The sequence below is a fragment of the Cydia amplana genome, chromosome 21 (assembly GCF_948474715.1).
Source record: "Cydia amplana chromosome 21, ilCydAmpl1.1, whole genome shotgun sequence".
In the NCBI taxonomy this organism is placed as follows: Eukaryota; Metazoa; Arthropoda; class Insecta; order Lepidoptera; family Tortricidae; genus Cydia; species Cydia amplana.
Window position 1 is genome coordinate 12598368 of NC_086089.1, and position 288358 is coordinate 12886725.

General features: G+C 41.1%; 10 protein-coding genes and 2 long non-coding RNA genes across 14 annotated transcripts in view; 7 read left to right on the forward strand and 5 right to left on the reverse strand.

The window, feature by feature from the left end:
• The first annotated feature begins 5034 nt into the window (after positions 1 to 5034).
• On the forward strand, positions 5035 to 6987 carry LOC134657960 (uncharacterized). Its single transcript, XM_063513565.1, has 3 exons — positions 5035 to 5126; positions 5342 to 5439; positions 6732 to 6987. Exons 1-3 carry the CDS (start codon positions 5109 to 5111, stop codon positions 6985 to 6987), a joined length of 372 nt encoding a protein of 123 aa, XP_063369635.1. The 5' UTR covers positions 5035 to 5108.
• Positions 6988 to 9208: 2221 nt separating this feature from the next.
• On the forward strand, positions 9209 to 20510 carry LOC134657978 (uncharacterized). The gene is made up of 3 exons (XR_010097657.1): positions 9209 to 9223; positions 19647 to 19818; positions 20462 to 20510. It is a non-coding gene; the product is annotated as an uncharacterized LOC134657978 (long non-coding RNA).
• Positions 20511 to 21413: 903 nt separating this feature from the next.
• On the reverse strand, positions 21414 to 37622 carry LOC134657950 (uncharacterized). Its single transcript, XM_063513551.1, has 2 exons — positions 37472 to 37622; positions 21414 to 22830 (listed from the first exon to the last, which is right to left on the reverse strand). The coding sequence occupies exons 1-2, from the start codon at positions 37493 to 37495 to the stop codon at positions 21544 to 21546; spliced, it is 1311 nt and encodes a 436-aa protein (XP_063369621.1). The 5' UTR covers positions 37496 to 37622; the 3' UTR covers positions 21414 to 21543.
• LOC134657984 (uncharacterized) lies at positions 35473 to 123481 on the forward strand. 3 transcript variants are annotated; one of them, XR_010097665.1, is made up of 2 exons: positions 35473 to 35672; positions 123190 to 123481. It is a non-coding gene; the product is annotated as an uncharacterized LOC134657984 (long non-coding RNA). The 3 variants fall into 3 exon arrangements; XR_010097664.1 differs by lacking the exon at positions 35473 to 35672 and adding an exon at positions 61316 to 61506; XR_010097663.1 differs by lacking the exon at positions 35473 to 35672 and adding an exon at positions 83040 to 83325.
• On the reverse strand, positions 46945 to 48416 carry LOC134658107 (uncharacterized). The gene has a single exon (XM_063513713.1). The coding sequence runs from the start codon at positions 48131 to 48133 to the stop codon at positions 47198 to 47200; it is 936 nt and encodes a 311-aa protein (XP_063369783.1). The 5' UTR covers positions 48134 to 48416; the 3' UTR covers positions 46945 to 47197.
• A 33265-nt stretch (positions 123482 to 156746) lies between the features above and the next one.
• LOC134657907 (ATP-dependent RNA helicase DDX24) lies at positions 156747 to 185566 on the reverse strand. The gene is made up of 14 exons (XM_063513485.1): positions 185351 to 185566; positions 184765 to 185140; positions 183775 to 184341; positions 183047 to 183199; positions 181892 to 182045; positions 181357 to 181534; positions 179296 to 179425; positions 178159 to 178291; positions 177607 to 177696; positions 176739 to 176850; positions 170872 to 170989; positions 168923 to 169100; positions 157370 to 157535; positions 156747 to 156856 (listed from the first exon to the last, which is right to left on the reverse strand). The coding sequence occupies exons 1-14, from the start codon at positions 185495 to 185497 to the stop codon at positions 156755 to 156757; spliced, it is 2604 nt and encodes an 867-aa protein (XP_063369555.1). The 5' UTR covers positions 185498 to 185566; the 3' UTR covers positions 156747 to 156754.
• Positions 185567 to 185823: 257 nt separating this feature from the next.
• On the forward strand, positions 185824 to 187924 carry LOC134658085 (histone-arginine methyltransferase CARMER). The gene has a single exon (XM_063513688.1). The coding sequence runs from the start codon at positions 186024 to 186026 to the stop codon at positions 187605 to 187607; it is 1584 nt and encodes a 527-aa protein (XP_063369758.1). The 5' UTR covers positions 185824 to 186023; the 3' UTR covers positions 187608 to 187924.
• A 9236-nt stretch (positions 187925 to 197160) lies between these two features.
• LOC134658247 (trafficking protein particle complex subunit 12) lies at positions 197161 to 214170 on the reverse strand. The gene is made up of 11 exons (XM_063513859.1): positions 213943 to 214170; positions 213598 to 213848; positions 212998 to 213078; positions 212611 to 212691; positions 210704 to 210887; positions 210052 to 210215; positions 209396 to 209539; positions 208481 to 208627; positions 207185 to 207351; positions 198716 to 198839; positions 197161 to 197409 (listed from the first exon to the last, which is right to left on the reverse strand). The coding sequence occupies exons 1-11, from the start codon at positions 214070 to 214072 to the stop codon at positions 197161 to 197163; spliced, it is 1722 nt and encodes a 573-aa protein (XP_063369929.1). The 5' UTR covers positions 214073 to 214170.
• Positions 214171 to 214432: 262 nt separating this feature from the next.
• Positions 214433 to 243514, forward strand: LOC134657964 (vacuolar protein sorting-associated protein 35). Its single transcript, XM_063513569.1, has 18 exons — positions 214433 to 214614; positions 214695 to 214775; positions 215151 to 215271; positions 215889 to 216082; positions 217798 to 217926; positions 218145 to 218230; positions 218520 to 218712; positions 226955 to 227083; positions 228927 to 229028; positions 230541 to 230689; positions 231320 to 231539; positions 231748 to 231854; positions 233615 to 233783; positions 238702 to 238799; positions 239514 to 239692; positions 241307 to 241440; positions 241916 to 242089; positions 243363 to 243514. Exons 1-18 carry the CDS (start codon positions 214573 to 214575, stop codon positions 243507 to 243509), a joined length of 2454 nt encoding a protein of 817 aa, XP_063369639.1. The 5' UTR covers positions 214433 to 214572; the 3' UTR covers positions 243510 to 243514.
• A 3864-nt stretch (positions 243515 to 247378) lies between these two features.
• On the forward strand, positions 247379 to 267517 carry LOC134658248 (myrosinase 1-like). The gene is made up of 12 exons (XM_063513860.1): positions 247379 to 247401; positions 249862 to 250034; positions 252003 to 252150; positions 253733 to 253899; positions 255756 to 255913; positions 258385 to 258484; positions 258916 to 259004; positions 260408 to 260555; positions 262488 to 262651; positions 264110 to 264259; positions 266504 to 266592; positions 267385 to 267517. The coding sequence occupies exons 1-12, from the start codon at positions 247379 to 247381 to the stop codon at positions 267515 to 267517; spliced, it is 1542 nt and encodes a 513-aa protein (XP_063369930.1).
• A 704-nt stretch (positions 267518 to 268221) lies between these two features.
• LOC134657974 (protein LTV1 homolog) lies at positions 268222 to 286328 on the reverse strand. Its single transcript, XM_063513579.1, has 12 exons — positions 286222 to 286328; positions 285981 to 286139; positions 285394 to 285513; positions 284928 to 285081; positions 284307 to 284429; positions 283882 to 283994; positions 278469 to 278483; positions 277429 to 277560; positions 271136 to 271293; positions 270123 to 270270; positions 269307 to 269491; positions 268222 to 268431 (listed from the first exon to the last, which is right to left on the reverse strand). The coding sequence occupies exons 1-12, from the start codon at positions 286222 to 286224 to the stop codon at positions 268254 to 268256; spliced, it is 1488 nt and encodes a 495-aa protein (XP_063369649.1). The 5' UTR covers positions 286225 to 286328; the 3' UTR covers positions 268222 to 268253.
• A 265-nt stretch (positions 286329 to 286593) lies between these two features.
• The window catches only part of LOC134658082 (isoleucine--tRNA ligase, mitochondrial), a 19002-nt gene continuing 17237 nt past the window's right edge, over positions 286594 to 288358 (forward strand). The window contains exons 1-3 of the mRNA XM_063513685.1: positions 286594 to 286844; positions 286990 to 287112; positions 287681 to 287973. Of these exons, the coding sequence (XP_063369755.1) occupies positions 286650 to 286844; positions 286990 to 287112; positions 287681 to 287973 (611 nt within the window). The 5' untranslated portion in view covers positions 286594 to 286649. The remainder of the gene's footprint in view (positions 286845 to 286989; positions 287113 to 287680; positions 287974 to 288358) is intronic.

Here is a 288358-nt window from a genome sequence, read left to right on the forward strand (position 1 = left end):
TAGGCATTGGAGGAATTCTGTTGCAGCGTCCACAAGGGAGTGGGGATTCTTTTCATCCGGTGGCTTATTATAGTCGCCAAACAACGCCGGAGGAAAAGAATTTCCACTCCTACGAGCTTGAAACATTGGCTGTAGTGTGTTCTCTTAAGAAATTTAGGGTATTTCTTCTTGGGAAGACATTTAAAATTGTGTCCGATTGTAGCGCGTTGCGTTCAACCTTCGAGAAGCGTGACCTCATACCCAGAATCGCGAGGGGGTGGCTAACTCTTCAAGAGTTTGATTGCAGTGTAGAGTATAGAGCAGGCACCAAAATGGGTCATGTGGACGCGCTTTCGCGAAACCCGATCGCCGACGTAAGTGTTCAGAATCATGATCAACTCCCCTCGGTAATGACTATAAACAATGATGATTGGCTGTTAACACTGCAATTGGGAGATTCAGAGTTGTGCCGTATCAGGGATATTGTTAGCAGCGATCTTGAACCTAAGGGTCTCGAATATATCAAGGACAACTATATTATTAAAGATAACAAGTTGTTCAGAAAGGTAGGTGCTGATCGGGACAACTTGAGATGGGTGGTTCCAAAGGGTGCGAGGTGGCAACTATGCAAGTTAAACCACGATGACATCGGGCATGTAGGTTACGAGAAGACACTTGAGCGCATAAAACGAAACTATTGGTTCGCGAAGATGTCGCGCTTCGTAAAAAAATACGTAGCAGCGTGCATAGAGTGTGCGTATTCTAAAAAGACTTCAAATTCGCGCGAAGGGTTACTGCGTCCAATAGAGAAGATTGCGACTCCGTTCCACACGTTGCATATTGACCACCTCGGACCCTTTGTTAAGTCAAAGAGAGGATACACCCATATCCTAAATGTCGTTGACTCTTTCACCAAATTTATCTTTATCAAGCCGGTGAGGAACACTAACACTCAGAATGTTATAAGAGTGTTGCAAGATATTTTTGATACCTTCAGAGCCCCTGATAGGCTTATCAGTGATCGAGGGTCTTGTTTTACCTCTAACACATTTAAGAAATTCTGCCTAGATCGTGGGATTAAGCACATATTAAATGCTGTTGCAAGCCCCAGATCCAATGGCCAAATAGAGCGGTATAACAGGACTGTCCTCGATTCACTGACCGCACTGAACCTCAGGGATAATGAAAAGGACTGGGATAATAAACTTGGTAGCATTCAATGGGGCTTAAACAACACCGTGCAAAAGACTATAGGCAAGGCTCCAGCAGAGGTTATGTTTGGGACAGGAATGAACAGTGAGGTTAACCCTATTTTAAATGAGATAACTGATATAACACGAGATGTAACTGATTTGTCTGAAGTTCGCGATCAAGTTAAAACTCGAATTGATGAAGCCCAGAAATACCAAAAACAATATCACGATCAGGGCAAACGACCTGCACGTACATATAAAAACGGGGATTTAATCAAAATAACCAAAGTAGCTTTTCAGAATGACGGTAAGAGCAAAAAGCTCTTGCCTTCATATGAAGGTCCATTCAGGGTTGTGAAAGTCCTCGGCAACGATCGGTATAAAGTAGCCCCAATAGCAGGATTCGAAGGTATGAAAAAGAAGAAAAGAACGACCGTTGCCGCCGACCGTATGCAACCCTGGATCCACGTTGCATCGCTTGAATTAGACAATGACGATGATAACGATCACGCGGTTACCATGGATGATACAAGCGATGATGAGGATGATGGTATCACTAAATAATATTTAAAACATAAAATTAAAATATTTTTATTTCCTTTAATGTATGCAAATACAATTTTATCGGTATGTATGATATGACTTGATTACTGTTTAAAAACGTATTAATATACGATTTATACTTGTAATTATGAATTCCAATGTTTGGTTATAATGTTGAAGTACCTATATAAAATTAGATTAAATAGTTATAGGGTACATTATTATGTAACCTTGATTTTGTGCATATATTAGATTGCGCGTATAATTTGTATAATCAAAATATCAAATTGACGTAATTCATTTTGCAACGTGTATCATGAAATTAATCGAATTGCGAATATAATTTAGGTTATATGATGTATGAGCAATATACTAATGAATACAAATCATAAAACTTCTAGGTATAAGTTGATGTTAACTACAGATGTTATGGATATAGTTTTGATTGCCAAAACAAGCCGAGTGTAAGGTTCCACATGGTACGTGCGTGAGGACACGCACGTCGTCAGGATGGTCGAGTGTAAGGTTTTTAAAAATTATAATAATTATTTTCGATATTTATCACCTCATTTTGGAATAATAAATGCAACATTACGTAAAATGAGAAATTAAAGAGTAAGTGTATCGACCATTCTGACAGCTATGCGGGGTTCTCAAGGAAAAGGCTCAGGTTTCTGTCCGCCATGCGGCGGCCATTCTGGTTCTAGCGGTTGAGTCGTACGGACGTGCGCGATTAATAAGTTTAGTAGGCCGAGTGGCCATTTTGGATTTATGTTTTACGTTTTATTAGTTTAAGTTGGGTGTGAGCCCTTATTATATAAGTTTGATCGGGTGCGAGCCCATATAAGTTTTGATTACGGGTGTGAGCCCATATAAGTTTTGATTACGGGTGTGAGCCCACGATAAGTTTGGTTGGAGTTTTATAAGATTGGATGCTGCTGACTACGAAGTGTACATACAAATAAACATTATACAATTATCAATGTGTGCTTCATTTATCTAGTGTATTACAGAACGTATGTACCTACCGCCAGTTTTTGGGATTAGTTGCCAAGCGGAACCCAGGGGGCCCAGCCAAGATGACAATCGTTTATCGACAAATGCCAAACGAATAGAAAAAATGTACAATGGGACAACGCTAACGCTTAGGAAGACCTTATCTACAGTGTTGCTAAGAGTGTTGTATTGCACCCCATACTAGCGTCTTTTGAGCGTCGGCGTCTAATCAGCGCTATGGAAAATGACGTTGCTGCGCATTGCGCCAACGTTGCGTCGAGCAGCGGCCATATAGCTCGGTAGATTCTAGTGTGGGGTGGGGTGGCCCTAACTGTCATGACAGTGGCACTTTTTACGTGTCCTTGGTTCTCATCATATCAACCGTTGGTTGTTATGTCATAAAACATAATAGAAACAGATGTTGCATTCTTATGATATATTATGTAGGAACTGTATGTACTTGCACTTACACAACCGCGTGTTGCACAGGGGTCGCTTTCTTTGTTACATAAATTCGTACGTGTTTTTATTCTCCAGTACCTAAAGAAGCCTAACCGCGAAAACTTAACGCATCCTCGTCAGAACCATAATACTTAGTATGGCGGGACGCACATTGCGGAAGTGTATCACGCATTTTAATGTATTTTGGTATTAATATAGGAGGGAACATCAACTGCGGGTGGCTATTCGTTTGTTTTCTATTATACATATAGTATTTTTTTTACAGAAATAATAAGTATGTATTAGACAGTCTCTGTCAAGTTATGTTTACAATATTATATACAGCTAGGTAGGTATACAATTTAATGGCGCCGTCTGTTATATATAGGTTCATACTTAACAAAAAAAAGTGATATGGACGTCAGGATTAAAGTTTTTAGAATTATAATAAAATGTTTCGGCCACTCAATGTTTCGGCTTATAAGAAGTTCTATGAAATCTTGTTTTATATACTTAATACATATTGAATTCTCGTAAAAGCGAGCTGTCTGCTGGAAATAAAATTGGATACCGTTTTATTATGTAGGTATAGGCATGCGTCCGGCTTTCCCAAAGCCCAGTATTTAGTGCATCGCTTTCATCCAATAGCCTAGTGCGTTTTAGAGTCCATCAACTATCAATAGCCCTTACACCCTGGCCAGGCCGGTACCCTGCCCGCTATTGTCCCGTAAACGGGAGAGACAAACTCGTCGTTATTACTACGGTATAAACTGAGGTTCGACGTGTTACCTCCCTGTCACACTTACGTACGAATTTACAAGTACGACAGAGAGGCAACACGTCGAACGTGGTTCGCGGTAGACGCTCTGATCTATTCTCGGCTTTCCAGAATGATTGACACGTCTATTTTAAGGCAATACTGGTGACATTTCCACAAATACCGATACCGGGTATTACAACGACTGGTATTTTGGGCAGGCATGTCTCACTCCGCGATTTCGTCGCTTTGCTACAGGTAGCTAAAAGTACATCCGTTCGGCCCCAATTTTGGGGAAAGCCATAAGCCGAGCGTGGCGCTGTCGCCACCTAGCGGCCATATCTGTGCTGATCGTAACAGACGCGTTTTGTTAGAGAGTGAGTCTTTTGTACTTAGTACTATTATTTATTCTGTGTTTTGGATGCCAATAAGTGGGTTTTATAACTTATTTATAGGTATTTATATAATTGTTTAATAGGGGGCTAACGCAATATTTTAGCTTTTATATTCAATTTTTACACGTTAATCAAGGGCAAGGCAAGTGCCATGAAAATATTCACACGGAAACTAGACTGTATTGTATTTGCAAGGGCAGACTCTAACGAAAACCTCAAAAATGAAAAAAGTTGTCTGGATAGAAAAAAAATCACGAAAAATGTCTTATAATGATTTATTTTCAGTATATAGTATATCGCTGCCGTACCGTATACCATAACAGTAGGCATAGTTATAGTATGAAATAATATACCTTTACCTAGCCGAGCCTAGCCTAGGGTCCTGATGAGAAAAAGTTTAACAAGAATAGGTACCTATATTTTCAGAGTAATTAATTGAGATAAAAGGTGCGCAATAGCCATTTCTTCTGTCCCTTGTTTCGCGCGGCGTGTCATATTTTTGTCTGTTTTCCTGATTTTACGCTCATCTTATAGGTACAGAAATTTACCAATTGATAAAGAATTCAGATATGTTCTCAATTATTAATTAGCGCGTTGAGATAAGATTGAAAGGGGTTTTCATGAGGGGTCAGTTGAAAAGATAAAAAGTCGCCTACTTACGCCAAGCGTGATCATGGCTTGCTATAAAGTTGAACTGCCCTGACTATTATTGTAAATACGATTCGCCTATAAAAGCCTTTTATAGTTTAATGTTACCTCAGTATCAAGGTACCCAACGTACATTTGACTTCAAAAAATTACAATATGAGCTGTAAATTCTTGGTAACTTACCTACCTAATTATTTAATTACTGAGTGAATTAAATATAATTTATTCGAAATCGACAATAATAAATATTAACAAAAGGGTCCAATAACTAAGTTTTAAAGCTTATCATTAACTACTTTTCTAATCTAGTAAACACTTTTGGATTTAGAGACCTATTCGTTCTACGTACTTATGTAGGTAGGTACTAACTTAGTTTATTACCTTTCCAGATAGTTCTCAGTGTGCTACTTATAATATTTAACAGCCAAGTGAGATCAGAAACTGAAGCGAAGACAGAAGAGAAATCAGTTGCTGGAAACCCAGTCATGTAAGTGTTTTTAGGGTTCCGTAGCCAAATGGCAAAAAACGGAACCCTTATAGATTCGTCATGTCTGTCTGTCCGTCTGTCTGTCCGTCTGTCTGTCCGTCCGTATGTCACAGCCACTTTTCTTCGAAACTATAAGAACTATACTGTTGAAACTTGGTAAGTAGATGTATTCTGTGAACCGCATTAAGATTTTCACACAAAAATAGAAAAAAAACAATAAATTTTTGGGGTTCCCCATACTTCGAACTGAAACTCAAAATTTTTTTTTTCATCAAACCCATACGTGTGGGGTATCTATGGATAGGTCTTCAAAAATGATATTGAGGTTTCTAATATCATTTTTTTCTAAACTGAATAGTTTGCGCGAGAGACACTTCCAAAGTGGTAAAATGTGTGTCCCCCCCCCCCTGTAACTTCTAAAATAAGAGAATGATAAAACTAAAAAAAATATATGATGTACATTACCATGTAAACTTCCACCGAAAATTGGTTTGAACGAGATCTAGTAAGTAGTTTTTTTTTATACGTCATAAATCGCCTAAATACGGAACCCTTCATGGGCGAGTCCGACTCGCACTTGGCCGCTTTTTTTAATTCGCACATTCGTAAGTCGCTAATTTGGAAAACGTCGGAGCGGCGACATTGCTATGGCCAGTAACGCCGGCGTTTGGATTTTACTTCTGTGAGGTTCTTTGGTGGTGGCGATCCACTTGGTCGTGGGTCGAAAAGAATTTCTACCCAAACTAACGTCTAATTTCGAACAAATACCTACAATTTTCACAGTTCTATAAAATAAATGAAATTAATTATTTTACCAGAGATATTATTGCGCTCTACTTACATATTCTTATGTACTGAAAGCATTGAAAGCAAGGAGGTAGAAAAATGTTATTAGGTAATTATTATAATTGCTGTTGTTGACAGTGCATTATTACATATCACGTCTTTTTCTTATTTTCGGTAACCAGTAATTTTAAGTGTTTCTATCAGATTACGTATATTCCGATCTTTTTACCACGATGTGTTCGCAGGCATCCTCAATAAAATTTGTTCACTGATTTACCTCGCCGGGTATTGTTTATTCTTAGATACCTATGGGTGGCTACTAAAGGATGACTCACGTTAGACCGGGCCGACCGGGCCGTGTCCGGGCCGGAGCTTCCGGCGCTTACTTTTCTATGACAGCTGACAGGTGATCACGTGATGCTTTCCGTAGAAAACGAAGCGCCGGAAGCTCCGGCCCGGACACGGCCCGGTCTAACGTGTCATCCTTAATGGTTGTTTGTTTGCAGAGATCGTTCCTCGGTACACCACCACCCCCACCACGACCCGACGTTCCACGGCTTCTGGAAGAAGAAGTTCGTGTGGCGGTCGCGATGGGTGAAAACTTGGCAAGAGAAGAAAGTCTACGTCGCTGTGTGGAAGCGGATGTGGGGGCCCGTGGAGGTCAAGGAATGGGTGCCAGTGCCGAAGCCTCCCCCGGGGTGGATCAAGCACGACGTCAGCTCCTACGCCGTCAAAACTCAGCCCCATGTTACCAATAAATAGATAACGTCACTGATAGTCCGCTTATAAAAAGGTTTCTGAGAAAAACACATTTAACTGATTTGCAAGACCGATGTGATCCCATAAGTGTACCGCGAACAAAGTTTGTGCGGTAGGTAAAAAATCGTTTGTGCTACACGTGACGTAGTAATATAAGTACCCCGTGCTTTTTGAGTCTCCTGCTACGCTTAAGATTCTAAACTTCAGCAACTTGCTCGGCCCATTATGGGGCGACATTTGTCAATAATGAGGAGTTGAAATTATTTCAATTACTTACTTACACTGCAAAAAGAGCTTCAGAGAGTCAATCAGCAATCGTAAAAATGACTTTAAATATATTTAATCGTAGTGTATTTATACTATGTTTACTCTTAAGAGTAGGTACCAACGTTTGTAAAGGATGTAGCTATAGTAACTTATTTTTATTTGTAAGAGCTTGTTTGTTGTTTACTGCAAAGCGAAAATTGCAAATTATCATTAATTAGCGAATGCTTTGTCACATTAAAAGTGTTTGTTTAGACTAATGTGGGTATTCAATTATAGGTAATTAGGTAGGTGCTAAAGTCAATAAATATTTCTTTTTCATGAATCGACCGTTTTTCATTTTTCTGACTAAGTATGGTAAGTAATACATTCATACACCAAATTTATACTTTTTAGGGTTCCGTAGCCAAATGGCAAAAAACGGAACCCTTATAGATTCGTCATGTCTGTCTGTCTGTCCGTCTGTCTGTCCGTCTGTCTGTCCGTCCGTATGTCACAGCCACTTTTCTCCGAAACTATAAGAACTATACTGTTGAAACTTGGTAAGTAGATGTATTCTGTGAACCGCATTAAGATTTTCACACAAAAATAGAAAAAAAACAATAAATTTTTGGGGTTCCCCATACTTCGAACTGAAACTCAAAATTTTTTTTTTCATCAAACCCATACGTGTGGGGTATCTATGGATAGGTCTTCAAAAATGATATTGAGGTTTCTAATATCATTTTTAGGGTTCCGTAGCCAAATGGCAAAAAACGGAACCCTTATAGATTCGTCATGTCTGTCTGTCCGTCTGTCTGTCCGTCTGTCTGTCCGTCCGTATGTCACAGCCACTTTTCTCCGAAACTATAAGAACTATACTGTTGAAACTTGGTAAGTAGATGTATTCTGTGAACCGCATTAAGATTTTCACACAAAAATAGAAAAAAAACAATTAATTTTTGGGGTTCCCCATACTTCGAACTGAAACTCAAAATTTTTTTTTTCATCAAACCCATACGTGTGGGGTATCTATGGATAGGTCTTCAAAAATGATATTGAGGTTCCTAATATCATTTTTTTCTAAACTGAATAGTTTGCGCGAGAGACACTTCCAAAGTGGTAAAATGTGTGTGTCCCCCCCCCCTAACTTCTAAAATAAGAGAATGATAAAACTAAAAAAAATATATGATGTACATTACCATGTAAACTTCCACCGAAAATTGGTTTGAACGAGATCTAGCAAGTAGTTTTTTTTTAATACGTCATAAATCGCCTAAATACGGAACCCTTCATGGGCGAGTCCGACTCGCACTTGGCCGCTTTTTTTTCTAAACTGAATAGTTTGCGCGAGAGACACTTCCAAAGTGGTAAAATGTGTGTCCCCCCCCCTGTAACTTCTAAAATAAGAGAATGATAAAACTAAAAAAAATATATGATGTACATTACCATGTAAACTTCCACCGAAAATTGGTTTGAACGAGATCTAGCAAGTAGTTTTTTTTTAATACGTCATAAATCGCCTAAATACGGAACCCTTCATGGGCGAGTCCGACTCGCACTTGGCCGCTTTTTATGATTTCTAGAATATGAACATTATAAAAAGTATAAAAATTATGCAATGCTTGTAAGCAAAGATCCGCCTGCTACAGATTTTTCGAAATTGCCGTGTTGATGCAGGCTCTAACTTACATTAGACAGCTAGAATCTAACAGATGTATGCACCTAGGTACGAAAGTCGAATTTGCAACTAAGTAGTACAGCGGAGATAGCAAATGTTAATTGTTTAATCTGCATTCTTGCAAATTTATGACCGCGTCAAGACTCCAGGGAGTGCTAAAAATAGGTCCATACGTGTATGTACTGAGTCTAAGTGGTCAGTATGTATTATAATAGATAAGGTGTCATGAAAATAACCCCCTAGATAAGGGTATAAAAGGTGGCCCCGCACCGTCTCGATCTAATTGTAGACCGCTGCGCAGCGGTTTAGGTTGTGGTGTGTGTTAATTCAATTTATTATGACGTTGTTATAATCAATATTTATGATTTATTACAAAATGCCGACACATATCTCGGATTTCATTTCGGAATATTTTAAATTTTGAATCCTATATTCGATCAGTGCTAAACAAGTGCCTACAAAATTTTACGCGATACCTAACAGTAACACGGTGAGACAAAATATTTATATATACCTACCCAGATTCATGGCCTGTAGTTAAGTATATAACTAAATTTATCTACTTTTTAAATCGTTAGGCCAATAGTTAGGCAAACAGAAGTGATTTTTTACTTTACTCGTAAAGTACCATTAAAATTTTGCTGGTTACCAACCAACTAAGGTACCTAAAATGTCATTCAATAGAACTTGCAAACTATGTAAACAAAAGTTACTAGTAAATTGACATTCAGTGTCAATTTTAGTATGGCGGTTCGTTTACATAGTTAGCAAGTTCTATTGAATGACACTTTAAACGTCCAAGTGCTCGACATGCGCCGCTGTCACATCTACGGTGATAATGATAACTTAAATTCATAGATGACATGTGGAGTAGATGGTAGACTCGGACGTCTACTTTCATTCCAGAAATCCAGACACTTAATTATTTAGGGACAAACTGAGCCCACGCAACGCAATGCAATTATAAAATCTGGACCCTGAAATTTGTATGTTTAGATACATACTTACCTACTTGTCATGCGTTGCGTTTGGCTGCGTTTGCAAACAAATTTCAGGGTCCAGATTTAATAATGCATTTCATACGTTGCGTTGCGTGGGCTCAGTTTGTCTCTACCTTTTGATACATACTTACACCAAACACCGTAGCGTAGGCATCCCTCTAGGTAGTCTAGGTACATCCATGCTTTGTAGTGAACGTCTTTAAGTTAATTGGTTTACGTAACTTGGCTGCATGTAAACAAAAGGAGTACTTAGGTGTCTAACCAACTGAAACCTAAGTTTCTAAGTCGTTGTGTGGCCACGTTGCGCGCACGCAATAGGATCAAGTTTGCGGTCATCGGTGTATGGAGAGTCAACTACTAGGCACCAGCACAAAGGAAAAACTCCGAATGGTTGGATTAGGAATGTTTATTCAAACCACTTGATTACATTTACGTGTTATTTACTCTAGACGCTTAAACTCCACATTAATTTACTTTGCAACATTTAAATTAACTTTGCTATTAACTTAGCTAACTAGCCAGGCTAGGTAACCTAGGTCACCCTCAGCCGAGTACGTTAGTTCACCTAATCAGCGAGTTATTTTCACGATTGCTCCAGTCCGAATGGCAGAGTTTGATCTGCTCCCTGCCAAGAACCGTTGCCAATATGGCGGGAAAATCGAGCCTCGTGATTGGTGGACGACATCGCGTGATATCGATGACGTCAACCAATCGTTGAACGACTTTATTCGCCCGCCAAGACCGCAACCAATCACGTTAAAGCAATGTTGCCAGAAATAAACTAAAAATGTTACAAGTTTAAACCATAGATAATGCATTAAATATGATTATTAAAAATAAATCATTGGCAAAATTGATAAATATTAACGTTAAAAATAACGAAACCTAACAATCGGCTGTCCTGACATCGTGTGCGTCCCCGCACACGACACCAGGCCCCAATTTCACCACGCCGACATTTGTCAGTGACATATGTCGGGTGACAATTGTCAAGTGACAGGTGACAAGTGACAACTTCGTAAACTGTTTTTGTATAGAAGTGCTTATAAACATGACAGGCATTTAGTTACAATTGTCCAATTGACAATGATTTGGTGAAACAAGAGTAGTTTTTATAAGTCGACATATTTGTCAATTTGTCGGTAATTCTTGACATGAGATCGGAGCTGTGTCAGGCTTGGGTGACAATTGTAGTGTTTTCGTTGTTAGCAAACCCCGTTATCATCGTTGCAGTTCATTGAAAATAAACGTTCGCAAAACTGTGTACCCTAAATTCGCCTTTAGGGTACAAATAAAAATCGCTTTAAATCGCTTTTAAATTCTTCTTAACTAGCATTAAATCATAATTCCATTATAAATTGTAATTGTTGCCTATGAAGGCGTTTAGTAATTCAACATTTAGGATTTGGAATAAGTCTCAGTATAGTTTTCATAATAAAAAAATATATATAATGCGAAGTTGGGGACCGGTAGCGAAATTAGGTATGTTTAGATAGGTATTGTAAGTTAAATTTCCGACATGATTGTAAAATTGTTATGGAATAAACTATCTTACCTTATCTTATCTTATTGTTTTTTTAATAATTTACTTGGGCGAAGTTGGGCACTAACAGTAAAGTTAGGGTTTTGGTTAGTTAGAAAATGAATCTCCGCGAAAGCAATAGAGGTGATATTCTTATACAAGGGAATATATAAAGTACGAATAGATTCCTACTTTGACGTCACTGACTTTGCATTTGCAGAAAAAAATACTTAAAACGAACAAAAAAATAATGCTTTGACGCCTTGTCAACAAATAATGTAGGTATTGTAATTGTAATTGTAATTAGTCTTTATTATTGAAGCTGGTACATAACATATATTAATTTGATTTATCAACTTTAGCTTCAACTCGTCCTTTGACGTAGGCCTCCTCCATAGCTTTCCATTTGTTTCTTTCTTTTGCTGTTTGCATCCATTTACCTCCTATTCTTGTTAAATCATTCGACCATCTAAACTTTTGTGGGCCACTCTTTCTTTTATTATATCAAGGGCACCACTCTACAAGGTCTCTTGTCCACTTATCCAAGGTTTCTCTCATCATATAATGTAGGTATACGCTGCATTAAATGGGGTCGGGACACAGATGGGATCTCAATCAATATCATGTTAGTGATGACAACACGGCACATCGAAAGCAATTAACGATCTCTTGTGAAGAATTGACAAATATGTCGACTAGTAAACATTACCCTTGTTTCACAAAATAATTGTCATTAAATTTAAGATGGACAATTGTACTAAACTACCTGTCATGTTTATATGAAGTTCTATACAAAACAATTTACGAAATTGTCATCTGTCACCTGTCACTTGACAATTGTCACTCGACATATGTCACTGACAAATGTCGGCGTGGTGAAACAAAGGTCTGTCATTTTTTTGACAATTGTCGTACCTGTCAGCTTGGTGAAATAGGGGCCAGGTGGTAACCTAGGTAACCTAACAATCGGCTGACTTGACAATTTAAATCAAACTTACTAACAAACTAGTCTTAACTATGCTAAACATTTTAATTATTAATTTATAACTTTTACATTACAATGCAAATGCAGACATTGTGCTCTCTCAAATATTTAACATACAATAGGTAAAATAAAAATAGTTATTTTATTAGTTAAATATTGAAAGTAGTCAAGTAAAACTAATCAACCCAAAGTAAAATTAATCATAAACTGCAAAATTACGAAGCTATCATGTACCAAAATAGACAAATATAATTTCATAAACTCAAAACAAATGTAAGGACTATAAGCTACATACATAATCCAAATAATAAGTGTGAGTAGATTAAAATAACAAATTCTATGAACAATCGATTGAATATCGAATCTAGTGAACCCAAACGATCGATTAATTGGGCCATAAAACATTAAAATGAAGTCACAACCGATCGATTATGTTGTGACATACATTATTTATAACGAACGAGTATTCTGAACGATCGATTAATCAGAATACCTATATCCCCTGAACGATCGATTAATCAGGGTTCCCTAACCTCCTGAACGATCGATTCTTTCAGGATGCCTATCGACGCCCGTCCGAGCCGATCGATTAATGCTCTTGATGGCAGTCGAAGGACTTTCTTTGATACTTATTGCACCAAGCCGCGAACCGATCGATTCTCGCGTACTTGATCTGTAACAACAAAAACATTCTCTAGCAAATCAATCAGGATAAAATATCCTAACAAATATGATATCCATATCCATGTTCTAACTCGAATCGTTTCCATCATCACTCTCAAGATTTTCATTAGATTCTTTTTCATCAACTTCTAGAGCGGTCACGTGTATCCACGGCTTCATGCGGTCAGCAGCTACGGTCGTTGACCGCCTATTTTCTGTATCGACTAATCCAGGTATTGGGGCTACAACATAGCGGTCATTGCCTAAGACCTTGCTCACGCGGTATGGCCCTATAAAATAAGGCATCAATTTCTTACTCTGTCCGTTATTATTAAAACAAGTTTTTGTTATTTTAACGAGATCTCCCTCTTTATATATACGAGAAGGTTTCCTCCCTAAATCATACCTTTCTTTTTGTCTAGCCTGCTCCTGATCTATCCTAGCCTTAACACTATCACGTATTTCACACAAATCATCATTTTTACGGCTATCGACGACGACGTCATTGAGCATCGGGTTAATTTCGCTATTCATACGAGTTCCGAACATTACTTCCGACGGCGTCCTACCTATAGTTTTCTGAATGGTATTATTCAGTCCCCATTGAATGCGTCCCAAATGCGTATCCCAACTTTTCTCGCCATGCTTAACGCTTAGTGCCTTGAGAGAGTCTAAGACTGTGCGGTTATACCGCTCGACCTGGCCATTCGACCTGGGACTAGCGACCGCATTTAAAACATGTTTAATTCCTTTATCTAAACAAAACCGTTTGAATGTGTGCGAGGTAAAGCAACTACCTCTGTCACTAACGAGCCGGTCAGGGTTTCTAAATATGCTAAAAATGTCTTCTAGAACCCTGATCACATTTTGAGCATTTGTATTCCTGACAGGTCTGAGAAAACAGAACTTGGTAAAGCCGTCAACAACCACCAACAAATGAGTAAAACCCCTTAACGACTTTACAAAGGGTCCAAGGTGGTCCACATGAAGGGTGTGAAAAGGGATCTCTACCTTAGCAATAGGGTGCAGTAACCCTTCGCGAGCACTTGAATTGTTTTTTGCATACGCACATTCAATACACGCGCTCACGTATTTCTTGACGAACCTGGACATTTTGGGGAACCAATAGTTACTTCTAATTCGTTCCAAGGTCTTCTCAATCCCAAAATGTCCAATGTCGTCGTGATTAAGTTTACACACCTGCCACCTTGCGCCCTTTGGTACCGCCCACCTGATCTTGTCCTTATCCCCATCCAAATAGCGAAACAAGCGATTATCCTTAAGGACGAAATTCTGTTTTATATATTCTAATCCCTTTTCGTCTAGATCACTCTTCAGAACGTCAACTATTCTGCAAAGCTCAGAATCGCCTAACTGCAGCGTGTGAAGCCAATCTTCGCTACGAATACCCATTACCACCGGAAACTGATCCTCGAGACATTCTGACGGCTCAACCGGATTTCGAGATAATGCGTCAACGTGACTCATTTTTACTCCAGCCCTATACTCGACGGTACAATCAAATTCCTGAAGGGTTAGCCACCAGCGTGCTATCCTTGGTATCAAATCACGCTTCGAAAATGTGGAGCGCAAGGCACTGCAGTCGGTTATAATTTTAAATTCCTTCCCAAGAAGATAGACTCTAAACTTACGAAGGGAAAACACTACCGCTAGTGTTTCCAACTCGTAAGAGTGGAAGTTTTTCTCCTCGGGGAAGGTTTGCCGACTGTAAAATGCCACTGGGTGAAAGTTCTCGTTACCTTGCGTTCGTTGCAGGAGGATACCACCGACCCCTAACCTACTGGCATCTGTGTGCAGCTCCAATTCAGCAGAAGGATCGTAAATAGCAAGAACCGGCCTATTAACCAGGATCGACTTTAAGCTCTCAAATGCTCGTTCCTGATCGTCACTCCACTGCCAGACTACATCTTTTTTCAAAAGCTTGCTAAGAGGGGACGAAATTTGAGCAAAGTTCTCTATAAATTTGCGAAAATAGCTGGCTAGGCCTAGGAATTGTCTCACATTATGAACATTCTGGGGACGAGGGAAATTGACTACGCTCAAAATCTTCTTCTCGCCGGGCCGGATGCCACTAGCGCTAATCTCGTAGCCTAGATAATCAACCTTTTCACACAAGAACTCACATTTCGACAGATTCAATGTGAGATTCGCCTTTTCAAACATTTGCAGAACCTCTTCAAGGCGTTCTAGACACTGAGCAAAGTCCTTTCCGAAAATGAGTACATCATCAATGTACGCGGTCGCCTTACTAAATCGCGCCGGACCAAGTATCGTGTTTATCATTCGTTGAAAAACTGCCGGTGCATTCGCTAGGCCGAACGGCATACGATTGAATTCGTATTGGCCGTCCGGCGTAACGAATGACGTCAGATGTTTGCTCTGCTCAGAGATTGGCACCTGGTAATAGCCAGACGCGAGATCAAGTATTATGAAACAAGATTGACCAGCGAGACGCGCTATTTCATCCTCAATAATGGGCATTGGGTACCGCTCTTTAATGGTAACTGAATTAAGCATACGGTAGTCAACGCACAACCTTGAGGAACCATCTTTTTTACGCACAAGTAGAATAGGACTCGCGTAATCTGAAGTCGATTCTTGAATCACACCGGCGTCTAACATATCTCCAACCATCGACCGCACTTTCTCCCTTTCGTGGTGTGACAACCTGTATGGACGATAAACGACTGGACGCTGACTATTAAGCTCTATATTCATTTCAGTGACGCCTGTACATCCTAGGTCTCTCAAGGAAGAAGCAAAACAATGCTGATATTTCTCCAACAGCTCCATTAGGCTCCGCCTTACATCCGCTGGTACACCTCTCCCTACGTTCACCTGACTTTTATCTAGCACCTGCCGAATACGAGTCTCACCCCGCGGAACATCCACTACCCGATTGACAACGTTGACAATTTCTGCACGACAGAAGATAAGCTTAGCCGGAATGCGACAAGATTCTGAACATGGCACAACTAGCACATTAATATGTCCATTTACCGCTCGATGAAGCCCGCCGCTAATGAAAAACTGCTCGTTCGGCTTTCCTGCTACACAATTTTTGAAAAGAACCTCACCGTTGAACGCCGGCTTCGCTTGCACCTTGACAGAAGCAGCTCCATAAATTTCAACTGTCCTAGCTGGGTGAAACATCATTAAGGCTTCGCTATTATCAACAAGCTCTGAAGTAGGCAGCTCCTTCCCTACATCAAGGAATTGCAATTTATTACTACTCTTATATACCATTACATGCGCCTGTTCTGTGAACGACTGTCCCACAAGAACAGGGACCTCCAGCCAATGATCACTCACAACCTTAAAAGGTACCTTAGCTTCTACCCCATCGACGTTCATATCGAGACTCAGGTTTCCTAGCGATTGGACTAGACCATTACCAAATCCTTTCAGGATCTGAGGGATATTATCATGTGACAGACCTAACCCACTAGCAGTAGTTTCCCTTATGAGCGTAGCGTCGCTTCCGAAATCTATGAACGCCCTCAGCTCAGCACTATCGACCTTAATGTCTTTATAATATTTAGAGCCTGGAGATTCCACCATGTCTATACTATCCTTAATTCGCATAGTTTTCTGCACTGCGCCACTAGTTTTTGTTAGCACTTTGTCATCTGACTTAGAGAAACATTTATCCACGGTATGGCCAATTTTATTACACCGCGTACATTTAAGCAACGGTTTAGGGCAGTGCAAAAAACTATGGCCCCTTTCCTTGCAGTTGTAACAACCTGTACCGTTGGTCGATCTATTGCCAGATTTAGGATTCGCTGTGTTTTGAACGACTGACGTATCGAAATTCCTATTCCTAACATTCGATCGATCCGATTGGTTGGGTTGATTATAATCCCTATTACTGATCAAATACTGTAAGAGCTGGTCGGGATGGGTACAACGTAGTGCCAATGCCCCGGACTTAAGTGTCTTATCTGTAATACCATGTATTATGCACTCTGCTGCGCGGGCGCCTACTATCTCGCATCGATTCACTAGACTCAACTTCTCATAATAGTACACCTCTATGGACTCATTGTACCTACTCTTCCTCCTAATCATATCCTCCAAGGTCTGGCCATAGTTCTGTTCACATGGGAAAGCACTCAACAACTTATCTTGCCACTCTGCCCATGTAAACAAAATACTATTCAGGCTTTCATACCATGTTTTGGCCAAACCTTGAAGTTTCTGCATGGCAAAATGCGTAGTTGTTCTTTCATCCCACCCGTACACCGAGGCGCACTCGTTCACCTTTTTCAACCATACATCCATCCTCTGATTTTTTGATGAAGGATCAAAATTTGGCAATATATTTTTATGATCAATTTTCTGTAATGGTTGGGGTGCGCCTTGGTTCACGGGCAACGATGCTAGACCATCTCGCAGGTTTTTAAATATATCAAGTAAATCATTCTTTGAAAAGGAAGGGCTACGTGACCTGTTAATCCGTTCTTCGGTGTCAGGCTGTCGTGATCCGCGCTCGGCTCGACGCTCCTCATCCTGGTCCCTTGCTGACACGGGGATGCTTCGATGCCGGCTGGCCGCTTGAGGTGAGCTGGCACGCCGGGATGATTCACGTAGGTCTTCTGCAGCACGTACGCGGTTGCGTTCACGCCGTAATTCGTCCTCCAGCATCCGTAGTCGCTCGCGTCCCAGATCAACGTCCCGATCCGGCCGTTGGCGACTGTTGCTTCGGCTTCGCAGGCGACTACGGCTCCGGCTCGCGTTCGAGTGTGCGCATCTTCTTCTCGGGGTCACGAGCCTTCGTCGGTCTGGCGGCTCTGACATAGTCTGAAATCTCACGTCAGAGGATTTGAGAATCTTATAGATATCAGGTTAATAAGGGCTAAGCAAACTAGTAAGTTTAAGATAAAAGGTCTTATAAGAAAACGGATGATCAAAGCAATAACGGTTTATATAAATAAATCACAACACGACTTACTTGAAATATCGTTACGTTACACAAGTTCTTTGCTTCAACAATGCTATTAAATAAAGAAAGGCGTTAACGTTCAAGGTAGTTCACTGGATTTTAATTTAATCTGTTCCATTGTTGTCCGGGACTCGAACCCGATTAATATAAAACTTAACTACAGTAAGTTGAGCCATATAAATAAGGTATAGTAGCAATAGGGTTAATTTCTATCAATGAAATAAGTAATCGAACGAAAATACTACCCACTTTCTACTCGTATAATTATATGAACACTAAATAGCATTTAACAAAGAAATCGTTTGTTGAATTTAAACTGTTAACGTTATATTATAGTAATAACGACGGTTGAGATTTTAAAACAACATCACTAGGCAATAGGAACTAAAACTTTAACGTTAACCTTAAAATAAATAACGAACACTTAAATCACTTCGCACAAAAATAGCTTACTATTGGGGCGTGTACTTACGTTTTTAACTGTTCTTGTCACTTCTGAAATATGGAGAGTCAACTACTAGGCACCAGCACAAAGGAAAAACTCCGAATGGTTGGATTAGGAATGTTTATTCAAACCACTTGATTACATTTACGTGTTATTTACTCTAGACGCTTAAACTCCACATTAATTTACTTTGCAACATTTAAATTAACTTTGCTATTAACTTAGCTAACTAGCCAGGCTAGGTAACCTAGGTCACCCTCAGCCGAGTACGTTAGTTCACCTAATCAGCGAGTTATTTTCACGATTGCTCCAGTCCGAATGGCAGAGTTTGATCTGCTCCCTGCCAAGAACCGTTGCCAATATGGCGGGAAAATCGAGCCTCGTGATTGGTGGACGACATCGCGTGATATCGATGACGTCAACCAATCGTTGAACGACTTTATTCGCCCGCCAAGACCGCAACCAATCACGTTAAAGCAATGTTGCCAGAAATAAACTAAAAATGTTACAAGTTTAAACCATAGATAATGCATTAAATATGATTATTAAAAATAAATCATTGGCAAAATTGATAAATATTAACGTTAAAAATAACGAAACCTAACAGGTGAAACATACACTCGGCTGCAAAATTTAATACTTATTAGAAAATTTGCCACCGGCAATATTTTACAGTTCTTTAATAGAAAATAACCAAAATACTACATATATAGGTAGGTACACTGATTGTCGGGGACCACTGTACGAGTAGGTACCTACTGTATGTGTAGGTATACTAGAATAATGACTACCGTCAGTTAGGTACTTCATACTTCATAGGGTACTTCAAAATCTGACTAAGTGTTATTACTAGAGATGCCACGAAAATTCGGCAACTATTCGGTATTCGGCCACTTTAATCGGCTCCTATTAACTTCATTTGTTCAAAATGTATTCAACAGTGTAATATGAACCGGTGTCCTCGACCACGAAACGCACGCTGAGCGTGTACCTACTCTCCACGATGACGCCGACTGCCATACATTGGTTAAATTTTAACCATTAAAACAAATGTATGGCGGTCAGCGTCAGCACAGGGCGTGCCCGCCGAACCGTGGCCCCAGGATGAGTACAATCTGCGAGGGTTAATATTGAAACTTTGCTGTACTGTTTCCAGATGTGGGTAGTTGTGTTACTGCTGCTGGGGGCGGCTGCCTCGCAGGCTTCTGCGGAGCAGACCGTCCTTTGCGGCAGAGAGCTGGCAAAGGCACATTCAATGTACTGCTACGGCATAGACCCCTTCCCTGCCGAAGCAGACGAGCCCAGCTTTTCATCGCTACCGATAGGAGGTATGACAATTTGGGTACTGAATCTAAAGATGCGTTCAGATCTAAATATGCCGTAGATTTGCACCCTCTGTTCTATGCGAGCCTTGTACGAGTTTCGCCATCTAAAGCAACAGTGTATTTCGCACTCGAGGTGCATTTGCTAGATCTGGAATTCTGGACACACCTGTGAACGTACGTGCCGGGGTACAACAATATGACCAAAATATGTAGCAATGGACGCAGGTAACTTTTTAAGGAAATCTCCACAGAAAGTGACCACTTTATATGGAGATTTCCTTTTCTCGTTGCTCGTACCGTTACCGTACAAATTATTCAGTGTCACAACTATTTCGGAATTCATTCTGAGTTTTAAGTTCGTAGTCAGTATTTAATGTAAGTTAAGGTACCTGCTGGGTTCTTCTATCATGAAACTAATTAATTACTTACCTATCTAATTAATTTTACTTACTTACTTTAAAGTTTGAGCTGGCTTTCCTTTAGAATATTTACTACTTTAAATTACCATCCGATTGACCATGATGGTAGGATCTAACCTAGTCGTCTGCAAGTCTTTCAGAATAAGTTCCCTAAATTGACCTGCCACAACAAAGTTTTATTTCCACATTTTGCACTGTACATTTATTTGACACAACTATATTTGCAGATTCAAAGTTTTTGCCAAAGATACCAGAGCGCTTCTTGTTTCGGGCGCGGCGAGCGCAGCTTGCGTCGTCGAACCTCGTCGAGGCGTGCTGCCTGAAGCCTTGCCACGTCAACGAACTGCTCAACCATTGCTGAACTTTGCTAACACCTCCTTTTTATACTTTATAGAAATGTCATTGGATTTTAAGTCATTAAATTTAAATTATTAGTCTGCTTGTTGTTCTATTTTTTTATCAAATTCTATACGAAATTATTTTTGATTAGGCTATTGGTTAGCTTAACAAACAGTGTCAAACAGTATAAAGCAGTAATTAACTTAAGGTTATATTAATATAAAAAATATTAATATTAATTAGTACCTATAGCAGTAATTAACTTAATATTAATTACTGCTTTACGACTTCCTAATAATTAAATATTTAATTTTGTACGAATTTTGAAAAATAAGTAGGTAGTCGGTACCTACATTAAGGTATAAATATGCACGAAAGACTTTCAAACAGAAACAATTGTTGTAAATCATTGGTTTCGCTATATTTATAACAAATTAATTACTTATTAAATAAAACTTAACAGTACGAAACAACAAAACACATGCATCAGTGGGCAGGTAAGCCTATCTAGCCCCAGTCGTGAACTAGAAAAGCTTAATTACAATTACAGCACCTATGCGCACTACTCAAACTTATTTGTATGGTAACTTACGAGTATTACTTACAATGACTGTTTAATGACGAGTTAAAGCTTGCCTCAGCCGACCAACATCTTACATAGAGTCAGGAGTCCTGTAAAATACGAACAATCGCATCGCACCACATTTTCGCTTTGCACTTATATGTTAATATCGGAAGATGTATATTATAACAGAGTCAATAAATCAAAATAATTTACCTATAAGTGCAGTGCGGTGCGATTCCCTGTTACTCTGGAGAAGTCTCGCCCCAATATTCAACACAGTCTTGAGTAAGAAAACAAGACACGCCTCCCTGATCACAAGAAGACTGTTTACACGACATTCAGACTCTCACGCTTCTGTCCTATATGTACAACAATGAACAATCTCAATGGGTTCTTAATGTTAGGCTATTTGGGAAACTGCCACGTGGACTGTTGCGGCGGTTTGGGCGCGGGCTGCTGGGGCGCTGGCTGCACGGCCACCGACTTCTGACTGGCGGCGGTGTTGTTGTCGCTCCTGTCCCACCCGTGGGACTCGTGGTGGTGCTCGTGATGGTCCGGAGACGGGAACCACTCGGATATCCACACTGGCCTCCAGATCTTCTTCACTCCCGGAACCCATATTTGCTTCCAGTCCGGAATCCAGATCTGTTTCCAAGCTTCCTTCCATTCCAATTTCTTGTCAGGCACCCATATGAGTTTCTTCGATGGCTTCCATATCTGTTGCCAGGCTTCTTTCCAAACTAATTTCTTGTCATCGATCCAGATTTGTTTCTTTTCTGTCTTCCAGATTTGCTTCCACTCGTCTTTCCATACCAATTTCTTGTCCGGTATCCAGATCTGCTTCTTACCCGGCTTCCAGTACTTCTTCCATACTGGCTTCCAAACGAGTTTCTTTTTCCACAAATCATGCGATGTGTATTCCCATCCATCGTGATCCTTGCCTAGGTATTTCTCCCCGGGAACACCAACTTTTACCCATTCCGGTACCCAAATCTTTTTCCATGCGGGTATTTGTATTTCCTTCCACCCTGGCACGACTATGTCTTTATACACAGGAACGGTAATTTTTTTCCAATCCGGTACTTTCACTTCCTTCCATGCGGGCACCTTTATGGGCTTCCACTCAGGTTTGTAGATTTTTTTCCAGTCCGGTACTTTGATTTCCTTCCATACCGGAATTTTGGTCGGTACCCAAATGGGTTTCCAAATCTTTTTCCATGAAGGTTTCCATATTTGTTTCTTTGCCGGTTTCCATATTTTCTTCCATCCTGGCTTCCAGATTAATTTCTTTTTCCAATATCCTGGATCGTGATGGTCATGATGGTCGTGATGTTCTTCGTGGTGTTCTTCAACGTGATGCTCTTCGTGGTGGTCATGGATGTCGTGAATGTCGTGGTGCTCGTGGTTATCGTGGTGGTCGTGGTGATCGTGGTGGTCGTGGTGGTCGTGGTGATCGTGGTAATCGTGGTGATCGTGGTGATCGTGCTCGATCACATCGTGGCCTAGATCCCCGTGCTCCTGGAAAGGATTCACTAGGTCGCTAGGAGGCGCAGGATAGTCGTACCCGATGCGTTTCTGTGCTGCCTGTGCATTTTGATTTTGCGGCTCCAACTGCTGCTGTGCTTGTTGATTTTGTTGTATTAACGCCTTTCCCGTTACTAGAGCGACTTGCAGAATTACCGCTAAGGTAATCTGAAACAAATTACAGTCACATTATAGATATGTTTATTTATTAATAATTAAGGCACAAAAAAACCTATTCAACATTATTTCGCAAAGCAATGATAGAGTTTTATAATGTCGCGTAGCCTTTAACTCAAGAACGTAAACAAAAGTTTAATGAACATCACTTCTTGTCCTTTTTATGCTGACCACTATTATAAAAGATATAAATGTGATGGATGCACTTTAATCGCTTTCATACACATACGAGTAAGTATTTCTAAAAGTGATGGCCACGATGTCCATGACAAAAGCGTAACCATCTTCGGCCAACTGCTCCAAACTTAATCGTCGATAGAGCTAATACATAATTTAATGAAAGAAATTGCTCTCAGAGTTGTTCAATTCAAACCACTTGGTAACAACAAATAGCTCATAAATTTTCATTTGTACGAGTACCTACGTACGTACAATAATACACAGTTTACATTTTTAACCGCCTTCAAAAAAAAAAGGAGGTTCTCAGTTTGACCCGTATGTATGTATGTATGTATGTATGTATGTATGTATGTATGTATGTATGTATGTATGTATGTATGTATATTTGTTCGCGATTATCTCGCGTTTGGCTGAACCGATTTTGATGCGGTTTTCAGAAAAGTGTTTGTTACATTCTGGAGAAGGTTTTAGTATACATAGATCTGAGCTGATGCTGAACCCTGGCTGTACCTAGTGGAACTCAGGTTTGGTGCAACATAGACCCACGCTGTTTTGGTCATCCGACACGCCTTGATGAGCAATTGGGAGAGCAGTACCCAAGATAGAGCTGATGCTGAACCCTGGAAGTACCTAGTGGAACTCAGGTTTGGTGCAACATAGGCCCACGCTGTTTTGGTCATCCGACGCGTCTTGATGAGCACTTGGAAGAGCAGTACCCAAGATAGAGCTGATGCTGAACCCTGGATGTACCTAGTGGAACTCAGGTTTGGTGCAACATAGGCCCACGCTGTTTTGGTCATCCGACGCGTCTTGATGAGCACTTGGAAGAGCAGTACCCAAAATAGAGCTGATGCTGAACCCTGGCTGTACCTAGTGGAACTCAGGTTTGGTGCAATATAGGCCCACGCTGTTTTGGTCATCCGACACGCCTTGATGAGCACTTGGGAGAGCAGTACCCAAGATAGAGCTGATGCTGAACCCTGGATGTACCTAGTGGAACTCAGGCTTGGTGCAACATAGGCCCACGCTGTTTTGGTCATCTGTCACATCTTGATGAGCACTTGGGAGAGTAGTACCCAAGATGGAGCTGATGCTGAACTCTGGATGTATCTAGTGGAACTCAGGATGTACCTAGTGGAACTCAGGTTTAGTGCAACATAGGTCCACGCTGTTTTGGTCATCCGACGCGTCTTGATGAGCACTTGGGAGAGCAGTACCCAAGATAGAGCTGATGCTAAACCCTGGATGTACCTAGTGGAACTCAGGTTTGGTGCAACATAGGCCCACGCTGTTTTGGTCATCCGACGCGTCTTGATAAGCACTTGGAAGAGCAGTACCCAAGATAGAGCTGATGCTGAACCCTGGCTGTACCTATTGGAACTCAGGTTTGGTGCAATATAGGCCCACGCTGTTTTGGTCATCCGACACGCCTTGATGAGCACTTGGGAGAGCAGTACCCAAGATAGAGCTGATGCTGAACCCTGGATGTACCTAGTGGAACTCAGGTTTGGTGCAACATAGGCCCAAGCTATTTTGGTCATCTGTCACATCTTGATGAGCACTTAGGAGAGCAGTACCCACGATATAGCTGATGCTGAAACCTGGCTATACCTAGTGGAACTCAGGTTTGGTGCAACATAGGCCCACGCTATTTTGGTCATCCGTCACATCTTGATGAGCACTTGGGAGAGCAGTACCCTAGATAGAACTGATGATGAACCCTGGCTGTACCTAGTGGAACTCAGATTTGGTGCAACATAGGCACACTTTGTTTTGGTTAGCCGACTTATCGTCATGTGCCTATGTTGCAGACTTCCACTAGGTGGGTCGATCAACTATTTTCTAACCGCCTTTAAAAAAAGGAAGTTCTCCGTTTGACCCGTATGTTTGTATGTATGTTTCTTCGTGATTATCTCGTGTTTGACTGAACCGATTTTGATGCCATTTTCGGAAAAGTGTTTGTTACATTCTGGAGAAAGTTTTAGTGTACAGTACATGGATGCTTAGAAAAACCAATTGGATCCGGTAGGTGGCGATGCTATCGGTATACCTACCATCAAATTTAAGTTGCTGAATCCGATTTAGATAAAATAGTGGCAGTGAGAGTCGGAGTTGGACTCGGACTGGGAATGGGAGTGGGACTGGGACTGGGACTGGAAGTGGGAGTGGCAGTGGGAGTGGGAGCAATATTAATACAAATCGTTTAGCACCGAAACGTCATCTATGTTTTGTCGAGATTATCATCGAGTTAGGCCATCAGTTCAGCAACATTAGTAGGTAGGTAGTTACTTACTAGCCCAAAACTAAATGGAGATCCTAACAAACAGGTATTTTAGCCCAAAACCTAAAATAAATGAAGTACCTATCACTAAAAATTAAAAATTAAATTAAATAAATAAAAAAGGATAAAAAAATTAAAAATAAACAAAAAGAAAACCAAAACAAAATAACTTAATACTACATTACACTAAAACTAAGCCTAACAAACTAGTATTTTAGCCCAAAACCTAAAATAAATGATTGACCTATCACCAATGATCGGAATAGGTAGTGCCAGTTGGGGTGAATGACCTCAAACATTGTACTTAACATGGATAAGACTCGGGATTCCAAGACTCTTATTTTTTCACGAAAATATTTCTTGGCATGTCTTTAATAGGCTACATGACTAATTTTCATTTATGGTATCAATCGATCGGATTTATTTTAGGATCAAATGTCTATATGGGACCCATTGCATTAAAGCAACACAAAAGTCAGAAATTATAGTCAAAGTCCGACAGTCGCACTTCACTCGCGAAACGGCTCTCACAAAAGGATAAGTGAACGTGACGTCAAGGTCATTGAGATCCCATCTTGAAGTATGGGCAAAACAAGAAAATTGCGTTTTTGTCCGTGAAATATTGCGTTTATATGTATATAGTTGCTATACAATATTTTTTGGATAAAATGTAAGGAATCGACTGGTACCCTTACTTTTATCGTTTTTGGAAGTTAAAAAAAACTTAAATTTCGAAACTTTCAGGTCCTGTATTTTTGTAACATTTCCGTATTTTATTTTAATATCCACATTATTATTTTAAATTGCTCATTTGATATCTATTTTACTATATTTTGTTATAAAATTCAACATGTGTCATCATCTCTATTGAAGTAGGTAATATGAAAACCCGGGGTGAAAAGGTATATCCATCCTAAGCTTACGTACCGAAGTCCCGTGAAATGGCACTACCAATTCCGATCACTGCCTATCACTAAAAAGTAAAAAATGAAATAAAATAAATAAAAAATAATAAAAAACTTAAAAATAAATAAAAAGAAAACCAAAACAAAATAACTTAATATAAATTCTTTTTTTAAAAAACAAAAATAAAACCAAAATAAAATAACTTAATATAATATCTTTTTAAAAAAAAAAGGGAACCGCCTTCAAAAAACCAACCCACTGAAAAGTACAAAATAATTTTTATATGGCACCCCTTTACGTGTCCAGTCCCTATCCCACGGCGTAAAGCAATTTTTTGCCAAAAAGTAATTAATACCTAATAATAAGAAAATTAATAATCATCCGGGTAATTACTTAGTTTTTGAAGTCGGTGCCAAACCAAAATTTTTGAGAACCGATATTTTAGACAACGAAGAACGCTGTACTTACTTGCATTATAAAGACATACTTAGTTTACTCATTAAGTTAGTTCTTGTAGGTACTACGTACTCGTATTGTTTTTCTGATTGATAGTAAAGACTGTTTTTGTTGGTTTGGCACCGCCTTCAAAAACTAAGTAATTACCCGGATGATTATTAATTTTCTTATTATTAGGTATTAATTACTTTTTGGCAAAAAATTACTTTACGCCGTGGGATAGGGACTGGACACGTAAAGGGGTGCCATATAAAAATTATTTTGTACTTTTCAGTGGGTTGGTTTTTTGAAGGCGGTTCCCTTTTTTTTTAAAAAAGATATTATATTAAGTTATTTTATTTTGGTTTTATTTTTGTTTATTTTTAATTTTTTAATTATTTTTTATTTTATTTTATTTTTTACTTTTTAGTGATAGGTAGATATATACTTCATTTATTTTAGGTTTTGGGCTAAAATACTAGTTTGTTAGGCTCTCCATTTAGTCTACTAATGTTGGTGATGGCCTAACTCGATGATAATCGCGACACAACATAATATGACGTTTTGGTGCTAAACGATTTGTATGTATATTCCTCCCACTCCCATTCCCAGTCCCAGTCCGAGTCCGACTCCCACTCCCACTATTTTATCTAAATCGGTTTTAGCAACATAAATTTGTTGGTAGGTATACCGATAGCATGGCCACCTACCGGGTCCAATTGGTTTTTCAAACCATCCATGTACTGTACACTAAAACCTTCTCCAGAATGTAACAAACACTTTTCTGAAAACCGCATCAAAATCGGTTCAGTCAAACGCGAGATAATCACGAACAAACATACACACATACATACGTACATACATACGGGTCAAACTGAGAACGTCCTTTTTTTAAAGGCAGTTAGAAAAAAGTTCATCGACCCACCTAGTGGAACTCCGCAACATAGGCACACGACGACAAGTCGGTTAACCAAAACAAAGTGTGCCTATGTTGCACCAAACCTAAGTTCCACTAGGTACAGCAAGGGTTCAGCATCAGCTCTATCTTGGGTACTGCTCTCCCAAGTGCTCATCAAGATGTGACAGATTACCAAAATAGCGTGGGCCTATGTTGCACCAAACCTGAGTTCCACTAGGTACAGCAAGGGTTCAGCATCAGCTCTATTTTGGGTACTGCTCTCCCAAGTGCTCATCAAGATGTGACGGATGACCAAAATAGCGTGGGCCTATGTTGCACCAAACCTGAGTTCCACTAGGTACAGCCAGGGTTCAGCATCAGCTCTATCTTGGGTACTGCTCTCCCAAGTGCTCATCAAGATGTGACGGATGGCCAAAATAGCGTTGGCCTATGTTGCACCAAACCTGAGTTCCACTAGGTACAGCCAGGGTTCAGCATCAGCTCAATCTTGGGTACTGCTCTCCCAAGTGCTGATCATGATCTGATGGATGACCAAAATAGCGTGGGCCTATGTTGCACCAAACCTGAGTTCCACTAAGTACAGCCAGGGTTCAGCATCAGCTCTGTCTTGGATACTGCTCTCCCAAGTGCTCATCAAGATGTGACGGATGACCAAACTAGCGTGGGCCTATGTTGCACCAAACTTGAGTTCCACTAGGTACAGCCAGGGTGAACCCTGCCAACCAGGGTGGTTTGGTGCATCAGCTCTATCTTGGGTACTGCTCTCCCAAGTGCTCATCAAGATGTGACGGATGGCCAAAATAGCGTTGCCCTATGTTGCACCAAACCTGAGTTCCACTAGGTACAGCCAGGGTTCAACATCAGCTCAATCTTGGGTACTGCTCTCCCAAGTGCTGATCATGATCTGATGGATGACCAAAATAGCGTGGGCCTATGTTGCACCAAACCTGAGTTCCACTAAGTACAGCCAGGGTTCAGCATCAGCTCTGTCTTGGATACTGCTCTCCCAAGTGCTCATCAAGATGTGACGGATGACCAAACTAGCGTGGGCCTATGTTGCACCAAACTTGAGTTCCACTAGGTACAGCCAGGGTGAACCCTGCCAACCAGGGTGGTTTGGTGCATCAGCTCTATCTTGGGTACTGCTCTCCCAAGTGCTCATCAAGATGTGACGGATGGCCAAAATAGCGTTGGCCTATGTTGCACCAAACCTGAGTTCCACTAGGTACAGCCAGGGTTTAGCATCAGCTCTATCTTGGGTACTGCTCTCCCAAGTGCTCATCAAGATGAGACGGATGACTAAAACAGCGTGGGCCTATGTTGCACCAAACCTGAGTTCCACTAGGTACATCCCGAGTTCCACTAGGTACAGCCAGGGTTCAGCATCAGCTCTATCTTGGGTACTGCTCTCCCAAGTGCTCATCAAGGCGTGCCGGATGGCCAAAACAGCGTGGGCCTATGTTGCACCAAACCTGAGTTCCACTAAGTACAGCCAGGGTTCAGCATCAGCTCTATCTTGGATACTGCTCTCCCAAGTGCTCCTCAAGATGTGACGGATGACCAAAATAGCGTGGGCCTATGTTGCACCAAACTTGAGTTCCACTAGGTACAGCCAGGGTGAACCCTGCCAGCCAGGGTGGTTTGGTGCATCAGCTCTATCTTGGGTACTGCTCTCCCAAGTGCTCATCAAGATGTGACAGATGGCGAAAATAGCGTTGGCCTATGTTGCACCAAACCTGAGTTCCACTAGGTACAGCCAGGGTTCAGCATCAGCTCTATCTTGGGTACTGCTCTCCCAAGTGCTCATCAAGATGAGACGGATGACCAAAACAGCGTGGGCCTATGTTGCACCAAACCTGAGTTCCACTAGGTACATCCCGAGTTCCACTAGGTACAGCCAGGGTTCAGCATCAGCTCTATCTTGGGTACTTGCTCTCCCAAGTGCTCATCAAGGCGTGTCGGATGACCAAAACAGCGTGAGCCTATGTTGCACCAAACCTGAGTTCCACTAGGTACAGCCAGGGTTCAGCATCAGCTCAGATCTATGCATACTAAAACCTTCTCCAGAATGTAAGAAACACTTTTCTGAAAACCGCATCAAAATCGGTTCAGCCAAACGCGAGATAATCGCGAACAAATATACATACATACATACTTACATACATACATACATACATACATACGGGTCAAACTGAGAACCTCCTTTTTTTTTTGAAGGCGGTTAAAAAGGGAACCGCCTTCAAAAAACCAACCCACTGAAAAGCATAAAATAATTGTTATATGGCACCCCTATACATGTCCAGTCCCTATATCCCGTCGTAAAGCAAATTTCTGCCAAAAAGTAATTAATACCTAATAATAAGAAAATTAATAATCATCCGGGTAATTACTTAGTTTTTGAAGGCGGTGCCAAACCAACAAAAACATCCTTTGCTACCAATCAGAAAAAAAAATACGAGTATGTATTACCTACAAGAACTAAATTAATGAGTAAACTAAGTATGTATTTATAATGCAAGTACGTGCAGCGTTCTTCGTTGTCTAAAATATCGGTTCTCTAAAATTTTGGTTTGGCACCGACTTCAAAAACGAAGTAATTACCCGGATGATTATTAATTTTCTTATTATTAGGTATTAATTACTTTTTGGCAGAAATTTGCTTTACGACGGGATATAGGGACTGGACATGTATAGGGGTGCCATATAACAATTATTTTATGCTTTTCAGTGGGTTGGTTTTTTGAAGGCGGTTCCCTTTTTTAAAAAAAGAATTTATATTAAGTTATTTTGTTTTGGTTTTCTTTTTATTTATTTTTAAGTTTTAAGATAATTATTATGTAAGCCGTTTGAATCAGATATAAGAGGAAAGTGCAGAACGTGAGACCCGTTTTATAGTTCAATGGAGTGGTCTGGCAAGCCGGAGCCGGTAATAGGAAGTACTAAATATGTTAGAGAAATAACTTAAAGCAGTAGGTACTTTCTCGTAAGGTATGATAGCATGACTACCTACGCAGTTTACCTATATGGGCCGGGAAACTACTATCTGACATATTTTTATTAACGGTATTTTGAGCATTAATTAGATACAGTCCGCATCAAACAGGTAGTGACTGCCAAAGTTTCGGAACAAATCCATATTTATATGAAAACAAGGATTTAGGTATTTAGCCGTGTTTGCCGTCGCTATCTATTTGACGCTAACTGTAGGTATTATTAGCTGTGATACCTATGTATGTTTAGTTATAGACTCGTTTAATATATAATGACTTTATAACATACCTAGCTACTAGATAGGTATGTATGTTGTAAATTCTTTAAAGCTCGTATTACATCGAAATGTTTTGTAAAAGTACTGAAATAGCCGAGATGCAAACAAATACGTAGATATTATCAAAAAAAATCCTTGGCATGACCTATAAAAGGTCAATATCAGCTTAGGTGATTCAGTTAACATCCCAGAGAAAGCTCACCCGTTTCATTAACGCGGTTCGAACTCGGGCTCGGGGCTAATAACATGGCTCACGATCGCATTATGCAAGAGTTGCGCAAGAGCGGTGACCGCGGCGACAGAGCGGGCGCCCGCCGCACCGCCCGCGTCCTGCGCCGAGAACCCACGCAACATTTATTGCTTCCTTAAGAGCCAACAGGAGTGGTAATTTCTCCATACAAACGTACTCGACTGTTTCCTCCGTGGGTTTTGAAGCTAGAGCAATGATTTTTTCAACACAGATTAATATTGTCAATATCTGTGTCGGACCGTTTTGCTTTTTTTGAAATTTTTGTTTTTTAAGGCGCTAGAGCCCTTCAAAAATGGCCAAAATGGCCTAATTGACTATGCCGCAATGAGAGGCGTGCTATTCAAAACTGACATCAATTAGTCAAAAAAACAAAACGGTCCGACACAGATAATGTCATAATCATTTAGATTTCCAAATTTGGTTACGATTGGTTAAGTTTTGGAGGAGGAAACAGTCGAGTACGAAACCTTGATTTTTGATATTTTTACGCAGGATTTTTCGCCTTGTCCTTATCGCACTAGTTTTAGGAGCCGCTTCCGTTAGCGAGACGGGTATATTTACCTAAAATATTTAAATCTTAGCTCCTGTTGGCTCTTAATAAGGATCACTCGCCCTAAATAGGAACGACACATTACGTATAGTTTGCATGTGCCTTTAGAAAGTTATTATCACCATCAACATAAGTAGCCCGTCCTCTAAAGTCTAATAACAACCGCCACGTTCCGGAATTAACGCGGGGCTTCCAAAGTTTGTTACGAATTTCAGTAGAAATCGTGGAGCATAACTACTTAGAGCCTACTTAATAAGCGCGTGAGAGTGAATTCACTAAATACCGTAAAATGGGGTGAGTAGGGTTCGCGGGGAGAGTTGGGTCATGAATGGGGAGAGAAGGGATGAAAGGGGGGTGAGGTGGGATTTTAAAGCTACTGCTACAAAAATAATGTATTCCAATTTAAAATGGAGCTATAGTAATACCTACTCATAATAAAAAAAGCGGCCAAGTGCGAGTCGGACTCGCCCATGAAGGGTTCCGTATTTAGGCGATTTATGACGTATAAAAAAAAACTACTTACTAGATCTCGTTCAAACCAATTTTCGGTGGAAGTTTACATGGTAATGTACATCATATATTTTTTTTAGTTTTATCATTATCTTATTTTAGAAGTTACAGGGGGGGGGGGACACATTTTACCACTTTGGAAGTGTCTCTCGCGCAAACTATTCAGTTTAGAAAAAAATGATATTAGAAACCTCAATATCATTTTTGAAGACCTATCCATAGATACCCCACACGTATTAGACGGGTTAGATGAAAAAAAAAATTTTGAGTTTCAGTTCGAAGTATGGGGAACCCCAAAAATTTATTGTTTTTTTCTATTTTTGTGTGAAAATCTTAATGCGGTTCACAGAATACATCTACTTACCAAGTTTCAACAGTATAGTTCTTATAGTTTCGGAGAAAAGTGGCTGTGACATACGGACGGACAGACAGACGGACAGACGGACAGACGGACAGACAGACAGACAGACAGACAGACATGACGAATCTATAAGGGTTCCGTTTTTTGCCATTTGGCTACGGAACCCTAAAAACGATTCAACAAAGTTCCAAAATCACCTTTGTATGAAAACCCAACTCACTCCAAATACGAGGGACTACGGCGTGAGGTGGGATTTCCTGTTTATCGTCAAAGTTATGAAATGGAACTACCCAAAATAAAATGTAAATAAAACCAAAATAAAATAACTTAATATAATATCTTTTTCTTAAAAAAGGGAACCGCCTTCAAAAAACCAACCCACTGAAAAGTACAAAATAATTTTTATATGGCACCGCTTTACGTGTTCAGTCCCTATCCCACGGCGTAAAGCAATTTTTTGCCAAAAAGTAATTAATACCTAATAATAAGAAAATTAATAATCATCCGGGTAATTACTTAGTTTTTGAAGTCGGTGCCAAACCAAAATTTTTGAGAACCGATATTTTAGACAACGAAGAACGCTGTACTTACTTGCATTATAAAGACATACTTAGTTTACTCATTAATTTAGTTCTTGTAGGTACTACGTACTCGTATTGTTTTTCTGATTGGTAGTAAAGACTGTTTTTGTTGGTTTGGCACCGCCTTCAAAAAACTAAGTAATTACCCGGATGATTATTAATTTTCTTATTATTAGGTATTAATTACTTTTTGGCAAAAAATTGCTTTACGCCGTGGGATAGGGACTGGACACGTAAAGCGGTGCCATATAAAAATTATTTTGTACTTTTCAGTGGGTTGGTTTTTTGAAGGCGGTTCCCTTTTTTAAGAAAAAGATATTATATTAAGTTATTTTATTTTGGTTTTATTTTTGTTTATTTTTAATTTTTTAATTATTTTTTATTTATTTTATTTTATTTTTTACTTTTTAGTGATAGGTAGAAACTTCATTTATTTTAGGTTTTGGGCTAAAATACTAGTTTGTTAGGCTCTCCATTTAGTCTACTAATGTTGGTGATGGCCTAACTCGATGATAATCGCGACACAACATAATATGACGTTTTGGTGCTAAACGATTTGTATGTATATTGCTCCCACTTCCACTCCCATTCCCAGTCCCAGTCCGAGTCCGACTCCCACTATTTTATCTAAATCGGTTTTAGCAACATAAATTTGTTGGTAGGTATACCGATAGCATGGCCACCTACCGGGTCCAATTGGTTTTTCAAACCATCCATGTACTGTACACTAAAACCTTCTCCAGAATGTAACAAACACTTTTCTGAAAACCGCATCAAAATCGGTTCAGCCAAACGCGAGATAATCATGAACAAACATACACACATACATACGGGTCAAACTGAGAACGTCCTTTTTTTAAAGGCAGTTAGAAAAAAGTTCATCGACCCACCTAGTGGAACTCCGCAACATAGGCACACGACGACAAGTCGGTTAACCAAAACAAAGTGTGCCTATGTTGCACCAAACCTAAGTTCCACTAGGTACAGCCAGGGTTCAGCATCAGCTCCATCTTGGGTACTGCTCTCCCAAGTGCTCATCAAGATGTGACGGATGACCAAAATAGCGTGGGCCTATGTTGCACCAAACCTGAGTTCAACTAGGTACAGCCAGGGTTCAGCATCAGCTCTATCTTGGGTACTGCTCTCCCAAGTGCTCATCAAGATGTGATGGATGGCCAAAATAGCGTTGGCCTATGTTGCACCAAACCTGAGTTCCACTAGGTACAGCCAGGGTTCAGCATCAGCTCAATTTTGGGTACTGCTCTCCCAAGTGCTGATCATGATGTGATGGATGACCAAAATAGCGTGGACCTATGTTGCACCAAACCTGAGTTCCACTAAGTACAGCCAAGGTTCAGCATCAGCTCTATCTCGGGTACTGCTCTCCCAAGTGCTCATCAAGATATGACGGATGACCAAAATAGCGTGGGCCTATGTTGCACCAAACTTGAGTTCCACTAGGTACAGCCAGGGTTCAGCATCAGCTCTATCTTGGGTACTGCTCTCCCAAGTGCTCATCAAGATGAGACGGATGACCAAAACAGCGTGGGCCTATGTTGCACCAAACCTGAGTTCCACTAGGTACATCCAGGGTTCAGCATCAGCTCTATCTTGGGTACTGCTCTCCCAAGTGCTCATCAAGGCGTGTCGGATGACCAAAACAGCGTGAGCCTATGTTGCACCAAACCTGAGTTCCACTAGGTACAGCCAGGGTTCAGCATCAGCTCAGATCTATGTATACTAAAACCTTCTCCAGAATGTAAGAAACACTTTTCTGAAAACCGCATCAAAATCGGTTGAGCCAAACGCGAGATAATCGCGAACAAATATACATACATACATACATACATACATACATACATACATACATACATACGGGTCAAACTGAGAACCTCCTTTTTTTTGAAGGCGGTTAAAAATAAAATGTTATCGAGCTTTGAATGTCAGTTTTGCACCTACTCACCCCATTTTACGGTACATGTTATTATGTGGGTTTTAAATGCTCAGTGAAAGGAGGTCGTGGTTCGTGACCCACCAAGAATCAGCGGAAGAATACGATATCGTTTCTCGTTATGCAATGCACGCAATCGGAATGATTATCGGAACATTGGTAGGTGAGTGGCTCACTGTCCAAATATAGGGACAGACTTCCAAGACGCGAGATGCTGATATCTTTTTAAATCGATTTCCGTAACCATCATGTAGACAATAGTCGGATGAGACTTCATATGTATGTGCATATAAAAAAAAGCGGCCAAGTGCGAGTCGGACTCGCCCATGAAGGGTTCCGTATTTAGGCGATTTATGACGTATAAAAAAAACTACTTACTAGATCTCGTTCAAACCAATTTTCGGTGGAAGTTTACATGGTAATGTACATCATATATTTTTTTAGTTTTATCATTCTCTTATTTTAGAAGTTACAGGGGGGGGGGACACACATTTTACCACTTTGGAAGTGTCTCTCGCGCAAACTATGCAGTTTAGAAAAAAATAATATTAGAAACCTCAATATCATTTTTGAAGACCTATCCATAGATACCCCACACGTATGGGTTTGATGAAAAAAATTTTTTTGAGTTTCAGTTCGAAGTATGGGGAGCCCCAAAAATTTATTGTTTTTTTTCTATTTTTGTGTGAAAATCTTAATGCGGTTTACAGAATACATCTACTTACCAAGTTTCAACAGTATAGTTCTTATAGTTTCGGAGAAAAGTGGCTGTGACATACGGACGGACAGACAGACGGACAGACGGACAGACAGACAGACAGACATGACGAATCTATAAGGGTTCCGTTTTTTGCCATTTGGATACGGAACCCTAAAAACCGGCCAAGTGCGAGTCGGACTCGCGCACGGAGGGTTCCGCACCATCAACAAAAAATAGAGCAAAACAAGCAAAAAAACGGTCACCCATCCAAGTACTGACCCCGCCCGACGTTGCTTAACTTCGGTCAAAAATCATGTTTGTTGTATGGGAGCCCCACTTAAATCTTTATTTTATTCTGTTTTTAGTATTTGTTGTTATAGCGGCAACAGAAATACATCATCTGTGAACATTTCAACTGTCTAGCTATCACGGTTCGTGAGATACAGCCTGGTGACAGACGGACGGACGGCGAACGGACGAACGGACGGATAGCGAAGTCTTAGTAATAGGGTCCCGTTTTTACCCTTTGGGCACGGAACCCTAAAAACAAACTATTGTAAGTTTCTTAGACCACTTTCGGGATCATTGTCATTGACGCCTTCCATGAGACAATTATATACACATATTGATTACGATTATATACACATATTGATCACGATTATACACACTAAAAGGAATGAAAGTCCCGGAAACCGTTTACTTTTTCGTAACAAGGTGCAGGCGGTTTAACGAATACCTTAAACCGTAAGTATCGTATTAAAATAGTGCAGTTTTCTAACACAACAAATATTTGACCTATGCATTCAGCTGTAGAGTTTTATATAGATACCTATATTATGTTAATATAATATTATTTATTACTGATATGATAAACATTCAAGCCTAGGTACCGTGATTAATCTATTTAATATATCATCATCAGGAATGTAAAATATAAAAATGAAACATTAAATTAAGTATTGAGCTTTACATTTGCCGTAAAATATACATATTTTCAAAGCTTCATGATGATTATTGTATAGTTTGTAGGTACGTCCCGATTTAGTTAACCATGTAACAGGAAACTTGGCATTTAATTAAAACTAATTGAAAGGAACTATTATATAGGTACCTATTTCCTTGCGTTTACAAAGTGAATGAGAAATAATTATAAGAGCATTTATACAAATAACAATACAAAGATCATGATTTACTTATGATATTTAAGCTATTGTGTCCCATTTATATGGGGTATTTGGAATATTTAAGCTTTAAGACCTATATCGACATATTTATCTTAAACATGAAGACAAATAGGTACTTTATAACGGTAGGTATTAAACGCTTGTTTCTAACTAAGTGAGGATAAAAGTATTCGGATTACAAAAAAGGACTCAAAGGTCTCAATAAGCACTAATTGCTTAATATTCGTATATAGCAAAATCCAATAATTGTAGGTACATGATCGTATGTTGAAACATGGTTGTTCAGTGTTTCCGGCTCAAATAAGTATGTCATCAATAGGTATATTCCACAGTACGTTTTGCTACTTGCCCCCAGAAATAAAAATCAAAATATGTTTTAATTCGGAGTTAAAAATACCTAATTAATAACAATTGTATCACTTCTAAATCAATCACTGCCATAACTAGGAAACCTAAGTAGTTCACTATTTATTGATATCAGATATCACCAATATGCACCGGAAGGAAAACAAATGAGTAAATTAGATATCCTGATATAGGTTAATATAGCACTGACCACTTGGCTCCAGATCCCTCGCATGATGGGGCTGGGATGGCCGTTCCTCTAGCTAAGGCGCCGGAACTGTTTTTACTCTATTGGTTTACCTTGAGAATCGGTATATATACGATCGAGCCTACCCCATGAGGCGGACGGTGGGGCGCGCTTTGGCAATCACTTGCACTTTCGCCGGGCACCCCGCCGGCGGCGCAGCTCCTCACCCGCAGGAAGCAAAGGAAACGCTCTGGGAAAAACACTACCACTACCAACACTATAGGTACTTCTCGGTTCCTAATAGTACAATCCTTTTAAAAAAACTAGACCATGGCATTGTTGTTAGGTTAAGTTTTACATATAACTTATGTACGTGTTACGTAGCTATGTGTCGCATTTTGCTTTAATACGGTATCAATAATACATACTGTGTGGATGCCATTAGAATAGTTATTTTCGATACAAGTGCGAAAAGGAGGAAATTCGAAACTAGTGGCGATAAATTAAAACACGACCGAAGGGAGTGTTTTAAATCGACACGAGTTGCGAATTACCTATTCGCACGTGTATCGAACAACGTTTTACAGTACATATGCCACTTTAAAGTTTCGATATCGCACGAAAAGTGCTATTTTACGCACTAGTACGGAAAAGTAGCCCCATATGTACTGTAAATAACTATTATCGACCACCTAGGTACATTTTACACACAATTATTGCGCTATAACTGAACTGAAATAGACACAACTTCCTAAAGAACTTAAACCTTCTATGTATCATCACTGGGTAGCTATGAAGATTATAATTTCCAGAAATTGGGCTAGAACAATATTAGATTAGGTACTAGAGACGAATGCCATTAGTTTACTTATTCCAGTTTCCCAGTCGCAATTGGTATTCATTAAAAATATATCGGAGCTAGAAACATCGACAATAGAAACTGAAAACTTTTTGCTCTCGCTGCTAATTTGTTAGAACGCTAACGGTCAAAGGAAAACAAATAGGTACTCGTACATGTAGACTCGAAGCGCTTCCCTAACAATGCTGCACATATCTATTGTTACGGTTACCTAATCAGTTTATGAGTGTGTCATATTCTATTGGTTTTACTAACAACTACATAACGTCAATACAGTCACTTGCATAAAGTCATGTGACAGTTCGTGTTCAAAGACGGTACACGCTAAGTTTTCATGTCTCGAATGCTACGTCAAGTATCGAGCTTATAGGGATAAGATCTGGGACTTGGGAGACAGAGCTTTGCACGGAAAACATATAAAAACTCCAATTTTTTTTCGCGCGTTTCCCAGGTAAGAGCTAGCTAGATCGATTCTTCGCCCCCGAAAACCCCCATATATAGCAAATTTCATTGAAATCGTTAGAATATAGTTTTCGAGATCCCCGAAATATATATACAAGAATTGCTCGTTTAAAGGTATAAGATGTTATGCATTCTTACTGCCAAGTTTACAAACCATGACAAATTTTGTGATAAAGCGATTTATTAGAAGATTCGACAGGCTAGTTCGATCGCGAGCACACAAGCACACAGTTATGGAGGTTGTCAATGTTGTCATTGTCACAGATGCGAGGGTTCCTATTCCTAATGCGGCCTTTCAGCGATTCGTCTCACGGACCAATTCGAGTTTTATTTATTATCTAAAATTCCGATACGATGCTGATCTATACGTGTCAAAAGTGACGTTTTTGGTTTAAGAAATGTCACTTTTAACACTGACAGATCCGTATCGTATTGGAATTAGATCTCTTAACCAAAACTTGAATTGGTCCGTCCGTAAGCTCGCAGCTCCTGCTTCTGCCGCTATGGGAAGAGCCACCGCTTCTAGAACTAATTTTAAATTCTGATTTCGGTAAGTATGGCGTAAATGGGCTTGTTATAATTTACGTAAGTAAATCTCACAGAACTTTTGTAAGTACCACTTACTGTAATTTTATTTTTAGATGTAAACGCAGTCGTAAGTTACTTATTACCTACATACATTTTACGTTAGAAACTTATATACAAGTCTAATTCCGGCCTAAGTGAACTTATTCCTCGAACATATACACGAGTGCGCTATTATCAGTGGCTATACCTATTATCTAAAGTCAGTATCACTCGCATTTTAGAAATCGACAAAACAAATTAATGCTAATAGATAAGTAAGTGTACACGACAGAGTAATTTTGATTCGAACAGTTTTCGTAGGCTAGCAAATTTCTGTGCATTTAGGTTTATAACTCGTATTACTGTATGGCTGATAACAGTGATAACATATACCTTACTGGATTACCAGTAAATAAAGCCAAAATTAAGTTAGCCAAAATTGTCCAATTGTCCATGTTCCTGATACATTATGCTTACTGTGGTAGTAAGCACTAACACTCTTATTATAAGTAACCATTAGTAGACCTTACACCTTTGCAACAAGGTTTATTACAGTTAACAGCTCGGATGATGGTGGCCATAGCTCCAGGCGTCATGATAATCACCTGTTATAATAATAAATACACCAAGTATCGTCATTGCGCAACCGTACCCTAACTAGAGAAAATGACATACGTAATAGCTTACTGGTCGCCTGTGGCATACATACCTAATGCATTACATGTAGGACAGTAGTGTCATGGGTGTCGAATGACAAGAGTATATTTTAATATGGCCTCTGTCAAGTGCGTAATTGATTGCGTATAATAACTATATGGCTATGAAAATAAATTGTGTTACATATTAAAAAATAAAGGATTTATATGAGGTCACTAACTTTACGGAAATAGGATCCCACCAAAAACATTTTTATGTAAAATATTGCCAAGACGAAACCATAAGGCTCGCACTGACAAAAAGTTATCAGATCTCTTGTAGAGCCAAGCTTCCTCTACAGGCCCTACCTTTACAGACTCTACACCTTAGTCAAAATATGTGGCTTGACCGTTTCGTCACATGGGCGTAAGGTGAAAAACGTATTCACTATTCATTATTTTTTATTATAAAATATTTCTTGTAATAATAAAACGGCCAAGCCACATATTTTGACTAAGGTGTAGAGTCTGTGAAGGTAGGGCCTGTAGAGTTAGAAGCTTGGCTCTACAAGAGATCTGATAACTTTTTGTCAGTGCGAGCCTTATGGTTTCGTCTTGGCAATATTTTACATAAAAATGTTTTTGGTGGGATTTCACATCTTTTTGTAAGTTGCTTATGACAATCTTCTGATTTAAAGGATTGCGGGTAATCACCCGATAGTAAATCTACTATTAAAAATCCTGAAATATGTACCTGGGGGCATCTTTTATATACAATCTGCTTTTTATTGATTCCCCATACAAAGTTCAACCCCCTTTTTCCCCTAACGCCTTTTTCCACCCCTTTTCACCCTTACGGGGTGATTTTGGGGTTGAAACTATTTTATATCCCTCCCCATAACAATAACTATCTACATACCAAATTTCAACTAAATCGGTTCCGCGGTTATTGATTTCCCATACAAAATTCCACCCCCCCTTTCCACCCCCTTAGGGGCTAATAATTTCAAGTTTTTGAGTTTTTTTGTTGTTTGTGGACTAATACTATCTCACATAACAAATCTCAGCTTCCTAGGACTTCAGGAAGAACCCTAGAGGTTTTGATGATCAACAGTGAGTGAGTCAGTGACGAAATCGGGGTTTTTTAGACATTAATAAAATCTAAAGTATAAGAGCTATGCAACTGAAAATGTTTATGCTTAATAAGTCCACTATTGGCATCATATCCCGAGACTTTTGTTTATCTGGTATAATTAATTTTCTTATTATTAGGTATTTATTACTTTTTGGCAAAAATTTGCTTTACACCGTGGGATAGGGACTGGACACGTAAAGGGGTGCCATATAAAAATTATTTTGTACTTTTCAGTGGGTTGGTTTTTTGAAGGCGGTTCCCTTTTTTTAAAAAAGATATTATATTAAGTTATTTTATTTTGGTTTTATTTTTGTTTATTTTTATTTTTTTAATTATTTTTTATTTATTTTATTTTATTTTATTTTTTACTTTTTTGTGATAGGTAGGTACTTCATTTATTTTAGGTTTTGGGCTAAAATACTAGTTTGTTAGGCTCTCCATTTAGTCTACTAATGTTGGTGATGGACTAACTCGATGATAATCGCGACACAACATAATATGACGTTTTGGTGCTAAACGATTTGTATGTATATTGCTCCCACTTCCACTCCCATTCCCAGTCCCAGTCCGAGTCCGACTCCCACTCCCACTATTTTATCTAAATCCGTTTTAGCAACATAAATTTGTTGGTAGGTATACCGATAGCATGGCCACCTACCGGGTCCAATTGGTTTTTCCAAACCATCCATGTACTGTACACTAAAACCTTCTCCAGAATGTAACAAACACTTTTCTGAAAACCGCATCAAAATCGGTTCAGCCAAACGCGAGATAATCACGAACAAACATACACACATACATACGTACATACATACGTACATACATACGGGTCAAACTAAGAACGTCCTTTTTTTAAAGGCAGTTAGAAAAAAGTTCATCGACCCACCTAGTGGAACTCTGCTACATAGGCACACGACAACAAGTCGGTTAACCAAAACAAAGTGTGCCTATGTTGCACCAAACCTAAGTTCCACTAGGTACAGCAAGGGTTCAGCATCAGCTCTATCTTGGGTACTGCTCTCCCAAGTGCTCATTAAGATGTGACGGATGGCCAAAATAGCGTGGGCCTATGTTGCACCAAACTTGTGTTTCACTAGGTACAGCAAGGGTTCAGCATCAGCTCTATCTTGGGTACTGCTCTCCCAAGTGCTCATCAAGATGTGACAGATTACCAAAATAGCGTGGGCCTATGTTGCACCAAACCTGAGTACCACTAGGTACAGCAAGGGTTCAGCATCAGCTCTATCTTGGGTACTGCTCTCCCAAGTGCTCATCAAGATGTGACGGATGACCAAAATAGCGTGGGCCTATGTTGCACCAAACCTGAGTTCCACTAGGTACAGCCAGGGTTCACCATGAGCTCTATCTTGGGTACTGCTCTCCCAAGTGCTCATCAAGATGTGACGGATGACCAAAATAGCGTGGGCCTATGTTGCACCAAACCTGAGTTCCACTAGGTACAGCCAGGGTTCAGCATCAGCTCTATCTTGGGTACTGCTCTCCCAGGTGCTCATTAAGATGTGACGGATGGCCAAAATAGCGTGGGCCTATGTTGCACCAAACTTGTGTTCCACTAGGTACAGCCAGGGTGAACCCTGCCAGCCAGGGTGGTTTGGTGCATCAGCTCTATCTTTGTTACTGCTCTCCCAAGTGCTCATCAAGATGTGACGGATGGCCAAAATAGCGTTGGCCTATGTTGCACCAAACCTGAGTTCCACTAGGTACAGCCAGGGTTCAGCATCAGCTCTATCTTAGGTACTGCTCTCCCAAGTGCTCATCAAGATGAGACGGATGACCAAAATAGCGTGGGCCTATGTTGCACCAAACCTGAGTTCCACTAGGTACATCCCGAGTTCCACTAGGTACATCCAGGGTTCAGCATCAGCTCTATCTTGGGTACTGCTCTCCCAAGTGCTCATCAAGGCGTGTCGGATGACCAAAACAGCGTGAGCCTATGTTGCACCAAACCTGAGTTCCACTAGATACAGCCAGGGTTCAGCATCAGCTCAGATCTATGTATACTAAAACCTTCTCCAGAATGTAAGAAACACTTTTCTGAAAACCGCATCAAAATCGGTTCAGCCAAACGCGAGATAATCGCGAACAAATATACATACATACATACATAGATACATACATACATACATACATACATACGGGTCAAACTGAGAACCTCCTTTTTTTGAAGGCGGTTAAAAACAGAGCGAGAACTGAACATACTCGCTAGCAAGATCTATGAAAAATCATGCTATGTAGGTGCCTAGGTACTAAAAGTAACTAAAACGTGACTTGTAATAAGTATCACGTCGAGGATAAAATTGCAACAGGTGGTACCTATCATAAAGGGATTCATGATGTACTTAGCTATGCCGTATCAATAGATGTGCACAACTGCACACACTGCAGCACTGCACAGATAGGTAAATAAGTAAACAAACAAATAATAAATAAAATAAATACTAGTGGCACTGTGAGCTGTAGACCTCGCGAAACTCCATGGCTGCCATATTTAAGAAAATCACGTTCATTTTGACGAATCGGTTGAAATTGCGACCTGTAGGAGAAAACATGGGGACATGTGAAAGAGTTTTTGACCCAGCTGAAACGGAGACCTTGGCTGTCGCTAGGTAAATTATTTATTTATTTTTATTTATTATATTTTAGAAACATACAGTCGTTTACAAACAGTACTTATATATACAATATTGCTTAAGTTTAGACCTAGAGTTTCATTTGTTACATAAAATCAACAGTCTGTTACAATTTTAAATGTTACCCAAAACTAAACATTTGAGAGCGTAAAGAAAGGAAAAGATATTACCTAAAGAAAAGCACGTTTTAAAGTATTCGTGGAACAAGTAAATATATCTATGTTAGAGAGCTTGTCATTTTCGTTAAATAGTTTGCAGGCACGTCTTATGAATATATTTTGTGCATAACACGTTCTACTGTTGGGAATCGAGAATAACCTTTTCTTCTGACAGTGGCGCTGACGTCTACGAGGAACCCTGAGCTGTATTTGGTGTAGTAGTGAGGGGACATCTAACATATTGCGCATAATTTTATAGAGTAAGACGGAATCTGCGATATCTCGACGGTTACTGAGTGTTTGAAGTTTATGGTGGATCAGTGATTCGCTATAGCTAACATGTGTGTGACCAGTTCTAAAATCGAGAGTTTTAAGGAACTTTCTTTGTATCCGTTCCACTCGTTCAATATGGATATTATGATAAGGTTTCCAAACTGTGCTAGCAAACTCGAGATGGCTGCGAACAAAGCTGTTAAAAAGGATTTTGTAGGTGGTACTATTTTTAAACGGTTTACCAACTCTTAGAATGAAGCCTAGTTGTTTGTACGCCTTTTTTATGACAGAATCTAAATGAGGTATGAACGACAGTTTAGAATCCATTAGAACTCCAAGATCACGGATTAGTGTTACTCTACGCAGGTAATTATTACATAATGTGAAGTTATATTGTGCATTATATTTTTTCCGTGTAAAGTTTATTACAGAACATTTATTTATATTTAAAAATAAGTCATTATCTTTACAGAATGTCTCAAAACTTATTAAATCATCCTGCAGCAAATAATAATCTTCAATCGTATTTATGACTTTATAAATTTTCGTGTCATCTGCGTAGAGCAAAACCTTTGAGTGTTTGATGTATTTATCTAAATCGTTAATAAATAGCGTGAAAAGCAACGGGCCTAAATGAGATCCCTGGGGTACACCGGAACTAATTGTTTTCCATTGAGAAGTGTAACCCGATAATACTACACATTGGCTTCGATTTTCAATGTAAGATTTAATCCAACGGAAAAGGTCTCCGTGTATCCCGAGGTGCCAAAGCTTGAGAAGAAGCTTGTTGTGACAAATTTTGTCAAAGGCCTTGGCAAAATCAGTGTACACAGCCTCTACACATGAGCCTCCATCCATTGCGACTAAAATATCATTAGCAAAAGTTAAGAGATTAGTGTCTACCGACCGACCTTTGAAAAAGCCATGTTGATTGGGGCTGATATGGTTTTTAACTACTTGAGAAAGCTGACTAGTGACTATTTTTTCGAAAATTTTGTTGAATTGACATAATTTTGATATAGGCCTAAATTGTTCAATATTGTTGCTAACTTGACCCTTGGGGATAGGCGTCACGAATGCTCTTTTCCAGATTTCGGGAACACAGCCAGATTTAATAGATTTTTGGAAAATAATAGTTAAAGGTATTGCGAGGTTTGCTGAGCATTTTTTTATGAAAATAGGATGAATGCCGTCAGGGCCTGCACCTTTGTTAGTATTAATTATGTTTAAAAGCCTATGGACAGATGCTCGATCAATGTTTATAGTACACATATCTACTAAGGGTTCGGCGGGTGGCAGTAAAGTATCGACAAACAAGCTGCTATGAGATTCCTCAAAAACGGAGTGAAAAAAGTCATTAAATAAATTACAGATTTCTGCACCATCTGAGGTAGTATGATCTTTATATCTCATCGTTTGTGGTAATTTATTTTTAGAATTAATAGACTTTATATAAGACCAAAAATAATTTGGACATGATTTTATTTTATATTCGGAATGAGAAATGTAATTTTTGTAGCATTGTGCTTCCATTTTTTCTGCTCGTTTACGTAATATCTTAAAAGATTCATAATCCAAAGGATTGCCGTATTTTTTCCAATTCTTATGAAACTTACGTTTTTCACGTAACAACTTTATTAATGGTCTAGTGTGCCACACCGGAACGGACGCCGAAACGTTGATTCGACGCATAGGGATATAGTCACTAATCAGCTGTCTCAAAATATCGTAGAATTTTGTTACACAGCTTGTCAAATCGATATTTTCCATGATATAATACCAATTGATTTTAGATAATTCTAAATTAATTTTGTTATAATCACCATTCTTAAAATTATAAATACTATTAGGTTTCGGATTAAGAGAGGGTTCAAATTTTAAATATAAATCTATGGTTAACGCTTTGTGGTGATTATCTTCAGACGTGAGTGGTAGGTCGCAAGGAGAAACTGTACACTCTGTGCTACACAATATTAAATCGAGAATGCGATTATTAACATTATGAACTCCATTAAATTGTTTTAATTCAGTATAAGATAAAAAATCGTGCAGCACTCGTGTTGTGTAATTGTTACCTGTAATTAAATGCATTCCCGGGGACGAGTGGGGCACCCACTCGGCTTCCGGTATATTAAAATCTCCTGTAAGCAAGAATAGATCATTTGGCCTATCGGTAATAATTTGATCTGCAGTTTCAAAAAAAGAAGTTAACGAATCCCTGTGTCCAGGACCCTGGGGAATGTAAATACAGGCTATATTCAAAAAAGATTGGTTTTGAGGGTTACGAGCATTTCGTCCATGCAGGTCGAGTGGAATAGAAATCCAGACACATTCACAGTGGGCGCGCGGCGGCACGGGCCAGTCGCGGCGTACCGGTTGGCAACAAGCTCGGACGGCCACGGCCGCCCCGCCGCCACGAGTCGCTCCGCTATCCGCCACCGACCGATCACACCGAAATACATTAAAACTACTGTCAAAGAATTCCCCGTCATAAAAATCAGGAGTAAGCCAAGTTTCCGTCAAACAAATAAAATCATAATCTGACTGAGCTACTTTAGAGAAAAACTCACCAGCTTTTGTTCGCAAGCCCCTCACATTTTGGTAATAACCACTAAAGAGTGTATTAGCCATTATTATAGGCATAAATATTTAAAATATAATGTTTTAGAAAAACAGGTTTCAATGCGCCAAGAAACAAAAAGAAATAATTGATTAATATAGAAGAAAAGATGTAAGTAAGGGAATATACCAAAAATAGATCAGTAATATATTTATATTTATAAGACGTGCATGCATGGTATTTGCTTAATAGAACACGGAAAAAACGTTGAAGTGCATAGGTAAACATGTTTTTAAGATAACAAGCGTAAATACCGACCAAATAATCGGGGACATCGTGATAACATTTCGTGAGTACACATGGTGTTAAGAAGGTAGATAATGCAAATAAGTTCACCGAAATAATTATGACAACCTTATATAGGTACCACATTAAATGAAAGTACAATGGTCACTTTATTTTTTTTAGATCGGCTTCGTTACTAATGAGTAAAACTTTACTTTGGTCGGTTTTTCGAATGAAAATTTTACAATCACGAACCCAAAGGTGAGTATAGTTATGCTCTAATCTTAATTGCCTAGCCTGCTTCAAGAGTAATTTGTTAACGGGGGTCAGGTGGTCGCCGACGTACACAGCTGCAGCGGGCCCCGGCAAACCGATGTCAGCCGTTGTCAGGCCACGGCGCGCACGAACGGCAACTAGTAATTCATTTTTCTGGCATCGTTGTGTAAATCTAGCAATTATTGCCGGTGGTCTGCTGTTCTTTAGCGCTTCATCCTGGCTCGTTTGAAAGCGACGCACCCGGTGAATAACGTCGACGTCACTTTCACCCAGATGATACCCGACCTTGGCGCATATGTCTCGAAGGATAGTCATTAAATTTTCACCTTTGGAGTACGGTATGCCAGAGATCTCCAGGTTATTAAGCATTGAAAATTGTTTACTTGAATTGTTTTCAATGACTAGCCGATTGATAGTTTCCTGGGCTTCATGGAGATTTTTTGTAATAGATGTTACTGAGGCAACTTTCTTCTCGGCGGTAGTAATTCTAGTATTAAAATCAGACAAACTGGTTTCAACGCGTGATTGTGTCTCCTTCAAGCTCTCTGACAATGATTTAAATTCGCTTAGCTGCTCCCGAATTTCAGACCTTATATCCTCACGCATGCCGGCCAACTTTTGATCTTGCGTGTTAGTAAAATCATTTGTGAATTCTTTAAGGAGGGTTGTCATATCCTGTCTAAAGGCAGCAAGTTCCTGTTTGATGTCATAATCAAGATCCGGGTGTCTTCTCTTCCGTAAGGTGATGTGATGATTTTCTTGGTCTATATAGGTGGGAAGATCCGGCTGGGAGCCACTTTTAGGTGGTGTACGAGGAGTACCCATAATTTAGGTAGGTATTGCGGGTGATTCCACACGACGCCGAATTCCTTAAGTTGTTTACAACTTAGCGACCGGTGGCGCACACGACGCGCGGGGGTGAAGAGCAGGGTCACACGCACTGTGCACTCGCAACTTATGGATACACTTCCAAGCAAAAGTCAACTTTAGGGATCACGGTTATAAGGTTAGTTTTGGTTGTTCGGTGTATTAAAATAATTTCAATTAAATCGGAACACGACTGCGCTGTAAGTTAAGCGAGACCGAACTGACTGATAAGAAAATTAATAATCATCCGGGTAATTACTTAGTTTTTGAAGGCGGTGCCAAACCAACAAAAACAGTCTTTATTACCAATCAGAAAAACAATACGAGTACGTAGTACCTACAATAACTAAATTAATGGGTAAACTAAGTATGTCTTTATAATGCAAGTAAGTACAGCGTTCTTCGTTGTCTAAAATATCGGTTCTCAAAAATTTTGGTTTGGCACCGACTTCAAAAACTAAGTAATTATCCGGATGATTATTAATTTTCTTATTATTACGTATTAATTACTTTTTGGCAAAAAATTGCTTTACGCCTTGGGATAGGGACTGGACACGTAAAGGGGTGCCATATAAAAATTATTTTGTACTTTTCAGTGGGTTGGTTTTTTGAAGGCGGTTCCCTTTTTTTAAAAAAGATATTATATTAAGTTATTTTATTTTGGTTTTATTTTTGTTTATTATAATTTTTTAATTATTTTTTATTAATTTTTGAAAAGATGTGTCCCGCCGAGTTTGTTGCCGGGTTAAATCTTCTCGAGTCAGAGGTGTAGGGTTGGAGCCGGTGTAGTTTGACTTGAATAAAGATTTGAACGGATTTATGCGATCTTTTTATTTTCAAATCACACCTTTTAAAACTAAATAGCAATTAGTTATTTTTATCGCTTAGTCCTAAAATATGGTAGGCACTAGTATGGTTAACAAGTCCGAATGTTTATTTCATGCGTTTGTAGCATACCTAATATTTTGGCTGTGAAGTAATACATCTAGGTACTACCCCCACGCGCCCACCGCCATCGGGACCATCCGTCGCCGACATCAGCAAGTGGGATAGATGCGGAGTTTCATGTATTGCTTACACAGCCACCTGGGAGCGTGGTGTATTTCTGGTGACCTACATTCCATAATCTGGACACTTTGTAATGGTAAGCTCACGTGTCTAACCTTGATTGAATGGTGAGTGTAATTCATTGTTATTTGGTCAGAATTATTGTGAAATTGTGAATTATGATTGAGGCAGTCTAGCATAGCGGTCGTTACGTGACGTCATCTCTGGTATCGCCGCGTTTCTTTACAATTAATTTTTGTAATCCATTTAGATCGAGGCGATCTCGAGTTATTTTGATTTGAAATCCATACTGTTAATTAAAACCAAGTATTAGCTATCACGACGTGATATTATTTCATCGCTCACTTGTGAATCTACCCTCAATAATTGATTTGAAAATACAATTAATTTTTAAAATCCGTTGAAATCTAAGTGATCTTAAGTTATTTTGATGTGAAATCCATATTGTTAATTAAAATCAAATATTGGCTGTCGCGACGTGATATTATTTCATCGCTCACTTGTGCATCTACCCTCAAAAAATATTTTTTTTTCATAAAAATACAATGCACCGTTAGAAATTGATCCTGCTGATTTGCCAATGCAAGCATTATGTAATCTTTACCCTGTAATGTTTAGTAATTAATAAAATTGCGACAAATTATTGCTCGTAATGCCGTGATAGATCACAAATCGTGTATACTATGGAAACATGAGCTACGCATATGAAAATTAATGTTACAGTGTCCTGCAGCCGGAGCCGAGCGAGCTTGCGGACGCCATTGCGCCCGTGATACAGAGGCGGCTGTGCAGTATCTTCTGTGCTGGAGATTTGGAAATAAAAGGACAGGTTTCGTTCTAATTGTTTATTAGTGAATTTTATTTTGAGTGTAATGGCGAAGCATAAGTCGAACGTAACTAATAAGCTGTCACTTTTCGTATTGGCCCATTTTACCGTGTTACTTATTTTTGGAACACGTGTTTGTTTGTTCATAGATTGAAATGCGCACTCATTGAAGTTTAAATTTTATTCTGAGATTTTTGAAGTCCCGTATACATTCGAACCATGTTTTTTGTGTCTGCTACCTTGCATTTCATAAACCTTTCGAGTTTAGCTTGCATACATGATAAACCTGATACCGTGCAAATGATGATTTCAGTAACAGCCAGCTATGTTGAACCACATCGTGTCTCTCGCAATCTGCCGCAGCAACGGCAACGGCAAGCGGAAAGGATCAGCCTTCGTGCTTGGGTTGGACCTCACCACCACCACCTTTGACTTGGTCGCGTGCATCATACTTTATTAAGCTGGTGAGCAGTTCCCATTTCGTTGGGATTATTTTGAGATGTTTTACTTCTGCAATAGAAGTCTTGAGCGAGTTTCTGTTGTTAAAGCTAAAGAAGAAAGCTATCTTTAGTGATTTTGATCAGTATGTGATCATGTTCAGTTTCAGTTGATCAGTTGACGCTGATAGTACTAATGGTTCTGAGTAACATGATTTAAAGACCTGTTTTTATTTTCTTTTTTTTGGAATTCACTGTTAACATTGTTTTGCTTTCGATGGACTGAAAGCTTGTACTTTCGTAAGACTGAAATTACGCCCGATGGACTGGGCACTACTGTTTTGCTTTCGATAGACTGAAGGCACGCCCGATGGACTGGGCAATACTGTCATGCTTTCGATGGGCTGAAGGCACGCCCGATGGACTGGGCAATACTGGTTTGCTTTCGATGGACTGAAAGTATGCCCGATGGACTGGGTATTTTTTAGTGACCGCATCAGAAGTGCCGGAGCATGTAAGAGGTGCACGTGGTCTGCTTTTTATGTGCAGAATGCTCTTTGCGAGGAGTAGCACTTACGCAGCTGAGATGGTTACTTCTGACGAGGGTCTGGTATCTGCCGAAGGACTGGCAATGCACCGAAGGACTGGTGTTGTTTTGTTAAAAATGAATTCCCGTTTATGTACTGTGTTCATATGAGTAAAATTGGAACTATCAATTCAGAATGTTATTTATTTTAAGATGTCTTACAGAAATTTAGATCACATATGACCAATTTTTTTTTATGCCAGATAATTTCCTCGTAAATTGGTATTGACGACAATAGTAGTGATACTGTCGAGCAATGAATTAGAGCCGTTGTGATTTGTTTTTGATGTTTGGGATTGTTCTGTTTTTACATAAATTTGAGAGTATCCGCCAGACGGAGGCGATGATTATTGGAGTGTATCCGTTAGATAGCGGCGATGATTACTGATGATTATTTTTATTTAGTCGTTGCTCGATGGACTATTTTTGACTAGAGAATTGAGGATTGTTAAAGTAATTTTGAACAATTATTTTTTCTGGTTTGATTGACAACAAAGTTTGATTTTAATAGTAATTTGAGTGAGACCCAAATTGTTGGTCAGGAATGACCGAGCGATGAGATACTGTGCTGAGTATTTTGTTTCAGTATCAAATGCATACACCCACACACGAGGACGTGTGTAGCGCAGGATGGCCGTGTCGGAGCGAGACACCAGAAAGACGTATTGCAGCATTACAGTTCATAGTTAGACGCCTGTATAAAATCGATTAGCAATGTTTGGCGTATTGTTGAACTAAAATGACAGGTAGAAGGCTTTGGAACGTCAAGATGTGTACCTATCTTGAGTGAACGTAGGCACGGGCAGGCATTTTTGTCGTTATGTTGGTAGACTGGTCAGGCAGGTTTACCAACTTGAATTGGAGGCGGGAGCGGTTGGCTCCGCCGCTGGAACTGGCTTCCTTCTTCTTGATCGGACCGCGCTAGAGATCGGACGTTAGCCAAGCTCGTGCCTAATTCGCTACGTTCCTGAAGGCTTACACCTGAAGGATTATTTTGAAAGCTTATAGATTCTCACGTTCTTTAACCGTTTAGCTAAGTGTTTTATTCCAAGATGTGCCATTATAAGCTTACTTTTGTAAAATAAAGAAACTATGTGTTGTTTTGAAAAGATGTGTCCCGCCGAGTTTGTTGCCGGGTTAAATCTTCTCGAGTCAGAGGTGTAGGGTTGGAGCCGGTGTAGTTTGACTTGAATAAAGATTTGAACGGATTTATGCGATCTTTTTATTTTCAAATCACACCTTTTAAAACTAAATAGCAATTAGTTATTTTTATCGCTTAGTCCTAAAATATGGTAGGCACTAGTATGGTTAACAAGTCCGAATGTTTATTTCATGCGTTTGTAGCATACCTAATATTTTGGCTGTGAAGTAATACATCTAGGTACTACCCCCCACGCGCCCACCGCCATCGGGACCATCCGTCGCCGACATATATATAAATAAATAAATAAATAAATAAGTAAACAAGAATTGCTCGTTTAAAGGTATTAGATAGATAGATTAGATAGATAGATAAAAGAGGACAGGTAGTCTATCTCGCCGCGAGATACTGTCGCGCCAATCATGTGCTAGCCCGGCTGTAGTCCCACTGTAAGCTCAATAAGGTTTGTGTTACGGGTACCAGAAGACGGCGATAAGTATATACAGGGTGTAACATTTAAATCGGTCATTATGGGAAAGTCTGAAAGTATAAGAAATACGAAGATCTGTTCTTAGGAACCATGTCATCGAATTTAGTAACAAGGAAAACTACTACCACTAACTGAAAAATCTATAACTTAGGAACAAATAATGCGATAAACATACAAATAAGTAACGAACCCGGGACCTTTTGCTTCGTAGGAAGGGTTACTAATATTACCGACTATGCTAGGAGGCCATTACTAGTACCTTAGTACCTAAATAACCTACTTATCAGACAGGTTAGTTTAAATTCCGTAGGTCGTAATTTCAATGAAACATTAATTATTTCACTAGCAAAGGTTTATTTACCTGCATCCCATCAGGGTCCGATTACTATTGAAATCGAGCACTCAGATAGACACACTTTTTATTGTTGAAATGAACAATACAAATGGAACAACGCATGAACACCTATATAGTATTGAAAAAAGTACCTATTTAAGTTCAGTTCTTAAAATGTGTGGTACATATTAGGCAATTCATACACAGCTTAGTTAGACCAATATCAATAGGCTGTTTGGAGTGTTTGGTTGACATAACATCGGTTTATCGGCAATAGCAAGTGCAGGAATATATAAGCAAACACTATACATATACGTACCTACTCGTACATACATAACATACAATAAGCTTTGTTAACCCGCGGCCCGTGAACCTGTCACTTGCGGCCCGCGAGCCTCCCTGGCTATTTTGTATGTAATATTGACAAACGACAATGTCTGATAAAGTCATAAATATTAACAAAGTGCGGCCCGCGTCAACTTCGTAAACTACTATGTGGCACTTAGCTGCTAAAAGGTTGCCGACCGCTGCCATAGAATTATTATTTTACGTACTTACATCAGATTATGATATTTTGTTAGAACAGCAATGTGTCATCAGTCTCTTTCGTAGTATTTCATCATAGGAGCATCTTTAGCTTTAGTGGCCAAGATTTTTTTATTCCCATCAAAAACATTACCTATTTTTTACATGTAAAAAGATGCAAGTCTCGCAACGCAATTCTTCTGCTACCTACAAAAAAAATTAGGATGTAATAATGTGAAACCAAGTCGGTTATTTTAGTCAGTGCCAGCTAGGGTTGTCAACCGTACTATATAATATTGTACTATATTTTGGCTCTCTGTACTATATACTATTGGAAAATACATAGTACGCTAAAATACTATATTTCCGATTAAACGTATATTACACTTATATGTAGTATTTTATCTAAAAGTACTATATTTTTTTGAAATGTACCTACTATATTTTTGATGCCTTATTCTGGAAAATACTATATTCCACCAAAAAATAGTTGGCAACCCCAACCCTAGTGCCCGAGGGTGTTAAAAGTTAAAACCGTATCAATATAAGATATCTTTAATTTTTAATACGTATAATGACTTAGTCATCGCCATGTCATCGCACGGCTGCATAATGACATCATCGATCATCGTCGAGTATTAAAAATAATTATAATTGAACATATTCAACGCTGCGCTAATCACATGCAGTTTGACCCATACACATATTTACGAGTACCTACGGTACGAGTAAAGCATTATGTGCGATTGCCAAGTAATTACATGCCCTTGCCCAGCAGTGGCACGCTCAAATAAGATAAATAAATAATAAATAGGTACCCGGAAAGATGGTGTACGAGATGCTTGAACGATGTACGCGGATCTGAAGCCAAGAATGAACCATAATTTTAGTATGATATCAGGGCACAACCCGTACCCTTTTGCGGCTGACTTCACAAAATAACTAGGTACCTACTTACCTACACTGAAACTACTATAGTCTTACTTTTCTTGTTGTATGTATTTAATGTTTTTTTTTTAATATAATATACTTATTATTTCATAAGTAACTTGGTTTTCAGTCCCAAATACCAATCAATGGAATCGTTTTATTCTAAAAGCATCATTATCATTAGGTACCATAAAAGTGGAAGGTGATGGTATAGGTACTAACATAAAGAGCGTGGGAGACCGGCTTTCGCTTGTTTAAGATTTTGTGACATGACTTGTATTACCTATTATTAGTAATATGCAATTCTTGTATAACAGTAGATTATGTCACTAGCAAAATGCTAATTTGTAAGATAGTAACGAAGGTGAAAGAATCCAAAGAAGGTAAAAGATCTGAATCTAGAAATCGTTCGTAGTGAGCACTAGCTAGGTATCACAGGATCTTTATGAATTAATTTATTACAAAGACTTAGCAAATCATTTCATTTCATTTATCGCAATATAATAAGGTTGATAATTTAAATATATTGAACTCTTATTTTTGTATCATATGTATAAAAGCATATAATGTCTGCAGTAGGTACCGACGTAGTTCTGGCTAGTACGAAGTTCTGGATATATCGTTCAATGAACGTATTTAGGGGGAGATGGACTTTCTTTAATATTCTGTTCAATCTGACTTCAGAAAAGCCATCATTTCTTTGAAAATATACTGAAGCTGAATACTTTTCGCTACACTAAATTCAAATGTTAAGAACATTACGAAAATAATATTAGAAAACCACCAACAGCCATTATCATTTTAAAACTGACATTTCGTTCTTAAAATCATATTCTGTTAAAAAATAAATTCATCGCGTTTAGGTACTGCCCGCCAACGATACGTGTGCGAAAGAGGCAATATGCCCAGAGAAAAACAAATTTGTGACTACTCAAGTACTCACTACTGTACCTACCTACTCACATCTGTTGGGGTAAAATTGTGAAAATAAACACACATTTTTTTAAGCATAGGTTGAAGGCAAATTGAAGGATATCCAGAAAATAAAACATAAAAATCTTTGATTTATTTTCTGGATATCCCATTTAGTTTATCTGAAAACTGTTTTATTGCTTTCAGTCAAAAAATAAATACGGTACTGGCGCTCAAACGGCTCTACGCATATACCTGGAAATTCGAGACAGTGCACACGTGTATTTTTTTGTTTCCCTTTTTTTATTTAGGTACAGTTTATAGAGATGTGTTCCGTTATAGGGTAGGTGCGTTAGTTTTCGTCTAGCTCTAGTTTTCGTCCACTTGGCGAAATTTGAATATATACCTGCTATTACATACATTGCTGCACAAATTTTGACTTATTGCATCGAGACAATATACCTATCTACATAAAAATTATATTTCGCAAGTAGCAAATTAAATATCAAATATGTTATTTGCTAATCTGTCAAGTGGACGAAAACTAGAACATGGCCGGAAACTAGCGCAAAGACCCTACATGGCCTTAAACATGCTTCCTGCTAATACTCCCTTTGACGGATTCTTTACCTATAAATAATAATACAAAATTAGGTACCTACCTACTCCTACGTTACATTCGATAGATTCGATCGAACTAAATAAGTCTAAATGTATCTCTAATATTGTTTAAATATGAGATGAATTTAGCGTAATTAAAGTTCTTAGGTATTTGATCTGTGTGAACTTTCTTTTTTTAGAATAGCTGGATAGCCCATAGGAGCCTAGTAAATAAGTAGTCAATCTGCCGGACGGCCAGCTTACGGCTTACGGCACATCAGTTTAGTGCTTACTAAGTAGGTATCTACGTCTCGTAAAATTTGTATTGACAGCGGAAGTCAATGTTATTAAAAAAATCGCTTAGTCATCCGCGCTGCACAGAGGGGCTACCGCGAAAACCGGATTTCGCAAATTGCGGGCATTTTTCTCTGTCACTCTAATTACGCCTTCATTGGAGTAAAAGAGAAGGATCCCCGCAATTTGCGAAATTCGGTTTTCGCGTTAGCCCCTCAGTTTTTGTACAGGCACCTGTTGTATCTATGCGCAAACTGAGATCATCCACAAACTGGTTCCAAACCAATGATTTATAACTCAAGATAGGTTATAGGCGTTCCAAAATTGAAGCGCTTACCTTGTGACAAATTGGACAAGTTGCCTTTAGTCGCGGCTGGACAAGCGAGAAATGTGCACGTGCTACTGCACACCGAAAGAGAAAGAGACGACCTTATGTCTAACAACAAGTGTGACAAAGATGGCTGGAATGAGAAAATTAATCAAAATTACCAGATTTCTTCGTAGGCACAGAAATAATTATAGAAGTATTTTTTGTGCTCCTCAAGTATGAGTATAACCTATCTATGGTTATATAATATCATTGTTCCAAACTCAAAAAGTGCAACGGTGCAACTGGATGTGATTGCAGTGTATGGGATGATCATCATCGTGTCTAATGCCTTCCGCCTTGGTGCTCGGCCGCGAAAGCCTGCTCTCTGACCCCGGATGGTTTATTATGGGAAGTTGCGCTAACATACCCTTAGCTGTTGTCCAATCTTAGCATTCACTCATTTAACCATTACGTGATCGAATTCCGTTGGCAATATTTAGATTTTAGTGACTTCATATTATTAGCAACCTTATGTTTCTCTAAAGCAGTGGTTCCTAACCTTTTCAGTCCGGTCACCCCTATGACTAACTAGGGAACCTGATTTTACCCCTCCTCCCAATGGTAATAAAAAATAAAACGTGTACGTTTGTTGTATTGTTAAATTAGGTTAGCTTATTACCCCCGTAAAATACCAGTTTTACCCCCACGGGGGTAATTACCCCCAGGTTAGGAACCACTGCTCTAAAGCCTAAGTAAGTAACTTATTTGTTAATAATAAAAAAGCGGCCAAGTGCGAGTCGGACTCGCCCATGAAGGGTTCCGTATTTAGGCGATTTATGACGTATAAAAAAAAACTACTTACTAGATCTCGTTCAAACCTTCAAACCAATTTTCGGTGGAAGTTTACATGGTAATGTACATCATATAATATTTTTTTTAGTTTTATCATTCTCTTATTTTAGAAGTTACAGGGGCGGGGGGGGACACATTTTACCACTTTGGAAGTGTCTCTCGCGCAAACTATTCAGTTTAGAAAAAAATGATATTAGAAACCTCAATATCATTTTTGAAGACCTATCCATAGATACCCCACACGTATGGGTTTGATGAAAAAAAAATTTTTTGAGTTTCAGTTCGAAGTATGAGGAACCCCAAAAATTTATTGTTTTTTTTTCTATTTTTGTGTGAAAATCTTAATGCGGTTCACAGAATACATCTACTTACCAAGTTTCAACAGTATAGTTCTTATAGTTTCGGAGAAAAGTGGATGTGACATACGGACGGACAGACGGACAGACGGACAGACAGACAGACATGACGAATCTATAAGGGTTCCGTTTTTTGCCATTTGACTACGGAACCCTAAAAACCGGGTATATAAATTTATACAGAACTCTAAAAAAGCTGTATTTATATATTCCTCATGTTTTAAAAAACATATAGATCAAATTATATATGCCATTTTTTTTAGGGTTCCGTAGCCAAATGGCAAAAACTGAACCCTTATAGATTCGTCATGTCTGTCTGTCTGTCTGTCCGTCTGTCCGTCCGTATGTCACAGCCACTTTTTTCCGAAACTATAAGAACTATACTGTTGAAACTTGGTAAGTAGATGTATTCTGTGAACCGCATTAAGATTTTCATACAAAACTAGAAAAAAACAAATTTTTTTTGGGGGTTCCCCATACTTAGAACTGAAACTCTAAAAAATTTTTTTCATCAGACCCATACTTGTAGGGTATCTATGGATAGGTCTTCAAAAATGATATTGAGGTTTCTAATATCATTTTTTTCTAAACTGAATAGTTTGCCCGAGAGACACTTCCAAAGTGGTAAAATGTGTGTCCCCCCCCCCCTATAACTTCTAAAATAAGAGAATGAAAAAACTAAAAAAAATATATGATGTACATTACCATGCAAACTTCCACCGAAAATTGGTTTGAACAAGATCTAGTAAGTAGTTTTTTTTTAATACGTCATAAATCCCCTAAATACGGAACCCTTCATGGGCGAGTCCGACTCGCACTTGGCCGCTTTTTTAGTAACTAACTTTCTGTACCAAAATAAAGGACATATTTTTTTAAAATAACAGAAGAGTCGTGGAATGTATTGGGACCCATATCCACGACTCTTCTCTTTCCGCACAGACTCTATAAGTGTATCATAAAACAAAGTCGTTTCTCTATCTGTCTGTCTGTATGTATGCTTAGATCTTTAAAACTTTTTTCTCAGTTACCCCCCAAGTTCGGAGAAATTAGGCTGTGACAGACGGACAGACAGACGCACGAGTGATCCTATAAGGGTTCCGTTTTTTCCTTTTGAAGTACAGAACCCTAAAACAACTAAATACACACCTGCCAAACGTGCTATGGAACGGAGCATCCTAGGAATAAAAACTTAGAGACAAACAAAAAAGTGAAAACATACGTATGAAAACTAAAATAATAGTCGCAGTAGAAGTAGTACAACACACGCAAAGGCTAAATGGAAATGGGCAGGACATCTTGCCAGGTCCACAGATAATAAATGGACAAAACGCGTCACTAAATGGATGGATCCAAGTGACAAAAGTGGAAAACCAAAAGACCGTTGGGTTAACGACATCAAAAACATACATAGTAGGTACAGATTGGATGAAGAAGGCAAAATACCGGAACACTTGGAGACAGTTGGAGGAGGCCTATACGCAAAAAGAGGGCACTGCACTGATTAAAATAACCGACTTGGTTTCACGTTACATCTCAGAACTTTTTTGTAATAAAAGCGTTGCGAGACTTGCACCTTTTTACATGTAATGTTTTTTGATGGGATCTCATATCTTTTTGTAGGCAGTCCTTCTTTTCGGGTACTCTTACCCATACTATGTATACACATATCATAACTAAACACATCTTCATTCATACTCACATCGTACATCGTAGTGTACCTTTACTTTACCTACTATTTGTAGTAAGTGCAACAGTAACTTTGTAATAGTCTATATTTATATGGGATTACAAACTTACTTATGCAGTTCTTAGAACTTTTAAACGTGACTGATATTGCAATATTTTTAGGTTTTATATGGCTTGATAAGCTGAAAACTACATATGTTTAAAATTTGAACCTTGTGGGCATGCTAGAAGTACCTTAGAATTATGATGATCGGTTTTTTTTTTGTATAGAATCTGTGTCTCAGGTGAGTGTATCAGTGTCGAAACTAAGGAACTTTGACGTACACCCAGCACAAAATTACAGGACGTCGAAAATGGCCTGAATCGCTTCGAGAAAAGGATGGTAACAGTCGTGCCTCTATGTTCTCTGGGGCAAATATGTCACAATGCGCTAGTTTGGCCCAACACTCGCTAAACATGGGTGTTAATGGTATATTGTTAGGCTCCAAACATGAAATTAAAGTCCCGATAGTTATTAGAAGAGAGAGAGAGGGCGGCACTGTGCCTCTGTTTACATCGGCTCTGCGATTAAACTTGAAAAATAAATGCTTAAAGTTGTAGAAAGTGGCTAAATACTATATACACATCTACCCGATCGAACAGTTAATAATAGTGACATCTAGAGGCGAACGATTGAACTAAAACAGGAAGAGATCTACGTATTCACTTACCACTTCGAAATCAATGAATTGTTCCCGCTAATCGCCACATGAGGGCACGAAAATTAAAACTATTTTAGACTAATTTGTGATCATTTATAAATAAAATGGAAGAAATAAAAAAACTTACTTAAGTCACTGCATGTAAACTTATGTGACGAAAACGACAGTCAGACGGATACGAGGCGAAAAAATCAAAGATACATAAAAAATATACGAGTCGTAGTTTACTTTTAGTAGTCGTAGTAAATTTGGGTTTCGTGGATTTTTTATTTTATTTATTTCATTGCATGTTTGAGAAAAGCACTATTACTACATGACTATTTTATTACCAATCGGTACAAAAGCTTATATAAAAAAATAAAAAAAATAAAAATAAAAAGCCTTTTATTTCCTGCTACAAATATGTTACATGGATGTATGTTTGGTTAGTTAGATATTAGTTTTTTTAATTTATTTGGTTGTTAGTATTTTAGTTACTTAGTCTATAAGCAGGAACCCCTTAGGTGAAGGCCTCTTAGGTGAAGGACAAAAGCTTATATATCCTAATCTAATAATTGATCGCGCCGGTGGGCCGGCGGATTTGCGGCGAGGTTTTTGTCAGGCGCTAGAATTCTTCAGGTCCTAATATAACGTGATTGGGGATCTGTACGGTTGTCAGGCTATTGCTTAAGGTTTTGGGGATTACTCCTATTGTGGAAATTTTTACGAGTATCAGGTACGGGCGAGTGTTTGCCTGCATTTAATAGTCAGGCGTCCATATTCCCAACAGTTTAAGAAAGCCGGTAAAAGCTAATTGTAAATTGGTGCTCTTCTAGATTTCATACAATACCATCTAATAAATATGTAATAATTAATATGGAAACACAATCCATAGCGACTCTATTCATTCCATATTCGTTCGCTATTCACTTTTGACGTAAGTCATTTGGGTATGTTACAAAATAAAGTCATTGGAATAACGAGTCGGACTCGCCCATGAAGGGTTCCGTATTTAGGCGATTTATGACGTATAAAAAAAACTACTTACTAGATCTCGTTCAAACCAATTTTCGGTGGAAGTTTACATGGTAATGTACATCATATATTTTTTTTAGTTTTATCATTCTCTTATTTTAGAAGTTACAGGGGGGGGGACACACATTTTACCACTTTGGAAGTGTCTCTCGCGCAAACTATGCAGTTTAGAAAAAAATAATATTAGAAACCTCAATATCATTTTTGAAGACCTATCCATAGATACCCCACACGTATGGGTTTGATGAAAAAAAATTTTTTGAGTTTCAGTTCGAAGTATGGGGAGCCCCAAAAATTTATTGTTTTTTTTCTATTTTTGTGTGAAAATCTTAATGCGGTTTACAGAATACATCTACTTACCAAGTTTCAACAGTATAGTTCTTATAGTTTCGGAGAAAAGTGGCTGTGACATACGGACGGACAGACAGACGGACAGACGGACAGACAGACAGACAGACATGACGAATCTATAAGGGTTCCGTTTTTTGCCATTTGGCTACGGAACCCTAAAAAGTATGCAACAGTTAACTATATAAATTTTAAAGTTCCCGCAGGGGATGGAGACGCGCAGTTTCAGTCGTCGCCTTCGTTTCGTCGTAAAGAATCAATTTCCTCAACCGTACATGTAAAATAAACAATTATTTATGAATCTTATTGGCGTTTTTTTTTCCATTTGACCGCTGTACGGTGTGACTAGGTATACGTTTTTTGACAAAGGCGGCGATTTGGTGATTACTCCGCTACCCCGTGACCTTAATCGCACGCTAACCGTAACGTAATATCTTTCACAGTCTAAGTCCTGAATCCTTCTTACATATTGGATCAAATAACTCGGTCTTTCATCGTAATAATAATAATAATATACAAACTTTATTTCAGAATAAGGTACCTATTCCATATGTCTTAGAAATAATACCACACCGATAATTTTTCTAAGTCCTGGGTCTTTCCAACTGCCTGGCTCTAATAACTATCATTCTACATATCAACATGGCAAGACACTGATTTTTTCTAAGTCTCGGTCCCCACACCTCATCTATCGAGTTTATTCTAAGTCCCTGGCCACATTGAATTTTTATAAGTCTCGGCCCCCTTTTCTCCACTCCAACCGCGGGAACTTTAAGGGCTATAATGCCATGTATTTGCGTTTTCTACAAAATAGCTGACACGATCTTATTTGTAGGGCCATAAGAGCGAGTCACAAATTTTTGCAGTCTTCGAAGAGTAACATATTATTGCAGGTGACTGTGCCTATATTTTTGGATAGTTTGGACGTTTACATTATTGAATTATATTTTTTTCGTGCGCCTTCGATCTCGGAGGTTGGGCTCCGTGGCAGACTCGGTTAAGACCCTTTACGACATATGATATTCAACTCTGTTGACAGCTATTAAAGATCAAATTTAAACAAGTATTTTATTATTTCTGGCCTCGGTCCTTTCAACTTTTTTCAAAGAAACATGTTTATTCTGTGCGATACACGGATGAAACGCTCCGTGGCAGACTTGATAAGACCCTTTACGGCATATGATATTAAACTCTGTTGCCAGCTATTAAAGATCAAATTTAAACAAATATTATATTTTATATCTGGCGTCGGTCTTTTCAAAGTTTTTTCAAAGAAAACATGTTTATTCTGTGCGATACACGGATGAAACACATGTGTCGAAATTTTTCTCGGCCCCCTTTTCTCCACCTCAACCACTTCCTCTAACATTTCGAGAAACTCATTGGTACTAGCCGGGTTTTGAGCTCGAACCCACAACCTCCATGCTTATGCTCACGGCATGGGTACCTACTAGTTAAAGCTAAAATTAATTTTTAATATACAGGGTGTCCCAAGAAGTAGTGATATACTGAAGCTGGGAGGTAGAGGACCTAGAGGGCTATCTGAATCACCCCCATGTATGTTCCGCGATTTTTCGTATTTTCGGAGTTACTTTATGATTTTTTTTAATTTTTCACCTATCGCCGAGTACGATGAGATTTTTATTTATGGTGACGTGAATTATTGCGGTAGATGCTTGATTTTTTTTGTGTGCTAAGCTGATAGATAGGCCAATTCAGTATGGCAACATTTACTATCGTTAGATCTTTGAATGGAATTAAAAGAAAATTAATGCCAAGAAAGATAAAATTACCCAGTATGTTCACAACTTCAAGGGCGCTTAGAAAAATAAAACATTCAGTATATCACTACTTCTTGGGACACCTTGTATGTTTATTGTTTTAATGGTTTATTTCGTTTTTCCGAAAACTTTAGTTCGCAAATTGCGGGCAATTTCTCTGTCAATCTAATTACGCCTTAATGGGAGTAAAAGAGAAAGATGCTCGCATATTGAGAACTTCGGTGTTCGCGGTAGGCCCTCTGTACCTATTTACCGCCGTCGCGGATATTACAAAAGCTTATTAATTTTGATGAAGCCAAATGTCACATTCTCCCAATATTATTTATCAATATTAGTATATGTCTACATATTAATAGTGACATCTATTGTTGGAATGAAATTTATTTTACCATAAAAATTAAGCTGTGCATACAGCTAAATTTTTTCATAGACGGTAAATATGGTAGAAATTTCACAAGTATCAAGACTATTTAATCCATTTTCTGTGGTGTTGTCGCATACAGATTTTTAAAAACTACTTTTAATCTAGCGCTGCAGACTTTCTTTGGTTTGTCTCTAATAGCGCGACACATGAATGAAAAAAATCGGACTACTCTGTAAAAAGTTATGCGTGGTCATACGTTACAATCGGTGAGTGAAAAATCAATCATCCCCTATTTTCCTACCCTTAAGGTTGGATTTTTTTTTCCAAATTTATATGGGACCAACTTCGGGGTATACCAAATCCAATAAAAAAATAATTATAAAAATCGAACTACTCTGTAAAAAAAAATATGTGATCATACATAAAAAAAAATACGCGTCGACTTGAGAACCTCCTCCGTTTTTTCGTCAGTTAAAAAGGGTTAAAAAGGCGGAGGTTGAAAGTTTGTTTGGGGTTCAAATTTTATTTTAAGCTACGAATTTGTAACTTCGAAAAAAGTTATTTCATTAAAAAAGAAGAAAACCTATCTCAGCATTTTTCTAAAATTCATCCTTTAAGTTAAGGTGATGAAAAAGGGGTTGAAGATTTGTATGGAAGTCAGACATTTTTTTAAGTGCGCGACTTGAATCTTTGTAAAATGGCATATTATTAAAATACGAGAAAAGTCATGTCAGCGTTTTTAAAAATTCGTCTCTTAAAGGGTCGAAGGGGGGTTGAAAATTTTATTCAATTCAATTCAATATATATTTATTTCAGACCAAAATTACAGTCCATATTTGTTAGTTATGTACAGTACTATTTACTTATATCTATGTTAGTTTATCCTAGTCCTATCCTAATAAAAACTTACAAATTATAACAAATTATAGGGTTCAAATTTTATTTAAAGCTATAAAGTTGAAATTTCGTAAAAAGGTATTTTATCAAAATAAAACTAATTTCAGAGTTTTTGATAATTCATCCCCCGAGGTGGTGAAAAAGGGGTTGAATTTTTTTTTTGTTTTTCGTGTTTTTTAAATATTACTTACGGGTTTCAAAGGGGAACGAAAATTTGATTATTTTTGCGCTACGACGCACGGTTTAGGAGATACAGCATTATAAAGTTTTTTTTTGTTTTTTTTTTTATTTCTCTTTTGTGTTTTTTTTTTAATATTAATTAGGGGCTTCCTACAGAGGAATGAACATTTTAATATTTTTGCGCTACGACGCACGGTTTAGGAGATACAACCCATAAACATTTTTCTTTCTTTTTTTAATTTCTTTTTTTGTTTTTCGTGTTTTTTAAATATTACTTACGGGATTGAAAGGGGAACGAAAATTTGATTATTTTTGCGTTACGACGCACGGTTTAGGAGATACAGCATTATAGTTTTTTTTTTGTTTTTTATTATTTCTTTTTTGTTTTTTTTTTTTATATTAATTAGGGGTTTCTTACACAGGAATGAACATTTTATTATTTTTGCGCTACGACGCACGGTTTAGGAGATACAACCCATAAACATTTTTCTTTCTTTTTTTTAATTTTTTTTTAGTTTTTTGTGTTATTTAAATGTTACTGACAGGTAACAAAGGGGAACGAAAATTTGATTATTTTTGCGCTACGACGCACGGTTTAGGAGATACAGCCCTATAAAGATGAAAACTGATGATGATGATGATGATTAACCAAAACATGTCTATGGTTCACTCATCTGTCAGAAATGACAATTAAAATTAGGTTGCCAACAATGTATTCCATACAATATTTTTTAAGTGGTGATTACACGAAGTATCGTAAAAGTGCCAAAAAGATACTGCGTGTATGCACAAATACTTTTTTGGGGAATAGACTAAAGACTTGTCTTGACAACTATAAGAGAGGGGTTTAAAGGTGTGTGTACGACCCTTTAAATGACAAATAAAAGTACGGGAGTAGAAAAAACATTTTTTTTTTATTTTGGCCATATGAAACGTAGAAATGTAGGTATTTTATTATTTACCAAGTCCAGCCCCCTACTAAATAACTATGATTTTTAAGCCGGGACAATTTCCTTATCGGCCGGGACGCCGGGACACCGTGCTTCAAACCGGGACATGTCCCGGCGAACCGGGACGTATGGCAACCCTACCTTAGGGGCTTGAAACTTCGTAGGTTGTGAATAGGGTTGCCAACTATTTTTTGGTAGAATATAGTATTTTCCAGAATAGGGCATCAAAAATATAGTACATTTCAAAAAAATATGGTACTTTTAGATAAAATACTAAACATAAGTGTAACATACGTTTAATCAGAAATATAGTATTATAGCGTACTATATATTTTTCCAAAAGTATATAGTACGGCTGGCAACCCTAGTTGTGAAAGACAAGTCTCATGCGTTGTATAATATTAATAATTAACAACTGATTAACCGTCCTACTGCAATCTTTTGCTGCATAATGTTCTAAGCTAACGTAGAATATATATATAACCACCAAGTGAAGTAAGTATTCACAATATTTTGCAATTTAAAATTCCGCCGACCGCAACGCACTATTACGAGCTCCGTCCGAACAATTCTATAAACACAAACAGCAAGCTCGGACTTGTTCGCCGCCGCCGCCCGGCAAATCACAACGATATTTTCGCGCACGGACAAGCAATAATAGCATCTTGATCAAAGGCGTAAGCGCTACGGCTAATGCATAAAGGGTTTAATAAAGGGTTTTTGGTTTTGGTAAGCGCTTACCCGAGTTAACTGTATTCAATTTGGTAATTTTTTCGTTTGGGTAAGTCAATGATGTGCTTTCCGAATTGATAGGGTTTTTAAAAACCACTCTATCATTAACCCGGGGTAAAACCCTCTTCAGGGTAAGCGGTTCCGGTCCCTGGTGTACCACCGTTTTCAGCACAAAGATAAAACGGATTTCATTATTTAGGTTTACAAAAGTGTTCTTTATTTGTTCGGAAGCCGTTCGAATTTTTATTAATAATTCTTCTCCAGAGTTCACTGGTGTTGAGTATTCCTTCCTTATCTTTCAGAGTTCCCCATAGAAAAAAAACAATGGCGTTAAGTCGGGTGACCGGGCGGGCCAGGTTAGGACGTTGCTTCCACGGCCAATTCACCTCTCAGGGTATTGTTCGTCTAGCCAATTTACGAACTTCTAGGCTGAAGTGGGTCCGTCGTGCCGGAAGCACATAGTTCTTCGGGTTTCCAAATCCGTACACAAAGTGAATATCCGCTAAATGAATTTTATTTATTACAGTCAATCAAATTTAAAGATGTTATCTTGCGCATATCTTGCGTGACATATGAAATATGTCATTTTATTGACATCAATTTCGTTATTTTCGTCAAACTATCAGCCAGTTATCGTGAAGGTAAATAGTTTGTACTCTCGTGATTGAGAACAGAACAAAATTTCGGTAGTGAAACCTTTTTGTAGGATAGATACCAAACTTAATTAAGTGAAACTGGCTAATAACCATGTAGTTAGTGCGTCTGCGTGTAAAATTAGTTGGTGGCTACGTCACGCATAAGGTTGTGTTAGAATTGAGATTTTTTAACTTGTGATTTGTTTTAAATAATTTATATCTCTTAAATTAAGGGTTTTTGGACTATGTGTTATATAACTTTATATACTCTAATTAGGCTCTAAAATCGTTGGTTTAAATCTTTCGGGTTATTAAATCCCGCGGTGTATATAACCCTATTACCCTTTGAATGACCTTTTTCACGTTTTCTACAGCAATGCAGTCGACTGCAGCAATTTTGAAGCGCGATATTGCTACCGACTGCATTACTGTGGTAAATGTCAAAATCGAAGTTCCTGTCTGGATTTTGGCGTCCATTAAAAATAAATAATCAAAGGAGGTCATCGATCAAATGGCCCGGAGGACAAGCCATCGTTAACTGGTAGAGAATGCCTTATGGCATTAAGTCCGCCTCTTGTACTATAAGGTTTTTCTTTTGTGCAATAAAGATTAACCACTTTATTCATAAACTTTACGGGCCTGATTTAGTTCAATTATGTTTATCCCTTACTTACAAATACATAAGTTAAAGTGACAGATAAGGACAAACGATTATTACTATTATTAGCTAATTGAGGTTTGTAGCGCGTTTATGAATAAGGGGTTAAAGAAATAAAATAAATACAGATGATGACAGTAATTATATACGCATTTTATTACGGAAAAAGATTTAATATTGGGTGTAAATGAAACGGGAATTGGAAATATAAAATAAAATGATATTATATTATTCATTTCCGTAAGTCAAACCATCATCTTTATTAGCATTGACATAACGCTCAACTTCGCACAAACCGTATGGTTTTTCACTAAGGAGTGATATATTCTCTTTACGCTAAACTTTATGGTGGGTAGACAAGTCTGTATACTTGTTTGGAACTAACTGCCACAGTCTGTCATAGCCATGTCATAGCCTCATAGCTGACATATGTGACATATAGAAGATACCGCAATGTATGCATGCATTGCGCGTTTTATAGGAGCTTGGCCTGAGGTGTGTTAAGTAAGCGCGCAACGCATACCGATGAAACTGGGTAAGATAGTCATGGGAGAATTAACGGTCGACCGGATCGCGAACTCTCGGCTGTTGAAGCGGAACGATCGTCTGCCGCGAACATTGAAGTGAGACGGAGATATGGAAGTCGATAAAACGTTCTCTACAGTGAATCAGTACCCGCCATTTAGGGTAATTTAAATAGCTTGGATGATTTAATAATGGTTTTATTCCATACAATATTACATATACGTGGGAGATTTTTTGTTGTTACACTGTGATAGGCAGATGCGCGTATCTACACGTAGGTCTCGTAGTATACATATGTACACGTAAACCACGTAGTGGATACTTAGCGAATTAATAAACAGATAAAACACCTCTCCATCCGATAAGGGATTTCCTCTTCAAGACACGTAGTTTAATAATATATATAGTTGATCATTAGAATTACTGGGGGGATTGGGGGTGACTTGTATAGTGACAGGATATAAACTATAATACATCAACCCGAGTTTAGTGTCTACTCCCCTCCCGGTACTCGGCCTATTTCATGGCGACCGTGGACATGAATTCTGCGTGAGGATACTGCGAGTATAAAATCATCATGGACGACGACAGTGAAGAGGACTTTGAGGACGAGTCGGCGGCGTCGAGCTTACCCAGTGATTTATTGTTTTGTTAATGTGGGTAATCAACGTACCAAGATGAGTGGTCTAAAACGGAGAATGAGATTATAATGATAAACGAAGGACAATGTTATGGTGACCGCGGCCAGTATCAACATCGGTTTATTGGCTTCGGCGGGTTTGGATTGGTCGGAGGTCCGGGATGTCGTCGGCTACGCGTCGAGGTACGCATTGCTGCCGGGTGCTGGGAGTGGAGCGTCGCGTCGCGTCGAGCGAGGTGAAAATTATTAAGGGTATTTTGAGTGATTATTTTTATTTTTAATGTGTGTGAATTATTTTTCTACTTAGTTAACTTTAAGGAATTATTAGAAGCATTGCGTGTTTAAAAGTAGAAATAAGTTATTGGCAGGAGATAATGTTTTTGTGTATTTATTAGTTAAAAATAATTGTAAAAAAGAAGTTGCAGCTGTGGATTTTAAAAGTCGCGTTTAAAACGGTAGAAAGATTTACTTTTGGAGATTCAGGGTAATAGTATGGTCGGATAATTACCGATTTTTATTTAAAGACGCTTATTTCTTTGCATTCTAAAAATGATTGTAATGAATTTATTTATGCACACTCAAACTATAATCGCGGTGCGATTGGTGCGAGTCAGCAAGGTCGAGGACGGGTGTTTTCGCGAGTAGGCAGAAATCATGTAGTTTCTGTAGGTCAGACGGATAGTGTAATGTCAATGTTATTCAGCACGTGATTTAGGTAGATGACATATACATATAACATGAGAAAGAGATTTGAGAAAGTGAAAAACAAACCCACTGTCCATTTTCTCGAAGCAACGAAAACATTTTCAAAACAAAAATGGTTAATAGTAATTAAATGGATTAATTTACGTGAGAGATTTTTTTGTAGGATATAGTAAATATACAGAGCTTAATTAACATGTAATTGTTATGTACACATAGTTGTTATTTTTATATAAAAAAATATTTTTAATAAAGAAAATTATTGGGAGCTGGTTTTGGTGTCAAGCTGGGAGAAAATATAAATACATAATGAGTATATGTTTGAGAACTGCATATTAAAAAATCTCGAGTGTCGGATTCATGTTTTGATATATTTTTTCTATTTTAATAATAGTTTGGATTTATTAAAACCATGTGACATATTTTGTGGAGATTTTTTTTTAAATATAGTATTTGCAACATAGGTTATCACATCTCAAAAAATCTCTAGTGTGAGAATTCATGTAGAGCTCTCATACATTATGAACTGTGCTGACCCGACTAATAATACTCCACTGTGAGGAGTGTGTGAGGGACTACATTCCCCTACAAGTGTGATACAGTGGTAGCAAAAATTGAGAGTTTGGCTACCACTGTATTACTTATATCTATGTGTCATTCTAATGTGTATATGTTGTGTTTATGTGTAATTCTTGTATGTTTATTGTTGTATATAGCTATGTGTGTAAATCACATGAAATAAATAATTTTGAATTTGAATTTGAATTAGACTATCAGGACCATCATTCTGTTGCCACATATCTTAGCAGTAGTGTAAAAAAATAAGTTGTCTAATAAAATGAACGCATAATATATACTTTTCACGTGTGTATTTGGTGATTATGATTACATGCGCCATGCTGCCCTAGCACAATTACATACCTTTAAACGCCGCATCATTCTTCAATGTTATTTACCTACACTAATCACATAATGTAGATACAAAAATCACAAGCATGATGTAACAACCTTAACCACAGACTTGTCATTTTCGCGCTCGCGCTTGACAGACAGCTGAAGTGTGCGAAAGGGAAGCCATCACGTATATGAACATCGCATGAGTGCGAAAGAGTCAGACTACAAATGAGAAAATGTGACCATTTTTGAGTTTGACGACGGCCGCGGACGGCCAAGAGCGTATCACCGTAATTTTCAATTTGAAAAATACACATAAATTCGGAAGAAAACTATTTGATAAAGTAATAAAATGAAGATAGTGTCTTATAGTGTACCGGATTTCAGTGTCACGGGGCCAAATAAACCTAGCAAATACTCATTTCAGAGGAATAATGATATTCCGAGCGAAATTTTCTTAACGATATTTTGTCAAATTAACAGCATAAAAAGTGTAACAAGCCGGTTTATACAGTTGATTATAAGTTTTTCTTCCTTTGTGTGCTAATATTTTATCATATTACTCAATAATTTAAAACATTTTGTGTAAAAACATAAACTGTTACTTTACGCTAGGGCTTGACAAAATGATCAGATGACAGTATCGATAACTTGTCGGTATATTAATAGCTATGTAATCATTTCTTCACAAGACATAATTAAGATAATTAACCTTTATAACCGACTTCAAATAATAACGATTGTTATATCTTTTTGAAGGTGCAGATGTTTAGCAGTAAATTTAAACTTAGACTAAGATAAGGCTGTAACGATTTTGATAGCACACGCAGTGCAGGTGTTATTTTATAAATCATAATGTCGTAGAATTTTAACGTTTAAAATAACACATTTGAAAAAGTAGTCTATAAAGCAATCAAACACCGACAGATTATTAATATGTTGTAACATGACATCACTATTTTTGATCTCACATAGACAATTTACGCACACACTTGCATTTCATTTTTAGTCGCACTTTTGAAGATTGACAGTTGTTCTTGTCTATTCTAATTCTATGACCTTAACATACACTTCACACACGTTCACATAATTTTAAGAAAACACTTTATGTAACAGTTTTTCAAGAGCACATTTTTTGTACAGTACTCCTTATAGAGGCTTCTGGTGACCAGAGGGCTGGCCAATATTTTGCCCAGCGGATCAGCATTGCCATCCAGCGGGGCAATGCGGCCACCCTACCGAGCGACCACGACCGGGGCCAGATTTTTTATTTATAAGTTTTTATTTTATTAAGTGTTATTATGTTTTTCAATACAAATAACAATATTAAATCATTAAATACGTACTCCATTGCTAACCAAAAATCACCAAAAATTAATTGACTTTTGATTTTTTTACTGTTTGACTTCTTTAAATGTCTTTGGTCACTTTGCTATGAAGTTTTCACAGGAAGAACAAATACTTTTCTGTAGAAAAGTTTAAATCATGTTTAACAAACAGATTTAATGATGAATCAGTATAATAAATATTTATGCTATATTATTTTATTACTTTTAATAATAATATAATATAATAATAATAAATAAGGTAATAAAATAAATAAAGAATAAGATTTGTAAAGGATCCATTTTACCGACCATTTGAAAACTCATCGCGCAATACTTTTTTTAAAACAGCTGTCAAAAACTCACGTCATGTCATCGTCACACAATGTTATGATTTTCACAATGTTTACAAAACTCAACACAAACACAAACCATACAAAATGCAGACTAAATAACCCAGTGCAAATAATAATACTTACATAATTAAGCAGTGTTCAAATGTTAAATATAATGCACAGCCAAAAACACTTAATTTTTTTATGTGTAAACTAAAAATCAGACAAAAACCTTTATCGATATTAAACTTTCGTGAGACATATTTTAAACTGTTTATACGACAACGGTTACGGCCGAAACATGTCGCCAATAGCGACTAAAAATTCAAGTGAGTGAAACCGTTGTCGTATAAACAGTTTAAAAACCTTTATCTACTAGATAGCCTAAGGATCTTCGCATCAACCAGCCGGACATCCAACAATCTTTAATCACCAACATTTCTTATACATTTCTGGCCCACTGCTGGGCAAACCCTCGCCATTTAGTCCTTAAGTGGTTAACCAACGTTCATATTACACACCGTACCCGCCACACACTGATTTAACCTTTAAGGTTTTTCACATATTATTAAATTGTAAATCCCGTTTGACAACTTAATATTTAATTAAAAAATCGATTAACCCCTTGTACGTGTATATGCTACGGATCCTGACCGACTGTTAAGTCACCTTTTTCCATCTTTTTCAAGAACGATTTTTCTACTCTACTCGTACAGCACAACTGAGATTTGAATCCACAATTTTTGACCACGGCACACTACTTATGAAAGGTTGACACATCCATTTTCTAAAGCATGCCAATACTATTAAACGATACCTCTATAAAGCCACTACCCCCCTTTATCCGGCAACGTCTAACCCTCCAAACTTTACTGAACCCCCAACAATACATAAATAACTATGAACGTCCACAACATAAAGAAGAGGTGGGAATATTTTTATTTTGTTGTACTTTTTAGGGTTCCGTACCCAAAGGGTAAAAACGGGATCCTATTACTAAGACTCCACTGTCCGTCTGTAGGTCCACCAGGCTGTATCTCATGAACCGTGATAGCTAGACAGTTGAAATTATCATAGATGTATTTCTGTTTCCGCTTTAACAACAAATACTAAAAACAATAGTTAATAGAGTCAGACCGAGAAAAGTCTGCAGCGATTTTGATAGCCCACGCAGTGCATGTGTCATTTTAAACGTCAAAGTTCTATGAATTTATGACGTGTAAATCTATGGTGTAAATAACACTTGCACTGCGTGGGCTATCAAAATCGCTGCAGACTTTTCTTGGTCTAACTCTAGTATGGAACCCTTCGTGTGTCAGTCCGACTCGAACTTAGCCACTTTTTTTGTTAAGCAGAAAGTGCAGAAACGTCTGCAAACAATACCATAATGCAGCGGTCGGCAACCTGCGGCCCGCGGGTCGCATGCGGCCCGTGAACCTGTCACTTGCGGCCCACGAGCCACCCTGGCTATTTTGTATGTAATATTAACAAACGTCAATGTCTAATAAAGTCATAAATATTAACAAAGTGCGGCCCGCGTCAACTTCATTAACTACTATGTGGCCCTTGGCTGCTAAACTGCGACTCCGGGATACTAGCGTCGCTTTACCAACTGAGCTACCAAGACTCTCCCCGTTGACAGCGAATATTGTTGTTGTATATCTTGTGAAATCGGTGCAGGTGGTTATAGAAGAGAGACAGTTGCCGAAGCCTACGGTGGTGAGTGAGAGGACGCAGACTCAAGATGTGCTGGATGCGGAAACCAACACTAAGACGGCAAGGTTATCGTGAGTATTTGAATAATGAATTAATATGTGACGTTACCTTTGAAAAGGGACCTTATTGTCGATGGCGCTTACGCCATTATTAACGATGCTCCGATATAAATACAATGCCGCGCGACGCTGTGCGGCGTAAGCGCCATCGACAATAAGGTCCCTTTTCATAGATAATGCCCCATATAAATATTTTGGGATAATTTTACACTATCGACCTCACTCCATATTAGGTACAGTCAGCAGCAGAAGTTGCTAAGCGGGCGAGGTGTTCAAAATTACCTTGACGCGCTCTTATTCTCTTAGCAATAAAGTCGCGTCAAGATAATTTTGAACACCTCGCCCGCTTAGCAACTATTGCTGCTGAGTGTACATTGATCTGAACTACAATACAGTACGGTTCCGTACATGCCGCATATCTGATTGCCATTATTTTTTATTTTATAATTCAGTTACCGCATGATATGGCACCGTATAGCGTCATCTAGTTCAGCTGTCGAACCTGGAGCACGATTTTCCTTAGACTTAACATTTTGTCCTCAATTATTAACTTTTACATTTTAAATGAAATATAGTCTTTACATATGCTTACTCGTATCCGCACGCCGTTTCGGTGTGCGAATAAAAGGTCGCTATAATAATACCCACGTGCATAGCGTTGTCTCACTTACACACCGCAGTTGCGTGGATCCGCAATATGATAACCGCGTTAGTTTTTTTCTGTTCAGATTGGTGGAGAGCCAAAAAGGCAAGTTGATGAGCAAATGTTCGACGGCGTTAGCGAGAGGCGCCATCTTGGCAACTCGCAGCCCCTATGTGGAGATAGCCAGGCGACTGAGACAAGACACGTGAGTCATACATTCATAATTATTACCTCCTGCATTACTTTGCGACGGCGTTAACCCTTTGACCGCCGTTGGCATGTATACAAGACAACGATAGAACGATACACAGGCGCCGCTGTCTTGTATACAAGACAAAAATTCAACCGCTCAGTAAATGTGGAAAAAGTATCAATTATATTTTTTTTACACTCATGTTAATGTTTTAGGTCCTTGTTTAAAAAATAAATTGCATTTATTGCAGCTATAGAAATCCAGTCTTTTATAATAAGGCTCTCAAAAAAATTGCTCCAGATTTCAACGTTTTTCTTGTTCCTCGTCGCCGTTGTCTTGTATACAAGACAGCTAGGGATGGGAATGTTAACTCGATATGAGAATATTCAAAATAAATATCAAATCGCAAATCTGGTTTTATTTAAGCATTTGAACACTCGTTAAGTGCCAATTGGTGGTAACTAGTAACTAGAATACGTAAAACGAGACGAGAGAGACAGGCATTAACTATAGCTGAAGTTCAGGGAGCTTCTTCAGCTGTTGATAGGAGCCAGACAAGTAAATCTGTCCTTGTGGTTTATTTGCAGAACAAAAGATTCATTATTAAATTATACAACGGGACTTAATCGCGTATCTAAGTTTTTTTAGATACGCGATTAAGTCCCGTTGTATAATTTAATAATGTGTAAAAATCGTGAAAGTTTAAATCAAAAGATTCATTTTAAGATGATAGTGTAGTGGGGAGTGATACCCTGCAGTGACCGCTTCGCACAATAATGGTACAGGCGGACGCTAGGACTATATAGTCAGTGTCGCCTAACTATGAGAATGTTATATATTTGAAATTAACGAAAAATTGTCATGGTAGGGAGGATGTAATACGGGAACTGAGAAGCTCATCTAAGGAACATGTCGAATGTGAAACATGCATTCCCGAACATTTCCGATCCCCACCCTTTTCCAATATTATTGTTCTTCACTCATTGACAATTCAATTAACCCACGTGCAATTTTCCCCAATGCAGTTCTGGTACTTACATTTATATTATCGACGCACGATGCGCGGCTCTAACGTTACGCTTATAAAGTTTACGTACCGACAAGCGCTTACGCCGTTGACCTAGAGACTATTATTACTTAATCCGCGCGGAAACAGTCCTTGTCGGTCTGCACTTCGGACAGTCCATGCGCGCCGTTGTCTTGTATAAACGACTTCTTGTACAGCCTAGTGCGGTGATATTACGTCATGAATCGATATTGTTTAGTGTTTGTTTTTAATGATAAAGACCTTTATTTTTAACATTGTCGTGTGTAAAAAATATGTTAATTTTTGGCATTTTCGAAATAAATTAAAGTTGGATAAGAACAAAGCCAAATTGAGAAGATTTTTACCATAAATTGTAAATATCGATATCACTATTTGCAATCCCTAAACTTTTTATTAGTTGTTTACTTAAAATTTGCTCTGGCGTGTGAGTGAGCGTCTTTGCGTACTAGGTCCGGCGGCCAAAAGGTTAAGAAAGGGGGCTATTCTCCAGGCGGCCTAGCCAAGGTGACAATCGCTTGCGCTTCGCCATCGAATCGCTTTGTGTCTCTCTATCGCTCTTCCATATTAGTGTGACAGTGACGGTTGCGTTTCGTTCGCTACGGACACAGAAAATCGTCTGTGGCTACGGAGCGTTAGCGATTGGCATGTTGTCTACGGGGCCTGGCGTCTTGCAGCGACTACTAACGTGGAGATAGCCAGGCGAATGAGACAGGACACATGAGTTGGGTGTATTCCCATTTGACCTCCGCGATACATGAGGTAGGGACAGATAGGAATGGTTCATATAAATACACCTACTCCCACCTGTGCCCGGCGGGGACAAATGAGAATACACCGTGTATTGCTGCTAATAGATGCACTCAAAACACAGACCAACCCCTATAGACAGAGCTTAAGGACGACTCGCGGTCACCATTCGTGCGAGCAATAGCGCTTATATAATACTAGCTGTTGCCCGCGACTTCGTACGCGTGGATTTGTATATTGGTGGTTATATATTCTACATTAGCTTAGAACATTATGCAGCAAAAGATAGCAGTAGGGACTGTTAATCATTTGTTAATTATTATACACAACCTGGCTACGAAGTTTCAAGGCCCTAACTGAATAAAATTGTTCTCGATATAATCCCTCTCAACCCCCAGCATATTTTCAAGTCCACTATTTAGTAAAACCTACTACCTAACTACGAAGTTTGAAGTTCCTAGCTTTAAATACAATTTAAACTCTACCAACTTTCAACCCCTTCTTAAACCTTTTAGGGGATGAATTTTTAAAGAAGCTGAAATTACTTTTCATGTATTATAATAATATGCCTTTATACAACGATTCAAGTCCCGCACTCAAATAAATGTTTGACCTCCATACAAATTTTCAACCCCTTTTAATTTTACCAACTTGAGGGATGCATTTTCAAAAATGCCGAAATTACTTTTCTTGTATTCTAATAATATGCCTTTATACAAAGATTCAAGTCCCGCACACAAAAAAATGTTTGATCTCCATACAAACTTTCAACCCCTATTTAATCCTTTTAAGGGATGAATTTTTAAAAACGCTGAAATCACTTTTCTTGTATTCTTATAATATGCCCTTATACAAAGAATCAAGTCCCGCACTCAAAAAAATATTTGATGTGCATACAAACTTTCGACCCCTTTTTCACCACCTTGGGAGATGAATTTTCAAAAACGCTGAAATTACTTTTCTTGTATTCATATAATATACCCTTATACAAAGATTCAAGTCCCGCACACAAAAAAATATTTGATGTGCATAAAACTTTCAACCCCCTTTTCACCGCCTTGGGGGATCAATTTTCAAAAACGCTGAAATGATTTTTTTTGTATTCTTATTATATGCCCTTATACAACGATTCAAGTCCCGCACTCGAAAAAATATTTGATGTGCATACAAACTTTCAACCCCATTTTCACCACCTTTGGGGATGAATTTTCAAAAACGCTGAAATTACTTTTCTTGTATTCTTATAATATGCCCTTGTACAAAGATTCAAGTCCCGCACTCAAAAAAATAATTGATATGCATACAAACTTTCAACCCCTTTTTCACCACTTTGGGGGATGAATTTTCAAAAACGCTGAAATTAGTTTTCTTCTCTATTATTATAATACCTTTTTACGAAGTTTCAAGTTCCTAGCTTACAATAAAATTTGAACCCCAAGACAAACTTTCATCCCCTTTTTAACCCCCTTAGGGGTTGAATTTCCTAAAACGTCGCAATTACTTTTTTTTGTAATGGGCTATTATGCCTTTCTAAGAAGTTTCAAAGAATTTGTAATGGATTCGAGCTTTCAACCCCTTTTTAAACCTGTTAGGGGATGAATTTTCAAAAACGCTGAAATTACTTTTCCTGTCTTATAATAATATTCCCATATACAAAGTTTCAAGTCCCGCGCTCGATTTTTTTTTAAATTTCCATACAAATTTTCAACCCCTTTTTCACCACCTTAGGGGATGAATTTTCCAAAACGCTGAAATTAGTATTCTTGTATTTTAATAATATATCTTTTTACTAACTTTCAAATTCCTAGCTCAAAATAAAACTTGTACCCCATACAACCTTTCATCCCCTTTTTAACCCTCTTAGGGGTTGAATTTTTCAAAATCGCTTCTTATCTCTTGTACACTTTATAAATGCAACCTGGTGTGCAAATTTCAACTTTCTAGCTTTTGTAGTTTCGGCTCTGCGTTGATGAATCAGTCAGCATGGTATAATAATATACTCCGCCTGGTACTCTCTTCCGAGATTCGCGAATGACCTAACTGTCACTTGCCTACGTCATCATGCTGTTTACAGGTTCTCAAACTTTAAAATGTGGGAGAATTTTAACCAACGGTGAAAATTATTTTAACAGCATTAATTTTAAGTTATTCATGTAGAAACATAGTAAAATAAAACAAATCTATACTGCCCTTTTCACTCCTACTCTTACAGTTCCGAATAGAACAGCCAACCATTTTCGTAACAAAACATTAATTACCAAGCTTACGACGTGAAAAGTTTGGAAAACACTGCGACTGCTGACACTAAGCGAGAAGGAAATAACAATTAACACGCGTTCGACAAGGATGACGGTCAGGGACAACATGGCGGATTGTCAAATGTGACAGCGCTATCCTGTATTGCCAGTAGTGTAAACAGAATTACCCGAACGTCTGATATTTCTTTCGTGAATCGGAAGATATTGCTAACGAATAATTAAAAATGACGTGTTATTGTAAAATTTAAGATAAAATACATATAAATGAAAATTATAAAATTATAAAGAAATATTTTAACTTATTAACCATAGATATAATGTACCCATGTAACATGTTATGTTGAAATAAAGTGGCAATGTTATTGTGACGTAGGCAAGTGACACTCTGGGAAGAGAAGACCATGTTTTATTAGACCATGATCAGTCAGTCAGTCAGTCAGGACACTTGCATTTATATATATAGATTGCTCGCGCGCCGCTCCGATCAGTTGCGTCCAAATTCACGATCTGTTAACAGTGTGCGCGTGTCTACGAAAATAAATCGCAATTTATTTAACACTGGGAAATAATGGGATTTTGCAGTGTAAAATGGTGTGGTTAGTCATCTAAGACTTCCACTTACAAAACAGATGCAATAACATTCCACAGGATGGTCAAATTAATTATTTTCTTGAAAATTGTTTCTGGTCCGCGGGGTTCATTTTATACTGGACAATATGGTTGCACTGAGCAGCAGTGAGTGAAGTATGCCCGTCCCTTTTCGTCAACTTGAAAATGCAATGTGCTATCCCTTTCACGTTAAGGCCGTGCATCGAAAAATAACAGGATCTTAGAAACGTGGCAGTGGCTAGCCCCGGAAACAAACAGTAGTGATTTTCGGATATATGTTTCTTGACTATATGATAAGACATTCCGTAGTAGTCGAAACACGAATGCTTAAAATTTTCTCGATAGAAAATAAATCCAAACTTACGTGTTCATTTTTCGGTTTTAGCTTCGTGTAACTAGAAAACACATCCATATCCAGCACAATCCACCTTACAGCAAAGGTTTTCATCTCGTGTTAACTTTCAAAGAACTAAATATTAACTTATTATCCTTTACCGATGGATTTATTATCGATTTTTGATTTTATGAATTCAACAGAAAACGCCCATTTTACGCAGTTCGGTTTCTCTTTCTGTCATGCGTCAAAGTCATAAATGCATCCTTTATGCCAGTAATGTTAGATGGCCGTCGTGCCTCAAAGAGGTAAGATCTATGTCACTTCGCGCAGCGCTCCAAATTACGTAAAATTTTAATATCCAATAAACGTTGAGTCGTAACTCCATTGAGTAGTAACGGAATCGGAGGTAAACCTATGATGGTGCCTTCTTACAGGCCTATACGTTACGCATGTGTGCGTGTTTGCTTAGCTACGTCATGCTACGTCGAAATCTATACTCTTTGTCAGTTACAACGGGTTAGGAAATTTCGACAGATATTGAAATGTATCGGTAGCTGTTTGGTATTTAGCCATCAGAATCTAACCGTAACTTTTTGCTTTATTTTTGTTTGAAAATAAAATATCTATAAGAATATATTTTTTGCTTTTTTTCTATTGTAATGATAAAAATAAATCTAGTATGTTTCATGCTCAAATAATTTAAAATAATTGAATAAATATTAAAAACTAATTGATATTATTCGTTTTAATTATTATATTATTAAGTATGTTTGAATAAAATATTTTATTTCAATAATACGAAAAGTTATTATATTTAAGTACCACTAAAAAAGGTCTCTACTTACAAACACTCACTTGCACGGGCCGGGGTTCGAACCCGTGACCTCCGGTTTGAAAGTCGCACGCCACTACAATTTCACATAAGTAATTTACAATGACATGATACCGTGGAAAAAGTGAATATTACAATGTACTGTGTTACTATCATTTTATAGTTTATTTTGGCTTGACAAGGAGGAATGAGAAAAACGTGCAGAGCGAGAGGATTAAATCTCTCTGTCCCTTTCTTAAAGTAGCCAATCCTAATTATGACATCTGTTTTGATATTAATTCTTTGAACATAATTTGTCGATGTTCTTTTTTATATCATCGAGAAAGATTTTTATTAAAAAAATGTGTTGAATTTATATGTTTTATTTATGTTTTTTTGGCATAAATTTCATTACTTTTGACAAATTTTGATTGTGATGACAAACGATTTGATGTGATGTGTGAAACGAACCATGTGATCAACGATTTATCTAATAAAACTTCATTTAGTCGAAAAAAATAGTTGTCTACTACCGGGTGGAAAAAAATTATGGGCCCTGGAGGGAAAGTGCCTTAAAACCTTAAGTTTGCTCATTTTACTTAAATGAAACATTATTGTTTTTTAAAGAAACAACTGCATTCAAAGATTTTTGAAGTAAAACTTCTTTAGCGGCGCTAGGCACTTTATGAGGTGGGGAAAAAATGATAAACTCGAGACAGCGTAAGGCGATCATGTGACCGTAAGGTTTAGATGGCATTTAAATCAATAAAGAAAAACTCAATGACATTACATGAAAAAGGTTATAATCTTGTACGGGCTGAAATACGAGGATCTCACAGTATTATAACTTTATATCACTCAAATATAATTCAATAAAGCTACATCTTGATGAAATCGCTAATAAAAGTGAACTCTAGTACTGGTGAATAAAACTCAAAATATCATGACCAAATATATTTAGACGCGAGGTCTGCAAGGTAACTTTACAATTTCTATTCGAATTTTAAACAATTAATGCTATAAATTTGAATTTCGAATTTTAAACAAGCTCACTGACCAGCAATTTCGGAACCAAAAGTTTTCAATAGAAAGGAGGATGGGTCAATTATACATAGTGCTGCAGACATTTTGGACTAGTCATTGAGTTTTCACTTCTGTCGGCACTCCCGGAATGCAACACGTTGTTTTTTTTTTTAAATTCGCTTAGTCGCGCCCGGGAATCGAACCTACTTTTTCCACACTGTATAAAAGAACACAAATGCATTTCTTCTGGTAACTTAAATGTTCTATCTATCTTGGTGATATGTCAATGCAATCAAATAATCTGAAAAAATAATAATAACCCAATTTATGAATTCCGTTCCTTCAGAAAAATGCGAAATGTACGTACAATTTTTAGGGATATCGTACCTACTTTTCCCAGAGACAAATTTAGTTGGCTAAGACACATTTTCTCTGATTTGGGGTCTGTACTAAAAATCTAACATAATATGATAAGGACTTAATCGTTTTAAGCTCAAGAGTGAGTTTTCCTAAAGCTTTTTCTAAAAATTATGTCTTTATTAACGTTAGGAGTGCACTGCAGCATGTCAAATGTATGCCAAAATGTCAAGGGAGAGAACAATAAATTAAGTTTAAATTCCACTTCCACTCATCAGCAAAGTGATATAAGTATATCAGCAGTTTAAAGTTATTTTAGATTACAAAATTAGCGCATCAAAAAAATCAAAGTGCATAGAAAAAAGTCTCCTGTCATAATAAAATTGATGTCTCTTGGGTCACCAGAAAAGTCACCAGGGAGAACGATGACCCAAATCACATTTAAAAGAAAATGTAAATTTTGTGTACTACCTACGAACATTTTTCAAAAAACTATGTTTTTATAACATATTAGACCCAGGATAGATCTAATACCTCTTTTCCTACCCCGGATAAAATGGTCGGCGACTAAAAAAGTAACTGAAACGTTACGTTATTAGGTTCACGATGCCGCGTTGTACCCTTGCCTTCGTTGCGATATGTTTGGTAAGTCAGGTAAAAAATGAGCCATGATTTTGGGACATATTAACAAATATTTTTTTGAATATATATTAATTTTAGCGGACTTTAATAATTTACCAGTTAAATTAGATGTAAATACCTTTTTAGTTAATCGTTAATATGATATATTAGTAGCAGTAAAACACTTTATTGTACAAAAAGACACATAAAACATGAAGAAACACACATCCTTATAATAAACCTGACCCGGGTAATAAAAATACGGCGAATTTGAACTTTTGTTTGTTGTCGTTGTAAAATGTATTAAAAAATAATGTAGGCACCCCTGACAATTGAAATTCAAAATTATCCAGAAAAAGCGGCCAAGTACGAGTCGGACTCGCCCATGAAGGGTTCCGTATTTAGGGGATTTATGACGTATTAAAAAAAAACTACTTACTAGATCTTGTTCAAACCAATTTTCGGTGGAAGTTTGCATGGTAATGTACATCATATATTTTTTTTAGTTTTATCATTCTCTTATTTTAGAAGTTACAGGGGGGGGGACACACACATTTTACCACTTTGGAAGTGTCTCTCGCGCAAACTATTCAGTTTAGAAAAAAATGATGTTAGAAACCTCAATATCATTTTTGAAGACCTATCCATAGATACCCCACACGTATGGGTTTGATGAAAAAAAATTTTTTGTGTTTCAGTTGTTCTAAGTATGGGAATCCCCCAAAAAAAATTTTTTTTTTCTATTTTTGTGTGAAAATATAATGCGGTTCACAGAATACATCTACTTACCAAGTTTCAACAGTATAGTTCTTATAGTTTCGGAAAAAAGTGACTGTGACATACGGACGGACAGACGGACAGACAGACAGACAGACATGACGAATCTATAAGGGTTCCGTTTTTTGCCATTTGGCTACGGAACCCTAAAAATGAGTGTTTCAAAAAGGCACCCTGTATTCCTTACATACCTAAATAATCTCTTATTCAATAAAACATATAATTACTAAACACTGTGATTTATTTCAAATAAATGCAAATCGATCGGATAAAAGATATTAATACCTACCTATACAACAATGAATACGAGTACAGTCAGCTGCAATAATATGTTACACACCGAAGGCCGTTTTGCGGTAGATCATGTTAGATCTTATTTGTAGAGCCATAAGAGCGTGTCACATATTTTTCGGGCGGCGAAGAGTAACATATTATTGCAGGTGACTGTACCTATGAAAAATTCGAGGGTTAAAAAGCATTTCAACCAAAGCATTTATAATAATAACGACCATGGACGCCTGCAACCCCAGGGTTATTGTAACCCCATAACAATAAGGTTGAAATTTGCATTTAGTGACCGCAAAGTCAGGTGAGCGTAATCAAGTAAATCTGTTTTCATCATATTTTATCAAAAATAATCTCTTTTCTGTTCTTGTGCTATTTTCTTATTATCAATACTCTTAACTTATATGCTATATACGCTGCTGCTTCTATGATGTTAACATCTTCCAAAATAACAATAAATATGCAGGTTTATGAATTAATTATTTTATTGTTTGCTATTATGAACAAGTAACAACGCCATCTGTTTAATTTTTTTCCGAATTTAAGTTTCTGGCCGACCGCAGCGACCACGTATAATGGTAGTTAACTTCTGTAACGTTAGATGGTGCTAAAAGGTCACACAAACTTCACGTGCGGCGCGAAGCGTTTCCATGTGTGCGTGTTAGCGGGGAGGGAAGAACTAGCGGGCGTGGTTTACGAAGCGCCAGACGCGGCTGCAGTAGGCCCTTAACGGCTAGTGATGTGACGATGATGTTTTCGTCAGTTCGTGCTTTCGCTCGTACCGTATTGTACCATTTGTTTGTATTACCAAATTTCTACCAAGAAATGTAAAATATAACTGTGATTCTCTTTTATTTTTAATTGAGAATAATGGATCTGTAGAATCTGTAGTTATTATTAGGTACTTGATAGTTTATCTTAGTAGGTATTATGTAGTTTAATTTTTAGTTAGTACATAGTATGATAATTATTGAGGTAGCATCAAAATAAGAAAATAATCATATTGTTAGTAGGTTTTCAGAGCCGAACATGTGACAGTCTCCTATTTGCAAGCGTCCATAGGCTGCGTTTGCCACCAAAGTGACGAAGTATAAAAACTATCTGCATTTTTGAAATTCATAATTGATTTATGAATGATAAATGAATGACATGTTTTTCTTAAGAAGCTAAACCACCTTCAAATATCCATGAACGTTAAACATTAATGAAATATTTAAAGGCCGACACTACCGTACCGCAACCCTGCCGTTAAGTTTCACCACAAAATGTATGCAACATCGAATACATATTTAATTTTATACATAAATTCTTATGATAAGAATCTTAGCTCATTAATATGCATAGTAAAAATTTTAGATACATTTTTAAAGTACTTAATTAACGATTATATTGTTTTAATATTATTATTATTTTTCTATGGACTTTAATGATATTAATTTTACCACAATAAATTACGGTCCAACTCGTACCAGTACCACTGCCTGTAATGAACATGTCCCATCCCTACGCCTACACGTGTTAGCGCGCCATTTTTGAAACGACCAATCGCAACGCCGCACAGACTTGTCATTTTCGCGCTCGCGCTTGACAGACAGCTGAAGTGTGCGAAAGGAAAGCCATCACATATATGAACATCGCATGAGTGCGAAAGAGTTAGACTACAAATGAGAAAACGTGACCATTTTTGATTTTGACGACGGCCGCGGACGGCCAAGAGCGTATCACCGTAATTTTCAATTTGAAAAATATACACAAATTCGGAAGAAAACTATTTGATAAAATAATACAATGAAGATAGTGTCTTGTAGTGTACCGGATTTCAGTGTCACGGGGCCAAATAAACCTAGCAAATACTCATTTCAGAGGAATAATGATATTCCGAGCGAAATTTTCTTAACGATATTTTGTCAAATTAACAGCATAAAAAGTGTAAGAAGCCGGTTTATACAGTTGATTATAAGTTTTTCTTCCTTTGTGTGCTAATATTTTATCATATTACTCAATGTTAAGGATTCTAGCTTTAAAATAATTTTGCCTGGCAACATTATCGTTCAACCTTAAAAAAAAAAAACTACTTCCTTCTTCCCTTTCGTATCGCGAACAAGTAATGTCGGGTGCATCTTGCTGCGCTAATTGTTTCGTGGAATATTGTCGTGTCGGTTCATCTAAAAGGCTGAATTTCGTCTGCAAATTGTGTGTAATCATTGTGGAAGGCTGATCAGTTGAAGAAGCACTGCTCCTGCTCTATTTCGGTGTCCACGCTGGTCTAGGTAACTCGGGTTCGAGGTAAGTCTGGACGAGCCGAGGGTCTGAGGAGCCTGTGCCAGCCCACACCGAGAGCTGCGCCATCATCTACAGCTCAGCAAGGTGAGTGCTTTCAACAATTGACCTAGCCTGTCCTAAGTTTCGTGTTATATCGTCTCGTTTCTCATCTCGTAATTTGTTCGAATACAGTCCACATAATTTTAAAATATCGAAGTAAAATAATCCCATTAACATTTTTGCTCCCACGATCCGGATAATTTGTAAGGTGACCGTGGTTATTTTCGCTTTAAAAACCAATTTTTGTGAATAAATTGTTCATTGTAAAATCATAAAAACATTGGAGGGTAAGATTGAAATACTTGGCTTGGGCGTTTTTCCGTTAGTTAAACTCTTTGGTGAAACAAGCGAGCGTTTAGTTCAGACTAAAATTTTGTGTCGAAGTAGTTTCGTTTCTGAACGCAACCTTTATTTTATCTGTCATTGTTGACAACTTCAGTCAAAATATAACCTAAGGCTATTGCTATTAGTGATATCGAATCGAACTGTTTTGTTGTTGTTTTAGTGAATTAACTTACATATTTTTACAAAATAAACATGACTGAATCTTACGACAAAAGCCGTGTAGGTCGGGATTATGCGTTTGTGCGGATGGAATATATAAAGAGTTCCGATTTGCAAGGCTATTGTTTACAAGATGTAATTAAACTTGAAAGTGAATTTCATGCCTTTCAAATTGAATTGCTTTCTGCGATTTCGACTGATAGGTCAAGTGAATTAGAAATATCAAAACAGTTCGAACAAATGGTAAAATCCATAAAAATACGTTTAGCGGAAATAAAGCCTGATGTGGTAAATAAAAGTGGTAGTTGCAGTTCAAGTTCAAGTGTTAAATTACCTAAAATTAATATAGTTCCGTTCGATTCGAAAATTGAAAACTGGGTATCGTTCATCCAGATCTTTGACTCGCTGATTCACAGCAAAAATATCCCGGCAGTAGAAAAGTTGCACTATTTGTTGTCGAGTGTGACCGGCCATGCTTTTGACTTAATTAAAAATTACCCATTATGTGATGAAAATTATTTAATGGCCTATAACACACTAAAATTACATTTTGAAAAGAAAAGGATAATTGCCAGCATATTTTATGAGAAATTATTGAACTGTGAGGCGGCGAAGACAAAGTCTGCATCAGAATTAGTGAGAGTATCTCGAACTTTCAAGGAGAACTTGGAAATCTTATCGAAATATAAATTACCAGACAAGAACTTCATGTTGTTCCATACTCTGTGGTCAAAACTAGATTTTAGCAGTAGAGAAGCCTTTGAGCTACAGCTTCAATCAGGGACGGAGATCCCTAGTTATGAGGAATTAATATCATTTGTTGAAAAGCGGAGCCAGGCACTAGAGAATAGTGTTGGTAAGTCGTTAACATTGTCCAGTAAACCAGTGTATAGTAAGCCAGTGTCGAATAAGGCTAAGCCTGCTCTCCTTGTGCCGCCAGTGAGTAACGTGAGCAATTGTGCCATGTGTTCCGCACCGGGACACAAATTAGATACCTGTACTAAATTCTTGGAACTGTGTCCACTGGAAAGGTTCGCTCAGGTTAAGGAGAGGAGACTTTGCATACTTTGTTGTAAGCCATCCCATTCAGTTAAAAATTGTAAATCCTCTGTGACTTGTGGCATCTGTAAGCACAGACACCATACATTATTGCATTTCGACAAGGATAAGGAGTTGGATCCAACAACTCCGTCGACCCAAGTGGCATTGGCTGTGCATAATGCAAATGCACCAAGTTTGTTCTCGACAGCTATCGTGCTGATAAAAAATAAATTTAATAATTTTGTACCAATTCGAATGCTGATGGATAATGCTTCCGCTTGTAACTTTGTAACAATGAAGTGCGCTCAAAAACTTGGAATACCAATTAGAAACAATTCACCAACGGTGAACGGTGTTGGTCTGTCGTCGACTGACACTTTTGGAATTGTCGATTGTGAGATAGTTCCTTCGAATGGGGACTCCTCATGCAAATTTTCGTTTGAAGCATTCGTGCTTCCCAAGATCTGCCATGATATGCCACCAGAACCACTGAATGTGTCATCTTGGGGGCATCTGAAGGATTTAGATCTCGCTGATCCATCTTTTCACAAATCTGGACCAATAGACATGTTGGTTAACGTCAACCTTTTTGCTGCTGCACTACAATCTGGCGTTGTCAAGGGCAACGCAGATGAGCCCATAGCTGTCCGCACTGTTTTCGGCTGGTTGGTGATGGGTGAGTGCCCTATAAACGTTAACACTTCTCGTTCTCGTTGTCATAAAGGTTCAGAAGGTGGTACGGAGAGGTGCTTTCTCGTGTCGAGTCTTTCGTTAGACAATAATATTAAGCGCTTTTGGGAACTGGAAAGCGTAGATCCTCCCAAAAATATCGTTTTGTCGAAATCAGAATTGTCGTGTGAAAACCAAATGGAAACTTCATATTGTCGCAATCCCGAGGGTAGGATGGTAGTACCATTAACTTATGTCGACCCTCAGGATAAACCAAGGTTTTCAAATTCTCGTGAGATAGCTCTCAAGCGTCTCTTAAATTTAGAGAGGAAATTCAAATTGAATCCTCAGTTTCGGACAGCTTATGTCAATTTTATGGACGACTACTCCAGTTGTGGTCACATGGTGGAAGTTAATCCTCCCTTGTCGTCTGAGGGTCAGTTTTATTACATACCCCACCACGGAATTTTGCGCCCTGACTCCTCAACAACTCCTCTTCGTTGTGTTTTTGACGCCAGCGCAAAAGATTCTTCAGGGAAGTCCTTGAACGATACACTGCTGCCCGGCCCTAAATTGCAAAATAACATATTTGACTTGTTGGCTCGTTTTCGATGGCACGCAGTAGTGTTCACCGGTGACATCAAACAAATGTACCGGCAGTTCCTTGTCGATTTGCAGGACTGCGACTATCAGCGCATTTTGTGGCGTCCGTCACCTGATGACCCTGTGAAAGATTATCGCTTGGTCACAGTGACCTATGGTGTGTCCTGTGCTCCGTATCAGGCGCTCTGGTGCATATCGAAATTAGCAAAGGAATTTTCGCCTCGCGCTCCTCAAGGTGCTGCAGTGTTGGCTAGGGATGCGTATGTCGATGACGTTGTTTCAGGTGCAGACTCTGTTGAGGATGCGTTAGGGTTACGACAACAACTGGTGGAGATATTATCGTCTGCTCAGCTTCATCTACGCAAATGGACTTCTAATAGCCCTGAATTTTTAGGAAGCCTTCCTGGTTCAGAGCTTTACTCAGATCAACTCCATAATTTCGAAAACGTCCATGATCTATCGTTAAAAATTCTCGGTTTGTCGTGGCTTCCTAAGGAAGATACTTTCACATTCAAGACCTCCTTGAATGATTGTCGCTGTACGAAGCGATCGATCCTTTCGGACATCGCTCGTATCTTTGATCCTCTGGGTCTATTGTCGCCTGTCGTATTTTTCGCAAAATATCTAATACAACTTTTATGGGTCTCTGGTGTCGATTGGGACGCAGAGGTTCCTATCGCTATCGCTCATGAATGGCGTAAATTCAAATCGCAACTGGCGGAAATGAGCTCGTTGTCCATTCCCCGTAGAATGGTTACATCTTTCGTATCGTTACAGCTTCACGGGTACTGTGACGCCTCGGAGAAGGGTTACTGTGCTGTCATTTATTGTCGTGTCGTTCAAAATGACGGATCCGTTGTCGTGCGTCTGTGTTGCGCTAAAACGAAGGTGGCCCCACTTCGTAAATGTTCCATCCCGAGATGTGAGCTGTTAGCGGCTGTCTTGTTGTCGGATTTGGTTGTGTCGTTTACAGAAGCTCTAAAAGATTTTCACACTTTTGATGATATCCACGCTTGGTCAGATTCTACTGTCGCGCTGACTTGGATTCGTTCGTGTCCATCAAAGTGGAAAACTTTTGTGGCTAATAGGGTTGCGCACATACAAGAAAATATCCCCCCTGAAAATTGGCACCACGTTTCTGGTTCGGATAATCCAGCGGATTGCGGCTCCCGCGGTTTGTTACCTGCTGATTTAATCCAGAATACGCTATGGTGGGCGGGGCCTACTTGGCTGTCTAATCCTCATGAATCTTGGCCGCAATCTGAGATCTTTGCTGATCAAGCCGCTTCGAACGAGCAAAAAATCTACAGTTTGTTCACAGCCTCTAATATATCGTTGGTTGATGACATATTGAGCCGATTCTCGTCTTTGCAACGCATATTGCGTATTTTCGCTTATTGTTTTCGGTTCATGCATAACTTGCAAAAGTCATCGTCGAAAATTACAAATTCGAATCTGTCGCCTGAAGAAATTACCAAGGTTCTTCATTTTCTCGTGAAACATGTCCAGGAGCGAGCCTTCGCTTCAGAATTGCGGTGTTTGTTGACAGATAAGTCCACTCACTCCCTATCGAAACCCATGCGGAAATTGGCGCCGTTTGTGGATGAGCGTGGAATGCTAAGGGTGGGCGGTCGCCTTTCTAAAGGGGACCTGTCGTTCGATGTGAAACATCCACTGTTATTGCCTCGTGATCATAGGTTGACTACGCTGATCATTGAGGATTACCATCACCGGTTTATGCACCCTGGATTGCAAACGTTGCAAAATTTAATAGCCCAAGAATTCTGGGTTCTCTCAGCAAGAAGGGCTATAAATTCGGTTATTTCATCTTGCATGAAATGTTTTCGTGCTCGGCCTAAAGTGGCATCTCCTCCAATAATGGGCAATTTACCCTCGTTTCGAATCAACCAAATCAAACCATTTTCGTCAGCGGCAGTAGACTACGCTGGTCCCTTTGACACAAGCTTGGCCCGGGGCCGTGGTCTACGCACTTTCAAATCGTATATTTGCGTTTTTGTATGCACTGCCACCAAAGCAGTACATCTTGAGCTGGCTTCAGAGCTCACGACAGAGGCTTATCTCGCAGCTCTTCGCCGTTTCATTTCGCGCCGCGGGCGGTGCTCTAGGTTGATCTCAGATCAGGGTCGAAACTTTATTGGCGCATCCAATGTGCTCCAAGACTTCATGGCTAAAGCTTCACGGGCAGAACAAATAGATTTCGTGTTTAACCCACCCGGCAGCCCACATTTCTCGGGGTTAACCGAGGCTGGTGTAAAGTCGGTAAAGACACATCTCGCTCGCGTCGTGGGCTCTCAGCGCCTTACTTTCGAAGAGTTTTACACGGTTTTGACCCAGATTGAGGCGATGCTAAACTCACGGCCTTTGTCCCCTGTCAGCTCAGACCCCAACGACCTGTCAGTTTTGACCCCCGGACATTTCCTTACGTTGGAACCGCTCACCATATTGCCTGAAAGCAACATGGTCGATGCGAAAATAGGTCCACTTCAAAGATGGAAATTGTTACAAAAGATCCATCAGGATTTCTGGCGCAAGTGGCACCTCGAATATCTGCACACATTGCAGCAGCGCCACAAGTGGTTCGATAGCCAGAAAAACATTGTCGTCGGGACGCTCGTGCTCATTGTCAATGAGCAATGTAGCCCCATGAAGTGGAAAGTTGGCCGGGTGGTACAACTCCATCCAGGGAGTGACGGGATCTGTCGAGTTATCACAGTTCGCACAGAATCGGGCGAACTTAAACGTCCAATAGTTAAATTGTGTCCCTTACCTTTGCAAAACTAAAGTGTTCATTCACTATCGTATAGTAATAAGTATTCTATTTATTGTAGACTTAGATTAAAGTAAAAAAAAAATAGTAATAGGAAAATAAACCCTAAGCCACAGCGATTCTATCTCATCCTTAATTGACACTTACTGTAAAACTGTATAAACTTGTGGAAAATACGTTGTATTTTGGTGAGCGGAAAATGTTAAGGATTCTAGCTTTAAAATAATTTTGCCTGGCAACATTATCGTTCAACCTTAAAAAAAAAAAAACTACTTCCTTCTTCCCTTTCGTATCGCGAACAAGTAATGTCGGGTGCATCTTGCTGCGCTAATTGTTTCGTGGAATATTGTCGTGTCGGTTCATCTAAAAGGCTGAATTTCGTCTGCAAATTGTGTGTAATCATTGTGGAAGGCTGATCAGTTGAAGAAGCACTGCTCCTGCTCTATTTCGGTGTCCACGCTGGTCTAGGTAACTCGGGTTCGAGGTAAGTCTGGACGAGCCGAGGGTCTGAGGAGCCTGTGCCAGCCCACACCGAGAGCTGCGCCATCATCTACAGCTCAGCAAGGTGAGTGCTTTCAACAATTGACCTAGCCTGTCCTAAGTTTCGTGTTATATCGTCTCGTTTCTCATCTCGTAATTTGTTCGAATACAGTCCACATAATTTTAAAATATCGAAGTAAAATAATCCCATTAACACTCAATAATTTAAAATATTTTGTGTAAAAACATAAACTGTTACTTTACGCTTTACGCTTGACAAAATGTTCAGATGACAGTATCGATAACTTGTCGGTATATTAATAGCTATGTAATCATTTCTTCACAAGACATAATTAAGATATTAACCTTTATAACCGACTTCAAATAATAACGATTGTTATACCATTTTGAAGGTGCAGATGTTTAGCAGTAAATTTAAACTTCACTTTCCAACACAGTAAGAGTTAGACTAAGATAAGGCTGTAACGATTTTGATAGCGCACGCAGTGCAGCGGGCTCAGCACGGTTCCATTTTTATCGACTATCACTATGCCCGTCACTTTCGCACTTACATACTTGTTAGAACGTGACAGACATGGTGATAAACGATAAAAATGCGACCGTGCTACTAGGGCAGGTGTTATTTTTAGAGATGCCGCGAGTATTCGGCAACTATTCGGTATTCGGCCTATTCGGCCACTTTGCCGAATATTCGGTATTAGGCCGAATGTTGCCTACTATTCGGCCGAATACCGAATATCTGTTGCACCTACTTAAAAAGAAAAATTGCACAATAAAAATAACCAAAAACTATGTAGGAATATTTATAATGTGTTCTTGGAAAGTTGGTAAATACGAAGACCCTTTTTTGAGTCTTTTTTGATTAAAAAACATTTCATTTTTATCATGAGTCTGTTTTGTTTGACTCTATTCATTAATGCTGTCATCTAACGTTGAGCTTTGTTAGCGATCAGGTTTCATAATAATTGTGACTCAAAATGTTCGCATGTCATGCAGAATATTCGGTATTCGGCCGAGAGAGGGGCCGAATATTCGGTATTCGTTATTCGGCCAAAACCACTATTCGGGGCATCTCTAGTTTATTTTATACATCATAATGTCGTAGAATTTTAACGTTTAAAATAATACATTTGAAAAAGTAGTCGATAAAGCAATCAAACACCGACAGATTATTAATATGTTGTAACATGACATCACTATTTTTGATCTCACATAGACAATTTACGCACACACTTGCATTTCATTTTTGGTCGCACTTTTGAAGATTGACAGTCGTTCTTGTCTATTCTAATTCTATGCAACGCCGTGAGGACCCCTCCCGCACCTCACAGTTTGGTGATTTGCGTCGCGAACAAAATGGCCAATATTAGGTTTCTATAGGCGGTTTTCTGTGACTCAAAAGCAAGTTGAAGAGCAGGTGTATGACAAAGCAGTAGCAAAAGGGGCTATGCTGGCGTCTCGCAGCCCCTATGTGGAGATGGCCAGGCGACTGAGACAGGACACGTGAGTAATATCAATATACAGGTTAATAACTTAATACGTATGCGTATGCAGTTGCCCCGCCGCCCGCCCGTCTACGTCACCGGAGACGCGCACGTCACGCGAGAGTACGTTAACCCCGGAACGTTCTTATGCTGCTACTGCCGCTAAGCCGCCTGCTGTGTCCAAGCCTAAGCAGCGGCCGAAGAAAGGGGTGCAGAGCCTTCGTGAACATGTTCACAAGGACCAACAACCGGCTCTAAGGGAGTCGCGATACGACGAAGATGGTTTTAAAAAGGTGGAGAAGGGAAGGAAACCAGCTCGTCAGAACCAGTGCGGTACCGCACCGACCGGACCCAATCATTTGCTGCGTCCTGCAACACCGTCGACGCTGCTGTATGTGTCCCGTCTACACTACCTTACGAAGGTCGATGATATCGTAAAGTATGTGAAAGCAAAGACCGGATTCATCCTGAGGGTCGCGAAGTTGGAATCTCAACACAATGCGAATTTTAATTCGTTTGTGGTGACCGTTCCGACTGAACATCTAGCGACCTTCACCAAGGAGGAGTTTTGGCCGAAGGGTGTCAAGTTTCGGCGGTTCCGCGGCCGGTTCCCTGACACTGCGGGGTTGCGTAATGCATCACAATCATAATGTGTTTTTAGTGTTTAGATATATTTTTATAATATGTATGCTAGTTTTAAGGTATTTATGTATGGGCCACTAGTTGCCTGAAATAAACGATTTCATTCATTCATTCAATACTAAAACGAATCATGCAATGTCTTAATAGATAACTTATATAAAACGTGATTGACTTATAAAATAAATAAGACAAATAAAAGATACGTATTGACATTACCTAAATTAATTTAAGAATAGTAGTTTATGCAACAGTGATATAATAAGGGTTCTTAAAATTCAAGGGTCGAAGTTACAAAACGAGACGTAGTCGAGTTTTGTAAAAAAAGACCCGAGAATTTTAAGAACCAATTATGAGCTGTTGCATACATTACTTTTTCTATGACAGCTGCAGCAAAAAAAAAAATTAAAAAAAAGAGTTATTATTAAAAAAAAAGAGTTATTATTTAAAAAAAATTGAGTTATTATTTAAAAAAAAAAGAGTTATTATTGTAAATGAAAACATACCTCTTTCAATCAAGATGATCGGAACTTGTATCTTTAAAAAAAAATAAAGCAGTTGTATTATACTCATAAGATGACTGCTAGCAGTCATCTTATGAGCCTATAGACAAAGCATTCAAATGACATTGCTTTAGATATCACTGTCAGTCATTTAATTGACACATTTAAGTGCTGGAGTAGAAAAAATCATTATTTTTTATTTTCATCGATCGTCATAGTTTATAAGTGATTTTATTTATTTTATTTTATTTTATTTATTAGGCACACAAAACAGATAACATTTGTTACATGAAATAATTATTTTCAGTACAGGTTTTGGTTGGGAATGCCATCCAAAGCATGTTGCACATCATGAAAACATATTGGAGCGAAAACTACAACTATGCTAAGGCTACAGCTAACTTAATTACACAATAAAGTAATTTTTGACACAAACATAATAATTCACATTACGAAAAGAGGGAAAATAAAGCAAAGAACTTTAGTATAAACACACATTAAAGGCAATAGAAAATTAAAAAGTGATTAGTGATTAACGAAACTTAACCTAAAGGTGATCAATGGCGAAGAACTTAACCTGCTTCCGAAAGATTGCAAAATTCGAGTTGAAAATATCAATATGGCTATGCTTAGATACTAGGTCGTATAATCGTAGGATTTGAGTTAGGTAATAATATTAGACCTAACTCCAATGAAAACGGATCACTTAGTATAGACATATTTTTGTACTTATATTATGGTATTGCTTACAGAAACCTCAAACAGAAAAAGACACCTCTCGCCAAGGATTGTATGAAAGACATACCTGAAGTAAAACGGCGACGCGGGTAAGAAATTGAAAAAACCGCGAGTGACCAAGTGCGAGTCGGACTCGCGCACGAAGGGTTCCGTGCTATTACGCAAAAAACGGCTTAATGTAGATTAGTCCAGCATAATTTATAATGTAATTTCATATTATCTAAATCTAAATCATCGTACACTTAATAAAATGTAAATTCACGTTTAAAGCGCCTCGCCTGTTAGTGTCGGCCCAAGCTAACGCTGCATACATTTTGCAACGTCAAAGTTTAACAAAGGCACTATATAAATGTACACTTCTGTGAAACTATGACATGTAATGTGGCACTTCCACACTTTATCATATCAAAGTCGGTGCAATATGTTAGTTTGGTCCACCTATACAAAAAGAAGCTGCACTTCTTAAACCTATTTGTTTCCAGCATCCTGAAGAAGGTTCTAGAAGACGTGACGCTGGAAGGCATGTGCTCGATGGGAACCACCACGGATGAGAGACAACCCACTCTTGACAGGATACTGAAAGAAAACCACATGTGAGTTTATCTTTGCAAGTTTTCAAATACAAATACAAATACAAAATTCCTTAATTAACCAAGTAGAACTAGCAAGATTGACAAAAGTATATAGGTAATTATAGGTAGGTACATGTATAATATACACGTTACATTACAGTTAGATTAACAGTAATGTAACGACTACAGTTACAGTTTCCCAACTATAAATATTGTTTTTTTTTACTAGCGACCCGCCCCGGCTTCGCACGGGTTAACATATTATACATAAACCTACCTCTTGAATCACTCTATCTATAACAAAAACCCGCATCAAAATCCGTTGCGTAGTTTTAAAGATCTAAGCATACATAGGGACAGACAGCGGGAAGTTTTTTTTTTTTTACTTTCATCTGCCATCGGCTTTCATAGCCATAATCAGATTGTATTTATTTATACATTTCTTTTTTCAAGGTGGTGGTCCATTAACCACCATTCCTTTTATGTGAAGAGAGGTGGTGGGTTATTCTCTCTGGTCTAGTTCCAAGATCTGCCACCTTTTGAGTCTTGTGATGTTATTGGTGTCGTTTAATAGGTCTCTGGCAAGTTCGTTCTCATGATTTGTTAGCCTTTCTTTATATTTCTTTGAGAAGCTATTTACTTCCTCTTTGATGGTTGGTATATGTAGGTAGTCATGTATTTCCTTATTTCGGGCAAACCAGGGTGCACAAGATATTGTTCTGAGAACAATATTCTGGAATCTTTGAAGGATCTCGAGGTTAGAGTTGCTGTGTACCATACGTCCAGATAGGTTTTATGATGCATTTGTATACCAAAAGTTTGTTGCTTAGCGTCACAGGGGACTGTCTCCCTATTAGCCATAGTAAGCGCTTAAATTATATGTTCGCTTCATTTTTCTTTGCTTTGATATGATTGGCCCATGTGAGCCTCCTATCTAGGTGAAGGCCTAGGTATTTAACACAGCATTCACTGGGTAGTGTCTCTCGTCGTAAGGTTACAGGCGGGCAGTCTCATTTTCGTAAGGTAAAAGTTATTTGGAGTGACTTTGATGTACTAGCCTTGATTCTCCATTTTTCGAGCCACTGGTCGATTTTTTGTAGCTGTATTTGCAGCTTTTGTGATGCTACAACGGGGTCTTTGTCAGAGGCAAGGCACGCCGTGTCGTCAGCATATGTTGCTGTAACTACGTCTTCTGTACTCGGAAGATCTGCGGTGTAAATTGAGTACAACACTGGGCCTAGGACAGACAGCGGGAAGTGACTTTGTTTTATACTATGTAGTGACTAGCGACTAGCGACCCGCCCCGGCTTCGCACAGGTTAACAAATTACCTTCCTCAATAATCACTTTATTGTTAGGTGAAAACCGCATGAAAATCTGTTCAGTCGTTTTTGAATTTATCGCGAACATACAGTATACAGACAGACGCGACGGAGACTTTGTTTTGTATTGATGGCGTTTTCAGAAAAAAGTGTGTCATTTACTTTTTTCGAAAAGCTAACAACTTTTTGGTTATACGACTCAGAATTACAAAGAGTATTGATAAAAAGAAAGAAAACTAGTCCCCTGTTTTTCATACAAAATTTGTATGTAGGTATACGAAAATTCGACCCAAATTACATGGGTCGAATTTCCACATACCTACGACACTTTTTTTTAATCAGTCAATCCTCGTAATTCCAAGTACAAATAACACAAAAACTTTTGTAAAGACCTAATAGGCTAACAAAATGTAAATTGGAAATACGCTTTTCAGCTTCCTGAAATACTCAAAAAGCAGCAAAACGAAGAAGAAGCGTGTGCGCATGGACAAGAAACCAGCCTTCTTCTTAACCAAGAGAGACCAGGATTCCGTACAGTCTTTATACGAGGCCTCAGAAAACGAGAGGCCTAAGAAAGTAGGCCTCCCAGCTTCAGATGACAGTGACAACTGTGAGTATTATAGTGAAGAAACCGGCCTTCTTCTTTACCAAGAGAAACCAGGTTTAAACGAGTAGGTCTCCTAGATGATAATGATAATTGTTAGTATAGTCCGACAGCTGTAGAAAATCATTGAGGGCGCCACTTTCTACATATCTGTCACATTTTTGACGTAATATGTTTAAACATAACAACAATGAAGTATGGATTTTTTTAGATCCATTTTATTTAATATCCACTATTTTATATCGCAATAATATAAACACAACACAAACACACACAATAATATAAACACACATAATAATACTAAAAAGTTGTTAGTATGTATATAGCAAGAGACCTGGCCTCAGATCATGAGAGGCCTAAATGAGTAGGTCTCTCAGTTAGCAATAACAACTGTGAAGGTGAACAGGAATCCCGAGCTTTGTCTTCTTTTACCAGGAGAGACCAAAAGTCTATCCAGTATTTAAACGAGGCCTCAGGCTACAAGTACAAAATTAGCTGCAGAGTTAAGTGGGGTCACTTAACTCTGCAAACAAACTTCCATGCAAGGGGGTCCGTTAACTCTGCAGCTTATTGTACGTTATAGAGACTTAGAGACGTCCTGGAAAACATCGGCAACAAGGCCAAAAAATAAATTGGTGTTGCGTATTAGTAACAATTTTATTTGCCATTGTCAATATTCAGGCGGGCTAGCCAAGGTGACAATCGCTTGCGCTTCGCCACAGAATCGCTTTGTGTCTCTCTATCACTCTTCCATATTAGTGTGACAGTGACAGTTGCGTTTCGATCGCTACGGAGCGTTAAGGGGCCCACTGATTACCAGTCCGCCGGACGGTATCGGCCTGTCAGTTGTTCGGAGCTGTCAACTTTTTGTTCTAACTGACAGGCCGATATCGTCCGGCGGACTGGTAATCAGTGGGCCCCTTTAGCGATTGGCATGTTGTCTACGGGGCCAGGAGAATTAAGATTATGACAGATATTTATTTTATTTTATTTATTTAATCTAAGAAATACATAGACATAAACATATATAAATATATACAAATAAATATATATATACACACACATATATATATATATATATATATATATACATACACACACATATGAATTCAGATGAACTTATAAAGCAGAAACACTAAGATTTTCCAGTACTGCCTGCAAAGTGCTCACTTAAGGAATTTTTGAAAGCAAACCTGCTCGGACACTGTTTAATTTTGACAGGGAGACTATTCGGTATGTTTCAGCGTCAGATCATTCGGAAGACGACGCCAGCCTCGAGCGTAAGCCTGCCCGGCTGTTACTGCGCGCGTCGGACGGCGAACGCTCCGTGCCTTACGAATCCGACGCGTCGGAGGTTGACTGCAGGCTCTCCTGCGTCTCTAATATGTCTAGCGTAAGTATCCATACTTAAGACATATTATAAATGCGAAAGTGTGTCTGTCTGAGGGCCTGCCGCGAATCACGTTCGACGTGTTGCCTCTCCGTCGCACTTGTGAATTCGTACGTAAGTGTGACAGGGAGGCAACACGTCGAACTTGGTTCGCGGTAAGCCCTCTGCTTTCTGTCTTGATGAAATTTGGCAAAGAGATATTTTGAGTCTCGGGAAAGGACATAGGATACTTTTTAGTTGGAAGTCATCCCTAAAGAGGGTGAAAACGGGTATGAAAAAGAGAAAATTAATGAATTGCCTGTTAATTGGTGTCGAGCAATTGGTGTAAGAATTATGCTCAAAATTATTGCTATTAAATTTTATCCAGGTGCTATACTTACTCTAACTGTTGGAACTAATTCCACGCTGACAAAGTCGCGGGCAAAAGCTAGTTGTGAAATAATAATAAGCACAGAATAAGAACCTAACTTCTCTCAAACATAAACTTCAGTCTCAAACATAAACCAGCGCTAATACTTCGTGCGTCCGGCGAACCGTGCATACCGGGCGTACCGTCCTTGTCGGATAAAATGTCCATATAAAATAATAAATAAGCGGTTTTGACTCATTTATAATGCTAGTGGTGGTAATTGCTATAACTGTTCCAAATTTTAGGTATCTACGTCAAACGTTCTCTGAGAAAAACGCATTTAACTGATTTGCAAGACCGAAGTTATCCCATAAGTGTTCCGTGAACAAAGTTTTGTACGGAACACTAATAAGTGTAGTGCATAGTACAGTCACGAGCAATAACATTATGTTACTATGTTACTCTTTGGAGGCCGCAAAAATATGTGACACGCTCTTATGGCTCTACAAATAAGATCGTGTTAGATACCTATTTTTGCGGCCTTCGTTGTGTAACATATTATTGCAGGTGACTGTACAACTTTTAATTACATAGCCCAGCTAAGCCTTCAACCAGTGCGTATCTTAACATTAATAACTTCTTACCAACCGCCCCAGTTAAACGGTATATAAATTGCTTATTTCTAAAATATTTTTGAAAGAACAACATTAATACGGACATACCGTAATCTCTTCGCGTCGATAAGCCCAAATTATCGCTCGAGAATTGAACCCACGCCCCGAGCGCTCCCCGGGGACCCATGTCCAAGAACCATGTATTACGATAGAGTACACAAGTGGAAGCGAGTTTTTGAAGGGGCCCACTGATTACCAGTCCGCCGGACGATATCGGCCTGTCAGTTGTTCGGAACTGTCAACTTTTTGTTCTAACTGACAGGCCAAGCCGGCTAGCATGACTTGCGTTCCTGTGCGCGACTCCATATCAGGGATGTTGCGGCCACCTCCTGTCTCCATCATCAGATCAGCTCCATGTCATCCTAATATTAATATTGCATTGTCATCCGACATACATTTGTATTCAGAAATTCAGCTAAAGCGGAAATCGGGGAGTGAGTCAAATTTATATTATAAACCCATATATAGAACCCAAAAATACAGATTAGTGCCTATATTGTACTTTAGTTACTCAGGTTATGTATATTTATATATAATATAATTTTGATACATATTTATTTATAATAGTATTCAATATTATTTGTTCCCGTCGTCCACAACGTGTCCTGCACTGCATGCTGTCCCGCACACTCCGCTGGCTCCACAGAAAACCAGCGCCGTTGGCCACGCTAGTCGTGCCAGCTGCGTTGCTGAGCGGAGACCATTTCGGCTTCACATCTCTATTTCCACTGATTTGTTTATCTTTGCCTTGTATTTGCAATATGTATTGTTTGTATTGATGTGTTGTCAGAATAAATTATTTATATTCTATTCTATTCTATTAAATATAAACTAACAGGACAAAATATTTATAACAATAATTTGATTTATTCCTAGTTACCAATTCTCGTCTCAAACCTGGAATAACATCGTGAACTATCTCGACAAGTATCAGAGGTTATAGCTGGCACTTTTTAGGGGTCCCCGAGGACCCTACACGAGTGTTGAAAGAGTATGGAGGCTAAACGATATTTACAGTGCAACCGTACACTGGTAATGTCTGTTTACGTGCAGACGTCGGATTTAAAGGGGCACCAGTTAATGACAGGTACCGTAGGGAGTTCCTATATCGATAAACATAAAGCTGTGTCCAGACGAGACAATTTTTCGCCAATCTGATGAAGTTGTCCGATCAAATCAGGATGCGGACGCAAACGCCAATTTGGCTCGACGAATTCGACCGCCGATTATGACCGATATTACCGATAAAATGGGGTGCGGACGCAAGAATACCAATTTGTGACGCTAGTATTTTCGTTTTAGAGACATTTTTTTAACTTAGAGGGCTCAAATATCACCATAAATCTTAAATTGGTGATTAAATTGGAGATTGACGCCAATTATTTTCCTGATCAAATCGGTCGATTTGCCCAGCCCGTCTGGACACAGCTTAAGTATAGACGCTTTTCCGATAATATACTATAGTGAGCGCTTGAAGTTTTTTTTTTTGTTACGATTCGCTTCTTATTTCTTATTTGGGTATTTGAAACTTGATACTCATATCATATCATAACGTAGCGGTCATATAAAATATATGCTTTGCTCCAAAATATTTGTTCCAACAACACATGCAATACAATATAGGTGTTCCCAAAGGTTTAAAATATGGGATTCTTCAAAAAAGAAGTGAGCAAGTGCAAGGGCCGGCAACGCGCACGTGTTGGCGCTCTAGAGTTGCATGCGTCCATAGGCTACGGTGACTGCCGCTGAGGATTTTTTCAATGTATAAATTAATCTTTAAATAACATGGCATACATTTTTAAACAGGGCCACTTGAAGCACACAGTACGGCTACCATCAGTTTGGCACTGACATAAACGCCGTCGAGAACGTAATTTACTTTCTATACAAATCTCGCTCGTACTCGCATAAGTATTAATGCAAACGAGATGTATAGAAAGTAAATTACGTTCTCGATAGCGTAAATGTCAGTTTTGACACTGTCAGTGAGTCATGGTACGGGCTCAGGGCTATTTTAATACAAATCGAGGGTCTAACGTTGGTTTCCGGTGAAATTATCTGGCTGACCTACCTGTTATCGTAGGCTGTTGTCGGTCGGGTCGGATACTGCCCATTGTCCTTTATACGGTACGGATATACAGATATGCACGATCCGGAAAGTTTATAAAAAGTTGCAAAAGTTTTTTGAAAATTTCAGGACACGAATAATTTTGATCTTTGTTTAAAAATATGAGAACTTTCCGAAGTGTTGTTCCCATGCAAATTGCAGTCGGGTTTCAGTCCGTCTGTATCAATCAGCACTTACCCTACATAAAGTGTCATTCTATGGAACTTGCTAACTATGTAAACAAACCGCCATATTAAAATTGTCTCTGAATGTCAATTTACTTTTGTTTACATAGTTAGCAAGTTCCATAGAATGACACTTTACGTTAACCTATCGTGTCGCGTCCGTCACTTGTAAAAACACTTTTATCTAAGCACCTGTACCTAAAAAGTTTCCTGGACGAAAGAGGGTGTTAAAATTTGCAAATTGCGGTATCTACACGCAATCATACGCAAAACGGCTGCATTAGGTTACCTGTGAAATTGGCTCGCTTCCGTCTATGTAGTCCCTTGTGGACCCTTAGATTATCACGGGATTTACTTATGTATATTTAAATGTATATTATCTTAAGGTTGTCTGGAAGAGATCGCTTTTTAGCGATAAGACCGCCTGTTGTTTACCTCTGTTTGTATTTCTGTTTTATTTGTATTGTCTTCTTTTATTGAGGTGTGCAATAAAGAGTATTTGTATTGTATTGTATTGTAAAGTATAAGGACGCTAAACACTAATAATTTGGTATATAGATCCGCCTCTTTCTATCCCTAGTATCCCTATCGCACACGCATAATTATATCGCTGTCCCGCTCGCACAGAGATAGGAACAATCGGGTCAAATGTACGAAATGCTTCAAGCTTATACACAAGAGTCTCCCGAGCGTCCGCGCCTAGTCAGGCTCCGTAGACAACATGCCAATCGCTAACGCAGTGTACTACCTACGTAGGCGAACAACACGCGAACGCGAAGCGAAGCGATGCGGCGCGGGGTGAATCAATCCTTTGATATTGTGATCTATATATATCTACTGCTATTGATCAAGCCTGTCGGGCTTTCCAACAGCTGACGGGGTGGGCGATCTCGTTGCGAACGCGAACGCCGTGGGCCCGCCGCGACGCGCCGCGCCGCTTTGCTTCGCGTTCGCGAGTTGTTCGCTTACGTAAGTAAGACGCAGCGTTACGCTATTTAGCGAACGAAACGCAACTGTCACCGTCACACTAATATGGAAGAGTGATACTTACAGACACAAAGCGATTCGATGGTGAAGCGCAAGCTATTGTCACCTTGTCTAGGCCGCCAGCTCTATGGCAGCTGCTCGACGCAACGTTGGCGCAACTGCGCAGCGACACCATTTTTCATATTGCTGACTAGACGCCAACGCTCGAAAAACGCTAGCGTGGGAAGTATATTTTGTTAAACAAATAGCGTGTAATTATTGTCTTTTCTAGGCTCCGCAGCTGAGCGGCTCGGGCAAGCTGTCAACACGTCCGCTTCAACGTCAGGTTAGAGTCAAGCTAAGCTAACTATATGCACCGTGTTTGATATTTCATACTTCACTATTAATTTATTACGTTTAAAATAGATAGGTAACACTTGCACACTCTGTACTATACTACTCTATGTTGATTTTATTAACATGCTTTACAACTCGCCGCTTCTTATGGATGGAACAAATACCATCACTGGATTTGAACTAAATAACAAGTTATATATATATATATAAGTTTTTCACTTACCTCAAAACTCTTGTATCAGTTGCATACACTACTATTTTTGAAGTTAGTTTTTTCTTAGAAAAAGAATATTAAGTATATTCTTACAGTAGGTTTGTTAAATTTTACAGCTTCCTCTACTGAGTGTACGCGAAAAGTTAACCCAAGATGCTCCTAAGAAGCCGACGTGCAGAGTTCCTAAAGAGCGGCTGTATTTCAAAAACATGGTAAATTATATAACTACCTACCAATATCTGTCCGAGCTTTGCTCAGAAAATATATAAAAACTCAAAAATGCGCGTTTTCCCAGATATAAGACCTTCCTAGATCGATTTTTCGCCCCTGAAAACCCCGTCGTTGCTCGTTTAAAGGTATAAAACTTATCAAGGTTCCAGTTAATCCATAAGTGGACAAAGTCGCAGGCTGAGGTTAGTTCATAATTTAAAAAAGATTTAGTTCCAACTCCAAGCAAGTCAAGTGAAAAAATCCAATCCACAGAATAGCAGCGTTCAAATCAAAATACCGTTTTTTTCTGTTTCGTATTTTTTCCGCTAGATAAATCAATATGACATGAAATATGAAAGATTTTCGCTGCGCGTGTTGATGGACGCTTGGTTTCGACAGCCCAATCGAAAACTTTTGGCGGCCGATTCTATTTACACCCATTTATTATTCCGTCAATTCCGTGCACAACCGATGCGTGTGCGGTGCGTAGAAGTTGTAACATGTATTCAGGGCTATAACCGCAAAAATCGAAGTTCGCAAATTGCTGGCATTTTTCTCTGTCACTCTAATTACGCCTTCATTGGAGTAAAAGAGAAAGATCCCCGCAATTTGCGAAAAACGGTTTTCGCGGTAGCCCCTCAGATCCTTATGAGATCGTTTCCGTTTCCGTTTCGAGACACCGTTTCCGTGTCGTGCGCGTGCACGGCACCAACATTTTACCGCACGTGCACGTCTACGCACATGCTACAAGTTAAGTATCATTAGCATTACAATTTTAAGAGCCTAGCTCTTTATGGTGTATAATTATTTTGAATTTTTGTTTGTATCTTTGTTTCAGCTCTTATATTTTCCTTACATACAAACACATAAGCGGTGATATTGCAGTGTCACTCAAGACTTTTGAAGAATTATGAATACGAGTGAAATGAATGAAAATGTTCGTTAGTCTCTTTAAATTGTATTTTAGTACCTAATTAGTCTTTTATGCTATCAAAAGCATTGTTATAGGCTTAGCACGCACTGCGGTTTTTTTCTTGCGGTTGCGGTCAAAATGTAGCAAGTTGCGTGCGTGCGCTTATATAGAATGCCGTACGTTACATTTTTTGCGGTAGCGGAACCGCTTTTTAAAAAGCGCAGTGCGTGCTTAGCCATAATCTGAAGTTGTATGCATGACAGTACTGATGTTCATTTTATACAAAACGAAAAAACTGTAATCTTTTAACCTTTTAACCGCCAGCAATTTTTGATCGAGCGTGCTCGTGTCGCCACCGATATAATTGTACCACGCAGATTAAGGTTGGCATAGTTACAGGAGTTATAAATGTGCTGTAAAAACCAAATCAGATCTTTGTCTTATTTATCAGACTGTGGCGAAATGAGCTGGATATGTAATGTCTTATATATCAGACTCTGGCGGTTAAAGGGTTAAAAGTGATTTATTTACCTGCAAAAACATTACTTTAGAAGTAAATCCGAGTTGTGCTATTTACATTTCTATTTATATTCAACTTCAAACGAAACGTACAGGGTGGCCAACTTAGAGGTATACAACTTTTTTTTGCCGCCATTTTATTTTGGCGGTAAATATGACAGTTATTGCATGAAAATTAGTTTGTATAGATACGGCAAATTTATTATGGAGCGTTTTACGACGGAACAACGTGTTTTAATCATTAAAAACAATAGAAACATTAAAAATAACGTTTCCCGGTCGATTAATTTCGAGAAACGGTGACATTGACTGGCCCCCCAAGATCGCCTGATTTAACAGCTCCTGACTTTTTTCTGTGGGGCTATCGAAAGGGACGTGTCTATGCTAATAGGCCAACGAACCTTCAGCAATTAAAACAAAATATTCGAAACACTGTCGCTGAGATAACGCCAGAAATATGTGAAAAAGTGATGAAAAACGCGATGAAAAGGGTTCGCATCTGCCATGCTGCTAGAGGTGGACATTTTTCTGACATTATTTTCCATGTGTAATTGCTGACCCTACATATTATATAAATTAACAAGGAATACTTAATATTTTTTATGTTTTATAGAATAAAATTTCAAAAATAAAGTGTATACCTCTTATTTGGCCACCCTGTATGAGCCGGATTCCTTGGCGTCTTAATGCTGACATGGGTCGGAAAACTGTCGTAATAGCGCATAGATTACGAACTGGTTACGTGCCCCTCAATAAATGTAGGTTTCTAATGAAGCAGATCGACTCTCCTAACTGCGACATCTATGGATCAGTAGAAGATGTCTATCACATTCTTATAGTGTAGTAAAAATCGCGCCCTTAGGGAGGCGCTCATAACTTCAGCCAATCTAATGCCATATGACATTGGTGCCTTCATACACATACTCAGTCATCCAACATCAGACACGGCACAAATGGTTTTTAGATTGGCTGGAGTTGTGCTAAATAAATAGATTTATTTTATTTTTATAGATTTTAATTATTTTAAATATTCACTGAATTTTGTTATTTTTGGAAGTACTCATAAGAAGCGGGCCATAGGGCCGATATGTACAAACGTATAAAGGTCCTGTTAAACAATAAATAAAAAAAAAAACGAAACGTAGTGACGCAACGCAACAACAAAGTAATAAAAAGTGAATGTTGCCATAAGATTATGACTGAAGGCCATAACAGACGGGCGTAACCTTGGTCTGGTCTGGTAAAATAGCACTTTTCGTGTGTATGTCAAAAGTTTAAAGGGCCATATTATGTACTGTAAAACGTTGTACGATACACGTGCGAATAGGTAATTCTCAACTCGTGTCGATTTAAAGCACTCCCTTCGGTCGTGTTTTAATTTATCGCCACTCGTTTCGAATTTCCTCTTTTCCGCACTTGTATCGTAAATAACTATTTTAGAATACCACTCACGGATCTTCACAAAACGGATTTTGAAAACTCGCCCCTATAATGACTCTTTCAATAAGTTAAATTCAATAGGTATCTAATTTCCTAAAACCCAACTTTGTGGATTTTACAAAATGAAACAAACCATTTAAAAGCCTACTCAAACACTCTCAAACACAGACCACTTACTTAACGGCCTGGCCACGACATTGCGCGACTGGCTTCGGCTAAGTAATGTGTTTTCCCTACTAAGCGTTTTGGCATCCCTAGCTGTAATACACTTACAGTTTACACTTGCATGTGAATTAAATAAAGAAATAAGGCGAAAACCATAGGTGGGAACGAAAGGTCCACTCTACAGATGATCCATAAAGGCCCTTTTGGCATGGCCATAAAAATATATAATAAAATACCAAACAAAATCAAAGAAATAAGTACATATACACATACTTACATATACTTTAAGAATACATTAAAAACATACCTATTAAAAAAAGCGTACTACACATTAAATGATTTTTTTAACGAAAATATGGACGAATAACGTTAAGTACCGGCAGTACTGGCACGGATATGGTTGAAAGTTACAGGAGAGACCATTATTATAAACCATACACTAGCTCTTAGGAATTGGCTTAAGCCTATGATGCATGTTATCTCATAAGTTAGTGTTAAGTATATTGCTATACCCTTACAGGGTTCATGTGGAACTGTTTTAAGATCTGTATACTAATATTAGTATACAGTTAGAGTGCTCATATGAGTGCAATAAACAATTCTGATTCTGATTCTGAAGGTCAGATCGCCGTGTCTCGCTCCAACCTATGGTTGTCGCCTAGCCGAAGCCAGTCTCACAATGTCGTGGCCAGGCCGTAAGAGTCCGCAGCAAGCTCGGTCGAATTTCTCTGCTATACAAAACGGAGTTTCGTTCTCATTTCAAAACTACGTGTTGGATTGTAATGAAACTTTGCACATACAATGACATAAAGTATGTATATCTATGCCTGTAATTAGTTTATATACCTCCAGCTTATAAAACAAAAGAAATAGAGCAAAAGTTTTGTATGAAAAACTTAAATTCGCTGTATTTTTTTTTAATGTTGGTATCTGAAGCTACATAAACTAATTACAGACATAGATATACCTTATCCTATTGTAAGTACAAAGTTTCAGAGCAATCTAGCTACTCGTTTTAGAATGAGAGCGTCACTCGTATCGTATGTGATGTGTGTAAGGACAACCGAGCTTGCTGCGGACTCTTAAAAGACGGAGGGTACACATATCTTGCGCTCACTACAAATTGGCAATTCTGCTACAACGTTTCGACAAAAAGGTAATTGACCCTGACACTGTCAAAAACTGTAAATATATATGATAGAGTTAGACCAAGAGAAGTCTGCAACGAGTTTGATAGCCCAGACGAGACGGTGCGGTGCAAGTTATTATTTTAAGCCAAACTTCTATGAGATTATAACGCTTAAATAATACTTGTACCGTACCGTCTAGGCCAGGACTCAGGAGTCACCAACTAGTTTCTTGAGGGCTCCGGTTCTTCAAATAAAATGATCATCGCGGTCCGTTTATTTTCGAAGTTAGTACCTATCTATGGAATGTAATTTGGTGATTAAATTGTGTACGTGTGGACGCTAGATGAGATTGGCGCCAATTATTTTCCTGATCAAATCGGTCGATTTGCCCAGCTCGTCTGGACTCTACTTTATAAAGCGGTGTCTGAGCGTGGTGGTCTAAGATCTCAAATTAATGAATGCAGGCGCAGCTAATCAAACATTCAAACTCGGGGATTGAATTCGAAAAAGGAACGAATTTTGTAATTGGAACAAAGTGTTCGGTATAATTGGCCATTCGTTTTGGAGCGGGACTGACGGTTATTGGACTCGAAATTCGAATTTTCGAAATTCGAGTCCGACGATTCGAAAAAAAATTGCTGTGTCATACGTTTTGGCTAGTCCATCTTGCATCCCATAGTAAAAGTTGCTCAGTATAAATGTATAATCCCACAAAACCTCCCTAACAACGGGAATGCAGTGTTATTTTTTTGCCACCATATAAATAGTTATTCCAATGCACATTAAATATGCTAAGATCTGAGTGAGAGCAGATAAGTCTGTCTGTCCCTATGTATACTTAGATCTTTAAAACTACGCAGCGGATTTTGATGCGGTTTTTTAAAATGGATAGAGTGATTCAAGAGGAAGGTTTATGTATAATTTGTTAACCCGTGCGAAGCCGGGGCGGGTGGCTAGTATTTTATAACTAAATAAGTTTTTGCCCGTAGTTGTCGCTAACTCTAGTAGTCCATACGCCTGAAGTCATTGGCAAACCGTTATTTTGCGGCGGTTGGGTTTAAAATAATGGAACAAGCGATTCATCATGGCGCCGAATTTAAATATTCATTTAATTCTACTAAATTAGGAGGGCGTATGTCTCGTAGAAACTGTATAAACTTACGACTTCTGGATTTATTTACGAGGGTAGTTTGAAGAAGGGCGTATGTCGCATGGATACTTCATGTACTTACGACGGTATTTAGGAGGGTAGTTTTGTCATTCAGAATTCAATCGGGCGGACGGGGTTCTTTTGAAATTAATCTTAATTAATTAATTAATGTAATTGTATTCATTTTGAATGTCGTGAGACAATTTTGAGGCCCGGCCACGACATTGCGCGACCGGCGGCGGCGGCAACCATAATAGGTGGGAACGAAAGATTCGATGCTGTGTCTCGCTCCAACCTATGGTTGCCGCCGTCGCCGGTCGCGCAATGGCTTGGCCGGGCCGTAGCCGGCCGTAGGCTACTTTTGTTTGACGTTAATCCAATTCAGTTCAATTCAAAATAGTTTATTTAACTTTTATGCAAATATTTTATCTTTACCTATAGCTAATTATCTTAGGATGTTAAGATGTTATCACTAAATAGTATAAAACAAAGTCGCTTCCCGCTGTCTGTCTGTCTGTCTGTATGTATGCTTAGATCTTTAAAACTACGCAACGGATTTTGATGCGGTTTTTTTAATAGATAAGGTAAAGGGCCCCAAGTTCGTGTTAGTACGTTATTTCGTTAGTTTTGTTTCTGGCGCAAATAATAAGGAATTCAAGTATTGTTTATTTAAATTATACATATGAAAAAAATCTGTATTATTTAATCTCTTCAATAAAATAATAACCAATATTTTAGTGATTAAACTGAGAGTAATGGGTCATTCTCTCATTTCGTGCAAATCGGTGAGATTCTCTCGATTTGTAATTTTTGTTTTAAATGGTAAACTTTTGAGTTTCGTCAATTTGTGGATTCATTTATTAACATTTTTCTGCTAAAGGCACCTTTGTAACGTTATTACTTTTCATTTAATAAGGCTACTGGTAATGAACTACGCGCTGGTAATGAATTCGGACGAGATGGTAATTTTATCAGTGGACGGTAATGAAACAAACTTATGAAATCGAACATATTCTATGTATATAAGTATGTATTTATCTATATACGTATGTATATCGTTGCCTAACACCCATAGTACAAGCTTTGCTTAGTTTGGGGCTAGGTTGATCTGTGTAAGATGTCCCCCAATATTTATTTATTTATTTATTATTTATATAAAAAACTGTATTTCAAGAAAATTAACACCAATTAAAATCAACAATATTAAAAACATGTGTCTTAAGCACTGCGGAGATGATCAAACCGACTTGACATACACTTGGAGTTGACAATCTCAACTTATAATGTTCAAGCTAGATGGTACATTCACCATTTACTTATCATCATTATAAGTCGAGATTGTTAACCCCAAGTGTTTATTAAGTCGGTTTGATCATCTGCGCACCATATCACATAAAACATAGTTTTCAAATTTTCAAAAATTAGCATAGACAAAATATATTTAAATCATTCGCGTTTTGTACCTATGTAATTTTTTTTATCGTTTTAACCCTATAGTGTGGGGTGTCGTCGGATAGGTCTTTAAAAATAAATAGGAGTTTGCAAACAACATTTTTTGATAAAGTCAATCAATTCGGAAATATAGGTAAACCAGAACTTTGGGAGTATTGTCAAGAGGGCGCTCGTTTTGAATTTTATATAGCAACAATTTGTATAGTGGGGACAATGGAAATTAGCAGATGATTTTTGTTTTATTCCGACAACTTTAATAAGTGCGAAGTTTGATGTTTGGATATTTCTTCAGTTTTTACGCTTAAATGGCTGACTCGATTTAGATAAAATGAATAGCGTGAATATCATCCAAATCTATTTTCTTTTTTTGTTTTCTTTTTTTTAGGTTTGGTCGTTTAATTCCGCCCTTACGCCCTTCGCTAGCAATCCGTGATACCGATGCATGCAATACACCTAATACACAAATCAAATTATTACAAGACATCAACCAAATCGTGACGACCTGACTATAGTGACATTTGTCCATAAGTTTGAAACTTACCCGTCAATTCAGATGCTAATTTCGTTATGTTTTCTAATGGAGGAAATTTCTCTCCCGCACATTTTTCTCCCAATAAATAACTATATACACTATTTACAACTTTTTTCTCTGTAAAATCTAAAACTTTCGGCATGATTATTGCAGTCTAATAATAATTCACACGAAACTAGACAAAGCAATGTTTACATTGTCAATATTGACAACTATCATAGAGGGTAGATGTTGTCTATTATTAAAATTGTTGCCATTGCTAGAAATTAGTACCAACAAATTTCCGTAACATGGCGCACCCTCAATAGATCCTGGTTCACCTATAATAATTTAGAAAGAATAAAAAACGGTTATTCCTTCTAACTTTTGAAAAATCGATCCAAAAAATATGGAAAAAAATCATAAAAATAGTGCTTAATAAACTTATTCAAACAAAATTAAAGCGAACTTGATAAGTTAAGCCGTTTATGAGTTATCGCTAAAAGTCTTCCCTTCTTATTTTATTTAAAAGCCTGGCAAACCTTATTTGTGACCGGATTTTCGCAAGCAACCCTATAACCACATAATAGTGACCGGAAAAAGATAGGCAACCTAGTTGATTTATATTGTACAAGTTGTATACTTTCCATTGGAACTTATTTCGTTTGTCAGACAGATCGGTGAAATTTAAAGAAAAAAAATTTTTTTTTTCAAAAAATAATTAAACATAGTTTTGACCATATTTCTTTAAGCAACCCTATTTATTTATGTTCAGGAATATATTTTCTTTCATAATATGTAAGTTTCATCCGTCAGACATATCGGTGAAGGTCGACCATCTTAGACTACAAAGGCTCCCCGGTTGGGCTCCCCTATTATCATATACAGTTTTAAATGTTTATAACAACGTAATATTTATAATAACTAAGCCTCTTTCCATTAAATGCACTGCCTCGAATATATTATCATTACCTTCTTAAGTCATTCATTACCTTTCCCAGTAAAATTAGAAGGAAAAGAAGTGAATGAAACCGATATGAATGAAGTTTTGGAAGTTTTTGTCGCCTACATCAGTTGGCATCAGACCTTAATTTTGCAGAATAAACCATCTGAAAGGGGACACTAAAACACTTCATTACGTATAATTATAATAATGTACACTTGCTACTTACTGTATAAATCACGCGATGGCGATGAAGACTAACGAGAACCACACTCCTTCCCGACCCGAGAGATCGTATATATTTTCGCTAACAGCGGCACACGGGCGTCCGCTACGAGATCACGCGGCCAACTGACTGACGAACAATGTGTTGCATCGGCGGTAGGCGCTATATACCCTCGCTATATAGCAAAATATAGCTAATCTATTTCTCGCGTCGGTAATGAAGAAATTACTTGAACCATACACTTATAAGGCTGTATAGTTTTTATTATTTATTTCTAGCTTCTAATATTATACGATTTAAAACATAACTAAATAAGTCATTTATTGAACAAACAACGAATTTTCTATTTGTAGTATCTTAAGGTTAAAATGTAGGTCAAAGTTATATCTTCACGCGTTACATGTAGAGATGAATGAAAAAATTGGGTGTTAATTGTACATATAAAGAAAATACATATCTTTTTAGAATTGTTCATTGGAGAGACATATACTTTAGGCCCTATGTTACAACCTTGCATTAACAGATATTTGAAAACGCCACCACATTTTTGGTAAATTTCCGAAAACACCGATTTGCACGAAATGCGAGAACGACCCTAATACGACGGTCGAAACTATCAGACGGCCGCGAACAGCTGTGTTATATGCGTGCACTTTTTTTAGGCGTAAGGTGCGCGCTCTCACTTGTTAAGCTTATAGGAAGGAAAAGCTAAACCCAGTCGAATAAAAGTTTTTGGGAGTGTTTCTGTGGGTTCCTTAGTAATTGATTTGATAAGAAAAAATATTGAATATATGCATAGAAATACCTTAAAATTGCAATAAATCAACTCACGAAATAGCGGTCATTTTATTTTTCGTGTGTCTCCTATTTCGTGCCACTAACGAATCAAGGATTTTCTAGATACATTTTGAGTGCTTGTTTTTAAATAGAACAACGAAGATAATTAAAAAAATAAATTAGAAAACAATTAATGTATTTCATGAAGTTTCGTATGAGCGAAATTCGGTATATGTTTTTTTCACTAGAATTCTCATAAAACGAGTTTGAATGTGACCCGAGTTTAAATTTTTAAGGTATATTCCACGTATATTCTCATATTAACTACTAGCACAATTTTATTTATAATTCAATTTATTTGATTTATTTTTGTGTATGTTTATATAACTGGTCAACCAAATCTTGTCAGTAAAAAAAGGCGCGAAATTCAAATTTTCTATGGGACGATATCCCTTCGCGCGTACATTTTTCAAATTTGCCGCCTTTTTCTACTGTCAAGATCTGGTTGACCAAGTATATTTAACGTATAAGATAAAGTCCGTCAACCAAATCTTGTCAGTAGTAAAAGGCGGCAAATTTGAAAAATCGCGGGTTAGCAACACTGTGTTCAAATAATTCCAAAACGCGTGTCATCTGTGTTTTATCTGTGGAATGTGGATCGTGAACGACATCGACAGCCGTCACCTTATTTGTTTTCATTTGGTTTTCATTCTGAATCGTTTCTGTTTCAAGAGATATTTCTGCTGTCACCATTAAATACCAATACATTAAATAAGAATAAGCAAAGCTAAGGGGCCTACAATGTACAATCATGCTCGTTGGCGTTGATGGTATACATTACTAAAAATTGAGGTTATGACAAGTATTGGAAGAACTCTTTCGAACTTTTAAGATTATGTTCAGTTTTTTTGTTTTAGGGTTAAAAGGCATAAATAAAATTAAAACGTATGCCTAAATCTATCCAACAAGACCATAAATTGTGTCCTGGAAACCGTCCATAGGCCCACATGTCTAATATTTTCAGCAATCAGTTGTGACTATTTACAAAGGTAAACCTTTTAAACACTATTAAGAGCCTTGATTATATCGCCGTTCTTTCGCAATATCTACCTAATCCATACATGTTTGTTGCAGGATTAAATCTTGCCCAATATAAGGCGTTCGTAGTAGGTAGTATCTTTTCAGACAATACTTACCTATGGCGGTTTATGTACGTGTACAACGCAACCAAGTCGAAAAGTGACCCTTATCTTATTTACCTTTAAATTAAATAAACACCCAAATATCAGTTGTTTTATTTTTAATATGTATATTGTACAATATATACCAATCAAAAAAATTACACAGGTATGTCATATTCATCCAGAACAGTACACTAATTTACATTAACAAGTGGCATATTATATTGTAAATAACAAATATATGCACTATCTAATTATCTGCATTTTGATATGATTTTATTTTAGTAAACTTAGAAGACATAGATAGGGAACAAAGAGAATATAAGCAGTTGTTTTTGATATCTTCAAATTTGTTCATCATTTTGATTAACATTGTTTTAACATCGCTTTTAAATTGTCCGTCCATGTTTCAATTTTTTTCAATAAACCGCGAGTGACAATTTGAATTGACGTACGCAGGGCGCGCTCAGCGGAAAAAAAATCTGTTGGTTCGATGTACATTGCTGCTTTTCTTAGCGCAATACTGCTCTTTGAGTGTTGCCCTACTTTAGTTTGCTTTACATTGCTACTGACAAGATTTGGTTGACGGACTATAGTTAATTTTTTTTCTGTATTTTTATTTTTTGAATTTTTATTTTTATTTTTTTTATTTATATAGTTCGGCTTTTAATCAAGTAATAAAGTATCCATATGGTTTACGAAGTCTTAATTCAACTATTAAAGACGACGAGTACAAAAAACTTTAAGCTAGCTCTCAATATTTAACATTTTTTTTTATATTATTATTAATTTGACCTTACAATTACTGGTAAGTAGGTAAGACCGTTAAATAATTAAAATGATTATCAGCAAATTATCACCAATTACTCTAAGAAAACTTTATTCCGAAACAGGGGACACGAATTCACGAACTTAGGAGCTGAGCTAAATTTGTATCACGAAATGGGAGCCAAATAAGAGGTTCACGAAAAAATTCATATAAAAATAAGTTTCAACTAAAACCCTATAGTTCATACAGTAAATTATTAACAAGGAACTAATATAACTTACTCAAAAGCTTTCAAGGTATTGATATGCTTAGTAATATTTAAAAAAAAATGCTTAGTAATATACAAACTCTCAAGAGCCTTAACCTGCCGAAACAGGGGCCCTTTACCTTAGAGTGATTCAAGAGGAAGGTTTATACGTATATATAATTTGTTAACCCGTGCGAAGCCGGGGCGAGTCGCTAGTTTTAAAATAAAACGAATAAACTTTACAAAGATTGACTGTGATGGTTTAATTACAGTCGCCATCAGATATATCGGAGCGGCCAAGGCACTCACAAATATCTGATCTCTATTGTCAAGAGTGCGTGTTCAATAATTGTGGCGGGTTCTTTAGGTACCTACCTACGTAACTTTCACTTGCAAATGTGTCTGGAACTTGGATTAAGGGATTTAGCTAGGGTTGTCAAACGCTCCTAATGTATAAATGTACAATCGTCATCAAATATCGGAGCGGCCAAGGTGCTCGCAAATATCTGAAAACGTCCGTTTGCGCGTGCGTGCGTGTTTAGATATCGTCTGATCCGGCAGCGTAGCCAACGTGCCAATCGCTTACGCTCCGTAGTAGAGATGGGTAGGGGTGGAAAATACTGAGTATTTACTCGGTATTTACTCAAAGCACCCGATAAATACCCGTATTTACTCATTTAGGTGGGTAAAATATTCAAAAAGTGAGATTTAAGAACAAAATTGTCTTTTATTGAAAAGTGCTAACGTGTCTTAATTTTAACAATATCTCTAAAATAAAAAGCATATAGGACGCGTAATTTAGGAAAAGAAGGTAATTATTAGTGAGAGGCAATTTGTGATAATGCATAGTTAACAATTTTGTTTTAAATAAGAAGGTATTTACTTTAAAAATATGGTACTTAAATTCTATCGATGTTCTAGATAACTGCACGACGCGCAAAAGTGCGTGTTTACGCGGCACTTACGACCTTTTATTAAGGATGTTTTAACTCAACCGATGATGTTCAAAATATTGTTTTTTGTACTCTATTATACGGCTAATCTCCCGATATGTTTTCATATTTTTTCTGAACTTTGGTTCTAACTTCTAAAGTTATAGAGAGATAAACATTATTTTGGCCTTTAGAAACGGTTTTTTTTTTCAGAAAAAAAAAAACATTGTGACAATTAGTTACATGTATGGAGTGCCCCTCTTAAAAATAAATTTCTTACAATTTTGAGTTCTTAATCCAGTAGCGGCTTACAAAATACACCTATATTTTCAAATTTATATGCCCCTTTCAGCACTCTAAACAGTTTATACCCACCAATTTGGGTATAAACGAGTAAATACGGGTATATTGAGTAAATACTGAGTATTTACTCGGTATTTACCCGTGAGTATTTACTCACTGCCCATGTCTACTCCGTAGCGATCGAAACGCAACTGTCATGTCATTGTCGCACTAATATGGAAGAGTGATAGAGAGGCACAAAAAAAGCGTTTTGTCGTCGAAGCGATAGCGATTGTTAGCTTGGCTAGGCCGGCCGTTTACTTTTGATGCTGTAGCCCTAGCATATGATACACGAGCGTTTTCCAAAAAAAGTGTACATTTCATTCATGTCTTCAAAATATTGACTTCTTGGGCTCATTTTACTCGGAATCATTTGTACATTCACGCCTCATACATAAAAAAATGTGTCCAAAAATTTCCTTTCCTGATCGTCACATTCTTGTATGAATTTTTTTTTATTTGTATGAACGTGACGCACTGGAAAAAAAAAATTTCATATAAAATTTTGGGACACATTTTTTCATGTATGAGGTGAATGTACAAATGATTCTGAGTAAGATGAGCCCAAGAAGTCAATATTTTGAAGACATGAATGACATGTACACTTTTTTTGGAAAACGCTCACACGTGGGTACGCTACACGTGTGAAAGTAACATTCTCATTAGACGCAGCCCTGCAGCTTAATTAAAAAGATTAGCCCCATCATTAAAACAATAGGGCTGATCCTAACAAGTTACTGAGGAATACTGGCAACACTGGCCAAGTAAACATACTAACTTGAGCTCTCGCGATTTTTAATTTGTAAAAAATAATAAATACGTACTCAGACTGCTATGATGTAAACAATAGGTTATAAGTGCAATCAACCACCGAAGACACATTGTTTGGAAGCACAATATGCAACATTTCAAGACTTAAGAACTTGGTAAGAGAGAATTTTGACCGTTTTGAATTCAAAAATCACCACAAACATAAAATATACCGTTATAAATAACGGCACATTGCACACCGTGTACAGCTGATTGACATTAACATCTGACACCAAACGTCAACTGTCAAATAGCGGTCCGAATTGGACTCGTGAACTTCGGTCCGTATTGGACATATGGTACGTTCGGAAATCATAACCAACTAATACATTATAAGCCACAGTGCCATTCAATTTGATTTCGTTGTTTGTCAACACGGAAAATTAACAAAGATGAATTGTCTAGCATGCGACGAGCCAATAAACGACTCAGAAGCCTTAAAATGTGTAACGTGTAAAGATACATACCATTTTAGATGTCTTAATATAACAACGGCTACTTTTATGGCCAATAACTACTTAATTCAAAAAACTTGGCATTGCCCTCGCTGCACAAACGTTACATCCAGGCGCAAGAACGATGACACCCCAGTTCGCTCGTACCTAGAAAACTCATTATTAGATATGTCGGTCGAAGACTCCCAACATGAACAGACTACACCAGGAAACACAAACATAACATATCACAATCCCCAACAAAACAGCCTAGAAAGAAGCCAAAATCACGTGACTCTAGAACAGATAGGCCAACTTTTGGATAAAAAATTACAAGAAAATAATACACACTTATTATCTCATGTCGAACGTCTCATTCAGGCAGGGATCAAGACGGCTATTGTAACGATGAACCGGGAGTTTAATCAAAAGTTTACTGAAATTTCTGCCCAACAAGAAACTTTAAGTAATGGCCTTTACGACGCGAAAAAGAGTATAAATTCCCTAGAGCAAGAGAACCAAAAACTGAAATCGGAATTGCTAGAAATACAAGATAAGATAAACGCCATCAATCGACAGAATAGCGAAGAATACGAAAAAAGTATTGTCCTATATGGACTTGATGAATGGCAGAGTGAAACTGAAGCTGACTTATACCCTCGACTGAGTCACATGTTCCACGACATACTCAATATCGACATTAATGGCTTTATTGAAACTGCTAGAAGACTCGGCAAAAAAGGACACCGCCGTCCAATAGCAATCGAACTGATAAGTAAAAGAATGAAAAAATATATACTTGACAACGCATACAGCTTTAAAAATACTGGCTACGCCGTATCTAGACACCTAGATAGCCAGTCACTACAACAGAGGAAAACACAGAGAGAGTACCTTTATAACGCCAGAAAAGAAGGAAAACGGGCCTATATTAAAAACAATCGCCTATTTATAAACGGAGAGGAAATTATAATATCACCAGTAAAAAGTAATAACACCATACGCAAAGCCAACGCGACTAACGCAGCAAACCCAACTATAGGATCAATTTCGGCGCCAATACTTTGCACAGAACAAACTAAAACAATACATTCTGTAAATCAGGAAAAGGAAGACATTGGACATTGTTTTCGTACCTAAAAACGACCTAACAATTCTTTTTCAGAATGTGCAAAGTCTGAAAAATAAAACCCACATAATCGAATCATTTCTATGTAATAAAAATATCCGAGCATTATGCTTATCGGAAACATGGATAACAGAACACCAGCAGGATCTAGTCTCAATAAACGGATACAGGTTTGCCGCAGGTTACTACAGACGCGAGTGCCAAGGGGGTGGAGTGGCGATCCTGCTTCAGGAAGATTTAAACTATATAGAAAGAACTGACATTTCTGAATTATCTAAGGAATGTGTTATTGAATGTTGTGCTTTGGAAATACCCGTATATAATGTAATTCTAATAAATATATATAGACCTGATCGAGACATTACAGTATTCTATGAAACACTTAACAAAATCTTACAAAAAATTAAACCGAGAGATAGGAAGAAGTGTATAATTATTGGAGGAGACTTTAATATAAATATGTTAACTCATTCTAGAATATCCCAAAATCTTGTAGACTTGATGCTCTCATTTAATTTGACTTTAATTACAAAAGAACCTACTAGAATTACAAACAAAACATCGACATGCATTGACTTAATTTTTACAAACTCGTTAAAAAACACCTCTGTAACAATTGAAGAACACGGAATATCAGACCACAAAAGTTTATTATACAGTCAACAAATATTTAACCCAATCACTAGAACAAATAAAAAGTGGTATAGCTTAAAAAGAATATTTAATGAAAGAAACATGGAAAGTTTTAAGGTCGCGCTACAAAATATTAAATGGTGGGACATAATCTCTCCGAATAAGACATTAAATGAAAATTATGATAACTTTGAAAATACGTTACTAGAAACACTAAACAAGTACATTCCTAAAAGACGAATCCGAGTGGGAAATACAAATACCAAAACGTGGCTGACCCCCGGGCTAAAAAAATCGTGTAAACACAAACGACAATTAAAAATATTGGTGAATCAGTCACAAAATGAAGTTTTAAATAGGCACCATAAAGTATATTCAAAAATGCTTAAAAAATGTGTAAATTTATCAAAAAGACTCAATTTTATAAGTCAAATGAATCGGTCATCAAATAAAACGAGGACAATGTGGAAAGTTATTAAGGAAATAACAAACAAAAGAGGAAATAGTTCACATAATAAAAATCTTACACTAAATATAGAAAACCAGCTGACAGTTTCTCCCGATAAAATTGCAAACTCTTTCAATAAATACTTTGCCACTGTAGGAGATTCGTCTTGTTCGCATGTTAAGCCTAGCGGTAGGCCGACACAGAATCCTCAAATAAACTCGATGTATCTAAGCCCCGTTACGGAACGAGAGGTATCAAATATCATACAGAACCTTAAAAATAAACGTAGTTTTGGGATAGACGAAATACCGTCCATACTAATTAAACTATGCAAAGACGAGTTGGTACCGCCCTTAACCGAACTAATTAATCTATCATTTAATGAAGGTAGTTTTCCGGAAAAACTCAAAACCGCCAAAATAAGACCGGTTTTCAAAAAAGGAGGTAAAAATACCGAACTCACGCAGTATAGACCAATAGCTCTATTATCGGCAATGTCAAAAGTTTTCGAGAAAGCAATGTCGAACCGTCTTTACAAGTACCTAGAAAAAAATAATATCTTAGACAAAAATCAATATGGCTTCAGGAAAAAACGTACGACTAGTCTAGCCGTATATAATTACGTCCAAGCAATACTTGACCATATAAATAATAAAAATTACGCTGTCGGTATTTTGCTAGACATGTCAAAAGCGTACGACAGAGTGCGCCATGATATACTCTTAAATAAATTGTATGATTCCGGAATTCGGGGAAACGCTCACAAATGGTTTAAATCGTATTTAGAAAACCGTAGACAATATGTACAAATAGATCATTATAATGAAAGCTTAAAAGAAGTGCAAAATATTCAATCGGAAATCTGTTACGCTAGAGGTTCAATACCACAGGGTAGTGTGTTGGGATGCATACTATTCCTGATATATATCAATGGGTTGCCTAAAGCATTAGACACGACGTGTGTAATGTTCGCGGATGATGTGTCTCTGATCTTTAAAAGTAATAATAGTGACCACTGTAATGTTCAATTAGAAAACACTCTCCTGACAGTAGATAATTGGCTTGTGGATCACAATTTAGAAATTAATTTTAAAAAGACAAAAATTATTCAATTTCGACCATATCAAAAAAGTCCTCTAGATCTTAACTTAACATCAAGTAATGGTCAAATAGAAGAAGTAGAACATTTTACTCTATTAGGCATTACAATAGACACAAACCTAAATTGGAAAATGCACATTATACAAACAAAAACAAAATTGACAAGATTTATCTATGCACTCGGTGTTTTAAAGTCCAATACTAATTATGAAACGGCACTTTCAGCATACTATGCGCACGCATATGCCTGGCTCCGGTACGGAGTAATTTTGTGGGGAGATAGCACAGATGCTGACGACCTGTTCATATTGCAAAAGAAGTGCCTGCGCATTCTCTTAAATATGTGGCATGCAGAACCATGTAGACGTTATTTCAAAGAGTATAAATTTCTCACCCTTCCATCCATTTATATTTTAGAGGTTGGCATGTTCGTCAGGGAGCACATGCACCTTTTCCGCCAAATAAAAGATGCCCCAAATAGAAGAATGGCAACTCGGCATGAAAACAGACTAGGCCTGCCGAAATCAAATTTAATGATGCATAGAAACAGCCCACATGTTAGGTTTATATATATCTATAACAAAATCCCGGAAAGTATAAAGGTCGAGGGCAAACACCACATATTTAAACATAAATTAAAGAACCTGCTTACAGAAAAAGCGTATTACTCTGTTGATGACTTTTTAAATGAAAATAACTTGACTTTTTAAATGAAAATAATTTGACATGGTAATAATAATTATTATATTTAATTGTATAATCTTAATTTATAGTCCGACTTTATTTCCTATTGTATTATTTTTGGAAGTGATATTTGAAATTTTATATACCTAACTTGACATGAAATATGATCTAGATGTAAGTGATTTTAAAATGTAAGTGCAATGTTTCTAAAAATATAAATAATAAATATAATATAATGTATAAAATTAGGAATATTAGATATGAGTTTATAAAATTTTTGGGATTATTGTAAATTAAAATATGTATGACATTGCAATGCCCTGCCAGGGCCCATATGACTCTAAATGTACCTAGTTATAAGATCTGTACTACACTATGGTTGCAATAAATAAATGACTAAATGACTAAATGACTAAATGACTAAAGTTTTGGGAAGCTAATGAGTGTGCACGTTAAATAAAATAAGTAAAGTAATTATAATTTAAAAACATCAAATATAATGATAGATTACATAAAATCGATTTGTTTTTTAACAAGCTTTTATTAGGGCGACCTGGGGGCCGATTTTTGAATTTCGATCGCTCGATTATGTCACTCGAAAATCGGTGGAAAACGGCGAAATGGTAATTTTTGAAATTCGAGCGATAGAAATTGGGAATCTAGTGGTATTGACCACTCGTTTTCAATTCTATTAGTAGAATTTACATGCCTAGTAGTGGAGATATTACTGAACGAAATACACGAAATCGAGCGGTCGAATTTCAAAAAGCGGCCAAGTGCGAGTCGGACTCGCCCATGAAGGGTTCCGTATTTAGGGGATTTAAGACGTATTAAAAAAAAACTACTTACTAGATCTCGTTCAAACCAATTTTCGGTGGAAGTTTGCATGGTAATGTACATCATATATTTTTTTTAGTTTTATCATTCTCTTATTTTAGAAGTTACAGGGGGGGGGGGACACACATTTTACCACTTTGGAAGTGTCTCTCGCCCAAACTATTCAGTTTAGAAAAAAATGATATTAGAAACCTCAATATCATTTTTGAAGACCTATCCATAGATACCCCACACGTATGGGTTTGATGAAATTTTTTTTTTGAGTTTCAGTTCTAAGTATGGGGAACCCCAAAAATTTATTGTTTTTTTTTTCTATTTTTGTGTAAAAATCCTAATGCGGTTCATAGAATACATCTACTTACCAAGTTTCAACAGTATAGTTCTTATAGTTTCGGAATAAAGTGGCTGTGACATACGGACGGACAGACAGACGGACAGACAGACAGACAGACAGACATGACGAATCCATAAGGGTTCCGTTTTTTGCCATTTGGCTACGGAACCCTAAAAATCGGTCCCCTGTATGTAACTATATGTAATGGAATCTAAGGTAGGTAACTAATTTAAAACCATCTTCCAAGGATCGTAATAGCGTCATGAAAATTGGCAGCTGTACATAGTTCTGATGACAATACAATAATATGGTACTGTCGAACTGATCTGATGATGGAGACAGGAGGTGGCCATAGGAACTCTGTGATGAAACAACGCAACCTAATTGTGTTTGGGGTTTTTAGAATTGTCTCGATGAGTTAAAGTTGTCTGTCGTAAGAAAAGTACAGTCAGCGATAAAAGCTTGTACCAAAAATGAAAATTTTGCCAAAAACTTTTTTATGATATAGGAGGCAAACAAGTAGACGAATCGCCTGTATAGAGGAAATGGGGTGGATTACAATCAAAGCTATTGGTTGATTGCTACACATCTCTATTCTCCACCTCGGTGGAAAGGCAGCCTTAGCCTAAACAAATTCAATAGAATTAGACTAAGATAAGTCTGCAACGATTTTGATAGCCTGCGCAGTGCAACCAGGGTGCAAGTGTTATTTTAAACGTCAAACTTCTATGAAATCATGGTCGAAGGCTTCAGTGCTTCATAGTTACGCCTACTACATAGTTATAGTCTGTCAAGCTGGATATGTCAGGAGCAATGTAAAGCCAACTAAAGTATGGTATCCTTAGGAAGTTAGGAAACGAACAAAAAGCAGCAATGTACATCGAACAACGATGAAATATAGACATAACAGTTCCACAGATAAGATATAAATGACACGCGATTTTCTAACAATTCAAACGTAGTGTTGCTAGCCCGCGATTTTTCTGCCGCCTTTTTCTACTGACAAGATTTGCTTGACCAACTATATTAATACATCATTGAAGAAATTTGGCCAGCTAATATGATTAGAATCGAACTTCACTTACAGCATAGAGAAATATATCAGTTTTGGTACCAAAAAGGCTATTATTTTCAGTGTTGACATCTAGCAGCGAGTAGCGGAATTATCAGTACTGCTACTTGACAATAGATGTAGCACCGACCGGAAAGACTTACGGCCATATTCGAACTTTAAGATACGTCAAATACTAGAGATTGAAACGATATGGAATGGATATGTCAGTGTCAAAAAAGTGACAAAAGTGACGTTTCTTCAAACAAAACGCGTCACTTTTGACACTTGTTTGACACTGACATATCCAATCCATATCGTTACAATCTCTAGTATTTGACGTATCTTAAGGTTCGAATATGGCTGTTATGCTCTACAACATATGACTTTCTTTGGCAATCTATGTATTTTTTTCTCTATATGCTTACAGGTAAGTTCGTTTGATTCCTAGTTACGTGTACCATCGCCCACACTGTTAACTGTACATGGGTGGATCTTATGCCTTTAGTAATAATGTCCACCGATGTACAGTGAGTGTTGCTGTACAGAGAGAACTTTAGAGACACCCCGAGAGATGACGCTGTACCATCCGCAATCTAGCCAACGATATGTCGAGCTAGACTAATATATTGATACGACTGACCGTTGAAGGCACCGGATAGAAATGCTGTAATTATGTGGCAAACAATTTTTGTAAACCAGTGTTCGATTTGAGACGCTGGTTGGCCTGGTCATAGAGAAAAAAATAGATAGAGTGCTCACTCCATACGTCAGTTTTAGTACCAAAAAGACTATAGCATCGAGTAGCGGAACTATCAGTACTGCTACTTGACAATAGATGTAGCACCGACCGGAAAGCAGCATATGCTGTTGAGATAAGACGTGGATAAGACTTTCCGGTCGGTGCTACATCTATTGTCAAGTCGCAGTACTGATAGTTCCGCTACTCGATGCTAGATGTAGACACTGAAATTAATAGTCTGAACTGATGTATGGAGTGAGCACTCTTGTCTTACTACATTTCTCTATGGCCTGGTCGATTATTATTATAGCCTCTCTACACGATAGCCCAGCGCTGGACATCATAGACAGCGCTTTAAGTGGAGTCCAGACGAGACAATTTTTCGCCAATCTGATGAAATTGTCTGATCGAATCAGAACGCAAACGCCAATTTGATTCCCCTATCAAATCAGCAGGTGCGGACACAAAAATGCCAATTTTCGAAGTTAGTATCTATGGAATGCAAATTGGTGATTAAATTGTGTATACAATTATGAATCATTAGTATACGATTATTTACATTCTTCTGCTTTCATAAGTAATAGTTACTGATTTTTATAAAGCGTTTTTCAATTAAAAGACACGTCAAGATCGCGTAGTCTTTTTCTAATGCTAAAAAACGAACTATAACACTATATTTTTTTTTACACTGCAATTTACTTGTACAGAAATAATTCCAAAGACACGCCGAGAGATGGCGCTGTACAGTCCGCAAACTAGCGAACGATGTGCCGACGTACATTCTATAAGACATACTCCAAGACAATATTATGATGTTGAATCTGTCAAAATGTGACAAAATATCAAATTTTTAAAGACCGGTGTCCGACTTGAGATGCTGGTTTATTATCAGGGTGAGGTTGAGGCTGACTTGGGGTCCCCATATCCAGTCGACCTGCGACAGACTGGCCTCAGCCTGCTATGCACTGTCCAGGTTAGCACCCAGTCTAACTGCTGAAAATCTCAAAACAGCGTATTACGGATATTTCCATTCGATCCTTACACATGGTGTAGAGCTCTGGGCCACAGCCGCTGAACGTGATAGGGTATTTAGGATGCAGAAACGTGCTGTCCGCATAATCGACGGTAAACCCCCTGACCACCCAGCAAAAATGCTATTTAAAAAGCATAAAATATTAACTTTACCTTGTATATTTGTCCTGTCGGCGTGTATGTACGTCAGAGCAAATATACATACGTATAAAACTAATCCATCTATACGTACTTGTGACCGGCCGCCCCGCAGGTCTCCCCTACTGGTTGCTCCGAGTTGCCGACTCGCTAAGTCGCGACGGTCGCTTGGTGTAATCGGACCAAAGCTGTACAATTCACTCCCGTCTACATTAAAGGACTCGAATAGTGACTCGATTTTCAAAAATAATCTTAAATTATTGCTTATTGAACACGCATGCTACTCAATTGATGAGTTCATGTGTATAACCTTAACCAAAGATCATTGACCCAACACTGCGAAACGAAAATTATAATTGTATGTTATTGTTATTTTATATTGAACTATAATTATTTTATTACTTGTATAATTTGTATTTATAATATTTAAAACCTTCGCGTTTTGAACACATATTAACTCACATTTATAGACGGGTCTAACGCGAAATTTATTCAATTACCTTTATATACCGACGTTTCGACACAGGTTTCACTGGTCATGGTCGCGGCCAACTAAAGTCTCAGCAAAATGTCAAAACAGAGATTTGTGCAACTACCCGACGAAAAGTGTATGAAAAACTCGACTTTTCGTCGGGTAGTTGCACAAATCTCTGTTTTGACATTTTGCTGAGACTTTAGTTGGCCGCGACCATGACCAGTGAAACCTGTGTCGAAACGTCGGTATATAAAGGTAATTGAATAAATTTCGCGTTAGACCCGTCTATAAATGTGAGTTAATTTGTATTTACTTAATTTTGACTTGTAAAATGTACTTTTATTTTTACCAATAAAAATCAGTATTCAGTATTCAGTATTCAGTAGGTGAGAAGAAACCCTGCGTAGGGGGCGCCACTACCACAATGCGTCACAATCTGAGGGTCTACCGCAAACGAGAGAGTCGAAATTCGAAATTTTGTTATCTAACCTCTCTATCACTCTTGCATATTCCAACGATAAAGAGGCAGATAGCTGTTTCGATTTTCGCGTTTCCCGGTGGGCCCTTTGTAAACAAACGGCCTTGATGTACCAATGTCTTATTTCATTGTCTGTGAAAACTTGTCAAAAAAACCGGCCAAGTGCGAGTCGGACTCGCGCACGGAGGGTTCCGCACCATCAACAAAAAATAGAGCAAAACAAGCAAAAAAACGGTCACCCATCCAAGTACTGACCCCGCCCGACGTTGCTTAACTTCGGTCAAAAATCACGTAACGTGATTCACGTTTGTTGTATGGGAGCCCCACTTAAATCTTTAGTTTATTCTGTTTTTATTAGTATTTGTTGTTGTAGCGGCAACAGAAATACATCATCTGTGAAAATTTCAACTGTCTAGCTATCACGGTTCGTGAGATACAGCCTGGTAACAGACGGACGGACGGACGGACAGCGGAGTCTTAGTAATAGGGTCCCGTTTTTACCCTTTGGGTACGGAACCCTAAAAACAGTTTAAGGCATAGGATGTAGGTGTTATAAGTTACCTACTCTATGGTTTACGATGGGTGCTAGTGCTGCACTCTGGCGGCAGAACATTGCAGTAATGACCCCTATTCATGAAATAGAATTATAGTTAGACCAAAATAAGTCTGCAACTTCTATGAAGTATAAATAACACTTGCACTGCGTATGCTATCAAAATCGTTGCAGACTTTTCTTGGTCTAACTCTACCTATACCAGGCGTGGCTCACTCCGCGATTTCGTCGCTTTGCGACAGGTAGCTACAAGTACATCCGTTCCACACCAATTTTGGTGGCTAGCCATAAGCCGCGCGTGGCGCTGTCGCCACCTAGCGGCCATATCTGTCCTGGACGCGTTTTGTTAGAGAGTGAGTCTTCTGTACCTAGTACTATTATTTATTCTATGCCTATACCTAATAAACCTATTTAATTAATCTGCGAGTGAAAGGATAACATATACTAATCTATGGTCAAAGGGTCTATCTCCGTATTCGTAAATAGGAATTCGTTTTCTAAACTTAATATTGAAAATAAAACCTGGTCATTCTTGGGCTCATTCTACGGATTTCCATTTGCTACGATCCTGACATATGTACCTCTTTCGCTTCCGTTACTTTCATAACATTCCCTGTTAATCTCTTAAATATAAATGGCTGCGTTCAGATATTTGTGAACACCTTGACCGCTCCGATATATCTGATGGCGACTTCTGTTAAATTGCCGACTGTAGTAGAAGACTAAAGTCTAATCGCGGTGCAAAATGCAAATGCTGTACATAATAGCACGCCTGAGGCAACCAGTCGCATTACAACTTTTATAATCGTGATCTTGACTTGATATTTAGTTTGTCAAAGGACTGTCTGCCGTATTCGAACTTCAAGATATTCACAAGAGACGACACGTATTAGATCCATTCTAGATACGTTATAGTTTAGATTTCAACTAGTTCTCTTTTGCAGCTCAATTCAGGCAACCAATGTCACTTTTACGTTAGATAGAGTTAGACTTAGATTCTGTTAGATGTGAATTGGATCTCTAAGTCATATCTTATGGAAATCGTTCAAGAGTATCTCCAGAATCGCGGAAATGTCAAATTTGACAGGTTAGATCCTAAAAATATGGTTATCGTATCTTGGTGATGTCTAAAAGATATCTTATAGATATCTATTTCAAAATCCGAATCAGTTTGTAAGACTATATCAAATCACGATTATATTTTTAAAGTGGGAATGCGACACGGGCCAATATTGAACTATTGGACTACGAAATTAAATACGGTGCCTGTTTTTGCATTACCTACGAACGTACGGTTAAGGCGCCGTAGTAGGTTCAGTTATATCTTTTTTATTTAAACAAGATGGGGGTCGTCCATTAATTACATCACACAAAATTTCGGTTTTTTTTTAACACACACATACACACACACAATTTAAAGCCTAGTGTGGGGCCACAGGACATTACCAATTGTTAATAAGGTTTTTTCTTTTAAATAAATATTATTCTTATTCTTAGTTCCCATACAAATTGCAGTCGGCTTGCAGTCCGTCTTTATCGGCCCTAATTTGTTTTTCAATTTGACAGAATCATAATATTCTACTGACCAACACGGGTTGCATTTGACAGGTGAAATGTTAGCAGCGGCAAGGCAAGAGTTTTGACAGGCAGGATATTCCGTCCGTTCCCCCAAAAAACAGGCCAAGTGCGAGTCGGACTCGCGCACGAAAGGTTTCGTACCATTACGCAAAAAACGGCAAAAAAAACACGTTTGTTGTATGGGAGCCCCACTTGAATATTTATATTATTTTGTTTTTAGTATTTGTTGTTATATCGGCAGAAATACATTATCTGTGAAAATTTCACGGTTCATGAGATAGTACGTTAGAGAGATATGTAATGCGTTAGTTTTATTTGGTAGTTGCAGTTAGCTGTATTTTATAAGGGTGTCATTTTGAATCCCTAACAACGTTTGTCCTAAAGTCACTTGCCCTAACTGGTTTGTCCTAAAATGGGCACATGCCTTAACGATCAATTGTCATAACGATTACTTTCCATAATGTAAGGTTCTGAAAAATGGTTAGGTTTTAGAACTTGCTGCCACAAAAGTGGGTTAGGTTAGGGTTAGAACTGCGACCCTCGCAAAAAAGAAAATTAGCTTAATAACATTAGGATAAGCATTCAATAATTAGGGAAACCAAAATTAGGGTTTTTAGTGTTAGGACAACTGATCATTATGACAAACGATATTAGGGAATGCAAAGATAGGAGAAAATACTTTAGGGAGTCAGATATAGATCCATTTTATAATTGTTGATGTGTTATTATTATTTTTTGCTTGTATGTAAATTCAATGTTGACGTGTAAAAGTGCCCTTGTGGCCTACCTATTTGCTGAATAAATGTTGAAGTTTGAGAAAGCCTGGTGACAGACAGACGGACAGCTGAGTCTTAGTATTCTTAGTAATAGGGTCCCGTTTTTACCCTTTGGGTACGGAACTCTAAAAACCTTCTAGAATCTAGATCTATCAAACTTATAACATAGACTTTCGTTCTGGCGTCCGACGGGATTTGAACTAAATAATTCATTGGATCCTGTGTGTGTCGGATTAGGGGATTAAATAGAGCAGCATAGCATACAGGATACTTCTAACTTTTAGTTTGGTTGGAACAGACAGTTTCCGCTAAATTTTGATTTAAACTGGGCGACACATGGCCGCTTCTTCATACAAATTATTTATTTTATGTATGGACTATTTGTTTACTTATTGTTACGTTCTATTTATTTATTTATTTTATTCTTATACTTATTTATATTTAAGTACATTTTGTAATAATTTGTATTCAAAATGTAACTGTTGTACATTTAGCAATAAGGTCGTTTTCATCTGAAAATCCCGACCTTGCCGACCGCTGCTCTAATGGATAGATAGCCACAAATATTTCTTAATAATAATAAATTATTCGCTAGTCTTTCAATAGTGTTTAACTGTTTACAACTACTCACCGAGAGATGGCGCTGTACCGTCCGCAAAGTAGCGAACGATGTGTCGACGTAGCTTCTACAAGTTATTAGAAATGTTATCGTAAGCCCATTCAAGAAAAGAGTATTAGTACTCCCTGTTTTTGTAATTAAGTGTCCGTGTACCGACCGACACTGGTTAGAATTAATTAAAATGTAAACTCAAAGAACAAATCAAATGCGACGTTATCTATGAATAGGGACCTTATTGTCGATGGCGGTTACGCCATTATTAACGATGCTCCGATATAAATACAATGCCGCGCGACGCTGTGTGGCGTAAGCGCCATCGACAATAAGGTCCCTTTTCATAGATAATGCCCCGTATAAATTATAAACTGTAATAGATGTCAATGTCATATATTATAGAAAAACCGGCCAAGTGCGAGTCGGATTCGCGCACGGAGGGTTCCGCACCATCAACAAGAAATAGAGCAAAACAAGCAAAAAAACGGTCACCCATCCAAGTACTGACCCCGCCCGACGTTGCTTAACCCATTCAGGGCCAGCGACTCAGCGTATGGGTCATGCTCAAACAGTTCCGCAGGGCCAGTGACTCACATGTGAGTCCTGAATAAATTCTGATTTAAACTTAAACGAAACGTAATTTGATGTAATAACGTAAGTAACATATAAGCTTAACAATCATTTCTATAAGGCATATTAGGATAAAAATTATAAACACGTTTTTTTTAATGAAAACAGGGTCTCGAATATTCAAGTTTGGTTTACTATCAGTGCAATATAGTAAATATACTGAAATTCTAGATACATAATGCGATGCAAGCAAACAGAAAAATCTATATTGAAAAAATACAAAAAATATATATATTTCAGAAGTTATTGACAGGGCTCAAGGTATGGGTCACCGTGGCCTGGCGCTACTTATAAAAACTGCTAATGTTTCCGTAGCAGGCTAAAATAAACTTTATTGGCTGGTTTTAAAGCTTATTTCATGTTGAAGCTGTTTGATATTGTACCATTTTACAACTGATTACTGTTTGGATGATGGTAAGCAAGGACCATAAATGGTAAGCAACAATTTGTAGGAACCAAGCCGTAGTATAATAATATTTTGTTTTGTATGAGGGGTAAGGCAACGAGGATTTTTTCCCATTGTACTTTTATGTCATAATATTTGGTGATTGTTGTATTGTATCTTAGGCAATTACCTACTAACAATGATGTTAAAGTTAATTTTTTTTTCGTTTCAATATAGAACAAGGCGATTGAAACAGTCACCACTAACTAATATGTATTGTATAACAAATAGTTTGTGACAAATATTTACAAGTTTTTTCAAACATCGTGGTTTCTACGGCAGATTAGAAAGTAAGTACTATAATACATTTTAAGTTCTCTATTGTTACTAATATAATGGCGTTTACCAAAACAAAGATAATGACCGACCAGGTGTAAGCGTATCGGACACACTTGGACAATAAACAAGGAATGCATCCGAACGGCGGCGGCGGTATTATCTTTCATGTGGTATTTGTCACAAGAGTTCAAGATGTGATTCATCCCATCCCCCCAAAGATTTGCCCCAAAAAACAACAACAAAAAACACGGCAAGTTAAATAGAATCAGACTAAGCTAAGTTGGCAGCAATTTTGATAGCACAGGCTGAGTACCTAAGTGTAATTTAAATGTCATACTTATATGAAATTATGACATTTAAATTAACACTTGCACAGGCTGGGCTATAAAATTTGCTACCAACTTAGCTTGGTCAGACATTAAACGCTTGTAGAAAGTAAAAATATTCACTCCTACAAACTGCAATAATTTAATTTTTTTGATAGGCACAGAAAATCGGTGGTTAGTAAAAATGTTGCATAATGCTGTCCAACTGGCCGGCTTCATAAGCGGCGATTTATTTACCGTTCGCGCCAGGCTCGAGACCCATAAGCTGAGTCATGCGTTTTAGCTAAAAACGATTTGTATGGTGGCCTGGCGTATTGTGTACGCTCGGCGGTTCGTGGCCATGAATGGGTTAACTTCGGCCAAAAATCACGTTTGTTGTATGGGAGCCCCACTTAAATCTTTATTTTATTCTGTTTTTAGTATTTGTTGTTATAGCGGCAACAGAAATACATCATCTGTGAAAATTTCAACTGTCTAGCTATCACGGTTCGTGAGATACAGCCTGGTGACAGACGGACGGACGGACGGACAGCGGAGTCTTAGTAATAGGGTCCCGTTTTTCAACTTTTTTTAGAACGCCATATGACTAACCCATCGTCTAATGAGCGTTTCTAAAATAAATATTAAAAACCTGATTCTTTCAAATCTGAACGTTCTTGAGCCCAGAATCGACAGCATTCTCCATCTCAAAAAGATTTCCCAAAATGTCCATTCCATTACGTCACGTTTTAGTATGAAATTTTTTTTAACTTGTATGTGCTTGACGTAGTGGAAGTAGTGGAACGTACAATTTTTTGGGACATTTTATTTTATCATCAGAATTGAATATGCTAGTGATTCTGAGTTGAAAGAACCCAAATGCACCAGTATCTGTGAGAATCAGGTTTTCGATATTTATTTTAGAAAACGTCCAGCTACATCGTCCAGACGAGACAATTTTTCGCCCATCTGATGAAATTGTCTATCGAATCAGGCCGTGCGGACGCAAACGCCAATTTGATTCCCCGATCAAATCAGCAGGTGCGGACACAAAAATGCCAATTTTTGAAGTTATTATCTATGGAATCCAAATTGGTGATTAAATTGTGTACGTGTGGACGCTAGAGATTGGCGCCAATTATTTTCCAGATCAAATCGGTCGATTTGCCCAGCTCGTCTGGACTCTACTTTTCACTGATATGTGTTAAAATAGGAGGTATTGCTGCAATGTTCTGCCGCCAGAGTGCAGCACTAGCACCCATAGTAAACCATAGAGTAACTTATACATACTGTGGCTTCAACTGTTATTGTCTAGTTTTCACAGACAATCAAATATGCCTTGATACATCAAAGCGGTTAGTTTACAAAGGGCTACCGGGAAACGCGAAAGTCGAAACTCTGCTATCTGCCCCTTTATCGCTCGAATATGCAAGAGTGATAGAGAGGTTAGACGTTTGCGGTAGACCGATGGCTCCGATTGTTAGCATAGAGTAACTTACGGGGTCCCGTTGTTTCCCATAAAGTTTTAAGTCATAATTTATTGTTTGTCATATTATCATTAGTCATAAAACTGAAACCGTTAACATTTCAGGATTTTCGTTAGGTTATCCTATAGCACAGAATAAATAATAGTACTAAGTACAGAAGACTCACTCTCTAACAAAACGCGTCTGTTACGATCAGCACAGATATGGCCGCTAGGTGGCGACAGCGCCACGCGCGGCTTATGGCTTTCCCCAAAATTGGTGTGGAACGGATGTACTTTTAGCTACCTGTAGCAAAGCGACGAGATCGCGGAGTGAGACACGCCTGCCTATAGATAGGTTAGGTTAGGTTTGTTTTATGGCAATCTTGAAAAGCGACGCGTTTCTGAACCAAATGAATTATGAGTAACGAAAATGCGGGCAAACAATACATTATGGCTTAAAACTATTTGGCAAACAATAGAGACCCGTAACTTATATATACTGAGAATTGTTAGTAATAATAGTAATTGTGGTATTGGCGCCCCCTACACAGAGTTTCGCGTAATATTCCCTTTTCCTCAACCTGATAATGATAAACCAGCTTCTCAAGTCGGACACTGGTCTTTAAAAATTATTAATTTTGTCACTATGTTGAGATTCAACATCCTAATTTTGTCTTGGAGTATATCTTACAGAATCTACGTCGGCACATGGTTCACTAGTTTGCGGACGGTACAGCGCCATCTCTCGGACTGCTAAGACAATAGCGGCGGTAATAGAATATTTGACATAATATATTCAAATCAGCAAAATCAATTTCTTTTTTTAAACTGTCAAAACGATTTTGCTACTATGGAAATTATATGAAACACTAGCATGTGACGTCACAATCAAATTTCCTACTCTTGGTTTTATACGGGTTTTAAAATAGAAATTGTGTCTAAAAATAACTGCTGTCTACGTTTCTCCATTACTCCATTGCTAAATATCAAACGGTGTCGCCAGCGCCATCTACACGAGTATAGGCCAAAGGTGCGGCGCCATCTATACGAGCATAAATTTTGCTTGATTTTCGAGAGATGTTTTTGACGTGAAACGTCTTTAAAAACCCGTAGTAGAGGTGCCGGACCAAAAACAAAGTGTAACGAAAAGTGTTATGGCGCGGTGGCTTATATCTCTGTAACTATAATACCCATATGTATAGTTATAACATCAGTGTATAGAGGAAAGTAGCCTTTACTCGGAAATGCATGTGCCGCTGACATAGATGGCGCTGATTCTACACTAGAATCGACGCAATAGGAGCTAAAATGACCCCTATTTTCAGTGTTAATTTAGTAATTACTCATCAGCCCATTAACCGATGTCGGAAAAATTGGTGTCATTTGATAGATCTTATTCCATTTTAACGAAATATGAGAAAAATAAAACACGCGAAATTATGATAAGCTGCAAAAAGGTAAAACAGTGACAGTTTTTACAGAAATTTCATCACTGGTCTTGTTTGAGGCCACTGTGTGCGAAAATTAAGGCGCAAAACTGACGCAAATTACCTGAAGTAGTAAGATAAAGCAAATACGGTTCTTTACATAAGACTTTTACCCTAGTGACACCTGTTAATCTCCTCAAATAGTTCATTAAAATCTATGGCGAGTTAGTAAGAACACGTAGAACGAACGTATGGCGGCTGCTTGATAATCTCGAGTTCCTATTCCTAATTACTATCTTAGTTGAGTACTTTTTGCTGTATGGGTTAAACAAATTTTAGAAAAGGTCACTTCTGTGGACAATACATTAAAAGGTAACGACTCTGGTACGTATATATATGTCGGGGACGGATGGTCCCGATGGCGGTGGGCGCGTGGGGGTAGTACCTAGATGTATTACTTCACAGCCAAAATAGTAGGTATGCTACCAACGCATGAAATAAACATTCGGACTCATTAACCATACTAGTGCCTACTATATTTCAGTACTAAATGATGAAAAGAACTAATTGCTATTAGAATGTTGACTGGTTAAATTGCAAATAAAAAGATCACATGAAATCGTTCAAATCTTTATTTCAGTCAAACTAAACCGGTTCCAACCCTACACCTCTGACCCGAGAAGATTTAACCCGGCAACAAACTCGGCGGGACACATCTTTTCAAAACAACACATAGTTTCTTTATTTTACAAAAGTAAGCTTATAATGGCACATGAGAAATCAAAATAACACTTGGAATAAAACACTTAGCTAAACGGTTAAAGAACGTAAGAATCTATAAGCTTTCAGAATAATCCTTCAGGTGTAAGCCTTCAGGAACGTAGCGAATTAGGCACGAGCTTGGCTAACGTCCGATCTCTAGCGCGGTCCGATCCAGAAGAAGGAAGCCAGTTCCAGCGGCGGAGCCAACCGCTCCCGCCTCCAATTCAAGTTGGTAAACCTGCCTGACCAGTCTACCAACATAACGACAAAAATGCCCGCTCGTGCCTACGTTCACTCAAGATACTACGTCATCTTGACGTTCCAAAGCCTTCTACCTGTCATTTAGTTCAACAATACGCCAAACATTGCTAATCGATTTTATACAGGCGTCTAACTATGAACTGTAATGCTGCAATACGTCTTTCTGGTGTCTCGCTCCGACACGGCCGTCCTGCGCTACACACGTCCTCGTGTGTGGGTGTACGCATTTGATTCTGTAACAAAACATACAGCACAGTATCTCATCGCTCGGTCATTCCTGACCAACAAATTGGGTCTCACTCAAATTACTATTAAAATCAAACTTTGTTATCAATCAAACCAGAAAAAATAATTGTTCAAAATTACTTTAACAATCCTCAATTCTCAAGTCAAAAATAGTCCATCGAGCAACGACTAAATAAAAATAATCATCAGTAATCATCGCCGCTATCTAACGGATACACTCCAATAATCATCGCCTCCATCTGGCGGATACTCTCAAATTTATGTGAAAACAAAACAATCCCAAACATCAAAAACACAAATCACAACAGCTCTAATTCATTGCTCGACAGTATCACTACTATTGTCGTCAATATCAATTTACGGGGAAATTATCTGACAAAAAAAAATTGGTCATATGTGATCTAAATTTTTGTAAGACATCTTAAAATAAATAACATCCTGAATTGATAGTTCCAATTTTACTCATATGAACACAGTACATAAACGGGAATTCATTTTTAACAAAACAACACCAGTCCTTCGGTGCATTGCCAGTCCTTCGGCAGATACCAGACCCTCGTCAGAAGTAACCATCTCAGCCGCGTAAGTGCTACTCCTCGCAAAGAGCATTCTGCACATAAAAAGCAGACCACGTGCACCTCTTACATGCTCCGGCACTTCTGATGCGGTCACTAAACAATATGCAGTCCATCGAAAGCAAAACAGTATTGCCCAGTCCATCGGGCATGCCTTCAGTCCATCGAAAGCATGACAGTATTGCCCAGTCCATCGGGCGTGCCTTCAGTCTATTGAAAGCAAAACAGTAGTGCCCAGTCCATCGGGCATAATTTCAGTCCTACGAAAGTACAAGCTTTCAGTCCGTCGAAAGCAAAACAATGTTAACAGTGAATTCAAAAAAAAGAAAATAAAAACAGGTCTTTAAATCATGTTACTCAGAACCATTGGTACTATCAGCGTCAACTAATCAACTGAAACTGAACATTACTGATCAAAATCACTAAAGATAGCTTTCTTCTTTAGCTTTAACAACAGAAACTCGCTCAAGACTTCTATGCAGAAGTAAAACATCTCAAAATAATCCCAACGAAATGGGAACTGCTCACCAGCTTAATAAAGTATGATGCACGCGACCAAGTCAAAGGTGGTGGTGGTGAGGTCCAACCCAAGCACGGAGGCTGATTCTTTCCGCTTGCCGTTGCCGTTGCTGCGGCAGATTGCGAGAGACACGATGTGGTTCAACATAGCTGGCTGTTACTGAAATCATCATTTGCACGGTATCAGGTTTATCATGTATGCAGGCTAAACTCAAAAGGTTTATGAAATGCAAGGTAGCGGACACAAAAAACATGTTTCCAATGTATACGGGACTTCAAAAATCTCAGAATTAAATTTAAACTTTAATGAGTGCGTTTTATTTCTTTCTATGAACAAACAAACACGTGTTCCAAAAATAAGTAACACGGTAAAATGGGCCAGTACGAAAAGTGACAGCTTATTAGTTACGTTCGACTGTTATGCTTCGCCATTACACTCAAAATAAAATTCACTAATAAACAATTAGAACGAAACCTGTCCTTTTATTTCCAAATTTCCAGCACAGAAGATACTGCACAGCTGCTTCTGTGTCACGGGCGCAATGGCGTCTATAAGTTCGCTCGGCTCTGGCTGCAGGACACTGTAACATTAATTTTCATATGCGTAGCTCATGTTTCCATAGTATGCACGATTTGTGATCTATCACGGCATTACGAGCAATAATTTGTCGCAATTTTATTAATTACTAAACATTACAGGGTAAAGATTACATAATGCTTGCATTGGCAAATCAGCAGGATCAATTTCTAACGGTGCATTGTATTTTTATGAAAAAAAATATTTTTCGAGGGTAGATGCACAAGTGAGCGATGAAATAATATCACGTCGCGACAGCCAATATTTGATTTTAATTAACAATATGGATTTCACATCAAAATAACTTAAGATCACTTAGATTTCAACGGATTTTAAAAATTAATTGTATTTTCAAATCAATTATTGAGGGTAGATTCACAAGTGAGCGATGAAATAATATCACGTCGTGATAGCTAATACTTGGTTTTAATTAACAGTATAGATTTCAAATCAAAATAACTCGAGATCGCCTCGATCTAAATGGATTACAAAAATTAATTGTAAAGAAACGCGGCGATACCAGAGATGACGTCACGTAACGACCGCCCGCTATGCTCGACTGCCTCAATCATAATTCACAATTTCACAATAATTCTCACCAAATAACAATGAATTACACTCACCATTCAATCAAGGTTAGACACGTGAGCTTACCTTACCAAGTGTTCAGATTATGGAATGTAGGTCACCAGAAGTACACCACGCTCCCAGGTGGCTGTGTAAGCAATACATGAAACTCTGCATCGATCCCACTTGCTGATGTCGGGGACGGATGGTCCCGATGGCGGTGGGCGCGTGGGGGTAGTACCTAGATGTATTACTTCACAGCCAAAATAGTAGGTATGCTACCAACGCATGAAATAAACATTCGGACTCATTAACCATACTAGTGCCTACTATATTTCAGTACTAAATGATGAAAAGAACTAATTGCTATTAGAATGTTGACTGGTTAAATTGCAAATAAAAAGATCACATGAAATCGTTCAAATCTTTATTTCAGTCAAACTAAACCGGTTCCAACCCTACACCTCTGACCCGAGAAGATTTAACCCGGCAACAAACTCGGCGGGACACATCTTTTCAAAACAACACATAGTTTCTTTATTTTACAAAAGTAAGCTTATAATGGCACATGAGAAATCAAAATAACACTTGGAATAAAACACTTAGCTAAACGGTTAAAGAACGTAAGAATCTATAAGCTTTCAGAATAATCCTTCAGGTGTAAGCCTTCAGGAACGTAGCGAATTAGGCACGAGCTTGGCTAACGTCCGATCTCTAGCGCGGTCCGATCCAGAAGAAGGAAGCCAGTTCCAGCGGCGGAGCCAACCGCTCCCGCCTCCAATTCAAGTTGGTAAACCTGCCTGACCAGTCTACCAACATAACGACAAAAATGCCCGCTCGTGCCTACGTTCACTCAAGATACTACGTCATCTTGACGTTCCAAAGCCTTCTACCTGTCATTTAGTTCAACAATACGCCAAACATTGCTAATCGATTTTATACAGGCGTCTAACTATGAACTGTAATGCTGCAATACGTCTTTCTGGTGTCTCGCTCCGACATATATATATCCCGTTTTTCTCATTTGAGTCTTAAGAACTGAAAACATGTATTCCACCTGTAAAGGTGCTGCGTAAAAAAATACTTTTAGATTCCCTTAAATTTGCGATGTCTACAGGAAAGACGCGAACGAGTTTGCTATAAAACGCGTATTACCCGTGTAAAATATCTATTCTCGTAAATATGGTGTGTTATTTACAAAAAAAATGTACCTAATTATTACATTCATTACTCCAAAATGAATTGATCATATATGTCTACCTACTTTTTCTATCTACCGGAAGAGCAAAAACGGTATTTTTTATTAGTTTTGTAGTTTCTGCATTCATCCACACCAGGGATGTTGCGAACATCCGCATCCGCATCCACAACCGCGGAACTTCCGCATTATTTTCAACATCCGCATCTGCATCCGCATCCGCATAAAATCGATGCGGAGCTTATGCGGATGCGGATGTCGAACAAGTCGGTACAGGAACGTCTTAGCGGCGGCGTAAGTGCTAGGTAATTTCGTCATTACCTATAACGAAATCGTCTAGATCCAGAAAAGTCGGCGAAGTTACTGTTTATTAAATATAACGCACCTACGAGGGGTGTTCAAAATATTCTCGGTATGAGAATGAAAACAAACAAGTACGAAAAGTTTGATATTTTTATTTTTCAATATACTCCCCCCCTATGTTCATACACTTAAAAGATCGATCAATTATTTTTTTTAATCCCTCGTAAAAATATTTTTTATCTTTCGTGTAAAAATGCTCCTCCACTGCCGCCTTCAATGCTTCATCGTCAGAAAATTTATTTCCACGCAGATCCTTTTTAAGATTGGGGAGCAAAAAGAAGTCGCTGAGGGCTAAGTCCGGACTATACGGTGGGTGAGTAACAGTTTTAAACCCACATTCAACAATAGCTGCCTTGGCAATATGAGCAGTATGGACGGGGGCGTTGTCATGCAGAAGCAGAATACCTTTGGTTAACTTTCCTCGCCTCTTTTCTTTAATTACATCCTTTAATTGACGTAGAATGTTAGCGTAGTACTGTCCTGTGATATTTACACCTTTTTCTTTATAATCGATTAGTAATACTCCTTCACAATCCCAAAATATCGTGGCCATGACCTTGCCAGCTGAAGGGATGACCTTGAACTTCTTGGGATGAGCTGAACCCTTAATGTGCCACTGCATGGACTCTTGTTTACTCTCTGGGTCATAATGATGAACCCAGGTTTCATCTCCAGTAACTATTCTTTGCAGCACCTCATCAGGATTTTCACCGCACAGGTCAATAAAATCGGAACAACAAGCTACACGCATGTCTTTTTGAAGCCGAGTCAGCATTCGCGGAACCCATCTTGCACTTACTTTTGACATATTAAGATGGTCATGTATAATATCATGTACGGTACCAATAGAGAGATTGGTTACTTGTGCTATAGATTTTACCTTCACTCGACCATCTTCCAATATAAGTTTTTCCACTTTATCAATATTTTCTTGTGAAGTAGCTACTACAGGCCGGCCAGGTCTAGGGTCATCTTCAATACTCTCCCTTCCGCGTTTAAACTCGCTTGACCACTTTTGAATGGTAGATAAAGAAGGAGCAGACTCACGGTAAACACAATCCATTTCCTCTTTTATGGTTTTTTGATTTTTACCCTGTTTTGTCAAGAATTTTATCACGCATCGATGTTCTAATTTAGTTAACATTGTCAATTCGCACATGATGTTCATGTTTGTTCAGAAATTGCAGAAAAACAAAAGACCATCTCGGTTCAAATTATACTTTTTTTTAATGTCAATGAATAAACCTTAGCGGCCAGTAACGAAAGAAATTTTAGAAGAGGTCGTAAGATATCAATACCGAGAATATTTTGAACGCCCCTCGTATATTCTTGCTCAAATACTAAACGTTTCGTTTTTTTTAATAAAAAAAATACTAAAAATGTAATATTTGACGTTTTCTAAGTACCTAATCTTGACATCCGCATCCGCATCCGCGGATGTGAGCTATTAAATATCCGCATCCGCATCCGCGGATGTCAAAAAAGCGGCCAAGTGCGAGTCGGACTCGCCCATGAAGGGTTCCGTATTTAGGCGATTTATGACGTATTAAAAAAAAACTACTTGCTAGATCTCGTTCAAACCAATTTTCGGTGGAAGTTTACATGGTAATGTACATCATATATTTTTTTTTGTTTTATCATTCTCTTATTTTAGAAGTTAGGGGGGGGGGGGACACACATTTTACCACTTTGGAAGTGTCTCTCGCGCAAACTATTCAGTTTAGAAAAAAATGATATTAGGAACCTCAATATCATTTTTGAAGACCTATCCATAGATACCCCACACGTATGGGTTTGATGAAAAAAAAAATTTTTGAGTTTCAGTTCGAAGTATGGGGAACCCCAAAAATTAATTGTTTTTTTTCTATTTTTGTGTGAAAATCTTAATGCGGTTCACAGAATACATCTACTTACCAAGTTTCAACAGTATAGTTCTTATAGTTTCGGAGAAAAGTGGCTGTGACATACGGACGGACAGACAGACGGACAGACAGACATGACGAATCTATAAGGGTTCCGTTTTTTGCCATTTGGCTACGGAACCCTAAAAATTAGCATCCGCAAATTAGCATTCGTGACGAAGACTCTTTTGCATACATTTTAGTAAATTCGAGCGCGCGGCGCCGCGACGTGCGTGCGTGAGCGTGTGGCAACCAACTGGCTCGCTTTTCTACCGTGAACGGGAACAGATTCGTAGGTATAAAACCGAGCTCGCGAGAGTTCCATAGGCCTCGGCAAGGACCGGAAAACCCCTCTTTACGCTTAATCCTATCCATTCGGTAACCCAATCAATTCGGTTACCGTATCATTCGGTAACCCTATCATACTGTTACCTGATTGTAACGGTAAGCTTATTGAAACGGTAACCTTAACCTTTAACCGAGTTAATCTCAAAACCCCATCGCGTTAGGGTTTTTGTTAGGGGTTTTTAACCGGTTTTTATTCAGTTATGGTAACCTTTATTATCGGTTGCTTATTGGTTTGCTACATTCGTATTTAGTGATGTGCCGTCAGTCAAATACCTACTAAAAGAAAAAGTTAATTTATTAATAGAACTAATAGTTTATTTTGTTATTTTTGTATTTTTTTTTAATTTTGCATATTTTAATGTTTCTGTTTATTTTAATGTTTTTGTTTATTTTACTTATTTTGTCTATTTTTTTATTTTGTTTATTTTACTTATTTCATTTATTTTATTTGTCATTAATTTTGTTAATTTTATTTATATAATTTATTTTGATTATTTTGATTATTTTATTTATTTTGTTTATTTTTTTTATTTTTTTTTTTATGTATTTGATTTACTTTATTTACTTTATTTACTTTATTTACTTTATTTACTTTATTTACTTTATTTACTTTATTTACTTTATATACCTTATATACCTTATTTACCTTATTTACCTTATATACCTTATATACCTTATATACCTTATTTACCTTATTTACCTTATTTACCTTATTTACTTTATTTACTTTATTTACTTTATTTACTTTATTTGTTTTATTTGTTTTATTTGTTTTATTTGTTTTATTTGTTTTATTTGTTTTATTTGTTTTATTTGTTTTATTTGTTTTATTTGTTTTATTTGTTTTATTTGTTTTATTTGTTTTATTTGTTTTATTTGTTTTATTTGTTTTATTTGTTTTATTTGTTTTATTTGTTTTATTTGTTTTATTTGTTTTATTTGTTTTATTTGTTTTATTTGTTTTATTTGTTTTATTTGTTTTATTTGTTTTATTTGTTTTATTTGTCATTAATTTTGTTAATTTTATTTATATAATTTATTTTGATTATTTTGATTATTTTATTTATTTTGTTTATTTTTTTTATTTTTTTTTTTATGTATTTGATTTACTTTATTTACTTTATTTACTTTATTTACTTTATTTACTTTATTTACTTTATTTACTTTATTTACTTTATATACCTTATATACCTTATTTACCTTATTTACCTTATATACCTTATATACCTTATATACCTTATTTACCTTATTTACCTTATTTACCTTATTTACTTTATTTACTTTATTTACTTTATTTACTTTATTTGTTTTATTTGTTTTATTTGTTTTATTTGTTTTATTTGTTTTATTTGTTTTATTTGTTTTATTTGTTTTATTTGTTTTATTTGTTTTATTTGTTTTATTTGTTTTATTTGTTTTATTTGTTTTATTTGTTTTATTTGTTTTATTTGTTTTATTTGTTTTATTTGTTTTATTTGTTTTATTTGTTTTATTTGTTTTATTTGTTTTATTTGTTTTATTTGTTTTATTTGTTTTATTTGTTTTATTTGTTTTATTTGTTTTATTTGTTTTATTTGTTTTATTTGTTTTATTTGTTTTGTTTTATTTGTTTTATTTGTTTTATTTGTTTTATTTGTTTTATTTGTTTTATTTGTTTTATTTGTTTTATTTGTTTTATTTGTTTTATTTGTTTTATTTGTTTTATTTGTTTTATTTGTTTTATTTGTTTTATTTGTTTTATTTGTTTTATTTGTTTTATTTGTTTTATTTGTTTTATTTGTTTTATTTGTTTTATTTGTTTTATTTGTTTTATTTGTTTTATTTGTTTTATTTGTTTTATTTGTTTTATTTGTTTTATTTGTTTTATTTGTTTTATTTGTTTTATTTGTTTTATTTGTTTTATTTGTTTTATTTGTTTTATTTGTTTTATTTGTTTTATTTGTTTTATTTGTTTTATTTGTTTTATTTGTTTTATTTGTTTTATTAGTTTTATTAGTTTTATTAGTTTTATTAGTTTTATTAGTTTTATTTGTTTTATTTATTTTATTTATTTTATTTATTTTATTTCTTTTATTTATTTTATTTATTTTGTTTATTTTGTTTATTTTGTTTATTTTGTTTATTTTGTTTATTTTGTTTATTTTGTTTATTTTGTTTATTTTGTTTATTTTGTTTATTTTGTTTATTTTGTTTATTTTGTTTATTTTGTTTATTTTATTTATTTTGTTTATTTTATTTATTTTATTTATTTTGTTTATTTTATTTATCTTATTTTTTTTATTAGGATAAAGTTCATTTATTTAACTTAAAAGGTAATAATAAAAAAACATTACAACTAACTATGAAATCTATAAATTAAAAATTTAAAACCTAAACTAAAATTAAAATAAACCTACTTAAAAATTAAACTAATACTTATAATATTATATAAAAACTAAAATGCAATACTAATAAAATAGATGTCAATAATATAATTTATTTGTTTTTTTTTATTTATTTCATTTATTTTATCTATTTTATTTGTTTTATTTATTTTAGAAACTTACAAAATTAAAAGTAGTAGTATGTAACTACAAAAGTTAAATTAATTCAGAATAACATTCTAATTGAATAAAACGTTATTTAGTATAATCCTACATCTGGAATAAATATTCCGTTTTGTCTTTTTCATTTAAAATAAAAGTGTCATGATTTATTCACTTTCTATTTATTCTAAAATAACGAGTGCAAGAATTATTCTTATTCAAATCGATTGGAATAAGAATGAAATTTCTGTTTTTATTCTTATTCTTATTCAAGTTATTTTTTGCCCAACTCTGCTCTAGATTACTCTCGTGTTGTTGAAGGTGACTATTGAACAAAATCTGCAAAATATCTTTCATGTATGAAGTCAATTATTTGCACTTCCTAGTACCTAATAACATGAAGATAATAAATATACCTACACGGGCGAAGCAACATGCGTATTTAAATCGAAACGCTGCGCTCCGCTGGCACGCGCTACAACGCAAGTGCACCGAATGTTTAAAGGTCGTGGTATTTTCTATTGTATTAGAATATTTAGGATTAAGCAGAATGCGGTGAGAGTCATAGTGACAACAATAAAGCCTTATTATTGTACTACACTACAGTATTGTTATCAGTACTCTGCCGTGTCATGACTAATTGATGTAATTGTAGATACATGAGTTAGTGGTAACAAGGTTAAATGGCATTTATTTGGTCATATTATACGTCATATTATATGTAGTACAATGTATATAGATAGTAAAATGAATTTCACCCCTCTTTTCAATGGTCGGATTGATTTGAATTTTTTGAAGCCTTCGAAACGGTGATGATAATTTTATAATGAAGCTACATAGAAAGTAAACTGCGAAATTATAATTATGATGGTTCAATGTATATTTCTTTGCGTATTAAGTATGTATTTTGTTTATTATTCCTACCAGCCTTGAGGTCTTACGTATGCTATCTCTTTCACACCTACGGAAAGTGAATGAGATAGTAAATTACTGCAGGTAAGAAAAGAGTCCTACGCTTATCACTATAATTAAATAGATTTGCAGAAAGTTGCAGGCGTGTTTGCACTTGAGACCGTCATTCATTACTCATTGGCAATAACAATAGGATTAAGTCGTGGCGTGGTGAATTCTTTGTCAGCATTTGCTAAACACGTGCGGCAAGCGTTGTGTCAAATATACCTGTTAATTTCCGTCTAAATAATAAATGCAAATTTTAAATATCAGAAGAGCTTTTAAAAACACCATAAGTCTTGGTAGTAACTCGGATACTGAAACCACATACTATAGTTCGTTTTTTTTTAGCATTAGAAATAAGGTAATAGTACATTATTGCAGAGGCCGGGAAAGGGCAATTCGTGGATGAGTTTCGATTCGTTCGAAGAAGACGAATCCACGAATTGCTATTCCTGCCGAGCCGATAGTGCTTTTCTCCAAACATGCGAGGAAATAAGGTAAAATAATAATTATTTAAGCAGCAAGCATCACTCAAATCGAACCTTCACATCAAAAATGTCAAAAACAATTTCCCTCTAAAATATTTTTTTTTAAGTTAAGGGCACAAACTTATTCTGCCATTCAGTACCATTCAATATAATTGTGCAATATAGTTGGTCAAACCAATTTGTCAGTCAGTAAGAACCAGGAAAACTATACCCATCCTTTTCTTTTGGGTGCTAGTACTAGTGTAAGACAAAGATAGTATGATTCTCTCTGTCTCTGTTTATGTACACGGATGAGATCCTTAAAAAAATATAAAAATAATCTTTGATTTTATTAAGCAGTATTTGCACGATCATACACGAGCACAACGGTCTTGTAAGAACGAGACAAGTAAGGTCGTTTATCTTACTATCTCACTCTATCCTATAGTTTGAAATGATAGCTGATCGGGTCGTGTAGACGCGGCTCGCGGCTACAATAATTGGCTGTTTGCGTTTTTTATTTTTAAAAAGTAAAAAACACTACAGTAATAAGTCATTACTGTAGTGTTTTTTTCATTCCCGTCCGCTAGAACAGGACAGCGATAGTTTGATTTTTTTAAATTAGAGTTTGACAATAACGTAGAACTTCCCGTACTATTTTTGCTACAATAAGGTGAACATTTCCGAGCATATTGGAGAAAACAATCTTGATGTCTCTTTTAATTGAAAAGCACATTTTAAAAATAAGTTACGGTAAATATGTAACAATTATGAATCTAATACGATCTTTTATAGTCTTCTGCTTTCATAAGTAATAGTTATGGTTTTTAAAAAGTGTTTTTCAATTAAAAGACATGTCAAAATCGCTTACCTTCTTTCAAGTTCTTTCTAATGCTAAAAAAAACGAATTATAAACATAATTCGAAAACAGAAAAAAATCATGAGTATTTTCCCCATTTGTTCCTGCCCAACGTGATCGCCGCGATACATGAGGCGGGGACATATGGGAATGATTTAACTGAAGCGCCTATTCCCATCTGTGCCCGGCGGGGAGAAATAGGAATACACCATATCAAGCCATTCCTTATCCTACCTTTAAAAACATCTTTTTTAGGGTTCCGTACCCAAAGGGTATAAACGGGACCCTATTACTAAGACTCCTCTATCCGTCTGTCTGTCACCAGGCTGTATCTCATGAACCGTGATAGCTAGGCAGTTGAAATTTTCACAAATAATTAATTTCTGTTGCTGCTATTACAACAAATACTAAAAACAGCATATAATAAATATCTAAGTGGGGCTCCCATACAACAAACGTGATTTATTTGCTGGTTTTTGCGTAATGGTGCGGAACCCTTCCTGCGCGAGTCAGACTCGCACTTGGCCGGATTTTTATTTTTTTACATTACTTTAGGCACAGTGAGCCATTGAAGAGTTTCGCTATCCACCATCCGTTCAGAGCAGCTGAATTGTACCTGATGATTTAGTTATCACATTAAAATAAATACGGGTATCGTCCAATACCAAGACTATGCGGCAGTAAATTAAATTTGTAAGATTTTATTGCATAAAATCAGGTATAAATTAGTCAAGAAACATAATAGTTTCTTGTCTAATTTACTTCTATCTATACGTAACGCCTATACGGCACCCATACTACATGTTTAATCCAGGAATATTATTTAGAATATAAAATCATGATTATATTTATTTGATTAAGAATGAGATGATTCTTATTCAATTTTTTCACATACGAATTATTTCCGATCAAAATTATTTGAATAATTTTGACGGGAATAAAATCAACATGATTTTATTCTTAGGAATTCTTATTTAAATAATGATTTTATTCTTGAATGCCCAACACTGCTTACTAAGTATGTATGTAATGTATGTATCTATTTAATTTAATCAAAACTATTTCACCTACCAATGTTATAGATACCCAATGAATATGTATAATGAATTCTGCCCTAGTAGCACGGTCGCATTTTTATCGTTTATCACCATGCCTGTCACGTTCTAACAAGTATGTAAGTGCGAAAGTGACGGGCATAGTGATAGTCGATAAAAATGGAACCGTGCTGAGCCCCCTGGTATTAATGAAAGATTTGTAGTATTAAAATAAGTTTATAACTGCTATAGATATATATTTTCTGATCGCTGCATTAAGCGGTACAAGGTAAATTACGACTTAGCTCATACAACTCACCGCATCTGAAAACATTTTAAACTAAAGTCTATTTTTTATTCGGTAGACTAAAATGACATTTCGTAGTATAAACATCATGTGTCATTTCATTTCATACTATGAAATGTCATTTTAGTCTACCGAATAAAAAAATAGACTTTAATTGCTTATTATAAAATAAGCTCATAATAACTAGTACATATGTCATTTGTTAACAATGGTAAAATATCTACCACAATCCGCTAGCGCATGTATCTTTATCACAAAGTGTTTTTTTTTTAAATCACTTAAGATAAATTATACCTAACTAGGTACCAGTAAAATTACTAGTTAGGTGAAAATTTTTCTTTAAATCAGTCTTTAATCTGTAGGTACATATCAAGTGTGAACCCGAAAATAAAAATAATAATCTAAGTAGCATAAAATGAAAATGAAAAATGAAAAATGAAAAATATTTTATTCAGTAGCTTAAAAAACAAATTACAGTATCTGCACTGGTGCCTCTTTTTAAGTGAGCATACACTTGTGCTAAGAGAACACCGCTCTTCCACGCGGTTAGTTTACAATAAGTATCTTAGGAATAATATGTAATATGTAATAATAATAATAAACTATGAAAAAATTACAAATTCTAGCATTAATATAAGTATTAACTAGACCTTATATTATATTAATATAAGTATTAACTAGACCTTAGTGTGGTTTAATGTGGTATAGGGTACTTAATATAAAAGAGGTGTGTGTGTGTGTGTGTGTGTGTGTGTGTGTGTGTGTGTGTGTGTGTGTGTATGTGTGTGTGTGTGTGTGTGTGTGTGTGTGTTTTGTTTCAGTCTATACTAATATTCTCTATACTTATATATTACTTATTTTGATTAAGTTTTCTATGTCGTTGTAACTTTTAGTTTTTAGCCATTTTGTTAACCTACTCTTACACTCGTATGTGGTGCAGGAATGTATGTCAATGTATTTGTTTATTTGATTATATAGTTTGCAAGATTGTGCCTGTTGCTGTCTTCTGGCAAATGCAGTTTTCACTGTATGGGTTTTAATTACATTAGTCTTTTTCCTACGTGTGCATGTATTGTTTGTTTTGTATGTGGTTCGCTTGTGTGTTTTTAGAATAAGATTTAGAATATACAATTTTCTTACAGATAATAGAGAGTGAATAGAGTTCGTTTGTAGGGAATCTGAACGGCTTTTGGTGCATGACTTTTAGCAATGCTCTTTGAGCTCTCTCAAGCTCAAGAAACTTAGTCTTTGTTGCACCACCCCATACCGAGATACAGTATGTGATGACAGATTGAGCCAGCGATACGTAAACTTGATTTAGTAGAGTTTTTGTTGCTACTTGCCTAAGATTTTTGAAAGTCCAGGTCAGTTTGCGGATCCTGTTCATTATGTTCTCAGCATGAAGATGCCACGTGAGACGCTGGTCAATTGTAACTCCAAGGTATTTCGTGTATTCCACTTTGCAAATAGATGGGCAGGAGCAGATGGCTTGTGGGTTGCAGCAGTTATGTATCCTAATTGAGAATTCTTTTCCTGGTTGTGAGCGGTTACAGTTGGAGAAGCAAATAAAGTTCGTTTTGTTGGTGTTGAGGGTAAGCAGGTGCCTCTGCAGCCAGTTAGCAATTTTTGTGAGGCCAAGTTCTGCAGAGAGGCGAACCTCCTCCCACGTGTCTCCTGAGAATACCACAGCTGTGTCATCTGCATAAGTGAAAATAGTTCCCGCCTCGATACACATGTTGCATAGTTCATTTATATAAACTAGGAACAGCGTAGGGCCCAGGACACTACCCTGTGGTACTCCGTAGGATATGGGGCGTTCATCACTCATGTAATCACCCAGTTTGACCTTCTGTGTCCGGTTCTGGAGGTAGCTACTAAAGAGTGATAGAGAGGTGCCTCTTATGCCTTTCTTTTCCAAGATGTTAATAAGAATGGGAACCGACACGGTGTCAAACGCCTTTTTCAGGTCTAGAAAAACCGATAAACATTTTTTGTTTTTATCTACGTTATTAATTATAAGTGTGGATAGTGCCGTAACAGCGTCCTCCGTCGAAATACCTTTTCTGAAGCCATACTGTGCTTTCGATAGGATATTAAATTTATTTAAGTAATTGGTTAATCTATTGTTTATCAGTTTTTCCAGAACCTTCGAGATAGCGGGTAGGACCGATATTGGTCTGTAGTTAGATACGTCACTTTTGCTTCCTCCCTTGTAAATAGGGGTGATGACCGCTTGTTTAAGGGCGTCAGGAAATACCCCCTGTTCAAAGCACAGGTTCGCTATATGTGATATTATAGGGACTACGGTATTACTGGCCATCTTTAAAAATTGAGTTGAGATGCCGTCCCATCCAGGAGCACTACTTGATTTTAAGTTGGATAAGACTGACAGTACCTCGCTGGAATCTGTTTCTAATAGAGCAAAAGAGTTCACCACAGTGTTATTTGAAGTCGAATCATCGAGTGCTACATGACTTATTGGATTACTAACCGCTAGTGGAATAAGTTCAGCAAGAGATTTACCGATGTCAGAAAAATACTCGTTGACAGCGTTTATTGACTCCGTAGGTGATTCTCTGACGTCTAGTAGCTCATTAGTCTCATTTCTATCAGGTTTGCGATTTGTTATCTTATTTATCGCTTTCCAGAGCATCTTAGGGTTGTTAGTAGCTTTTTCTAGTTGTTCCTTTTCGTACTTTCTTTTTAGTTTTTTAGTTATGGTATTACAGTAATTGCGGTATCTTTTAAAAGTAATTTTCAGTACGATATTGTCTGGATTCCTCTGGACACTTTTCTGCATATAATTTCTATTTCTGATGCACCTTAGAATCCCTGGGGTAATCCATGGCTTAATAATGCGATTACTTCTTGGAATTAAAGTGACAATTGTGTTTTCCAAGACGCATCGCCTAATTTTTTGTATAAACATTTCCGTTAGTGTATTAGGATCATTTAAACCGAATAAATCTGCTAGGTTGTCCTTTAGGAGAGTACTGTGCGCATTCTCGAAATTTACTTTAATTTTCTTTTTGTTATAGCATTTGGGGATTTCAGTGGTACCTATTTTAAGCAGTATCATCGCGTGGTCAGTTATCGTTGTGTCGAGAACTAGAGTTTTAGCGTTCGAGTGATTATTGTCGAGCTTCAACATAAAATGATCAAGACAAGCACCTTCCCGTGTGGGTAGTATATGGCCAGGTAACAGGCCGTGCATTGCCAACATATTTAGGTAGTTTAATCTGTTAGCCTGTTCAAAAGATTGTTCATTGGTTTTTTCTGCTATATTGATATTAATATCTCCGGTTATGACAATATTTTTAGTTGATTTGATAGTGTCCAGGTGAGAACTTAGAGAGGATATGAAACAGTCAGCTTTACTATTTGATGGAGATCTATATATGCCTAATATTATAGTGTCGTGAGTAGAAATTTCTAGACATGAGGCATGTGTTAGTACAATTTCTCGTGTCTTAAATTTACGGCTATTACTAACGTACGCAACCACCCCGTCATTTTGGTTTAGGTGGTTAGAAGATGAAAAATGTGTGTAGTTTTCTATTGCTGGAACGAGTTTGTCAGGGTGCAATCGGCACTCACTTAGAATAATAATATCGACCTCAAAATTAAAATTATTTAAAACTACTAGGAGAGAGTCCATGTTGCAATAAACACTTCTTATGTTTTGGGAAACTATAGTGAGATCTGAAGGATGGAAACTTGTATATAGTGAGATGTTTTCAGTGTTGCATTTCATAGATTGCGCAATGTTTAGATCGTCTATTAGATTTATAGTTGTAAGTGTGTCATCCATAATTAGAATCAATATATATGTCAGATAGAGTAGCGTACGGGTTTGTATATTTACTTAATTGTGTATAGTTTTTATTACCTATCTTATTTGCGCCATAAATTGGTGGGCTGCATAGATCCATAAGGCAGTCATTATAGTTGATTTTGGATTTGTTACTAAGTAAATAATGCATTTTTCGTTTTACATGTAACGAGTGTGTTTTTAGTAAGGTTCGAGTTTGATTGTAAGTGTAAGAGTGTAAGTAATAAATTAGGTTATTTATTATATTATATTGTGACAAATGTATAGTCGTGTGTTTTATGTGTACGCGTGTAAATAATGTAGTATAAACCAAGTTTCTTAAATCTAGGTTGAACAGGGAGCAGATCATAATCCAGTAATACATAGCTAAAAATCGTGCATTATAGTTACGATAACAGTAAATAAACCTGGCTAGTCACGTTTGCTGAAAAAGTCTTTGTATCTGCGACTCACTTGTTATTAATATTATTGGTGAGGTCTTATTTTTCCTTACAAATACCTTCCCTAGTGTAGTCCAACAGAATTCATAGTCCTTTGAGCGGGATAAGTCACGAGCCAGAAAACGCAGGCGAGCCGCTTTGGCAGTTAGGTGTTCCGAGACGTAGATCGGGGTTTCCAGTGAAGTGTGTCCGAGTTGCTTGGTGCTTAGTTTATTCTGTCTGTTTACTTGATTATATTCTTTGCATTTCCGCAATATGTCGGTCTTGTGTATGGCTGACACCATTTCTACTATAATGGGCATATTTTGCTTATCGTTTTGTCGACTACGGATCCTGTATATGTCCGAAATGTCCGAAGGCGATGTGTTTTGTCCAATAGATTCGGACAATTTGGTGACCATGGCTACCAGGTCCTCTCGGGTCTCCTTGTCCTGTTTAGGGACGTTTTTAATCTCTATATTTTTCTTACGGCTGTCCCGTGTCATGTCCTCAATTTTGTCCTCCAAAAGGTTGATGTAGTCTCTGTCCTGCTGCCGGTCCTTTTCCAATTTCTGCACTTGCTTTTTCAGTTCCTCGTTTTGTGCCGTCAGAAACTCTATAGAATTTTCTATTTTAGAGTTTGATTCTTTTATTTGTTGTAGGGTCGGGTTTATGAGTTTGACCTCATTTTGTAGGCTCCTGATCATTTGCTTCATCTCCTCCTTAAAGCTATCCAATTCGGTCCCTGGACTGACCCTTGGCCTCTTGTTTCCACGCTTTGTGCCGTAGTTCGTCGGAGTTTTTAACTCATGGCCACTCTCACTGTCTGACATTTTTCTGCGTACTAGGGCACTACAAAAGTACAAGAGGTTAAGCTTACGCACGAGTTTAGAGAGTCACTAATCGAGACGTAGCGCTGTTTGTTCCTGTATAATAACAGTGCAAAGTACCAGGGTAACAGGAGTAGATCGGAGCTCACAGCTTAGTCCGGCGTAGCAGATACGGCGTAGCAAGTGCTTCGTAGCAGTTGTAGCACATCTATGACGTAGGATTGTAGCGTAGCACTCGACGCAGCAATCGGCGACGCAGCGACAACGTACCAGGGTAACAGAAGCACACGCGGAGCAGAAGTTTGGCTCAACGCGCGGCGCGGTCACTTGCTGTTACTTATGCACTCCTATTTTACTTGCCGATTTATTTGGGATAAAAATTGTATTTAATTAAAGAAAATAATTAACGCGGACTAATTAGGCACGTCAACGCCTTGCGGCGGTCCGGGGGGAAGAGGAAATAAAATATATCTAAATAATAGCAGATATTACTAGGATAGGATGTTGTTTACTTGCAACCCCTTTTCTAAAAATTTCTAAACTAGAATTGACAAAAACAATAGGAACACACAGGTATAAAGATAAACAAAGGAATGGCCGCGCTGCGCCGCGGCTGTCGCTCTAAAAATAATACTGTAATCGCTCACTTGTTTTCAATTTTAGCTTAAGGACTCAAAGTGCAATATTGTTTGAATTGACAATAAGCGAAGTTACCGGCAAAAAAACTTGTTTGTGCTGGAGGCTTCATAGACCGCCCATGCCAACCACGGTTATTCAATAATAAGTTGAATTTAAGTCTGCGTAAAGTTTACAATCGTTTGAACTGGTTCAAAACCTTATTATGAGGTAACAGCATAGACGGGGTTTTTATTTCGGTTACCGGTAACAGGGGTTAACTCGATCTGATACGGTTACCGAATCAAAGTGTTACCTTATCAGACGGTTACCGTTATGGTAGGGGTTTTTATAACCACTTCTAAAATAACCCTATGAAAAACCCCGGTTAAGGTAACCGGTTCCGGTCCCTGGGCCTCGGGCCCATTTCTCGAACGGTATTAGACTAATATTATTAGTCAATTTCAATTTTCAATTTCAATGTTTATTTGCAACCAAGTAGGTACAGTGGGCGGGCACATGCAACTTAATGCTAGGTAGGCACATAGGTACATAACTACTAGGACCCGGATAGGGCTTAGCAAAATAAGGTTTTAATTTTTCCTAATCTAGATTTCAGTAGCAATAATTATACATTCATTTTTCTACCAGTAGCTACACAATTCATTTGTATTTTTAGATAAAATAAAGATAAAACTGTTGTCAATACAAAATAAAATTTAAAAGGTATACTTAACATGAAATTAATTACAATTTCAATAATAATGGTAAAAAATGGTAAAATATTGTAAAATAATTTAGTAAAACATTTGTAAAAAGCATTTGTAAAATTGTCAAAGTAAATATAAAATAACAATACGGTAGTTGACCGAAGCGTAGCGAAGGTCTACGTTTTGACTCGGGCATTTTGCTTTTGTATGTCCGGATGTTCTCCTCTACAGGTCACAATTCTCAACCGATTCTTGTGAAATTTTGTGACCAGATTCTATGAGTAAATAAAATTTTTTTGTCGATCCCGTTTTTGGAAATTTTCAAAAATAGAGGAGTTGTGATACCTCGCGCTTAAACAAATAGTCGTATCGATATCATAAGAGTATTTTCTTTTTGAGACATATTTACATAGTAAATGGCAAAATATGCAGAAAAATTATATTGCTGGTTTAGGCGGTATTTAGATATTTAGTTTGTACTCGAGAATGAGTAGCCGAATTTCGTCAGCTTAGCTAAGAACTATCATGGCGCATTTTGTAAACAATCGCTTTTTAGGGTTCCGTAGCCAAATGGCAAAAAACGGAACCCTTATAGATTCGTCATGTCTGTCTGTCTGTCTGTCTGTCCGTCTGTCCGTCTGTCCGTCTGTCTGTCCGTCCGTATGTCACAGCCACTTTTCTCCGAAACTATAAGAACTATACTGTTGAAACTTGGTAAGTACTCGTAGATGTATTCTGTGAACCGCATTAAGATTTTCACACAAAAATAGAAAAAAAACAATAAATTTTTGGGGTTCCCCATACTTCGAACTGAAACTATGATGAAACGATGTCTACAGCTCACAGAGCCACTAGTTAGGTAGGTATTAAAATTTGGGTTGGAGGTGAACATAATATTATATCATGGTTATGGCTAGGACTTTGTATAGTACAGTCAACGAATTGTCAAATCGTATGAGTTGTCATGACAACACACTCATAAGATTAGACTAATATCGTTCGAGAAATGGGCCCCTACTTAAGGGTGGTATTCCATCTGTCCACAGATCATATATTATATGATCATATATCATATGTTGCTTATTAAGCAACAGTGATGTCGACAATTGTCGCACCTGTCATCGTGGTCAAATAGGGGCATCACTACATAATAAAAAACAAAGTCGCTTCCCCCTGTCTGTCTGTATGTATGTATGCTTAGATCTTTAAAACTACGCAACGGATTTCGATGCGGTTTTTTTAAATATAGAGTGATTCAAGAGGAAGTTATGTATAATTTGTTTACCCGTGCGACGCCGGGGCGGGTCGCTAGTATTGTATAACTAAAGTGAATAAATGTGTTCGGTGTGGTCAGCAGCGTTTATTTCCTCTTAAAACTTGTCTGCAATTTCAGTAACGAAGCGTTCTTGCTTTTCCTCTGGTCTCGCTTCAACTCGCCCGATTCTAGCGCTTTCTTCATAACCTGTGGAACAAAAATAAATTATTATTCAATATTTTAAAAAATATGTGGCTTTCCATCAGAGAAGGTCCACATGCTTCATGGCCTTATAGTTTAGGGTAATACTATACCGAGATTTAAACAGCAATATTCACCCAAAAAAATAAGTTATATACCTGATTAGATTTCGTCGTCATGTCGTATCGTGGTCATGTCTCTTTAATATTTCGCTATGGCCTTATACTTTGGGGTAAACTTACCGAGATTTAAACAGCAATATTCACCCAAAAAAATAAGTTATATACCTGTAAGGCGTTGTCCTGCGTTCCTGCAAGTGCCGTGGGTTCGTTCAGAGTCGGGTACTTGAACGAGAACCCATTGGGGAACACGGGTCGGGCCAGCATGGTGTTCAGTTGCTTGTTTGATTTTGACCTACTGTGGTTATGTCTCTTTTATATTTCGCTATGGCCTTATACTTTGGGGTAAACTTACCGAGATTTAAACAGTAATATTCACCCAAAAAAATGAGTTATATACCTGTAAGGCGTTGTCCTGCGTTCCTACAAGTGCCGTGGGTTCGTTCAGAGTCGGGTACTTGAAGGAGAACCCCCTGGGGAACACGGGCCGGGCCAGCATGGCGCTCAGCTGCTTCTGTTTCATCTTGACAGCCTTCTCGATGCCCGGGTCTAGGTCCTTCACGGGCCTGGAATGATAGTTTGAATGATTTTTTGAGAGTATCGCGTATAAATACATAAAAACCGCATAAAAATCCGTTCAGTAAGTGTTGGAGTTTATTGCGAACTATACACACAAACAGACAGACGCGGCGTGGGACTTTGTTTTAGAAGGTGTGCCTATAGTGATACTAAAACGTCGTCATCGTCTACGATCATGTCCATCTCCCTGGCAGCCTTCTCCCTCCAGCCCAGGGCCTGTGCGGCGCGGCGTCGCTTCAGTAACAGCGCGTCTAGCTGTATAAGGTGTGCCTACAGTGATACTAACGCGTCGTCATCGTCTACGATCATGTCCATCTCCCTGGCAGCCTTCTCCCTCCAGCCCAGGGCCTGTGCGGCGCGGCGTCGCTTCAGTAACAGCGCGTCTAGCTGTATAAGGTGTGCCTACAGTGATACTAACGCGTCGTCATCGTCTACGATCATGTCCATCTCCCTGGCAGCCTTCTCCCTCCAGCCCAGGGCCTGTGCGGCGCGGCGTCGCTTCAGTAACAGCGCGTCTAGCTGTATAAGGTGTGCCTACAGTGATACTAACGCGTCGTCATCGTCTACGATCATGTCCATCTCCCTGGCAGCCTTCTCCCTCCAGCCCAGGGCCTGTGCGGCGCGGCGTCGCTTCAGTAACAGCGCGTCTAGCTGTATAAGGTGTGCCTACAGTGATACTAACGCGTCGTCATCGTCTACGATCATGTCCATCTCCCTGGCAGCCTTCTCCCTCCAGCCCAGGGCCTGTGCGGCGCGGCGTCGCTTCAGTAACAGCGCGTCTAGCTGTATAAGGTGTGCCTACAGTGATACTAACGCGTCGTCATCGTCTACGATCATGTCCATCTCCCTGGCAGCCTTCTCCCTCCAGCCCAGGGCCTGTGCGGCGCGGCGTCGCTTCAGTAACAGCGCGTCTAGCTGTATAAGGTGTGCCTACAGTGATACTAACGCGTCGTCATCGTCTACGATCATGTCCATCTCCCTGGCAGCCTTCTCCCTCCAGCCCAGGGCCTGTGCGGCGCGGCGTCGCTTCAGTAACAGCGCGTCTAGCTGTATAAGGTGTGCCTACAGTGATACTAACGCGTCGTCATCGTCTACGATCATGTCCATCTCCCTGGCAGCCTTCTCCCTCCAGCCCAGGGCCTGTGCGGCGCGGCGTCGCTTCAGTAACAGCGCGTCTAGCTGTATAAGGTGTGCCTACAGTGATACTAACGCGTCGTCATCGTCTACGATCATGTCCATCTCCCTGGCAGCCTTCTCCCTCCAGCCCAGGGCCTGTGCGGCGCGGCGTCGCTTCAGTAACAGCGCGTCTAGCTGTATAAGGTGTGCCTACAGTGATACTAACGCGTCGTCATCGTCTACGATCATGTCCATCTCCCTGGCAGCCTTCTCCCTCCAGCCCAGGGCCTGTGCGGCGCGGCGTCGCTTCAGTAACAGCGCGTCTAGCTGTATAAGGTGTGCCTACAGTGATACTAACGCGTCGTCATCGTCTACGATCATGTCCATCTCCCTGGCAGCCTTCTCCCTCCAGCCCAGGGCCTGTGCGGCGCGGCGTCGCTTCAGTAACAGCGCGTCTAGCTGTATAAGGTGTGCCTACAGTGATACTAACGCGTCGTCATCGTCTACGATCATGTCCATCTCCCTGGCAGCCTTCTCCCTCCAGCCCAGGGCCTGTGCGGCGCGGCGTCGCTTCAGTAACAGCGCGTCTAGCTGTATAAGGTGTGCCTACAGTGATACTAACGCGTCGTCATCGTCTACGATCATGTCCATCTCCCTGGCAGCCTTCTCCCTCCAGCCCAGGGCCTGTGCGGCGCGGCGTCGCTTCAGTAACAGCGCGTCTAGCTGTATAAGGTGTGCCTACAGTGATACTAACGCGTCGTCATCGTCTACGATCATGTCCATCTCCCTGGCAGCCTTCTCCCTCCAGCCCAGGGCCTGTGCGGCGCGGCGTCGCTTCAGTAACAGCGCGTCTAGCTGTATAAGGTGTGCCTACAGTGATACTAACGCGTCGTCATCGTCTACGATCATGTCCATCTCCCTGGCAGCCTTCTCCCTCCAGCCCAGGGCCTGTGCGGCGCGGCGTCGCTTCAGTAACAGCGCGTCTAGCTGTATAAGGTGTGCCTACAGTGATACTAACGCGTCGTCATCGTCTACGATCATGTCCATCTCCCTGGCAGCCTTCTCCCTCCAGCCCAGGGCCTGTGCGGCGCGGCGTCGCTTCAGTAACAGCGCGTCTAGCTGTATAAGGTGTGCCTACAGTGATACTAACGCGTCGTCATCGTCTACGATCATGTCCATCTCCCTGGCAGCCTTCTCCCTCCAGCCCAGGGCCTGTGCGGCGCGGCGTCGCTTCAGTAACAGCGCGTCTAGCTGTATAAGGTGTGCCTACAGTGATACTAACGCGTCGTCATCGTCTACGATCATGTCCATCTCCCTGGCAGCCTTCTCCCTCCAGCCCAGGGCCTGTGCGGCGCGGCGTCGCTTCAGTAACAGCGCGTCTAGCTGTATAAGGTGTGCCTACAGTGATACTAACGCGTCGTCATCGTCTACGATCATGTCCATCTCCCTGGCAGCCTTCTCCCTCCAGCCCAGGGCCTGTGCGGCGCGGCGTCGCTTCAGTAACAGCGCGTCTAGCTGTATAAGGTGTGCCTACAGTGATACTAACGCGTCGTCATCGTCTACGATCATGTCCATCTCCCTGGCAGCCTTCTCCCTCCAGCCCAGGGCCTGTGCGGCGCGGCGTCGCTTCAGTAACAGCGCGTCTAGCTGTATAAGGTGTGCCTACAGTGATACTAACGCGTCGTCATCGTCTACGATCATGTCCATCTCCCTGGCAGCCTTCTCCCTCCAGCCCAGGGCCTGTGCGGCGCGGCGTCGCTTCAGTAACAGCGCGTCTAGCTGTATAAGGTGTGCCTACAGTGATACTAACGCGTCGTCATCGTCTACGATCATGTCCATCTCCCTGGCAGCCTTCTCCCTCCAGCCCAGGGCCTGTGCGGCGCGGCGTCGCTTCAGTAACAGCGCGTCTAGCTGTATAAGGTGTGCCTACAGTGATACTAACGCGTCGTCATCGTCTACGATCATGTCCATCTCCCTGGCAGCCTTCTCCCTCCAGCCCAGGGCCTGTGCGGCGCGGCGTCGCTTCAGTAACAGCGCGTCTAGCTGTATAAGGTGTGCCTACAGTGATACTAACGCGTCGTCATCGTCTACGATCATGTCCATCTCCCTGGCAGCCTTCTCCCTCCAGCCCAGGGCCTGTGCGGCGCGGCGTCGCTTCAGTAACAGCGCGTCTAGCTGTATAAGGTGTGCCTACAGTGATACTAACGCGTCGTCATCGTCTACGATCATGTCCATCTCCCTGGCAGCCTTCTCCCTCCAGCCCAGGGCCTGTGCGGCGCGGCGTCGCTTCAGTAACAGCGCGTCTAGCTGTATAAGGTGTGCCTACAGTGATACTAACGCGTCGTCATCGTCTACGATCATGTCCATCTCCCTGGCAGCCTTCTCCCTCCAGCCCAGGGCCTGTGCGGCGCGGCGTCGCTTCAGTAACAGCGCGTCTAGCTGTATAAGGTGTGCCTACAGTGATACTAACGCGTCGTCATCGTCTACGATCATGTCCATCTCCCTGGCAGCCTTCTCCCTCCAGCCCAGGGCCTGTGCGGCGCGGCGTCGCTTCAGTAACAGCGCGTCTAGCTGTATAAGGTGTGCCTACAGTGATACTAACGCGTCGTCATCGTCTACGATCATGTCCATCTCCCTGGCAGCCTTCTCCCTCCAGCCCAGGGCCTGTGCGGCGCGGCGTCGCTTCAGTAACAGCGCGTCTAGCTGTATAAGGTGTGCCTACAGTGATACTAACGCGTCGTCATCGTCTACGATCATGTCCATCTCCCTGGCAGCCTTCTCCCTCCAGCCCAGGGCCTGTGCGGCGCGGCGTCGCTTCAGTAACAGCGCGTCTAGCTGTATAAGGTGTGCCTACAGTGATACTAACGCGTCGTCATCGTCTACGATCATGTCCATCTCCCTGGCAGCCTTCTCCCTCCAGCCCAGGGCCTGTGCGGCGCGGCGTCGCTTCAGTAACAGCGCGTCTAGCTGTATAAGGTGTGCCTACAGTGATACTAACGCGTCGTCATCGTCTACGATCATGTCCATCTCCCTGGCAGCCTTCTCCCTCCAGCCCAGGGCCTGTGCGGCGCGGCGTCGCTTCAGTAACAGCGCGTCTAGCTGTATAAGGTGTGCCTACAGTGATACTAACGCGTCGTCATCGTCTACGATCATGTCCATCTCCCTGGCAGCCTTCTCCCTCCAGCCCAGGGCCTGTGCGGCGCGGCGTCGCTTCAGTAACAGCGCGTCTAGCTGTATAAGGTGTGCCTACAGTGATACTAACGCGTCGTCATCGTCTACGATCATGTCCATCTCCCTGGCAGCCTTCTCCCTCCAGCCCAGGGCCTGTGCGGCGCGGCGTCGCTTCAGTAACAGCGCGTCTAGCTGTATAAGGTGTGCCTACAGTGATACTAACGCGTCGTCATCGTCTACGATCATGTCCATCTCCCTGGCAGCCTTCTCCCTCCAGCCCAGGGCCTGTGCGGCGCGGCGTCGCTTCAGTAACAGCGCGTCTAGCTGTATAAGGTGTGCCTACAGTGATACTAACGCGTCGTCATCGTCTACGATCATGTCCATCTCCCTGGCAGCCTTCTCCCTCCAGCCCAGGGCCTGTGCGGCGCGGCGTCGCTTCAGTAACAGCGCGTCTAGCTGTATAAGGTGTGCCTACAGTGATACTAACGCGTCGTCATCGTCTACGATCATGTCCATCTCCCTGGCAGCCTTCTCCCTCCAGCCCAGGGCCTGTGCGGCGCGGCGTCGCTTCAGTAACAGCGCGTCTAGCTGTATAAGGTGTGCCTACAGTGATACTAACGCGTCGTCATCGTCTACGATCATGTCCATCTCCCTGGCAGCCTTCTCCCTCCAGCCCAGGGCCTGTGCGGCGCGGCGTCGCTTCAGTAACAGCGCGTCTAGCTGTATAAGGTGTGCCTACAGTGATACTAACGCGTCGTCATCGTCTACGATCATGTCCATCTCCCTGGCAGCCTTCTCCCTCCAGCCCAGGGCCTGTGCGGCGCGGCGTCGCTTCAGTAACAGCGCGTCTAGCTGTATAAGGTGTGCCTACAGTGATACTAACGCGTCGTCATCGTCTACGATCATGTCCATCTCCCTGGCAGCCTTCTCCCTCCAGCCCAGGGCCTGTGCGGCGCGGCGTCGCTTCAGTAACAGCGCGTCTAGCTGTATAAGGTGTGCCTACAGTGATACTAACGCGTCGTCATCGTCTACGATCATGTCCATCTCCCTGGCAGCCTTCTCCCTCCAGCCCAGGGCCTGTGCGGCGCGGCGTCGCTTCAGTAACAGCGCGTCTAGCTGTATAAGGTGTGCCTACAGTGATACTAACGCGTCGTCATCGTCTACGATCATGTCCATCTCCCTGGCAGCCTTCTCCCTCCAGCCCAGGGCCTGTGCGGCGCGGCGTCGCTTCAGTAACAGCGCGTCTAGCTGTATAAGGTGTGCCTACAGTGATACTAACGCGTCGTCATCGTCTACGATCATGTCCATCTCCCTGGCAGCCTTCTCCCTCCAGCCCAGGGCCTGTGCGGCGCGGCGTCGCTTCAGTAACAGCGCGTCTAGCTGTATAAGGTGTGCCTACAGTGATACTAACGCGTCGTCATCGTCTACGATCATGTCCATCTCCCTGGCAGCCTTCTCCCTCCAGCCCAGGGCCTGTGCGGCGCGGCGTCGCTTCAGTAACAGCGCGTCTAGCTGTATAAGGTGTGCCTACAGTGATACTAACGCGTCGTCATCGTCTACGATCATGTCCATCTCCCTGGCAGCCTTCTCCCTCCAGCCCAGGGCCTGTGCGGCGCGGCGTCGCTTCAGTAACAGCGCGTCTAGCTGTATAAGGTGTGCCTACAGTGATACTAACGCGTCGTCATCGTCTACGATCATGTCCATCTCCCTGGCAGCCTTCTCCCTCCAGCCCAGGGCCTGTGCGGCGCGGCGTCGCTTCAGTAACAGCGCGTCTAGCTGTATAAGGTGTGCCTACAGTGATACTAACGCGTCGTCATCGTCTACGATCATGTCCATCTCCCTGGCAGCCTTCTCCCTCCAGCCCAGGGCCTGTGCGGCGCGGCGTCGCTTCAGTAACAGCGCGTCTAGCTGTATAAGGTGTGCCTACAGTGATACTAACGCGTCGTCATCGTCTACGATCATGTCCATCTCCCTGGCAGCCTTCTCCCTCCAGCCCAGGGCCTGTGCGGCGCGGCGTCGCTTCAGTAACAGCGCGTCTAGCTGTATAAGGTGTGCCTACAGTGATACTAACGCGTCGTCATCGTCTACGATCATGTCCATCTCCCTGGCAGCCTTCTCCCTCCAGCCCAGGGCCTGTGCGGCGCGGCGTCGCTTCAGTAACAGCGCGTCTAGCTGTATAAGGTGTGCCTACAGTGATACTAACGCGTCGTCATCGTCTACGATCATGTCCATCTCCCTGGCAGCCTTCTCCCTCCAGCCCAGGGCCTGTGCGGCGCGGCGTCGCTTCAGTAACAGCGCGTCTAGCTGTATAAGGTGTGCCTACAGTGATACTAACGCGTCGTCATCGTCTACGATCATGTCCATCTCCCTGGCAGCCTTCTCCCTCCAGCCCAGGGCCTGTGCGGCGCGGCGTCGCTTCAGTAACAGCGCGTCTAGCTGTATAAGGTGTGCCTACAGTGATACTAACGCGTCGTCATCGTCTACGATCATGTCCATCTCCCTGGCAGCCTTCTCCCTCCAGCCCAGGGCCTGTGCGGCGCGGCGTCGCTTCAGTAACAGCGCGTCTAGCTGTATAAGGTGTGCCTACAGTGATACTAACGCGTCGTCATCGTCTACGATCATGTCCATCTCCCTGGCAGCCTTCTCCCTCCAGCCCAGGGCCTGTGCGGCGCGGCGTCGCTTCAGTAACAGCGCGTCTAGCTGTATAAGGTGTGCCTACAGTGATACTAACGCGTCGTCATCGTCTACGATCATGTCCATCTCCCTGGCAGCCTTCTCCCTCCAGCCCAGGGCCTGTGCGGCGCGGCGTCGCTTCAGTAACAGCGCGTCTAGCTGTATAAGGTGTGCCTACAGTGATACTAACGCGTCGTCATCGTCTACGATCATGTCCATCTCCCTGGCAGCCTTCTCCCTCCAGCCCAGGGCCTGTGCGGCGCGGCGTCGCTTCAGTAACAGCGCGTCTAGCTGTATAAGGTGTGCCTACAGTGATACTAACGCGTCGTCATCGTCTACGATCATGTCCATCTCCCTGGCAGCCTTCTCCCTCCAGCCCAGGGCCTGTGCGGCGCGGCGTCGCTTCAGTAACAGCGCGTCTAGCTGTATAAGGTGTGCCTACAGTGATACTAACGCGTCGTCATCGTCTACGATCATGTCCATCTCCCTGGCAGCCTTCTCCCTCCAGCCCAGGGCCTGTGCGGCGCGGCGTCGCTTCAGTAACAGCGCGTCTAGCTGTATAAGGTGTGCCTACAGTGATACTAACGCGTCGTCATCGTCTACGATCATGTCCATCTCCCTGGCAGCCTTCTCCCTCCAGCCCAGGGCCTGTGCGGCGCGGCGTCGCTTCAGTAACAGCGCGTCTAGCTGTATAAGGTGTGCCTACAGTGATACTAACGCGTCGTCATCGTCTACGATCATGTCCATCTCCCTGGCAGCCTTCTCCCTCCAGCCCAGGGCCTGTGCGGCGCGGCGTCGCTTCAGTAACAGCGCGTCTAGCTGTATAAGGTGTGCCTACAGTGATACTAACGCGTCGTCATCGTCTACGATCATGTCCATCTCCCTGGCAGCCTTCTCCCTCCAGCCCAGGGCCTGTGCGGCGCGGCGTCGCTTCAGTAACAGCGCGTCTAGCTGTATAAGGTGTGCCTACAGTGATACTAACGCGTCGTCATCGTCTACGATCATGTCCATCTCCCTGGCAGCCTTCTCCCTCCAGCCCAGGGCCTGTGCGGCGCGGCGTCGCTTCAGTAACAGCGCGTCTAGCTGTATAAGGTGTGCCTACAGTGATACTAACGCGTCGTCATCGTCTACGATCATGTCCATCTCCCTGGCAGCCTTCTCCCTCCAGCCCAGGGCCTGTGCGGCGCGGCGTCGCTTCAGTAACAGCGCGTCTAGCTGTATAAGGTGTGCCTACAGTGATACTAACGCGTCGTCATCGTCTACGATCATGTCCATCTCCCTGGCAGCCTTCTCCCTCCAGCCCAGGGCCTGTGCGGCGCGGCGTCGCTTCAGTAACAGCGCGTCTAGCTGTATAAGGTGTGCCTACAGTGATACTAACGCGTCGTCATCGTCTACGATCATGTCCATCTCCCTGGCAGCCTTCTCCCTCCAGCCCAGGGCCTGTGCGGCGCGGCGTCGCTTCAGTAACAGCGCGTCTAGCTGTATAAGGTGTGCCTACAGTGATACTAACGCGTCGTCATCGTCTACGATCATGTCCATCTCCCTGGCAGCCTTCTCCCTCCAGCCCAGGGCCTGTGCGGCGCGGCGTCGCTTCAGTAACAGCGCGTCTAGCTGTATAAGGTGTGCCTACAGTGATACTAACGCGTCGTCATCGTCTACGATCATGTCCATCTCCCTGGCAGCCTTCTCCCTCCAGCCCAGGGCCTGTGCGGCGCGGCGTCGCTTCAGTAACAGCGCGTCTAGCTGTATAAGGTGTGCCTACAGTGATACTAACGCGTCGTCATCGTCTACGATCATGTCCATCTCCCTGGCAGCCTTCTCCCTCCAGCCCAGGGCCTGTGCGGCGCGGCGTCGCTTCAGTAACAGCGCGTCTAGCTGTATAAGGTGTGCCTACAGTGATACTAACGCGTCGTCATCGTCTACGATCATGTCCATCTCCCTGGCAGCCTTCTCCCTCCAGCCCAGGGCCTGTGCGGCGCGGCGTCGCTTCAGTAACAGCGCGTCTAGCTGTATAAGGTGTGCCTACAGTGATACTAACGCGTCGTCATCGTCTACGATCATGTCCATCTCCCTGGCAGCCTTCTCCCTCCAGCCCAGGGCCTGTGCGGCGCGGCGTCGCTTCAGTAACAGCGCGTCTAGCTGTATAAGGTGTGCCTACAGTGATACTAACGCGTCGTCATCGTCTACGATCATGTCCATCTCCCTGGCAGCCTTCTCCCTCCAGCCCAGGGCCTGTGCGGCGCGGCGTCGCTTCAGTAACAGCGCGTCTAGCTGTATAAGGTGTGCCTACAGTGATACTAACGCGTCGTCATCGTCTACGATCATGTCCATCTCCCTGGCAGCCTTCTCCCTCCAGCCCAGGGCCTGTGCGGCGCGGCGTCGCTTCAGTAACAGCGCGTCTAGCTGTATAAGGTGTGCCTACAGTGATACTAACGCGTCGTCATCGTCTACGATCATGTCCATCTCCCTGGCAGCCTTCTCCCTCCAGCCCAGGGCCTGTGCGGCGCGGCGTCGCTTCAGTAACAGCGCGTCTAGCTGTATAAGGTGTGCCTACAGTGATACTAACGCGTCGTCATCGTCTACGATCATGTCCATCTCCCTGGCAGCCTTCTCCCTCCAGCCCAGGGCCTGTGCGGCGCGGCGTCGCTTCAGTAACAGCGCGTCTAGCTGTATAAGGTGTGCCTACAGTGATACTAACGCGTCGTCATCGTCTACGATCATGTCCATCTCCCTGGCAGCCTTCTCCCTCCAGCCCAGGGCCTGTGCGGCGCGGCGTCGCTTCAGTAACAGCGCGTCTAGCTGTATAAGGTGTGCCTACAGTGATACTAACGCGTCGTCATCGTCTACGATCATGTCCATCTCCCTGGCAGCCTTCTCCCTCCAGCCCAGGGCCTGTGCGGCGCGGCGTCGCTTCAGTAACAGCGCGTCTAGCTGTATAAGGTGTGCCTACAGTGATACTAACGCGTCGTCATCGTCTACGATCATGTCCATCTCCCTGGCAGCCTTCTCCCTCCAGCCCAGGGCCTGTGCGGCGCGGCGTCGCTTCAGTAACAGCGCGTCTAGCTGTATAAGGTGTGCCTACAGTGATACTAACGCGTCGTCATCGTCTACGATCATGTCCATCTCCCTGGCAGCCTTCTCCCTCCAGCCCAGGGCCTGTGCGGCGCGGCGTCGCTTCAGTAACAGCGCGTCTAGCTGTATAAGGTGTGCCTACAGTGATACTAACGCGTCGTCATCGTCTACGATCATGTCCATCTCCCTGGCAGCCTTCTCCCTCCAGCCCAGGGCCTGTGCGGCGCGGCGTCGCTTCAGTAACAGCGCGTCTAGCTGTATAAGGTGTGCCTACAGTGATACTAACGCGTCGTCATCGTCTACGATCATGTCCATCTCCCTGGCAGCCTTCTCCCTCCAGCCCAGGGCCTGTGCGGCGCGGCGTCGCTTCAGTAACAGCGCGTCTAGCTGTATAAGGTGTGCCTACAGTGATACTAACGCGTCGTCATCGTCTACGATCATGTCCATCTCCCTGGCAGCCTTCTCCCTCCAGCCCAGGGCCTGTGCGGCGCGGCGTCGCTTCAGTAACAGCGCGTCTAGCTGTATAAGGTGTGCCTACAGTGATACTAACGCGTCGTCATCGTCTACGATCATGTCCATCTCCCTGGCAGCCTTCTCCCTCCAGCCCAGGGCCTGTGCGGCGCGGCGTCGCTTCAGTAACAGCGCGTCTAGCTGTATAAGGTGTGCCTACAGTGATACTAACGCGTCGTCATCGTCTACGATCATGTCCATCTCCCTGGCAGCCTTCTCCCTCCAGCCCAGGGCCTGTGCGGCGCGGCGTCGCTTCAGTAACAGCGCGTCTAGCTGTATAAGGTGTGCCTACAGTGATACTAACGCGTCGTCATCGTCTACGATCATGTCCATCTCCCTGGCAGCCTTCTCCCTCCAGCCCAGGGCCTGTGCGGCGCGGCGTCGCTTCAGTAACAGCGCGTCTAGCTGTATAAGGTGTGCCTACAGTGATACTAACGCGTCGTCATCGTCTACGATCATGTCCATCTCCCTGGCAGCCTTCTCCCTCCAGCCCAGGGCCTGTGCGGCGCGGCGTCGCTTCAGTAACAGCGCGTCTAGCTGTATAAGGTGTGCCTACAGTGATACTAACGCGTCGTCATCGTCTACGATCATGTCCATCTCCCTGGCAGCCTTCTCCCTCCAGCCCAGGGCCTGTGCGGCGCGGCGTCGCTTCAGTAACAGCGCGTCTAGCTGTATAAGGTGTGCCTACAGTGATACTAACGCGTCGTCATCGTCTACGATCATGTCCATCTCCCTGGCAGCCTTCTCCCTCCAGCCCAGGGCCTGTGCGGCGCGGCGTCGCTTCAGTAACAGCGCGTCTAGCTGTATAAGGTGTGCCTACAGTGATACTAACGCGTCGTCATCGTCTACGATCATGTCCATCTCCCTGGCAGCCTTCTCCCTCCAGCCCAGGGCCTGTGCGGCGCGGCGTCGCTTCAGTAACAGCGCGTCAAGCTCGCGCGCCGTGCTCACGAGGGTCTTGAGGGAGTCCAGGCCGAGGGGGGGTACCGGGAACGTTGGCAGCTCGGACTCTGTAAAAAAATTATACCATTTTTAATACTTAAAAATCTCACTTCCTGGCCAAGGCGAGACGTAAAACTTTAGACAAACCACGGGCGGTAAGTAATGTACTATTTAAACATACGGTCAAATAGTTATTTGTACAACAAGAGATCAAAGTTTGATATTTCTTCGAGTGCTTATTTTGAGTCCCGTGCAAGCGAAAGATTCTATACTAGATTCACGAGCGTAGCGAGTGAATCTAATTTAGAATCTTGAGCGTAGTTAGGGACTCAAAAGCGCACGAGATGTAAATAACTTTGATCTCGTGTAGTTCACAAAACTTTTCACCTCAGCAGTGAGAACATATTAGACAACCCGAAAAATGTAATCCTTCTTCATCACTTACCTATTCAGTCATGTTTTCTTAAGATATAATAACAATTAAGTTTAATTACCACAATCAAACACAAAAACAAAATGTAGTAAATTTCAGTAAAATAGGTAATACTTATATGAAAACAACGACCATCAATTGATTGACATTTGAATCGGCAACTTTTTTTTTGTAAAAAAAAAAAAAACATTGTAAGATACGGTCCGAATTGCGGATACTTACTATTTATAAACTATTGTAGAGATTCTTAAAAGTATAATTATTTATTTTACGTGATATACTGTGTATTTTTTGAGTTCATTATTTTAATCGTACAATAAATGACGTAAAATATAGTGTTTTATCAGTTTTTATCAAATCTGAAACTTTATTTTCATTAATTAATTATTAAGAATTCATACTTGTATGTGTTTTGGAACGATGCGTTCTGACGTTTTTCGGGGGTCTATTATAAACCGTCAATATACCGTTGAATGTCGTTTGAACTTTTTTTTGTCTCCTTCTTTTTGCTAACGACGTGAAAGGGACATAGATAATAAAATCCAAGTATTTCGAACTTGTATTAGACCCCGCATGTTGAAATGACATTTGAATTTTAAGGTCACTTGAATGTCATTTTGTCTCACTCAGTGAGCAAAATGCGATTTTGCTCACTGTTTTTAAGTAGCAAAGTACCCTTGTTCGAGCTGCTGAGGTGAAAATTAAATTACAAGAAAGATTCATTAGTATAACCTCTAGACGTCAAACTATTATAAATGCAATATTGATTTGTCGAAACAAAGATTCGAATTAGAATAGAACAGATCTTTTTATAGGTCTCTGGGCGGCTCGAGGATAAATTATTGTAGGTATACTTGGTGACTAAACATATCTTCATTCATACTCACATCGTACATCGTTTACTTTACCTATTTGTAGGAACTTCAACAGTAACTTTGTAATAGCATATATTTATATGGGATTACAAACTTACTTATGCAGTTCTTAGATCTTTAATACGTGAGTGATATTGCAATATTTTTAGGTTGTCTATGGTTTGATAAGCTGAAAACTACTTATGTTTAAAATTAGAAGCTTGTGGGTATGCTAGAAGTGCCTTAGAATTATGATGATCGTAGGTGAGTGAATGAGTGATCCGAATGAGTGTGTCAGTGACAAAACTAAGGAACTTTGACGTACAATAATTCTTAAACTACAAGTTCAGATTTAATGTTTTTGAGAATATATCTAAAACATGTTAAGCCCTATATGTCACTGAAAATTCAGGGTTCTAGCTTCAGCCAGCACAAAATTACAGGACGTCGAAAATGGCCTGAATCGCTTCGAGAAAAGGATGGTACGGCCGTGCCTCTTTGTTTTGCTCGACTTGGCGGGGGCACTGCCGTGCCCCCAGATTGAATACGTACTCTTATTGAGCGTGATACACAACTTGGCGTATCTGTAGGCCTCCTGGGGCTCCATCATGAGAATGGTCAGGCCTTCCTTGTTGGCTCGAGCCGTGCGCCCGCTTCGGTGGACGTAGTTCTGTAGACAGACAGACAAATAAACATTTATATGGGAAACGGTATAGCTACGGCTGAGTTTCCACCAGAGACGTGCGAGGATACGTAGCGAGGGATATCTTTTTTAAGAACTAACAGAACCACTAGTGCTAGTGTCTTTCTATGGAACTGGCTAACTATGGCTAAGCAAAAAAAAATAGGTCGACGGTCCGTCATTTGGTGACCCCTGTAAAGGATGTAGTTTTTTTCTTGCTGTTGTTGTCTGTACATATTCCTTCACGAGTATTTTTTTTTTACCTTTTATCTTTATCTAGATCGAAGTGAGCTTACCTCAGCGGTCCTGGGCACTTGGTAGTGTATGACATGGTCTACGTCCGGTATGTCCAGCCCCCTCGCCGCTACATCGGTCGCTATTAGTATAACAGTCAGCCCAGTATCGAAGTGAGCTTACCTCAGCGGTCCTGGGCACTTGGTAGTGTAAGACATGGTCTACGTCCGGTATGTCCAGCCCCCTCGCCGCTACATCGGTCGCTATTAGTATAACAGTCAGCCCAGTATCGAAGTGAGCTTACCTCAGCGGTCCTGGGCACTTGGTAGTGTATGACATGGTCTACGTCCGGTATGTCCAGCCCCCTCGCCGCTACATCGGTCGCTATTAGTATAACAGTCAGCCCAGTATCGAAGTGAGCTTACCTCAGCGGTCCTGGGCACTTGGTAGTGTATGACATGGTCTACGTCCGGTATGTCCAGCCCCCTCGCCGCTACATCGGTCGCTATTAGTATAACAGTCAGCCCAGTATCGAAGTGAGCTTACCTCAGCGGTCCTGGGCACTTGGTAGTGTATGACATGGTCTACGTCCGGTATGTCCAGCCCCCTCGCCGCTACATCGGTCGCTATTAGTATAACAGTCAGCCCAGTATCGAAGTGAGCTTACCTCAGCGGTCCTGGGCACTTGGTAGTGTATGACATGGTCTACGTCCGGTATGTCCAGCCCCCTCGCCGCTACATCGGTCGCTATTAGTATAACAGTCAGCCCAGTATCGAAGTGAGCTTACCTCAGCGGTCCTGGGCACTTGGTAGTGTATGACATGGTCTACGTCCGGTATGTCCAGCCCCCTCGCCGCTACATCGGTCGCTATTAGTATAACAGTCAGCCCAGTATCGAAGTGAGCTTACCTCAGCGGTCCTGGGCACTTGGTAGTGTATGACATGGTCTACGTCCGGTATGTCCAGCCCCCTCGCCGCTACATCGGTCGCTATTAGTATAACAGTCAGCCCAGTATCGAAGTGAGCTTACCTCAGCGGTCCTGGGCACTTGGTAGTGTATGACATGGTCTACGTCCGGTATGTCCAGCCCCCTCGCCGCTACATCGGTCGCTATTAGCATAACAGTCAGCCCAGTATCGAAGTGAGCTTACCTCAGCGGTCCTGGGCACTTGGTAGTGTATGACATGGTCTACGTCCGGTATGTCCAGCCCCCTCGCCGCTACATCGGTCGCTATTAGCATAACAGTCAGCCCAGTATCGAAGTGAGCTTACCTCAGCGGTCCTGGGCACTTGGTAGTGTATGACATGGTCTACGTCCGGTATGTCCAGCCCCCTCGCCGCTACATCGGTCGCTATTAGCATAACAGTCAGCCCAGTATCGAAGTGAGCTTACCTCAGCGGTCCTGGGCACTTGGTAGTGTATGACATGGTCTACGTCCGGTATGTCCAGCCCCCTCGCCGCTACATCGGTCGCTATTAGCATAACAGTCAGCCCAGTATCGAAGTGAGCTTACCTCAGCGGTCCTGGGCACTTGGTAGTGTATGACATGGTCTACGTCCGGTATGTCCAGCCCCCTCGCCGCTACATCGGTCGCTATTAGTATAACAGTCAGCCCAGTATCGAAGTGAGCTTACCTCAGCGGTCCTGGGCACTTGGTAGTGTATGACATGGTCTACGTCCGGTATGTCCAGCCCCCTCGCCGCTACATCGGTCGCTATTAGTATAACAGTCAGCCCAGTATCGAAGTGAGCTTACCTCAGCGGTCCTGGGCACTTGGTAGTGTATGACATGGTCTACGTCCGGTATGTCCAGCCCCCTCGCCGCTACATCGGTCGCTATTAGTATAACAGTCAGCCCAGTATCGAAGTGAGCTTACCTCAGCGGTCCTGGGCACTTGGTAGTGTATGACATGGTCTACGTCCGGTATGTCCAGCCCCCTCGCCGCTACATCGGTCGCTATTAGTATAACAGTCAGCCCAGTATCGAAGTGAGCTTACCTCAGCGGTCCTGGGCACTTGGTAGTGTATGACATGGTCTACGTCCGGTATGTCCAGCCCCCTCGCCGCTACATCGGTCGCTATTAGTATAACAGAGCCCAGTATCGAAGTGAGCTTACCTCAGCGGTCCTGGGCACTTGGTAGTGTATGACATGGTCTACGTCCGGTATGTCCAGCCCCCTCGCCGCTACATCGGTCGCTATTAGTATAACAGTCAGCCCAGTATCGAAGTGAGCTTACCTCAGCGGTCCTGGGCACTTGGTAGTGTATGACATGGTCTACGTCCGGTATGTCCAGCCCCCTCGCCGCTACATCGGTCGCTATTAGTATAACAGTCAGCCCAGTATCGAAGTGAGCTTACCTCAGCGGTCCTGGGCACTTGGTAGTGTATGACATGGTCTACGTCCGGTATGTCCAGCCCCCTCGCCGCTACATCGGTCGCTATTAGTATAACAGTCAGCCCAGTATCGAAGTGAGCTTACCTCAGCGGTCCTGGGCACTTGGTAGTGTATGACATGGTCTACGTCCGGTATGTCCAGCCCCCTCGCCGCTACATCGGTCGCTATTAGTATAACAGTCAGCCCAGTATCGAAGTGAGCTTACCTCAGCGGTCCTGGGCACTTGGTAGTGTATGACATGGTCTACGTCCGGTATGTCCAGCCCCCTCGCCGCTACATCGGTCGCTATTAGTATAACAGTCAGCCCAGTATCGAAGTGAGCTTACCTCAGCGGTCCTGGGCACTTGGTAGTGTATGACATGGTCTACGTCCGGTATGTCCAGCCCCCTCGCCGCTACATCGGTCGCTATTAGTATAACAGTCAGCCCAGTATCGAAGTGAGCTTACCTCAGCGGTCCTGGGCACTTGGTAGTGTATGACATGGTCTACGTCCGGTATGTCCAGCCCTCTCGCCGCTACATCGGTCGCTATTAGTATAACAGTCAGCCCAGTATCGAAGTGAGCTTACCTCAGCGGTCCTGGGCACTTGGTAGTGTATGACATGGTCTACGTCCGGTATGTCCAGCCCCCTCGCCGCTACATCGGTCGCTATTAGTATAACAGTCAGCCCAGTATCGAAGTGAGCTTACCTCAGCGGTCCTGGGCACTTGGTAGTGTATGACATGGTCTACGTCCGGTATGTCCAGCCCCCTCGCCGCTACATCGGTCGCTATTAGTATAACAGTCAGCCCAGTATCGAAGTGAGCTTACCTCAGCGGTCCTGGGCACTTGGTAGTGTATGACATGGTCTACGTCCGGTATGTCCAGCCCCCTCGCCGCTACATCGGTCGCTATTAGTATAACAGTCAGCCCAGTATCGAAGTGAGCTTACCTCAGCGGTCCTGGGCACTTGGTAGTGTATGACATGGTCTACGTCCGGTATGTCCAGCCCCCTCGCCGCTACATCGGTCGCTATTAGTATAACAGTCAGCCCAGTATCGAAGTGAGCTTACCTCAGCGGTCCTGGGCACTTGGTAGTGTATGACATGGTCTACGTCCGGTATGTCCAGCCCCCTCGCCGCTACATCGGTCGCTATTAGTATAACAGTCAGCCCAGTATCGAAGTGAGCTTACCTCAGCGGTCCTGGGCACTTGGTAGTGTATGACATGGTCTACGTCCGGTATGTCCAGCCCCCTCGCCGCTACATCGGTCGCTATTAGTATAACAGTCAGCCCAGTATCGAAGTGAGCTTACCTCAGCGGTCCTGGGCACTTGGTAGTGTATGACATGGTCTACGTCCGGTATGTCCAGCCCCCTCGCCGCTACATCGGTCGCTATTAGTATAACAGTCAGCCCAGTATCGAAGTGAGCTTACCTCAGCGGTCCTGGGCACTTGGTAGTGTATGACATGGTCTACGTCCGGTATGTCCAGCCCCCTCGCCGCTACATCGGTCGCTATTAGTATAACAGTCAGCCCAGTATCGAAGTGAGCTTACCTCAGCGGTCCTGGGCACTTGGTAGTGTATGACATGGTCTACGTCCGGTATGTCCAGCCCCCTCGCCGCTACATCGGTCGCTATTAGTATAACAGTCAGCCCAGTATCGAAGTGAGCTTACCTCAGCGGTCCTGGGCACTTGGTAGTGTATGACATGGTCTACGTCCGGTATGTCCAGCCCCCTCGCCGCTACATCGGTCGCTATTAGTATAACAGTCAGCCCAGTATCGAAGTGAGCTTACCTCAGCGGTCCTGGGCACTTGGTAGTGTATGACATGGTCTACGTCCGGTATGTCCAGCCCCCTCGCCGCTACATCGGTCGCTATTAGTATAACAGTCTGCCCAGTATCGAAGTGAGCTTACCTCAGCGGTCCTGGGCACTTGGTAGTGTATGACATGGTCTACGTCCGGTATGTCCAGCCCCCTCGCCGCTACATCGGTCGCTATTAGTATAACAGTCAGCCCAGTATCGAAGTGAGCTTACCTCAGCGGTCCTGGGCACTTGGTAGTGTATGACATGGTCTACGTCCGGTATGTCCAGCCCCCTCGCCGCTACATCGGTCGCTATTAGTATAACAGTCAGCCCAGTATCGAAGTGAGCTTACCTCAGCGGTCCTGGGCACTTGGTAGTGTATGACATGGTCTACGTCCGGTATGTCCAGCCCCCTCGCCGCTACATCGGTCGCTATTAGTATAACAGTCAGCCCAGTATCGAAGTGAGCTTACCTCAGCGGTCCTGGGCACTTGGTAGTGTATGACATGGTCTACGTCCGGTATGTCCAGCCCCCTCGCCGCTACATCGGTCGCTATTAGTATAACAGTCAGCCCAGTATCGAAGTGAGCTTACCTCAGCGGTCCTGGGCACTTGGTAGTGTATGACATGGTCTACGTCCGGTATGTCCAGCCCCCTCGCCGCTACATCGGTCGCTATTAGTATAACAGTCAGCCCAGTATCGAAGTGAGCTTACCTCAGCGGTCCTGGGCACTTGGTAGTGTATGACATGGTCTACGTCCGGTATGTCCAGCCCCCTCGCCGCTACATCGGTCGCTATTAGTATAACAGTCAGCCCAGTATCGAAGTGAGCTTACCTCAGCGGTCCTGGGCACTTGGTAGTGTATGACATGGTCTACGTCCGGTATGTCCAGCCCCCTCGCCGCTACATCGGTCGCTATTAGTATAACAGTCAGCCCAGTATCGAAGTGAGCTTACCTCAGCGGTCCTGGGCACTTGGTAGTGTATGACATGGTCTACGTCCGGTATGTCCAGCCCCCTCGCCGCTACATCGGTCGCTATTAGTATAACAGTCAGCCCAGTATCGAAGTGAGCTTACCTCAGCGGTCCTGGGCACTTGGTAGTGTATGACATGGTCTACGTCCGGTATGTCCAGCCCCCTCGCCGCTACATCGGTCGCTATTAGTATAACAGAGCCCAGTATCGAAGTGAGCTTACCTCAGCGGTCCTGGGCACTTGGTAGTGTATGACATGGTCTACGTCCGGTATGTCCAGCCCTCTCGCCGCTACATCGGTCGCTATTAGTATAACAGTCAGCCCAGTATCGAAGTGAGCTTACCTCAGCGGTCCTGGGCACTTGGTAGTGTATGACATGGTCTACGTCCGGTATGTCCAGCCCCCTCGCCGCCACGTCGGTCGCTATCAGGACCCCGGAAGGGTCGTCTCGAAACCTAAGAACAACACATCAGATTAATTCGGTCACATTCACGAGCTGGGGTATGGACTAGAGATGCCACGAATATTCGGCAACTATTCGGTATTCGGCCTATTCGGCCACTTTGCCGAATATTCGGTATTCGGCCGAATGTTGCCTACTATTCGGCCGAATACCGAATATCTGTTGCCCCTACCTAAAAAGGAAAATTACACAAAAAAAATACCAAAAATGAGGTACATTTAATATTTAAAATTTATAATTGGAAAGTTGTTAAATAGGAAGGACCTTTTTTAAGCATTTGTTGATTATGAAATGTTTTATTTTTATCATGGGTCTGATTTGATTGACTCTAACTACATTTATTAGTTCTGTTTTACAAAAAATATATCTCAGCAAACGTTGTGCTTTGTTGGCGAACAGTTTTCATAATAATTGTGACTCACAATGTTCGCATCTCATGCCGAATATTAGGTATTCGGCCGAGAGAGTGGCCGGTTAGGGTCTCCCCAAACTTATCGACGCGGAATCGGCAATGCCAATAGAAATGAAACTTTATGTCCACGCAATAAGAGCGAAAGAGACGCCGACGCGTCGGCCGTCGACGGCCGAACGGAGCCGAACCGAACCTTACCTGTTTATGCTGTTTACTATCGGCTTTCGCCGAATCCGCGTCGATAAGTTTGGGGAGACCCTTATTCGGTATTCGGCCAAAACCACGTACTATTCGGGGCATCTCTAGTATGGTGATGGATGGTATGTATTAACTAACCGTTCCAAGTTTTTGAGTCTCTGCCGCTGTTGCAGCCCGGCGTGCAGCTGCAGCGGGCGGCACTTCAGCAGCGACAGCAGCTGAGATAACCTGCAAAATATTACAAGCTAATTAATACTTACACACATTGTTTTAAAGGATAATTTCCTCTACTTAAAATAAATTATTTCGCACCGTGCACGAAATAAAGCACCAGTTTTAATGGTTTGTTCCTGGTTCGTCGTATTCCTGTTTCGTCGTATTCCTGTTTCGTCGGATTCCTGATTCGTCGTATTCTTGTTTTGTCGGAATTATATACATATAATTAAATATGTCGTGCAGTAAAACAGTATTTACTAAATATTGATATTAAAAACAAAGGTGAAGTCACGGTAATCGCATAGTTTCATTTCATATTGACATTTCGACCAATCAGGAATCCGACGAAACAGGAATACGACGAACCGTTTTAATCTTCTGTCAAAAGATGGCGGTGAATTTACTGTGGCTACATAACTTACCATGACAGTAACTCTCTATAAAATCTATACTCTATGGTTTTAGCTAACTCACCGCTGGACGCAACCAATAGCGTTGCAGAACACTATAGTCCTCCCGGGGTGCCGTTTCAAAATGTAATATAGATAAGCGTCCTTGTGCTCGAAGGCGCACGCTATCTTACACTCCGTCAGAGTCTCCGCTGTGCCTGGCAAACAAAATAAGTTATATTCACATTTATAATAATAATTTGAGCCTATATACGTCCCACTGCTTGGCACAGGCCTCCTCTCATGCGCGAGAGGGCTCGGGCTATAGTCCCCACGCTAGCCCAATGCGGATTGGGGACCTCACATCACCTTTAGATTTCTTCGCAGATGTATGCACAATGTTTTCCTTCACCGAAAAGCTAGTGGTAAATATAAAATGATATTTCGTACATATGTTCCGAAAAATCGTTGGTACGAGCCGGGATTTGAAACCGCGACCTCCGGATTGAAAGTCGGACGTCATATCCACTCGGCCACCACCGCTTTATAATATTTTACATTTACATTTAAGAAAATACAGGTATTTAAATTAAACATAATTTTATATTATCTTCTTGACTACTTGAAGCAGTATGGCTTTTAACTGTGGAAGTAATGGTAAGTAAGTAACCTAAGTTGTCTGATGTGATGTCGACGACCTTAGATTCCGTCATGCCCATGAGTGCGACCAGCCGAGCGATCTTCTGTCTCTGTGTTACTTACCTAAGTTGTCTGATGTGATGTCGACGACCTTAGGTTCCGTCATGCCGATGAGTGCGACCAGCCGAGCGACCTTCTGTCTCTGTGTTACTTACCTAAGTTGTCTGATGTGATGTCGACGACCTTAGGTTCCGTCATGCCCATGAGTGCGACCAGCCGAGCGATCTTCTGTCTCTGTGTTACTTACCTAAGTTGTCTGATGTGATGTCGACGACCTTAGGTTCCGTCATGCCGATGAGTGCGACCAGCCGAGCGACCTTCTGTCTCTGTGTTACTTACCTAAGTTGTCTGATGTGATGTCGACGACCTTAGGTTCCGTCATGCCGATGAGTGCGACCAGCCGAGCGACCTTCTGTCTCTGTGTTACTTACCTAAGTTGTCTGATGTGATGTCGACGACCTTAGGTTCCGTCATGCCCATGAGTGCGACCAGCCTAGCGACCTTCTGTCTCTGTGTTACTTACCTAAGTTGTCTGATGTGATGTCGACGACCTTAGGTTCCGTCATGCCCATGAGTGCGACCAGCCGAGCGATCTTCTGTTTCGGGGTCATCTTCTCAATCTTTCTGTTTATTATCTTGCCTCGTTTCGTTACCTGTAAACATTACGAAAATAACTGAGTTTCTATTGTTTTTGGATATTAAGAGCCCATCAACGTGCGCACTGCTGACTAGCGCCACTGGTATATAAATAAATAAATATTATAGGACGTTTTTACACAGATTAACTAAGTCCCACAGTAAGCTCAAGAAGGCTTGTGTTGTGGGTACTCAGACAACGATATATATAATATACAAATACATAAATACATAGAAAACAACCAAGACTCAGAAACAAATATGTGTGCTCGTCACACAAATAAATGCCCTTACCGGGATTCGAACCCAGGACCGCGGCTTCACAGGCAGGGTCACTACTAGGCCAGACCAGTCGCCTATAATGGAAATAATTGTAATTGTTTAAATTTTACAACAGATATTTAAAAAAAGCGGCCAAGTGCGAGTCGGACTCGCCCATGAAGGGTTCCGTATTTAGGCGATTTATGACGTATAAAAAAAAACTACTTACTAGATCTCGTTCAAACCAATTTTCGGTGGAAGTTTACATGGTAATGTACATCATATATTTTTTTTAGTATTATCATTCTCTTATTTTAGAAGTTACAGGGGGGGGGGGGGACACACATTTTACCACTTTGGAAGTGTCTCTCGCGCAAACTATTCAGTTTAGAAAAAAATGATATTAGAAACCTCAATATCATTTTTGAAGACCTATCCATAGATACCCCACACGTATGGGTTTGATGAAAAAAAAAATTTGAGTTTCAGTTCGAAGTATGGGGAACCCCAAAAATTTATTGTTTTTTTTCTATTTTTGTGTGAAAATCTTAATGCGGTTCACAGAATACATCTGCTTACCAAGTTTCAACAGTATAGTTCTTATAGTTTCGGAGAAAAGTGGCTGTGACATACGAACGGACAGACAGACGGACAGACAGACAGACATGACGAATCTATAAGGGTTCCGTTTTTTGCCATTTGGCTACGGAACCCTAAAAAGGGGGCTGCTATGTACCTACTGTGTTTTGTATTTAAGTACCTTTTGAATAAAAGCCCACGCGGAGGGTCTCATCGTGTATTGTGAGTACGAAGTTCTGTCGCGAGTTTCTCTGAGTCTACAAGTTGAGCTATTGTAGTAAATAGTAGTTGTATGTGTGCGTACCTTCTTTCCCTTCATTGCGTCGGCAGATCGTGAACTAGAGTCAACTGGGCGAGAAGACGAAGTTCTGTCGCGAGTTTCTCTGTGTCTACAAGTTGAGCTACTGTAGTAAATAGTAGTTTTCTGTGTCTACAAGTTGAGCTACTGTAGATAATAGTAGTTTTCTGTGTCTACAAGTTGAGCTACTGTAGATAATAGTAGTTTTCTGTGTCTACAAGTTGAGCTACTGTAGTAAATAGTAGTTTTCTGTGTCTACAAGTTGAGCTACTGTAGTGAATAGTAGTTTTCTGTGCCTACCTTCTTTCCTTTCATGTGTGTCGGCAGATCGTGAACTAGAGTCAACGTGGCCGAGAACACGAAGTTCTGTCGCGAGTTTCTCTGTGTCTACAAGTTGAGCTACTGTAGTAAATAGTAGTTTTCTGTGTCTACAAGTTGAGCTACTGTAGATAATAGTAGTTTTCTGTGTCTACAAGTTGAGCTACTGTAGATAATAGTAGTTTTCTGTGTCTACAAGTTGAGCTACTGTAGTAAATAGTAGTTTTCTGTGTCTACAAGTTGAGCTACTGTAGTAAATAGTAGTTTTCTGTGTCTACAAGTTGAGCTACTGTAGTGAATAGTAGTTTTCTGTGCCTACCTTCTTTCCTTTCATGTGTGTCGGCAGATCGTGAACTAGAGTCAACGTGGCCGAGAACACGAAGTTCTGTCGCGAGTTTCTCTGTGTCTACAAGTTGAGCTACTGTAGTAAATAGTAGTTTTCTGTGTCTACAAGTTGAGCTACTGTAGTGAATAGTAGTTTTCTGTGCCTACCTTCTTTCCCTTCATGTGTGTCGGCAGATCGTGAACTAGAGTCAACGTGGCCGAGAACACGAAGTTCTGCCGCGAGTTCCTCTGTGTCTCGTCGCAGTTGAGCCTCTCTAGCAGCGGATGAAGCTCCTCGAAGTGGTTGCGCTCGATCATACGGTCCGTCTCGTCTATGGCGAGGAATCTGTAAAGAAAGTTAAGGTTACACAAAGTTACCGAAAAGTTTTAGTTTTAGAAAATTTCAAAAAACGGAGATACTTTAATTTTGGAAACGGAATATTTCGTTTTTCACACACCAAAATATGAAAAGTTTCCAAGTGAATATTTGGCCTTTTTGGAAACCTTTGGACACACAAAGACCCGGTGTCGCCACCACTACTTCAGGGTACATGTCTGTCTGTCTGTGTGTTACACTCACTTGACACTAGGTAGCTGCTGTAGATGTGGTTCCCCCCTGGACACCAGCTGCCACAGCCTCCCCGGAGTGGCCACCACTACTGCAGGGTACATGTCTGTCTGTCTGTCTGTGTGTTACACTCACTTGACACTAGGTAGCTGCTGTAGATGTGGTTCCCCCCTGGACACTAGCTCCCACAGCCTCCCCGGAGTGGCCACCACTACTGCAGGGTTCCACTTCAGCTCTCTCTCTTGTTTCACCGCCGCCATGCCGCCCACCACCGTCGCTATGCGAATACCTGTTCAAATAAGTATGATAAAGTTATTGTTGACTAGCGACCCGCCCCGGCTTCGCACGGGTTAACAAATTATACATAAACCAATGAATCACTCTATCTATTTAAAAAACCGCATCACAATCCGTTACGTAGTTTTAAAGATCTAAGCATACATAAAGACAGACAGCGGGAAGCGACTTTGTTTTATACTATGTAGTGATACAATTTTTTTATCGCCGACTGTACTTGGCCGCTTTATAATCATTCAATGCGTAAAAAAATGTTTAACCTGGTTTAAAGTTTTGTAGATTTTATTAAATTAAATTAAATAACCTGCTAACATCATTTATTGTTTTATTTTTAAATTAAATAAATTATATTTTAGCAAGGTGTACAATAGCCAGAACAGCGCCATCTTCTGACCGCTTGAATAACTATAGTTCCGCTCCTCGCCGTCGGATGGCGCTAGAGTAGTACTATGTTCTCATAACTGCTTAATTTATATGGTAGGGTGGTATTCCTATTGTCCAATTTCTTGTTCCATGTGCATTGCCTCTCAATCTTTAATTAAGCAAAATAAGAGACGCAAATACACATTGGACCAAGAAATTAGACAGGTGGAATACCATCCTTATATGGTAGCTAGTTTAAATAGTTCTAACGCTCGCCGCAAGATGGCATTAGTAGTACCATGTTTCCTAAGTTAGAAATTTCAAAACACATGGAGTTGCATACATTTTACTTGTGTTTAAACAGTACAATATTTTACACTCACACAAGTAAACACACTCATCTTTATTTACCTTTTTTCTGCAAATAAATTATTGTTTGTTTGTTTTATCAGAACATTTCAAATCTAATAATCGTCATGGTTGTATCATATTATTACTCTACTATCAAAAGGCGAAACAATGGTATTATGAGTGTATACGCAGGGGCGTATTTTGCAATATGGCGGCCAGGGCCATGGCCCGAATGGCCCTAGGGTAAATACGCCCCTGTATATACATGCTATAAAATACCTGTATACTTGGCAACTGCCTTCAAATGCTGGGATATCTGCATGGCCAGTTCCCTCGTGGGTGTTAGAATGAGAGCGTATAATGGACTGCCGGTGCGGACCATCTCTGTCCCCGGCAGCTCTATGTTGTCTATCACTTTCACACAGCCCATGCCTGGAAAAAATACATATTTAAACATAAATCACTACATAGTATAAAACAAAGTCGCTTCCCGCTGTCTGTCTGTATGTATGCTTAGATCTTTAAAACTACGCAACGGATTTTGATGCGGTTTTCTTAATGGATATAGTGATTCAAGAGGAAGGTTTATGTATAATTTGTTAACCCGTGCGAAGCCGATAAAATAAATATTAGGGGACATTTACACAGATCAACCTAGCCCCAAACTAAGCAAAGCTTGTACTATGGGTGCTAGACGACGATATACATACTTATATTGATAAATACATACATACATAGGAAACACCCATGACTCAGGAACAAATATTAGTGTTCATCACACAAATAAATGCCCTTCCCGGGATTCGACCCCAGGACCATCGGATTCACAGGCAGGGTCACTACCCACTAGGCCAGTCGTCTAGACCAGGAGTTTCCAAACTAAGGCATACAGGGCGGATTAGGACCCTTAACTTTAGAATCAAGGCCAACCTAAACCTGGCCATGGCCCTAGTGTCAATAAGTTTTTAGACCCCTAGCCAAAAAACTAAAGTAGATAAAGCATTTACCTTCCTCATTGCCATCAACTTCATCTTGACTCTCCGTGTCTTCACCGCTTCCATCTTTCTCAATTTCATCATCATTATTGTGTTCTGATTTTTCATCATCTTTCTCATTTCCATCATCAGAATCATCACCATCAAATATGTCAGAAAGATGCACGTAATCCGCACTGTCGTCACTAGCATTCCCTTCATCCGTTGATAACTCCTTCTTTCTGACCGGCACTAATATTTCTTCTATAAAATCATCATTTCCATCTTTTGTCTTATCTTTAACTTCTTCATTCTTATCTTTAGATTCCTCATCTCCGCTACTGTAGCCATCTTCTGATGAAGTATCTTTTTGAATTTTCTTGTTGTTAATTTTATTATTCTTTTTCTTTTTAAATTGCTTCTTCGGAGGCTCAGGTTCCGGTTTCTTCTTGCTGCTCTTTTTGTATGGGACCTCATACACGTCCAGGCCTTTTGCTTGTGCTTTCTCCTTGAGTTTTAAGATGCCGGTGAGGATGGGCAGGCCGAAGGCTAGGGTTTTACCGCTACCAGTCTCAGCAGCACCGAGGATATCTCTACGACCTGGAAAATTAAGATATGTTCATGACAAAAAGGTATATGGAACATACAGTTCTAAAAACAGACTTGACAAACACTTAAAACAACAAAAAAATGAACATTAATTGTTAAAAAAAAAACAAGTGCAGTGATATACACGCATCAGCTTTCAGCTGCTAGTGTATTAAATAATATAATAATAATATAACAGAAGTGAGTATGACATTTATAATAAAATTTATCTTGTCTTTTTAACTAACAAACCTTTTTGGAACTTACATAGTCAAAAATGTAGGCTGTCCATCCTGGCTATTACAATATCAATTGAATTTATGAAAATGGTCTCACAATTCCACCAGGATCCATACCATAGGATTAATTTAAAAACAAGCCAGAAATTATACAAATTCAACTTATTTTGGTAAAAGGAGTCAATACTTAACATACCATGAATAGCCGCAGGCAATGAAAGCTGCTGTATCTTAGTAGGCTGCTTGAAGCCAAGCTCCATGAGAGCCTTCGTGATCTCGTCCGGCAACTTAAACTCCGCCCACGACAGCATATCTTCCGGTGTCAACTGAGATTCCTCCGCCACATTCTCACCAAGTCTCTTTATAGTTTTAGCCTTTTTCCTAGTTGGTAGAGTTTTATCATTCTTGATCTCTTTACTGTCTGTATTGTCTTCGTTGGTAAGAGATGGCGAGACGGTATCGCAGGACTCCACAACGAAACCATTGCTAAGTTTAGTTTTTTTATTCGGTATCTGTTTTTGTACCGTTTCTTCGACGGATTTAGTGTTCTTGCGCTTCTTTTGCTCCTTTTTCTGGAAGCGAGTGAAAAAAACGTGTTTAAATAATTTATAATAGTTTTTTCCTTACTATGACTGAAGGGGTTATCGACAGATTGTTTTTTTTTACCACAAAACTGCAGCATGTGAGGCCTCATAGCATAATACATATAATTTTAATAGAGGATATAATATTCTTCAGTAGGATTTCTCAATCGATGTCTGTTAAATAACTTAAAAACATACCTTTTTATTGCGTGGTCTTTCTTTATCGAGACTATAACTTGTACACTCTTCCAATCCTATGAATCCCTGTAATTTGTCTCCCATAGACGCTGGAAAGCCGTCTAAAGCTACGGACTGCCATTTTAAATCTTTTAACTTTTTACTCATGGTTTCAATAAATTAATAAGCACCGACAAGTCCTGCAACTGATTTTATAACCTCAAACAACGATGTGAATTTGACACTTGATTGACGTAGCCTAGAGTCGAACCAAAACTGTGGAGTTTTGAAAACCGGTAATCGTAAACATGTTGTTAGTGTGAACGAAGCTTTATTGTCTATGAAAACTTGTTTTCATGAAACAAATTTATTACAAATAATTTAAATTAATTCTTGTTTGTATATTTACGTCCTTCATTACAGCTAAGTTTAATTATTTATAATTACTTTATTTTGAAATAAACAGGTTTTTATGGCTGTTATCAACATTTTCATTGCCATACTGCAGACGAAACAAAGCAAGTGCACGCTGCCGCCGCTGTGTCCATAGACAAATCGAAGGAGGGAGGAAGTTTGTGAGTGATCGATTTTGCACCGGCCTCCCGAAACTCACGACACGGGCATTTTCTTTGTTTGCCCGGACGCTTGTGTTGTGCACAATAAACTAAACAGTAGCCGCGGTAGTTGTGATAAAATGGCGAACACGTTTCGCGCCGTGACGGTCTCGGCCGTCAACAATGACGGCGCCCTGACGCCGCGTTTCAATTTTCCGACAAACGTAAACGTGGATTACGATCCTCAAGGGTTGAGTGTTAAAGTGATCCGTGCGGACCCGGTGCTGGCGCAGGAGGTCCTGGAGTTCCCGCTGCACAGCCAGAGCGAGTGTTCGCGCGTGGCGGCCCAGAGTTACATCTTCACGATAGACAATGAAACGCTATTCTTCAAATTCGCATCTGACGTCGATTGCCAGAATTTCCACCTGCTGGTCAGCAAAATCAAAGCTGGCCGCTCGTCGTCGGTGTTCACGGTGCGGACGGAAGACTCCTCGGCGCTCCAGTATTTCCAGTTTTATGGTTACTTGAGTCAGCAGCAAAACATGATGCAGGACTACGTACGAACGAGTACATATCAGCGCGCCATTTTATCGAATATCAACGACTTTAAGAATAAGGTGGTGTTGGACGTGGGAGCCGGTTCAGGTATTTTGTCGTTCTTTGCCGCTCAGGCTGGTGCTCGTAAGGTTTACGCGGTGGAAGCCAGTAACATGGCGCACCACGCGCAAGCGTTAGTCCGCGCGAACGCGCTCCACGACCGGATCACGGTCGTAGCCGGCAAGATTGAAGAGATAGAGCTTCCTGAGACTGTAGATGTGATAATCTCCGAGCCTATGGGCTATATGCTGTACAATGAACGGATGCTAGAAACCTATTTGCATGCTAAGAAGTGGCTCAAACCTAATGGAAACATGTACCCCACAAGAGGCGACTTACACATAGCTCCGTTCACCGATGATTCTCTCTTCATGGAACAATACAACAAGGCTAACTTCTGGTACCAGACATGCTTCCACGGGGTAGATTTAAGTGCTCTCCGGACTGCAGCAATGAAGGAATACTTTAGACAGCCAATTGTTGATACATTTGACGTCCGCATCTGCATGGCAAGATCGGTGAGACACGTAGTTGACTTCCTTAACGCAAATGAGACAGATCTTCATCGCATTGAAGTACCATTCAGATTTGAATTGACACAATCAGGAACATGCCACGGACTTGCCTTCTGGTTTGATGTGTTATTCGCCGGCAGCACACAGCCAATCTGGCTGTCCACAGCGCCGACAGAACCTCTCACACATTGGTACCAGGTGCGCTGTCTACTCGAAACTCCGATTTTCGCGAAACAAGGCCAAGCTTTAACTGGACGAGTGCTGTTACTAGCTAATAAGCGACAGAGTTACGATGTGACAATGGAAATAAACCTAGAAGGCACAAATATCACATCTTGCAACACATTAGACTTGAAGAACCCATACTTCAGGTATACGGGCGCGCCGGCGGCGCCTCCGCCGGGCGTCAACACCACATCACCGAGCGAAGCATACTGGAGCACCGTAGACACTGGAGCGCTCAGCAACGGGCAGCAAGTGCTGCTAGAAACGCCTGCGTTCGGCGCAGCGCCCGACCTGTCCTACTCTCAGCACCCAAACATGATTAAGACAGTGATGCTGCAGGAGGAGTTCATCAAGAGGATCGGGATCAGTCAGAACGGGGACATATAATCCGCGCGGTCGCGCCGGGCGCGCCTGCGGGCCCTGAGGCGGCGTCGGTTGTGATCCGGACGCTCTAGTGTGTAAGCGGACTTATTTATTTCGAAGACATCACAGTGCGGCCGATTTGACCTGGAGCTGGTCTTTGTGGGTTAGGTTCTGGAAGACTATGTTGTTTTTGGCCTTTGTGTAATATATATTGTCTTAGTTGTATAGTCTTATTTGACAAAATCAGAAAAATGACTTATGCTGAGATTTTTGGGCCATGTAGGTTCCAAGGCTTCCCTGTGGAATGGCCAATGTAAAGTAAACAAAGTCTGAGAGTGTACCAACAGTACTCTTAACTGACCATTGAAATATGGTTTACTAAATCAATCAATTTGGTTTTGGTCAATGGTACACCAGAATATATCTAAGTCTTAGAATTAGTTCAATTCTTGACCAATTGAATTGACTCTTAATAAACAAAAACTTTATTAGACTTTGACAATGAATTGTAATATTACCATCATTAGCATGTTATTAACTTTAAACAGGGTGTTTTTTCATCACTTAGTCATATTTTGCAAGGGTAAATATGTAGGAATTCCAAAAATAAACCTATATATTCACCTACCAAAATTTGGCTACTGATTGAAAAAACCCCATAGGCAAAATGCAACTTAGTCTTTCATATTAACAAGTATGCTTTAGATACTGTTAAAATCTGATTCTTTAGCAGGTTTAGCAGATTGTAAATACCCTGGTGGGGGCCCGTTGCAGGGCAGAAGGCAGCTCCAGCCTAGATAAGATAGTGCAAGTACATTTATTAGTGTTACGAGTTAGGCCTAAGGCTTGAAGGCTCGAGAAAAGTTTTTAGTTATGTTAGGTTTTCAGAAAATAGTGTACCGTTTATTTTTAATAATTGACCAATATTGGACTTACTCAGTATTATGAGGATAAATTCAAAAATGATCCAGCTTTCCTACTAGATTTAGTTTAAAAATTCGCGTTTTCCCAGACATGTCTAGCTAGATCGATTTTCACCCACGAATGCTTAGTTCTTTAAAACTACGCAACGGATTTTGATGCGGTTTTTTTAATAGATAGAGTGATTCAAGAGGAAGGTTTATGTATAATTTGTTAACCCGTGCGAAGCCAGGGCGGGTCGCTAGTTTACAATAAATGGTACATTTTATTCTAAAAATGCCCTAAAGAAAGCAATACGCTGGAAGAATCAAGCCTTGAAGCCTTGGAGGCTTGACTCGCAACACTAAAGTTAGTGTAGTAAGCATAAGTGTAAGGCTTCATTGTCAATACTCATAGCTCATTGGTGGAAGGTTTTGGAGAAACATTGATATTTTGTAACAATTACTTTACGAGGAAGAACAATATTTTTTTTACAGTATTTTCAGTTGATACAGGCAGGTGAAGTTACTGTCCTGTTATATATTCACGCTTACTAAAAATTCCTGATCCCCTAGTGTAAATTTCATTCGATAGCGTGACGAGCGTTCGCGTTTGCGTTATGTTTATCTTTGTATGGGATTTTGAACAGCGCGCCAAGTGGGACGTTTTGGAAGCTCAAAATCCCATACAAAATGACACATACGCAAACGCGTACGTCACGTCACGCTATCGAATGAAATTTACACTAGGGGTACTGATAGAAATGAAACTTTAGTTCGTAATCGCAACTATTGGATAGTACAGTCGCCGCGCGCCGTCAGATATATGAGAGTGGCCCGAGTGCTCACAAATATCTGAACATGCACTTTAACGTCTTGAAAATAGAGGAGACTAACTAAAAGTATAAGTAATGGGAAGAAGTACATACAGTCAGAATTAAATGGATAGTGACGGCCAAAGTTGCCGAATAACTGGTAAAAATATGCAAGTGCCTTTACCTTTACTTGTATTTTTAGTACAGTCACCATCAAATATATAAGAGCGGCCAATGTGCTCAAAAATATCTGAAATGCACTTTGGCGTCTTGGTAATAGAGGCTAAGTTCAGATATTTGTGAACACCTTCGCCGTTCCTATATATCTGATGGCGACTGTATATTTGCCCCGTAGTTGCAATTGCTAACTTGAAATAGCATGAAACTCATGTGCAATTTATAATAAATAATAATTAAAAATAATTTACTAAATCACTGCCATTATGTACTAATATTATGGGAAAAATAACTTTGATCAGATGATTCAGCCCGGAATTCAATTATGTGACAGATTCTACTTGATTTTTGTATGACTTCATTAAAAATTATGAAACAACATAATATTTCATTTTATTTCCTCAGGCGGCTGTCAGACGACCAGAGCAAAATAAATTGCACCCTATTTCAATGGGTTAAGGTGCAAAAATGTATAGCTATAGTTGGCGACAAGAAAAGAGACGCATGTATAAATCGATGACATTTTCACACTGGTAGTGAATATTTTTAAACAAAACATGAATTCTTATTAAAACGGGTCACTAACGTTTTTTATGTCGCAAACTGCTCGACGTGTTTCATGACTATCGGCTTGCCAACGCGTAGGGTAGCATTTGAAGGTCCTCGTTATGGAGTGAAACATGTGGAGCACTTTTCGACTAAAAAACGTGAGTGACCCGTATGTTTGCGTCTCACGGAATTTAATAAAACATTCAGTTAGCTACTTGTCTGTCGTCACCGGTAAGACGGCTGCCTTCATAAATTATATTTTACAGTATAATAAATGGCCATAAAGTAATTCATTAATTCAAGGTTTTTTTGCCCAAAAATTATACAATAATGACTAAAGTATTTTTTTGATTTTGAGTGAATCGCAAGATATCAATTTTCTCCAAGAAATCCTATACTATCAAGTTATCATTAGGTAGAATGTGTACCGTAAGCCAGCCGTCCTAAACACGGACATAGCTTATGATGATGATGATGGACGTTTCCAGAAAAACATATGATTTCAAAAAACTTCGAAATACTGGGGTATCATTAAAATAAATGTCTCTAAATTTTTTCAAATAAAATTGGAATCAGTTTTGTGATGATCCATACAAAATATATATGAGAAATATCACAAAACATACCTACTGTTTTTTCTGAAAACGCCTACATAAAATGTTGTTCCTTTTACAATGGCAGTAGTTCCGCTGGAAACCTAGCATAACTCTGATATATTTTCTCGGAAATTTTCTATATAAAATATAAAATAAATCGCAAAGTTTTTCAAAGTGCTGTCTTATTTATTTAGGTAGGTATATTTATATTAACTTTCTCTATTTTTGGACACTTATCTATCGGTCGCGTAAAGTAGTGCAAAATATTGTTGCCGCTTTGATAGCTAAAGTAGGTGGCGCTGCATCTCATCTCCGCTATGCGGAATCCAGGTAACGAAGCGCTATTATGACATTACGAAGTAAGTACTGCACGTGACGTAGTATTCCTGAAATACCAATCATATCTCTCCATTTTGTATCTTGGCAGTGGGTACTCTGGTTTTGGTACAGTAAAGTTTAAAAATATAACTTACTCAAAAATATGTCCCATGGTCCTTAATTCGCTGACATAAGAGCTATGGGATATAATATTTTTGAGTATGAATAGTATGATGTGTGCACCCATATTTTGACACTTGACCGTACCTATGCAAGATGTCAGTATAAACAAGTATAAAGTTCTAATTTTTATAACAGAAAAGTTCACGAAAAAAAAACAGGGTTAAGGTATGTTTCCAGTTCCGTCTGCCACCTCGAGCAATAACGTAGAATTAGGGGTCTGTCCATGTCCGTATTCGGTACCGTGTGTAAATAGTATAAATAGCATGTATGTATGTATGTACCTATACCCACCGAGGTTGTGGCACATTTTCTTAAGTTGATACCTTTGTATTGTAAGAGAAGAACCAACTGAAGTAGATGTCATATACGGAAGAAAGTGTGACCAAGGCTGGAATCGAACCAGCGTCCTCTGCACATGACATGCCTAGCTAGACCGCTTGGCCACCCGGGCCACGGAAGTATGGGTCGAATTTAAAAATTTAGGCTTATGGCCCTTATAAAATAATTTGATTTGTTTCCTAATAGAAGGTGTTACCATTACTTTCTGAAAACACATTTTCCGTGACAGATTACACAGACAGATATATTAAAACGGGTCACTCACGTTTATAAGTCGAATATTGCTCGACATTTTTACCTTAGTTAGTTGTGAACTCTACTAGTGTGAATCAATTTAAAAATAGACTTGACAAACTATCTAATTCTATTCTAAACAGTGAAATCGTGCTAAGTGAACTATGATTTAGACGTACCAGCATCAGCTGCCTGTCTAAAACGGCATAATAATAATAATAATTTTTTGTTCCCTAAAAACGTAAGTGACCCGTTTTGCTATATTTAATTTGAAAATCAACTCTATTGCCTACGTTATAGGTTCATATTTCACTGGCAAATCTTCGATTTTTTCTAGTATGGCTGGGCGTTAGGAGGTTTTTGTCTCAGGAACATACTATGTATGTATTATGCAAATTGTCACTTAAGAAAATGTGCTACAACTCAACTCATACCACTATGATGGGGATAAAATAATGACTAGCTTGATATAATGAAGTGTAATTTTAAATTGTCAGAGAGCCACTTGACGAGACCCTACTAGAGGTCAAGAGGTCAAGTCAGTGTAGTTGTGCAACTAAGAATATTTTTTAAACATTCAAATATAGAATCTTGGCACATTTTTTGGCTGTCTGGTATATTAGATTCGAGCAAAATAGGCGCTAAAATCTCCCTTTTGCGATATACGAGTATATATTTTTAGAAAAACTTGTACTTTTTTTTTTAAAAACGTTGGTTTCATTCAAGTCCAATTAATTTACAGATTTTTCGAAAAAAACTAAGTTACCATATTCTGAAAGTTTCTGGTTTATACTTTTATAGTACCAACCGACAGATGTCACTGTGCCGATTATTTCTAAAATCGCTGACAATCTTGTAATATATTGATTTGGTGCTGTCTCCGCGCACAACTAGGTTACAATAACACAACTACCTCATTTTGGCAGTTTGGTTGTTGGCTAGAAATGATTAAAGCCACCAAAAAAAATATGGATAAGGGGATTTGTCACTCTAAATGCTCTGCATAGTTAGCGTAGATGAAATCTAAAACTATTATGTTTGTTCGATTTTGCATAAGTACCTATATTAAGTAGGTCCTGATTCTGAACAGAAAACCTAATACTTTCAAGAAAAGTAATTAGGTATATAAGCCTTTATAAGGGCAGAAAAAAATAATACATTTTTTCCACATGATTTTAAACTTTGTCTCAAAGTGATAAGGTTCAATTTTGCATAATTTCTGACACTCTTATGCCTTTTTAAGGATAAAGGGTTAAACAAGTTTCCATAAAAGTGCTAATGGCGCCTTTTTTAGCCAACAACCACAAATACTCGCAATTTTTTTACATGACAAGCCACATCACACTCCGAATAAACTTGCCAATTCGCTAATTATTTTTATCATTGACTACCGAAAAGCCTAAACAGATTTTATAGGTTTTAGCAAACTTACCAATTGGTTGCGCGCTCAGGCATAGGTGGTTAAAATTGTTCGAGCTATTCGGGTCACCCTATATGCCTGTGACTCTATTTTATTGTCCATGACTGTTTGCATACATTGAGTACGCTAACTTTGCACCGAATTGATCAGAACAAAGTGAGGAAATCATGATAAACGTTATGACGTTTATAGGAAGATAAATGTCTCTATAGACATTTGAGATTAATGATGACTTTGCCACACTTGGTCATTGCGGATGCCATGTAGAGTTATATTGGTCAGACTATTTGTTTTGCACTTAGCGCGCCATATAATATATTGACTGAAATAGGTGGCTAGAAAGTGCCCGTGTTTGGTAACTTATAATTTGCCATAATTTTGTTGGCTTTATTTATAAACTTGAAAAAATAAATTGCGTCGCATATGTACAACATCCATTCAACGAATCCATTTTCTCAGAATATTATTTAGTTGACTTCTGATTTTAAGTGCAATAACGATCCATACTGCAAAGTCGGGTCACTCACGCTTTTCAGATATGAATAGCTCGATACAAATTTTGTGAGTGACCCGCGACGATAGCCCAGCGAATACCAGTGAACCTGAGTGACCCGATTGAATATCTTGATGTGTTTGAGCCTCACGAGAGTTTAATATATAATTCAATTGGTCATGTCGAAATGTATTTTGCATATTGTATATTTTTTTCCAAACACTATTAAGTACTGTTTTAAGATTTAAATGTAATTGAAGTGAAAATGACAACTGCATATTACTGCATTGTTCTGTCAACATAATTATAATACTATCATAGGGTAAACTACCCAATTGACGGCATCCCACCATTACTTGGCACCTTAATTTAAGCCATAAAAACTTGAAAAATTAGGTGCCAATAACTGGTACTCAGTGTCAATCATTGGATAGTTTACTAGTTTTTAAGTTAATCAAGTATCAAGAGCAATATGGTTGTGTATAGAATATTGATTCAGTGACCGTCGTGTAACGATAAGACCTTAAGTCGAAGCGTTAAGGTGCATTATTGTATTTATTGTACTGCAAGCAAGCCTAATAAAAACGGCTCCATTTGATGTAGTTAAATCAAAAGGATCCAAATAAAACTAAAATTTTGTAATTAAACTTTTTTTGTGTATGTCCGATACTAAAATAACTGTTCCATGAGCCCTATTTGTCCAGTACAGGTTTTATGGGAAAATTGACTAATATTTGGGGTATATTTAAACAGTGTTTAGAATTCGAATTATCATTTTTAGGGTTCCGTAGCCAAATGGCAAAAAACGGAACCCTTATAGATTCGTCATGTCTGTCTGTCTGTCTGTCTGTCCGTCTGTCTGTCCGTCCGTCCGTATGTCACAGCCACTTTTCTCCGAAACTATAAGAACTATACTGTTGAAACTAGGTAAGTAGATGTATTCTGTGAACCGCATTAATATTTTCACACATAAATAGGAAAAAAACAATAAATTTTGGGGGTTCCCCATACTTAGAACTGAAACTCAAAAAATTTTTTTCATCAGACCCATACGTGTGGGGTATCTATGGATAGGTCTTCAAAAATGATATTGAGGTTTCTAATATCAGTTTTCTCTAAACTGAATAGTTTGCGCGAGAGACACTTCCAAAGTGGTAAAATGTGTGTCCCTCCCCCCCCCCTGTAACTTCTAAAATAAGAGAATGATAAAACTAAAAAAAATATATGATGTACATTACCATGCAAACTTCCACCGAAAATTGGTTTGAGCGAGATCTAGTAAGTAGTTTTTTTTAATACGTCATAAATCGCCTAAATACGGAACCCTTCATGGGCGAGTCCGACTCGCACTTGGCCGCTTTTTATTTGGATCTTTTTTAACCAATGTCCTAATGTAAGTGACTAGGTATAACATTAAATATACAATATCTATAGCATAGACAGAGCAGTACTAGGGCGTACAGTACAATGTGGTAGCCTCAAACAGCTGGAGTAGAAGGCGCTTTGCGGTGTCAACATTAGCACCTGTCAAGATTGAGTTACTTAAGACAGCATAATGAGCTTAGCAGTATAGCACTATCTACTTCAGCTGTTTGCGGCTACATCTTGTACTCCTTTACGCGTCTAGTATTGTTTAGTCTATGCCTCACTAAAATCCTAAGGCCAAGATCACGTAGGTTTTTTTTGTATAATATTATTGTAGAGGGTCTCCATAGATTATGAACTTATAATACCTAGGGCTAGATTAGGATCGAATTCATAGACAATATTTGTAAATTGCTTAATGTAATAGACACTATATGTATCAAAATCTAGTCAAAAAACTAATTTCATTCTGTCACTAGACATCTATGATATTCGGGGTTAATACCTTTCTAGCAACTATGATAGAAAGGTACACATGCGTTGATAGTATTTTGAGTGGCTAGGTTTTGGTATGCCATAGTTTTTTCAGTATTACTAAGGTACAATGGTCGTATTCGAAATGGTGTTCATTCAAATTTTAAGTGAACTATTTATGTCTGGGATACAATGACAGTACCATTCGGGTTCTAAAATAATCAATCTATGGTCACTAAATATTGACTATGGTATGTTTTTATTCGGTAACTATTCGGATTCTTAATTTAAGATCGTGTGAATTACGCTAGGCACTCCAAACCGTGGTTATAGAATTCAAGGAGTCGCCATTATGTAAATAATTTTCAGTCAAAATCTCTAACTTAAATTATTGAATTTAAATGAAATCACATGCCATTTCCAATGCAATTTCCGTCCTTGGCTAATTTGGTAATGACAAAAAATGTTTGTATATTTTTGTTTAAGAATAAAAGGGAATGGATAAAGCAAAATCAAAACCTTAAAAAGCATTGTTACTGTTTTTAAAAATAAATATTGGTCCTATAAAATCAATATATATATATGTATATATCTTTGATAAAATGGCTTAATTTGTATAACTCCGAAAATGAACCTTGATGACCTGAAATGAATTTGATAAATCAGGTACTTTTACTGTACTCGTTGACAACTATATCTTACTGCATCTATAGTTCTTTGTCCATTTTCCTTTCTCTCGGTTTATAGCATTGAAAAGAACTAGACAGAAGTCAGCACGAATATTTTTATCAGGCACTTTGTGGTAATTTTTTTTTTTTTACCAGTGCACTTTCTCTTGTGTTAAATATATTAAAACGAGTCACTTACGCTTTTAGTCGAGCATTTTACGACAAAAAACGTGAGTGACTCGTTTTAATATATTGAATGTCAAAGTCTCACGGAAGTTTATCATTTCATTAAGTACTGTATAATTTAGTTAAAATAAAATGACAAGTATGCGAACGTGATTTTGGATTATTAAATCAATTCTAATCTACGTAAGGAAAGGCAGTATTTATTTTATCCTTTATTGACCTACATAGTTATATTTTAGTGCTAATTTCAACCATATTTACTACATGGAAGGGTCTCTATCTAAATAAAGTGTGTAGATAGATCATTTTATATAATAATTACAGGATATTTTGGAATATAAATTGAATTACATAAGTTAAGCTATTTACATATTATAACAATGTAAATGATTATCTATAACTAAGAAAAATAAAATATGAGTAGCACAATACTAATTATAGTGACTACATTTTATCTTTATAATGCAAATTATGGGCACATGTTCCAATGTTGTCACCGGCGCGTTGCCGAACCTTTTTCTTGTGTTTAGCATATTACTTTTTTTTAATGAATCTCAACAACACTATATCAGTAGCAAACAAGCATACGCCCGCCTGATGGTAAGTGGTTTTCTGTAGTTTATGGACGCTTAGTCATTATTCATTATTCTAATACCTTTAAACGAGCAATTCTTGTTTATTTATTTATATATATATATATATTTCGGGGATCTCGGAAACGGCTCTAACGATTTCGATGAAATTTGCTATATGGGGTTTTTTGGGGGCGAAAAATCGATCTAGCTAGGTCTTATCTCTGGGACGCGCATTTTCGAGTTTTTCTATGTTTTCCGAGCGAAGCTCGGTCACCCAGATATATCTTTAACCGAGTTTTAAACACTCCACAACATTAGGGATAGTATCGCTCTTGTATTTGCACAGCATCCTGAGCAGGCTGAGTTTCTTGTCCATGTTCTTGTTGGAGTGCAGCTCGTAGAGCGTGCAGAGGTTGAGCAGCAGGTGGTCGGAGAGGCCGCGCTCGGGCGCGACGGTGACGGCGGCCTGCAGCGCGGCGATGGCCTCCGAGAGCCGGCCCAGGTACAGCAGACACACGGACATGTTGTTCGCCACCTGCGATAACTATATTTAGAGTTTGTGCGGAAAGAGAGTCGTGGGATGTATGAGGCCATAGAAGGTAGCATCCTATACAAGTGGTCTACGCGTGCCTCCGTGAGGGACAAAACATATAAATTCGACCAATCATAGCGTCGCATTATGGTGGGCAACAAATGAATTCCACCAATCACGGTGGTCAATTTACGGTGGGGAATAAAACAAGATGTGAGACTGTGACAAGGACAAACAATAATAGCGCTTTCGCTGCTACTCCTACTGAAAGATACATAAGACTATCCCGTTCTGTCAGTTACCCCCACCACTCATGCCCAATCCAGTTATACTAGATTCATGTATGAGGCCCAATACATTCCACGACTCTTCTCTTTCCGCACAAACTCTACTGTTCGGTTTCCACGATGGATCATCATTTTCCTCGCGTTGTCCCGGCATTTTGCCACGGCTCGTGAGCCTGGGGTCCGCTTGGCAACTGATCCCAGTAATTGGCGTGGGCGCTAGTTTTTACGAAAGCGACTGCCATCACACACATTGACGACCGGTCTGGCCTAGTGGATAGTGACCCTGCCTGCTAAGCCGATGGTCCTGGGTTCGAATCCCGGTAAGGGCATTTATTTGTGTGATGAACACTAATATTTGCTCCGGAGTCATGGATGTTTTCTATGTATATAAGTATGTATTTATCTATATAAGTATGTATATCGTCGCCTAATACCCATAGTACAAGCTTTGCTTAGTTTGGGGCTAGGTTGATCTGTGTAAGATGTCCCCCAATATTTATTTATTTATTTATCTGACCTTCCAACCCGGAGGGTAAACGAGGCCCGTATTGGGATTAGTCCGGTTTCCTCACGATGTTTTCCTTCACCGAAAAGCGACTGGTAAATATCAAATGATATTTCGTACATAAGTTCCGAAAAACTCATTGGTACGAGCCGGGGTCGCAGCAGCAGCGGGGTCGGGGAGCAGATTCAATAACTTTATAATGAAAGGGCCTCTACATATTGTGTTCGGCTCATCGCACGCCTCCCAAATGTCCAGAACACCATAATTCCGCGATGGGTATCATAATAAATGGAATTTACCATGATATTAGTGGGTTCCTGGTCGTTGGCCTTGATGAAGTTTTTATAGGCCTCCTTGTATCGACCCTAGGCCTCAAGAGGCCTGTCTTATATAGAGTTATAGACTTACCATGATATTAGTGGGTTCCTGGTCGTTGGCCTTGATGAAGTTTTTATAGGCCTCCTTGTATCGACCCTAGGCCTCAAGAGGCCTGTCTTATATAGAGTTATAGACTTACCATGATATTAGTGGGTTCCTGGTCGTTGGCCTTGATGAAGTTCTCGTAGGCTTCCTTGTACCGCCCCTGGGCGACCTCGAGGAGGCCTACATCCACGTACTCTCGCACGTCGGGCGTCGGACAGCTGAAGTTACAATAAATAAATAAATAAATATTAATGGACATTTTACACAATATGACGTTAAACACCAAGTAAAATTAATGAAAAACAAATCGATAGAGTTAGACCATGTCTAAACGTATCTATACATATAAATGTAGCCATAATAGTAAATCATTACCTCAGTTGCAATTACACCTGCATCGAAGAAACATGTCTTTTACTGTGTAACCTACCCTTACATTCAAAAATGAGCTTTAACCGAAGGAACATATGGTCCAAAATCGAACCGGATCAAGTACGGGAGTGATGCAGGCGGCCGGCCGGCGAATACAATAGGGAGCGCATTCCTTAAGAGATAAGCGGAGTTGTTTACGTCGTTTAGTGAAGATTTAAGTTATGTTAAATAATTATTGATTTATAACGAACAGGAAAGTGATTGCAAGTGTGATTTACAAACTATTTGGCGTGAAAACACTTCGTGTGTTGGAACTATTGACTTTGATACGTAGTGACAATTATCGGATTGACTATAAAGATAATAAATAAGTGAATAAATTACTAAAATGGCTCCAATAACACCCGAACAAACTCAGTTAATTACCAAGTTAGAAGATGTGGCCATTATGATACAAAAAACGCAATCAAACATAAAGAAGTGTCCAAAACAACGGCTAACCGAGGGTTATGTTAAACAAAGGATGAAAATGCTTGAGGATTATTGGATTATGTTTAAACAAGCACACAATAGTCTCATGCATTGCACACCGCGTGAACAACGAGGAGATATCAAGTATTTTCTTAATGAAGATTACTATACTGTGGAAGACCTTTACCTCTGTTTGCAAGCCGACTTAACAGATTTATTGAGTAAGTGGGAGTCAGATAAAAAGTCAATGGAGTTATCTACTATGTCAACGTCGTTCCATGATGGGCAATTACCGTTCGTAAATCTGCCAAAAATCCAATTGCCGACCTTCTCAGGGAAATATGAGGATTGGCCCACATACCAAGATTTATTCACAGCCCTCGTGCACAACACAAAATTGACAAGTGTACAAAAGTTACACTATTTAAAAACAAGTGTCTCTGGTGAAGCAGAGACATTATTGCGGCATGTACAAATAACAGAAAATAATTACACACAAGCATGGGAGTTACTTAAGAACCGTTTCGGTAACAAAAAGATGATTGTTAATTCTGTATTAAAGAAATTATTTGGTCAGAAGAAGATTCAAACCCAATCTGCTAATCAAATAAAACAGTTACTTGATACCACTATGGAATGCATCAACAGTTTAAACAATTTAAACGTAAGCACGGACTCTTGGGATCCGATAATTATCTTTCTCGTTGGGCAGAAGTTGGACGCTGAATCCGTTAAAGACTGGGAACAATCTGTGCATAAGGACAGTTCAGAAGACATGCCTAAGTGGGAGGAGTTACAGAAGTTTCTGGTGGCTAAGTTTCGCACATTGGAGATGGCCGCAGCAGTTTCAGTGCCTACACGTGATAAGTCACAAACTCCCAAGACATTTCACGTCGCTGAGCACGAAGAAGAAGATGAGAGTTTGTTTCAATGTGCACATGCAAGCGTAGCTTCACAGCCTACTTGTACCTATTGTAAAGGTGAACACTACATATTCAACTGCAAGGAATTTACTCAAAAATCAGTGGAAGACAGACAGGATTTCGTGAGAAAGAACCGATTGTGCTACAACTGCCTAGTTCCATACCATAATGTCTTTCGATGCAGACAAAAGACGTCGTGCAGGGTCTGCAGAAAAAGGCATCATTCTCTTCTGCATCAAACGAGAGAATCTAATGAAGAAGTAGCTGCTACACAACCACCATCACAACCGGAACCTGACACAAAACTTACAACCTTGCACGTTTCCAAACAACAACAGAGTCGTAAAATGTTACTGGCCACAGCACAAGTAGCAGTAAAGTCGAGCGATGGTGATACACACATACTTCGAGCTCTAATCGACCCGTGCTCAGAGGCTTCATTTGTATCAGAACGAGTAGTACAATTACTAGGTTTGTCAAGAACCAACATCAGTGGAGTCGTTTCTGGACTTGAAGAAAGTACACAAATAAATGTCAAGCATATGGTCGATGTTACAATTGCATCAAGGTATGAAAACAAGAAGATTGTGCTAGTTTCAGCTTACGTTTTAAAGTCGGTATCCACATATTTGCCTTCGAAACATATTTCGATAGATTCTCAGGCCATTGAAACATTGAAATTGGCTGATCCAACCTATGACACTCCCAGCAAGGTGGATATGTTGCTCGGCGCAGAAATCTACTGTCAAATTATTCAAGAAGGTTTAGTAAAAATGAATGATGGGATAGTCGCTCAAAAAACTACTTTAGGGTGGATACTAACAGGTCGAAAACAAATAGAAGCACAGAGCGACGAACACAACGTTACAACATTACACATAACAAGAATGGTGGCTGAAGACAACGATTTACTACGGAGGTTCTGGGAGATAGAAACTGATGTGTACAAGAAAAAGAAAATACTGACAAAAGAAGAAGAACAATGCGAAGAGATATACAAAAAGACAACTAAAAGAGATGAAAGCGGAAGATATACGGTACACTTACCATTAAAACAAAACGTTAAAGAAACAGTTGATCTATGTGGTGATACGAAACAACAGGCTGTCAATCGTTTTAAGAGTCTGGAAAGAAAATTTGGAAAAGACGACAAGTTAAAGAAGGAATACACAAATGTTATAAATGAGTACAAGGACATGGGACACTTGCGAAGATCAGAAAAACAAGACGATGACAATGCACTGTATCTTGCTCATTTGGCTGTAATTCGAGAGGACAAAGACACTAGCAAAGTGCGCGTAGTCTATGATGCTTCTGCTAAGGGCTCACACGGTCATTCTCTCAATGACACCATGATGGTAGGACCGGTTTTACAACCCGATCTTCGGAGCCTAGTAGTAGCTTGGCGAAAACACAAGATTTGCGTCGTAGGAGATATCGTAAAAATGTATAGGATGATAAATATGACAAAAGAACACATAAACCTGCAACGTATTGTCTGGCGAGATAGACCGGAGGATGAGTTCGAGAGCTATGAGTTAACAACTGTGACATTTGGGACCGCTGCAGCGCCATTCTTAGCAGTCCGTACATTAAACCAATTAGCCGACGATGAAGCTCACGAATTTCCTGAAACTGCGCCAGTAATAAAGAAGTCGTTTTACATGGATGATCTAATGGTAGGAAATGAAAACATAGAAGAAACGAAGAAAATGTGCCAAGAAATTAAAGAAATAATGAGAAGAGGAGGATTTCAAATGCAAAAATGGTCTAGCAATTCAGATGAAGTTTTAGAATATTTGAAAGAAGACAATAGTACAAGAGACACGCTAGAAATCAAAATGGACAAAATAATAAAGATTCTTGGCTTAACCTGGAATAGACAAGACGATACGTTTGAAATTACAGTGAACTTACCTGAGATGAGAAGTCCTATAACAAAGAGGTCTATACTTTCTGATGTTGCTCGCCTGTTCGACCCTTTTGGGTGGCTAGCACCTGTAATAATAACTGCTAAAGTATTAATTCAGAAGTTATGGTTGAGTCATCTGGGTTGGGATGATGAGTTGCCATCGGACTTGACAGACGAGTGGCTTCGGTATAGAGAAGAACTGATAAATTTACAAAACGTCAAGGTTCAGCGTTGGTTAAACATGACACGAGAAGATGATCACATTGAGCTGCACGGATTTTCAGATGCATCCACTCAAGCTTATGCAGCCGTGACGTACCTGAAGGTTGTTAGAGGTGGTGTAGTATACGTCTCTATGATCGCGTCAAGAACTAAAGTCGCACCCCTGAAGCAACTCTCTGTTCCCAAATTAGAGCTTTGTGCTGCAGCCTTATTAGCAGAATTGATCAGTGATGTCGCAGAGCTTCTGAAGATTCCTAAAAATAAAATATTTGTTTGGACGGACTCAATGGTCGTACTGGCTTGGCTGCAATCTCAACCTAGTCGCTGGAAAACATTTGTAGCGAATAGGACAGCAGATATTACACGATTGATAGATAATGATCGTTGGAGACATGTGCAATCTGCGGATAATCCTGCGGACATCGCGACAAGAGGAGTCAAAGCGCAAGAATTAGCTACACAAGATCTGTGGTGGAGTGGGCCAGAATGGCTTAAGAGAGACCAAGTAGAATATGAAAAAAGAGAAATTGCACAAACAGAATTAGAATCAAAAACGACATGTCATGTACTTGTAGATGAAAAGCCTATATGGGAGAGATTTTCAACAATGTCACGAATGAAGAGAGTGCTAGCTTATTGTAGAAGAATGTTAACCGGAAGAAAAAGAGAGCTAGAAGAGAGTAAACACTTAACAGTTAAAGAAATGGAAAAAGTGGAAGAAGAATGTATAAAGTTCTATCAAAATTTAGTATATGGAACAGATATAGACGATTTGAAGAAAGATGGAAGAGTTAAGAAAAGAAGTACCCTAATCACACTTGCACCATTCTTAGACGAGAAAGGTTTGCTAAGAGTGGGAGGACGTCTTCAAAATGCCTCAATGTCTGAAGAGACAAAGCATCCAATTATTATTCCACGCAACCAACATATTACCAAATTAATTGTTAATGAGGCCCACACTAGAACACTTCATGGTTGGAACCAGTTAATGATGACTTACGTGAAAACCAAATACTGGGTTATCGGCTTAAAGTCATCCATTCGAAAATGCATTTACAATTGCAAAAACTGTGTCATAGACAAAGCTAAAGTCAAGAATCAGTTCATGGGCCAGCTGCCAACAGTCAGAGTTAACCAAAATCGACCCTTTTTAAATAGTGGCGTGGACTATGCTGGACCCATTTTAATGAGAACCTCTAAAGGCCGAGGACATCATGCGATCAAGGGATACATTTGTTTGTTCGTATGCATGGCCACTAAAGCTATTCATCTTGAGGCTGTATCGGATCTGACTTCCCAAGCTTTTATAGCTGCTTTTAGAAGATTTGTCGCGCGCAGAGGCCATTGTAAAGATATTTGGAGCGATAATGGTACCAATTTTATTGGTTCTGCTAAAGAGTTAAAGGGCATGTTCGAGCCTGGGAAAAACAATTTAGCCAGCGAGGTGGCAGAACTGCTAGCTACTGAAGGGACAACGTGGCACTTCATACCCCCAAGAATGCCTTCATACGGAGGCCTGTGGGAAGCGGGAGTTCAGTCTGCCAAACGACATTTAGCTAGGGTAAATAAGGATACTAAACTGACTTATGAAGAATTAGCGACTCTGTTGACTCAGATCGAGGCCTGTCTAAATAGTCGTCCTCTTTGTGAAATAGACAGTACCACAGGAGTCCCACTGACGCCAGGACATTTCTTAGTGGGTGAGCCCTTGGTCAGTGTTCCAGACTTAAATTACGAGCACAAAAAAGTCAATATACTTACCAGATGGCAGTTAGTACAGAAGATGACGCAGAACTTTTGGCGCCAATGGCAGAACGATTACCTTAACACACTGCAACAAAGATATAAGTGGCAAGTTGCCGTACCAGCACCCTGCATTGGAGATTTAGTAATCATAAAGGATGAAATTACGCCACCTACTAAATGGTTACTAGGGAGGGTCAAGTATCTTCATCCCGGAGCAGATAACCTGGTGAGAGTGGTAACTGTACAGTGCAAGGGAGACCACGAGCTTAAAAGACCTTTGTCAAAATTAATATTACTCCCTAAAACATTGAATGAGTAGACCTATACTAGTAGTTCTATACCTAATCATGTACAGTGAAGTATATGGTGAAGTGAGTGAAATGATTTTGCATGTACTGAAGTGAATAGTTTACTAAAGTTTTATATAATTATTATACATTGGTATCTTAAAATTTTCATCCTTTTTTTTTTTAAATAACTGTGCATGCTCTTTGAATTGTTTAAATGTATTGAAAACTGTTAGTTTTGGCGGCCGGTATGTCTAAACGTATCTATACATATAAATGTAGCCATAATAGTAAATCATTACCTCAGTTGCAATTACACCTGCATCGAAGAAACATGTCTTTTACTGTGTAACCTACCCTTACATTCAAAAATGAGCTTTAACCGAAGGAACAGACCAAGATTCTGCAACGATTTTGATAGCACACGCAGTGCAAGTGTTATTTTAAACGTCAAACTTCTATGAAATTGTGACGTAGGGGCTGTCCATAAATTACGTCATCTATTTTTGACGATTTTTGACTCCCCCCCCCTCCCTAAAATCATCCAAAAATCATGCTTTGAATGACCCCGTTTCCTCCTACGTCATGCTACCATCATCCGATGTCCAGACCCCCCCCCCCTAATTTGAAATGACGTAATTTATTAATAGCCCCGTATAAATAACACTTGCAATGTGTGTGCTATCAAAATCGTTGCAGACTTTTCTTGGTCTAAAACTGACACTTTTATTACACAAGATCTGGAATGAAATTTACCTGATAATTTCTTAAAAATTACACACACAAATTGTATTATAGTAGTGTATGTAAATTGCATGATGCAATTTGTATAAATAGTTTTAAAAAACTTTTTTAAATATATTAAACCGGGTCACTCACGTTTATAAAGTAGATGGTTTCTCGACGTGAGTGACCCGGTTTAATATATTTAAAAAATATGTCACGTGTCTCGGAAGTTTTGTTATTGAGATTATCATGTAAATTTTATTTTAAAACGCCCCGCCATCCCCATTTCCTTCGGCTAATATATCGGATATATCGGAGCGGCTAAGGCGCTCACAAATATCTGAACACGCCTCTATTGCCAGGGCGTTAGAGTGAACACCTTGGCCTCTCTGATATATTTGATCTATCAATTGCTATGTCGACATTACTCACAGATGCCCCAGCAGCCACACGCGCCACAGTACAGTACACACACAACAGTACTCACAGATGCTGTCTCAAGTCTCTGGCCTCCTGTAGATGCTTGGCGGCGGCGTGGCAGTGGCCGCCCAGCAGCCACACGCGCCACAGTACAGTACACACACAACAGTACTCACAGATGCTGTCTCAAGTCTCTGGCCTCCTGTAGATGCTTGGCGGCGGCGTGGCAGTGGCCGCCCAGCAGCCACACGCGCCACAGTACAGTACACACACAACAGTACTCACAGATGCTGCCTCAAGTCTCTGGCCTCCTGTAGATGCTTGGCGGCGGCGCGGCAGTGGCCGCCCAGCAGCCACACGCGCCACAGTACAGTACACACACAACAGTACTCACAGATGCTGTCTCAAGTCTCTGGCCTCCTGTAGATGCTTGGCGGCGGCGTGGCAGTGGCCGCCCAGCAGCCACACGCGCCACAGTACAGTACACACACAACAGTACTCACAGATGCTGTCTCAAGTCTCTGGCCTCCTGTAGATGCTTGGCGGCGGCGTGGCAGTGGCCGCCCAGCAGCCACACGCGCCACAGTACAGTACACACACAACAGTACTCACAGATGCTGTCTCAAGTCTCTGGCCTCCTGTAGATGCTTGGCGGCGGCGCGGCAGTGGCCGCCCAGCAGCCACACGCGCCACAGTACAGTACACACACAACAGTACTCACAGATGCTGTCTCAAGTCTCTGGCCTCCTGTAGATGCTTGGCGGCGGCGCGGCAGTGGCCGCCCAGCAGCCACACGCGCCACAGTACAGTACACACACAACAGTACTCACAGATGCTATCTCAAGTCTCTGGCCTCCTGTAGATGCTTGGCGGCGGCGCGGCAGTGGCCGCCCAGCAGCCACACGCGCCACAGTACAGTACACACACAACAGTACTCACAGATGCTGCCTCAAGTCTCTGGCCTCCTGTAGATGCTTGGCGGCGGCGCGGCAGTGGCCGCCCAGCAGCCACACGCGCCACAGTACAGTACACACACAACAGTACTCACAGATGCTGCCTCAAGTCTCTGGCCTCCTGTAGATGCTTGGCGGCGGCGCGGCAGTGGCCGCCCAGCAGCCACACGCGCCACAGTACAGTACACACACAACAGTACTCACAGATGCTGCCTCAAGTCTCTGGCCTCCTGTAGATGCTTGGCGGCGGCGCGGCAGTGGCCGCCCAGCAGCCACACGCGCCACAGTACAGTACACACACAACAGTACTCACAGATGCTGCCTCAAGTCTCTGGCCTCCTGTAGATGCTTGGCGGCGGCGCGGCAGTGGCCGCCCAGCAGCCACACGCGCCACAGTACAGTACACACACAACAGTACTCACAGATGCTGCCTCAAGTCTCTGGCCTCCTGTAGATGCTTGGCGGCGGCGCGGCAGTGGCCGCCCAGCAGCCACACGCGCCACAGTACAGTACACACACAACAGTACTCACAGATGCTGTCTCAAGTCTCTGGCCTCCTGTAGATGCTTGGCGGCGGCGCGGCAGTGGCCGCCCAGCAGCCACAGCCGACATAAAGCACTCGCCAGCGCTCGCTTCTGCGCCGGACTCGGAGCCCGCTCTTGGAGACCGGAGATTATCTTACTGGCGAGACGGTAGTCCTGATATATAAACAATAATAGGGTTGATGAAATTTTTTTATGAATCGTATCATCGTTCGAGTTTTTTTTTAGGATCAAATGACTATTAGGAGTCCCGTCGCATTGCTTTAAATTAAAGCAATACAAAAGTCTGAAAATCGTACTCTTCTCACAAAACGCCAAGTGATCGTAACATCACGATCACTAAGAAGCCGTCTTCAAGTATTGAAACCAAAAAAAATGCGATTTTGACGTTGAAATATTGTGTTTTTCATATTTATTTGAGTGTCCAATTAATTGTTATAAATTACTTATTATATACTTAGATTTTGTTATAAAATTCAACATGTATCATCCCTATAACGCCTTGTATGAGTGTAAACTTTTTTAGCCCTTCAATTGGAAACAGGAAGCATATTACCTTTGACCATATTTTAAATGTTTTTCCCGAAAGAGAATCATTAGTACTATTGAGCTAGAGGCTTAACTTTTTACCAATTTCAATTTGGTGCCGTGCCTACCTCGCCAGCAATGGTTGAACGCAGCGGCGGTTACTACTAATGTATTGATATTCCCACAAATGTAGGTGTTATCGAATTTTAGGTTGGTAAATACAAACTAGAGATGCAACGGATAGTTGTTTGGCCGGATACCGGATATCCGGCTTTGGCACTGGCCGAATATCCGGTATCCGGCCGCCGGATATTCGGTCGGCGGAACTATAACTATATTTTGAGTTTTACAGGTGCGCGTCGTGCAGGTTTCGACCTGTTTCGTAGTGAACGTTCGCGCGGACACATTTCTAGGATCGTATAATGTGGTAATATAACGATACGTATAATTATTTTTTATCATGTCATTAGGTAGTAAGTTCGTTTATAGTTACAAGTGCGCGCGCGTATTTTTGTGTAAACAAATAAGTGTATTGTGTCACATTGGTTACGTATTCATTTCTATCTACTGTGTCATTAGACTCATTAGCATTATGACCGTAACTGTTTTTTAGATTCCATTTTTTACCCCAAAATGTGTTAATTTTAGTATCCGTATAGTAGGTCACTATCCGGTATCCGGCCGGATACCAAAATAACGGCCGGATAGGCCGGATACCGGAGAGTAACCGGATATCCGGTGCATCTCTAATACAAACCTTCAAGGCGATAGCGCAGTTGACTATAGAGTGTTGCACCCGGGTCTCCCTGCCGCGCCACAGCCGCGCGGACTCGGCGCGGTCCTGCTCGGAGGCCAGCGCGGCCGACCCGTCCTCCGTCTTACCCGCGTTCAGGTTACACAACATCTGGATATACAATTAAACTCTAAGTTTCTGTTTGGCCCAATGGTTGACTGGTAGAGAATGCCTTATGGCATTGAGTCCGCCATTTGTACTTTCTTGTATTGTGCAATAAAGGTTAAATAAATAAATATATTAAAACGGGTCACTCACGTTTTTTAAGTTTTAAGAACACACGAAATTCCCTACGAACAGAGAAGCTTCCTACCGGGTCGCTCGCAGTATACGTAATTACAAATACAAATCCTCTTTATTGCACGACCTAACCAAATAAATTTACAAAGAAACACACATAATTCACACAATATATAAAACAGAGATAAACAAAAGGCGGCTTTATCGCTAAAGAGCGATCTGAGTTGAGTTGAGTAGTGAGCGATTTGGTTGAGTGACCTTTAGATATTTAATTTTAATTAAGTTAGCACTTTTTTATCCACTGCGCATTGTTCGGTTTTGCTATCCTGTCCTATGTGTAATAGTGTAAATGTTTCTACTGTCCTTAGCTAGATATAAATACGGCGGTGGCAGAATAACAGCGTCCGTTGCTGGAAGTCTTTAGGGCCGCTGTGCCCCGTAGTCTTTTGGCACAGACATTAGCTGAGCCACCTTCCCTTTCAATTAGTTTGTAAGCATTATTGTGTACTTTTATTATGTACCTATGTTCAAACTCTTTGAATAAACGTCTTTTATTATTATTATTATTTATCTGTACCAGACAATCTTCCGGTAGTGGAGAAATGAAACTGTAAATTCAACAAATTAGGCAATAATGACCTGTTGTATTACGGCCAGGACGGCATAAAGGCTCGGCAAGGCCTTCTCCGGTAGTCCCGCGTGCGCCGGCATCTCCGCTATGAGCAGGCGCAGCGCGAACGGCACTAACGAGCCCGTTCGGTCCGCGTACTGCTCCGGGTAGAACTGGACACAGATATTAAATATATTAAAACGGGTCACTCACGTTTTATAGTCACGGAAGAGTCTAACGGAGTTAGTAAAACTAGAGATATAGATTATACGAAATTACAAAAGAAAACGAGATTGGCATTTAGCATGGCATTTTGAAAGACCTAGTGTAGGAATGTCATTAGAGATGTCAAATTTCTCTGAAAATATGTCGTTCATAATGACACTTTTATACTTTGTATTTATCTAGTCATAGACAGTTTCGTTAAAGAGCTTAGACTCAAGTGGCGTTATTTATAAACGGCTGCTAACTTAATCAGTTGATGATCGTCGTTATCTGTCGTTATACCAGAGAGGGACAAAAGACGATCATCGGCTTACTTCATCGACTTAGCAGCTGTTTATGAATAACGCCGTAGGAAGATAATCAGGAAGTTATTTAAGCGCGACGGTTACAATTTGGTGCCGTGACCAGGATTTTGCTATAAAATAGTTTAGACAGAAATTGTTACATAGAGGAAGCTTACTTCGTAGTACATGTCGGGTTGGCCGCAGTCCCCGAAGGCCTCGGCCTCCTGCGCCGCTTGTGCGGCGAGGCGCACGCGCAGCATGGCGCAGAAGCGCGCCAGCCACAGCTGCAGCGAGCGCGCAGAGTGCCGCGCGCCCGGGACCCGCCCGCAGCGACCTGCGCCTGGAGACACGAAATAAATACTGTAGGACCTTCTGCGTAAATCCTAGTCCCTCTGTGTCCCGACCTACTGCCCTGAATGGAATTTCACTGAAAAGAAACTAGCTTAGGTCATTACCTAAGCTAGTTTCCTTTCAGTGAGACTACACTTACGTACACTTACTTACCTTGTTTGTGTTGGGCCAGAAATGTGGCGGCATAGCTGCCCGGAGACACCCTGTGTACAGTAACTTCTTATTCTCTTTAAGCCCCGCCTCGAGAGTTGAGACCTTCGGCGGTAGCACGGTCGCATTTTTATAGTTTGTCACCATGCTTGTCATGTTCTAACAAGTGCTAAAGTGACGAACATAGTGACGGGCGATAAAAATGGAACCACGCTCCGACGCTGCCACCGTGGTCATGTTGAGGTGACGTGAGAGTAAGTGAGTAGCATGTGAGTGACCCGAGATGTCTGTGTGAGTGACCCGGGAGTGTGAGCGACGCGTGTGTACCTTGTTTATGTTGCGCCAGGAGTGTAGCAGACAGGTTGATGGCGGCGCGCAGACAGCCGGTCCGCAGTAACTCGCGCAGCCCGTCCTCGCGCGCGCCGCGGCACGAGTCCGCGCGCGCCATGCCGCCGCGCGCCGCCGCGCTCACGCCCAGGTACTTCACCGCCACCGCGTGCAGGGAGTCGGGCTGCAGACGGAATACTGATTATACTATACTGGATCAACCAAATCTTGTCAGTAGTAAAAGGCGGCAAATTTGAAAAATCGCGGGTTAGCAACACTGTGTTTGAATAATTCCAAAATCGCGTGTCATCTGTGTGTTATCTGTGGAATGTGGATCGTGAATGACAGCCATCATCTTATTGTTTACATTCTGAATCGTTTCTATTTCAAGAGAAATTTCTGCTGTCACCATTAAATACCAAGATTATGCATGACCTCAAGCAAAGCTAAGATGCCTACAATGTACAATCATGCTCGTTGACGGTAAACATTACTAAAATTTGAGGTTATGATAATTCACTCGAACTGACGTATGAAGGGCGGAAAAATAAACACGTTTTGGTTCGATGTACATTGCTGCTTTTCTTAGCGCAATTCTGCTCTTTGAGTGTTACATGGTGTTACCCTACTTTAATTTGCTACTGACAAGATTTGCTTGACGCACTATAGTATCCAATCCTTATTTTGTTCTTAGTTTTTACAATATTGATGTCCTGTCACCGGTAGTAGGTTTGGTTTATGTAAGTGAATGTTGTTAGTTCTGTTTAGTTTTGGATTGAGTCTTATCTCTTTCATGTTTGCAATGTGTGTGTGTGTGTGTGTGTGTATGTGATGCGTGTTACTTAAGTATATGTTTTTATTACATATCTATTTGTGAGTTCCTGTAATTGGCTCTATATATCTATTTAAGATTCCATTGTCATTTAGTTAGCTGTTGGATCTCCTTATGTAAATAAATAAATAAATATACCCTATTGACACGTTCGATGCCCCCCAGCCGAACGATACGCCCACGCCGGGCCGGGCGTGCCTCGCTCCGCGATTTCGTCGCTTCGCTACAGGTAGCTAAAAGTACATCCGTTCCGGCCCCAATTTTGGGGAAAGCCATAAGCCGCGCGTGGCGCTGTCGCCACCTAGCGGCCGTATCTGTGCTGATCGTAACAGACGCGTTTTGTTAGAGGGTGAGTCTTCTGTACTTAGTACTATTATTTATTCTGTGGCCGGGCCACAAAAATTTCGTCAAATGAATGAAGTACAGTACCACGATCCCGACTGTCGGGTCGTCCGGCCCGGGAACGAGATGATAGAATACCCGATAGTCGGATTCTCGGCACTGAATGTGTTAAATTAATAGTGAATATCTGGGTGACCGAGCTTCGCTCGGAAAACATAAAAAAACTCGAAAATGCGCGTTTTCCCAGAAATAAGACCTAGCTAGATCGATTTTTCACCCCCAAAAACCCCCATATAGCAAATTTCATCGAAATCGTTAGAGCCGTTTCCGAGATCCCCGAAATATATATATAAATAAACAAGAATTGCTCGTTTAATTAATAGTGATAAGGTATAATTTATTGATGAGGTTGTCCTCCCCCGCGTATCCGTCGACGGCGACGACCCGCAAATTTAAAAGGGTTTTGACACTTTTACAGACGTACACATACATATATAATCACGCCTATCGCCCGGAGGGGTAGGCGAAGACCGCAGATTTCCACTCGCTACGATCCTGACATACCTCTTTCGATTCCGTTACTTTCATAACGTTCACACACGCTCGCCAGTTTAGGGTGACACTTTTAACTATATGTATAAATATATACATTACATACATACAATACATTTATGAAACATTATCAACCGAACAAACTAAGCTTTAAAATAGCAGAATAAAAAATGATACAAACCAGTTCTTCCTCAAATATGACTCCGGGCAGCGTGAGGGCCTCCCTCTCCGGGAAGAATGCTCCTTTCGGCACCGACTGAGCCTGGCAAATAAGAAATAACATAATATAGGTCTTGTAAATGAAATTATTAATACAACAAACTGGCTATGGAGGCCACAAGACAGAAACAAATGGCAAGATCTGGAAGCAGCCATTACCTCAGAAAGGGTTCTGGTATGAAATATACTAGATTAGTTTAAGTTACTCGTATGCTCGGAAAACATATAAAAACTCATATTCATTTGGATCTCGGTTTCCATTAATTAAAATTTAGTTGTTTTAAAATCTAATATGTGTAGTTGTTTCTTTATATTTTTTTGGGAACTCTCCCATGGCAGTGGCACGCACCTTCAGTAAGACCTTTTTAGCTTCATCATTGGGTATCCAGGCATCTCGGCGCCTGTCGGCTTCCTTGTCTACAGGCTGGTCCTATGAAAAAGGCCACAAATCGTAATCTAAGTATATATCAGAGTGCTACAACCCATGTTGATGAAATTTCGGATACTTTGGTAAAACATTTATTTATAAAAACTTTATTCTTATCTCTATCAAGATTTCTCATGTTTTTAAAGTGGTAAAATCCACTTTAAGACAAAAAGTGTGTATTAACTTTAGTTACCTAAAACATGTTTGATTTTGATTTGATTAGCTTAATAGTGATTTTAGACCAGGTAAGGTTTATGAAAGTGGATTCAAGTTCTGTTTAAGCCAATGTGTTTTTTGTGTGGTAAATTTCAGCTCTTCTATTAAATAACTGTAAATATGTGGCTTTCCACACAGAAGGGTCCTTAGGCTTCAAGTGCAATAAGGACTTTTTTATCTGAATTTCCAACAGAAATTCTGATAGAATGGTCCTTATTCCACATGAAGCATATAAAATTGGGTACTTTTGTTTTCACAAAAATGATCTAATAACGAATAGAAGAAACACTGAAAAATAAACTGTACCTTAACAGCCAGACCATCCATAGCCTCACTCAATATATTGGGAGTAGCAATCCCACTCATCACCATTTGCGGCTCCGGCCCAATCGTGTCGAAAAACGTCGAAGGGTCCGGCAGACTAGTCGCTGGCAGGGCTGTAGCACCGCTCACAGTGGGCACTACGCTCCCAAACTTCATCTCCTCACTCACTTTCAACTGAGAGAAAGACGCGGTCATGTCTGTGGGAAAAAGATTAGATGCTGCTTGTTGACTCACTGAAATCAACAAAGCGAGTAATAAATGCACTGTATAGTGTATAACATATGGTAATTACGCTTTAAATAACAGTAAAAACAGCCGAAATGATACCTTCACTTTCGCCCAGGTAAACGCTCTGTATCATATCAGAGGGCGATGTCCCGATTTCGTCGAAGAACTGGGAGGCGGGCGGTACTTCCGTCTCGCCAAAATACTGGCTTAATGACGGCTTATTGTCCATTTTATGATTATTTACTTATCTGCCCTTATCTCAAAATGTATCATCATCTGACAGATATGGAGTGTTTTTCGCATAGATTAACCTCAAACGTGGTTCATACATTATAAAAAAAACACATACATGATTATAAAACTACGAACGTCTCTGTCAGTGTTACTAGCACAAAAATACAACTAATAAAAGTTTTTTTAATATCCTTGTAATTGATATTATATATTGCTTAACAAAGGTTAAAATATGATGAAATAAAATGGATTTAATGCCCAAATTTTAGTTTTAATTTGCTACATTACCAACTAGAATTTTGGTACATTCAAAAATATTACCCAGGTCACCCTAATAAACGCAGCTGTCAGTTGAATTAAAAAGTCAACAACACCCACAAAAATTCCCATCAGAAATCTCTTATCAGCATATTTAATTCGCGACTTTATTGTTGATACACATTGCAGGTGCGTTCGTAATGCCTCTAGTCCGCATTCCGTGCGAGTCTAGTCAGCATGATGACTGTTAACAACCCGTTTCTGTACATTTGGTCGAATGTTAGTTTTGCACTGTTACATGGTTATTTTTGTTGTTTTTAGTGGATTAATGAGCGGTTTTCTTGTATGTTTGTGTGCAGGCGCAGATGACGAACCAGGCGTCTCCCGTGGAGGAGCAGGAGAAGCTGCTGGACGAGGCGCTGAACGTCGTTAAAGTCCAGGTACTTGTTCATATTGATACCTATTGAACTAAGTGGAAACGGAAGATGGGTGAAATGAATCAATCGAGAGGCGTTCATTCATAAATATTGCTTCTATAACCGTAAAATATACCTTTCAATGTGATCATAGCACTTTATTATTTTTATGTCTGCAAAACATTGTCATAATGTACTTATATCAGCAGACTGTATGTTGCTTACTGCAAATCCATGTTTAGTATCTGTCTGGTCTGTATTTTCTCACTTATTGTATGTAATTTCCAGCTAAAATATCACAGACAGCTCCAGAATCACCTAAAAGCATAACCATCCAGCATTCCCGCAATAAATGTGATTACTAGTTACATTGGTGATTAAATTAAGGTTTCTTTGCAGGCGTTTCAGATGAAGAGATGCCTGGACAAGTCGAAGCTTATGGATGCCCTGAAGCATGCCTCCACCATGCTCGGGGAGCTGCGGACCTCACTGCTCTCACCAAAGAGCTACTATGAGCTCTGTATCCTTTTTATGTTAACCGATCATCACACTGATTTGGTTCTGCACGGGGCTCCAATGTTTGAGCAATACAGCACTACGGATGTACAGTGAGCAGCAAAATTGGAGAAATGATGATGAATCATTGATAAAGTCTCCATGCATTTTTACGGCTGATGGTACAGTGTAATATAGCAGTGTAATTAAATACTAGATAGCCTGATATCCAGGTTGATAATAAGTCTAGTAGATAGTCTTGGTTTACTTTAAATAACACACTTGTCAAAGACTGAAGTTGATTGTGAGGCTTTGATTATTTATTATTATAATGGACAAGATACTAAATTAATACAATTGTACAAAATTATTGGTTACTAGAATTTCTACTAGAAAGTGAATAAGCCGGATTTAGTGATTAATTTTTAACTTTAAGTATTCACACACACCAAAACATAGCAACGTACAGGGCTATCTTCAACTGTCAAACACGGCATGTTTCTTTATATTTGAATGGATTTTGACTGTGTAAACGACAAGTACTTCTTTGTATGTAGGTAGGTAGACTTAAATTAAATAGCTTCTGATTTCAATAAAACATCATATTAATTTTCTCCGAATAAAATCCTTAGCCCGCCCCAGACATGGCAATAACGGACGAGCTCCGGCACCTGGAGCTGTACCTGCTGGAAGAGTTCCGGCGCGGCCGCAAGGTCCCCGACCTGTACGAGCTCGTCCAGTACGCCGGCAACATCGTGCCAAGACTGTACCTGCTTATTACTGTCGGACTTGTATATATCAACACTAATACTAGCTTGCGTCGAGATCTGCTTAAGGTGAGTCTTTTTATTTTTCTTTAAATATCTTCGTCGAGACACTCGAGACCTGCACTGGTAGCACGGTCGCGTTTTTATCGCTTGTCACCATGCCTGTCACGTTCTAACAAGTATGTAAGTGCGAAAGTGACGTGCATAGTGACAGGCGATAAAAATGGAACCATGCTGCGCCCACTGCTTAACGCATTCACTGCCAGCGACCTGCTGGTGGCAAGGCGGGCGCTCACTCCGCAGTCGCTTTTCGCTACACAGGCATTTTCCCACGTTATCGGCTACGCTCGTAGCGCGTAGCACGCGCTGGCACTGAATGTGTTAAGGTAACATGTCTGCCTTTCAACTTCAACTTCAAAAATAATTTATTCAAGTAGGCTTAATAATAAATTAATAAGCACTTTTGACAAGTCATACAAAGACAGATACCTGTCATATACAGGGTGGATTTTCTTTTTGGGTCAGTGAGGGCAGCTACCAGATCCCGTGCTGCTACGAGAAAACGGTCTTAGAAGACCTTCCCTCGATTTCAAATTAATGAAGATTGGCTTTTACAGATTTTGGAAAAAACATACAGGGAGCGAGAAAAAGGTCATTTTTGACAAACTTTTTTTTTGATGGCAATCGATCCCATTCCCATTGAGGATCAAAAGCTTGTATGGAAGCAAAAAAAAATTTCCGGCTAGAAAAGCCACAAATCGAGGAAAACTTTTCCCATACAATTTGTATGAAAATGAAAACTTTTATTTTTCACATGCTATTTTTGTATGCCAATCGATTCCATTCCTATCCAGTATCAATAGTTTCCTAGGGGTCAACTTACGATAAAGTACTAAAAAGCCACAAATTAATAAAAACTATCTCCATACATTTACTATGGAGAAAATGTGAAATTTTATTCATCATTTTCTACCTCGCCCATCAGTCCTACAGCAATGTCTTCATACAGTATTATGGTTCTTAAATGTAACAGGACTGATTGGCCAGATAGAAAACTGTGAATTAAATTTCACGTTTTCTCCATAGTAAATGCATGGAAAAAGTTTTCTTTAATTTGTGGCTTTTTAGTACATTACCGTAAGTTGACCCCTAGGAAACTATTGATACTGGATAGGAATGGAATCGATTGGCATACGAAAATAGCATGTGAAAAATAAAAGTTTTCATTTTCATACAAATTGTATGGGAAAAGTTTTCCTCGATTTGTGGCTTTTCTAGCCGGAAATTTTTTTTTGCTTCCATACAAGCTTTTGATCCTCAATAGGAATGGGATCGATTGGCATCAAAAAAAAAGTTTGTCAAAAATGACCTTTTTCTCGCACCCTGTATGTTTTTTCCAAAATCTGTAAAAGCCAATCTTCATTAATTTGAAATCGAGGGAAGGTCTTCTAAGACCGTTTTCTCGTAGCAGCACGGGATCTGGTAGCTGCCCTCACTGACCCAAAAAGAAAATCCACCCTGTATAACTAAAGCCTACACGGGCTGTTTTGACCTAGCTAAAGCGTTTGACACTGTGAGCATTCTGATACTTCTAAAAAAGCTTAAGTATCTTGGAGTTAAGACAAAAGGCTAGGTTTGGTTAAAAAACCAGTTGACAAATCGATCTCGTTGTACGAAAATGGGACATGACATTGGTTGGCGACTACTCCCATAGAATTTGGTCTTCCTCAAGGGAGTATTCTGAGACCGACACTATTATTTTTTTTCAACAATACTTGTTTCAGGATCTAGTGGAGATGTGCCGTGGCGTGCAGCACCCGCTGCGCGGGTTGTTCCTCCGCAACTACCTGCTGCAGTGCACCCGCAACGTGCTCCCGGACTCGCACGAGCCTGAGAACGAGAATGAAGGCACTGTAAGTCTAAATGCATTCAGGTATTTTATCGTCAGAGGATTACAGGGATTGGATAAGGGACAGCAAACGCCTGGACGTTTTGAAGATCCTTGGTTACCTTCTTTTGGGCGGTATGATGATGATTTTTGTCGGTGTCGACCATCAGGATCATGCTTCCAGCTATTCAATGTGTTGCAATCCTGAATCATTAAGTCTTAAGTTTCTACTCGTCTTTCCAGGTTCGTGACGCAATCGACTTCATCCTGATGAACTTCGCGGAGATGAACAAACTGTGGGTCCGCATGCAGCACCAGGGGCACTCGAGGTAATATTACAATAAATTACCTATAAATATACTTTTCTCCCCGAAAGACTTCTTGTCAATCATTTACTTTGACACGATCATATAATTTTTTTTTAAATAACACGTCGATGGCAAACAAGCATACGGTAAGCGGTCTCCGTAGCCTAAGTACACTTGCAACTCCAGGGTTTGCATGCATATTGCCGACCTGTTTTCAATGTTTTCTTTCAACTATTTGTACCGTTTTCATTATCGAATTCGATTTTTACCAAGAAACAATCATTAGTAATATATATGGTCATTCGTTCAGGGACAAGGAGCGACGTGAACGCGAGCGCTCCGAGCTCCGCATCCTCGTCGGAACTAATCTAGTGCGCCTCAGCCAACTGGAGTGCGTCACGGTCGCCGAGTACAAGCGCTGCGTGCTGCCCGCCATACTGGAACAAGTCGTGTCTTGTAGGGACGCTATAGCGCAGGAATATCTACAGGAGTGCTGCATACAGGTACTAGGTTCGACTCCCAGCCGGCACCAACTTAGTGCGCCTCAGCCAACTGGAGTGCGTCACGGTCGCCGAGTACAAGCGCTGCGTGCTGCCCGCCATACTGGAACAAGTCGTGTCTTGTAGGGACGCTATAGCGCAGGAATATCTACAGGAGTGCTGCATACAGGTACTAGGTTCGACTCCCAGCCGGCACCAACTTAGTGCGCCTCAGCCAACTGGAGTGCGTCACGGTCGCCGAGTACAAGCGCTGCGTGCTGCCCGCCATACTGGAACAAGTCGTGTCTTGTAGGGACGCTATAGCGCAGGAATATCTACAGGAGTGCTGCATACAGGTACTAGGTTCGACTCCCAGCCGGCACCAACTTAGTGCGCCTCAGCCAACTGGAGTGCGTCACGGTCGCCGAGTACAAGCGCTGCGTGCTGCCCGCCATACTGGAACAAGTCGTGTCTTGTAGGGACGCTATAGCGCAGGAATATCTACAGGAGTGCTGCATACAGGTACTAGGTTCGACTCCCAGCCGGCACCAACTTAGTGCGCCTCAGCCAACTGGAGTGCGTCACGGTCGCCGAGTACAAGCGCTGCGTGCTGCCCGCCATACTGGAACAAGTCGTGTCTTGTAGGGACGCTATAGCGCAGGAATATCTACAGGAGTGCTGCATACAGGTACTAGGTTCGACTCCCAGCCGGCACCAACTTAGTGCGCCTCAGCCAACTGGAGTGCGTCACGGTCGCCGAGTACAAGCGCTGCGTGCTGCCCGCCATACTGGAACAAGTCGTGTCTTGTAGGGACGCTATAGCGCAGGAATATCTACAGGAGTGCTGCATACAGGTACTAGGTTCGACTCCCAGCCGGCACCAACTTAGTGCGCCTCAGCCAACTGGAGTGCGTCACGGTCGCCGAGTACAAGCGCTGCGTGCTGCCCGCCATACTGGAACAAGTCGTGTCTTGTAGGGACGCTATAGCGCAGGAATATCTACAGGAGTGCTGCATACAGGTACTAGGTTCGACTCCCAGCCGGCACCAACTTAGTGCGCCTCAGCCAACTGGAGTGCGTCACGGTCGCCGAGTACAAGCGCTGCGTGCTGCCCGCCATACTGGAACAAGTCGTGTCTTGTAGGGACGCTATAGCGCAGGAATATCTACAGGAGTGCTGCATACAGGTACTAGGTTCGACTCCCAGCCGGCACCAACTTAGTGCGCCTCAGCCAACTGGAGTGCGTCACGGTCGCCGAGTACAAGCGCTGCGTGCTGCCCGCCATACTGGAACAAGTCGTGTCTTGTAGGGACGCTATAGCGCAGGAATATCTACAGGAGTGCTGCATACAGGTACTAGGTTCGACTCCCAGCCAGGGACCGGAACCGGTTACCTTAACCGGGGTTTTTTATAGGGTTATTTTAGAAGTGGTTATAAAAACCCCTACCATAACGGTAACCGTCTGATAAGGTAACACTTTGATTCGGTAACCGTATCAGATCGAGTTAACCCCTGTTACCGGTAACCGAAATAAAAACCCAGTCTATTCTGTTACCTCATAATAAGGTTTTCAACCAGTTCAAACGATTGTAATCTTTACGCAGACTTAAATTCGACTTATTATTGAATAACCGTGGTTGGCATGGGCGGTCTATGAAGCCTCCAGCACAAACAAGTTTTTTTGCCGGTAACTTCGCTTATTGTCAATTCAAACAATATTGTACTTTGAGTCCTTAAGCTAAAATTGAAAACATAAGTGAGCGTTTACAGTATTATTTTAGAGCGTCAGCCGCAGCGCGGCCATTCCTTTGTTTATCTGTATACCTGTGTGTTCCTATTGTTTTTGTTAATTTCGGAGCAATTCTAGTTTAGAAATTTTTAGAAAAGGGGTTGCAAGTAAACAACATCATATCCTAGTAATATCTGCTATTATTTAGTTATATTTTATGCTACTTAGATTATTATTTTTATTTTCCGGTTCACACTTGGTACCTACAGATTAAAGACTGATTTAAAGAAAAAATTTCACCTAACTAGTAATTTTACTGGTACCTAGTTAGGTTAGGTATAATTTATCTTAAGTGATTTAAAAAAAAATCACTTTGTGATAAAGATACATGCGCTAGCGGATTGTGGTAGATATTTTACCATTGTTAACAAATGACATATGTACTAGTTATTATGAGCTTATTTTATAATAAGCAATTAAAGTCTATTTTTTTATTCGGTAGACTAAAATGACATTTCATAGTATGAAATGAAATGACACATGATGTTCATACTATGAAATGTCATTTTAGTCTACCGAATAAAAAATAGACTTTAGTTTAAAATGTTTTCAGATGCGGTGAGTTGTATGAGCTAAGTCGTAATTTACCTTGTACCGCTTAATGCAGCGATCAGAAAATATATATCTATAGCAGTTATAAACTTATTTTAATACTACAAATCTTTCATTAATACCAGGGGGCTCAGCACGGTTCCATTTTTATCGACTATCACTATGCCCGTCACTTTCGCACTTACATACTTGTTAGAACGTGACAGGCATGGTGATAAACGATAAAAATGCGACCGTGCTACTAGGGCAGAATTCATTATACATATTCATTGGGTATCTATAACATTTGTAGGTGAAATAGTTTTGATTAAATTAAATAGATACATATATGCTTAGTAAGCAGTGTTGGGCATTCAAGAATAAAATCATTATTTAAATAAGAATTCCTAAGAATAAAATCATGTTGATTTTATTCCCGTCAAAATTATTCAAATAGTTTTGATCGGAAATAATTCGTATGTGAAAAAATTGAATAAGAATAATCTCATTGTTAATCAAATAAATATAATCATGATTTTATATTCTAAATAATATTCCTGGATTAAACATGTAGTCTGCGTGCCGTATAGGCGTTACGTATATAGAAGTAAATTAGACAAGAAACTATGTTTCTTGACTAATTTATACCTGATTTTATGCAATAAAATCTTACAAATTTAATTTACTGCCGCATAGTCTTGGTATTGGACGATACCCGTATTTATTTTAATGTGATTGTTAACGCCTCGTCTTTGCTCGGGAATCTTCGGGAGCCGTCGCCGACGCAACGCATGGTGCGGGGCGCGGAGAAACGGGGCCGGCAGCGGCCATTCTCTCAGCAATCTTGCGACGGACGGTCGTACCCGTCCGCTTTCCATTAGTGATCTTTACCACCTATGTATCACCAAAGTACTTAATTATACGTGCATGTATTGGACTACGAGTGTCATTTTAACTCACCTCATCCACGACCCCAAGATCTTCTCGTCCACCCCTACATGCGTGGACAGTGATAACTAAATCATCAGGTACAATTCAGCTGCTCTGAACGGATGGTGGATAGCGAAACTCTTCAATGGCTCACTGTGCCTAAATTAATGTAAAAAATAAAAAACCGGCCAAGTGCGAGTCTGACTCGCGCAGGAAGGGTTCCGCACCATTACGCAAAAACCAGCAAATAAATCACGTTTGTTGTATGGGAGCCCCCCTTAGATATTTATTATATGCTGTTTTTAGTATTTGTTGTAATAGCAGCAACAGAAATTAATTATTTGTGAAAATTTCAACTACCTAGCTATCACGGTTCATGAGATACAGCCTGGTGACAGACAGACGGACAGAGCAGTCTTAGTAATAGGGTCCCGTTTATACCCTTTGGGTACGGAACCCTAAAAAAGATGTTTTTAAAGGTAGAATAAGGAATGGCTCCATATGGTGTATTCCTATTTCTCCCCGCCGGGCACAGATGGGAATAGGCGCTTCATTTAAATCATTCCCATATGTCCCCGCCTCATGTATCGCGGCGATCACGTTGGGCAGGAACAAATGGGGAAAATACTCATGATTTTTTTCTGTTTTAGAATTATGTTTATAGTTCGTTTTTTTTTAGCATTAGAAAGAACTTGAAGGAAGGTAACCGATTTTGACATGTCTTTTAATTGAAAAACACTTTTTTAAAACCATAACTATTACTTATGAAAGCAGAAGACTATAAAAGATCGTATTAGATTCATAATTGTTACATATTTACCGTAACTTATTTTTAAAATGTGCTTTTCAATTAAAAGAGACATCAAGATTGTTTACCTTATTTCTAATGCTAAAAAAAAAAGAACTATAGTATGTGGTTCCAGTATCCGAGTTACTACCAAGACTTATGGTGTTTTTAAAAGCTCTTCTGATATTTAAAATTTGCATTTATTATTTAGACGGAAATTAACAGTTATTAATATCGTTTGACACAACGCTTGCCGCACGTGTTTAGCAAATGCTGACAAAGAATTCACCACGCCACGACTTAATCCTATTGTTATTGCCAATGAGTAATAAATGACGGTCTCAAGTGGAAACACGCCAGCAACTTTCTGCAAATCTATTTAATTATAGTGATAAGCGTAGGACTCTTTTCTTACCTGCAGTAATTTACTATCTCATTCACTTTCCGTAGGTGTGAAAGAGATAGCATACGTAAGACCTCAAGGCTGGTAGGAATAATAAACAAAATACATACTTAATACGCAAAGAAATATACATTGAACCATCATAATTATAATTTCGCAGTTTACTTTCTATGTAACTTCATTATAAAATTATCATCACCGTTTCGAAGGCTTCAAAAAATTCAAATCAATCCGACCATTGAAAAGAGGGGTGAAATTCATTTTACTATCTATATACATTGTACTACATATAATATGACGTATAATATGACCAAATAAATGCCATTTAACCTTGTTACCACTAACTCATGTATCTACAATTACATCAATTAGTCATGACACGGCAGAGCACTGATAACAATACTGTAGTGTAGTACAATAATAAGGCTTTATTGTTGTCACTATGGCTCTCACCGCATTCTGCTTAATCCTAAATATCCTAATACAATAGAAAATACCACGACCTTTAAACATTCGGTGCACTTGCGTTGTAGCGCGTGCCAGCGGAGCGCAGCGTTTCGATTTAAATACGCATGTTGCTTCGCCTGTGTAGGTATATTTATTATCTTCATGTTATTAGGTACTAGGAAGTGCAAATAATTGACTTCATACATGGAAGATATTTTGCAGATTTTGTTCAATAGTCACCTTCAACAACACGAGAGTAATCTAGAGCAGAGTTGGGCAAAAAATAACTTGAATAAGAATAAGAATAAAAACAGAAATTTCATTCTTATTACAATCGATTTGAATAAGAATAATTCTTGCACTCGTTATTTTAGAATAAAATGAAAGTGAATAAATCATGACACTTTTATTTTAAATGAAAAAGACAAAACGGAATATTTATTCCAGATGTAGGATTATACTAAATAACGTTTTATTCAATTAGAATGTTATTCTGAATTAATTTAACTTTTGTAGTTACATACTACTACTTTTAATTTTGTAAGTCTCTAAAATAAATAAAACAAATAAAATAGATAAAACAAATAATATAAATGAAATAAATAAAACAAATAAAATAAATTATATTATTTACATCTATTTTATTAGTATTGCATTTTAGTTTTTATATAATATTATAAGTATTAGTTTAATTTCTAAGTAGGTTTATTTTAATTTTAGTTTAGGTTTTAAATTTTTAATTCATAGTTGTAATGTTTTTTTATTATTACCTTTTAAGTTAAATAAATAAACTTTATCCTAATAAAATAAATAAGATAAATAAAATAAATAAAATAAATAAAACAAATAAAACAAATAAAACAAATAAGATAAATAAAATAAATAAAACAAATAAAACAAATAAAACAAATAAAACAAATAAAACAAACAAAACAAACAAAACAAACAAAACAAACAAGACAAACAAGACAAACAAGACAAACAAGACAAACAAGACGAACAAGACGAACAAGACGAACAAAACGAACAAAACGAACAAAACGAACAAAAACGAACAAAACGAACAAAACGAACAAAACGAACAAAACGAACAAAACGAACAAAACGAACAAAACGAACAAAACGAACAAAACGAACAAAACGAACAAAACGAACAAAACGAACAAAACGAACAAAACGAACAAAACGAACAAAACGAACAAAACGAACAAAACGAACAAAACGAACAAAACGAACAAAACGAACAAAACGAACAAAACGAACAAAACGAACAAAACGAACAAAACGAACAAAACGAACAATACGAACAAAACGAACAAAACGAACAAAACGAACAAAACGAACAAAACGAACAAAACGAACAAAACGAACAAAACGAACAAAACGAACAAAACGAACAATACGAACAATACGAACAATACGAACAATACGAACAAAACGAACAAAACGAACAAAACGAACAAAACGAACAAAACGAACAAAACAAACAAAACAAACAAAACAAACAAAACAAACAAAATAAATACAATAAATAAAATAAATAAAATATATAAAATATATACAAAAATAAAAAAATTAACAAAATAAACAAAATAAATAAAATAATCAAAATAAATTATATAAATAAAATTAACAAAATTAATAACAAATAAAATAAATGAAATAAGTAAAATAAACAAAATAAAAAAATAGACTAAATAACTAAAATAAACAAAAACATTAAAATAAGCAAAATTAAAAAAAATACAAAAATAACAAAATAAACTATTAGTTCTATGTATTAATAAATTAACTTTTTCTTTTAGTAGGTATTTGACTGACGGCACATCACTAAATACGAATGTAGCAAACCAATAAGCAACCGATAATAAAGGTTACCATAACTGAATAAAAACCGGTTAAAAACCCCTAACAAAAACCCTAACGCGATGGGGTTTTGAGATTAACTCGGTTAAAGGTTAAGGTTACCGTTTCAATAAGCTTACCGTTACAATCAGGTAACAGTATGATAGGGTTACCGAATGATACGGTAACCGAATTGATTGGGTTACCGAATGGATAGGATTAAGCGTAAAGAGGGGTTTTCCGGTCCTTGCTCCCAGCCGGCACCAACTTAGTGCGCCTCAGCCAACTGGAGTGCGTCACGGTCGCCGAGTACAAGCGCTGCGTGCTGCCCGCCATACTGGAACAAGTCGTGTCTTGTAGGGACGCTATAGCGCAGGAATATCTACAGGAGTGCTGCATACAGGTACTAGGTTCGACTCCCAGCCGGCACCAACTTAGTGCGCCTCAGCCAACTGGAGTGCGTCACGGTCGCCGAGTACAAGCGCTGCGTGCTGCCCGCCATACTGGAACAAGTCGTGTCTTGTAGGGACGCTATAGCGCAGGAATATCTACAGGAGTGCTGCATACAGGTACTAGGTTCGACTCCCAGCCGGCACCAACTTAGTGCGCCTCAGCCAACTGGAGTGCGTCACGGTCGCCGAGTACAAGCGCTGCGTGCTGCCCGCCATACTGGAACAAGTCGTGTCTTGTAGGGACGCTATAGCGCAGGAATATCTACAGGAGTGCTGCATACAGGTACTAGGTTCGACTCCCAGCCGGCACCAACTTAGTGCGCCTCAGCCAACTGGAGTGCGTCACGGTCGCCGAGTACAAGCGCTGCGTGCTGCCCGCCATACTGGAACAAGTCGTGTCTTGTAGGGACGCTATAGCGCAGGAATATCTACAGGAGTGCTGCATACAGGTATTTATATTCAAATAATACTTGTTACAGCGTTCATTCATATAAAATACAGGCACATACTCGAAATACTGCTCGCGGCATCTGCATAACTCTTAACAATTAGAGCGCAAGGCACTAGTACTATCTCTGGTACTCTTAAACATGATTGTGTCAACACAAGATGTCAGAATGTCTTGTTTTACTGATGACTACCTACTCAAATGTTGTGTATGCATACAGGTACTGTATCGCCTGTATCAGGATAAAAGGACAAACACATTTTCAATCCACGCAAAAGACAGACACATTAATTAAAGAAATCCTGGTCACGGCACCAATTGTAACGTCCCGTATGTCAAATCAAACAGATAAATTGAATTGAATGTTTGAAATATCTCATCAGACATTTAGTAAAAATGACATAAATTAAAGACACATTATAGTACATAAGCAAGTTTACACAAAAAAAATATACAAGAATATTTTGCTTGGATGACTGCTTTGAAAATGTAATGAATGTGTCACAATTGCTGAATACTGGTTGCCAACATGGTCAATACATACAACAATAGTCCCCACAAAGCCTCCACCATTCTTGCTGAACTGCTGTGAAGTTTATCAGCAAAAATATTAATTGGTTGCATCTTGATGCAGGTGTTCCCCGACGAGTTCCACCTGGCGACTCTCCAGCCGTTCCTGAAGTCCTGCGCCGAGCTACAGCCGGGAGTCAACATCAAGAACATCATCACGGCGCTTATCGAGCGCTTGCAGCACTATAGCCAGGTAACACCGCTGCTGACGAGTTCCACCTGGCGACTCTCCAGCCGTTCCTGAAGTCCTGCGCCGAGCTACAGCCGGGAGTCAACATCAAGAACATCATCACGGCGCTTATCGAGCGCTTGCAGCACTATAGCCAGGTAACACCGCTGCTGACGAGTTCCACCTGGCGACTCTCCAGCCGTTCCTGAAGTCCTGCGCCGAGCTACAGCCGGGAGTCAACATCAAGAACATCATCACGGCGCTTATCGAGCGCTTGCAGCACTATAGCCAGGTAACACCGCTGCTGACGAGTTCCACCTGGCGACTCTCCAGCCGTTCCTGAAGTCCTGCGCCGAGCTACAGCCGGGAGTCAACATCAAGAACATCATCACGGCGCTTATCGAGCGCTTGCAGCACTATAGCCAGGTAACACCGCTGCTGACGAGTTCCACCTGGCGACTCTCCAGCCGTTCCTGAAGTCCTGCGCCGAGCTACAGCCGGGAGTCAACATCAAGAACATCATCACGGCGCTTATCGAGCGCTTGCAGCACTATAGCCAGGTAACACCGCTGCTGACGAGTTCCACCTGGCGACTCTCCAGCCGTTCCTGAAGTCCTGCGCCGAGCTACAGCCGGGAGTCAACATCAAGAACATCATCACGGCGCTTATCGAGCGCTTGCAGCACTATAGCCAGGTAACACCGCTGCTGACGAGTTCCACCTGGCGACTCTCCAGCCGTTCCTGAAGTCCTGCGCCGAGCTACAGCCGGGAGTCAACATCAAGAACATCATCACGGCGCTTATCGAGCGCTTGCAGCACTATAGCCAGGTAACACCGCTGCTGACGAGTTCCACCTGGCGACTCTCCAGCCGTTCCTGAAGTCCTGCGCCGAGCTACAGCCGGGAGTCAACATCAAGGACATCATCACGGCGCTTATCGAGCGCTTACAGCACTATAGCCAGGTAGGACTGATGGCTATAATAATATCAAGTTAACATAATTAGTAATTACCTATGTTTAGTAGTATTTGTACTATTGTAAAATCTTGCTTACGCATCGGCCTCCACAGTCGCCAAACTCGTTGTGTAAACAGCAATGCATAAATCGTCTGCAATAGATGCAAAGGCCTGTGGTGATGAAGATCTTGCTTACATAGATTTCAGATTTCAGATTTCAGATGATTTATTCGTAAATGTACATATCATTTACATGTCAAACAATAAATACAAAATATTCAAAATAAAAATTAAATTATTATGTTGTTAACACATTAAGATTTTCACACAAAAATAGAAAAAAAACAATAAATTTTTGGGGTTCCCTATACTTAGAACTGAAACTCAAAAATTTTTTTTTTCATCAAACCTATACGTGTGGGGTATCTATGGATAGGTCTTCAAAAATGATATTGAGGTTTCTAATATCATTTTTTTCTAAACTGAATAGTTTGCGCGAGAGACACTTCCAAAGTGGTAAAATCTGTGTCCCCCCCCCCCCTGTAACTTCTAAAATAACAGAATGATAAAACTAAAAAATATATGATGTACATTACCGTGTAAACTTCCACCGAAAATTGGTTTGAACGTAGTAAGTAGTTTTTTTTTAATACGTCATAAATCGCCTAAATACGGAACCCTTCATGGGCGAGTCCGACTCGCACTTGGCCGCTTTTTTTTATATCATGATATCAAAATGATCATGATGTGTTGTCTGAATAAATGATTCTATTCTAAAATCTTGTTATGCTGGCCACATAAATTATTTGTGGCTCTTGTTTGCTGACCAATTTTAATAGTGACAGATCAAACATTTTATTTTCTAGGTAATTGTGAGACATATTAAATCCATGTTACTAATGATTCCACAGCGAACCGAGAACGGGGTGAACTTCGTGGTGACAGAGGACGGTCAGGAGCAGCAGGTGCAGCTGTTCGAGGTGTTCTCCGACCAGGTGGCCGCCATCACACAGGTACCACCTTATTGCTGGAGCAGGGAGTATTACTGCAATGTCGCGGTGACAGAGGACGGTCAGGAGCAGCAGGTGCAGCTGTTCGAGGTGTTCTCCGACCAGGTGGCCGCCATCACACAGGTACCACCTTATTGCTGGAGCAGGGAGTATTACTGCAATGTCGCGGTGACAGAGGACGGTCAGGAGCAGCAGGTGCAGCTGTTCGAGGTGTTCTCCGACCAGGTGGCCGCCATCACACAGGTACCACCTTATTGCTGGAGCAGGGAGTATTACTGCAATGTCGCGGTGACAGAGGACGGTCAGGAGCAGCAGGTGCAGCTGTTCGAGGTGTTCTCCGACCAGGTGGCCGCCATCACACAGGTACCACCTTATTGCTGGAGCAGGGAGTATTACTGCAATGTCGCGGTGACAGAGGACGGTCAGGAGCAGCAGGTGCAGCTGTTCGAGGTGTTCTCCGACCAGGTGGCCGCCATCACACAGGTACCACCTTATTGCTGGAGCAGGGAGTATTACTGCAATGTCGCGGTGACAGAGGACGGTCAGGAGCAGCAGGTGCAGCTGTTCGAGGTGTTCTCCGACCAGGTGGCCGCCATCACACAGGTACCACCTTATTGCTGGAGCAGGGAGTATTACTGCAATGTCGCGGTGACAGAGGACGGTCAGGAGCAGCAGGTGCAGCTGTTCGAGGTGTTCTCCGACCAGGTGGCCGCCATCACACAGGTACCACCTTATTGCTGGAGCAGGGAGTATTACTGCAATGTCGCGGTGACAGAGGACGGTCAGGAGCAGCAGGTGCAGCTGTTCGAGGTGTTCTCCGACCAGGTGGCCGCCATCACACAGGTACCACCTTATTGTTGCTGGAACTGTTACATTTTTGTGTACATTGTACTTTGTACCAAACCAACGTATTTTGCACAGAAAAATAATTTTGAGTGCTCAAAATTTTAATTTTAAATTGAGCTCTATTCTTATATTCCATATACTAAATGTCATGACAATTGCCAGACCTTGTCCGACCGATTTGTCATTTTAGTAAAAAATCTACTATTTGTTCTATACAATTTGTGATGCAATGCAGGCCTCGTCAAGTGGACAGAAATTGAAGTAAGCTACAGGCTTCGTCATCGGTGACGAAGCCGGTCCAACAGAAAATATGTTATCTATGTTATTCCAAGAAAATAATATTGTTATAAAGTAAACAATGTATTTATAACAATACTAGCTTCTGCCCGCGACTTCATCTGCGTGGAGTTAGTAATTTGGGTAGCTTATTTTTACTCAATCTGCTTTTTAACGACTCCCCATACAAACTTCCACCCCCCTTTTCACCCCCTTAAAGGATGATTTTTGGGATAAAAACTACCCTAAGTCCTTCCCCGGGACTCAAACTATCTCCATACCAAATTTCAACTAAATCGGTTCAGCGGTTTAAGCGTGAAGAGGTAACAGACAGACAGACACATTTTCGCATTTATAATATTAGTCTGGATAGTATGTATTGTCTGCCAACAGAGCCGCACCGACATGCCTCCAGAAGACACGCTAAGTCTCCAACTCGCACTGCTGAAGCTCGCTCAGCGCTGCCACCCGGACCGGCTCAACTATGTCGACAAAGTTCTAGCTCATACAGACACCATCTGCAAAGATATTCTACAAAACAGGTAACTTGTTGCCCCAGAGCCTCTATTCAATATATTTCTATAACAACAGTTGATAAAGAAAATGATCTATGAATATGGAAAGGAAATACATTACAAATCAAATCCGAAATCAACACTTTTAAAAAATTACATTAAAATTAACTATAAACTAAATTAAAACTAAACTCAGCAAGGCCACAACTCAGTCAAACAATTCGTAAAGGAAATAGGGTTTATTATGTCAAGCTTTGAATTATCCTGGTCACGGCACCTAAATGTAACTACTCCACCTTTAATGTCGTTGTAGAAAATCCTTGAAAGGGATGTTTGCCTTTGAACTTTTGTAATTTATCTACTTATTTAGGGCACATACGTGTTTATTACTTACGTAAACAAGGTAAACTACACAACATATGGTAACTGGATTTGTGTTTCATATTTAATTTCGCTATTTACAATCCTGCACTAACTAAAAGTTTCTGTTTGACCCGATGGTTGACTGGTAGAAAATGCCTGAAGGCATTAAGTCCGTCATCTGTACAATTTTATATCGTGTAAAGTTAAAACAAGAAAACTACTAAGTTTTTTTTTGTTTTTGTCTTGCACTTCCCGGGCTTAAACAATACATTATTAAAGTATGGTTTGTTCCAGTGGTAAAACGCACTTGGAACAGAACACCCCGGTGTTCAAGGAGCTGATGAAGATCCTGAAGCTCCCCGGCGAACAGTACAAGGACGTCCTTACCCTAACCAAGCTGCAGCACTACAGGCCGCTTATTGCGCATTTACCTCATTCAGGCAGGACCACTTTAGCTGCGCACCTGGCTTCATTACTAATAGATGCTGGCACTGTTGTGTCCACTCCTGAAGACGTAAGTATTTAAAAGACGTATTCTAGCCAAAAAAATAAAAATTGAATTTGTGATAAAATTAATTTTCTTAAATAATTTCAAAGCTATTTATTTTAGAATTATGAAAATATTTTTTGAGATTTGTTTATTTACGTTAGACTTCCGTATTTAGGCCACTAATCTGCATGTACCTATGTACCAAATTGGAACTCTTTTAATTTATTTTTAGGTGGAGTCAGTGTTGTCAATGTTGGATGTTCTGGTCCGTGACCAGCCCGACCAGCCCGCCAACCCGGACCCGGACGACTTTGCCGAGGAGCAGTGGCTCTTAGCCAGGTAACACAATATTATCGACCGAGGTCAGTTGTCGAACATTGAAACAATCGTACACAGTGAAACTTTGCGATATCTTGGAAACTAGGTGTTATCAGCTAGTGCCGTCTGTCAAGCAAGGGCAGGCTCAAGGACTCCCAGCACCTCCCCAATACGCGAGCGCGCCTCGGAGAAGGAGCACGTTGCTACGAGCGTTATTGTGAATTCGTGTGACAAAAGTAATATTTTTCATTTATGTTTCGCAATTTTTTACCAAGATATAGAGTCTAGTTTGGCGTTATTTAATTTTTTGTTGTTTTCTATGTGTATTAAAGTTACTTTGGAGCTAAATATTTTTAAATTTCTTTCACTCTTTGGTGCAGTTTTTTTTTAATTGTTTCAAAAAACACCCCCTAGTCTCACAATGAAACATATTTATGTAGTAAACAATGAAACATGATGTTCACTGAACACCAGTATTAGTACACAATGAAACAAACTCATTATTTTTTTAATTAATTAAAGACTATGTGCGAAATTTGTGAAACTAAAATACCATGAAAATTGATAATAATTTGTCTATCATATGACAAAATATAAGATACTTAACTTTAGAAATGGCTGAGATAGGATAGTTTATATGTTGAATGTTTCATTGATGGAAAGGTTAAGGTCACATGTCTAACATTGAAACAGTCGTTTATAATCACTATGTTGCAAGAAAGTGTATGATATCAAGCATGGAGATGCTTAAAACCCTCCCGCGTCCACCTAGTTGGCAATCATGCTCCGTGGACATAAAAGGCGCCTTTCTCGCAGCATGCCGTAAGTGCCGACCAGATTTTCGATTCACAATGAAACTTAGGTGTGCGTACAATGAAACAAGTCTTTCGCTTTTAGATATTTCAGCAATCTTATAACGATTCCATATTTTGGAAACCTTTTAAATAACAAATTTCAGCCTACCACTATTTTCTCCTTTCCTTTCTCATTAATTGATTGAAAGGATGTATGTATTAATGTAACTTATTTATTATAACGTTTCAATGCTTATTAAGGATGTTTCATGGTAGACTATATATGTTACATCTGTTTCACTGAAGTGTGTTTAGAGTGTTTCATTGAAAACATGCACAAGTACACAATGAAACAAAACTCATTTTTCAAAAAAAGCTTTATAATACAGAAACTGTTAAAAATAAGTAGAAACCAAGAACGCCATATGATAGCGAAATAAATTGTTTATCTTCATACGAAATATCACACTCATAACTTTAAAAACACCAGAGATAGGAAGGCTTAAACTTTTAGTGTTTCATTGATCAACAACTAACCCTACACAAACAATTTGGGTGGATCTACTTTATTGTGTAGTCATTCTGACACTCCTGACTTCGGGCAAACTCGGCTCCGTTAGGCTCAGCATTGCTCTGAGCAATTATTAGGGTTGACAAAACTTGACGTCCCTTTGCGTGCATGACCACAGATAAGATAACGACTTGAATTTTGACAACCCTTAATAGCCGAAAGGGATAGTGCCATAACTTAGAAATGAATGATTCCACCCTGAATCGCTGTCAAACTTCGGTTTTGTACGACGTGTCCTTTCGGTATGGTACTTATTCTGTGCTAGCTTATAACTACCACTGAAATGCATGCTTATAAAATAGAAATACTATAAAATCAGGGTGTCACAAGTTGCCTAGGGGAAGGGGTGACAAGAAATAGTCGATTCACCCTATTAAATATGTCATCAATATCGTTTTATCCTACTTCCTTTCCAGATTGATCCATCAGTTCAAGTCTCCGTCCGCGGACCAGCAGTACCTGATCCTGAGCTCGTGCCGCAAGGCGCTGCAGGGCGGCGGCGCGGCCCGGATACAGCACACCTTCCCGCCGCTGCTGTTCCACGCCTACAGACTAGCTGAGCAGTACAAAGACGAGAAAGATCAGGTTAGTACAGTTCAAGTCTCCGTCCGCGGACCAGCAGTACCTGATCCTGAGCTCGTGCCGCAAGGCGCTGCAGGGCGGCGGCGCGGCCCGGATACAGCACACCTTCCCGCCGCTGCTGTTCCACGCCTACAGACTAGCTGAGCAGTACAAAGACGAGAAAGATCAGGTTAGTACAGTTCAAGTCTCCGTCCGCGGACCAGCAGTACCTGATCCTGAGCTCGTGCCGCAAGGCGCTGCAGGGCGGCGGCGCGGCCCGGATACAGCACACCTTCCCGCCGCTGCTGTTCCACGCCTACAGACTAGCTGAGCAGTACAAAGACGAGAAAGATCAGGTTAGTACAGTTCAAGTCTCCGTCCGCGGACCAGCAGTACCTGATCCTGAGCTCGTGCCGCAAGGCGCTGCAGGGCGGCGGCGCGGCCCGGATACAGCACACCTTCCCGCCGCTGCTGTTCCACGCCTACAGACTAGCTGAGCAGTACAAAGACGAGAAAGATCAGGTTAGTACAGTTCAAGTCTCCGTCCGCGGACCAGCAGTACCTGATCCTGAGCTCGTGCCGCAAGGCGCTGCAGGGCGGCGGCGCGGCCCGGATACAGCACACCTTCCCGCCGCTGCTGTTCCACGCCTACAGACTAGCTGAGCAGTACAAAGACGAGAAAGATCAGGTTAGTACAGTTCAAGTCTCCGTCCGCGGACCAGCAGTACCTGATCCTGAGCTCGTGCCGCAAGGCGCTGCAGGGCGGCGGCGCGGCCCGGATACAGCACACCTTCCCGCCGCTGCTGTTCCACGCCTACAGACTAGCTGAGCAGTACAAAGACGAGAAAGATCAGGTTAGTACAGTTCAAGTCTCCGTCCGCGGACCAGCAGTACCTGATCCTGAGCTCGTGCCGCAAGGCGCTGCAGGGCGGCGGCGCGGCCCGGATACAGCACACCTTCCCGCCGCTGCTGTTCCACGCCTACAGACTAGCTGAGCAGTACAAAGACGAGAAAGATCAGGTTAGTACAGTTCAAGTCTCCGTCCGCGGACCAGCAGTACCTGATCCTGAGCTCGTGCCGCAAGGCGCTGCAGGGCGGCGGCGCGGCCCGGATACAGCACACCTTCCCGCCGCTGCTGTTCCACGCCTACAGACTAGCTGAGCAGTACAAAGACGAGAAAGATCAGGTTAGTACAGTTCAAGTCTCCGTCCGCGGACCAGCAGTACCTGATCCTGAGCTCGTGCCGCAAGGCGCTGCAGGGCGGCGGCGCGGCCCGGATACAGCACACCTTCCCGCCGCTGCTGTTCCACGCCTACAGACTAGCTGAGCAGTACAAAGACGAGAAAGATCAGGTTAGTACAGTTCAAGTCTCCGTCCGCGGACCAGCAGTACCTGATCCTGAGCTCGTGCCGCAAGGCGCTGCAGGGCGGCGGCGCGGCCCGGATACAGCACACCTTCCCGCCGCTGCTGTTCCACGCCTACAGACTAGCTGAGCAGTACAAAGACGAGAAAGATCAGGTTAGTACAGTTCAAGTCTCCGTCCGCGGACCAGCAGTACCTGATCCTGAGCTCGTGCCGCAAGGCGCTGCAGGGCGGCGGCGCGGCCCGGATACAGCACACCTTCCCGCCGCTGCTGTTCCACGCCTACAGACTAGCTGAGCAGTACAAAGACGAGAAAGATCAGGTTAGTACAGTTCAAGTCTCCGTCCGCGGACCAGCAGTACCTGATCCTGAGCTCGTGCCGCAAGGCGCTGCAGGGCGGCGGCGCGGCCCGGATACAGCACACCTTCCCGCCGCTGCTGTTCCACGCCTACAGACTAGCTGAGCAGTACAAAGACGAGAAAGATCAGGTTAGTACAGTTCAAGTCTCCGTCCGCGGACCAGCAGTACCTGATCCTGAGCTCGTGCCGCAAGGCGCTGCAGGGCGGCGGCGCGGCCCGGATACAGCACACCTTCCCGCCGCTGCTGTTCCACGCCTACAGACTAGCTGAGCAGTACAAAGACGAGAAAGATCAGGTTAGTACAGTTCAAGTCTCCGTCCGCGGACCAGCAGTACCTGATCCTGAGCTCGTGCCGCAAGGCGCTGCAGGGCGGCGGCGCGGCCCGGATACAGCACACCTTCCCGCCGCTGCTGTTCCACGCCTACAGACTAGCTGAGCAGTACAAAGACGAGAAAGATCAGGTTAGTACAGTTCAAGTCTCCGTCCGCGGACCAGCAGTACCTGATCCTGAGCTCGTGCCGCAAGGCGCTGCAGGGCGGCGGCGCGGCCCGGATACAGCACACCTTCCCGCCGCTGCTGTTCCACGCCTACAGACTAGCTGAGCAGTACAAAGACGAGAAAGATCAGGTTAGTACAGTTCAAGTCTCCGTCCGCGGACCAGCAGTACCTGATCCTGAGCTCGTGCCGCAAGGCGCTGCAGGGCGGCGGCGCGGCCCGGATACAGCACACCTTCCCGCCGCTGCTGTTCCACGCCTACAGACTAGCTGAGCAGTACAAAGACGAGAAAGATCAGGTTAGTACAGTTCAAGTCTCCGTCCGCGGACCAGCAGTACCTGATCCTGAGCTCGTGCCGCAAGGCGCTGCAGGGCGGCGGCGCGGCCCGGATACAGCACACCTTCCCGCCGCTGCTGTTCCACGCCTACAGACTAGCTGAGCAGTACAAAGACGAGAAAGATCAGGTTAGTACAGTTCAAGTCTCCGTCCGCGGACCAGCAGTACCTGATCCTGAGCTCGTGCCGCAAGGCGCTGCAGGGCGGCGGCGCGGCCCGGATACAGCACACCTTCCCGCCGCTGCTGTTCCACGCCTACAGACTAGCTGAGCAGTACAAAGACGAGAAAGATCAGGTTAGTACAGTTCAAGTCTCCGTCCGCGGACCAGCAGTACCTGATCCTGAGCTCGTGCCGCAAGGCGCTGCAGGGCGGCGGCGCGGCCCGGATACAGCACACCTTCCCGCCGCTGCTGTTCCACGCCTACAGACTAGCTGAGCAGTACAAAGACGAGAAAGATCAGGTTAGTACAGTTCAAGTCTCCGTCCGCGGACCAGCAGTACCTGATCCTGAGCTCGTGCCGCAAGGCGCTGCAGGGCGGCGGCGCGGCCCGGATACAGCACACCTTCCCGCCGCTGCTGTTCCACGCCTGCAGACTAGCTGAGCAGTACAAAGACGAGAAAGATCAGGTTAGTACATTTATATTGAAAAAAAAAATATTAAATAGAAAAAAAAACCGGCTAAGTGCGAATCGGACTCGCGCACGGAGGCTTCCGCACCATCAACAAAAAATAGAGCAAAAAATTCGTGTTTGTTGTATGGGAGCCCCCCTTAAATATTTATATTATTTTATTTTTAGTATTTGTTGTTATAGCGGCAACAGAGATACATCATTTGTGAAAATTTCAACTGTCTAGCTATCACGGTTCATGAGATACAGCCTGGTGACAGACGGACGGACGGACAGCGAAGTCTTAGTAATAGGGTCCCGTTTTCACCCTTCGGGTACGGAACCCTAATAGAGAAAACTAAAAAAGTTTTTGTGAAACACATTGTAATGACGAATCCTAGTCACACTGCCGATGGATTCTAATAATTAAACTGCGAATCTATGAGGTTACTACAAAAACTACCGTTATAGTTGGCTCGGGGAACCCTGAGTACTATGATAGTTCATGTTAGTGACGGGTCGTGTCGATATATCGTAACTTTTTTTATAGGCAAAGGCATGACTTGCATTCAGCCACATCAGTAAACATGTTTTTAAAAATATAATCTGCATTTCTAATGCTTGTCATGTTGTTGTTTTTGTAATGATTTAAGTTTTTTGGCATAAATTAAGTAAGAAAACGAAAGTTTTCGAAAAATAAAAATGCAAACATTTCATTTTCTTGTCATAATTTATTACCCGTTAAACGCGCGTTCGTTGGTTCGTCAGTTCATTTATATATTAGGTACTATGCTAATGTATTTTGTACACTGGTTTCTATTTTCGACATTTGTTTATCGATACTTTTCCGCACTAGTCGATATCTTCCAAACGAAGTAAGTTTTGCAGGACGTAAACGTAAAGTCTGATTGAGATAATTTCTTGTAAATGTTTATAATTATTATAATTCCAACGGAATATTATTGTAATGGCATATATCTACCTAAAATTAATAAATGTCATTTTTAGACACCGCCAATTCGATTTTAATGTAACGGTGACGCCACTACAAGGTTGTGTCGTGGGAATAACTGTCAGTGTCATAGGACTCAAGGTTCCCCGAGCCCACTATAATGTTTTATTTTTGTTAGAAGACGAAAGGACAATATCGACTTTACAACTTACCTTACTTGACTTCCGGCTCATTTTATTTCAGAACCAAATGTAGGTGTCTGTCGTATTACCCTCAAGTCCATAGCGGCAACATATTTGCCTTTGTACTTACAACAAGAATACATCTCTACAATAAGAATTACGGTTCGAAATTGGATGACAAATGGTACCACATTATATTTGGGCATTATGCAATATAAGTATTCTTTACAGCAAAATACATAACATAAGCGTACAGAACACATATAAATAAATAAATAAAATAAAAAAGCCTTTTATTTCTGGGTAACAACAGCTTGTTCAATTTGTCTATATTATATTACTCCAGAACCCTCCTATAAGGTATAGGCCTCTTCCAGATTCTTCCATTTTTTTCGGTTTTGGGCCTCCCAGATCCAGTTGGCCCAGAACACATATAACATAGTCATAATATATCATCAGTGTGTTGCCTGTCCCATATTGGGATACCCTCCTCCAATTGAGAGGGGATTTAAATCTTCTCGGGGCAGAGGTGTAGGGTTGGAGCCGGTGTAGCTTTATTTGACGTTCATAAGCGCATTGTAATATACCTACTTACTTGAATAAACTATCTTTTATCTTTATCATATAGCTAATGAGCAATATCTTTCAGGACGAGATGTGGGAGAAGAAATGTCAGAAGATCTTCCAGTTCTGCCACCAGAGCATCAGCATGCTGGTGAAGGCAGAACTAGCGGAGCTGCCTCTCAGGTGACTAGTCTTGCTCTGATAGTACTTACATTTATTTTCACCACACCAGCTGGTAAAGGCTCTCTTTTGATTGTTCCAAAACGAATAAGAAAGTTGCATTTTATTCACATGTGAGGCAAAGTAATCAAATGCAAATTTTGAGTTGTTTTCTTTGACTTTTAAATGATGATTCTGAATGATAAATAATTAACAACATTCATTTTGAATCGATTTACTTTGATTTTGTTTGATATTTTATTTCCAGATAGTATTTTCCTTGATTGGTGTGGTGAAAAGTTTTGTGTTTCACTCGGTGGCAAAATTTGTTTTGCCTTAAAACCCTCGCAACGCTCAAGATCAACTTTTCGAACCACTCGCTACGCTCGCGGTTCAATTTTGAAATCTTTCGCTTGCTCTGCTATCAATATTAGCACGAGAGGTTAAACAACAACTTTTCCCCCTTGTAAAACAAATAACTAGAGTCTGGCTAATGAAAGTTGAGCTTGAGATTTATTTAAAACTTTTTATATGGCAACTTTTTTTCCTATCAAATAAGCTGTCAGTTTCAAGCTGTCATTTAATTTCATAGTAATTTTATTGCCAGGTGCGGTTTTTATTGAAATTCCCGCGTTATCTCAGGCTCAACTTTCATTAGCCAGACTCTATTAGCACTGCAACGATACGAGTCAAATACATCAAATTTTTGATCATATATAACATTGGTCGCGAATTCAGGTTGTACCTCCAAGGCGCGCTAGCGATCAGCGAGATCGGGTTCGCGAACCACGAGACGCTCGCATACGAGTTCATCGCGCAAGCCTTCTCGCTCTACGAGGACGAGATCCCGGACTCCCGAGCGCAGCTACAGGCTCTAACGTTACTCATTGCCACGGCTGAACAGGCGCGCTGCTTAGGTAACAAATTATCAATTATCACTACATAGTATAAAACAAAGTCGCTTCCCGCTGTCTATCTGTCTGTCTGTATGTATGTTTAGGTCTTTAAAATTAAGCAACGGATTTTGATGCGGTTTTTTTTTAATAGATTGAGTGATTCAAGAGTGAGAGTGACCCGTAAGAAGCCGGGGCGGGTCGCTAGTTTGCTGTATTTGTCGTTCTTTACCCGTGTTACTTGATTCTGATTCTGTTACTACCAGTCTTACTACCGTTGTAACACAGGTAATATTTTTTCACCGTTATTACAACTAGCCGCTCTGGTAGTAACACGGGAAAACATGGGTAAAGCACGGTATTTGTAACTTGTAACCAGACGACGCCCCAGATATGGACCGTCTGGTTAAAAGCACAATGTAAGACGAGGATGACAACAGTGACCGGTCGTTGTGGAGATCCTCAGCTATGTCTAACAATGGACGTGTTGATCACCTACAAGCTCTGGCGCTGCTCGTCGCCACAAGCGCTGTGTACGTCATTTGAATGCTTAAGACGAAACAGGAGTTGAGATTTAAATATTTTAGGTAAATATACCCGTCTCGCTAACAGAAGCGGCTCCTAAAACTAGTGCGATAAGGACAAGCCGAAAAATCCTGCGTAAAAATCTCAAAAATCGAGGTTTCGTACTCGACTATTTCCTCCTCCAAAACTTAACCAATCGTAACCAAATTTGGAAATCTAAATGATTATGAATTTATCTGTGTCGGACCGTTTTGCTTTTTTGGCTAATTGATATCAGTTTTGAATACCACGCCTCTCATTGCGGCATAGTCAATTAGGCCATTTTGGCCATTTTTGAAAGGCTCTAGCGCGTTAAAAAACAAAAATATCAAAAAAAGCAAGACGGTCCGACACAGATATTGACAATATTAATCTGTGTTGAAAAAATCATTACTCTAGCTTCAAAACCCACGGAGGAAACAGTCGAGTACGTTTGTATGGAGAAATGACCACTCCTGTTGGCTCTTAAAGATAAATCCTGGTCACGGCACCACAATGTGTCGATGCTACATTATCACGTTCATTGTGATTTGTGAAACATCGATAGCGATAAACAGTCGCCAGCAGATATATCGGAACGGTCAAGGTGCTCAAAAATGTCTGAACATGCACTCTAACGCTTTGACAATACATTCACAATTTCTGATATCAAATTTGGTGTATAGTTAGTTAAGACATACGGAATATAAAAAACCGGTCAAGTGCGAGTCGGACTCGCGCACGGAGGGTTCCGCATCACCAACAAAAAATAGAGCAAAACAAGCAAAAACAAGAAGCAAAAAAACGGTCACCCATCCAAGTACTGACCCCGCCCGACGTTGCTTAACTTCGGTCAAAAATCACGTTTGTTGTATGGGAGCCCCATTTAAATCTTTATTTTATTCTGTTTTTAGTATTTGTTGTTATAGCGGCAACAGAAATACATCATCTGTGAAAATTTCAACTGTCTAGCTATCACGGTTCGTGAGATACAGCCTGGTGACAGACGGACGGACGGACAGCGGAGTCTTAGTAATAGGGTCCCGTTTTTACCCTTTGGGTACGGAACCCTAAAAATGAAGTTATTGTTCTCAGGTGCTGAAAATATGGAGCCGCTGCGCACGTCCTGCGCGCTGGCGGCCGGCAAACTGTTGAAGAAACCCGACCAGGCCAGGGCCGCGGCGTTGTGCGCTCATCTGTATTGGAAGAGGGACAAAGACGGCAATCCGGTATGTATTTGAGGTTTTCCATTATAGAAGGGTCCTTGCTAAGGCGGGTGACGTGCCGATTTAGTTAACAATAGACAAAGGATAAGCCGTTCGGGGCCAGTTTTAAATCGACGGACTACTTATACATGCATTTAATATAACTCTAGTGAAACTAACCGTGAATCGTTCAAAACTGTTGTAATTAAAAGAACAAGCGGAGCAAAGGATATACCGGAGGCTCCATACATGACGTTTCAGTTGAAATGTTTATTTTGTACGAGTTTGAACCTGTTTGTATGTTATTTTTCTACTCGTCGACTGAATATATTCTGTCTATATGATTCTACTAGTTTAAAGTATTATTTTTAAACATAAATATTAATCTCGTAGAAAAAGTATTGTATACGATAGTGATATAATCAAGCTTTTCAATCTCGTACCCATTAAGGCCACTCAGCACCGAATCGATCGTATAAAATACTATCGTGTTGTGCAGTGGGCGCTGAGCGACGCGACGCGCGCGCTGGAGTGCCTGCGCAAGGCGGCGCGCGTGGCGGCGCAGTGCATGGACGGCGCCGTGCAGGCGCAGCTGCTGGCCGAGCTGCTGGGCAGATACGCGCTGCTCCGGACCAGGAGACACCCCGGCCTCACCCCGCAACTCGTACACACTGTGAGTACTCATGCGCGCGTGGCGGCGCAGTGCATGGACGGCGCCGTGCAGGCGCAGCTGCTGGCCGAGCTGCTGGGCAGATACGCGCTGCTCCGGACCAGGAGACACCCCGGCCTCACCCCGCAACTCGTACACACTGTGAGTACTCATGCGCGCGTGGCGGCGCAGTGCATGGACGGCGCCGTGCAGGCGCAGCTGCTGGCCGAGCTGCTGGGCAGATACGCGCTGCTCCGGACCAGGAGACACCCCGGCCTCACCCCGCAACTCGTACACACTGTGAGTACTCATGCGCGCGTGGCGGCGCAGTGCATGGACGGCGCCGTGCAGGCGCAGCTGCTGGCCGAGCTGCTGGGCAGATACGCGCTGCTCCGGACCAGGAGACACCCCGGCCTCACCCCGCAACTCGTACACACTGTGAGTACTCATGCGCGCGTGGCGGCGCAGTGCATGGACGGCGCCGTGCAGGCGCAGCTGCTGGCCGAGCTGCTGGGCAGATACGCGCTGCTCCGGACCAGGAGACACCCCGGCCTCACCCCGCAACTCGTACACACTGTGAGTACTCATGCGCGCGTGGCGGCGCAGTGCATGGACGGCGCCGTGCAGGCGCAGCTGCTGGCCGAGCTGCTGGGCAGATACGCGCTGCTCCGGACCAGGAGACACCCCGGCCTCACCCCGCAACTCGTACACACTGTGAGTACTCATGCGCGCGTGGCGGCGCAGTGCATGGACGGCGCCGTGCAGGCGCAGCTGCTGGCCGAGCTGCTGGGCAGATACGCGCTGCTCCGGACCAGGAGACACCCCGGCCTCACCCCGCAACTCGTACACACTGTGAGTACTCATGCGCGCGTGGCGGCGCAGTGCATGGACGGCGCCGTGCAGGCGCAGCTGCTGGCCGAGCTGCTGGGCAGATACGCGCTGCTCCGGACCAGGAGACACCCCGGCCTCACCCCGCAACTCGTACACACTGTGAGTACTCATGACCGATCGCCTCCCGGGCGATAACTCGTATAGTGGTTAACGCCTATTATTAACCCTCGTGGACGTCAGCTGCCGCTCCGTTGGTGAGTTGAGGAATAGCAGCCCCCGAAACACGTGAAACAAATTAAATAAATTTAGTCATCGCCTCCCGTTTGATACTTTGTCAGATGATATTTTAGACGCTATTGGGAATAAAATAATCGTCAGTCGGTTGTATCGCGGTGGAGAAAACGTCAGCCGGTCGCATCTAAAAAATAAGCGCTTGCTACATTTTTACCCGGATTTATATTTGCAGGTGATCGCTAAGATTCGCGAGGAGCTGGGCAACGTGGAGGCGAGCGAGGAGGCCGAGCAGATAGCGAGGCACTTCCACAACACGCTGCGGCACCTGCGCAGGTCCGCGCCCGACCTGCCGGCCCTAGACGACGCGCTCCTACAGTAGACAGACAGACAGACATAGTGAGACGCGAGCTAGCGGCCGAGCAGACAGCGAGGCACTTCCACAACACGCTGCGGCACCTGCGCAGGTCCGCGCCCGACCTGCCGGCCCTAGACGACGCGCTCCTACAGTAGACAGACAGACAGACATAGTGAGACGCGAGCTAGCGGCCGAGCAGACAGCGAGGCACTTCCACAACACGCTGCGGCACCTGCGCAGGTCCGCGCCCGACCTGCCGGCCCTAGACGACGCGCTCCTACAGTAGACAGACAGACAGACATAGTGAGACGCGAGCTAGCGGCCGAGCAGACAGCGAGGCACTTCCACAACACGCTGCGGCACCTGCGCAGGTCCGCGCCCGACCTGCCGGCCCTAGACGACGCGCTCCTACAGTAGACAGACAGACAGACATAGTGAGACGCGAGCTAGCGGCCGAGCAGACAGCGAGGCACTTCCACAACACGCTGCGGCACCTGCGCAGGTCCGCGCCCGACCTGCCGGCCCTAGACGACGCGCTCCTACAGTAGACAGACAGACAGACATAGTGAGACGCGAGCTAGCGGCCGAGCAGACAGCGAGGCACTTCCACAACACGCTGCGGCACCTGCGCAGGTCCGCGCCCGACCTGCCGGCCCTAGACGACGCGCTCCTACAGTAGACAGACAGACAGACATAGTGAGACGCGAGCTAGCGGCCGAGCAGACAGCGAGGCACTTCCACAACACGCTGCGGCACCTGCGCAGGTCCGCGCCCGACCTGCCGGCCCTAGACGACGCGCTCCTACAGTAGACAGACAGACAGACATAGTGAGACGCGAGCTAGCGGCCGAGCAGACAGCGAGGCACTTCCACAACACGCTGCGGCACCTGCGCAGGTCCGCGCCCGACCTGCCGGCCCTAGACGACGCGCTCCTACAGTAGACAGACAGACAGACATAGTGAGACGCGAGCTAGCGGCCGAGCAGACAGCGAGGCACTTCCACAACACGCTGCGGCACCTGCGCAGGTCCGCGCCCGACCTGCCGGCCCTAGACGACGCGCTCCTACAGTAGACAGACAGACAGACATAGTGAGACGCGAGCTAGCGGCCGAGCAGACAGCGAGGCACTTCCACAACACGCTGCGGCACCTGCGCAGGTCCGCGCCCGACCTGCCGGCCCTAGACGACGCGCTCCTACAGTAGACAGACAGACAGACATAGTGAGACGCGAGCTAGCGGCCGAGCAGACAGCGAGGCACTTCCACAACACGCTGCGGCACCTGCGCAGGTCCGCGCCCGACCTGCCGGCCCTAGACGACGCGCTCCTACAGTAGACAGACAGACAGACATAGTGAGACGCGAGCTAGCGGCCGAGCAGACAGCGAGGCACTTCCACAACACGCTGCGGCACCTGCGCAGGTCCGCGCCCGACCTGCCGGCCCTAGACGACGCGCTCCTACAGTAGACAGACAGACAGACATAGTGAGACGCGAGCTAGCGGCCGAGCAGACAGCGAGGCACTTCCACAACACGCTGCGGCACCTGCGCAGGTCCGCGCCCGACCTGCCGGCCCTAGACGACGCGCTCCTACAGTAGACAGACAGACAGACATAGTGAGACGCGAGCTAGCGGCCGAGCAGACAGCGAGGCACTTCCACAACACGCTGCGGCACCTGCGCAGGTCCGCGCCCGACCTGCCGGCCCTAGACGACGCGCTCCTACAGTAGACAGACAGACAGACATAGTGAGACGCGAGCTAGCGGCCGAGCAGACAGCGAGGCACTTCCACAACACGCTGCGGCACCTGCGCAGGTCCGCGCCCGACCTGCCGGCCCTAGACGACGCGCTCCTACAGTAGACAGACAGACAGACATAGTGAGACGCGAGCTAGCGGCCGAGCAGACAGCGAGGCACTTCCACAACACGCTGCGGCACCTGCGCAGGTCCGCGCCCGACCTGCCGGCCCTAGACGACGCGCTCCTACAGTAGACAGACAGACAGACATAGTGAGACGCGAGCTAGCGGCCGAGCAGACAGCGAGGCACTTCCACAACACGCTGCGGCACCTGCGCAGGTCCGCGCCCGACCTGCCGGCCCTAGACGACGCGCTCCTACAGTAGACAGACAGACAGACATAGTGAGACGCGAGCTAGCGGCCGAGCAGACAGCGAGGCACTTCCACAACACGCTGCGGCACCTGCGCAGGTCCGCGCCCGACCTGCCGGCCCTAGACGACGCGCTCCTACAGTAGACAGACAGACAGACATAGTGAGACGCGAGCTAGCGGCCGAGCAGACAGCGAGGCACTTCCACAACACGCTGCGGCACCTGCGCAGGTCCGCGCCCGACCTGCCGGCCCTAGACGACGCGCTCCTACAGTAGACAGACAGACAGACATAGTGAGACGCGAGCTAGCGGCCGAGCAGACAGCGAGGCACTTCCACAACACGCTGCGATATACCCAATCTGCCGATATTAAATGACGCGTTATTACAACAGACAGACAGCGAGGCGAGCTAGCGGCCGAGCAGAGCGAGGCCCTTAAACAATACGCTGCGACATCTCTGAACTGCCGGCGTAAGACGACGCGATTTGCTTACTTATATATTTTATTCTATAATTCTATAAAAAACTTCAAATTTATTCTGATTTCGTAACCAACGTTGACATGAGCTTTTCATTTTCGTAACTAGTTACGAAAATTATCTAATTATTTATATAAAAACATCTAGATATCAATTAATTTAATAAACTATACATTTTATAAAAGTCATTGATTGTTGACAATCAATTAAGTTATTATATATTATACAGTATTTTGTAAGATTATTAAATAAGGTGGCGTATGCCCAATATTTCTGGTTACTGTATAATTATATTAGTCTATATTATTTATTAGTTCTCTTTGGCATGGACAATTAACATCGACTAATATTGTATAAGAATAAGAAATAGACCTTTAGAGTTAGACCAAGCTAACTCTGCAGCGATTTTGATAGCAGAAACTGTGCAAGTGTTATTGTATACGTCAAACTTGAATGAAATTATGACGTTTATCAATCTGTGCTATCAAAATCTCTGCAGAGTTACCTTGGTCTGACTCATAGTGAATATTATGATATAAAAATATATGTAAGTGGTTTTGTAAAAGCAATATTGTAATGTTAATGGATTAAACGCAATTTATTTAAAAACGTTTTTGAAATTAAATACTGGCCTTAGGGTGGTATTCCACCTGTCCAGTTTCTTGGTCCAATGTGCTTTGCGTCTCACTCTCTCATTAAGCAAAATGTGAGACGCAAATACGCATTTAACAAAGATATTGGACAGATGGAATACCCATAAGTAATCTTTTCCTAAGAAATAGAATAAAAGAAAATACAATCGATGTAATATGTTACGGAACCCTTCGTGCGCGAGTCCGACTCGCACTTGGCCGGTTTTTATTCCTGATTCAAAACACGATACTCATGAGTATACCTACCTAATACTTACCCTTAAACGGATGACCAATTTTGTTTACACCTTGTACAGTCAGCAGCAATAGTTGGTAAACGGACGAGGTGTTCAAAATTATCTTGACGCGACTTTATTGTTAAGAGAATAAGAGCGCGTCAAGGTAATTTTGAACACCTCGCCCGCCGCTTAGCAACTTCTGCTGCTAACTGAATGTAATACTTATCCAACTAGATATTAGCTATTATTTAGCTACATTATGAATTTACGAATTATTTCCATTTAGCTAGTATGAGCGGACATTAAAAACTAAAATGACTGTAGTATGAGATCAGAGCTAATCTCCGCGAAGTTTATAACTAATCTCCGTGTAATTGTTCAGATTTACGTACTAATGTAGTTAAAGTGTGTTTATTTTACTTGCAGTCGGTTGCAAAATGTGCATCCGAACAGTTGTCAGGTGAGTTTCTCGAAATATATTTGTCACTACAACTAATAAAACAAAGTCGCGATAAACTCAAAAACTACTGAACGGATTTTCATACGGTTTTCACCTATAGAGTGATTCTTGAGGAAAGTTTAGGTGTATAGTTTGACAAGGTTTTGTGTAACCCGTGCGGAGCCGGGGCGGGTCGCTAATAGTAGTAAAATTCGCGTATAGGATGAATTTAAAAAAATTAGAACTGTTACATGGATTAAATTAATTGATTGAGTTACAAAAATTAGTTGTTTTAATTTAACAACAAAGAAATAAAACAACAAGAATTGGTGATTTTCGTAACGCAATGGAATTAATTTAATGTGGACATATTAAAACTCAATTAAGGCCAAAAGATGTTGTACTTAATTTTTTTGCAATTTACCTTATCTTTCTTCTTCTTCTTATTTAAGAGCTGTGCTCTTGTCGGTGGAGCAATCTCCAACTCATCCGGTCCTCTGCCAACTCCTTAACCTTCTGATATGACACGACCTGAACCTTTTCTTTTATTTGGTTTAAATATTTTTTCCTCGGTCTTCCTCTCCTTCACTTTCCCTCTATTTTTCCTTCTATGATGTTCTTCGTCAGGTCGGAACAGGTCGTGTCTTAGCAGATGCCCAATTAGTATTCCTCTTCTATTTTCTATTGTTTTTATTATATTTCTTTTCTCTGTAATCCTATCGAGAACCCTAACATTTGATATTTTTTCTGTCCAACTAATCCCTTCCATTCTCCGCCAACACCACATTTCGAAGCTTTCCAATCTTTCTCTATCTCTTTGTGTCAGTGTCCACGTTTCGCAGGCGTATAAGGCGATGCTCCAGATGTAGGATTTAATAAAATGTTTTTTAGTGTTGGTAGACATTTTAGACTTGAAAATATGTTTTTTATTGTTAAAGGCTTGTTTGGCTTACCTTATCTAATATAAATTCAAATACCTTCCAGTGTTTTTCCCTTCACCGTGACAGTTGTATTATTTCATAAAATAATCGCTATAACTGAAGACAATAGGTACCTACTCGTATTTAAGGAATAGGTTCAGAGAGCAGAGTTTTTGAAAAGCGGCCAAGTGCCAGTCGGACTCGCCCATGAAGGGTTCCGTATTTAGGCGATTTATGACGTATAAAAAAAAACTACTTACTAGATCTCGTTCAAACCAATTTTCGGTAGAAGTTTACATGGTAATGTACATCATATATTTTTTTTAGTTTTATCATTCTCTTATTTTAGAAGTTAGGGGGGGGGGGGGGACACACATTTTACCGAGATTTTATCACTTTGGAAGTGTCTCTCGCGCAAACTATTCAGTTTAGAAAAAAATGATATTAGGAACCTCAATATCATTTTTGAAGACCTATCCATAGATACCCCACACGTATGGGTTTGATGAAAAAAATTTTGAGTTTCAGTTCGAAGTATGGGGAACCCCAAAAATTAATTGTTTTTTTTCTATTTTTGTGTGAAAATCTTAATGCGGTTCACAGAATACATCTACTTACCAAGTTTCAACAGTATAGTTCTTATAGTTTCGGAGAAAAGTGGCTGTGACGTACGGACGGACAGACAGACGGACAGACAGACAGACAGACAGACATGACGAATCTATAAGGGTTCCGTTTTTTGCCATTTGGCTACGGAACCCTAAAAATCGTACCGCGATTTTAAATAATACGGTTCCCAATAATTTAATCATAATAATAGTAACAATTCGAACCAAATATAAATTCGTTTTCTTAGTAAATGCGTTGTAAGGATCTAAAGAGCGGCTTCACCTCGAAAGTATGCAAACTTGTGTAATTAATGTAATCACAACACGATTAAACAGATTATAAAGTAATTAGTGGAATAAGACGCTATTAAAATTAAAGAAAGATCTGTATTTTCCTCGCCTCGGTGTGGTGAACTTTGTATTTCAATCGTTAGCAAAGTTTATTGAACCCTCGTACCTTGAAACCCTCGCGACGCTCAAGATACGCTATCAAATATCACATTCACAGTCAATTCTACCAGCCAACCGCCCAACATGAGGAAACAACTCAAAATGTTTATTTATTTATTTAATTTCAACTTTTTTACACAAAAACAAGTAAAAAGTGCAAAAGGCGGACTTAATGTCTTAAGGCATTCTCTACCAATCAACCACTGAATCACCAGAAACCACTTTATCGATTTACTTTGCCACTAGCTGTTATGGATAAAATGCATCTTTCTCGTCAGTTTTTTGAGAATAAAGAGAGTTTTTATGAGCTGGGGTCCGTTTCTCAAAAGCTTTTGTAACTTGTAATACAAGCGGATGTCACTTTTTAACAGCTTCTGTTAGAAAGGGACTTGCATTTGTACCTATTACAAGTTACAAGCTTTTGAGAAACGGGCCCCCGGTTGTGCCCTGGTGGCTGGTTTATAACGGATCCAATAAAAAATTACCTTTTTATTAATAGGCAGGAGAGACGTGCACTATTCGCTGTGTTGTGTTGTGTATGATCCTTTCTATGCTATTAGTGTTCTAGCGTTGACTCGCGCGCTGGAGGTGGCGTGCCTGAAGAAATTTCCTGCAGGATTCCGGTTTGGAGCTGCGTCAGCCGCTTACCAGATAGAAGGTGCCTGGAATGTCAGTGGTAAGTGTTATTTAATCACTACATAGTATAAAACAAAGTCGCTTCCCGCTGTCTGTCTGTCTGTATATGCTTAGATCTATAAAACTACGCAACAGATTTTGATGCGTTTTTTTAAATAGAGGGATTCAATAGGAAGGTTTATGTATAATTTGTTAACCCGTGCGAAGCCGGGGCGGGTCGCTAGTATCAATATAAATTGGGAAAGCATTCCCGCGGTATTGCCGGACCATAGAGAAAAAAATACATAGAGTGCTCACTCCATACATCAGTTCAGACTATTAATTTCAGTGTCTACATCTAATAGCATCGAGTAGCGGAACTATCAGTACTGCTACTTGACAATAGATGTAGCACCGACCGGAAAGTCTTATCTCAACAGCATAAGACTTTCCGGTCGGTGGCTACATCTATTGTCAAGTAGCAGTACTGATAGTTCCGCTACTGGATGCTAGATGCTAATAGTCTTTTTGGTACTAAAACTGATGTATGGAGTGAGCACTCTATGTATTTTTTTCTCTATGGCCGGACCGATACTGCCTCCAAACCTTCAAGAAAAGAGCGTACTCCCATCTTAAAGGCTGGTAGGTCGTCATCAGATATATCGGAGCGCCCAAGGTGTTCACGATATCTGAACACGCACTCTAACGCCTTGACAATAGAGGCGTGTTCCGATATTTGTGAGCGCCTTGACCGCTCCGATATATCTGATGGCGACTGTATGTATTTTAACTCAATGATACTTACCTTCACATTTTTCTTCGCGTATTAGAGGTATTTATTTATTATCTACCTATTAATAGGTCCTATTTTATTACATTTTCAAGCCTATTATCTGCCGTCTGGTCAGACGTGACTTCACGCCTATAGATCAAATTAATGTATAATAAATTATAAAATTTAAAGTATAATTGGGATCATAAAATATATTTTTAATTACTTAAGTCAATGGCAAAATGACGCACAGTTAGATTTTATACGTCTATATAAGCTCACCATATAATAACAATGAGATGTAAAATTTGAAAATGTATAAATACTTCACTGGCTCAGTGACCCAAAAAGGATCTTGGCCTCTGACACAAGAGAGCGCCACTCTGCCCTATTCCGCGCCACTTCACGCCAGTTGGGTACTCCGCGGGCGGACCGGTCTTTTAGGGCTTTGTCACTCCAGCGGTATCTGGGACAATTTATAAATAAATGCTTATAGGGGTCACTTGCACCATTTCACTAACCCGGGGTTAAGCGGTTAAAGCGTTAACCAAGTGCCAAATTGTACTGGAAACCGTAGTAACTCCAGGTTTAACCGGTTAACCCCGGGTTAGTGGAATTGTGCAAGTGGCACTTAGTATATACATAGAAAACATATAGTTTGTCAAAAGGACTGTTTCATTTCAAACATAGACAGATACTTAGAATCATACTATATACCTTTGTTGTCTTACACTAGTACTGGTACCCAAAAGAAAAGGATGAGTATAGTTTTCCTTGTTCTTACTGACTGACAATAGGTTTTTGACCAACTACACATACACAGAAAAGATCCAGGACGTTTATATATAGGTACAGATTTAGGACGTCAACTCGGCAGACACAAAGAGGGCCTCACTCCGAGTCGTTCCTCGTGCAAAGGCTATCCATGGTACCTAATTTCGTTTTGTAACTTCGGCCCTTGAATTTTAAGAACCCTTATTATGTACATTCGTCATCAGATATATCGGACTCGCCAGGGTGCTCACAAATATCTAAACACGCCTCTTGTCAAGGCGCTAGAGTGCGTGTTCAGATTCCGATATATCTGATAACAGGTACACTGTTGAACACAATTACTATTTGACGGTAACTTGTTAACCTCATAACTCTAGCTTGTAAGCTCTACTAATAAAAATGTGTCCATGTGTTACACGAAATAAAAATATATTCATTCATTCATTCATTCATTCATTCATAACCGTGTGGTCTGTGCGTCAGATAAAGGAGAGAGCATCTGGGACCGCGTGGTGCACACCCGGCCGGGCTTCGTCGCCGACCGCAGCACCGGCGACGAGGCCTGCGACTCCTACCACCGCTGGCAGGAAGACCTCAAGATCCTCGAGGAATTAGGGGTCGACTTCTACAGGTAAGGTTAGGTATTATACAGGGTGGACCTTGACGTCCAAAAATTTTTTTTAGATTCCTCACGTCGTGGCCTATCAGAATATACCCCGTGCATTTCGCGATTTCGGGATGGTCCCATAGTAAAAGTTGCTCAGTATAATCCCAAAACCTCCCTGGCAACGGAAATGCAGTTAGTTTTTAGCCACCCTGTATGGGAACCCCGGAATTTCAAAACAAAAGTTAATAAAAAAAATCATAACTCGAAAACTACGAAAAATCGGCTAACATGTATGTTAGGGTATATTTTGATAACCCACGACGTGAGAAATCTAAAAAAAAATTTTGGTCGTCAAGGTTTGAACCACCCTGTATATGTGATCTATCTCAAAATACGACCCGTTGGGTAAACGAGCATTTTACAAATTAAATATCTGATAAAAATAAAACATCGTTAGGAAATCGGATGGATGATAAGGTCATGGGGTCATACGGTCATTTTAGTTATGTATTTTTTGGCAAATAAAACTGAGAAAGTTATTTATTGTAGATTGTAGGGCCATGCCGCCCATGACAATAGATCACGCAAACTTGATAAAATAATAAATAATCATTGAAGTACCAATATCTCAGGACTGGCGTCTTACGGGCAATAAGAATAGAGCATGAATGGGGCCAGTACAGTAGCGGTGTGACGTGTGACACCGCTACAATGTGATTGGTTGATGAGTTCGCATCACAAGCGCGATTAGTCGCAATTGCGTGAAACTGCACGATTGGCTCGAACCAGGCGTGTCTCACTCCGCGATTTCGTCGCTTTGCTACAGGTAGCTAAAAGTACATCCGTTCGGCCCCAATTTTAGGGAAAGCCATAAGCCGCGCGTGGCGCTGTCGCCACCATAGAGTATATTGAATAATCGCCACCTAGCGGCCATATCTGTGCTGATCGTAACAGACGCGTTTTGTTAGAGAGTGAGTCTTCTGTACTTAGTACTATTATTTATTCTGTGCTCGAACTCGCGAGTGACACCGCTGAACTAGTACTATTTTTAGTGCCCGTCCGGCCCCTATTTCACCACGGCGACAAGTGCGACAATTCGACAAATGTCACTGTTGCTGACGTGACAGGCATCCATGGGCTACGGTTACCGCTTACCATCGGGCGGGCCGTATTTCTGTTTGCCACCATCATTGTATTATTAAAAAAAACTTTATTATATCGGCAAAAAACAGGTATTTCTCTTTCGAAGTTTATGATGATGATGATGACAATTGTCACACGATTTAATAGAACCTTCGGTAATTCTTGACAGGAAATGAGTTCTGTGTCGGAATTTCGTGACAATTGTCATGTTTCTTGTGACAATTGTCATTAGCTTCGCAAAATAAGTACTTATTTATTGGCGATATAATGGAGTTTTTTTTAAATTAATATGTTGGTGGCAAACAAGCACACCGCCCGTCCGATGGTAAGCGGTTACCGTAGTCTATGGAGGCCTGTGACGTCAGTAACAGTGATGTCGACAATTGTTGCACCTGTCACCATGGTGAAATAGGGGCCTGAGATATTATGTTACGTGAATGTAAATAATATTATAAATCCCCAGGTTCTCCATAAGCTGGCCCCGTCTCCTCCCAAACGGGTTCTCTAACCACATCAGCGAAGACGGCTGCCGCTACTACAGCGACCTGATCGACGGCCTGCTCGCCCGGGGCATCGCTCCCGTACTGACCCTCTACCACTGGGACTTGCCACAGAACCTACAGGACCTTGGTACGTTATGTCATAGAGAAATATAGTAAGACAAGAGTGCTCACTCCATACATCAGTTCAGACTATTAATTTCAGTGTCTACATCTAGCATCGAGTAGCGGAACTATCAGTACTGCTACTTGACAATAGATGTAGCATCACCGACCGGAAAATCTTATCTCGACAGCATAAGACTTTCCGGTCGGTGCTACATCTATTGTCAAGTAGCAGTACTGATAGTTCCGCTACTCGATGCTAGATGCTAATAGTCTTTTTAGTACTAAAACTGATGTGTGAGTGAGCACTCTATGTATTTTTTTCTCTATGGTAATGTTTGATCAAACTGATAGCGAGGGCACGGTTTCTTAGGTTTCCTAGGTTAGGTATCTTAGGTTTGTCGCTTTTCTTAGGTTTTTGCTAAACCCTGAGGGCTTTAGGTAAGAAGATGGCCACCGCCACGGTTTCTTAGGTTTCCTATTAGGTTATAAGTCATTGTCAATAGAGGTGACAGCGGGGTGTCATCTATTGGGCATCAGCATGTCGAGCACTAGTACGTTTACCTCATGTTTGACGTCGACCGCAGAATTGCCTACGCTAACTTTGCACCAATTTGAACAGAACAAAGTGAGGCAGTGTCATTATCGGACTGTCGCTGATCGGCTTTGAACGATATATATGTCATATACAACCAATGATATTATATAACCATCAGATAACCATAGATAGGTTATACTCATACTTGAGGAGCACAAAAAAATACTTCCATATTTATTTCTGTGCCTACGAAGAAATCTGTTATTTCTGATTATTTTTCTCATTCCATCCATCTTTGTCACACTCGTTGTTAAACATAAGGTCGTCTCTTTCTCTTTCGGTGTGCGGGAGCTCGTTGGCACGTGCACGTTTCTCGCTTGTCCAGCCGCGTCTAAAGGCAACTTGTCCAATTTGTCACAAGTTAAGCGCTTCAATTTTGGAACGCCTATAACCTATCTTGAGTTATAAATCATTGTATACAACGCCCATAGATAATTGACAATCAAATGTTACAAAGTAGGTAGTCACAAAAGCAATAATATGCGGTCACTTTATGACGGATCTATAAACAAAGTGATTCGTTTTGATTACTCTTGATATTTAGTAACATTAGTCATAAATGCACTTAACGTAGTTGTATTAACTATTGCATTAACTATGCTTATTAAATTAGCATTGAAATTCCTCGGTTTTAGAATTTATTATAGAACGGTACGTTTTACAATCATGATAAAGTAATAAAATAGTTGTAGTTAATTTGTAAATCCATTAATTGACTGAGAGCCCTGATTACTTTTACAATGTTAGGTATACATTGTATAGTAATATTATATTGCATGTTGTCCACTTCATAATAATAGGTACTTTGTCCCCCGTCAGTTGTCCGACTGACACTATTTGATATCGGATGTAGGGTTTTACATCCGATATCAGATCGGCCAATGTAAAATCGCTCGCTGCGTCTTACGTAAACGAACATCTCGCGCACGCGAAGCGAAGCGAAGCGGCGCGCCCACGGCGTTCGCGTTCGCAACGAGATCACCCACGTAGGACACTTATATAGGTATCAAAGGATTAATTCACCCCGCGCCGCATCGTTTCGCGTTCGCGTGTTGTTCGCCTACGTAGTGCTGCGTTACGTAAGCGAACAACTCGCGAACGCGAAGCGACGCGGCGCGGCGCGGCGGGCCCGCGGCGTTCGCGTTCATAACGAGATCGCCCACGCAGGACACTCCTATAGGTATCAAAGGATTGATTCACCCCGCGCCGCATCGCTTCGCGTTCGCGTGTTGTTCGCCTACGTAGTACGCTGCGTAAGTCTCACGCACTTGTCGTATCTGCAGGAGGCTGGACGAACCCCCTGGTGGTGGAGTGGTTCGCGGACTACGCTCGCGTGGTGTTCTCGCTGTTCGCGGGCCGCGTCCACACCTGGCTCACCATCAACGAGCCGTGCTTCGTCTGCGACGGCGCCTACAGGGACATTATCGCTCCGGGGATAGAGGTGAGAACCTTCGCTGGGCCTTGTTGGTGTTGACCTACCACTCACACAATATTACACATCGTCAATATAAAAAAAAAACAGGCCAAGTGCTAGTCGGACTCGCGCACGAAGGGTTCCGCACCATTACCCAAAAAACGGCAAAAATAATCACGTTTGTTGTATGGGAGCCGCTGCACTTACATATTTATTTTGTTTTTAGTATTTGCTGTTAAAGCGGTAAGAGACATACATCATCTGTGAAAATTTCAACTGTCTATTAGCTATCAGGTTCTTGAGTTACAGCTTGGTGACAGATAGACGGGCAGACTTGAGTAATATTATTAGGGTCCCGTTTTCATCAGCGTTCATAAATGATCGTATGTTTACCCTTTGGGTACGGAACCCTAAAAATGGTGAGTGTCGTGAAACACTCGGTTGGAACGAAGTTAAGAAAGGCTGGTGACGTGTTCATGCCCATGCTAATGCTATGGTATATATATATGTTATGTTATGTTATTTTGGTGTTCGTGTCCGTTATCCTCATCCACATTAGTCTGACTACATATATCGCACTAGTATGGCTTCTGACGGCAAAATGGATGGAATGGATGGGATGTTTAGGTGGGGAGACTTACACGTGGATGGTGTCCAGTAGCATGACCTAAATTCCCTTCCTTATGTGGAGGAGAGTCATCTTACATGACTCTCCGTATATGGATACATTCCTAACCTAATATGTATTACAATAATAATGTATCAAGTTACTTATACCTACATTCCATCTGAACCATACATATATCGCAATAGTATGGCTTGTGACGGCAAAATCTGAACCTTGCATATATCGCAATAGTACGAGGGGCGTTCAAAATATTCTCGGTATTGATATCTTACAACCTCTTCTAAAATTTCTTTCGTTACTGGCCGCTAAGGTTTATTCATTGACATTAAAAAAAAGTATAATTCGAACCGAGATGTTCTTTTGTTTTTCTGCAATTGCTGAACAAACATGAACATCATGTGGGAATTGACAATGTTAACTAAATTAGAACATCGATGCGTGATAAAATTCTTGACAAAACATGGTAAAAATCAAAAAACCATAAAAGAGGAAATGGATTGTGTTTACCGTGAGTCTGCTCCTTCTTTATCTACCATTCAAAAGTGGTCAAGCGAGTTTAAACGTGGAAGGGAGAGTGTTGAAGACGACCCTAGACCTGGCCGGCCTGTAGTAGCTACTTCACAAGAAAATATTGATAAAGTGGAAAAACTTATATTGGAAGATGGTCGAGTGAAGGTAAAATCTATAGCACAAGTAACCAATCTCTCTATTGGTACCGTACATGATATTATCCATGACCATCTTAATATGTCAAAAGTAAGTGCAAGATGGGTTCCGCGAATGCTGACTCGGCTTCAAAAAGACATGCGTGTAGCTTGTTGTTCCGATTTTATTGACCTGTGCGGTGAAAATCCTGATGAGGTGCTGCAAAGAATAGTTACTGGAGATGAAACCTGGGTTCATCATTATGACCCAGAGAGTAAACAAGAGTCCATGCAGTGGCACATTAAGGGTTCAGCTCATCCCAAGAAGTTCAAGGTCATCCCTTCAGCTGGCAAGGTCATGGCCACGATATTTTGGGATTGTGAAGGAGTATTACTGATCGATTATAAAGAAAAAGGTGTAAATATCACAGGACAGTACTACGCTAACATTCTACGTCAATTAAAGGATGCAATCAAAGAAAAGAGGCGAGGAAAGTTAACCAAAGGTGTTATGCTTCTGCATGACAACGCCCCCGTCCATACTGCTCATATTGCCAAGGCAGCTATTGTTGAATGTGGGTTTGAAACTATTACTCACCCACCGTATAGTCCGGACTTAGCCCCCAGCGACTTCTTTTTGTTCCCCAATCTTAAAAAGGATCTGCGTGGAAATAAATTTTCCGATGATGAAGCATTGAAGGCGGCAGTGGAGGAGCATTTTTACACCAAAGATAAAAAATATTTTTATGCAGGATTAAAAAAAATAATTGATCGATCTTTTAAGTGTATGAACATAGGGGGGGAGTACATTGAAAAATAAAAATATCAAACTTTTCGTACTTGTTTGTTTTCATTCTCATACCGAGAATATTTTGAATACCCCTCGTATGGCTTGTGACGACAAAATCTTAAACTTTTTTTTCGCCTAGCCCACCGTCCAATAAGGAACTTTGTTCCAAAAAAACAAGTGCGAGTGGCACTCGCGTTTCAAGGGTTCCATACTGAGAGACTTTGTAGTCATATTTTATCGCCTTAAAACGGCATTAATCGTACTATCTTGTGTCAAAACAGATCTTGTTGAGACGAATCAAGCGAGCCCAAACACGAAGTGGTTTAGTTGCATGGTTGATTAGTACCGGTGACCACCTTCAAGCTCCATCATCAGACCCTGAGTCCAAGTGTAGAAACCCCCTTCTCTTGTGTTTATTTACGCCCCTTGGTTGCAGGACTACGAGATAGGGGCGCTGCTGTGCACCAAGTACGTGTTGCTCGCGCACGCCACGGCGTACAGGATATATGAGCGGGAGTTCAAACCCAAATACGGAGGTCAGTGACTCAGTGACGTTTTATAACGTGACGCCTAGCGCGTCCGGGGGCCTGCCACAAAGTTGGTTTTCTTATTTTAAAGACTTTGTTTGTGAAAACTTCTTTAGCGGCGCTGTGCACTTTTTGAGGTGGGGAAAAAATGATAAACTCGAGACAGCGTAAGACGATCACGTGACCGTAAGACGGACATGTGACCTGATCGAAAAACTTACTGTTAAATGCCATCTAGTGAGTTTCGCTGTAACTGGTATTAATATAATTGGAGTACTAACAGTGATGTGCTTAGGGGTTTCAAGTAATTAACGCTAACGCTAGATGGCGTTAACTTCAATTATACATAGTGCATTTTGTATTAGTCATTGTGTTTTCACTTCTGCTGGCACTCCCTGAGTGCAACCCGTTATTTTTTTTTATATAATTTTATTTGGCAGGCGAAGTATCGATCGCTAACCAGGAAATGTGGTTGGAGCCAGAAACTGAAGCCGACTGGGAGTTGACTCTCCTGGCCAGAGAGTACGCTGTAAGTGCTTCAACTCGAACAATAGCAGATTGTTAACCAAGGGGTGAAAGGCACTCATTTCTGCCGAGGTAGTTTAGTCAGAAACTAAAGTTATGTCTTTCACCCGAGTTAAACACTTTACTTTTCATTTCGAGTACGAGGAAAATAAAATGCATGTCTTTTAAAATTATATGTGTTTACTGCTTATGAATTTGAATGTCTCGCAGTTACGCTATTTGGCGGAAAATAATGTTTAATCGAATAGTGTCAGTTTATAACAAATTCAAGTATTAAAATTTTAGAGACACGACTTTTACTACGTTTACAAGGATTCCGTAAAACTGCCACTTCGATCGTGTTTTAATTTATCGTCACTCGTTGCGAATTGCCTACTTTCCGCCCTTGTATCGTAAATAGTAACTGTGTTTTTGGTATCATCTTGGGTCGTCCCATTCGTTTTTCGTCAAGTTCTTAAATTAGTCCTATTCCGCTTTCTTCACTCATTCTACATTGAAAGCCACTGACGATCGTGACCAATGTAGAATGGGTGACGAAAGCAGAATAGGACTAATTTAAGAACTTGACGAAAAACGAATGGGACGACAAATACAAATAAATACAAATACAAATGCTTTATTCGTCGATCATAGGTGTACACAACATGATATTGCATATGATGGTAAAAAATAAAAATTGTTCCACTATGTCGTACCCTAGGGCATACGAAATTACGTTTGATTGCTAATAGCAATTAGCATGCACCATGCACTAAATTAAGATTTACAGGCAGTGTGTACGACCCAAGATGATACCGTGTTTTTAGGGTTCCGTAGCCAAATGGCAAAAAACGGAACCCTTATAGATTCGTCATGTCTGTCTGTCTGTCTGTCTGTCTGTCTGTCTGTCCGTCTGTCCGTCTGTCCGTCTGTCTGTATGTCACAGCCACTTTTCTCCGAAAGTATAAGAACTATACTGTTGAAACTTGGTAAGTAGATGTATTCTGTGAACCGCATTAAGATTTTCACACAAAAATAGAAAAAAAACAATAAATTTTTGGGGTTCCCCATACTTCGAACTGAAACTCAAAAATTTTTTTTTCATCAAACCCATACGTGTGGGGTATCTATGGATAGGTCTTCAAAAATGATATTGAGGTTTCTAATATCATTTTTTTCTAAACTGAATAGTTTGCGCGAGAGACACTTCCAAAGTGGTAAAATGTGTGTCCCCCCCCCCCTGTAACTTCTAAAATAAGAGAATGATAAAACTAAAAAAAATATATGATGTACATTACCATGTAAACTTCCACCGAAAATTGGTTTGAACGAGATCTAGCAAGTAGTTTTTTTTTAATACGTCATAAATCGCCTAAATACGGAACCCTTCATGGGCGAGTCCGACTCGCACTTGGCCGCTTTTTTCAGTTCGGTCGCTACACGCACCCCATCTTCTCCGGGGCGGGGGGCTGGCCGCGCGCGCTGGAGGCCTACATGGCGCGCAAGAGCGAGACGGAGCGACACCCGCGCTCCCGGCTGCCTGCTCTCACACCTGAGGAGATCCAGCTGATAAAAGGTAATCAGCTTTTTCTAAAACTTCAACTTCAACATTTATTCAGCGAATAGGCCACAAGGGCACTTTTACACGTCAACATTGAATTTACATACAAGCAAAATAATAATAATAATACATCAACAATTATTAAATACAACTACAACTACCAAATCGAACTAACGTAATACAATTACTTAGAGATGTATAAGGTCTCTTAATGTCGAATTACATAAAAAAAAACTATAATAATAATATTAAAATAAAAACAAAACAGATACATGGAAAAAAAATTAACTTATTTAGAGGTGTAAATGTCTCTAAGTAAAAAAACGAATGAAGACCTGGTTCTCACAGATCCTGAGTGTTTTTGAATTCTTTCAGCTCAGAATCACCAGCATATTCAATCCTGATGCAAAAAAAACATACGGAGCGTACGTGCGATTTCCAATCCGGAGGTCGCGGGTTCAAACCCCGGCTCTTACTTTTCGTACCGATGAGTTTTTCAGAACTTGTGTACGATATATCATTTCATTTGATACGACTGGTAAACTCGCTATTCGGTGAAGAAAGACATCGTGAGGAAACCGGACGAATCCCAATAAGGCCTTAGTTTCCCCCCTGGGTTGGAAGGTCGGATGACAGTCGTTTTCGCAAAAACTAGTGCCTACGACAACCGGAACTTGTTGCGGACCCCAGGCTCCCATGAGCTGTGACAAAAAGCCGGGATAACGCTAGCAAGATAATGATGATTGATTCCATTGATGATAGCGATTATTAAATCGTACAACGGGACTAATCGCGTATCTTAAGTTTTAAAATTTACCTCCGACGTTTCGAGGACGGCGTTGTCCCCGTGGTCTCGGCCACCACCACTACCACCACGGGGACAACGCCGTCCTCGAAACGTCGGAGGTAAATCTTAAAACTTAAATACGCGATTAAATCCCGTTGCACAATTTATTCATCAAGTGTAAAAATGAAAGTTTGAATCAGTGTTATAGTGAGTTGGTATAGTTTGTAGCTTTCTAGTAGACCCCGAAGGCTTATCCTATTGTCTATTGTTCAGTAAAACCGCACGTGCTACTTACCTGCAAAAAAGGGTCCCAATTATTCTATTTGGCACCTGAGCGCGGGCTAGTCCGACGCTCAAAAAACCAGTGTAGGTGCGCTCTCCGATAACGCGCATATGTTACGCATCTCGATGACACATTTTAGACTGGTTCTGTAGCGTTCGACTCGCCGGCACTCAGTAACCGAAGTACCGATTTTTTATGCAGGCGGTTGTGGCACGTGGCACGAGCGGTTCTTAACAATAGACAATAGGATTAGCCTTCGGGGTCTATTAGAAAGCTACAAATTATACGCAGGCAGGGGGGTGTCACTCCGCAGTTTAGGTACATTTGGCCGGCGCGCCCATCGGACAGGCGTATGGCAGTGGGCTGCCGCTCGGCGCGCACGATAGTCGTGTCACGTGGCGCTCGCGCAAAATTGAAAATACACAATGGCTTCGAAACTTACTTCCGTGAGAATCAGACATACTATTTCCGGATAAAAAATTTATGTTTACATAATCAACGTTTGTAATTCCTACATATTTATCTTAAAAATAATAAATCGGTGGGTATAAAGACTATTTTTTTATTCGGTAGACTAAAATGACATTTCATAGTATGAACATCATGTTTCATGTCATACTATAAAATGTCATTTTAGTCTACCGAATAAAAAAAAAGACTTTAGGTATAAAAACTTGTCAAGTGATAACCCCGTGCCGACACTCACAGCTCGGTCATAAAACTGCGGCGCGCAAAGGAGATTCACGGTTCGTGCGCGGTTATAAGTTTCAATTTTGCTTGCAGGCAGCGATATAGGTGTAATTTTATACCTAAATTTGACTTTTGTGAAGGAGTGAATTTTCTGTACGGTAGTACTATTAGTTATTCTGTGACGCAGGTTCGTTCGACTTCTTCGGGCTGAACCACTACACGTCCCGCACAGTGCGCGCGCTGCGGCCGGGCGAGCGGCCCGGCCGCTACATGTTCGAGAGCCTCGAGGAGGTCGGCGCTGTGCTGGGGAGCAGGGAACACTGGGCCGGAGACGGCTCAGACTGGCTCAAGGTTGGTTGACCTCACAGACAATCCAACCTCTAGACATAGCATAGTCGCGCTACCCCCTCTGCCACATATACGGTAGCGCATGGTATAATAATATACTCCGCCTGGTACTCTCTTCCGAGATTCGCGAATGACCTAACTGTCACTTACCTACGTCATCATGCTATTTACAGGTTCTCAAACTTTAAAATGTGGGAGAATTTTAACCAACGATGAAAATTATTTTAACGGCATTAATTTTAAGTTATTCATGTAGAAACATAGTAAAATAAAACAAATCTATACTACACTTTTCACTCTTACTCTTACAGTTCCGAATAGAGCAGCCAACCATTTTCGTAACAAAACATTAATTACCAAGCTTACGACGTGAAAAGTTTGGAAAACACTGCGACTGCTGACACTGAAGAGAAGACCATGTTTTATTAGACCATGCGGTAGCGTTACTCCATCTTCGAGTCAATCCCGTGCCGTGATCGGTCCGTGTCTTTGAACGGACCAATCACGGCACGGGACTCGCTCACCTCGTCCCCCCGCACCCCCGTATTTTTGGCAGCATCGGTTTCATGAAAGAATTGGCCTAAGCTCAGTCTAGAGGTTGGATTGTCAGTGGGTTGACGTTTAGTGAGATGGAACAGTCTTTCGGTAGATGTCGCTAGGCGCTACCCCGAGGCGTGCAGGTAATAGGTATACATAAAGAAAATAATGGAAACTGAACTATATATGTAGGTAGGTACCTTAAGTATTTATATAGTACAAAAGACGGACACCTCGTGGCATTCTCTACCAGTCAACCTTAGTAGTAGTAGTGTAATAGTATTATACATATAAATATAAGTTCGCCTTTGTACTAATGATGTGAGTTCTTTCATATTTTATGTTTCTTTTTGTACAATAAAGTATTTTACTACTACTACTATACTAATATATCCATCCATGGGCTCATTTCTCGAACGGTATTAGACTAATATTATTAGTCCACGAACTGTCAAATCGTATGGGTTGTCATGACAACACAATAATAATTTTAGACTAATACCGTTCGAGAAATGGGCCCCATATCGTCGTCTAGTACAGTAGTACCCCACAACACAAGCCCTATAGAGCTTGCTGTGGGACTAGGTCGATATATGTAAAGTTATGCTATCCTCCTAAGGCCCAAGGTCCTACCTATAGTACTTCTTCAGTTCGACATAATTTAAACCATGTTCAGTTGGATTAGAGTCGCTTTTGCAAACAACACACAATCAACTCTATTTCCTACAGTTTAGGTACAAATTTCAGTGGCAAATTTTGGACATAGACATAGAAAATTTTTATTTAACACCACATTGAAAAATGTTTACAGGCAATGCTACAAAACATTACAAGAATTAAACTTAAATAGGCACAAATTTTGGGTGTTTCGTTTGTATGGCTGTGCCTTAGGAGGCTATAATATTTATCGCTTATATCTTGCAGGTGAACCCAGAAGGTCTCCGGCACAACCTGAACCTGACCCGTCAGATGTACGGCGACGTGAGGGTCCTGATCACCGAGAACGGCTGCTCCAGCGAGGACACCCTCCGCGACACGGACCGGGTCCGCTATATACACGACCATCTGGAACAGGTTGGCCAGTCACTCACATGTTATAGCATGACTAACTGGACTCGTCAGATGTACGGCGACGTGAGGGTCCTGATCACCGAGAACGGCTGCTCCAGCGAGGACACCCTCCGCGACACGGACCGGGTCCGCTATATACACGACCATCTGGAACAGGTTGGGCAGTCACTCACATGTTATAGCATGACTAACTGGACTCGTCAGATGTACGGCGACGTGAGGGTCCTGATCACCGAGAACGGCTGCTCCAGCGAGGACACCCTCCGCGACACGGACCGGGTCCGCTATATACACGACCATCTGGAACAGGTTGGCCAGTCACTCACATGTTATAGCATGACTAACTGGACTCGTCAGATGTACGGCGACGTGAGGGTCCTGATCACCGAGAACGGCTGCTCCAGCGAGGACACCCTCCGCGACACGGACCGGGTCCGCTATATACACGACCATCTGGAACAGGTTGGGCAGTCACTCACATGTTATAGCATGACTAACTGGACTCGTCAGATGTACGGCGACGTGAGGGTCCTGATCACCGAGAACGGCTGCTCCAGCGAGGACACCCTCCGCGACACGGACCGGGTCCGCTATATACACGACCATCTGGAACAGGTTGGCCAGTCACTCACATGTTATAGCATGACTAACTGGACTCGTCAGATGTACGGCGACGTGAGGGTCCTGATCACCGAGAACGGCTGCTCCAGCGAGGACACCCTCCGCGACACGGACCGGGTCCGCTATATACACGACCATCTGGAACAGGTTGGCCAGTCACTCACATGTTATAGCATGACTAACTGGACTCGTCAGATGTACGGCGACGTGAGGGTCCTGATCACCGAGAACGGCTGCTCCAGCGAGGACACCCTCCGCGACACGGACCGGGTCCGCTATATACACGACCATCTGGAACAGGTTGGCCAGTCACTCACATGTTATAGCATGACTAACTGGACTCGTCAGATGTACGGCGACGTGAGGGTCCTGATCACCGAGAACGGCTGCTCCAGCGAGGACACCCTCCGCGACACGGACCGGGTCCGCTATATACACGACCATCTGGAACAGGTTGGCCAGTCACTCACATGTTATAGCATGACTAACTGGACTCGTCAGATGTACGGCGACGTGAGGGTCCTGATCACCGAGAACGGCTGCTCCAGCGAGGACACCCTCCGCGACACGGACCGGGTCCGCTATATACACGACCATCTGGAACAGGTTGGGCAGTCATTCACATCTTATACAGGGTTCGAAAGGATAATTATCAATGATAGTTTTCGCGATAAGTATCGTGATTTTTATGCCTGATCATTATCGTAAGGAGCGGTCGCGATAATTATCAAAAAGACGATCTGGATAATTTCGAACCCTGATCTTATAGCATGATTAAAGGGGGCCACTAATGATCAGTCTGCCGGACGATATCGGCCTGTCAGTTGTTCGGAACTGTCAACTTTTGCGTTTAACTGTCAGGCCGATATCGTCCGGCGAACAGCCGGCCTAGCCAAGGTGACAATCGCTGTCGCTTCGACAACGAAACGCTTTTGTCTCGTCTTCCATATTAGTGCAACTACGGAGCGTAAGCGATTGGCACGTTGGCTACGCGGCCTGATTATAAGTAACTTGTTCGCGTATTTCCTATAGACATCGCAAAGTTGAGGGATCTAAAGCTAATTTTTATTACGCAACACCTTACAGACGGGAGTGGCGGGATACATTTTTTCGGTATTGAAACTCAAATAAAAGAAACGGAATATTTTATTGTATTGTCCACAGAGGTGACCTTTCCTAAAACCTGTTTGACCCAGAGTCTCAACCAGAGACAAGAGAAATATTAAAAGATTGAAATCGTAAGCCCTTGCTACACGGTCGCCGACAAGCCCCTCAGACCGCGTGGCCTTGGTCTGGACGGACCGTGTAGACAGTTGTTTCCAACAAAATTTGACCAAAACTGACCAAGGTCAGACCAAGGTCAGACGGTTAGAAGGCTTGTCGGCGACCGTGTAGCAAGGGCTATACTCTCATTATCATTGGTTCATGAAGCCATGTATTTAAGGTTCGAAAGGATAATTATCAATGATAGTTATCTTGATAATTATCGTGATTTTTATGTCTGATAATTATCGTCAGGATATTTATCGCGATAATTATCAAAAACACTAATTATCTGGATAATTTCGGACCCTGCATGTAAACAATGGAGTGAAGTGAAGTACGAGTATGTATGTGCGTTTTCAGGTACTCCTAGCCATAGAGGACGGCGTGAGCGTGGTCGGCTACACGGCGTGGTCGCTCATGGACGACTTCGAGTGGATAGACGGATACCAGTGAGTACACTTTTCTGTCACCTGGTCGCGTAGCCAACATGCCAATCGCTTACGCTCCGTACCGATCGAAATGCAACCGTGGAATATGGACGTGTCTCTTTATCTAGGCCGGCAGAAATGACATTCTTAAATGAATAAAAAATATTGGTCAGCTAAAACCACTGACAATCCAACCTCTAGACTGAGCTTAGGCCAATTCTTTCATGAAACCGATGCTGCCAAAAATACGGGGGTGCGGGGGGACGAGGTGAGCGAATCCCGTGCCGTGATTGGTCCGTTCAAAGACACGGACCGATCACGGCACGGGATTGACTCGAAGATGGAATAAAACTACCGTATGTGTGGCAGAGGGGGTAGCGCGACTATGCTATGTCTAGAGGTTGGATTGTCTGTGGCTAAAACTATCGCCCGATGTATTTCCGGATCTATATGTTTATATCACTGGTCATTCAGGATTTTATTAATACGTATCAATCAAAATATTAGCTACAAATGTATGTAAAAAAGTGAAGGTAAAGAAAAATATCGTGAGGAAACCGGACTAATCCCAATAAGGCCTTAGTTTCCCCTCTGGGTTGGAATGTCAGACAGGGACAGTCGCGCTTTCACAAAAACTAGTGCCTACGTCAATTGGGATTAGTTGCCAAGCGGACCCCAGGCTCCAATGAGTGCCAAAAACCCGTGACAACGCGAGAATGATGATGATTTATGTAAAAAAGTGCATTTCGGCTTACTGAGTCACCAATTTATCTTCCTTATTACTAACACCATAAAGTCCATATTTGGTCGCAGGACTCGGTTCGGGCTGCACGCGGTGGACTTCACCGACCCGCGGCGCGCGCGCACCGCTCGAGCCTCGGCCCACTACTACAGGGACGTCATCCGTTCCCGCTCGCTACACATAGATCATAAGGTCGAACTATAGACTTAAGGCCCCGTGGGCTCAGGTTGACTCTCACTGAGTGTAAGGCGAGCGAGATGGCTGTGCGAGCCAGGATAGCATGTGTTTGAATTAAAGTTTTTAAATAAAATAAAAAGTTATCGATGTGTTCGTTCAAACGCTCATTTTTAGAAGTAATTTTCATATTGTTAGTTTTAGTGCATAGAAGTTTTTTTTTTAAACTTTATTGCACAGTAAAAATATACAGTGACAAAAGGCGGACTTAATGCTACACGGCATTCTCTACCAGTCAACCTTTAGGCCAAACAGAGAAACATAGTTGGTGCGGGGTATGTAAAGAACACTAAAACTTGATGCTTAAAATAAATAGGCACAAATATTAATGTAATGTGAAGATATAATAAATATATATACAACAATAATAAGAAGAAGTTTGACGTTTAAAATAACACTTGCACGAGCTGTGCTATCGATTTCGCTTCTAACTCAGCTTGGTATAACTCTACGAAGCCGATATGTGGCATGATAATGTTTGATACGTTTTAAGCGTCGCTACCTCACTTTGAAAATAGGCAAACACGAGATTTGTGGAACTACGAGTCAGTGTATTAATGTGTAATTAAACATACAATAAATCACTGATTTTATAAATATTTTTTTATTTGCGTTTTAGGAGCGGAAAGTGTGGATACCGTAATACTTAACAGTCTCGAAACAATAAAACAACATTTAAATACATATATTTATTGCTAATCCTTAACTACAGTATCCGGTTCCCCTGAACATTGTTCCTGTTGTTCAGCATGATCCTCTCCTGCCTCTTCTTCTCCTCTTTAAACGCCTCCTTGTTGGCTTTCTTCTCTACTCTCCGTTCTTTCCTGTATTCTTTTAGGAGGCGTTTGCGTTCCCTTTTCTCTTCTGGGGCCTCGTCTTTAGGTCTGTGAAGGAAATCAATAAATGTCAAAATCAGGGCACAAAACAAAGGCTGGTGTGGAAAATAAAATTAGTTTTCTCATGTACAGGCGACAGCAGAAGTAGCTAAGCGGGCGAGGTGTTCAAAATGATTTTGACGCGACTTTATTCCTAAGAAAATAAGAGCGTGTTAAGGTAATTTTGAACACCTCGCCCGCTTAGCAACTTCTGCTGTTGACTGTACCTCCAAAAACAGAATCATTATGCGCGATAACGATAAATCAGAATACGATCTTTTTAACTCAAGTGCTGTCAGAAAGTGATATAGACTTTAATTAATTGCTATGGGTGGGTCTTTACAATTTGGTGCCATGACCAGGATTTTTACATAACGGGTCTCTATTGTTTCCCAAATAGTTTTAAGCCATAATGTATTGTTTGCCCAAATTTTCGTTAATCATAATTCATTTGGTTCAGAAACGCGTCACTTTTCAGGATTGCCATAAAACAAACCTAACCTAACCTATCTATAGGATAACCTAACAAAAATCCTGAAATGTTAACGGTTTCAGTTTTATGAGTAATGATAATATGACAAACAATACATTAAGACTTAAAACTTTATGGGAAACAACGGGACCCCTTACATAACACTTGTTTTATTCCGCCGGCCGGAGGGCCCGGGTTCGAATCCCGGTAAGGGCATTTATTTTCGTGTTCATCACGAATATTCCTGAGTTACGTGTCAAATATTTTGCCACCTTCGTTGTGTAACATATTATTGCTTGTGACTGTGCCAGCTTGGGGACACAGACCAAGCCCTCTCGCGCATGAGGCGAGCCCTGTGCCCAACAGTGGGACGTATACAGGCTGAATGATTATATTATTTGTATTGATTGACCTTAAGGACAGCACGCTGAGGGTGGACAGCACCGTGTCGGCGTTGGTCTCGGCATCATCATCATCATCCCCCGTGTGTTGCAGCGCGTTGAACTTGGCCAGCGACTTCACGGTCAACCTGTTCTCGGAGCCGAGCACGTCTGCGGGGATGCCCGTCTTGGGGTTGATGCGGATTTTGCCCGGTTTCTGTACAATAAGTCATTTTATTTAATTAAAGCAGAACACAACGAAGGACATACCTATTAAAAATAATTAACTAACTTAACTCACGGCAAAAAACGCCTATATTATGTGTATCACAATTTACAACAAATTACCTGATCGTTTTAAAGACATGGATCTTGAGCATTTCAAAGCAAATATAAAAATGTGGCTAGTAGAAAAATGTTTTTACTGCATAAATGATTATTTAAGTTTATCATTCATGAGTGTTCCTAATGTGTAACTAAATATGTATACTGTAAATGCATGTACACCTGAAAAGGTAAAGTTTCGGTGTAACTAAATATGTAATTGTTATATCCCACCTGCAATGTAACCTGATTCTTACATACAATAAAGAACTTGAACTTGAAATGTGTCTAACTGTGGGTCTCTATTGTTTCCCAAAAAGTTTTAAACCATAATGTATTGTTTGCCCGCATTTTCGTTAGTCATAACTTATTTAGTTCAGAAACGCGTCACTTTTTCAGGATTGTCATAAAACAAACCTTTACCAAAAGTTAACGGTTTCAGATTTATGACTAATTATAATATGACAAACAATACATTATGACTTAAAACTTTATGGGAAACAAAGGGAGTCCGCCTGACTCACCCTGGGTTCCTCGATGATCTTGGGATGGTTGTACAGGTTGGAGTATGTGGAGAGGATGGTCTCGCAGTCCCACTTCTCCTCTCCGGGCACCTCCACGGTCTCCAGCTCCTCTTCAGACTCCTCCTCGATCTCCTGCAGACGGTGGATCCTGGGGGGGGGGGGGGGATCAGACATTTCATTACTTTGACCCAGGGTTCGAAAGCATCAATAGTTATCTTAATAATTATCGCGATATTCATCGTGATTTTTATGCCTGATAATTATCGATTTGATAATAACCTAATAAAATCTATAAAAAAATTGAAAAAAAAGTCCAATAACTTTATACTATCAAAGAATTGAAAGAAAATAAATATAGCACCATCCATACCTGGCATAATTATCCGATATTTATCGGCATGAAGCCCTCGATCACAGACTGACCTGGCGACCTCCCTCTCCTTGTCCAGCTGCTGCCGCCTCCTCGACTCCTCAAACTCCTCGGCCGCCTGCAGCAGCATGGCGTGCGACTCCGGCATGAAGCCCTCGATCACAGACTGACCTGGCGACCTCCCTCTCCTTGTCCAGCTGCTGCCGCCTCCTCGACTCCTCAAACTCCTCAGCCGCCTGCAGCAGCATGGCGTGCGACTCCGGCATGAAGCCCTCGATCACAGACTGACCTGGCGACCTCCCTCTCCTTGTCCAGCTGCTGCCGCCTCCTCGACTCCTCAAACTCCTCAGCCGACTGCAGCAGCATGGCGTGCGACTCCGGCATGAAGCCCTCGATCACAGACTGACCTGGCGACCTCCCTCTCCTTGTCCAGCTGCTGCCGCCTCCTCGACTCCTCAAACTCCTCAGCCGCCTGCAGCAGCATGGCGTGCGACTCCGGCATGAAGCCCTCGATCACAGACTGACCTGGCGACCTCCCTCTCCTTGTCCAGCTGCTGCCGCCTCCTCGACTCCTCAAACTCCTCAGCCGCCTGCAGCAGCATGGCGTGCGACTCCGGCATGAAGCCCTCGATCACAGACTGACCTGGCGACCTCCCTCTCCTTGTCCAGCTGCTGCCGCCTCCTCGACTCCTCAAACTCCTCAGCCGCCTGCAGCAGCATGGCGTGCGACTCCGGCATGAAGCCCTCGATCTCCTCGCAGTCCAGCGCGCCGAGCTCCGTGTCGTCGTACTCGGCGAACATCTAGAATATACCAAGACTTTTAACCCGTGAGTTCCCACGTGTGTGACGTCACTATAAGCGTTCTGGCTCAAATTTGAGCCCTTGGGAGCTGACAGGTTAACCAAATCATTGTATTAGTTGTCTAGAACTCTAGAATCTAAGATCAAGATTCAAGTCGTAAGGTACAGACAGTTGCCATCAGATATAATGGAGCGGCGAAGGTATTCACAAAAGTCTGAACAAACCCTTATTATCAGAACGTTAAAGTGCAAGTTCAGATATTTTTTACCACTTTAAAACTAGTTTAGTGGTCGTTACTTTTAATACAATTTATAATTTGTGCCTAAGCTAAAGCGTCATTTAGCTTTTGAAAATGTTATCAAAAAAACCGGCCGAGTGCGAGTCGGACTCGCGCACGGAGGGTTCCGCACTATCAACAAAAAATAGCAAAAAAATCGTGTTTGTTCTATGGGAGCCCCCCTTAAATATTTATTTTATTTTATTTTTAGTGTTTGTTGTTATAGCGGCAACAGAGATAACATCATTTGAGAAAATTTCAACTGTCTAGCTATCGCGGTTCATGAGATACAGCCTGGTGACAGACGGACGGACGGACGGACAGCGAAGTCTCAGTAATAGGGTCCCGTTTTTTACCCTTTGGGTACGGAACCCTAAAAATGAATAATGAGAAGTTATCAAGCAACCCGTTACCTTCTCGAAGCGGTCGTCCAGGAGTGTGAGTCCCTGGCTACGCCTGATGACGCTCGAGGACATGGAGTACTGCGAGAACCGGGACCTGGTGTCGTGCTGCTCGGCGCGGTCCCAAGCCGGCATGCGGCCTGTCTCCTGCACACAGGTTATCAAGCAACCCGTTACCTTCTCGAAGCGGTCGTCCAGGAGTGTGAGTCCCTGGCTACGCCTGATGACGCTCGAGGACATGGAGTACTGCGAGAACCGGGACCTGGTGTCGTGCTGCTCGGCGCGGTCCCAAGCCGGCATGCGGCCTGTCTCCTGCACACAGGTTATCAAGCAACCCGTTACCTTCTCGAAGCGGTCGTCCAGGAGTGTGAGTCCCTGGCTACGCCTGATGACGCTCGAGGACATGGAGTACTGCGAGAACCGGGACCTGGTGTCGTGCTGCTCGGCGCGGTCCCAAGCCGGCATGCGGCCTGTCTCCTGCACACAGGTTATCAAGCAACCCGTTACCTTCTCGAAGCGGTCGTCCAGGAGTGTGAGTCCCTGGCTACGCCTGATGACGCTCGAGGACATGGAGTACTGCGAGAACCGGGACCTGGTGTCGTGCTGCTCGGCGCGGTCCCAAGCCGGCATGCGGCCTGTCTCCTGCACACAGGTTATCAAGCAACCCGTTACCTTCTCGAAGCGGTCGTCCAGGAGTGTGAGTCCCTGGCTACGCCTGATGACGCTCGAGGACATGGAGTACTGCGAGAACCGGGACCTGGTGTCGTGCTGCTCGGCGCGGTCCCAAGCCGGCATGCGGCCTGTCTCCTGCACACAGGTTATCAAGCAACCCGTTACCTTCTCGAAGCGGTCGTCCAGGAGTGTGAGTCCCTGGCTACGCCTGATGACGCTCGAGGACATGGAGTACTGCGAGAACCGGGACCTGGTGTCGTGCTGCTCGGCGCGGTCCCAAGCCGGCATGCGGCCTGTCTCCTGCACACAGGTTATCAAGCAACCCGTTACCTTCTCGAAGCGGTCGTCCAGGAGTGTGAGTCCCTGGCTACGCCTGATGACGCTCGAGGACATGGAGTACTGCGAGAACCGGGACCTGGTGTCGTGCTGCTCGGCGCGGTCCCAAGCCGGCATGCGGCCTGTCTCCTGCACACAGGTTATCAAGCAACCCGTTACCTTCTCGAAGCGGTCGTCCAGGAGTGTGAGTCCCTGGCTACGCCTGATGACGCTCGAGGACATGGAGTACTGCGAGAACCGGGACCTGGTGTCGTGCTGCTCGGCGCGGTCCCAAGCCGGCATGCGGCCTGTCTCCTGCACACAGGTTATCAAGCAACCCGTTACCTTCTCGAAGCGGTCGTCCAGGAGTGTGAGTCCCTGGCTACGCCTGATGACGCTCGAGGACATGGAGTACTGCGAGAACCGGGACCTGGTGTCGTGCTGCTCGGCGCGGTCCCAAGCCGGCATGCGGCCTGTCTCCTGCACACAGGTTATCAAGCAACCCGTTACCTTCTCGAAGCGGTCGTCCAGGAGTGTGAGTCCCTGGCTACGCCTGATGACGCTCGAGGACATGGAGTACTGCGAGAACCGGGACCTGGTGTCGTGCTGCTCGGCGCGGTCCCAAGCCGGCATGCGGCCTGTCTCCTGCACACAGGTTATCAAGCAACCCGTTACCTTCTCGAAGCGGTCGTCCAGGAGTGTGAGTCCCTGGCTACGCCTGATGACGCTCGAGGACATGGAGTACTGCGAGAACCGGGACCTGGTGTCGTGCTGCTCGGCGCGGTCCCAAGCCGGCATGCGGCCTGTCTCCTGCACACAGGTTATCAAGCAACCCGTTACCTTCTCGAAGCGGTCGTCCAGGAGTGTGAGTCCCTGGCTACGCCTGATGACGCTCGAGGACATGGAGTACTGCGAGAACCGGGACCTGGTGTCGTGCTGCTCGGCGCGGTCCCAAGCCGGCATGCGGCCTGTCTCCTGCACACAGGTTATCAAGCAACCCGTTACCTTCTCGAAGCGGTCGTCCAGGAGTGTGAGTCCCTGGCTACGCCTGATGACGCTCGAGGACATGGAGTACTGCGAGAACCGGGACCTGGTGTCGTGCTGCTCGGCGCGGTCCCAAGCCGGCATGCGGCCTGTCTCCTGCACACAGGTTATCAAGCAACCCGTTACCTTCTCGAAGCGGTCGTCCAGGAGTGTGAGTCCCTGGCTACGCCTGATGACGCTCGAGGACATGGAGTACTGCGAGAACCGGGACCTGGTGTCGTGCTGCTCGGCGCGGTCCCAAGCCGGCATGCGGCCTGTCTCCTGCACACAGGTTATCAAGCAACCCGTTACCTTCTCGAAGCGGTCGTCCAGGAGTGTGAGTCCCTGGCTACGCCTGATGACGCTCGAGGACATGGAGTACTGCGAGAACCGGGACCTGGTGTCGTGCTGCTCGGCGCGGTCCCAAGCCGGCATGCGGCCTGTCTCCTGCACACAGGTTATCAAGCAACCCGTTACCTTCTCGAAGCGGTCGTCCAGGAGTGTGAGTCCCTGGCTACGCCTGATGACGCTCGAGGACATGGAGTACTGCGAGAACCGGGACCTGGTGTCGTGCTGCTCGGCGCGGTCCCAAGCCGGCATGCGGCCTGTCTCCTGCACACAGGTTATCAAGCAACCCGTTACCTTCTCGAAGCGGTCGTCCAGGAGTGTGAGTCCCTGGCTACGCCTGATGACGCTCGAGGACATGGAGTACTGCGAGAACCGGGACCTGGTGTCGTGCTGCTCGGCGCGGTCCCAAGCCGGCATGCGGCCTGTCTCCTGCACACAGGTTATCAAGCAACCCGTTACCTTCTCGAAGCGGTCGTCCAGGAGTGTGAGTCCCTGGCTACGCCTGATGACGCTCGAGGACATGGAGTACTGCGAGAACCGGGACCTGGTGTCGTGCTGCTCGGCGCGGTCCCAAGCCGGCATGCGGCCTGTCTCCTGCACACAGGTTATCAAGCAACCCGTTACCTTCTCGAAGCGGTCGTCCAGGAGTGTGAGTCCCTGGCTACGCCTGATGACGCTCGAGGACATGGAGTACTGCGAGAACCGGGACCTGGTGTCGTGCTGCTCGGCGCGGTCCCAAGCCGGCATGCGGCCTGTCTCCTGCACACAGGTTATCAAGCAACCCGTTACCTTCTCGAAGCGGTCGTCCAGGAGTGTGAGTCCCTGGCTACGCCTGATGACGCTCGAGGACATGGAGTACTGCGAGAACCGGGACCTGGTGTCGTGCTGCTCGGCGCGGTCCCAAGCCGGCATGCGGCCTGTCTCCTGCACACAGGTTATCAAGCAACCCGTTACCTTCTCGAAGCGGTCGTCCAGGAGTGTGAGTCCCTGGCTACGCCTGATGACGCTCGAGGACATGGAGTACTGCGAGAACCGGGACCTGGTGTCGTGCTGCTCGGCGCGGTCCCAAGCCGGCATGCGGCCTGTCTCCTGCACACAGGTTATCAAGCAACCCGTTACCTTCTCGAAGCGGTCGTCCAGGAGTGTGAGTCCCTGGCTACGCCTGATGACGCTCGAGGACATGGAGTACTGCGAGAACCGGGACCTGGTGTCGTGCTGCTCGGCGCGGTCCCAAGCCGGCATGCGGCCTGTCTCCTGCACACAGGTTATCAAGCAACCCGTTACCTTCTCGAAGCGGTCGTCCAGGAGTGTGAGTCCCTGGCTACGCCTGATGACGCTCGAGGACATGGAGTACTGCGAGAACCGGGACCTGGTGTCGTGCTGCTCGGCGCGGTCCCAAGCCGGCATGCGGCCTGTCTCCTGCACACAGGTTATCAAGCAACCCGTTACCTTCTCGAAGCGGTCGTCCAGGAGTGTGAGTCCCTGGCTACGCCTGATGACGCTCGAGGACATGGAGTACTGCGAGAACCGGGACCTGGTGTCGTGCTGCTCGGCGCGGTCCCAAGCCGGCATGCGGCCTGTCTCCTGCACACAGGTTATCAAGCAACCCGTTACCTTCTCGAAGCGGTCGTCCAGGAGTGTGAGTCCCTGGCTACGCCTGATGACGCTCGAGGACATGGAGTACTGCGAGAACCGGGACCTGGTGTCGTGCTGCTCGGCGCGGTCCCAAGCCGGCATGCGGCCTGTCTCCTGCACACAGGTTATCAAGCAACCCGTTACCTTCTCGAAGCGATCGTCCAGGAGTGTGAGTCCCTGGCTACGCCTGATGACGCTCGAGGACATGGAGTACTGCGAGAACCGGGACCTGGTGTCGTGCTGCTCGGCGCGGTCCCAAGCCGGCATGCGGCCTGTCTCCTGCACACAGGTTATCAAGCAACCCGTTACCTTCTCGAAGCGGTCGTCCAGGAGTGTGAGTCCCTGGCTACGCCTGATGACGCTCGAGGACATGGAGTACTGCGAGAACCGGGACCTGGTGTCGTGCTGCTCGGCGCGGTCCCAAGCCGGCATGCGGCCTGTCTCCTGCACACAGGTTATCAAGCAACCCGTTACCTTCTCGAAGCGGTCGTCCAGGAGTGTGAGTCCCTGGCTACGCCTGATGACGCTCGAGGACATGGAGTACTGCGAGAACCGGGACCTGGTGTCGTGCTGCTCGGCGCGGTCCCAAGCCGGCATGCGGCCTGTCTCCTGCACACAGGTTATCAAGCAACCCGTTACCTTCTCGAAGCGGTCGTCCAGGAGTGTGAGTCCCTGGCTACGCCTGATGACGCTCGAGGACATGGAGTACTGCGAGAACCGGGACCTGGTGTCGTGCTGCTCGGCGCGGTCCCAAGCCGGCATGCGGCCTGTCTCCTGCACACAGGTTATCAAGCAACCCGTTACCTTCTCGAAGCGGTCGTCCAGGAGTGTGAGTCCCTGGCTACGCCTGATGACGCTCGAGGACATGGAGTACTGCGAGAACCGGGACCTGGTGTCGTGCTGCTCGGCGCGGTCCCAAGCCGGCATGCGGCCTGTCTCCTGCACACAGGTTATCAAGCAACCCGTTACCTTCTCGAAGCGATCGTCCAGGAGTGTGAGTCCCTGGCTACGCCTGATGACGCTCGAGGACATGGAGTACTGCGAGAACCGGGACCTGGTGTCGTGCTGCTCGGCGCGGTCCCAAGCCGGCATGCGGCCTGTCTCCTGCACACAGGTTATCAAGCAACCCGTTACCTTCTCGAAGCGGTCGTCCAGGAGTGTGAGTCCCTGGCTACGCCTGATGACGCTCGAGGACATGGAGTACTGCGAGAACCGGGACCTGGTGTCGTGCTGCTCGGCGCGGTCCCAAGCCGGCATGCGGCCTGTCTCCTGCACACAGGTTATCAAGCAACCCGTTACCTTCTCGAAGCGGTCGTCCAGGAGTGTGAGTCCCTGGCTACGCCTGATGACGCTCGAGGACATGGAGTACTGCGAGAACCGGGACCTGGTGTCGTGCTGCTCGGCGCGGTCCCAAGCCGGCATGCGGCCTGTCTCCTGCACACAGGTTATCAAGCAACCCGTTACCTTCTCGAAGCGGTCGTCCAGGAGTGTGAGTCCCTGGCTACGCCTGATGACGCTCGAGGACATGGAGTACTGCGAGAACCGGGACCTGGTGTCGTGCTGCTCGGCGCGGTCCCAAGCCGGCATGCGGCCTGTCTCCTGCACACAAACATTAATGGTTGTACAGTATAAAAATATGGTGTGGTTTATGGTTTTGGTCGTAAAAAAATATGGGTGTACTCGTCATACTCAAAAATATGTCCCATAGCTCTTACGTCAGCGAATTAAGAACTATGGGACATATTTTTGAGTAAGTTGTATAGTGTGCACCCATGTTTTTACACTTGACTGTAAACGACGTTGGTAACCTAGCGTCGAGGGCGTGCGACTTTCAATCCGGAGTTCAAACCCGGGTTCAAACCCTAGTTCGTACCAATAAGTTTTTCAGAACTTATGTACGTTGATATTTACCAATTGCTTTCCGATTGTTAAACATCGATAAGATACCAGACTACCTAATCCCAATAAGGCCTAGTGTCCCTATTATATCGCGATATTATAGCCGAAATTCGGGAGAGCACATGTAATTGCGTACCTGACATATCCAGACTGGTTTTGTTGGGGTACCCCACAGAAGTACCCTCATATTTCAATACACTACATGCCTTCCCCTCGAGATAGTTCACTAAAACTAAGTTTCACTAATCACTGATAATTCACTAACACTAAGTTTCACTGTTTATTGGTAGTTCACTAACACTATTCAATTGTCTGTTACAAGGTCCTTACGCTCTATCATATTTATACTAAAACTAACTACTTAACGTCGTCTACGAGTCTTGGTTTGAATCTTCAGTCTGTTCATAATCAGATTCTGACAGACTCTCATAGGAATCTATGGCTAATCTCTTGGCTTCCATGTTTTGTGGTGATGAAGGTGATCTCACTCGTTTGTTGGTTGGCGGTATGCGTTCTTGGCTCTGATTAAACGTATAATCCTGAGGCCCAGAAATCCCTATGATATCAGCCCACTGTGAGGCCGGTGGAGTAGCATTTAGTTTGACATTAATATCTTCATCCTCATCACTATCTTCACATGGTTTACTTGCCTCCGTGTCATGTATAACTTCACGACCAGTATCTTCTGATGTATGCTGGCGGCTATCACTCGCCTCTCCCCCATGACCTTGTATCTGATTAATATGTCTTTTCATCAGCTTCCCGTTCCATCGTATTATATACCTACAAATGCCTTGTTTCTTCTCTATGACTCCTTTCAACCAGCGTGGTCCTGAACTGTAATTCCGGAAATACACAGTCTGTCCCATTTGAAATGAACGTACTACAGTGTTTTCATTCTTGTCACATACTTGCGTTTCCTCTTGGTTCTTAAATATGAGGGGATTAAGGTGGTCAAACTTTGTCCTGAAACGCCTACAATTTAAAAGTTCCGCCGGTGACTTGTCACTAGTACTATTGGGTGTAGTACGCAACCCATACAATATTGTAGGTAATTTTATGTTCCATGGAAGTGTGGACTGTTTCTTTAATTTATTCTTAACCGTTTGAACAGTCCTCTCGGCCTGTCCATTCGACGCCGGATGGTAAGGTGGTGTCAAGACTTGTCTTATTCCATTTGTTGATAGGAATTCTTTAAACTGATCTGAAATGAAACTTCTGCCATTATCACTGACCAAGGTGTCTGGTAACCCTTGTTCTGCAAATATGTCCCTTAAAACATTTATTAGTGTCCCTGAGCTCATATCAGGAACAATCTTTACTTCAGGCCATTTTGAATAAGCATCAATTAGGATGAGAAATGTTTTGCCTTGAAACGGCCCTGCATAATCAATATGTAACCGTGACCATGCCTTCTCCGGCCTTATCCACTTATGGCTCACTTGTGATGGCATATTTCTGTTTTCAGCACAAGTTTCGCACTTTTTTACCAAACTTTCAATTTCCTTGTCTATAGCTGGCCACCAAAAATAACTTCGTGCTATGGCTTTTGTTATCACTATCCCGTCATGATTTGCGTGTAATTCCTGTAGGATATACGGCCTCATTTTGTCCGGTATAATCACCCGATTACCCCACAGAATGCAATTTTTATATTCTGAAATTTCGTTGCGTTTCTGCCAGTACACCTTATATTCCACATCCACTTTGCTAGGCCACCCGTTTCGAATCCAGTATAATACCTTGCTTAGTATTATTATTATTATCTTTAGTTGTCAGTTTCGCCACTTCACTGGCTGACAGTTCCAGGTCTGATGGAGTTTCTTCTATGAGGAGGACTCCTAAGTATTCCTCTTCAGACGATTGGTCACGGGACGGCCATCTGCTTAACGCATCAGCGTTTCCTAGTTTTTTACCTTCCACATATTGTATGGAGTAATCATAGGAGTTTAATAATAAAGCCCAGCGGAGCATTCGTGGAGATATAACATTAGGAATGGGCTTTTTCGGTTCAAACAATCCCAACAATGGTTTATGATCGGTTCTGATCGTAATCTTCCGGCCACTAATAAACTGGTGGAATTTCTTAAGACCAAACACTATAGCTGCTGCCTCTTTATCTATCTGACCATAATTCCTCTCATGAACGTTCATGGTCCTTGAAGCAAACATTACTGGTCTGACAGATCCATCTTCCATGACGTGTTCCAAAACAGCGCCCAGGCCAAATTGTGACGCATCACATGACATAATTATCTCTTTATTCACATCGTAATGGACTAGAGTGTCAGTACCCGACAACATCTTGCGTAACTTCTCAAATGCCTTCTGATGTTGCATAGACCACTGCCATTTCACATCTTTATTTAACAACTTATACAACGGTTCAGCGATATTAGCTTTGTGTGGTAAAAACCGATCATAAAAATTAAGCAATCCTAAGAATGCCTGGAGCTCTTTTACATTACTTGGGGCCGGTGTACTCTCAATTGCATGTATTTTATCCTCACAAGGATGTATACCACATTCATCAATGAGAAATCCTAAAAATTTCACACTTCTTACTGCAAAATTACACTTTTCCTTGTTTACCCTTAGGCCAGCCTCTTGTAATTTCTTTAAGACCATTTCTAACCTGGAGTTATGCTCAGCGACGTCTGTGCCACTTACAACAATATCATCCAGTAATACAGCTATCCCTCTTATTCCTGTAAGCAAGGAAGACATTAGTCTTTGAAAGATGCCTGGGCACGCCTTGACTCCAAAAGCTAAACGTTTCATTTTGTAAAGGCCTTTTGGTGTGTTTATTGTTAACAGCTGTGCTGTTGCCTCGTCCACACTAACTTGAGTGTATGCCCTTTCTAAATCAATTTTGCTGAAAATTGTGCCACCTTGTATCGCTGTGAAAGCCTCATCTAAAGTAGGCAGAGGGTATGTATCAGTGTCGGTCACCATATTTACTGTAGACCTATAGTCACCACAAAGCCTTACATTGCCATTCGGTTTCAGAACTGGTACTATAGGGGTAGCCCACTCAGAGTGTGCAATTGGCTCCAAAACTCCTTCCTCTACTAGTCTATTTCCTTTATTACTCTTTCCCTCAAAGCAAAAGGAATGGGTCTACTTTTCAAAAATTTAGGTACCGCTCCTTCCCTCGGTGTAATTTTCACTAATGGGCCTTTATACTTTCCCAAACCTTCCTGGAAAACATCACTATATTTCTGTAGGAGCCCTTTAATTTCCTCACCGTTTATTTTCATATGCATTACTCCTTGAACCCGTATTCCAAATGGCTGGAACCAATTTCTCCCTAAGAGGCTGGGTCCATTACCTCTAGCTATATAGATCATGAGGTCATTTTGTAACCCTTTAAAAGATGCTCGCACTTCAGTTTTTCCTAATATCCTTAATTGGTTTTCTGTCCATGTAATTAATGCAACATCATCCTTCTCTAACATAGGTAATTTTCCTTTCCAAATGAGTCTGGCTGTCACTTCAGAAATTAGAGTAAATGCACATCCCGTGTCAACTTCCATGTCAATAATAGAATCATCAATTGATACCTTTACCATATAAGGGTCAACTTTATTTTCTCTCACATTGTTCACATTGGCATACAACCCATTACAATTTGATTTATGCCCACCATCCTGTTTATTTTTGGTAAGACACACTGCCTCAATGTGTCCCGTTCTGCCACATGCATTACACTTACTCCAACGGAATCTGCACTCCCCCCTATGCTGCCTACCACACCTGTAGCATGGTTTATTCTGTTTGTCAACCTTTTTGTTAGTGATCTTGTTTACTTCCATAGGTTCATCGACCTCCACATCTGGTTTTGATGGTCCTGGCACTACAATAATACTAGAATCAAATGTGGCACTCTCATGTGAAAATGCTATCTCAGCTGCTTGAGTAAATGTCAGCTTCTCACATTGTAACAGTTTCCTTTGAACCTCTTTGCTCCTAATACCACATACAAGCCGATCACGTAAAGTTCGCTCCAAGTCTGTGAAATTGCAATGAATACTCATTTTCCTTAAATTTGCCACATAATCTCTGACTTTCTCCCCCTCTTCTTGATTTCTTGAGTGAAATTTAAAAGATTCTACAATCTCATTAGGTGTGGGGTGGAAATGAGCCTTCAAAAGTTCCAAAATTTGTTTATAGGTTATGTTCGCTATAGTAGTTGGAGATGCCAAAGAAACTATTAAATCAAATAGTTGAGAGCCACATACCGCCAACAAATTCGCCTTTTTCTTATCTGCATCCACAATATCATTTGCACTTAAACAGAATTCAAACCTTGTAATGTAGTTTTCCCAGCACCCCTGACCCATATCAAATTCACCAAATTTAATACCCATTTTCTTGCACTTTGCACTCAAAACTTCACAAAACTCACTAACACAGCCGAATACACGCTTATACTACCGATTTGTCCCGTCGCCACTATTATATCGCGATATTATAGCCGAAATTCGGGAGAGCACATGTAATTGCGTACCTGACATATCCAGACTGGTTTTGTTGGGGTACCCCACAGAAGTACCCTCATATTTCAATACACTACAGTCCCCTTGATTCTTGGGATTTGTTTCAGGTTTCAGTCCAGGTCTGAAGCGAAGGCCTGGTCGGAGTCGTTGGCCATGCTGTCGTCATCTTCACCATCTTCATATTTGTCGCACCATCGGAGCCTGTCGGGTGGTTTGTCTACGTCAGACTCACCTGCGGGTTACTGTCATCATCCGAGTCCAGGTCTGAAGCGAAGGCCTGGTCGGAGTCGTTGGCCATGCTGTCGTCATCTTCACCATCTTCATATTTGTCGCACCATCGGAGCCTGTCGGGTGGTTTGTCTACGTCAGACTCACCTGCGGGTTACTGTCATCATCCGAGTCCAGGTCTGAAGCGAAGGCCTGGTCGGAGTCGTTGGCCATGCTGTCGTCATCTTCACCATCTTCATATTTGTCGCACCATCGGAGCCTGTCGGGTGGTTTGTCTACGTCAGACTCACCTGCGGGTTACTGTCATCATCCGAGTCCAGGTCTGAAGCGAAGGCCTGGTCGGAGTCGTTGGCCATGCTGTCGTCATCTTCACCATCTTCATATTTGTCGCACCATCGGAGCCTGTCGGGTGGTTTGTCTACGTCAGACTCACCTGCGGGTTACTGTCATCATCCGAGTCCAGGTCTGAAGCGAAGGCCTGGTCGGAGTCGTTGGCCATGCTGTCGTCATCTTCACCATCTTCATATTTGTCGCACCATCGGAGCCTGTCGGGTGGTTTGTCTACATCAGACTCACCTGCGGGTTACTGTCATCATCCGAGTCCAGGTCTGAAGCGAAGGCCTGGTCGGAGTCGTTGGCCATGCTGTCGTCATCTTCACCATCTTCATATTTGTCGCACCATCGGAGCCTGTCGGGTGGTTTGTCTACGTCAGACTCACCTGCGGGTTACTGTCATCATCCGAGTCCAGGTCTGAAGCGAAGGCCTGGTCGGAGTCGTTGGCCATGCTGTCGTCATCTTCACCATCTTCATATTTGTCGCACCATCGGAGCCTGTCGGGTGGTTTGTCTACGTCAGACTCACCTGCGGGTTACTGTCATCATCCGAGTCCAGGTCTGAAGCGAAGGCCTGGTCGGAGTCGTTGGCCATGCTGTCGTCATCTTCACCATCTTCATATTTGTCGCACCATCGGAGCCTGTCGGGTGGTTTGTCTACGTCAGACTCACCTGCGGGTTACTGTCATCATCCGAGTCCAGGTCTGAAGCGAAGGCCTGGTCGGAGTCGTTGGCCATGCTGTCGTCATCTTCACCATCTTCATATTTGTCGCACCATCGGAGCCTGTCGGGTGGTTTGTCTACATCAGACTCACCTGCGGGTTACTGTCATCATCCGAGTCCAGGTCTGAAGCGAAGGCCTGGTCGGAGTCGTTGGCCATGCTGTCGTCATCTTCACCATCTTCATATTTGTCGCACCATCGGAGCCTGTCGGGTGGTTTGTCTACATCAGACTCACCTGCGGGTTACTGTCGTCATCCGAGTCCAGGTCTGAAGCGAAGGCCTGGTCGGAGTCGTCGGCCATGCTGTCGTCACCTTCACCATCTTCTTCGTATTCCTCGCCATCGGAGCCTGGCGAAAACACACGTTTTTAAGCTTTAACTAAATGTTAGACTAAATGTAACAGCTCCGATATTTAATTGTAATTTGGTTCCCCGCGATACAGGCATTGCCTAGTGCGGAGACCCCTGGTATATCTGTAACCTATTGCTGAAATAAATGATCTTTATTCTTTAACTGACAACATAATAAATAATAAAAATAAAATTTCTTGGGGGTCAGGTAAATTAACTTATTCCTAATAGAAAATGACATGTTTTTCTTAAAATATCAAAAAAAGATGAAAGAAGGTATACCTATAAAGAACAACAATTTAAATCTCACCATCTCCTCCGTCGGCCATGGCCAGCTCAATGAAGTTGTCCTCCAGCTCATTCTCCGGGTCCTCGAAGTCAAAGTCCTCGTCCAGGGCCGCCACCACTTCAGGGTCCAGGTCCAGGCACAACCCTACAACACAAACACACAACATTCACTCAATAAATATATTGAAACGATCCTGCACAAAACAAGCCACAGTAATTTCATGGTTTGGTATCAATTGGGTTGATCAACTTTCTTTTTGTTGCTAATTCTGTATCTTTGTAGATGGTCCATTATCGAAATGGCTATTTCTACCACAAAAATGAATGTTTGGTAAATTTAAATACCATAAAATCAGGCTTTTGAATTATGTTTTCCCTGGACAACTAACTATAACGTCTATAACCAGGGCAATGAGTGACACTAAAAAGCTGATTTACCAGCTGATAGGCAAGTACTTAAATAGATAAAAAATATATACATTGAAAACAACTTTATTTTCTAATACGTTCAATACGTAAAACGTAATACTTTGTGCCAAATTAAGCAATATGTTGCTGATGAATCCATCTGAATTAAGTGCCAAAATTTTTAAGAAAGAGTCTTGTCATGTTTTACAAATGTAAATATAAGTATAAAAGTAACCTTGTGTAGCAGCCTTGTTGAGTAAACCCACATCTTCTTCAACAGCAGATGCAAACACAGAGCTCGGCAGGTTCAGTTTGTCCACCACCGGGATCACTGGCTCCTCTTCATCGGCTGACGGCTGAGATTTCTCTTTCCGCTTATGTGTTGCTTTCTAAAATATACAGCATTCATTCAAGATATTTACGATAGGCTTTTTACAAAACAGTATAGAAGTAAATACTTTCTTCTTAATAATCTGTGTAAGAATGTCCTTTATTTATTTATTTTTATTTTATAAGTGCCAGAATATTAAGTAAGAACAAACTATTTAAAAAAATGAAATGAGACTCAAATATTATGCTGCTGACAAACAACAACACTTAACTGTTCATTGGTGGACCTTATGCCTTTTGTAATAAGATTTATAAACTGTCAGTCAACAGTGTGGGAGATGGTACAAAAAATATAATGTAGTAGCACCCACTGGTTGCAGGAGGAGCGTGACCTCCCTGGTGTCCTTGAGGTGCTGCAGGTAGTTGTAGTCATCATCGAAGTAGACCCCGTACTTGCGCTGTTCCTCTCTGCGCTGCTCCGGTGTTAGCTCCTATAATACATATGTAATGTGGGTAAATAAGATGTGACCAAATAATAAAACTTTAATAATCTTAATGCCTTAAGTGGTTAATCTTTTTTGCAGCATTCTGTTAAATAAAATAAAAGTGAAATAAAACCAATTACATTTTTTACACTGCACACTCAGATTACCAAGTTAAGTAGGTAAGTTTAAGATAAACACAGTTTACCTAGCTTATATAAATATAAGAGACTCGTCTGGTTTGACTAAGGTACCAATATAATTTGTTTGTAAGCATCTTTCTTGAATAGATATTGTTTTTAGACTTATACTTCCATAATAAGCACACAATTGAATAAATCTCATTTTTACTCTTACAAAAACTTGCAACAGGTTTTGAGCCATATTATACGTACTCAAACACGCAAGATAGCAATCGGTAAAATTGTCTAACCCGTCAATTAACATCGTAATACGTAGGTTACAAAATAACTCACAGGATCCTTTTCTTTCCTCGGTGGTACTGCGGCATTGACGGGCACCAAGACCCTTTGCGGGGCGCTCTCGTCCGCGGCCAAGGGGTCCCGCTGCGATCTGTGCACGAGGTTGAACGTTACAGCCTTCTTTCGGTCTATAAACTTCTTCTTAGCTTTAGGCTGAAAAGGTTAGAATTTATTAGTTAGACTTAATGTTAATGCGTAATTTAGTAACAAAAATAGAAATAATATTTGTGTGTACCATCTTGAATGTACTGTTGTAGTTAGGAGGCACGGGAATTAAAAATATTACACGAAAATGCACAAAACATGTGTCGTTTGGCAAAACGTCAATGACAAAGGGAGAGTGACTTGAAGTCGTTCAGAGTGGTGAGTCTATTAATGAAAACTATTTTCGTAATTCAGATATTTTTTACTGTAAAAACCTAACTTTTCATATTAAACTTGTATTTTTTGTTAAGCATATAAAATATTATCAAATGAAAGTAAATTTATCTGTTTCGTTAGCATAAGTCATAAATAAGGTCTAAACTTTTGCTTACATTTCAAAGGTTTTCGAACGCCATCGGAGCCATTTTGACAGGCTAACCAACATTACAAACCTTTACGTCAATGTCATGTATGTCATTGTCATCTGTAAAGTACAGAGCATAACATAACCTAAAAACTATGTTATGCAGTAGAAATTTAAATGTTGTCCACACAAATTACAAGAAAACCGTAACAAAATGGGTTCCAATAGGACTCGTACGACTGAAAAGCTCCGCAGAACCAAAAACAAAAACATACTCTCATACAATTATTTTCCCAAAAACAGACTTTCCTGCGCGATCTAATACTGCGAGAAAAGATGAGATTCAAAAGGTAAATTAAGTATAAAATTGATTACATAAAATTCTTTACTCATTTTTAACTACTTATTTAAGTTAACTCTCAGTAGTCAAACCGATTTGCGTTTGAAGAAAGGCCCTAACTAAACATACTATAGAAAGTCCTTGTATATTTGTAGGCGGCGAAGTTTTCTGATCTCTACAACTGGCAGAGGGAACATATGAAAGGGCCAGAGTTCGTGTTGCACGACGGCCCGCCGTACGCTAACGGAGACTTGCACATGGGACATGCCGTTAATAAGGTATGGAAATACTTAATAAGTTTCACAAAACATCACAAACATTGAAATGAAGAAAAAATCCGGCCAAGTGCGAGTCGGACTCGCGCACGGAGGGTTCCGCACCATCAACAAAAAATAGAGCAAAATAAGCAAAAAACGGTCACCCATCCAAGTACTGACCCCGCCCGACGTTGCTTAACTTCGGTCAAAAATCACGTTTGTTGTATGGGAGCCCCACTTAAATCTTTATATTATTCTGTTTTTAGGATTTTGTTGTTATAGCGGCAACAGAAATACATCATCTGTGAAAATTTCAACTGTCTAGCTATCATGGTTCGTGAGATACAGCCTGGTGACAGACGGACGGACGGACGTACGGACAGCGGAGTCTTAGTAATAGGGTCCCGTTTTTACCTTTGGGTACGGAACCCTAAAAACGGAAATATTCACTGACTCAAGCAAACTCAATCTCACAACTCTGGGACACCTCTGTTGCTCTACCAATCAAACTTACCTCTTGGCAGCCAATATTTCCATCATTGATTCAAAACAATAAAGCTGATCCACTATATAATTTCCCATTTTTCAGATAATCAAAGACATAAACAACCGCCACCAAGTCCTCCTCGGCAACAGAGTCCACTACGTCCCCGGCTGGGACTGCCACGGCCTCCCCATCGAGCTCAAAGCGCTCCAACAAACCAAAAACACAAAAAAATCAGCGCCATCTGCCATTGAAGCACAAAAGCAAGACGCAACGCCATCTAGTGCGGTTGAAATACGTCAAGTGGCGAGGAAATTTGCCTTGGAGACTATAGAGAGACAGAAGGCGCAGTTTGAAAGCTGGGGGGTGATGGCTGACTGGGACAAGCAGTGTTACAGGTATGTGTGGCAGTGGCGGGGCGTCAATACAGTAAAACAGGCTTAAAAAGCTTTTGAAGTCTAAAACGCATCTTAAGTGCATCTTAACAGCATTCCAAGAAAGACTTTCGGTCGTTTTGGAAATCTACCAATAAAATGAATCTTGGACCTGGCCACCCAGTGAGCGTTGATGGCAAGAGTGATGCATGCGAAATAGCCAACCACTTCAAAGATCATTTCTTTGTCAGGTCCCCTCTTGGACCATCACAGGCTGAGGTGAGCAATGCTGAGATCAAAAATGACCTGGTGGAGCCTGGATACACGGCTAAGCAAATAACCTCTATTATACGGTCTATGTCGAGAGGCAAGTCACCGGGGCATGATGGTCTCAGCATTGAGCATCTTC

What these genes read in the sequence shown, in the direction of transcription:
- LOC134657960 (XM_063513565.1), top strand. An exon ending in GTTGCTGGAAACCCAGTCAT is followed by an intron (nt 5,440 to 6,731) that starts GTAAGTGTTTTT and finishes GTTTGTTTGCAG; the next exon opens with AGATCGTTCCTCGGTACACC.
- LOC134657950 (XM_063513551.1), bottom strand. Translation starts at nt 37,495, where the DNA reads ATGCGAGGGATCTGGAGCCAAGTG. An exon ending in GAGGGATCTGGAGCCAAGTG is followed by an intron (nt 22,831 to 37,471) that starts GTCAGTGCTATA and finishes AATTTGTTTCAG; the next exon opens with ATTACCTTAGCGGTAATTCT.
- LOC134658107 (XM_063513713.1), bottom strand. Translation starts at nt 48,133, where the DNA reads ATGGGTACTCCTCGTACACCACCTAAAAGTGGCTCCCAGCCGGATCTT.
- LOC134657907 (XM_063513485.1), bottom strand. Translation starts at nt 185,497, where the DNA reads ATGAGTAAAAAGTTAAAAGATTTAAAATGGCAGTCCGTAGCTTTAGAC. An exon ending in CAGCAGCTACCTAGTGTCAA is followed by an intron (nt 181,535 to 181,891) that starts GTGAGTGTAACA and finishes CTTTCTTTACAG; the next exon opens with ATTCCTCGCCATAGACGAGA. An exon ending in CATCACATCAGACAACTTAG is followed by an intron (nt 178,292 to 179,295) that starts GTAAGTAACACA and finishes TTTGTTTGCCAG; the next exon opens with GCACAGCGGAGACTCTGACG.
- LOC134658085 (XM_063513688.1), top strand. Translation starts at nt 186,024, where the DNA reads ATGGCGAACACGTTTCGCGCCGTGACGGTCTCGGCCGTCAACAATGAC.
- LOC134658247 (XM_063513859.1), bottom strand. Translation starts at nt 214,072, where the DNA reads ATGGACAATAAGCCGTCATTAAGCCAGTATTTTGGCGAGACGGAAGTA. An exon ending in TCATATTTGAGGAAGAACTG is followed by an intron (nt 210,888 to 212,610) that starts GTTTGTATCATT and finishes TTCCGTCTGCAG; the next exon opens with CCCGACTCCCTGCACGCGGT. An exon ending in TCCTGGCCGTAATACAACAG is followed by an intron (nt 208,628 to 209,395) that starts GTCATTATTGCC and finishes TTGTATATCCAG; the next exon opens with ATGTTGTGTAACCTGAACGC.
- LOC134657964 (XM_063513569.1), top strand. Translation starts at nt 214,573, where the DNA reads ATGATGACTGTTAACAACCCGTTTCTGTACATTTGGTCGAAT. An exon ending in GAGCAGTGGCTCTTAGCCAG is followed by an intron (nt 231,855 to 233,614) that starts GTAACACAATAT and finishes CTTCCTTTCCAG; the next exon opens with ATTGATCCATCAGTTCAAGT. An exon ending in TGAACAGGCGCGCTGCTTAG is followed by an intron (nt 239,693 to 241,306) that starts GTAACAAATTAT and finishes TATTGTTCTCAG; the next exon opens with GTGCTGAAAATATGGAGCCG.
- LOC134658248 (XM_063513860.1), top strand. Translation starts at nt 247,379, where the DNA reads ATGTGCATCCGAACAGTTGTCAG. An exon ending in AGGTGCCTGGAATGTCAGTG is followed by an intron (nt 250,035 to 252,002) that starts GTAAGTGTTATT and finishes TCTGTGCGTCAG; the next exon opens with ATAAAGGAGAGAGCATCTGG. An exon ending in ACAGAACCTACAGGACCTTG is followed by an intron (nt 253,900 to 255,755) that starts GTACGTTATGTC and finishes TCGTATCTGCAG; the next exon opens with GAGGCTGGACGAACCCCCTG.
- LOC134657974 (XM_063513579.1), bottom strand. An exon ending in CGAGGAAAGAAAAGGATCCT is followed by an intron (nt 285,514 to 285,980) that starts GTGAGTTATTTT and finishes TATGTATTATAG; the next exon opens with GAGCTAACACCGGAGCAGCG. An exon ending in AGATCATCGAGGAACCCAGG is followed by an intron (nt 269,492 to 270,122) that starts GTGAGTCAGGCG and finishes CTTATTGTACAG; the next exon opens with AAACCGGGCAAAATCCGCAT.